Source organism: Falco rusticolus, chromosome Z (genome assembly GCF_015220075.1).
Source record: "Falco rusticolus isolate bFalRus1 chromosome Z, bFalRus1.pri, whole genome shotgun sequence".
NCBI classification, from domain to species: domain Eukaryota; kingdom Metazoa; phylum Chordata; class Aves; order Falconiformes; family Falconidae; genus Falco; species Falco rusticolus.
This window is the reverse complement of record NC_051210.1, coordinates 887,326-1,175,683: the sequence shown is the minus strand read 5'-3', so window position 1 is coordinate 1,175,683 and position 288,358 is coordinate 887,326. Positions and strand designations below refer to the sequence as shown.

Below are 288,358 nucleotides of genomic sequence, written 5' to 3'. Positions count from 1 at the left end.
GTTCCAGAATTGAGCAAGGACCTTTTCAACCTGCCAGAAAAGCTAAACCCTCCTGATAGAAAGCACTCCTCGGTTTTATATATTGGATTATAAGAAAATCAAGTTTTCAAAGAACAGTCTGGAGTTGGCTCCACCTCTGAATCCACTAACAAGCTGAGAAACTGGAGGACCAGAGGGACTCCTGCTTGATACCCCAGTGGCCGAGACGGTTCCTGAGGCAGCCAGAAGTGAAGTGTGTGTTCACAGTCCCCACGGGACAGCAGGTCACTGATGAGGACTACCAAGTTGATAATTCTAAAAAAAAACTTATAAATATTCCCATTTTAATGATGTGCAATAAAAATGAAGGCTTGTGGAAGAGTAAAGGAACACACACCTCTGTGTCACTACCACAGATAACAGAGTTACATGCAAACAACTACATTCAACTGCAGATCGTTCCTTAAATCCTGTAATGCCCTTTTCTCAGTCAACTATATAGCCTTGCTGAGGGCGTGTATCTCCAGGAGTCACTACAGTGCTTTTTTTAAAGCTTGGAAACCACTTCTAATTACTAGACAACCCATTTTCCTGAGGTGATTTATGAACCAGAGCTCCTCCTTCCAGTGAAAGTGTGAGATGTATGACACATTTGTGTATTTCATTCCAGCTGAATGATTTTTTGTCCAAAATCAGAATTGCTCCAATACACTCTTTCTCACAAGGTTACTGAAGGAGTTCCCATTCCTCAAAAATTAATTTCTCCTTACCAGCTGACTGTTAACAAATTTGACATGCCTGGCAGATAATCACCTCCTGTGTGGCTGGAGAACAAGCCCAAGTGCTTCAGATCACAGTTTCACTCAGCTTTAAGTCTTTGGGACAGTTTGGTTTATGTGATAATATTTTTGACTTGGAGCCTATGTCCTGTTGACTGCAGCTTAACAAAAGTTTAAATTATTACAGTTGTATTCATGCAACAGCTTCTATCTGAACATTTATTTATGCTACAACTCTTATTTGAAAGTTTATGGGCTGTTTGTGTATGTAATCAACCCACAGATAGGACATAGGAGTAATTTCAGCTGCTAATGAAATATGGTTGCTACTGGAAATGGAACACAGCAGTTTTTTTGAACACTTGGGACAGCAGTACTGTGTCACTGCTGCTTACTGGATTTCCCATTGGAATAGTATTGAAATCATACTGAAATTTGATTGGAAATTGAAATACTATTGAAATATTTAACACACAAGTTGTCCAGCATGCATATATGTTAGCAGCATTGCCAGTCTTGAAAAGCAATAAAGGATTTTTGATAGCCAATGTTAGCTAAGGCTTAAATTTCATGCCTCATTCTGAAGCGGGACATCCATGCACTGAGTCGAAAGGACTAGTCCTGCACAGCAAGCCACCACCGATGGCTCATTTTCCAGGGCTAGTTTGTGGGATGTAACCAAGTACTTATGATTCTGTATGGCCAAATCTACAATCAACCCACACTGTTTGAAAAACCTGGCGGCATTGGGGTATACAGCTGCAAAGCCTGACGAAAGATGGCTTGGCTGAGGACCATATCTGAGGAAGTCTTTATTCTCTACCTATTTCCAACAGAAACTCCCACTGAGAACTTGGACAGATCATTTTTTCATGCTTTATTTGCCTGCTTGTGAAGTGCCATAATCTGTTCCAGAAATACTGTCAGGATAATGACTACAAAAAAGGATTTAAAAAAATGCAATGTTTCTACAAAATATTTCAAATGAGTTAATTTTTAATTAACTTTCTGTTCAATTTCTGTACATACATTTTTTCATTTTTCTAAAATTTTATTTTCGAGTACTGTTTTTTCCACTGTCCCTCCCTTTTGCATTTTCTTTTCCCCATTTCTCAGTTTTCAAAAATTTAACTTTTTCAGAATTTTCACTTCTTAAGAATTTAACTTTTCCTTTCTTTTTTTTTTTCCAAAAGAAATACAGTGCGAAAATTCACAGGATGGTCAAAAATTTAGTCTGACTTTTTGAAAAATTCTGAAAAATGTTTACTGGAAATACCTGATTAGTTGTATTCACTAGTATATACAGTGTGCTCAAGATGCCACAGTAATACATGCTAGAAGGGAAGAGAGGACAGACAATATCCACCAATTCACAGACGAGCAGTAAAAGGATGCAAATGGGGGCAACTCACGGTTTATACATAATTACCAAGGTCCCACTTTTTGATGCAACAGCTAATGGAAATTGGCTAACTGGAAGCTGTACAGAGGAATTGCTAACAAAGTTGTATGTTAAAGGTCCATAATCTATCCCATTACTCTGCCAGGAACAGCCAATTCAGGTTTATTTTCTTCTATTTTTTTAAGAAGCTAAAGGTCTTCTGGTAATTTTCCTCACTATTTCTAATAAATATAATAATAATTATTAAAAATTAAATTAAAAAATCTAATACAATTGCTGTCACACGTATTATTAAAAGCCATTATCCTAATCCTTTTTGCTCTTCTTGCTTGCTGTTTCTTCTGAGGAAATACATGAAACGAAGTTACTACTTTTACTTGGAATAACAGCACATGCAGTATTATTAAAAAGGAGGTTTATTTTTATTTATGTAAAAATTAAGTATGATCTCATTGACATGAAGTACTTTTAATAAAAAAAAATCTTTGTTTCTTGAATTTGTTTGACTTCTTCCTTCCTAAGTGAACAACTTGCCCCTCATTCGTTTTTCACGTAAGTATCTGATGGGGAAACCTGTCAAAAGGTTGTAGAAAATTCAGACATACTGCATTTATTGCACCCTTATTGGGTTTCCAGCAGAATATTTACAAAAATACTAACACAGCACATCACAGACTTATCTGTGTTTTTTCATCGTATCGTATTTTAAACACTGCCTAGTCTTTAAATGTTTACTGCTCCTTAGCAATGTAGGACAATTTACATGAAAATCAGTGGCTATAAAACACTCATTTTTAGTAGATGCAATTATTTTCACTGATAAATGCATACGAAGATTTGTCTTTCTGGCATGACAAGACACTTAACTCTGTAATACCAACCCTAAGTAACAAAATAAGGTGTTCTAACCCTGACTTAAATAGTTAATGCAGAAGCTTAAAGATCTTTCATTTCATGGGACTAATACAAGAATTCCTCCCTGTAAGCTACCCAAAGAACTTTGGATGTGATGCCAACACAAAGGAAGGTGCAAGCACGGTCTTGTTAGGATGTCATGACACATTAGGCTATCAACGGCCTCTTGTCCGCTGAGCAGAGTGGATGGCTCATTACTGAGGCAGAAGTTCCTCAAGGTATCACAGTGAGTGGTGTCGTGGCTTTACTGGACAGCATTTTTCCCTGCTGCGTAAAGACTGAACCCATGGCTGCAAGCTGCTCTGCATCAAAGTTTTCTAATACAGGTATTTTTATGCATGAAACTTAAAACACGCTCTGTTTTATAGCTAATAAAACACTTAGTAATCCTTCCAAATTAAAAACTCTGGAGAAAAACCAAATGCTGTGAATTCTATGGTACATGATCCCCTAATTATTTCACATGCTGCAGTTAACATACTAAACTACTAGAAATGTATTTACCTCAGTATATTTGCAGTAGCTTTTCTTTCTTGTGGCAGAAGGTCAGGGTCTCTCAAAACTTCTTCCAGCAAATTTAACACATTCATTTTCAGCTCGTTGTTCAGCTCAAAATCCTACAAAGGAAAACAATTTTACCTCCTTTTGTCTTAACAATGTTGGCCAAATAACTGAAAGAGTATACTTTTGTGAGTTTTTTTGAAGGGTTTTTTGCTATTAGGTTTGAAAATATTTAGAGAAACAAAAGGCTGTAATATATTTCCTCTTCTGACCTTTATCTTCTGTGTGGAAATGGGCAAATCACTTAACCTTTCTCTTCTGAAGTAAGAACTGCATCTCACCAATACCCACAAAAATTCTCCAGTGATGACTATAAAAGCAGAAAAACTATGTAACTGCACTACTGAGACCGCTGCCTAGCAAGGCTGGACACTGGGGTTTTTTTCACTCTTCTCGAGTTTGTCTGTTTATCAGCCTCCCATTCCGGCAATTCTTATCTCATACTCATCCTTTTGGAAAGGTCTGCTTTTTTTTCTTCCAGGTAGTGGAGTACTCAACCTAATAAGCTTGATAAATCAGACTAGTGGTCCCTGGCACTGCACTTAAGGGCTTCAGCATCTTAATTACTTCTGAGGCAGACTGATACCTGACACAGGGCTGCAATTCAAGAACACAAACACACTGTTGATCTCTGATACTGGGGAAAATCAAATAATAGAACAATGTACGAGCTTTAAGGTGGGAATGTACAGGCAACTCTTGGAGTAGGCTCCAAAAATGTTTCTATTTAGGTCAAAGCTAGCATTTCAATAAGAAAACTAAACCCAAAACCTTCAGTCATCTACTGCATCACAGATCTTCCTTGGCAACCCACAGTTGCTTGCAAGCAGGACCATGTTTGCGGCAAGCCCCTGGGAGCCTTCCATGGCAACAGAAGCCATGAAGTTACAGAAAATGGGAAATACTTGGCACCTCCCTGCAAGGTCTGTGTGTTTCATTTTCCCAAATAAACCAGCTACAACCCCTTCTGTTGTGACAGGCTCTTAAATTGACAAGATGCCAGGAGATGGGTGCCTCTGGGGAGAACCACCCCAGTGAAGACACACACCATCGCACCATGGGTTTCACTTCAGGGGATGTGGGACCATCAGAGTGCCCCCAAAGTTAAAAAGGAAAGTGATGCTTAATTCCTAAAGGAACTAAATACTTAAGATGAAGGCAAGAATTCATGTTCGTTAAGGAAGGTGGTGTCACAGCCACGTTTATAGCACTTTTTGAGAAAGTTTATTGCTCAAAATGTCAGCACTTAGGAATACCCTGCTGCTGTCTGCCAGCAATGCCCTGGGCACTTCTCTCCTTTTACAAGCATCCCCTTTTCATTCTTCTAAAGTCCTCTCACCTGAGCCATTAGCCACAGATAATTCATATGTTGACACCAATTAGCATATGTGTCTTAGCATACGTGTCTTAGTTTTTTGTGATGGTTGTCTGTATTAGAGGATGCTGGAGAACAGGAAGCCATGGAGTGTTAGAGTTTGGGTGGGGTATCAGGCATATACCTCACAGTTCTGGGTACTCATCGTGTTTGTTTTATAAATACATTTTCTATTGCCATTGTTAAAAATGCCTTCTTTAGGAACTGTTTTAGCATGTTTGCAAAAGAAGACAGATATTTTTATTTATTTATTTAGGGTGTGGAGATGGGACTAATTAGTGAAACCACGAGGAATGTAACTAAACTAATGACAGTATGGTTAGCTCCAATGATTTTTAAAATACAACCACTGGAATATGAAACTATCAAAATTTTGATAAAGGAGAAACCTTGAGTCTGCACAAGCTTAAGCAACCAGTGTAATTAATATTAGTATTGTCTGTCCTATGGCTCGATGGTGGACACTGTATAAAAGAAGTCTGGTATCTTTGCTAGTTGTGCTACAGAAATACCATAAAAGAACAGAAAAGGTACCCAAGAGCTGACAAGTCTAACATCCCCATTCAGCATGTTGGGTAAAATTCTCTACCTGCCACTGTAAATGGACAGATCACAACAACATGATAAGGATTTTATCTCCAAGTATGCTTTTCAAACCATAATTGGTTGATTATTTTCATTACATGGTATTTTTCCTCGAGACTTCTTTATTGCAGCTATGACCAAAAAAGTCTAGACTTAAAAGTTGTTTCTTTTCTAAACAGGATGGGGCAACCTCACCTATGAATATCAGACTCGGTAAAAACAAAGGCATTTCCATTTTTTGCATGTTTACAAACTAATTCTTCTAAGTGATGAGAATTGATATATTGTATGTTAATAGCAAAAGGTGTCTGTTGAGTAACCTCTACAAGACAGTAGTCCTGGAATCACTGGGGAAACTCATATTGTTGGCAAACTATACAAAAACTTAGTTCCTAGCGTTAGGGCTATTTTCCTCTTCAATTACACTGGCTTTGCTTTGGAAGAAAGTTGATAGTGGAAAGACTCACTTCTCTAACCTCAGAAAAATGAGAAGCCCTAGACCCTCTATCAGCATAGCCACCCCGAACTACGATGGATGACAGGGACTGGTTAGGGACTACAGACAGAGGATGGATGGGTTTGTGTGATTCCTTCACTCCCAGGCAGTCACTCCTCCACACCAGCCTGACCGCAACCCACAGCACAACCTTCCCATGGGACAGACCTGGCCCTATGTCCATGCAATTTCTGCAGCTGTTGTCTTACTGCTCAAAATCTCTTTGTGCCTGGAGGTACTCTTTTTTTTATAGCAATGTGCCAGCTGCTTCTTACAATGTGAGTAGAAAAAAAAATAATGAAAAAAGGTGGGATTTGGAAGAAAACTGGAGAGCTATTCTATTTTTCCATTGAAGTTCATGATTAGGGGGTACTGAGATTCCGGTGTGATGAGCAATATACAAAAAATCTAGGGAAATCATTGCACTTAAACATGTACATATACTTAACTATGTAGAAAGGTTAACATGAGAATTATATAAACACCAAAATACTTAGCAACCAATTCCAAATATAATTTATAATAATACGTATAATAATAAATACAAGCAGATTATATCTATTTGTATTATGGGCGTTATATATGAATATATATTCATATAGTATGGGCACACATAGATCTATATGTAGATATATTATATACACATGTACCACACCTCGACAGGAATTTTTAGACCACTTTTGTGACATTTTTCTGTTGTATCACCTGTTAATATGTTTCACTATTTCTTCCAGCCATTGGAAGGACTTGCAGCAAGACCCTGCCACCATCCTCAGCACTGAAGGCTGGCAAGCTGGAGTAAACCTGCTATCCTGGCTTACATTTAAATTGCTGCACATCTTAGACCACCCCAACATTCTAAGAGACTTTCAGCTGAGATTTACGTATCACAGAAGGAATACAGGCAGGCAGGCAAGAACCACTCCATTTTCCAGCAGGCACATTTCAGTTTCACAGAGGTCTAATTCTTTGTGAGAGGCCACATACCTCATATTTTGGAGTCCATGTTAACCTAAAGATTTGTGGTTCTTATTCAGATTTTCCTTTGAGTTAAGCAGAGAAATTAATGAAGATTTCCAAGCAAAATTTAAACTTTTATTTTTAAGTCCATTACTGCCAGTAATGGGAAAAAGGAAATCGTAGGATAAGAATAGGACGTATGAAGTTCCCAACTGACCAAAAGCACCGTGCACCATGTTCAGTACCATTTATTGAAGTTTCCAGCAGTAGAAGACTATAGCAACAGAAAGAAGTGTAATAATTTTGCTCTTACCCCCCTGCACTATGAAAGCAAAGGCCTGCTTTGTAACTACAGAGCACCAAAGTCAGCATGATTACATTTTAAGTAGACATAACCAGTCTGTTTATCTCTGTCATGCACAGAATTAGACAGCAATGTTCTCTTTTTAAAGTGCAAGCACATTCCCTTGCCAGGAGAAGATAGGAAAGCTGTGCTGCAGTATGAGAAGTGCTTCAAAAGCAACCTATTTCACCTGAGTGAAAAAAAAGTAAGAGGGGATGATGGACTTGGAATCACTGACCAGAAGAAAAGAGACTGCAGCAGAAGGAGCAGAAAGCAAGAAAAAGGAAACTTAGCTATGCTGGTGAGGTACAACTAGAAATATGTAGATTTACTATCGGCGGTTTACACAGAGAATATAATTTTCAAGTTTTGACACGGGCTCAGAGAAACAGTAGAAGTTTTTCCTCCCATCTTTCCTTAAATCTTCCTAAGTGAGAGGAAATATTCCTCATCTAAACAACATGAAGAAACATCGAATAACCCAGACAAATAAAAGGGAGCTAAAACTGAAGAACCTAATTTATATTTGAGCACATCAGTGATAAGGACTACAGAAAACACTGGAGGGAGGGAAGGAAGTGGTAGGTGCAGGAGGGATGACAAATCTACTGAAAGATTGTTTACAAGGAATTTAGAATATTTTTAAATACACGAGTTTCGCCCTACAATTTTAATATATCCACTCTCATGCCAAAGTGTAAAGAGATAATTATTTCAATGGCATCAGTGGAGTGACTCTTAGTCTTGTATACCTGTCCTGGTTTCAGCTGGGATGGAGTTAATTTTCTTCTCAGTAGTTAGTACAGTGCTGTGTTTTGGCTCTGATGTGAGAACAGCGTTGACAGGGCACTGATGGTTTTAGTTGTTGCTGGGTGATGTTTCTACTAAATCAAGGACTTCTCGGTTCCTTGGGCCCTGCCAGCCAGCGGGCTGGGGGGGCATGGGACATGGGGAGGGGACACAGCCAGGACAGGTGACCCAAGCCAGCCAGAGAGGGATTCCATACCGTGGGACGTCATGCTGAGTATATACCCTGGGGGAAGGAGGAGGAAGGGGGGACATTTGGCATTATGGCGTTTGTCTTCCCGAGTACCCGTTACGTGGTGGAGCCCGGCTGCCCTGGGATGGCTGAGCCTGCCTGCCCGTGGGGAGTGGGGAAGGAATTCCCTGCTTGGCTTGGCTTGCGTGGCTTTTGCTTTACCTGTGAAATTGTTCTTACCTCAACCCTGGAGTTTTACATTCCTTTCTGATCCTCCTCCCCATCCCTCTGGGTGAGGGGGAGTGGGCAAGCGGCTGTGGGGTGCTGGGTTGCCAGCAAGAGTTACACCACAACACAGCAGATCAAACTCTATCAGAGTTAATTGAAGTTAATTTAGTGTTGCAGTCCTCTACAACAATATTTAATTTTCCAGCATAAAAGCACACTAACTATATCACATATAATTGTGCTGTGGGAAATGTTTATAAACTCACCTGCAACAGAGCATTTACACATGTGGAAGGCAGAGATAAACGATATAACTGTCTATCAAGGAAATTCATCCCAGAACTTGAAATAAGTCTAGCTTACTTCAAGAAGCAAGGAAAGGACAACAGCTTTGTCTTTGAGTTTGTTTCAAGTGCAAAGAGTTGGTCAGCATTTGGGAGAGAGTGCCAGTCCTGATTGTACAGTATCAGTGTTAGCCTGTCACTCCTGATGGAATATAATCAGGTTAAAAGTGCAAGCTATGTTAATAGCATGACTGAGTAATTTTCAGCACATACATGCAAACCACTGCTTATCTAAGCCCTGTGTAATCCTGTAGTACAAAGAAACCTTTAAAGAAGAATCCAGCCATTATGTATTGTCAGATTAAAGCGTTCAGGACAGATAAGAAATGTGACATCCCTGCCTCCAAGTCCTGGGATGCAGTACATTCATCAGCTTTGCAGAAAGACCTCAGTGAAGAAGGACCTGTCAGGCTTCAGCAGAAGTGGGTGCAGAGTACTCCTAATTAGTTTGACTGAATGCAAGCTTGGCTGCTGTTCTGGGGGTGACTCATGTTCCCTGAAGGGTCATGGTATAGCAAACCCTTACACTTCCGCAATGTTTGGACAGAGCGTAGCTGCAATTAAGTGCATTACTATTCAATGCATAACTGTATTCTGCAAAGGGCGTAAGTTTATGCAAACTGGACTTCTTCACTAAGTGACCAACAGCATGCTGGAAGGCTCACTCAGGGCTCTCTTGCCCTGCCTCTCTCTGGGGCAACCTCTCTGTTTCTTCAATTCACTATTTGCATCATGGTGCCTCTTTATTTCAGAAAGAACCCCAGAAATTTCTTTGCTGTTTCAAGGCAGAGGCCACAGGTCACAGTTATTTGAAATGTAGTTATAATGCAGCATATTTTGCTATCAACCAGTATGTTGGCATAACTGTAATTTGTTCACATTTCTACAATAAACTTACTGTAACTTTGACAGCCATCATATTCATTACTCTATGGCATTAAACATGAAACAAGTGGGGGTCATATAAAGCAATTTTTAGCTTACTTTTTATTCCAAGATACCAAATGGAATTGACCAATTCATGTACGCTATTTTTAACTAACTGAAATCATCTTTGCTTGAACAAGTCTTTGTATACACGTGTCCTCCATAATCCCTAAGTGATACTCAATAACTACATCTGCAAAACCTTGTGTTGAAAACCTAACACAGCTTCATCAGTATGAGCAAGAAAATCACTTACTTCACAGCTGGAGCAAAGCATGCACCAGGTGTGAGATCATAGAATCGTTCTGGTCTGAAAAGACCTTTAAGATTATGAAGTCCAACCATTGACCCAGTACTGCCAGGTCCATCACTAAACTATGTCCCTAAGCACCACATCTACACGGCTTTTAAATGCTTCCAGGCATGCTGATTCCACCACCTCCCCGGGCAGCCTGGCCCAATGCTTGACCACCCTTTCCATGAAGATGTTTTTCCTAATACCCAATCTAAACCTCCCCTGACACAACTTGAGGCTGTTTCCTCTTGTCCTGTTGCTTTATACTTGGGAGAAGAGACCAACACCCACCCGCCCACAGCCCATCAGGCAGCTGTAGGGAGCGATCAGGTCCCCCTGAGTCTCCTCCTCTCCAGACCAAACACCCCTCAGCTGCCAGCCCCCTCCCCAGCTCCATTGCCTGTCTTTGGACATGCTCCAGCCCCTCTACATCCCTCTTGAAGTGAGGGGCTCAAAACTGAACACAGGATTCCAGGTGTGGCCTGACCAGTGTCGAGCACAGGGGCACAGTCACTGCCTTCATCCTGCTGGCTGCAGTGTTTCAGACACAAGCCAGGATGCTATACTTTCAAATTTCAAGCCATGGTCTCCCCAGGTCTTGTGGTAACCTCGTAACTCTCTGACACTGTCTGGCAGCCATCTAGTTTGCAGGAGGGTTAGTATCTGCCAATTCACTCCAGCTAAGATCTTCAAAGAAGCCAATGGGAATAAGCACCCAGCTGTCATTCACGACTGGGAGGTCTGGAGAAACCAGCTTCTCTCTCCATCAGCAGATGTGAAAGCTTTCTCCTTGGACAAGCTCCATTTCAATTTGCTCGCCACAGAAGCAGAAAAATCTTGGTTTTGTAACATGAAGTGTTTAGATTAAAAGACAAGAAAGTACTGTTAAACAGAAAATGAAGCTGCAAGACCTCACTGGGATAATGAAAATCACACCAAGACTTCCTCCTCTTGGCTTTCCTTTCCCTTCCTACTTTTCCATCACTGCAGAAGTCAGTGGGAGTACTATCCCTGTGAGCCCCTTCTGTTCCCATCAACACCCTTGTCTTCACAATGACTGTTTGCCTCGTTATTTGTGTTTTCGTTGTTTACAATGGGAGAATCCTACGCTCTTCCTCTCAATTACATTTTAAAAATGAAATGTAAACTTGAACATTCTGCTGTTATTTTGGGCAAAAAGAAAGCTTTGTTGGCTTGTAGGTAGCTGAATGAAAAAGACAGAAGTATAGGAGAAAAAAAAGAGGAGGGATAGGGAAGGAAAAGAAGAAAAATGTAAATAATAAAATCTGGGAAACCTAAACAAGCCATCTTTCACGCTGTGCTGGTGTTGGCTGATGAGCAATACAGGTTTGATTCCTCTTGCTCAGTGTGGTAAAAACGAAATGTGTCACATTAGGCCAGGATGTTTTTTTCCAAATTTTAATCTGTGCCTTGTGAGCTCCTGGAGACATTAATTAGCTCCTTCTGCCTTCCTGACAGGGCTGCAGATCTGGCACTACCACTATATATTTACTTGGAATTTGAGTGAGGCTTTTACAGTGTACGACCCAAGTTTCAAAAAATAATTATTTCTTTTTCTAAGCATTGTTTAGTATGATTTCAAGATAACAAAACTGTTTTATGAAAGCATATCTTCACTGAATAGGCTGAATTGTTAATTTTAACAATTGTTGATTCTGTTTTCTGGCAACAGACAAGTTTACATATTAAATACTGTCAGATTAAATACTCAGATAAATTTTAAAAAATACATGCTTTAAAAACAAAACAACCCACAACACTAAACCATCCACAACTGTGGTTTTGACACAGTTGCAAGATACTGTAGGAGGTCAATTCATTCCATAACCCAGCAGAGGAAAGCTCCTCCAAACCCTGGATTTGCTAGAGAAAAATGAGGAAAAATAAGGCTCTGAACCATTTGTTTGGAAGATTTCTCTATCCCTCAGTTCGTGCACTAACCCTGACCCATGTTATTATACACTTGAGAGCAGCACACTGAAGGAAGCCAAAGGGATCCAGAGGGAAGGGGTAGAGGGTAGGGACTAACTAGGTGGGATGATACATGTAAGAGCACTTTTAACATATGGTTGTACATTACTGTCTTTACGTTGCACACATTTCTGAATGAAGCACATTCTTAGGTACTGTGCAGCACCTCATGTGCTCTGGGCATTACAGCACAATAAATCAGTACAATAATTTAGGCAGACAAATAACATGTAGAGGCCTGAATGTTGTTTGTGGATCAGAAAGCATAAAACCAGAGTTACTTATGCTGCAGAATTATTCACACGCTACAACACTAAGCACACCTGTAGTAGCATCCGGCACCATAAAAAGAGAACTAAAGAAAGCCCTGCAGTTTCCTCATATAGCGTCTTTGCTTTTCTTTGTTTCTATTAATAAGGAAATAGCATTTTGGCAGAAAAAAACGTGTGCAGTAGGTCACCTTTTATAGTCATGCTAGCAATGACCAGAAGGATCTCAGGCACATCGCAAGGAGAAGAGTCTACCAGACAATGGGAGAACCTTCTCCCACGGAGGACAGAAATTGCGTATTTTGTGCTGGCAGTTTCTGCAGCAAAAGCAAATTCAAAGCCAATTTATTTTGTTAACTTTTTTTTTTTTTTTAAGAGAATAAAACCTGTCCTTGGCTGCTGATGAAGGTGAAGGTTGCTCAAATGCACTAAGTGGCCAGAGAATGATGCAAATACCTTAAAATGTAATAAAGTTTTTGGCAGGTCTGTTGATCTCATAGAATTTTAATGCTTATATTCTTTTGTCATTTTGGAAATCTAATAAGCATTTCTTCACCAGACACTGGTGGCTAAAGGTTCTCTGGCTTGCAGTTTGTGTTGTTACTGTAAAATGAGGCTCTGAGCTACTGCTCTCCCAGGACTATACATCTTTACTGCCAACATTACATGCTATTTGGCCAGACAGTAATTCTTCACTTGTCTTCCTTAAAGCAGTCCTGTCCCATATTTTTTTGGCAGAAACTAGTCAGACATTTCTGGTTTGCTTAGGTCTTCTGTCCTTTCTCTCTCCCTAGCTTCACAAGTAAACACCACAAAGTGCTGATTACATGCTCTGTTGCTGTAGCATTTGTTACTTTTGGTGCCAAAGCTGTTGCATTTTAAAATATCTGCTAAATTGGAATACTGGCTTAAGAGAGCTAGAGAATTAAAATCTGCCACTGTTGCCATGGAAAAAGTAAAAGGCAGTGAGAGACAAGGGAGTCCGGATAACAGCTTCCCCTTTGAAAATGCAGTGTTGAACTATTATGTATTATCTTTGTCCTCTTAATATTTTTAAAAGAATACTAATTGTAAACATTATGCAAAATTAGGTGTAGTAGTATTCAGGACAATATTATTGTTTTGTACATCATGGGTACTTTTGAAATGGAAGCAAAGATCGCTTTTATTTTTAAGGAGAGAAAGTATATTTTTGGTAAATTGCTAGAATGACAGAGTACACTTGCACTCTTCATAGTTACTTTGTACTTATGATAGAGAATCATCACAGCACCATCAGGGTCAGCTCTGAAACTTAAACTTCAGTGTAACTAGTTGTAGATCCCTACTGTAGACAAAAGTCTGATGACTCCCAAAATTTTCACAATTACATTAATTAACCATCTTTTAATTAGCATAGAGGGTCAACTCAACTCAGAGCAGTCACTTAACACAAACTGCAGCAAGGACACACTAAGCATGTACTGTACTCTACAACAGTAATAACAGACTTCTGCTGTTCCAGTTCCAGCTCAAGATTTTGTCATGCAACGATTTTTATTTAACAAGTAGTCAAAGAAATCTTGGTCTACATAGATTGTTTCCAATAACTCAAAATGTGTAATCATTCCCATGATACCAGGAGAGGTTTTATTAATTTCATCTGGGCTGTTCAGCTTTTCAAACACAGCCAATTTTCCCACTTAGGCATTTCTTACTGACTTGATTCTCTAGCAAACTTAAGCTCTATGGAAATTAAACCCATTACATGGAAAAAAGGGAACTGAGTTTAACATAGGACAGTTTGACATCGCTGCAATTAGCTGTTCAATAAACCCTTTTTAGATCAAGTGGTCTTGATTACCAGCATGTAGTGACAAAGCAATCTACAACCGCTGTGAAGTATCATCTATACAAGGCGTACAAAAATCTTCCATTGGCTTCCAAAATGCTCTCACTCTTTCTCTTTCCCTCCCTCCTTCCTTCCTTCCTCCCTCCCTTCTTTCTCTCTACTCCTCTTTCTCTCCTTTCCTCCTTTGTTTCTTTCACTAATTCTCCTGTTAGACTTCTACATACATGCCAAAATCTGCCAACATTTGTCTCACCTGGCAGCTTAAAGGCCATTTCTATCTGCAAACTTCTGCTAGCTACTCAGACTTCTTTTTTTCCCTTCTCTGTCAATACAGTTTTATGTTTATGTATCAGACCCACACTCCTGTCTTGGTTGTAGAGGGATCAACAGGACCGGTGTATCTTTCCATGTGCGATTCACAACAAATAAACAAACATCTGTATGCAAACACAAGTATTTTAACACAGTCAAAGTAACGGAACCACGCTGCCTGTAGCATGAACGGTTAATCCAACCTGCTCAGTATGTATTTCAACACACATTACACCAGTAAAGCGCTCACACACAATGTTACCAGGAATAATGTCATAACTGGGTATTTTCAGGAGAGCTTTGCAAGGCTAGATGAAGGATTACTCACTTGCTTAACAGTATCTTTTTACAAGCTAATTTTCCATATTATCCTTCTAGCACTGAGTTTTCAGGCTGTTTGACCTCTGCAACACTCCACAGCAGCACTGCTTAAAAAATACTTTGTAGGGAGAACATAGACTTACTGCAGTTGGAGAGGAGAAAGGTGCAGAAGGAGAATACCTGAGAATGCTTGGAGACCCAGTGGCGCAAGACATTTAGGACTCGATTCGTGGCCGCTCTGCGTATTATGAACTCTTTGTCGCACATGCGTTCAGAATTGTTAAATCCTGTGCAGAAAAAAACACATATTGAAGTTAATGGCTGCAGCGAAAATTCAAATATGGTATGAGTAACTTTGGTAAACTGAAACCTCATAGGACACTTATGTGTAATAAAAGGAAAGGCACCTATATAGACTTTCAAATATGACCACTTAAGACTGCTGAAATTCTGCAAGATCAGTAGAATACAATCTTGCCCATCATAACTAATACAGACACCTCCTTGGGTCAGCACTCAGTTTCAGAAAGATGAAGAATCTTTGCCTGTCTCATTAACATCAAGGTCTCCCTTCCATATGGAAAAAAATAACAGGACCAGACCAAAAATGTACAGGGCCTGTAATCAAGCAGATTACAGAAGGAATGTGAGTATGACATAGAAAGAGGAGAGTGGTAGATTTCAGAAGTGGTAAAGAAATAGAGGAGGATACTAGTTTAAACACAGAGAAGGCTGACACAAGAAAGGTTCCTTCTTAAGAGCAGTATTTTACAGGCTCGACTAGTCAACAGAGATTGTTCAAATAAGCTATTTGTTTTTTTTACCACGGGGGTGACAAGAAGGCGGGAAGGTATACAGCACACACATTTACAACCCCAGCTGTCTGAAAACAAAGCTATGCGAATGCAGCATTTTCCCACACACCTTGTAAAGACAACTTTTTTTTTTTTAGTCATCAGTATTTACTTACAAATCAATAGTTTTAAAAACAAACAAGAAATTTTTTTTCCTACATTCACGTTATTGCTTCTTTCTCTTCTCATTCTGCTGTAGCTCTGTCATAAATACAATATGATAAACTGACTACATTATTTTAATAATAACAAAAGTCTTATATTAAAACACTGACTTTTTTAAAAAATTGGTAACTGAAGACAGACTTGAGAACTTTACATTTTTCTAAGCTTCTGTTAGATTTGATCTTATATTGTGCTGCTTTTGCTTTCCATTTCACTTGGTGCAGAGTCCAGGGGACAGCTGGAAGCACCCTTCCATATGAGCAGTACTTTACTATTTTTTGGCATAAGGCTTTGTTAAAGCCTGTGAATTACTGTAAATAGCAAAGGCAGATTAAACTTCTCTTTATTCTGTGACAAACCCATTAGAGGTATTCTTGCAGGATAGTATTAGTTTTGCTGTATTTTTATGAAAGACAATAAAAAAAATCCAAATTGCTGCTCTATATTTTTGGAAGGATAAGAAGGAACAGAAAATTTTAACCGCAGTCTTACATGTTCTACAGCAGGTTAGACCCCAAAACCCGAATGTATTTTCTATGCTTACATTTCATGGAAGTTTTTTGAAGCATGGCATATTACACTGCAGCTGACATCTAGGATTCAATGGCAAAGGAAGTTTCATATTACAACATCTTCAGGAGTTTCGCTGCCCATAAGCAGCAAAGTAAACAAAATCTCTGAGGCTTTACTCAGTAAAAGGTAACATCGGCAACATTTTGTGTGTTAATTTTCTATGCCTTTCACAGTTAACCTCTTGCAGAAGCCATTAGGCATACACATTATAAACCATTCAATTAGCCACTTAATTGCAGCAATGAAAGTCACAATGAAAATTATATATTAACACAGTGGAGTCTTTATCGAAGTAACATTAAGCGAAAGATGTCTCAGTAAGGTGGAAGGAAAACAGAAAGAAGCCTACAGAGACAGTTTTAAGTTAGCTGCAAAAAGAATAAAAAAAGCAAGACAGGAAAAAGGAAAAGCTCCAGAGATCACTCCACAAACTTCTGTGGTCCTCAGAATTTCATAAATTTTTAAGTAGTAATTAGCTTGTTGAGGAGAATAAGCAACATGTTCACTCAGATCCACACCGTCAGTACCTAATGTTGATGCCTTGAGCCTAAAACAGAGATCTCCAGTTTTGTAAGAAAAGAATTTAGCTGAACGTAAACGCACATGTGAATTTTATTCCAAGTGGGTGATTCATTGTACATCTTCAGGTAGAAGACTTCAAATAAATAACTAAACCATCAAAATACAAGTTTTTAAAAATAAAACTGGGAATCAATTAACTCCATTGTGACCTCATTCTGAAATACCAAACAGCTCAGAAAGCCAGGATGTATTTCCTTCTTTCTTCACAGAACATTTATAATTTATTGTTCTTTACAGAAACAAAAAAGAATCTAAAATTCCTCAAGCAACATTCACTGTCCAAGACTTAAATCTGCAGATTGATTTAGAAGAAAATCATGTTTATGTTGTTTTCTTGTGGCAATGGAATGGAGTGGAATACCCACGATTCTCTATATACTGGCTTAGCGTCCTTCCATTTGGATGTCTGGCTCTACCTCAAGGCTTTCCCTCAGCACTTGTTTTGAGCTACAGTAGACTCCAGACAGGATCCAGATTCAGTAGCTCTGGCAACAGGTCAGCAGAATTAGGCCCTAAGCCAGAGCCAGTTACGCTGGAGAATAACACATGGAGTCCTTGGACCTTCCTGAGGCAACTGAGGCTTGAACAGGCCAAAGCTACTAGGACTTGCAGTATTCAGAAAAAGAAGCCTCTGCCTCAGTTCCTCGACTACGATCTACCATGCTATTCTCAAGCAAATCCTTCTGCATAGGGATGGAAGGAACAGGGAGCAGTTCAGGACAAAGGGAATTACTATACTCTCACTTCAAAAAGTGGTGACAGTGTTCTGGGCAGTGCTGGAAACTTGCACTACAACAGAAATGAAGATGAAGAACTGCCCTTCTTGAAGGCAGAGGTGTGCAAGTCATCACTGACCAGTGTTGAGACATCTGCAGAAGCGAAGCATATGATCCTCTTCTCTAGGCCTACCACCAGGAGCCATTGCAAATTGTGAACCTGGTGAATGGTGGTGTTCAGGACACCGCTGGCTCTTGGCGGTTCAATTCTGAACTGACTTGTGACCGAAGCGGGCACCAGGACTGTCAGCATGCAGTAGAAAGGGTTACCATCCACACATCATTAAAATGCCCGTTGGGCACAAATTAATTAGATTAGTCACAAAATAAAAGTTATTTAAAAACTGCTACTATTCACTAGATAAGCTTGAGTGGATTTAGACACATTTTTTTTCATTAAAATTATAGAAAATGACAACCATTTTTTGATGTATTCACCTGCGTATCAGAAAACTATATAAATGTAAAGTTATACCTACATAGATAACCAGCAAATCTATTCAAAATTCATCTGTCAGCTCCCTTCCAGTCAGCATAGCAACAGCCAAACCCCCAACCATTTAAAGCACTGGATTGTATCATTCCTGGTACTAAGGTAATTATGTCATATTATTAACCTAAAGAAAAGTTAGTGAATACTGAAGGTGAAAGCAAAAGAAATCTCAGTAGTTGTTACAGTCACTGAATAGATCTTTTCAGTAACACAAAGGTGAAAACAACTAAGATCAAATGTACTCAAGTACACTCAAACTGCACAGAACAGCGGTATTAATTTCAGGATCTTACAAAACTCAATAAAAAGGAAAAAATGTCAGCTGCAAACAAGTGCGATCAGTAAGTATTGTTACTTTTTGGTCTTCTAACTTTAATAGAAAAGTTCTAAACAAAACATTTTAAAAAGCCCAATACAAACTTATTTGCACAGTTGCATTAATACAGAAGAAGGAACTTGGAGAATCAAGTCCTTGGCTAGCGTTGTTTTTGCTCCTTGTAACCTTCAAAGCCACATGGACTTTGGGACAGAAACTGCAAAGGGGAGATGATCATAGACTAAGATCTGATGAAGCCACTCAGAAGCTATCCAAGCATCGGTGAACTTTGGTGGTGCCATTGGTGTTTCCTGCACTTCTCACAGTGCAAACTCCTTCTAACACATCAGCTCTATTGCTGCTCTGCACTTCCCCCTCTCTCTTTCTGCCCACCACATCCTCTCCTAACATAACTCCAAACAAAACCCTAAGCCACCACCACAACTGCACTATTCCACATGCAAAGCCCACTTGTTTATGCATATTTCCAGTTGCCCAGTATACAACCTTATCTGGTTCTGCATGTTCATGTCACCACTTACGGATAACCCATGCGTCTGCTGCTGTCTATGCCGCAAAAGGTAGCCCAAATCCTCCAATCCTGTCTCCTTTTGAAACAGCTGGCAGTGGTGCTAGCCAGGCATGAACTCCAAGCTATCTTGCCTACAGCAAAGAACCAGGAGACAGCCAGGAACTTTCTGGGCCCCACATCACCTGCTCCACCTGTCCATATGTAAAGATGAAACTGGGCCTGCACTAACTGACTATCCAAAGTATGCAATATGAAATTTTGCCATTGTTTAACCCTAGTAGGTGGCTAAAACAAAAGGTGCTGACCCACGGACAGCAGACGTTGATCTGCAAGGAACAAGGGTTTCATCACACCTTTAAGGCGTATCTCAGAAAGTGTCCTACTGAACAGTTTCCATGAACTTCTTAGCATTGCTGCATCTGCTCTATTATTCCCCATATATGTTTCCTACACGTTTTGGAGCTAGGAACAGTTTTTAACTCTGACTATACAGTCCGTAGTTTAATATCATTCATGTCCATGACTTGTACTTCGTGGCGCTCTTACCAATGTAGTCCATAAATCTAGGTGAGTTGAAAGATCAACAAAATAAAATCATTGAATCATAGAATCATTTATGTTGGAAAAGACCTTTAAGCTCTTCCAGCCCTACCGTAAAACCTAGCACTGCCAAGTTCACCACAAAACCATGTCCCTAAGCATATCTATAAGGCTTTAAACACCTCCAGGGATGGGGATTCCACCACCTCCCCGGGCAGCCTGTTCCAGCACTTGGTCACCCTTCCAGTGAAGACGTTTCCCCGCTACCCGAGCTAACCCCCCCGTGCAGCTTGGGGCCGTTTCCTCTCGCCCTGTCACTTGTTCTCCGGGAGCAGCGCCCGACCCCCGCTGCCCGCAGCCCCTGCCAGGCAGCTGTAGGGAGCGACCAGGTCCCCCCTGAGCCCCCTCCTGCCCAGGCTGCCCCCCCCAGCCCCCCAGCCGCCCCCCCAGGCCTGGTGCCCCAGCCCCTGCCCCAGCCCCCTGGCCCAGGCCTCAGATGAAATGTATCCAGAAGCAAATGTGGAATGAATCTTTAAAAGGGGCAGTTTTGAATGGTCCTTCCCATCACGTGTTACCCTTGGCACCGAGCAGTTTGGGGGCTAACTGCACAAATTACGCTTAAATCAGCAGGAAAGTAGGCATGATTTCTCCTAAGTTCATCTTTGCTATGGTTCCAGGGAAGGAGAGAGGTGAAGGGTCCCATCTACTAGGATGCCAACCTTTGCAGTATTTTAATTAGGATTCTGGTTGGAACTGCCCACATCCCGACCCCATGGTGAAATAACCTGAAATACTCCACGGTGAATATCTGCTTCTCTCCTGAAGGAAATAATCCTTCTACACTAGAAATATCAGCAGTATTTCCAATCGTTAATCATCTTAGTGGGCAGCTGCTTTAGTAGGTGCTGCTTTTAAGTAATGTTTTTCCCCAGTATCTGTTGAGGTTAGTACATACTGCTTCCACAAATAGTTTCTTCACATACCGGTGATGCAGAACTTCTACCACAGTCTGTCAAACACAATGTTAACCTGCCAGCTTTGCTAGTTTCAGTGAATTACTTCTTTCAATATAATTTCATCACTGTTCATGTACTTGGCTTCAGATTATGTTATGCAAAATCCAGTTTCACCTTGAGACATTTTTCCTGTGTGCATTATAATGAAAATTAATATTCTTATAGCTTCCACTATTACCAAAGATTTAGAAAAAAGGTACCGAATAGACATAAATCTCAACATCTGCAGACAAATTATGACAATACCTTGTACATAGATACCTCTTCTTTGGTGATAGCCTAAAGCATTTTTCACTGGTAGTTGTCATTATCTATCCTATTCATAAAGCAAAAAACCACAGGCAATCAATGCCTGCAGGTAGGATGCATCAGCATTTCCACCTTTGGAACTGCTGCACCCAGGACCAGATCCAAAGGTCTCATCACATGTCAGTGTGAGACAGACCCTCTCCTCAGAAGCTACTAAGAAATCCATAGAGCAAAATCCTGTTGCACTTTTTCTTGTTCTACTGAACAAACCTGACTCTATCAGCAATTTACATTATTTCCTCTTTAAAATCCACCTCCCACAAGAGGTAAATTTGTATTATGTTAAATTCTGCACTGTGTATGTTGAAGAAATTAAATTATCCACATTTGCTTTTCTATTTCACTTAAGATGTCAAAACCCCTCAGTCTAGTTACAGTATTCTCTGCATTTTGTTTTCCTATATTAATACAGCAGCACACAATTCCTGTCCACAGTAATTAATTTTTCAAAAGGTTTGATGAAACATCTATTTTTAAATGTTTATCTACACAAAAAGTATTTTCTGTTCACAAGACTTAGGAGTAAGTTGTTCGAGGTTATGAAGAGTGACTTCAACAAGTTTCTGGTGTCTTCCTTAGCAAAAAGATTTATTTCAGAAGATTTTATGTGCCAATTTCACTAAAATACTCTGGAATCATGCACTGAAGCTGCATTAGGATCTAACATAAGAGAAAATTGCACTCCAGCCTTTGAGGAGGTCACAGCAAACCCCACGAAGTCCCAAGGAAGTGGAAGGGGAACATTCACAGTTTATAAGACAGACAACAAATAATCAAAAAAAGTGTCAAATGTTTTCTGGGGTTTTTTCCTTTCTTCTGATAAATATGCTTATGGGTTGTAGGCCAGTTTCATGATCCAGCCTGGCTCAAATCCTGAAAGCTTAGGCTTGGCAAACACCAACATTACTTTCTGACCTGGATAAAGAATAAATACAAACCCCAGGCTTGGCGCAGAGCAGTTTTCATCCACAGATTAAAACTGAAAAAGCCTCTTCAATATATGCAGCACAAAATAAAAGCCTCGCTAATATATATGCAGCACAAAAAAACTAATCATGGAAAGTTTTCCTTGACATACCTACAAAAGTTTGGATGACTGTTTAAAGATACCCATCTTAATTGGTCATGTGTTCCCTAGCAAGTCATTGGGTTTCACACATTTTCACAGGAATGCGTCAAAAGAGCAAGTGGCCTAATATTGATAAGAAATCAAAACTGCCAGTGATTCTGCTCTCCTTTTCATTTCTTTGATTATGATATCAGGTTGCCATGCACTAGCCAACTGACGAACTGGAGAAGTTCCAGCAGAGCTAGAAAAGAAGACCATGTTAAATGAGATGAAAAAAAAAGCATAAAGATGATGAACTCCCACTGACTGCATACAAAACAGCATTTTTGGTCAGTAACACAGTTCTTCCTTTTTTTTTTTAGTAATTGTCAAGTGTACACATTCAGATTTACAATGGAGCAGGTTGTATGAGCAGTTTGAGGCTTGAAAGTAGAAGCTATCAAGTCTAGCCATGATCTTTGGACTACCTCAGATTAAGAAAGAAGTATATGTAACCATCGACCATGCCAAGGTTTGAGTTTGTTTCATAAGGTGTTATAAAGCTATATAGCATCAGAAGAAGTGACTATTAAAAAGCAGAAGAAATCAATGTCCAATGCATTTCAGGCTTTTAATTTCACTTTCACTGGTCCCTGCGACATATGAAATTATTTTATTCTAAGAAATATGCCACCGAAAATCCCTGTTGTAACCACGCACGTCAGAAATAATTCCAAGGAGGTATTTGATTCTTCTACCTAAAGCCTCCACCACAAACACAATCTAACTATCAAATCAAGTCAAGGGATTATAGTCTTAGTAAGGTAAATCCCATGGATTCACATGCACCAGCTGATGTACAATAGTGTAACACAGATAGAGCTAGAGTGACTGTTTAATTTCTGCAAAATATTTAAGGGAAAGGTTGGTAAACTATTTTTAAATGACTCTTGCTTTAGAAAGGCTTTTTCTAATCAGAGAAATTTAAAGAACACAACATCGAGATAAAGCAGTTATGTCATGATTATGCTGTAAAGCTGAACTAAATCCAAAAGTCTAAAAATGTACAGCCCAGCAAAATAATTTTAGTTGAATGGATGGGAAAAAAAGGCAATTGGCTAAAGAATATGCTTAAGATGAAGATACTATTCTAACTCCTAATAATAACATTAAGGTTGCTCTGAGAATTACAGTTATCTATGAGATGATATGGTTAAAACATGAGTACCACAAAGACTGAAAATATCCCTTTAAACTCAAAGAACTGTTCAAGTTTGAAAATTTGTTCTTTAAAATCCTTAAAAACAGGGTTACTGCTATAGCTATAACTGGTACACACTCACGAATTCTCTATTTTTTTAAGTGAGATATTGTCTCAGGAGACCATATCAGTCTCACACTTGGAAGAAAACCTTTAAAAATTGCTAAAAACTGAAAACACACTTGCAGTTACAAGTCACACAAATTGTTATAAAAAATCTGTAACTCATCTTACAAGTAAAAAACACCAAAGAGTCTGCTTTTTTTTTTTTTTTTTTAAACTAAAATTCAGCAGCAATACAAGACTGCATTTTTATTTTTGGCATACTGTGATAAATACATGGGCTCAGAGAAAACAGCACTGCTCAGTTCTCTACTAAAGACAGAAAAAACCAACATGTGCATGCATTAGCATTTATGTATGTTGTAACAACACCAGGGACGAGTATCTGGAGCTTTAGACTACTGCACTTTGTAGGATATATTTTTCACAAATCTAAGTAGCAGTAACTCCATACCACTGGACAGTATCCTGTTCTTTTCCTTTTTCATCCACAACAAAGAGAGCCAACAAGAAGTTAATGTCATCACCAAAACCTAATGTTAAATTTTGGTGTACCTGCACACATCTTCAAAATCATATTTCTTTGCATACAAGGCACGTATGTGTGTGCATGCATGTGTAAACCCCTAGTCCTAGTTCTTCTAGTGAAGTCTTAGGCGAAAACATCCAAATCATGTTCCTTTATTTATAGATACATCCCAAGAAAAGAACAGATCCTGAATTTAAAAGGCTGCTGTTGCCAGTTGTGTTTACAGATTGCAGAATATCATGACAAATGTGGAATGTGACAGCAGAATTTTTTCCTGTGACTTATTTATATCAAAGAACTACAGGCAACAATTGACAAAGAAGGAAAGCCTTTAGAATAGCCTATCTTAACAATTATATTTGTGACTGTTCTAGTATACCTTGGACACTTTTTTTTTACTGCAGTATTGTTTGCACTATCTTCTATGAATAATGACAAGAATGGCAACGCTGCAGCTGATATTTGTTTGAATTTGAACATCAGCCAAGTGCATTTGACCATGTTCCTGCTGTCTGTTAGCCTTCAGGGAACACAAAAGCAGTTTTTACCTGCTGATGTATTTTTGCATTTCAAGTGATCCCTAGCCCGCGATTTCTTTAATTACAGGTGGCTTATACTCTCAACCTGCTCTATCAGCAATATGAAGAGTATAGCAGATTACTTTTTGCATAACTCTTGCAATCATTTTAAGAACTATTCAAAGTAAGCTTTCAGACCTTTAAAATGTCCCCTGCCACAAAGGAAAGGTTAAAATAAAGTCTATGGCAAAGTACAGCTAGAAACAGAAAACAACAAAAAATGCTTTTTGAGTTTTTTTCCTTTAGTTGGTCTGGGCTTTTTACGTAAGCTAAAGGAAGTAGTGTGCAAAATTATTTAGCTTTTTTTATGACCATAGGAGTAAAGTTTAAATGGAAAGGAGGTGATAATTGCAATGAGCCAAATGTATCATTTTTCAGACCATCTGTGAATGGATAGTTGACCGTCATGCAAAACAAAAATTGGCAGGATGTGTATCTGTCAACAAAAAATCTCTGAACAAAATGTCCATCTCACAGGCAGCTTCCAGACCATTTATGATTGGGCCACAAATCAAGCAACTCAATAGTAGCATAAACAAGTATTAATTATGCAAGCAATGCTTAGACTCAGGGAAAAAAAGGAAAGGAAAAAAAAATGTCCTCCCAAAACTTCTCTCCCAACCCCACGCTCTCCATTGGTGCACCAAATGTAAGTAAGACAATAGGGAAGCTAAACAAACCTGCCCTTGCTAGGAACCCAAAGATGGTTGAACTCCCTACTTGCAACGTCAACATACGAGGGCTAGTTTCCTGCATGCAGTGGTCACAGCTTCATTCCAGCTTCTCTCCTCCTTGGCGTAGGAGAGCAGAAGGAAATACCACCAAAGAGCTTGCAAGAGAAGCTCAATTAAACCACTGGAAAATGCATGTGCAACACATCCCATCTCGTCAGCTGCAGTAGGATTGTTCTGACCTATTTAGGGGCAGGGGGCAGGAATAGGGACGGTACTAGTTTCCTTTCTTAGATGAAGAAGGAATTTTTCTCTCAGTGCCAGTTTGCTTGCACATGTCTATGAAACAGAGAGTTTTCCCTTCACCTGCTCAGGACTTAGTGCAATAGGTCAGGAAACCCATTGTTCACAGCGTCGCAACTCAGGAAATGTCCAGCGCAAATACTTTTTTCCTGAGTAGTCAGCTCCTCTAATAAACTAAAGTAAGAAATTAATTCAAGAGAGAGGAATACATAAAAAATAAGGGAATCCCAAATTTCTGCTAAAGCAGGGGGGGTGGATGGGGTGGGAATCATCTTCCCCAGGCTCTTAACTCCCAAGCGCAGGGATCACTTGAGACATAAACTAGCCTTCATTTTTAAGCCATCATTTTAATTCAAAGTTATTGCTCTAAGAAAACTGCAAGGGAAGATTCAACTTAGTTTGAACATGAATGTCTAGCCAGTTATCTAAAATTGCTAAGCAACAATTTTTTTTAAAATTCAAAGGGCTCCTAATTTAGGAACAAAAATAGAAGACTCTTCAAATGCACTACGGAGTAGGTGAATATCCAGAGGAAAGGAATAACATTGAGGGTTATTGAATTAGAAGGCTGATTCCAAACAAAGTAGTTTTAATCTCTATTTTCATTTTGCTAGCAATTTCTCAATAAAATATCCTCAGTCAGGAGAAGAACATACACAAATGTCTCATAAACACAACATGTTGAACAAGTGTTAAAAATGCAGCCTGGAACAGAAAGCAAGTTTGCCTCTCTGCTGTGCTGGGGCTTCATCACCAGCCCCGCTGATACCACATACCACAGCTGGCCCATCGGGCTGGTCGCAACATTAGCACTGGCCATCTCTACTTTGGTAACGACATCTGGGCAACTCCTGACAACCGTCCAGCCACCACGACGGAGAGCTGGTTGGGTCTACGCCAGCAGTTACCTGTTACACAAGCTTTTTCAATGGGGAACAGTGTTAGCTGTAGAGTAAGTCAATGAGTACTTCCCACCTGGAGTTTTTTAATTGAAATGGGCAACTCCAAGGAGGTTCAGTGTTCAAGCCTCAATGCTTATCAAACCTCTCTGAATCTGCATGTCTGGAAATCTCATTAAAATTTATTCCCAAGAGGAAACTAGTACTCACTTTCCCAGTTCCCAGCTAGAGCCACTAGTCAAACAAAAACAAGAAGTAAAAAAATCGGTTGTCCTGCATAAAGGGGAGGTTAACAAAGCCTACAACAACTCTTTTCTTTCTTGGAACTAGGCATCTGAGATTCCTGATAGAAAGCAGGGACTGGGGAGGGTCACGCCACAAGCAGGATCGATAAGCATGCCTGAAACAGCAATTTCAGGCATGATTTGATGGCATCTCCTATCTCTAACAGAAGGCTAGATGCCCTCAACTTCAATCCCGAAGTTCCATGTGGGAACCCATGACCTGAAGAAGTACAGTTAGAATTGAGGTTTGCTTCCAGCCGCTCAGAAACAGTCTTCATGATACTTGTGACCCAGGTGTGCCAAGTTACTTGTGACAAGCAGTCGCATTGGGATAAGCTGCAGATTCAAAAGGATGAAATTCTTTGCATCCAGATTATTGATTGGGGTGTCACCATCACAATTCTTTTCTTTCAGGTCTGGCTTCATAAGGAAAAAAATCCACAATGCTTTTACAGAGAATGAGATGTTATAACCCAGAAAGTTACTGGAGTGCAAAATTACTGTAACTAACAGTAGTGTTTATGGCATCATGCTCAAAATCAACTAGAAAAAGACACACATTTTCCAATTTTGCTTTAAATATGGATACTTATGTACAAAGCCAGACAGAAATATTTACTTTTCCAAAGGTTAGCTTGTAACCACTAATGTAATTTGAAGCATTTCGTACAGCACAACATAGAAGTGCATTACCCAGCTACCCCCATAATGTAGAATCCATCTCAACATCACCGTCAGACACCGCTCACCCTTCACATAACATTCATCTTAGCAAGGAAACCTCTGCCTGCTGTCTCATGATGGAAAAAAGAAAGTAGTAATTTCCTTTACAAACCTTGCTTAATTCTGATCTTCACCAAATTCCATATTAACTCAGCTGCCTACTCCAGAATGTCTGCCTCAGGAAATATAATTGTGTAACGCCACTTTATTATTCCTCTGTTCAGAATTAGGGAAATACTCCCTGAACAGTATAGCTGATATCCTTGAATGTGGAACTATGTACTTGCATCAACCCGTGTGCAAGACGGTAACGACTGAGGAAATACTGTATCAGTTTAAAGCATAATGTGTGTTTCTACGAGCTTTTCCATTTCAGGGATCAAGAGGATCCCACTGCGAGTGTATGCATTCATTATTTTGCATGGTACATCTCCCAGGTCACATTATCCAGCTTAAGTGCTGAACGCACCTCGCAGCAGTACATACAGCTAGAGTGCCTCCCCTTGGCACAGTCACAGACACAGCTACAAGCACAGGGACACGCGAACGTGCACATAGGCTCTCATCTCCCTTGTATCATTTGGCACAAGCTGTGTCATTCCATTACTCTAGTTAGTGCTTATGCCAGAACAAACAAAACAAAAATACTGTCACGCTGGGAGCTGGCGAGTAGTTGAATGACTGCAGTATAGCACCACTGGTCACAACCTAAAATAAGCTCAGTAGCTCTCGCTAAAAACTTCCGTGAAACTTTCTCATTTTGGTCTTTTAAAATAAGCAGTCAGCCTTTACCAATCTGTGCCTGATTTACCAGAATGGAGAGGCCTATACATGGCCCACTGTGTAATCGAGATCTCTGCGAAACATGAATTATTAGTTTTAGCTAATTTTTACCCACCTAATACTGTGACAGTAATCAAGCAGGGGTAAAGTGTGTCAGACTGAGAGCTCACAGGACTCATCATGCCCAGCTTCAGTGCTTATGCAGCTTTCAAGAAGTATGGCATTCTGGAAACCATAGCTGTAATTTACAAAAGTCCATTTATTCTTGTTATTGCTGTTACAGTTGGGGTATATTACAGCAGACAAACTCCTGCAGCACCTCTGAGGAGATAAGGACTTCCCATATTCATTTCAGAAGCTCCTGAAGTTGACACTTTCCCATCAATCACTGGCTCTTATAGTTGACGCTTTCGTGTAAGTATTTCCGCACCATTTACTCTCAACCATATTTAACTGCTCTAAAATCGAAGTTTGGCAGGTTTACATCAGAAATGGTCCAACAAAGTTCAAAAAGGGTCTACAAAGTTTTATCTCAGAGAGTGATCAAGGATACAAAAATAGTTAAGTCTAAATAAATCAGACATTTACACTGTAAAAGGATTACACACTTCCCTCTGTATTTTTTCCATTAGTAATGCATAACTTAGCATATAATTAATGCACTAATGCATAACTGATCATCAGTGGAAAGCAACGTCTAAATAACTTTTATAAAAGGTTTAAGACTAAGAAAGGAATTCGATCCCTCCATAGACAGTGACATGACTGCAGGACCATTGATCCAGAACGCACAGACTGCACTAAATGCATTTTCAACAGTGGAAACTACTCAGTGGCAGCACATGGAAGTGGCACCAGGAGGTACTTTAGAATGCCCAGGCATACTGAATTGCTTTGAAGGAAGATCCTGCTGGCATTTAGCAGCTGCAAGTAGTAGATTAACAGAGCAGTTTTTGCGCTTGCTTTGTTGAGAATCTGCTCCAGCTGCAAAGGACAGTCTGATCACTTCTGCAGACAGATTGTAAGAGCTATGAAAGAGCAGATGATACCAGAAAATGGTCTGGTAAACAGGCTGATCAGTTTTGCTAGCCTAAAACCAAGGGCAATTTAGATTAAGATTGCTTCCCTGAACCACCAGTGTGGATCTGTGAAAAGAGAAGGAGCTGGTTGCACTTTCTCTGCATAAGAAAGGTTTTGCAGGCTGATTGTTTGAGAGACCTTTTGAGATGTTCCTCGATAGGGCAGAAGCTGCAAAATGCAGAAGCTTTCAGAAAAATTCTCTCTCCTGAACAATACCCAGGTAAATAACTCAAGTCAAAGGTAATTTAGGAGCAAAGATATGTGCAGTCAATTAACTGAAAGGGATAGTATACAAGCAATTCATTTTTGTGTAGATGCTTCAAAGCTTCAAGCTGTTACTTGGATTGCTCCTTTAAATCACTAAAATCAGAGACAATAAAGCCACCTTTCCTCCTTGCTAGCATGGGGCAGATTTTCCTACGTGCAAATCATATTTGTCAGAGATACTTTCCCCCTACTTCTTTCTCACTCTCTCCTCTCCCTTCCACATGTGTTTTAAAAAACAAATGCTTATCCTAAAGAAGCCAGGCCCTCCTGCCAACCACAAGCTTCCATCCCACCCCCACCCTCTCCCATAACATGTCACCTTGTTCTTGTGAGAAATGGTACATTCTCCACAGTGTGGATCAGCATGCTGTAGGAGGAGGAAGGCAGCTTTGAAGCATGTGGCGTGCTGGAAAACACTGACATACCCAGCTCAAAATCGGATGACAGAGCTGTTGAAATAAAGCTGCTATGTTCATTAGGGAACAATCCCTTTGTTTGGGTTTAAGTATTTGCTTCTTGTCTCACATTTACTCTCCATGTTGGGAGATTTTTGGTCTCTAACTGGAGCTGAGGAAGAAAAAAGCTTATCAAAGTTCGTTCAGTATCTTTTCCTGCTACAAGTATAAAAAATATTAAAAGTACACAAAATCAGTTTAGATCTTGAATTTAAGTTTTTGTCAAAACCATCTCCTTTAAGCCCATGTTCAGCAGAACTGTTTCAAAATAAAACAATCGATTTAACATATCTATTTTTCTTCAAGTTGTGTCAGACAGAGAAGAAATTTGTATGGCTGCTAAGATTATGTAAGTACTTTTCATTTTATTCATTATTTACAAAAACAACACAGCATTCTTTTGCTAATTTGGCTTCATTCACACAACTATTTGGAGATTTTAAGTAAAGCTTGAATCTCTTCTAGTCAAACAAAGCACCTTCATAGTTTATGAGTATTAATGAGGACCTGGACCCAGGGCAAGCACTTCCCCTAAATGAACACCAAAAGATGTTTTTTTCTTTAAAAACCAGTGCATGATACCTTACTGATCCTGACAGAGTGCTCCAATTCTGTGCGCAACAGACATAAAAAGTTAAGGAGGATAAAAAGCCATAACATGTTTGAAAGAACTGTACAAAGAGAAGCCAGGGAAATTTGCAAGTTCTACCAGCCACAGATGAAAGAAATGCTTTTCCATATAAATTGTTTTTATCTAGTGCTAGAGTTTGTGTGGGTGCTGTATACATTATACAGATATAGATATAGATATATAGATATAGATAGATATAGAGATATATATATGCTGTTACTGAATTCCTGTAACATCTGTCGGATTTTTGCAGCAAAACTACAAATGACTGGTGAGTATTTTGGCAGGAGGTTCCTCTCCCACATTACCAGTCTCACTCCTTTTTTTGACACTGGCTGTGTGACAAGACTCTCAGAGAAGAGCAGGAAATCACTCCTGAAGAGATGGGGCTCACTGCAGCTCCCTGGAGTTCCACTTAAGTACTACCTAACTGTCTTTGCAAAGCCAAAGGAAGAGATTAGCAGGACATTTGTTAGGATGAGACCATTATCATTAAAATTTCTGTAGGACTTTTCCATATTATAAGACAGACATCGGAGCAGAACTGCTAGATAACTTCTGTGCCACTTTTGGAAGCTGTCACTGATTTCAAGCAGAAATCAAGAACCAATTTTCTAGAGGTATATGAACAGTGGGGAAAGAAACAGCTCAAGTAAGTGATGCCTCTGAGCAGGCATATGTTTGTGCTTTCTCAGGGTTTATCTACCACGCTGAGAGGTAAGCAGATGAACAGGAGTGCTAGGAGCAATGATAGTCATCAGAAGGGAGATGGTAATTCACAGTAAGTAAGGTATACATGTCCCTGTATCAACAATTTGAGATTATACTACTTTACATTCAGTCATGAAAACTGGGTACCTTTCACTGTTCTGGAGGAGGGTGCCTGCATAACTTTGTTCGCTTCCCTTTGCTGAAGAATCAGTTTATTGCTGTGAAAGAAAGTTGTAGAATACTGGAGAATAAAGATGATTTGACCTGTTATTTCTATGTTATAAAAGTGTTAGTGTTAGTATTATTATCCTATTTTTATTAACTGGGAAGAGAATGAAGATGTGCAGCAACTTATTAATGGTGACAGAGCACTACAATGGCAGCAAGCCATAAGCCATGCAGCCATCCTTCACATCCCTCAAAAGAGAAAGCACATGTAAAAGACACAGCATGCTCTATTCGTCCCTACTGTGCATAATCATTCATGCAGGCACCAAGCTGTGCAACTGGCTTGACTTATTTAACTTTGTATACTTTCACTTCTTATTTTTATTTATCATGCTGTTAAAATAAACAAGTAATATGCAGATTTTCTGGAAAAGAATAGACTAAACCATGTTTAAGATTTGTAGAGATTAATATTTAACTAGACAGATGGACTAAACAATAGAACAAACAGTATAGCTTGGTATCGTAAAAGCAGATACCTGTAAAATAACTAAAATTAATGGCAACAAAACCAGTAAGTTAAAAGGAAACTGCTGAAGGGCATAAGAACCTGAACCATCTTGATTCAGAGAAAGGTTCCATATAGTGCAGGAAGCTCTGCATGCTGCAGAGCCATGCTGTAGTGCCCAGCACCTCCTTTTCAGCAGCTAATAAACTAGTGCACCATATAGGGTGGCAGGGCAACCCAAGCACGAGCTGTTCTTAGGACCCTGCTAGCCCTACATGTATACCTCACATGCACCCACATAACACATGAGCCCAACAGACAAGGATGCCCCAAAAATCGTCAAGGTCCCTGAAGCACAGCACTGATCCCCACACAGTGGGGATGGAGCAGAATGAGAACATCGCCAATACGCACTGCACTCAGGATGCATCCTAAGGGGGAAGTGCAGCAATACCTAAAGCAGACCAAAATCCTCAATTCCTTCAACTTTGGCTTCCCATCAAGTGACTTGCGGTGTCATGCAGCCTGCAGACAGGACAACATGGGCAGTGTTCCCCTAGGTGCTTGTCACAAGATATGCAAAGCCATCATACTGGGATGCTTTGCATACTTACCAGTATACAAACTTAACCACATGCGTGGTGACAGCAATTCTAAAATGTTATGGCCAGCACTTTCCATGGGAGTTATTAAATATTCTTCATGTCTGGTTCTGGTAGAATGTGTGACTATAGGGCTTTCCAATGAGCCTGTTAACCTGACTGCCTCAATGCACCCCTGAACAGTCAGAACTGGAAGATGGAAAGTTTGAGAAGAGCTAAGATAGCACACCTTGGGAAAACACAACAAAACAAACAAACAAATGAACAAAAGAAAAAAAAAAGGCCAGAAGCCAGAAGGCTTCAGGAAACAGAGAGAACAGAAGACACACAGATTACTCTCACCTCCTAATACTCTGCTACAACCAATTTCAGCTCCGGCACCTGTTCTAGTTTGCGGGTCTAGTAAATACTAACAACTCTTGCTTGCAGGTAGCTGTACACTTTTTGAACCTGGCTAAGTCTCTCCTCTTCACAATGACCCTTAGCAGAATCTCACAGGCCTACTATTTGTTGCACAAAGAACCAAAAACTTGTGTTTGTCTTGAACCTTGGCTTCATGAAATTCACCTGATCCCTCCTACCTCCTGCATTAGAAAAACCAAGCAACGCCTACTGACTCTCCCTATGACCTTCATGATTTTGCAGAACTTTCTCACCAACCCTCCAAGTTATCTCTTCTCTAAACTTAAAATGCACAGAAGCCACTTCATACTTCCACTCAACCTTGATTGCAAACTCTCAGCCTTCTTTAGCTCTCATCCTCTCATCTCAAACAGGATATATCACAACTGCACATAGTCTTTAAGATGCACGCAAATTCTGGATTTGTACTGTGGTAGCATAATCATCTTCTTTGCTTTGTTCTCTGTTCCTTTTCTAGTAATTCCTGATGTTTCCTTCACCTTTTTGGCTCCTGCTGAGCACTAAGATCACTTAAGGGAACTATCTGTTGTAATCCTCAGATCTTCATCCTGAGCAATAGCACCCAGCACAGAGCCCATCCTTGCAGGTGCAGAGCTCAGACTGTTTTGCCTCATGAGCATCACTTAGCATTCCTCAACACTAAATTTCACCTGCCATTCTATTTATGTTCCATGTAGGAGTATATTAAATGGCACACATCACGTCTACAGCAGTGAGGCCAAGGAGCAGCTGAAAAAAAAAAAAAAAAAAAGCATAAATCTCATTCACTACCCAGACCTGATTCACTGAGGAATCATGTCCATCCTATGCAGTGAAAGAGACAGGAGTCCACTGGGAAAAAAAGACATTACTTAAAAAACCCACATAATAATGACAACAGATACATGGGGAAGAAATAAAATTATTTGAATTACCCAAATTTGAACTGCATGACTCTGCAACTGTAATACCACCTCTAGCATGATTAATTGCATCAAGTTACAAAACAGGTGATTCAGCGGCTTGAGCTGTGGTTTGTAGCCTTGAATTTTCATACTGATTACAGGTGGACAGCCTTGCTGCTGCCAGTCTCCTGAGTCTCCCCACCACCCACTTTTCTTGTCAGATTTGCTGCAGAACCTTGTTTTTCACATCACCCAGGAGAATGACCTTTTATGCAGAGCCAGCTTAAACAGCTACACAAAAAAGTACTTAAGAATATTAGACATGTTTTTTGCTTTTTCAACATCCTCATGCTTTGATACTCCCTCAGTTGATTGCATACTTGTAGATTTTCTCTCATACTTCAATATGACAAATATTGAAAACCTGTGCTATTAACAATACAAAAGCAGTAGTTTTTAACTGAATTGGTCCCATGGGAAAAAACTATTTATCACTCTTACTGCAGTTTTTGAACAATTTGGAAACACACTGGAATTAATTCATAAAGCAAAATGTGTCACTGATTCCTTGGCAGTGTCATCTGATTCAAAAGGCAAAGGATATTCATACTTCAAAAAAGTTTACTAAATACATGTTTGTGACAGGTTCATAAAGTTCCTAAACCTGAACTTTACTCTCTTGTGATCTCCTAAAGATCACAGGAAGTACATTAAGAGTAACAGGAGCACTGATCTGTGTTTATCCAGAAATTATTTTCTCATGATGCTTACTCACCCATCAAGCAAATGACCACAGCTTTAGACACACTGGGTACAAAATCCACTGAACTCACTGGTGATGAAGTACTGACTTGCATAGAATTTCATGACTGATTTTGAGACTAGGGTCTTCAAAGCAGTTTCTTGACATTCCAACAGTTACAATGGAAAAAAGGCAGGGGTTAATTTACAGTTGGACTATGCAGAACTATGGAACTGTGGGGTTTGAGTGTCAATGCAAAGTGAAAGTGATTTTGTGGACTTTAAAAAAGTTGATTTTTATTTGTAACATGATCTCGGACAGGACTCAGTTCGTGGAAGATATTAATACGGCAAAGGGTACACAGCAAGACAGCAAGCAAATTCTAAACTTAAATGAAATATTTTAAGTTGCACCTCCAGTCAGTAGACAACATTGCTGTTTTCCAAGGAATATATAGTCCACACTTGCAGTAATTTAGCTGAGTACCACTGCTTTTATGTATACCAACCTTGGACATAAAAAAGCTCAATTTTCAAAATAAAATCTTAAATTGTAAGTGAATACAAAAAAAACCCCAACAAAATACAAAAAAAGGAAGATATCATCTAGTTGTTTAGCAGATTACATATGTGTTACATATTGATCTTTCAGGTTAACATTAAGGACAGAATACAAGAATTCAACCAATAGATGATGAGCAGATAATTCTGATTTAAGTCAGAGGAAAAACTATCATTGGTTTATACCATGACAGTTCAAAATCTCACTGAACAGTTTGGCAATCAACTTAAGAGGACACAAAACAAAGGCACAGAGCTCATATGAGTTTCTTGAAGGTTATGTAGTACAGTATGCAGTCTTCATCTGTTAGGATTCATGTTTTGTTCTAGAAGATATTTCTGAACGCATTCTCATCCTTTCCTTCTTTCAAGTACACATGGTGATGGTTGCTGGCAACTCCCCAGGACAGGATGGTATATAAACTGCCTAAAAGATTATTTGACTCTTTCGGGACATAAATTGCTTCATCAGCCAAAACTTCCAGACTGCCACAGTGGAAAATGCAACAGGGTGGACGTACCTGAATGGCCTGTCTTAAGCTGTTTTAGTCATTCTTATGGGTCAGTTTCACCATTAATTAAATGTGCTGCATTAAAAATATTTTCATAATAACCACATAACTAGGAGCCAAGGCTCCAATTATCTATGAATGCTGTACTGCAATGTCCGCGCAAGGGGCAGGATCTCAGACTCAAAACACCAGCCGATTAAAGTAAAAAAACAGAGGCTAGTTAGGACTCAGATTTCTTACGAAATATTCGCCTTCTGAGACCTAGATATGTTATTGTTACTTCTATTTCATATGGCACATTTTTCTCACCTGGTGGACTCCCATGCCCTGCTGCAGCTGTAGCAATAGCAAAAGCAGAAGCAGGAGAAACTGAACAGTGGCTGTTGTCAGCAGTTTGTACTGTGAAGGGAACAGACAGATAAAAGTTAACAACTTCTACATACTTGTGTTTTTCAAGTTAAGCAACAATAATACTTCAATAGTACTTAAAATACTCACTAATGTTTATACTTTGTGAACATTTTATGTTTTCATTGCCAGAGGACTTTATATTAAAAGAAACAAAAACATCATAATCATATTCATGATTTACGTTGTTTCCAGGTCAGCATAATTAATGTTGCTATGGAAAAAATTTTTCTATGACATTGTCAAGGTAAGGAACAAGCAGTAATCAAAGAGAAAAAGAAAAAAAAAAACCCAAAAAAACCCCCCAAAAATGGCAGAAAATTAACCTAAATAAAAAATCATGTTACAGAACTAAGCATGTTAACCAACTTCTGATAACTAGATTCACATGTTTTCCCAGGTCACTGCCTAGGATGAGTGCAGTTTGGCAAAATTTATCAAATTTTCTCTACAGGGAGTCTGAGAACATTGTTTCTGACTAGTACTCAGATAGTATGGCACTGTTCCCTCCAGTTTCCAACTCTCAAATCTTGCCATCTCACCATAAACATGCCCAATAACAGAAGATTACTATTGGTTAAAATTAAAGTGTCTCAGCAACTTATTAACGGTCAAGAAGACTCTGGTCTGTTTTTGTTGTTTTAATCCCAGGCATGAAATAAGTGCCTAGAAATCTGGTTTGCATGAGATGGCAGCATTTTCAGTGTTCACGGACATAGCTCACAGCTCAGCTAATGACTTCAAAGAGCCATGTGAGAGCTATATGAGGAGCTCCAGCTCTCACTTTTCCTCTTCAACTGAGCAGTTTATTCAGATTTTCAAGTGAATAATGTGACACCATCTGTAAATGTTCAGTGTTATACAAAGAAACAGACACAGTCACTCCCCATTGACAATAACGGGTCTTGCGTATGTATGTATGGTGCCCAAAATACGTCCCCTTGGTAGCCACAAAAAAATCTGTCAAGGTCTTGAGAGTTTTGTGAGAATATGACTGATTTAATATTAGTCTTGAATTTGGGCACATCCTGCTCAAGGTATGTAAGAACACTTCTTCACACCAACGTCCCGATACACTTCCAAGTTTCTTGTTATTACTATATAAATTAACCAGCGTAATTCACATTGTAACAGGCTGGGGTTTTTTAATACCTGACATTATTCAAGCGTTAATTCTTTTCTAGTATCCTGCAAAGATTACAGCTACAGCATTTAACCTCTTTAAAGTGACTGATAGAGTCAAGAAACATCAGGTTCTTACCTCCTGGTTGGCGATAGCGGAGATGACGTGGTGTTGAAGGGGATCTGCATGGGGAAAGCTCTGTGGTATCCACTGCTGAAGTGCTTTCAGGAATTGTCCGGTCCACTGACACAGATTCTAGAACTGCTGCTTTAAAAGAGAATATATATTAATACTGGTATGATCATGCGTAATTTACAACTCTTTATAAAGTATATTATATATTTTAAATTAATATGTAACAACCTCTGTTAATTAATGTACCAATATTTTTCTTATGAATGTATTTATAAAGTATAAATGTTCTTTAAAAATATCAAGAGGCCATAGAGAACTACGGGTCTTTAAGATACGTTTTTTTTAAAGCACCAAGTGTAGTCATTGGTTTGTTTTTGGTATGAGTCCCTCTGCAGACATTATAGAGTATATGTGTGATTCAGGACTCCCAGCTTACAGACATCAAACCATCAAAACATAAAAAATTTGCAAATTATTGGCTTTGAACAATCTGAGCTGTACTGCATTAATAAAAAAGAATCTGTACATGAAAGGGGGCTTCACTGAAAGTTAATTGTTTGAAAAATGGCCATTAATTAATAGCACTTAATACCAGTGTTTCAATACCAACCTAATACCTCTAAATACCATTTAACACAAAGTTGTTTATATTTAATCTGTGGCTTGTAGTTGTTTTAGACAGCATTGCTTCTGGATCTTTCCATGAAACTTTTGCATTAAGAAGACCCAGCAATGATTTTCCTCTGGATGGAGTTAAAGGTCTGGGAAAGTTTTGTAGCAATGACATAAACATACAAAAGCTCATAAACAAAGAACTTGGTGAAAACCAGCCAAGCTGTCAGTTTTAAAAATAACTTGGATAAGACTGCACTTTAAGTCAGCAGAATATGCAGAGAAATGCATATGTAATACAGATACTTGAACTCACAGGTTTTATATGAGCTAGGGAAAACAATCCTTTTGATTATTCTCAAAATAGATAAACTACATCTAATCAAAAACTGCCCCATGAAATGGCCCAACAGCACTGGAGAGAAGATTACTCCATGGAGGTGTTCTCCTACCAGAAGAATAAAAAATAAATGGTAGAAATACTATTTCTGAAATGAGGGAAAACAAGCTCATAAAATATATCCTACATTTGATATGAACAACAACTGCACCTGCAGCATAAGCATTGAACGTATAAAACATATGTAAAGAAAAACTTTGGAAAACAGAAACTTTGAAAGCGAACAATAACTTTGGAAGTAGGCAAAGAAGGTGGAAATTCCAGGACATAAATGGACAACATTCAAGGAGAGCAACCATCACCATAGCAATATGTCCTGTGGAACAGGATTTGTACAGTTACATTTGATTTAGACAAAGACATAGTTGTTTTCTTGGAAATCCAGCAGTACTAGAGCAACAGTATTAACTATGATGGAGTGGTGGCTCCTAATTAAGCAGTACTGGCCTCCAAACCTAGAAACTCACTATGTATCATAGGAAACATGCAGATTAGCATTGTGTAGTTCTCCTACTACACATTTCCGTTCTCCTCGTACATTTCTTTTTAAACCTGCTCCTCTTCCTCAACATGCTACATGCAGCTGGGTGACAAAAGGACATACCCCTGCAATACAGAGCTATCTAGCTGCAAATTCCTCCAACCTGAGTGCAAACTGTTCAGCAGGAGATCCCCAAAGGGACTGGAGACACTGTACAGACAGCAATATAGCATTTATATGAGGCTCTTGCCTTTTGCAAATGTTCCTCATGCTGCCCAGATGACACCTCCAGTTTTGACAGACTAGAATGCAAAATCAGAATACCTCTGCAACAATGCCTAGTGCTAATACTAGTCCAGAATAACCTACTCATTACTGGTTTACTTTACGCTGTAGAGCAAAAAAGTTACACCCAAGACTGCAGTTGCCTGTATACAATTAATTTTAATGCACGGCCTGTATTTTGGGATGTGCTGTGCTATTACATTGATTTAAATGTGGTTACAGTAGTGCACAAGAAGAATTTGCCCAACTCTACACAGTAAATACTGTATTTTCTACATACAAATAATCTGTTATGCTATTAATTTGAAAACATCCAGCATACAGAAATACAATGATTAAGTGTAAGCCAACAGGCATTTTATGAAAGCATAAAGCATGGGCAAGTATAGACTCCTATAATGTAACGTGGCTAACCTGCCTGTTACAAAGATTTTTTCTTAAACAGTAGACCACATTCAAACAATTCCTCTGCGTAATACAACATCAAATTTCTTACCAGGCCACTTAATTCAATTCATCAGTAAGCAGCAGACCTAATGCTTCAATCATATTTTTCTTAGTATATGTTTGGTAATCTTTTCCTTCTTTCCTCTTGGGCTATATCAATTTTCATTGTTACAGTACTTGCAAGTAAAATTGTGCAACATTTCCTTCAGACCTACAGCTCAAATTCCTCAGACTGTAAGCCAGGTCATGTAAGACCATTTCTAAACATGAATTTTAGGAATAAAATAGCATTTTTTTTATTTCCTCATTTTCTGTTTAATGTAACAACAACACAAAAAATTACTATATGCTTCTATTCCAATTCAGAACACCATCCCTCCATCCCCAAACAGCAATGAGAAATAAGCCTGCACTTATGCATCCTATGGGATTAGAGCTACTTTTCTTGCTTTGCTATCTGTAAGTACAACGATCCCATTCTAGATGCCTACATTGAAGTCTGCATCAACAAACTTTAGCACACTGGAAGCAGTACCTATTCCAAGGTGCCTTACACAAACCCTAGAGGAAAACAGGCATTTGCACATTAATCTGTTTTAGAAATTTAACTTCTGGACACATAACAACCAGGTGGCATGAATGTCACCAATGTACCAAGTGTATCACATAAATTATTTGTTTGGATTAGTGATGAAACCTTCCTGGAAAATCTAGCCCTGTTACGTAAACAAGTCAAAGCTGTTAGGTCTTCATACCCCTATTTCTTACTAACTTCATACTTTACTCCCTGTAGTATGGTACAACTTGAAAACCTTTCACCTCAGGAACCACAACAGAGAAGGCTATTCTGCCATACTGCTTTTCCTACAGAGAAGCCACAAAGTGGTGGAAACGGACAACACAGTGCAGCTTCTACTAGAGAAGAAAGAGAAAACAGGGTAGTTGGTTTCACACCACAACTTAGGGTGATCAGGAGTAAAAAAAAGGCATGAGAAAGAACTTCTCAGTGGTAACGTGATAAAAGCCAAGCCTACCTTAGAGGCTACCCTATTTCTCAAAAGTAACATTCAGTATTTTGTGGGTATATAATACCTCTTCGAATGCTTCTCCTCAGCTTGTTGCAGAGGTCAACACGAGGGTTCTCCAAGCTGTCCTCTACGGAGCCAGGGCTTTGCTCAGGTGAGGACAGCCCTTTGCTAAGGTCCAGGGGTACTTTGCTACCCGTTGGTGGTGGGGAGGTGGCTGGGCTGTAGGTCGAGGTAGGACTGCTTGCCACAGATGAAGCAGACAGGTCAAGGGCACCAATCCTTGAATTCAGTGGTGAGGTCAATGACAGTTTTCGGGTTCTGACAGGTGAGGAAGTTCTGGAGAGTGGCAACGGAGGAGGAGAAGAAAACTTGCGACAGAGATGCGGTGACTTCCCATCAGCCAGGTACTCTCCTCTGTTGTTCTGACTGGTGGCAAAGAATAACTCCAAAGACCTGAGAGTAAGGAAAAAAAAAAAAGGCAACAGACAATAACAAACGCTGAACAGATTTAAGTGAAAATGCTTACTAACATATTTTGTGCAAATCTGCATGTCACTGCAAAATCTGTATGATGCTTAGTCATCAAAACCTGGGCAGAAAGCCGAGATAGACTTACCTAAAAACTTACGTCCTATTTACGAAGGAAGAACTTTCTTCATAGATTATTTATATAACAGAAAATCATGGTAAAAACCCTAACAACAAATGACACCATAGTAATTCCATAAGAAACCCGTGATGGAAGGGAAAAACCCCAGAGCTCACCTGACAGGAATGGAAGTGAAGGGCCGTCTGTATATGTCTGAAAGTTTTTCCAGTACCACAGCTGCAGTAGTAAATATGCGGTAAGTATGTAGGAAAGTATTCAGGAAATCAATACTTAGAAATCGCAAGTCTGTCAGCCGCTCCAAAAGGCGCTCAACGCTTGCATAACGGATCTGGGGTACTTTGCAGGAATTAAGTGTTTTGCTGAAGCAGATATCGATGTCATCTCTATGAAGACGAGCATCGGATCTATAAAAAAGTCAAATGTAGAAATTTTACCAAAAAGAAAGAGTGATTATGGTACAGTAGTAGTATCACTTTAGCTGCTCCCGTCAACATCAAAGCAGCAAATATATATGCATTCTTGTATTTCATCAAAACAAGAAAGCTCTTAATCTGTGGTGATACTGGCTTCTATTCAGTTATATTTTATGCCATAACTGAGGCAAATGACTAATCTACATTTCAAAGTCTATGAAACTATTAATGATGCTTAAATTTCTTAAATGGAACAAGAGGCACAATTGTCCCTTCTTACCTCCTTCAGGCTATTGTGGCCTGCAGTCCAACATTACTAGAAGCTTCCTATAGAATAATAGTGGACTGCTTGGCATCTATTCTGCTGATATACAGAATAAACTAATGGACTCTAGCAAAAAGACAGCAAAATTAACAACTTTAGGTAAACTTAAGGCCCACCTGCAAGATAACACATGCACTCAGGCTCCAAGAATTACTTTTCATTTGAAAAAGGAAAAGGAGACAGCATGAAACATCTAAAATTTCAAAGCAGAAACCATGGAGAGGATTTGTTTCAGTGAACTTTTGTTTGGACATCAAAACAAAAATCAATCATTTACATAACACTACTCATGATGGTTTTTTTCCGAATTCAGTTTTGCTTAATTTTATCTAGTTGAAGGCTTAGTTTGTAAGAAAAGAGGACAGTTACTAAGTAAAGCATCCTTCTATGCTTCCTGATGTTTTCATTAAACATGATTGGATTTTCTTAGAATACAGCATCAAGATATTCCACACACTTCTGCATTACATAAAAGAAACAACAAGAAAATTCTTTGTTAAGTTGGGTCCTCATAAAATGACAAACTGTTTTTATTTCATCCAAAGACATCTGACTCTAAAAGTCAATATGTGCTAAAAATCAGATGAGCAGACTCTCAGAAAGAGAACACCAAATTTGTGTCTGTGGTTGAGATCCCATATGGTTTTTAGAATTAAGATTCCTTTCTCCTAACGTTGGGATTAATACCTTGCTGTACTCTACAATCTGAAAACAGATTAATGTGTTTTTAACATTCAGGAGGTAACAAGTCTTTACACACTGGAGAGTTCCTGGAATGAAACTGAAGACAATAAAATGCCTTCTTTAGAGGGATCAAAGGTACATGCACTAACAGTGTACTCAGCGATGTTATCTCCCTTTCATTTCTAAATATATACAAAGAGAGGAGACGCAACAACTGCAGAAGAGGCATTTGAGAAATTTTCATGTACAGAGTACATCAAAATCAGAGAAATAGCCTAATGACAGATAACAGTAAGCAAGAAAACACTGAGATTTCTATCCCTATTGTTCTATTCTTTAGTATTTATATTAGATAATAGTGTAAAACTCATGTAAATACAGACCTGTAGAGGGTCCAAGAGGTAAAACAGTGTTAAAAACTTGGAATCATGTACAGAAAATTGCTGTCTATGAATAAAAAACACTTCTTACAATAAATGAATTAAAGAATCCAAGGCTGAAGGAAGCAGGTTTATGAATAATGTTGCTACCTTAATGTGATGAGTTAAAATTATGAGAAAAAATATTTTTTTCTTAAAAATAAGAGAAACAAAGAGAAGAAAAATTTCGACTAATATGAAAAATACCTTGGAAAATGAAACCTGTCTGCAGTAATCTAAATTTTGAAGACATTTTAAAATATATTCAATAAAATTATGGATGGTATGACATAGAAAAGCTATCAGAGAATAAAATTACTCATCTGAAGTGTAACTGAATGCAACTTCACAAATAATAGAAAAATCTGAGCTTTGATCTTATGTAGTCTACTACTGTGAATTGAGTTTACCACTTTGAGTCATCCCTACCATTTCAAGAAAGGGATTTGAAAAAATATATTTGGGGATAGGATTAACTCCCTTCCACAAAAATGATGAAAAAAATAACTTAAAAGGTTTTATTTTCCAAACACATATTTTCTTTTGTGTTGTCTATTAAAAAACCCCAACAAATTATTTTGTTCACTGGGGAAAAAAGTGCTGCACTTACTTGATCATATGTGGCACTGTGACTTTAGAATTTTCTTCAAACACTATGGTCATTAAACCATTGCACCTTATGTTATCAATGCACTGTGAAAACAAACATTGAAAACTGTTAAAATCAAAACACAGGGTAAGGGGATTACTTTCACACTTCACATTTTTCTGTAAGGTTAAAGCATAGCTTTTACAGGTTATGGATTGATGGTTACAAAGTGTTTTCATAAACTAAAAACAGACATGCAAGACATGGTGGACTTGCTTCTCTAGTCTTCTGCCTTTGATTTGCACATCTGCAAGTCCATGCACCTTCACCAGCACACTCCGGGTATACAGCTCAGTGTCCTTGTTTCCAAATGATTAAGTATTTTGAGTTAGCAGTAAAACTTCCTTTGGAGTTCCTTCAAAACTGAACAAAAATAATGTCTCACATTTCCTGAGGGAGTGTTAAGCTTGAAAAACCAATACCAGAAGAAAGTTAGAATACTTTATACACAAATGGATACACTAATACCTTAACTTTTACATTGTGCAAAAAGACCAAAGAGAAATATAAACAGCTTCTAGAGACACACTCATAAAAACAAATTCCAGTGGTGCTACTGCTGCGAAATATAGCAATGAGGATACTGTCCAAGGACTCCCTTGAGAAATCCTGTATAAATGTTTTGGGCTTCAGGAGCTGGAAAGACACTTCTGGGTCACAGCTGCAACACATACTGCTTTACAAACTACAGGCTGTCCTGTGGCCAGTAGAAGCCTACAGACTAGGGGCACACAAGCCGTTCTTCAAGCCTCAAAGCAGCTCAGTGCTGATACACCATTATTTTCTGGTTTGTATTTTCATGCAGTTAACACAGCACCACAAGCCTTGCTCTTGAAGTCAGCAGAGAGCCTGCCAGTGAACCGGGCTTATACACTCTGCAACAAGTACCTTCTGCCTAATACCGCAGGACTCTTGTCTTTATAATATTTTCTAGTTCTAGTTATCAAGTACCCTACATATGTATTTTTTAAAAAAACTCACCATTTCTTTACAGCAATAAAAAGAGCTTCCAAAAAACATACATAAACAGAGTCTGCTGGCTTTGGAACATCTCACAGCGAAATAATAATCTATGTTAGATCGGTCAAACAATACAATCAGAGGCCTCTTCGGGTTTAAAATATATCTATATAGCTATACATTTAAAATGTTATCTGTGTAGCTATATGTGGTTTTAAATTCAGGTATTTAAGATTATTTGAAAGGTGCAGCTCATTTCACATTATGTTGTATCAAATTTTTACCTAAAAGCAATGAGAAAAACACATCTAATAAAAACATCATTTCTCCCATGTGAACTTTAAATGTTGTAAAGAAGCCCTTGGCACCAGTCATGAAACTGCCCAAGGTAATTCAGCACCGTTATCCCCAGCCTGCATACGCCTGGCATTTATCACTTCCCTGACAGACACTATTATTTTAGCTAAAGAATGAGTGTAATGGGGATCTAGGGTCGATGGACAACAAGCTCAACCTGGAATAGGGAAGGCTTCTTCAGCATCAACAAAACCCATGCATTTTTCATGAGAATTGTATGGTTTGCATGAAAAGAAACATAAATTCAAGAAGCCTTACTAGGAAAAGATACATAAATATGATTTTTATGTCTGATGCATATATAATTTAATAAGATGCAGAATTCTGGACACCAAGACAAGTGCTGTGACTGAACAGCAATTACATGTATACGTTTTTTAACTTGTAAGCACAGGAAAATACCATTTACTTAAAAATACGTTTTGTATGCCCTTTTTGCTAGCATAGTTCCTATGTTCTCCTTGAGGGTTATAGACAGGGTTAAAACCAAAAAATCCTTCTGGGCAGGCAATTCAGTAATTTTTTATGGCAACGTTTCTGCTGGCAAAGGGTTCAGTCAGAAACACAATTTGGTTTTCAAGAGACCAGTGGGCTCAATTGTTCTCATGGATTATCCAAATATTCACCCCAGGTTTTCTTTCTCCAGCAGAAGACTGGTGTCAGGCATTAACTTTCCTCTTCCTTGCTCTCCAGAAGCAATATAAACACTAAGTCAACCAACTTGATTGCTATTTGTAAACAGTGGTACCCATTTGTGCCCCAAATGTCTCTTCAGTCTGCACATCTTGTGCCCCTTCTTACTCCTTTTTTTCTTTATGCTGCTGCTTAGCCCCTCAGCTTCTCTTGCTTCCCTGCCTTTCTAAGGCTGAAGAAGCTTTTCCAGCCTCACAATGCTAACAGTTCTCCATTTTCTCAGGCTTTTACTTATAAGCTCCTGTTAATTGTCAGCCCTGTATCTCTTCAGAATACCCCTGTCTTCAAAAGCTGGGCAATCTCCCCTTCCTCAAAGAGGAATCAAGGGAGAAACCCTTCCGTTTCCCTGGCAGTCTGGCCAACCCTTTGCTCTCTCAGCTGTATGCAGTTAGTCGTGCTTACCATCCACCTTGCTAAGACACTTCCAAGTTTTGTAGACACGCAGCTTTCAAGTCAGCTGTGGAGCTTTCCAGCTCTTCCCTGAACACCACAGTAGCATTGTTTGGAGCTGCAGTGGTTTGGAGAAGAGCTGACCTTTGATGGCAGACCCGAACTGTGATCTCTAGTCTACATGGGCTGCAGATGACCTCATTTAAATTTATTACTGTTTAGGCTAAGAATGGACTTATCCCTGGGTGTCCCATGTTCCTGGGCAGCTCTTAAAACAGTCTTTCTTCCCCAGGAAAATAATTCCAATGCTTCTGCGTAGCAATGGAACATAATTTACTGAAAATCCATTTTGTAAAAACTTCTCCAACCAGATCTGTCTGTACGCGCTAAGCTGCATCATATTCTGAGATTTTTATCTTTGTATTTTTGTCCTTTGAAAAAGTTAGTCCAGAAGAAAGTAACTCAGAATACTTATTTGTAAACAATTTCTACTCATTGTAAGATAATTCATCTGGAGATGTTGCCAGCAATGGCAGCATCTTTAGAAATCTATCAAAATTCCACAGTGATATTTGTCTAATCAACTATTTCTCTTGACATTAATAGAGGATAGCACTCAAATTCAGAACTATGAGATACCTATGTACTTGCTAGTTGCACACATAAACAAAACGCAAGAGCTTTAATTTAGATCTGATTAGTTGAAAGTTCAGATTTTTCATAATGCATTTAATTTTGTTCCCCAGAGATTCCAATAAAAGTTTGTCTATTAAGACTTCAGCCAAAAGCACCAATTTTCTTTTTTTTTTATCCCTGACATTAAAGTATTTTAAACCCCCATTTTTATTCATTCACAATAAAGACAGTTCCTGCACACTGTCAGAATGCTTAGTAATTATATGTAATAGTTTGTTAGTACTCTTTTTGGTGATCTTATTTTCTCACTGCATGGGTTATGATTATTGAAGTGGTAGATTATCATTTTCACATTCAGGGCTCTCATTAAGTTATGAACAAGCAAGTACTATCCTTCTCAAATCAAAATACATATCTGGACGGGCTCTCCTTAGATATAAAAATTACTACCATTAGTATTACGTTTGTGAACTGACAATTTTGTATTACATATCCATCTCTCTCACTGAGAAACACATTTCACCGATGACTCAAATGTAAAGTCAGAATTTTGAGGAAAGCAGGTAACACTAAGGGGTTTTCATATGTATTACAGCACCTCAGCCCTCAAGAAAGCAACAATCCTCTCGAATTAGTTTTCAGAAGTACAAAATAAACTAAGATCTCCATACAAGGTAAAGAATGCATTAAGCTACCTGACTTATATCACTTGTCCATGCAGCCTTCTCCTGTCGTGATGGGGCTAAAAGGACAACAGTAAAAGGAGGAGCGTCCGTAGGTTCAACTACAAGCTTGAAATCAAGGTGTCCAAACACTTGTCCAGAACCTTTTGCTTTATAGCCAGAGCAGGGGAGAAAAAGTCAAAATGTGAGACTTCAAACTATAAGACAAAGAAATTAGTGGTTTGATTTAAAACGGTAGTTACTTTAAAATATCTCTCTGACAAAAAGCTAATCCAATTGGGGATCCAAAGCTCCTTTTGTTTTTCATATACACCAGACAGAAAAACAGTTGCAAACATGCAATATTGGGAGTTGCTACACATTGGTTTTAAAGATACCGAATACGGCTGAAGTCATTCTAACACTCTCACTGATACACTCTCAGCATACTAGAAGTATCACTGAAATGAATGAAACTACTTCCACAATTCCATTGTAAAACTTGCCTAGAACTGCAGGAAGGAAGCCAAAATGAGTAATAATAAAATCAGCTTGGGACTGTGTTTTGTTATTTCATTTGAACAAGCTTGCCATCGAGATTTGTAAGGAGTCCAAAAGAAAAACTTTCCACTAATTCCGCCAACTCTCTCAACCCCTGTGTATTTAAGAAATGCAATTATCTGCTTCTTCTTTTAAGGCATATTTTTTTCTTTCTGAGATCCTCTGGGTAAAGTTGTATACAAAAGTCAGCAAATAATTCGTCACATTCCTTCGGCCAGTGTACTTGAAAATCCTATGTGGGCTGTCAAGAGCAAGAACGTAACAACAAACCCTTAGCCAAGCCACCATGCCCATTATTAAAACACCCATTCTACTTTATCAGTTTAACACTGTGTTCCTCTGGTTTCATGAAAGTGGAGAACATACCAATTCGCTCTTATGAAAAGTAAACAAAGGGTACCAATTTTAAGAAACTAGAAACTGCAATTACTGCAAACAGCTGAATTTAACTTACAATCATCATCACTCGTGTCTGTCTCCTCGATCAGTGTGCACTCTATTAAAGACAGAACGCCACCTGTCTATGAAAACAAAGTACATTTTTCACAAATTTTGACATTTGTTCACATTTGTCAATACAGTTATCTTTAAAATTTGATATACCTTAGTCTAAGATTTCACCTTACTCAGAGCTCTGAGGAAGATTCATCAATTCTATGATGCATATTTTGCCTAAGAACTAAACTCAGATAGATGAAATATAAAGTTTTGCTTAATCCAACATCAATAATATACTCAAATGTAAAAAATTTCTTTCAGTTTTACCACACTATAATTTATCCCACATACAGGCTTGTTCACAAGTTTCAAAAAAGGTAACTAGAATTTCATCCTCTCCTGAATTTAAATCAAATACATACAAGATTTTTTTTTAAAGGTTCAGTTATACTCTATTTACTTTGCAAAATACTTGAACTGTTTAAGGGGTGCAAAGTGAGAAAGCACATAACCAGTCAGAAATGTCTTTGCCAAGTTAAAGTTCTATTCAACATAATCCATCCTGTCAACTCATAAGCCAACATTACAAAAGCCTAATTCTCAGCAAATATAACAAGAGTGTTCTTAGAACAGCTTTCAGTTTAAGAGAATGTGCTGTTCAGGAAAAGAGAATTGATTTTAAAAATAAATTTTATTAAAGCTCTAGAAAAAATTCTTTGATAATTCCACAGGGTGGTACTGGCTGATTTATGCATTGAAAACTGACTTACATTCAGTGCTAGCTTATACAAACATACACGCAGATGTGCTCTTTCTGACCCCCAGCCTATTAGAATTACATGGTTCTAGGAAAAAAATTGTAGTTAGTAAGAACTTTGGCTGAATTCTATTACATGCAATGAGAAGACAAAGCAGTTAACTACTGTGCATCACCTCACTTCTGTTTATAGCAACACATGCACATCTCAGGTTAAAGCCATAAAATAGTATCACTGAAGCTGTTCTCATTTTGTAAATTGAGTTACAATGTAAAGTCTGTACCTTGAGAAGATGCAGTTTTCCTCCTGAACTTCTCGTACAAATTAAAAAATGTTTTGTAAATAAGAAGCACTGCCTTTCTCCTTCCTTCTTCAAAGATAATGATCCCAGACGAACTTTGCTAAGTTTTCCCCTCTCAACTGAAGGGACTTGAATAAGGGAACCTGATAATAAAGATGCAAATTTACTGTACTACAGTAATATTTAGTAGGCAGTGTTTAAAGCGTTAATGCATCGAATATTATCTTATTAATTAATGCAACTTTTCACTCTAGTAAGTATCAGTATACATCAGCATCTGTTTTAAGCACAACTCAAACATCTTTTTGTTGCACAAGTTCACTTTGTTTTTTTATGATAGACTCAAACAAGTACAGTCTAGACTAATGCTTACGTACACAGCAGGATTAGATCTTGGGCAAATTCTTATGCAGTTTAAACACACTAATAGTACACTGATCAGAAGATGAACTTGAACAGCACACTGCACTTTTGACAGCGGCTAGACTTGCCAAATATACTTAGAAGCCAAAAAGGCAAGAGCATGAAAAAAACAGGTTTTGAAGGAAAAGAGTTTGTGTATATGTGTGTGCCTATGTGCAAGAGAGATGGAAATGAAGCATACTTCTTCTTCTTATCTTGTACTGCATAATTTTCAGTGCTCCACAGCTCATCTAAGATGTGTTACCAGTAAAACACTTCTGAACTAAATTGAACCTGCTTACATAAGCCTGAATTTGTGCTCTGCAGAACTCCAGACTGGGGACAGCTTTGCTTCTTCCAAAACCAGCCTCTGACCAACTTTTCCAGATTGATATCACCATGTGTATCACTTCTGAATTTGGATCTGGAGTTAAATTTGGTGGTGAAGTGCAATTCCTCTATGTATCAAAGAGAAGGATTTTATGATACAACTCACTGGTACCAGACAGGGCAGCCAAGAGACCTCCTAATCTCATTCCCACACATCTATCCTTACTATCACCCTTACACTGGCTCTTGCCTTACTCCAACATTAGCTAGCTAATAGATCCAAACCAGCGGGAAACTAATGCTGCAAAGCAGCAGCTGACTTAGCTCCCTGGTACGCCTCACTGCAAGGCTGAAAAAGCACCAGTGGTGATGCAAAGAAAGCAACAGCAGCAAAACAAGCATGAGGGGATGGATGTTGCCCTGCCTCTTCCAGAAGCACCAAGATACTGGACTAGCAGAGCTATATCAAAGCTCAGACTAGTGGCAGCTTCTTGACACAATGCAAGAAAATTATCCATGAAATATTAAATTAATAATACTTACTCTACATTGTCAAAAAAATTATCTTGTTCCAAGTTTGCATACAAAATCTTAAGCGAACAAACAGAGAAATTAAGGTAACTGAGAAAGCTACTGTTTTTCTACTTTTTTCTGCACTAAGCTTCTTCTATGTATTTAATTAGCCTTAATTTATTAATATATTTACAACTTTTACTGTCTGGTATAGCAATATACATACCAGTAAACCTGCAACAGAACAGTGTTCTCTGACAGCTGTTTCACATTTAAACTAAGTGTGTACAACGTGATTTGTGTCACTGCAACAAAACAGTGCAGTAAATTTATACTCTAGAACTAATTTCCAAAGGTCTGCAACATTTTTAGATTCACTTAAATTCTGACCAACATCCACAAATACTTCTTGGTTGCTGTACACTTCCCCTGGACAAAACAGCCTACATGCTTCAGCTGTGAAAAACGGGAAGGAGATCATTCCCATGTGTTGGAATAGTGACTTTTCCATGTTACACCGACTGTCCCTAGGTCACACTGCAGGACCAAGGAGCGTGCACAAAGCAACTCCCAAGAAACTTCTCATCAGAAAATTCTCAGTGTCTTTTTAATCCTGAAATTTCCTCCACCATTTAGGGTAACAATATCCAACCTGTATGTTTTGTTTCTTAGAATAATAGTATCTATAAATATGATAATGCTTACAAATTTAGCTTTACAGATAGCCTTTTGTTTTTGTTTTTGTTTTTAATTTTCATTAGAATGCTTTCAGGAATACCATATTCTATGCTGCTAAAATAGACAGAATGTTAAATGGTGTTCTTCTATGGAGCTGGAATGTTATCATTTAATAAGGTAAATCAAAATAAACTAGGGCTTTTTTAAATGCAGAAAAGAGGGACTGCATTATCTCTCTTTGAAACTCAGTATTTACAGGAGAAACACATCTCCTATATGTGCTGTATGGCTCATCAAACAAGGACCTCATGCATTCTCATCAAGCTTTTGCGATTAATGGCATTTGGCCACCATGCATTTTACTACAGTTTTCCTCTTAAGGAAAAAAAATGGTCACAATTGGCCAATGTACAGTTGCAAGAAGGAAGTGAGGCTAATGCTAGAACATTTGTTAGTATAGTTTGGACAGTCAGCGCCATCTCAGGAATTTTTATCCAGCTACAGACCTAAGCACTTTCAGTACTTCAAACTGCCAGAACAGTCACTCTATTAGCCTTTGCTCAATTCAAAAAATACAAAAGATTCTATTAAAAAAAAATATTTTTTAGCCTCCGGTTATTAATTATTATTATTGCTTGATAAATAATTATTATTGATTGATTTAAAAATTCAGTTTGGTTTTCTCTGTTCTGGAGGTCTTTCTATTTTACCATAAGGATGGTCAAACTGGAACAGGTTGCTCATTCTGAGAGGCTGTGAAGCCTCCATCCTTGGAAGCAACCAAATCCTCACCGGACGTGGTAGAGAGCAATCTGCTCTATCTGATGTTGCTTTGTGCAGGTCTGATTGGACTAGATAATTTCCATAAATCTCTTCCAACTTCTACTAGTCTATGATTTTGTAATTGTTACGTATCTATCCACAGAGGTAAATTCATAGCAGCTGATGGCAGGAACATCAGACAGAGTTTTTGGAAGCATTTAAAGGGCCTTGAGATGCCCAGCTGTCTTGGTTATCAGCCACTGTTGGATTGAAAACTGAGATTCCCTGTGTTTCCTTTAGACTCTTAAAGAAAACGTTCCTTAATTGTCTGCCATGACTTATAGTATGCCTGACAATAAAGTCTGCATCTAAGAGACAGAGAAAAGCAGACCCCAAGAAACCTGAAGGGGAATCCACAATTTACATTGCAAAGCACTGCCAGAGATAGTTCCTATGGTCTCAATTTGCAAAACTCAACAGAATCAATCTCTTCTTAGAGAAGCGAAGCATGTAACATATGGCCAACTTGTAATTAACCTCACGGGAAAAGCCTGAACAAAGGTAAAGGCACCTCTCTCATTTCTTAAGCTGAGGTTTCCTGTATCCATCTATACTGATCGACACACGGAATAGGAGCCTAATTGAAATTAGAGATGGACATCATTGTAAAAGTGACCCTGCTGTCAAGAGGTGAACGGAAAATGGGCTCTGCATTACTTCAGCTCTATTCAGGTTTCTGCACTTACACAAAATCACATGCAGTGGATGTTCCAAAAGGCTGTGATCCAGCCTTCTGTGACATACAGTCTTGTCCACTGTCCTTTGAATGTACGCCCAGAAATAAATCTGAATTGAATTTACTTAAACTATGGGTTCGACCTGGGTCTAACACTCCAACAATAAACTTTTTCGGACCAATTCCTACAGAAAATTAGTAAGTTTTTACTGATGAAACACTGGGCACAAATAATACCAGTCAATCTTAAGAGGAAAAAAAACAACAAATATATAAACACCAAATATTGTAATCATCTTGGAAAAAATTCTCAAATTTAATTAAAATGCATGGAACAAGTCCATCTGTATTTTTCTCTAAAGCCATATTCGCTTTAAACACCTCAGTTATAAGAAATGCAGATATTTATTGAAGAATCAAGTAATTTAACAGTGACTTGTACAATCAATCATGGAATTTATTACAGAAAGTTTCATAGCTTGGCCACATGACTACAGAAACACCGCAGAACAGATTTCAAAATGTATACAAAGTCTATTAATTACCAGCTCTGTATATGGCTCTATTAAAGGCAAAATATTCTGCTGAGGCTATCTAGAAAAGGTCTCATGAAGGGATGCACCTGACTTATATTCTTAACCTTTCCTAAATACATTTAACACTTTTCGGACATAAAGAAGCTTTTACCCTATGCTATAGACCTGTACTAGTTGTATACGAACCCACTAACATGTTTTAAATGATCCAGAATTAACTTATTATCTAGATAGGAGAAAAATAAGCTTCAATTATGAAATGTTCACATTTGCTGGTTTAACATTAACCTAAACCCTACCAAACAAGAACCGCAACCAGTTCCTGTTAAAAAGTGACACTTATTTGAAATGGAGAAGTTATTGTAACACAATTTTGTGGAAGTTAACAACAAATTCCACCTCTGGTACAACTGTTTCAATAGAAAGAGTTTCCAAAACCATCAAGAATAGACAGAAAAGGACACAGTATGGCTCTTCCCCTCTTCATTTGGTAACCACTATATATTACAAGTAGTCCTACATTCCCGGCAGAACAGAATGCCTTTTCTTCATGATCTCTTCTTGCAGAAATGTTTTTTATAGCTATTCTGAACTTCCACTAAAGCTCAAAAATGCATCTCTCAAGAGGCAAAGTGAGTATGTTCAGGTATTATATCTGTGCTTGCACTATCAATTTGAGATGTTTCCAAAGTACCCAGAAAAATGGGGACAACTGACAGATCTTTTCTCTCCTAGCAATCACTTTACACTGACAAAGCTTCAGGCTTCTCCTGCACTTTTGCCCAAATGTTGGTATCAGCTGGGACTGCCACGTTAACTGACCAGGCAGTCCTGGTCCCTGTGGAGCTGTAGGTAATTTCCATCCCTTTGAAGATCACAGCTCAAGCAGAATGTACATTACTGTCCCATGGGTGCTTTACCATTCATGTGCTGCTGTTTTTCACGGTTCCTGAAGAAAACAGCACAGAAGTGAGGTTTCAACTACAGCCCCAAATTACTTGTCATCAGGACATTTTGTGACTTACCCTCCATGGACCATGAGCAGTCTTAGGATGTTAGCTGTGCCCCCCAGTGCAGTGACCTGCCCAGTGATGGCAACATGAACCCTGCTGGTTTTAACGCAATTTTTTCATGATTACAACAGAAGATAGCTTTAAAGATGAATATCTTACCTTGGCGTATAAAAGTTTGACTGGTATCTAGTAATATATCACAGCCTTCTACTATCGTTCTCTCTATGGCTAGATTCTTCCGGATGTTTTCTGTGTCACTCACTTCATCATGCATCACCCTGTTAGACACAATACAAAATGCACTTTAAATTCCCCTGAAATGCATCTTGCACCTGTTGCGTCTGTTTTCACTTGCACTTACACAGTGTAGACACAGAAGGTAGCTGATGTCCTTTGCCACCTGCTACAAAACAGATATACCCATGAAGCACATTATCACTCTAGAGGAAGTTTATTGCCTTTTTTCCATCCCTTTCAAATAATTTCATTTTTCCAGTGCTGGAACCAATTTCACCAGACTTGTTCTTAGGCTATTCCTAAAGATATCTGACAGACGCCACCAAGCTAAAAACCCTTCACAGCTGATAGAATATTATTTCTTGATCCTTCGTGGACTAGGCTTCCAAAACCTGGAAGTGTTCCCCGGAATTCTGTATTAGTTACAATACATTGTAGAGTCCCTGCCCATGGCCTTGGGCTCCCATCCTGCTCTGCTTCCGTTTACATCTCAATGTACCGTTCACTTCCCCCTTGCTTCCTATAACAACCACAGCCTTGACGGCTCACCACCTACTTTCTTCTGCTTTTTTTCATAGGCATCCACCCCTTAAACAGAGAAATACAGATTTTTTTCAAGGCTGAAACCAATCCAGAAATTTATATGGTGTCACAATGTATAATACTTTCCCAAACTGGGACCAGAGTGCAGTCCCTGAAAGCTCTTCCCTCAGAACTATCTTAAAGAGATGGAAATGAGTCCAGAGTTTTATACTTATGGTCTACACTGCCTGCCTTATAAGCACAGGAGGATCCATCAGTCTCAGACTCCAGTTCTGAACATTCAGTGATGAATTAGTTGGATCAGCAATGAACTCTGACTCATGAGGTAAAGCCAAGTCAAAGCTAATTGATCTGCTCAGGCACATAACCCTGCCCAGAGAAATTCTCTCCTTTGCTTGAGTGGAAAGGAGATGTTACTTCTTTCTGCTTCAGATGGCCTCAGAACCAAGCAGAACTTGATGAACACTGCAGGAGCCGAACACAAGACATTTCTGTAAAAGATACTGCCTGCCCAACTCTGTAAGAAGTTAGAGCTTGGAGAGGTGGGACATGACCTGACTCAGAAGGCTGCCTCTGTCCCAAGACACAGCAGGACAAAAAGGGAAGAATAACAAACTCCAAATTAAAGGGTAGTTTCCACAAGGTAGCAACTTCGTCTTAACAGAAAAAGAAAAGTGAGCAGTCAAAAGCATGCAATTAACAAAAGCTATAAAGTGATTCCTCTTTTACAGCTGAATATTCTCCAGGTACATCTTTGGTGAACAATCCAGAAACTCAAGATTTATATCCTGGAGCTTATGCAGCATTTCTTTGTTCACAGAAGAAAACTGTGTTTCCCAGGGAGAACAACCAAATTTCTTACTGGGCTGACAGAGGGGAACATCTGAGACAAGGAAGAGCTTCACTTTGCAGGTTTCTACAGGGACTGCTGACCAGTTCTCAGAATGTATCTTTAGTCCTGTTTATCTGACATTATTTGAAGCATATATCAAAATCAGTTATTTCATTAACACACATGAAGTATAATACAGACTGAGAACTTAGTACTTTTCAGGACCCTGACTGATTCCCATTGTTACAGAGTATCAGAAAAGCCCTTTTTCTTTAAACTGTGAAAAAAAATACATATTTCTCTATGTAAAGAAAATTGGTTTGCTCATAACTCAAGAGTAGGTGGTTCCTATAGCAACTCCTATTCTCCCCTACCCAAAACACAAGGAGACACTTCTAGATGTATGTTAGGGAAGGAGGAAAAAAAAAAAAAAAGAGAGAGAGCCAAAATATTAGATTGAAGTATTTTTGGTTTGTTTCACTGTCTTTGTTTTGGTTTTGATCCTTCTCTTTAAAATAATATAAAAGAACAAAACGAAACCAAAATAAAGAAAATATATTTTCATTTCAAAACTTTTATTATCAAACATAAGGCAGAAAAATCCTACCTTGAAAGTTCTTCTAGTTTAGATTTAGCAAATTCAAGGCTTTTTCGCTCAACATGTTCATGTGGTGTGTGAGCCAGAAGTTCATGAAGTGTTATAATATATCTAGGAATCTTAAAACAAATTAGATATAAAATCAGTAAACCCTTAAAGGAATAATTCCAACACAGCTTTTTCTTAAATATTACCTTGGTCAAAAAAGTTTTGCAAACATAGGCTTTTTATAAATTAATATCCAGAGCTAAATGATTATACATACATTCTAAATATAACAACCGCCAAAAATACTGAACTTTCCAGTGACAGAGACTGTATATGCATATGGATGTTTTCAGTCTGAGGAAACACAAAATCCATTTATTACATTTTAAGAAAAAGATCAGATCAGAGGTAGCCACAAATATGCCATTAAATTTCATTGTTTCATGCCGCTATCCAAGTGCCAATACAGAAAATTTTCACAACTCACTGGGAGATCCACACATACCTACCCTAAATGTTAATAGGATATGTGCATCTAAATTTCTTGTGGGTTTGAAAATGTCAGCTGACCTGTTTGCATTTAGATAAAATTCACATTGCACTAATAGACATTGAAGAACATGCAGCATTTGACTATTAAAGGCCACAGGGCAGCACAAGGACCCTGATCCATTTATTATTACTTAAAGCAGTTTCAGGTCTTGTAACCAGAACCAAGTGATACTGCACGATACCTTGTCTTTACAGAATCAAAGTTATTTAGGAGGAGACAGGAATTCTTACTAAGCTGAAATGAAGAGTCATCAGCAAGGATACCCTCCATCTCATATGACTAAGACCCTCTCTCTCCCTTCTAAGATCCCATGACCTTGTTTCAACTCAGCCAAAAAATCCCAAAACTTCACAATACACAAGCTCAAAGCTAAAAAAATATATTATTACAGGGCTTAATGGCCCTTTAGGCTAATATGAATAACTAGCAGTAATAAAAGTGTCACCGATCCCCGCCCCCCCCGCCCCCTGTTTTGTTAAACACAGTTTGCTAGTAACTGAACAAATGGAGGGGATTCGCTATTCTCTTGATGAGTAAAATGTAAAAAAACACATAAAATGTACGTTAAATGTAAAAGACACAAAACCATCAGACCAGTGTTTCACAGACCTCTTAAAACAGCTGCAAATAATTAATCTAGGCAGATCAAGTAAAAATATCTGAAGGATAAATAAAGTTTTCAAAACCTTAGCAATGTATTTTTTGTTTTCTAAAGACCAAGTCACTGGAGAGCAAAGTGGGAGGAAAGTTTCAAAACGTGTTCCTAGTAAAATACTTGTGGCTGCTCGAACTTGCTATACCAGGCATATTATCCCTCTCTGGACCACTTCGTAATCCTGCAGCAGGCAGAAGTCCAATAATTGTTTCTCAGGTTTTTTTCTTTTGGCATTAGTCCTCATCCCACATTCCCCTTCAACATATATAAGATTCTGAAGAGAGATGAATCAGTATTGTTGGAGAAAAGACCTCTACAGGCAGAGTTTCAGTATAATAATGAAACAAATGAAAACAAAACTATTTTACATGAGAGTATTTTTATTCTAGCAAGAAGAATATTCAATCAATCGCAATGTCAATAACACAAAATTAAGCAATCAAACATTAAAAACAAATAGTCACAAAAAATATACAGAGACTACCTGAAACATGGGGTAAGTAAGGAAAGTTTCCAGCATTCGCCCCTCACATGCTGGGTTGGCTTCATATTGCTTCAAGAGTTTGTCAAAATCTCTGTTTTGCTTACAGTTTGCCAGTACTTGTAGACTATATTGATGATTCCGAACAAATTCTTGATATATGTTCAGCATTGGCAGCAGAATGTCAAATAAGTCAGCTAGAAAAAGTCAAGAAATGCTTTTTTTTTTTCCCAGCTACCCATCACTTGAAACATATTTTTAAAGAAAATACTATGTTCTATGGAAGTGAATTACTATGATCACTTCTGTTACTGCTGTTTCCAATATACTGAGATTTTAGAAACATTAAACTCGGCTCTTTCACCTGCCAACACATGTTTTTTCTGATTAGCTAATAATCAGAAAATATCACCAAAAATTCAGGGGCCCATGTCTAATCAATGCCTAGGGCAGAGGCATTCTCACATACGGACTGGAAGGTGGTCGTTACTGCCCATGTGGGACTCCCACTACACCAGATCTTGCAGTATTAGTTGTGGAAATGTGTTCCATTCAAAAAGGACTTTTTTAAAAAAGTCCTGTCTTTCAAAAAAAAACCCCAAAGAACACAACCTTACTGTAATTTCAAATAAATATGAACGTTATCCTCCTAGAGAAAATAAAGTAACTTACCTAGGATTAAGGTAGGCCAATTAGCTATTCTTGCTTTTAAGCCTTGGTGAAATATCTCATGAAGAAACATGATTGTTTCACTGAAAAACAAGTATTAAACAGACAAAAAGACAATTCAGGTTTTATTTTCTGATTAATGATTCACAGAGAAACATCTCTTCCTGGTTAGTAGTATGGTTTGCACTCTGCTAGGGTAAAACAGAAGACAGTTATTATTATGGAAGTAAGTGCTTCTTATTCATAGAATCACAGAACAGTTTGGGTTGGAGGGGACCTTAAAGACCATCCAGTCCCACCCCCCCCTGCCCCGGGCAGGCCCCCCCCCCCCCAGCCCAGGCTGCCCCCAGCCCCGTCCAGCCTGGCCTTGAGCCCCCCCAGGGATGGGGCACCCACAGCTGCTCCGGGCAGCCTGGGCCAACTCACCACCCTTGTGTTAAAAAATTTCTTCCTTAAATCCTATTGAAGTTTACCAGCTTTCAGTTTAAAACTGTTGCCCTTTGCCCTATCCCTACATGCCCTTGTAAAAAGTCCCTCTCCAGCTTTCTTGCAGGCCCCCTTTTACTGCATTGTTCACAATTTTTAGCGCAATAGTCTAAAAAATATGCAGTATTTGGTGTAGAAAGCATATTCTTTTTAGTTCTTTTAAATAAAAGCACCTATTAAATAACATTTTCCACACAGTTTAATTAATAGGTTTTCCAAGAATATCATTGACAATGCATTCAATAGTTTAAGAGGACCAGTAAGATGCAGAAACCTGAAGTCAGTGGTAGTCATCTACATTCTTGCTTGCTGCTGTTTAAAATCTGAAGCTTAACAACTTTCCTACAACACAAACCTTAATATTGTATTTTAGTTTATGAGGTCAACAGCAGCAGGGGACATGCCAGCTGTAAGAAAAACCATAAAGAGTACAGTGATTGTGAATGAGCTATGAAAGGGAAACTAGTCTCGTAACTAAAGGAACGTGGTTTATGTCTTAGAAGTTTGGGGTAGACTTGGATGCAACCCCAGCCCTGTATCAAATGTTAGATGCCTGCTGGTTTATTTGTACTTACTCATCACAATAGTATTTGTATGCTTAATGAAAAGAACAATTCTTTTTTGTAGGATATGAAAAGACAAGTGAGAGGGAAGGAGGTCCTTAGGCAGGACAACAGAAAATAGAATATCTGATTTATTCATCCTCAGGGTCTTACCCGGACCATATGAGGCCACTAAGTCAAATTTTCCTCTCTTAAGAGAAAAAAAATAACAGGGAAGGTGACAGAAAATTATGAGAACAGCCCCAAGAGGCATGATTCGTCCTTTTCTTCCTCTAGCAGAGGAAGAAATAGAATGTAAGAGGCAAAGAGGTGTTGCTGGTTTCAAACAGCATCACTGACAGCACGATGCCTTTTACCCCTGGAAACGTGGTCTACCTCAGTGACATCGTTTACACCACAGCAAAAAACCCAAGTGTCAGACCTCACTACTACAAACTGAAGCAGGGAAGAAGCGGTCAGAGGAATTCCTGAAAGCAAACAAAAAACCGCATACCTGTTAAGGAAAATGCTACTAACATCATCGTGACTGATAGGTGGCTTCTTTGAACTTGCAGCCATTCTTAAGGGCCGCAGAAAACAGTTCACAAGAACATAAAGTTGATGTACATATTCAGATTCAGCCTCCACCATGTTAAAAACTATCTGATTCCTTTTTCTCATACTTTCTGCATGGGGAGAACAAATATAATCTTGGACAATAGTTTTCCATTTTCTTCTACATAACCAGCCCCGCATAAAGCTCTGGACCTAAAAACAGACCAAGCAGAAAAGAAGAATGAGAAAAAACGTGACTTATCATAAGCTCTTCATTGTAGAAATAAACCTCTAAATGAAATGCCTGTGTTCAAAAAAAAGGCTGTTGCCCTCATCGATCTATATACGTTCCTGAATTATATTTTTTTTAGATTTCTCATTGTTAATGAAATTCCCACAATCACTTGGTCATATTTGTTGCCAGGAAACAGATCAAAAAGATATCATGTACATATCAAGGTACCTTTTACTGCAAGCTCAAATGGTGTGCTTTTGCATATACTCTTCCTATCAGCACAACTGTCCTATGCACTGTGCCGTTTTTTTAACTCCTTTTACCTCCTCTTACACATTTATTTTATACCCCCAAAAGCATTGTGCAATGCTTCCAGGTAACACATTCCAAGACAGACTCAATATCATTATTGACATAACTCTAAAATAGTTGTTAAAGTCAGTTTGCTTTCTGTTCTGAATAGATACCGCTTAGCATGTGTATTTAAAGCTAAGTATCAATATATTGCTTAGAAACTGAAACCTTTGGCATTCTTAAAAAGTATCTCTATGTCACGGGAAAATCTACTTAAGCATAATATCCACTGAAGTTACAAGTGCATTAAAGTTTAGAGAAAAGGTCTGCATCTGGTCACAGAAAATTTCAGTATGTCTTTGCCCTGATCTTGATGTGAAGATCATTCATCTTGAGAGAAACACAAAATCTCACTGGTAGCAGTTTAATCTGAATAAACAACTTTAAAAAAAAGAGCCCATCTGTCAAAATAATCAACATGTAGAATGCAGTGAATTATGTACAGAATCAGAGCACTCCTACTAAAAGAGACATTTCCAGCTCTATTACAAAGTTTAATCTACATGAAAAGGAAAATTCACACAAGGGTACCAGCTTAGTGCTGACCCTGACCTTCAGACTGTGTGACCCAGAAAAAGTGAGAAACTAAGTCCACATACTGTAAAGAATACTGTGCAATTTAAGAGACCGAACACTGTGAGAATAAGGGTGACACATACAGGACCACATTTTCAAGCATGAATTCCAGTGACGGGCACAGCTCTGGAGACTGGTTAAATCCAGCCTTAAGCAATGTTACCAAAAGCTGCACATGTAAATGCCATACAGGTTGGGACAATTCTGTCACTGTTATTAAAAATGCTGGCCATCGTCTCCTGAAACAATCACCATCAAACAGACCAGCTGACAACTTAAATCAAGATTACTCTCTGCATTGTCAATATTCCAGCTGCACTGACAGAATATATATTATTCTCCTACTAGAAATATATATAAGTATTTTTGTAAGAAAGGAGTATAAAGTCACTATACACTTGACTCCCACAGGGTATCACCCATGGCTTAATTTCAGTCTTTGCAAACACAGGCAATTGAATGCAATGTGCCAGCTTCTTTAAGAAAATAAATATATACGTTGCAAGTGAAAATGAATACTTAAGTAACAAATACACTATGGGATAAATGTGGCACTGAACCATAGGAAACTGAAGTAATTTAAAAGGTTTAATTACGGGCAGGGCAAAGGCAATCTTGCTATTTGACTGTACTTAATATAAATAAATGAGGAAAAAACTAGACAGATTAAAATGCAGGAGTGCAACCCCCACCCATTTCCTCTTGAGCACAGAAGACTGCATGTTTACCTTTTTAATTTTTTTAATATCTGGATCCTCATCTTCCTGGTTGCCTTGATAAGGTCGCATTCTTTCTTTCGTTTTATTGAGAGCTATAATCTGACAAAAACAACCATTCATTAAATGCTTTCTTAAGTTAATGAAACTCTTAGTTACAGACCTAACAGAAAAACATCTCTCCCTTCTTCAAGCCTGTTAAAGCTGCACGGAATGACAAGCATGTATTTGGTCACAGGGACTTGAATACAGTTCTCTGAAAACCAGCAAGGCTCTTGATGCAGATGGAGGAAGGAACAGAAGAGAGCTGGTTCTCCTCTCAAAACCAAGTGTTCCTTTCAGACTTTATCAGCTCAGGACTGCAAGAAAATTTTTAACATTCAGTGCAATACAGCAGTTTGAAATCGTTCTCAATACTGTCACAGCCAAAGACAATGTGTCAAGGATCAAGCTCCTGGTGTGACAACCAGTAGGAAACAATGCAGCCAGCGGCAACCATACTGCAACGGAGTGTGTCATCTTCAAGTCTCTTCAGTTTAACAGTCCCCAGTATTTGTAAGAAAAATATTTAGCCAAGGGTTCACAAGGGGTCTACTACATACTAACTGGGTTCTGTTATTTTCACAAATATTGCAGAAATACTGAACATTATTGCAACGCACACAGCAAAATGTTATAATTCAATGATCTCTTGATGGCTGTGGCACATACCTCAGATTTAAGTCTTTCAATTTCTGTGTCTTGATCTTCAAGCTGATGTCGGAGCTGGTTGGCTGCAATCTTTTCAGTCTCCACAATCTGGACAAGATGAATGTACTTCTGCATTAACACCTCCCTTTCAATCAGAATATCTGAATAGCTATGAGGGAAAACATTTATGTTAGTAAAAATATGTTTTTACTTATTTACGTTAGTAAAAATAGCCAAGTATTTTCTTCCATATCCCCTTATGAGATATTGACAGCGTAAACACTGCACCAATGATAAGAAACCTGCAAAACCGTGTTTGTTTGGCTTAATATATAATGAATAAAGCTTGGTTGTAAATCAACCAAACTGACAGTGTTCAATATCCTTTTTAGACACAGATGCTAGGGGTACCCAGTTTCCCAGTATCGAGTTACCAAGAACAAGACAACGGCACTGATCTTTTTATGAGCCTCTAATTCTCAGGCTAAGCCTAAGAATTCTCTTAATTCAATTTATTTTATTTATTTTAAGGGCTGCTTTTTTCCCCTTCTTTTCGGACGACTGGAGGGGAGCATCTGGCACCTCCATCAGAACTATTTATAATTTTCCCCACCTGTCAGATCTCTTTATGGGAGAATTCCCACCACAACTGTTGTTTTAGTTTGCTACACCGAGTTTACTGTTTAGGCCACTTTGAGATGACTCAGATAAATGCATTTGTTCTGATTAGTAACAGGAACTGTGGTGTCAGTCTTCTTTTAGCTCTTTGGTGGCAAACCATCATTGATTTGTATTTTCCTGAAAAGGGAAAGTATCCCTAATGCAATTAGATGTCACAATCAGAGCAGTGACAGGGATCACACTAGAAATACTGTTCCCAGCTTAAGGTAGAGAAATTAGTTTCTTCCTAGGCAACATCTTCATCAGACTGTTCGTTCACGCGATTCAGTCTCTCTCACATAGGTAATTTAAGCAGAAGACAGACAGTTCTGCCACGTGCTTGTTTACTGGCCTTGATTCAGCAAAATCTACACACACACTGCCTCTTCGCCTAGGTTTCAGAAAGCTTGCCCCTCTGACAGTTAAATAATTTTACAAGATAAAGACCAACAAAACATAGCAGAATGAAGCCCTAATCTTTGAGAAAGAACCTCTTACTATTTTACAATTTATCAGGGAAAACGCTGACTATCATATCTCTTTCCACTGTCGAGTTAGCACAGGATTTGGCAGAAGGAATTTCTTAATTACACATCTTTTCCTTTTAAATTTCTGCTTGTTACAGCACTCATTAAAAAAATGAACATTTGCTATTAAATATTGTGAGGCTTTTAAAAATGTAATAATGTGTATCCTCTCCAGGTGATCTTTTTTTGTACATATTTACTTCCAGGTCAATCAGTATTAGTGCAGTTATATACTGGAGGGGGGCAATCTTGAGAACAGCTATTAAATTCAACTCTTTAACCTGGAAAGGAAGCTTAGATTTAAAATAATTACAGTTAGTTCCCACAGCTATCATAAAGCAAAAGTTTATCCTCCTTGAACAGATTATAAAAAGAATAAGAAATGAATTTAATTATATTGCATTTATTGTTATATTTTGACTACTGCAACAGTAAACAATAAATAGCAAAAAAAGCTCAGGGCATCTCTTCTAACAAGTAAAACAACATACATCAAAAAAAAGCTGTCATGAAGCAATCCATATATCTTAACTGTGCAATAAACAGTAATAAAGCATGAGATTTCAATAATGAACTTGTTTTGCAAGAATGTTGTATTTAATCTCTTTGCACCCTAAAATACATTGGCATATGATATATAGTGTCTGAGTTAGAAACACATTTAGCACTAGTTGTTTTACAATGACTAGAGATATTACAAAGATAAAAATACATGTCACATATAAGAAAACGTATTCCTACAGCACCACCTTCATTTACATTTAATATAAAAAAGTAGTTTCTTCTACCTAAAACCAGATCTAGACAGGTGACAAGACCTTTTCTCCTATTTATCCTTTCCAAAATTTTCTTAAACTTTTCTACTAAATGCTTCCAATACAGAATTTGACTGATTTGGCTTTACTTTTATTGGAGACTGAAGAAAATAGTATGATACAGAATCACAAAGGGTGAACAGAGCTGCAGTGGAGAGGTGACGTAAGACTGAAGACATAATGTTTTTCTTTCACTTTTTTGATTTTTATTTTCCTCCTTTAAAGGAAGAAACTTCATTTAGATTTTTCAGCTTCTTTAAATGCATTAAGCCAGATTTCCACAGTCTTGCTTTACTAGGGAACAGAACCAGAACTTTGCTATGGAAGATTGAAAAATTTTTGTCCTTTTGAGAGGTACTTAAAGAGCAATTTGCCTAATTGGTGGCTTTGGCTGTCTAGAATGTCAGTCTTATCCTGGAAACCAAACATTTCCTTCACTCCCATAAGCAGCAGTATGAAGAGCAGTTAATTAGAAAAGCCTGTGTACACCTACACTAACTTAGAATAGGCTATCCATTTTCTCCTTCAAAACTGCTACTTGTTCTGGGAAAGGAAAATTATAGGATTATGGAATCAGCTTCACATACTTCCAACAGCCCTTTTCATCTATCTCTCTGTACGGATGAGTTAAAGATCATCATGCCTGAAGTGCTAACCTGTACGCCAGCACGATGCCAGGAGCCTTCCAAGAGGGCAGTTTCAATAGTGACTCGATTGCACATGTATACAAATCCCTTGTTAGGGAAAATTGTACCAAAGTGTTCAGATGTCAAAGGAAGATGAAAAATTCATAAAACAACTTGTAAGCAGCCAGCCTGGATCTAGTTCTGTGGCTTGGATATTGTTTGATACAAAGAAGCAACTGCTGTAAATCACAGCTTTCTATGGATCGGTATTAACATCTTATCAAGAGAAGCAATTCTACAAATTTGTGTTTGTAATATTGTAATAATATGTAGTGAGACGCAAAGACAGAGAATTCTGAAAACTGAGGCTGCTCCAGTTTCCTACTATCATCTGTAGAGACAGGACCCAAAACAGGTACTTCAACAACCTTGAGCTCTGATTGACCACTGCCTACCACACAGAGACTGGAAGAAATGAAGAAATTCCTGAGAAAAATTATGCATTGTTTAGGCCCCATGAAAGCTGACATGCCCAGAAAATGTAGGAAAACTGGAAAAAGTTTAACCAGTGCCTTATTATTAGGGTCTTTTTGTTGTGGTAGCAGACCAAGACAAAGATTCCAGTAGTGCTACCAGCAAACGTAATTCATTTTTGCACTGAATTCAGACCAGAATTATGGTTCACTGGATCACGCTATGCTAATTCTACTAAAGCTTGCTCAGGCAGCTGAAAGAACCAGGCAGTGGACCTGGCCAGAACTGTTTATGTCATATCAAATCACCCTTTTGAAATGCAAAATGCATAACCTAACCAGCTCTTTATGAAAAACAGGCAAGATGGCTCTGGGGGTCTGGAAGGCAAAAGAAATTGTCTAGATCTGCTCATACTAACCACCTTCAAGCAGCTATAGGACTCCTTAACAGAGGAGAAACAGTCTCCAGACGCGTTTTGAAGTCTAATGGCATATTAACAGCCACTGTAGGGATGGAAGCAGTAAAAGTTGCAATAGAACTTATGCAATCCATCCATAAGACTCTAACCAAGGTGACTTTGGAGACCATCTGTACACAAGTACCATTAACTTTTAATGAACTCCGACATGATAAAGGATATCAAAGGATAGCTATGGTGAGGGTTGCAGGGCTGGGGCTTATGACAAGATACAGAATTTATATGGGCTTTCAGATACGCATGGGCAACTGTTTAGAAAGGGTGTAAAAGAGGTGTCTGCTGATTTCCAGTCAATCAGGTGGGAAATGGCACTTGGACTGGTGAACAACTACAGCAACAGGGACTGGAGGGTGGGTAGGTGGGTGTAGGACTGCGTGATACATGAAGAAGCATGAGAAGTCCACACCCCAAACGATTTCTACTACAAGATTCTTTTAATTGACACAGGGAAATACAAACTGGAATAAAGGGTCTTTTGGAGGCGTGGCCCCAACAAGCACGGGAGGTTTTGTGCACCCAAACCATTGTCAGCCGGGGAATGGCTTACTCCAGGAGCACGTGGGTGTGGAGGGGAATGCTGTCTTCTTTTTCCACTAACATACTTTCCTCCTGATCAGTCAGAGAGGGTAACAGGATGAGGCTGTTGGTGTTGTCTGTGCCTGCATGAGTGCTGAATGTTTCTGCCTGTGCGAACCCATGTGGCCAGCTGTTTTTGTGTGTACATTTGTGTGTTTGTTTGCATTGGAATTACATGCCCAGGCTCACTTCTGGTTCAACCCGGGTATGTATAGCGAGCAGTGACAGCTTCACCTCTACAAAGCTGCCAGCTCTGGCAACCCCAATCACTTTGTTCTGTGCATCTAGCTAGATAGCATTCGGAAGGCAGATACAAGACTGCATTCCCATGTTTTGAGCATTACTCAAATTCTCTCTGCCTCATTCCCAGCAAACTAGAAACTATAAAATTTTGGTTATTATAGCACCAAGCCTCAGCTAATGGAGCTTCTCCAACAGTGAGGCATTAGCAGCAAGGCATTTGCTCTGAGCTTCCAGGCAGCTCTGAGCTACCATACTGAGCTTACAAGTGCCTGCAAAATACTATGTGAAATACACCCTGCATTAGCAAGTGAAGTGTGCCAACAAACCTCAGAGCAAGCCTTTTTTTTTTTTTTTTTTTTCCTTTTCTTTTAAATGACTGGTTGGAGGGCAGTAGTTCTTCATATGCCTTAAACAGAGACCTAGCTGAAAGCAGCACTCCCACCTTTCCCTCTGCTCAGCACTTGTGCTTTCCCGCATCCCACCCATGCGCTTCCCTCTCCCTTGTGCAGCGAACACAGGTGTATTGCGTGGATGTGCAGCGAACAGACCTGGAGGAATGAGACAGATTAAAAGTAAGCTGGCAAAAAATAAACAAAACTAAATTCCTTTTAGTGCAAATTAGTTTCCCAATTAAGTTCACACTTGTGCCTGCATGACAGAAGGGCTGGTAAAGGTGTGGGAATGAATGGCTGACTTACGAGAATGACAGCTGCTTCCTTCAGCAGCAATGTGGGCTTATGCAGGACTGAAGCATACATGAAACCACAGCCCGAAGCACTTAATTTAAGACTTTCCAATAAGCTACAGTAGAAAAGGCTGAGAAATTTGATGAGTACTGCATCCATATAAAAAAAAAAAAAAAAAAAAAGCAAAAAAGTTTCTGAGTTAAAAGCAAAAAACCCCATTAAAAACATAGAATTTGTAAAAGGTGAAAAGTCCACCTCCATGTATCAAGGGTGAAACAGATTTTTTCATAAGAGAACAAGTTCTGGAACAAAGCCCAAAACAGGACTTCCAAATGCAGTCACTGATGGAAGAATTAGGATTTGCCAGGAATAAATCCTCCAGCCCAGAAATGTAACTCAGAAAAAGCAAAACTTGCTCTGCCACCCTGGATATTACTGAGAACTCAAAGCACTGAGAATTCAAATAAAATGGAAAGAGATGAAAAGCAGGTATGCACATAAAGCTCACAATGGAGTCCCATTAAAATATCCTGAATTGCACCTCCCATTGAAAGCTCACAAGCCAAACAATCTCTCCTAAAGGAGGAGAGGACACTATGGGCAGGAACGTAAGCAATGCCAGCATCTACCTGCAGCACACAAAAGCCTGTCAAGCTCTCAAAGAGTGTGCACAACACCCCCCAAATGGTAAGCAGTAGCATCCCACCCACAGTGAAATCTTCCAAGAAACGATGGACAATGCCACAGCAGAAGTAAGAAATTACGCATCTGCATCCAAATAAAATACCTTTTTTATCCAGAGTGGGACATGGGGCACAGTGAGATCATGTTATTTTTCCAACAGTTTATAACTTGCAAAATTAAAAAAAAAAAAAAAAAAAGGAAGGTATTTTGATGGCTGCAAAAATGTATTTGGCAAAAAGTCATGAAAAGCAATCCAAAAGTAGATTTTGTATATGTCAATCTAAGGAGAAAAAAAAAAAGAGAGAGAAAAAAAATACAACAAAACCCAAACCCAACTACTTTGTCTCAGCTACTAATGAAGATGAGACCCACCAGAAAGCAATTAAATACCTCCATTTTGCAAATGTTATCATACTCAACACACAACAGGATGTTCCCAGGCCTGTTTTTAATTTAAGGGTAGAGGGGATGTTTTCGATAACTTCTAGAACTTTTACATAAGACACCTGAGATACTACAAAAAAGTATATATTCAAACGGCTACACAAAATATCATTTAGCAATCCAAAACAGAAACCCGAGAGAAGGGTCAGAAATGTCTTAGGCTAGCCTCAAATGAACAGTGACACTGAAGAAGTTGCCAAAGCTTGTCCCATTTGTCAAAAATGCAGATGAACTTCAGGAAAAGTCTGAATTATGATGCAAGCGAAATCTGATCCCTGAAGCAAATCTGTTTTATTTTCATTAAGTTAGGAAGAAAAATCTTTTGCAATAGTCTAAAACTGTTTTCACTTCTTTGTTATGTATTTTTGGTAAAAGACCCAATAGTTAAATAACTAATTATGCAACTCCAAGTTGTTTTGCTAAACACCATGTAAACAAACAAAAGCAGCTTTCAGTCAAGTAGAAAAGCATCAGAACAATGGGGTAACCACCAGTAGTGTACTAACATTCTATGTTTAGCAACTACATTTCAAAAATCTTTTTGTCACTTGTTGATATTTGAAAAGAATACTAGAACAAGAAAAGGCATGTCCAAATCCCTGGAAAATTTCCCCAAGAAATTTAGAGACCTATACAGAAAAGCAGATTAAGAAAATCTCAAAAAATAACATAGGGCCCTGAGAACATCTCTCACAGTCATGTCCACAGTTTGATATTATTAGTAGTGTCATTTCAGATAGACACAATTAATGAGGAAAAAGTCCAATAGCAGAAGGGATGGAGATAAAAATACTGATGTTCCTTACAACAGAGACCCAGTTGCCTTCTGAAGGCTGCAATGATCTTTCTGGTGGAGTCAAAATTCAATCACCCCTGCCTGGGACCTCACAACTAGCTCCTTCTAAGCAAGTTTAAGTCCTTAATATTTTCAGCTGTGTCTTGTTTAGCATTGGCTTACTTTTCTGTTAAGTTCTGCCTTGAAAATTCATGTGTTCTAAATTAAAAGCTACTAGCTGGTGGTGTTCATTTTTAGTTATAACGCAAAATCACTTCTGTTTACATGGCTCATGTCCTAAGCAACTCAGAAACTGCCTGGCTCCTTACGCGTTACCATGGCACTGCAGATGAGCTGAGGTGAGCGTCTATGAGAGGAGGCTGGAGAAAGTGCATTTCAGCAAAGAAATTTTTCTTCACAAACCACCTCACAAACCTTCAGTTATAAGATTTTCATTTAGATTATATGGTAAACCTTGCCCATTTGCCACACAGACCTTTTCTCAGGGAAAGATTACTGCATGGCTGGAAGTCATAAACACGTCCCTTTTCACAAGACTGATTGCTGTTCAGGACTTCAGTTTTGAAGCTGAAATGTTATTTGTTGCACTTTAGCACTGTAATGGTTTGACCTCCTCTTTCCTACGTTTATTTCTGTATAAGAGCTTTTTAAGAAACACTCCTTTATTCATTTGGCATATCACTTACTTCTTCATTCCTCTAACACAGGACTAATTCTTCTTGAGCTAATTTCAACTGGAACACAATCACTCATGAGTAATAAAATACACTGATATAAGAGCATGAATGATAAAGGCATTTTTTCCTATAACACACCAATGATCTGAAGCTATACACATCTAATTACTGTAACATTCATTTCTGTTTAGAGAGTGAACTTAGATTTTCAAATTGTTATCAATTTATTTACAATAAAATGGAGCTAAGGATTAAAAATCAGGTTTCATACCTAGCTTGGTGAATAGCTTCTACCCATTCATCCCCATCAACTTCATCCTCGCAACGGAGCTCCAGCGGCTTCTGCCCTTCATGGCCAAAAAGAACAGTAAAGTAATGCTGCAAATTAGAATAAGGGAAAAAATGTTCAGAAACTCCTTTAAAGAGAGTAGACACATAAAATTAAGAATATATATATATATATATATATGTGTGTGTGTGTGACTTTTTAAACACAGCCCAAAGCATTGCCAGCCTATGAAGATGTGTTTTAGGCTGTTAGTCATGAAACACGGATTGAAGTTGAAACTGTATCTTTAACATATTCCCCTGTGTATCAAGGTAATAGCTTTCATGATAGTTACCATTATTGTTCTTAAGCTCCCACATACAAGACAACGGTATGTAATTCCCTAGGCAGCTTCCACAGTCAAATAGAACAGTGTGACTGTAGTGGGGTGTCTCTAGTTCTTTTTGCCTTGCATTTTTTCACCTAATTTTTTTCTTAGATGCCCAGCATGGGATACCAAGTCTGGAACTGCCACCGCTTCCTCACAAGAATGCAGGCTGTGCACTGGCTCTAGCTTATCTCCTCACCTTTCCAAAAGAACAAAGGAAGTGTGCCTTCTCATTCACCACACTCCCCAAACAGTTTCTGCCCTTCTTTCAAGAAGCTTCACCCATAATTGTCATTGCAACAACTTTTTGTTTTCCCAAGAAAATGTGATTCACACAAGAAGTGTCGGATTTCTTGATGTCATTTCTCACATGCAGGATGTTGCCCATGGTGTGTTCCACAGAACACAGAATTTCAGGAAAGTTTCGCTACTTTCAGAATGCAGTAAAAATAGTAATACCTAGTGGTGAGAGGGGAACCCCCATTCATCTATCTTAAAACCCATTTCACAAGGTTGGTCATTTACAACCTTATGTCGCATAGCTTGCGTACTAATTTACAGCCAGGCAGAAAATGAAACTCTTCCAACTCAGGAGAAAATAGGTGAGAAAATGTTCTACCTGAATGCACACCTGTAATTTCCATAGGCACCTTAAATAGCACTAACCAGTAAGCCAGCTGTTTCACAGGTAGAGGGACCAGTGAAGGACCTGCCCACACACAAAACCAGCTGGTTATTGGTTACGATGTGATTCGGGAGCTCTTACAGCTAAACATCTCTGCACCAGCTCACTCAGTTCTCTTCACTACCCAGAACTTCTCAACTCCTCTTCCACCCTCATCCCAGTTAACAGGGAATCGAGTATAACTGGGTATATACTTCCTGGGGTCTAAGAGCAAATTTCGAACTCGCTCCAGTCAGCAAGCAAAGCATGTAATTTGAATTCCCCCACACCGTTAGCCATTGTTTACAGCAGTAAGAAACCTGAAGTGATTTCAACAAACATTCTGCCTTCCTCATCAAACCTACAGCTCGGCTGAAAAAGCCTCTCTGAGCCAAACACCATGCTGGAGACAAAGCAAATATAAACCACCTCAGAATTAAAAGCCATTTCCAAGGCAGGAGGAACACAAGCATAAACAGAAACAGAAGGCATGAAATTTTACCTACAGAGAACTGGCTGCAGATATTGCCAACGCCAATAATTAATTTTGTCCATATAAAAAGAGATTATTTCAGCCATTTATTAGCCCCTTCTGAAACACGTGGCAGCCTGCTGCACACACACAACCTGCGCAGTGTGCACAGAGCAGGTTCAATACACCCCGGGTGCACTGGATTCACTGCAATGGCTCTAGCACTGTCTGCGCACCTGCATTTGCATCAAGGTTTGTGCCTAGGGACCTCACATTTACCAAACCCAGCTGCCTCTGTGTGTCTGGAGTACATTCATATGTTTGGTTTCTTTTCAGGTAACATGAGTATGTATGATGGCATTCCATAAAGAGGAAAACTATTCATTTGTGCATTATATTGATTTACTAAGCATCGTTATGTATATACAAAACACTTTTAATACAGAAGACCACAAGCACTGCAGGATTAGCAACAGACCAACAAAACTCAAACAAGGCAAAATAAGAAGCAGCATTCACATTTAACAGGCTACACAAGGAAAGTTCAGGCTCAGATCTGTCAAGTTTCAGAAATGAAGCAACTCCAAAGCACAGACAAAGATCAATAAATCATTTAAAAGACAATCCTATAAAACTGTGGGGTTTTGACAGCACATATCACTTAAACCTGAATGCCACAAATAGAAAGAAACATTTAATCAGGTCCACAGGTTGCTCTACAGCAGTGACAGATAAAAAATTTTAGAATACATTGCAGCTGAAAACAACCTACAGGACAGTAAAAAGTGCAGCAAAATTACACACAAATGTGTTCTGTTTATAGTCTGGAATATCCTATTTTTAAAAGCATATTTAAAGATAAATCACACTGTTCAGAGCCACATTTTATGTAACAAGTTATTTGCGTTTCAGAAAGTTGCTACATACAAAATTAGAAGACAGAAGTGTAGGCAAGCAGTACATTTAATCCCATTGTGTAGGGATTAAAGTTGAAGGGAGAGACAATATCACAATCCTCCCTACTTTTAAAGTGAGATAACTCAGACATCTTTTGAGCAAGACTTGCAGTGATCCCATATCACAGAGTTTAGACCTAGAGGTGTGCACTTACTATGGTGATAGGTGTGATCTAAACGCTTAGTTAGAAAATGCACAATTTCAAATAATACTTAGAGGGCTACTACAGTAGGACTGGACCCAAAGCTAAATCATAAAAGGCATTTGTTTTCAGATGCTAACTTAAAAATAACCTAAACCCTCCACCCCCTTCAAACATGCCTATTGCACTCAAGCATCAGTATCAACTATTGCATCATTTAGCCAGAAGTAAACTCTGGAGTAAGCAAAAAATCATGTCTCTAAAAAGAATCTCATCTCTAAGTCATCCTTGAATTCTCTTTTTAAAGTAAATGTTACTCATTTAAAAAACTAATTTACTACAAGAAAATAAGATGACACCTGTGAAGCATTATTAGATTTTCAAGTTGATGTTGTATGTAAGTGGGCCTATACACACACGTATATATATTTATAGACCTATATAATTTTAGCACTGTCATTCAATTTGCTAAACAGATCGGTTTCCATATCCCCACAGCACAGTAACAGGTAAACCCCACCTTTCTGCATATGCACTATTAGTTTCTTGAAGTGATGACAATAAGTATTTAAGAACTATAGGATACATTCACACCAATTACCTTCACTATCACTCATCATGTCTGTTGGACTAGCAGGCAGGCACTCACGTTTCAAGTTAAGCCCGTGGTTCAGCTGGACAATTTTTTTATTATTGTTTATTCTGAAAATCATCAGATGCATTGTCCTGGTTTCAGCTGGGATGCAGTTAATTATCTTCCTAGGAGCTAGCACAGTGCTGTGTTTTGGCTTTGGTGTCAGACTTTCCAGTTCCTCAGGCCTGGCTAGCAAGAAGGCCGGAGGGGCACAGGGAGCTGGGAGGGGACACAGCCAGGCCAGCTGACCCCAACTGGCCAGAGAGGTATTCCCTACCATGGGACGTCACGCCTGGTATATGCACCTGGGGGGCTGGCCAGGGAGGTGCACCATTGCGCGGGGACTGGCTGGGCATCGGTCAGCGGGCGGTGAGCCGCTGAGCTGTGCACCGCGTGTTCCTTTCCTCCTTCCCCTCTGGGTCTTATTCTTTCCCTTCCCCTTTCCATTATAACTGTTATTGTCATCATTGTTACTACTGTTCTTTCGTTTTTATTCTGTTTCAACTATTAAACTGTTCCTGTGTCAGCCCTCAAGTTTTACGTTCCTTTCCATCTCTCCCCCCCATCCCTCTGGGTGAGGGAGGAGTGACCGAGCGGCTGCGTGGCACTGAATCACCAGCCAGGCTTAAACCACAACAACTCATAGAAGATAAATGAACATTCTCTATTTTGACATAAAACAAATTCAGTCATTTCATTTTAAGGTGTCTTTTCAGTAACCGGGCATGCACAAGCAAAATGGTAAGACTTCATTTTAATAACAATGTCTTTGGCAGATTTCTCCAAAGTAAAGCTTGGAAAAAGGCGGGAAAGTTTCATATACCTTGCACGGGTAGGAAGGCACTGTCTTGACTGACAGTCAAGGAAAGAACAACAGGATCAAGATGCATCAAAACTATTGTTGTGTATCAGTTCTCTGACATTATCTAATGCTAATCAGAGTTTCTTCCTACAGTGAAAAGGAAAAGACTAAGGAATGGGCTGATGGTCACCTCCACTTCAGAGACAAGACTGGAAGAAGATTAAGACCCTGGGTGACAGAAGTCCTATATCAGAGTACACTGATTATTATCTGAGCTCCCCACTGACAGCAGTTCACACCATAACTCTGTCCTTATAAAACTGCCCAAATAATGGCTGTCTTCAAAATAAGACAGGAAAAGCTCTGAAGTTGTCACACTTTCCAAGGGGAAAAACAAGCATTGTTCTGGTTAAAAAAAAAAAACAAAAAAAAAACAAAAAAAAAAAACCAGAACAAAACAAAACTAACCCAACCAGACAACAACAAACAAAAAACCAAGCCCCCCCAAATACAAAAAGCGATGCCAATCATAACAGAAACAGTGATTTTAGGGCATATTGAGGTAAAGCTTCCACCAACACAGAAACCCCAAGACTAAATCTCCCGACAGCAGAATGTCGTTGTCCTTTTGACTTTGCGACTGATGAGCATTTGCTGTTTATGAAGTCAGAGTCACACTGACAGAGGCACTGCACTCTCCAACGCACGGCGGCGGTCCCACAGCTCGTTCTCTTCACCTCACATCGAAACTGCAAAGGAAATCTCCTATCCTGTCTCCTAACTCCTGCTCCTTGATAACTTTTATCACTGCATCTGTTTCTTTAGTTACTCCTTTTCACCTCCCAGCAGTTGTAGTAACTTGACGTGTCTTCCATTTCTGAATTAGTGGTGTTGCTTGCAACAGTTCAGTTACTGAAACACTGAAGGGCCAAGAGGAGTAAGTGCTCATCTTCCCATGGTGGTGGTGCTACCCGTCACCGGCAGAAAAGCTGCCACCCTAGATAACAACGCTGCTTGACAATTCCTACTGCAAGCTCCTGCGTTCAGCTCCTTGTAAATTTGGTGAGCTTTGAATGTCCGGATGGAAAAACTCACACTGGAGATATTATGCATGTCACTGGAGACATTATGCATGTGTCAACAGTGGGTTTGTTACCTTATCCTTCCATCAGCACTGTATATTAACATTTAAATTACGCTTCAAAGCACTCCAAGGTTACTACCAAATTTTGTTGTAGTGTGGGTTGTAAGTTAATTATAGTGTGGTAATAGCTACTTGCCAATGAACTACTTCTCCCTAAACTTTTTTTACTAAGCATAAAACAAATTTAATTTTCTTCATAATATACTATAAAAATACTATTTTTAAAGTTTAAATGTGGCATGACCTCGCTAGATCACTGAAAGATTCCTGATCTTTCAGTGACTTACTGCACAGTCTTGGTTTAATCATCCAAGTCAGGACTTTAAGAGTAATTTCAAAAGAAAATTCCAGCCATCAATATTGATGAGAGACTTGTTGTACCATTAGCACTGGCAGGAAATCCCTAGCCCATTGCTGTTAAATTAGCATGAGAATGGAATAATGACAGGAGGGTGAATGCCAATACACTTCATGTTTGCATCACACCAATTAGAGAAGCTATAATGAGAACAGGATTAGCGGACATCAGAATTAATACGATGTACTTGGGAAGAGTCCATATGGCTTTTGTAAAAGGATGTCAACCCCTCTAAACCAAGTGAAGTTCTCTGAAGGGGTCACCAAGCATTTGGATTACAATGATGTGGTTTTGAAAATGCTTCTGACAGATTTTCGGGGAAACTCTTAAGCACCTAGGACTTAGAAGGAAAATGTCCCCCCATGGATAAATGGGGGGGGGGGGGGCCGAAAAATTGATAAAAAACTAGGAAACAACAGCTGGAATACTGGATCACCTGTCAGTTCTTACAATGGAGCAAGGTCACCAAAGGACTTCCTCAGCGAATTATGTTGAGGACTGGAACAGGCATTACAAAGAATGACAAAGTTTGTTAACTGTTCGAGATAGTAACGATGAGAACCTATTATGAAGAACTGCAACATGCCTGAGATACTGGACAGTAAAATGGCAGATGAAATTCACTGTATGCAAATGTAAAGTGACATACATGAGGAAAAACTTTTCAAGCCTTGCATGTGAAAAAGACGGACTCTGTGCTTGGTACTACCACTCAGGAATAAGATCCTGGAGTAAGTTCCATGACAACACCAGCCCAATGCCAGCAGCTGCCAAAAAAAACAAACCAGAGAGCTAGAGACAAATGGGAAAGAAATAGAACAAAGTAGACAAGGCTGTTATGCTACAAAACATCTTGAATACTGTGAGTAGCTTTGGACCTCCCATCTCAGAAAGGGCACCATAAAATAGGAAAGGTTCAGGGAAAGATTAAAGCGGTATGGAAAGGCTTGCATCTGTCCAAATCAGCCGTACAAATGAAAATTAAAGCTGAGACTCTTCAGTACAATGGAAGGAACAACTCTGGGGATACAACATGGGTCTACAAAATCACACGAGATATGGAATGGATGGACAGGGATCCACTGCTCTATTTCTCTTCCAATAATAATAATAAATAATCTATTAAATGAACTTCATAGAAACCAGCTTCAAAATAAACAGGAGAAAGTGGTTCTTCATGCAACTGGTAGTAAACTAGTGTTGCTCCTTGACAAAGAAAGTGGTAAATGCAGAAAGTGTCAATGGCATGCAGGGAGCCTTAAAAGAGTTCACTGTACAGACATTGTGGGCTAGTGAACACTCAGACTTCACAGATTCAGAATTCAAGCAGTCTGGATGCTGAAAATACCTGGAACATTAAAGTCGTATCAGAGGAGAGGGAAAGGAAAAGTAAAATACGAACCTAAGTTGATGCCTTCTTCGGCATGTCCTCATGGTCACAATATGAGATAGGATATTAGACTAGGTGGACCTTTGGTCCACTCAGAGTCTTTCTAAGTCTTATGGGAGCTAATTAAAACTCCACTTGATATTTTGTGAGTCTTTTAAATTCTTCAAATTGCTTCACACTTTTATAAACAGTATACATTGGCATTTTCATGAAGTGCTGGCTACTACTAATTGTCTGGTTTTTTCTTGCGTATCTTTAAAAAAACAAAAAGAGGTAATCTGCAAAACTGGTAGAGAGCCATTGCAGTATTTCAGCTTCTGTGTTCCCTTGTGGTGGCACCCAGGGACTGAGGGTTTTTTATCATCTTAATATTACTCCATTACCCCTGACAGATAGAAATCTGGTCTTGAACAGGACTACAGGAAAAAAATTCTAGGGGTAAATGACAACAGGGCTTTTATCTGCCAAGGCTCAAGTATACATTAGAAGGCATTGTTTTGGAACTCCATTTCCCACACTGAGGAGATTTAGAGATGGGCTGAGGTATCTGTTCTGGGTTTGGTTTAATGCTGACCAAATATATACTGTGTGTATATAGATATATGTATACAAGCCCTATATTGCATGGTAGATGAGATGGCTTGATGTCTTCTCTCTTTAACCAATATTGGATTAATCAAGTCACAACCTGCTCCATAAAATCTATTCTGCCATCTGACAGTGAATCACTTTCCTGAGCCATTCTGCAAATGCTGTCTGGGCCAAAAGCAACAACATTCTGAGGTCATTATATTTAAACATGCAATCAGTAGTTTAGGGATTAGGGACATTATACACGAATGTACCGTTTTATAAACTCTTACAATATCAATAAAAAAATACCATACCCAACGCACGTGTAAAACAGAAATCAAGGAATACAGAAAGGTCACTGCAGACCTTAATTCGCCTGCAACTCTGTTGACCAAATCATGCCAAATTACAACAGTTATAGCATTTGTTTTCATGGATGAAAGAATCAAGCTAATATGGCCCCATCTGCTCTATTTGCAATCACACCATTTGTACTTCAGCAACAGTTTATCAACAGGGAAAAACTCTGACACACAAAAGGAAATTTCACAAAGTAAAGCCTACAAGAACTGACAAAACACAGTAAGCACAGCTAAACTATTTGCTAATAATAAACTGAATATGGGTACTGTTGTCTCAAAATGCATTTGACACTGTCCAGTCAGAATTTCCTGCCAGAAACAACAAGCTGCCTGCCTAGAAGTTCGTGCATCACCTAGCTGCAGGACATTTTCCGTCTTCTTGCAACAGTCATGACTGCTGCTGTCTCCAGTGCCTTGCACTGAACAGAAAGAAGGTACGTAATGAAGGTACGGGACTGGAACTGAGGACAGTCGGGTCAGTCGGGTTAAGTGCACCTCATTTTGCTGGGAAGTCTATAGGAGACAGGTCTCCTAAAAGGTTTTCAGCAGCCACCCTGGGACTTGCGCTGTATCACCATTCTCGCATCTGGCAGAGCAACCCACAAAGCCCCTCATTTAACTTTTTGGGGACCTAAAAAGCTGCATCCCAACAGCAGTATATTCACTAGTAAACATTCACAGCCTTCCCAGAACTGCTGCTTTCCTGCATATCCTTAGACCCTTCTCCTATGTGTAAGGTCTTCTGGGACTGACACCGATACATCTCTACATCAGACTTCCTTAGGTGACTGATGCAGTAGCTGTGCCCTGAAGATACTTTCTGTAGACTGAATTTCTATAAAGCGAAAAGTATTCTCTATAAACCACAGCCAAATCAAACCTGCCTAAACCAAGGGACAGAAGAAATTTCTCCCAAGACCTTAACAGTGGAGGCATCCTGCTTACCACTGTATGCCCTCAATCCCATTCCTAGGATTCTCACCTTCCCAAGCACTGGAAAAGGACACAGCACTCAGGTCTGCAGATCCCACTTGTTTATCAAACCTCTAAATTTTAGCTACCACTTGTTGCCTGATACCCTTTCCAGCATAGAGGCTGGGGACACAGCTCCTCACTTGCTACCTCCATTTCTCCTGCGTGTCATTAGCTGCCTTTCCACTGGGGCCAAGGGGGAGGGAATGAACATTCAAGTTAATCCAAGTTCTGCTCCCTCCTCAGCCATGGCACAGCCAAAGGGCATTGAGATTACAGCCCTACCACATAACTAAGCACAATACAGCTGTATTAGTAGAAAACTGTGCTGTTTACAGTGACAAAGAAAGGACAGATGAGGGAAATGGAGAGAAAGAGACAACAGGGAATACTGTAATCGGTGGCAGTTTTATGTATGTTTGCGGAATGTCCTGGTTTCAGCTGGGACAGAGTTAATTTTCTTAATAGGTTGGCACAGTCTGTGTATTGGATTTAGTATGAGAATAATGTTGATAATACACTGATGTTTTAGTTGCTGTGAAGTGATGCTCACTCTGAATCAAGGACCTTCCAAGTTTCCCATGCTCTGCCATTGAGGAGGTACAAGAGGTTGGGAGGGAACACAGCCAGGACAGGTGTCCCAAACTAGCCAAAGGGACATTATTCCTTACCATAGGATGTCACGCCCAGTATATAAACTGGGAGCGGCTGGCCGGGAGCTGCTGATCTCTGTGGGACTGGCCGGGCATCGGTCAGTGGGTGGTGAGCAATGGTACTGTGCATCGCTCCGGTCTTTTTCTTCCCCTTGGATTTTATTCCTCCCTCTCCTTCTCCTGTTCATTACAATTGCTGCTGTTGTTGCTGTTATTACTCTTTTAACCTTATTTCAATTACTTAACTGCTCTCACTGCAACCCACGGGTTTTAACTTTTTACCAGATTCTCCTCCCCCTCCAGGCAGAGCAGGGGGGAAGGGCAGGGGGAGTGAGCAAGTGGCTGCATGGTACTTGGTTGCTGGTTGAGGCTAAACTACAACAAGGAATTAGCCTTTTTGTGTTTGTACTTTTTTTACCCCGTCTCATTCCTTCACCATTCCTAGCAACCCTAACCTTTCTCCATGTTCTGAAAGCCTTTCCCTCCTTGTCCAAACACCAGACAAAGCACCTGCTACCCAACTTTCTTGTCTGAAATCCAATGATGCACAGCTCCTCCACATGAATTCAGCTATAAACTATCTTAGTATTTATCTTGCCCTGCAAAAGACATCCCTGTATTTTAATTAACAGATCAGACTTTAAAGGCCAGAAGGGACATTTATAACCTTCCAGTCTGATGACTTATGTGATATAGGCCAGAAAAAGCTCACTAGATAGCTCCTGCATCAAGCATACAGGATCAAGGTGAGACACAGACCTTCCTTAATCAATCCTAACATAAAATGTCATGAAAAATCCACCTGACTCCATTCAGTTCTTCTAGGTTTTAAATTACCTTCACTGCAAAAACATGCAGCTTCATTTTAAATAATGAGTAAACAGGTAAACAATGAAATTATATAACAGTCCTCAGTTTTGGAGATTGCATCCATACAGCATGTAATTCAAGAATGGAGCCTGGCTTTCTCAGTTAATATATGCAAAAATAAAACCCAGAAAAAAGGTATACCCACCCCATATCACGTACATATGCGCATAAACAATTTTTACAGAGCAAGTATTAATTTCTAGGAAGCAGATTAATTGGCTGGCTTCCTAATATATTCTGAATACATGCAAACACAGGATTTGTCATTTTTAAAGCTCTTTACAGACAGCAACTAATCTTCTAACTCCTCTACCAGGTAAGAATTATGGTGCCCATTTTAGACACAAGGATATGTGCAAAGATGCCCAAATATAGATCTGCTGTAAATGAGTTCAACTCAAGATTGCTATAAACAGAGTTTCTCTCCCTGAAGTGAGCCAACATACGATAAGGAAGCAAGAATAAGAAGTCAGCACATTCCAGACCTTGTTATATCTCTGTTATATATAATCATTTCTATCTATAAACAGTTTCAGAAAAAAACCAAACATTCAAAATTTCAAGCAACTGCAGTATTTTGTGAGATGAGGGACAAGACTGGTACAGTCACACACCAGCACCAAAGTCTGCCAAGGCTCTGCTGGAAAATGAAAAACCACTGAAAAGAGCCACATACAACGTTTTCAAAACTCCCTATCAAACCCAAATGATTTTATGACATGGAGAAATGTCTTTTTGGTGCCACTACGCTCACTGACAGCCCTACCCTGTGGTTAGCTAGCCTTAGGGGTTGGAGCCTGGATATAACCTAATAAAAAACTTGGGAAGGAAAGTGACATAATATAGTTTTAATCAACAGGACATCATTCCAACACCAGAGGCGTGTTCTCCTACCTAGACCTCCACGTTCTGCTTACTCATATTCCACCATACTCCACCAAAAGAAGTGCTGGCTGGTCTACCCACATGGACCAAACTCAGGAGGCCAAGGAACGGCATTCAAGAAATCCATGGATTCCACCACAACTCACACAGAAACATTTCTGTATTAAATTTACATTTCCCAACCTTGTCCCTAAAGACTGTAAGTAGAAAGAAAGTATCCGTTTGGAGGGAACAAAACTTATTAGCACACCTGGACATCCAAAACCACCAGGCAAGGGTCTGAACTGCTCTGTCTCAAAATCACCTGAATGTACGGGCGTCGTGGTCTAACCCCGGCCAGCAACCCAGCACCACGCAGCCGCTTGCCCACTCCCCCTCACCCAGAGGGATGGGGAGGAGGATCAGAAAGGAATGTAAAACTCCAGGGTTGAGGTAAGAACAATTTCACAGGTAAAGCAAAAGCCACGCAAGCCAAGCCAAGCAGGGAACTCCTTCCCCACTCCCCACGGGCAGGCAGGCTCAGCCATCCCAGGGCAGCCGGGCTCCACCACGTAACGGGTACTCGGGAAGACAAACGCCATAATGCCAAATGTCCCCCCTTCCTCCTCCTTCCCCCAGGGTATATACTCAGCATGACGTCCCACGGTATGGAATCCCTCTCTGGCTGGCTTGGGTCACCTGTCCTGGCTGTGTCCCCTCCCCATGTCCCGTGCCCCCCCAGCCCTCTGGCTGGCAGGGCCCAAGGAACCGAGAAGTCCTTGATTTAGTAGAAACATCACCCAGCAACAACTAAAACCATCAGTGCCCTGTCAACGCTGTTCTCACATCAGAGCCAAAGCACAGCACTGTACTAACTACTGAGAAGAAAATTAACTCCATCCCAGCTGAAACCAGGACAATGGGGTACACTCAGATACAGAGAGCAAGAAAATGTTTACCTCGTCGCAGGACATCAAAGATCCAGTGGCTGAGTCCTGTCATATTGCACCCACTAAGAAACGTTTGGATCAAATTTCTGTGACATTTCTGTAGATATTCTTGTAACTGCTATCCTCCAAGTTGACCAAGTTTTCATCAATGACAATTAAAAAAAAATAAAATCCAACGCACCTCACCTTGGCCAAGCAACAGTCATGATCATTCTGTCCATAAGACAATTCTTCCCTAATCCTCAGTGGCATTATTTCAACTTCTGACTATCCACTGTCAGCCCTTGGTTTTCTACAAGGATTCACTGAAATTTCCTTAACTGATGAAGCTGTTTAGACATTGTGCCAATAAAAGAAAAAAAAAATCTAATCAAATAACCCATCTTGCAGATATAAATTAAAATCTCACACTGACAAGTGTCCCATTCACTAGCTTTTTATATGAAGTGTAAGAACTGAATTGTATTATAGAAGCAGGGAGCTGAAAACTGGTTTCCAAAATCTGGCTGGAGACTGCTGAAATGTGTTCATGGCTTGTGTAAAATAAAATTATTTTCAGGCTATAAAACCAATAGTAATAAGATGGAATCCATACTTTATAACATTTACTGTCAAAGACCCACTTAAGCAAACATACAGTTTTCAACAATTTACCCAGCTGCAACTACAGTACATTTTCTTTTCAGGTTTTCACCAATACCTCTCAAATCATGTTAGCTGTGATACATTCAATAAATTGGCTGCTAGTTACAAAAATTTCACAGTTTATGCAATGTGAAGTACTTCAGTCACACATTATACCCAATTTTTCACCCAAATGAGTGTCATGCATATAGCAAAGGACATGGCAAAGTTTCCTTTTTAAGTAATTAAACAATTACTCATATTCTGTGATGATAGAAACATTTCACATCTTTGAGAGAATGCCTGGATTTTGGTTCCCCTAAACATCGGTTGTGAATGCTCTCGTTTCAATCACACTTTTCATTCCACCACCACTAATCAAAGAGCAAGGTTTGTACAAAGAGAGCAACAGGAGCTACTTAGGGTAGTAACCATGATGTATTTCTTACTCTTTTAAACTGCAGTGGCAAGGCAGGGAGGAACCCACACTTCTATTCACACATGGCCACAGATTTTACTGGACCACCGCTAGCATCCATTGGCAGGTTTGTTCAAACAATTCAAAAATTCCTGTCCATTCAAACATCAAGAGCACCTTAACTGAACCTCTGAGTGTAAGAAAGTGTTTCCTCCCCTCCACTCCAAAGTCAAGTGCACCATCATCAAGGACTGCCTTAATGAGGGAAACAAGGAAGTGGACGTTTCCCAACTGATCCCTATCTGTTCTCCCTCTTTCGAGTGACAGCATCCTCCAATAAGGAAGTTTACACCCCAAAACTCACCAGGTTCATTAATACAGGGGTCATATTATCTGCAGCTTGCTTTGAGGAGAGTCTGCGTGGGGAAGAAAGGCTCACCAAAATCTTTTCAGAAAGATGCTAGAGTTGTCATGCCCTTAACTGCATCAAAGCACTGCAAGATACATGTATCCTGGCAAAAACCTGCAAAAGGCATAAACATTAATTCTCCCACTGCCCCTCTTTGGCTAGGGATGCCCAGGTTTTATCATTTCATTACCAATGCCACCTCTTCAGGAAAAGACAGCTTGTTCAACTTACTCTAATAAATGCTATCTTTGTCCAGCTGTGTAACATGATGGCAGGCATCTCCCCCCTTCAGAGATGACATGAACAAAGCTGTAAGTGTGAAGCAAATCTTTTTGTGTGCTACACAGGTTTTAGCCTGTGTAGAAATAAAATGGGCTTAAAGCAAATACACCAAAAGGAGTTACAGAACTACTTGCAAAAATCCATTTACTGATAATACACTTTCATCCACTCTTTTTTCCTCTAGGGCTATGATGCTATGACAATTCTGGATGTCAAGCAAACAGGTGTGATGTTTTTTTTGCACAAAGTGTTTACCAAAGGATTCCTGACAGGAAAGTTGAAGAACCTTTTTATTCATGCTAGGCAAGAGTTTCCTTTCCATCTGATGAGAGTATTCTGGCACTGTGTTGGTTAACACTGACCTTTGGAAGCACCTTTCTGATAACTGAGCCGTTTCCAGATGTTCCACAACTCCTGGATTGCATCAGCATTTGAGCAGGGTCATTGCTAGCTCTTCTGAGATCAAGCTCTGTTTTGTTACTCAGGACAAGGTGCATGCAGCATGCTTTAATTCTCTACAGAATGCAGTTTGTTAAGGCATTTTGTATTACACACATTTAAATTAATATAATTTTCTTTTACAGACTTCCTTAAATGCTTTCTGCAGGAAGTCACCAGCTACAAGTGCAGACTCGTAACAAAGCTGCCATGGGCAAAGCAGAGCTCTGCTTCAGAGTCCTAGGTGCTGCTCGGGCTCAGTGACCATGGCCCTGTCACCTCCATCCAGCCACTTCACTGTCAGGCTGTCCTGCACACACCCTGAGTAGCAGTAAAGCCTGGTCCTGCTGAGGATCCGAGAATTCCAAAGCATACACAGGACGGCTGGTCAAACGCCACTTCCCTGCGCAAAGCAGGTGACAGTGAGAAAGGAGAGCAATTCTGAGCTGGCATCATCATTGTGGAGAAGATAGCTACAAAATGGTTGAGGAAGAGGGGGCAGAAAAGTACAGGCATCACTTTCACTCCCCCAGAAAAGAGTAAATTGTAGGCAGAACAACAGGATTTTCTGCTCATTTTCCACAAAGCAAGTACTTTATGTTTCTCCTTCTTATGCAACCTCAAATTTTGCTTCCTGTACCAAGCCATATCCCCAGCAGCAATACCATTCTCAAGCTAACCTGAATAAACAAAGAGATTTTGAGTTCCTGAGGGAGATCATCTTTGAACAGGAAAACCCTCCCATGACGGCAGCGTTGTAGCTATTCCACAATAAATCCTATGAAGCCTTGGCTTGAGAAATGCAAAACAGCATCCTGATCCTTCCTTTGCAGCAGACTAATGGCCAAACGTTATTGATTTCTTGCCAGTTTGACAGAAATGCTCAGTTCATTAAACCTTGAACTTGCCATACAATCACAGAAACTTTTAAGTAAAGCTCTGCTTTCTACTAGGCTTGTTTCACAACACTTTTCATAAAAAATTGCTGAAAAATCTAGCACAGCAAATAAACCAGAGCAACTAAAGCAGCTTCAGCTTGAATACAAACAGAATAATTTCAAAGGATGTTATTGCAGTTTCTTTTAGCGCTGCCAATATTAAGTTTTAGAAGTTATGATCTCTGCTGTTCTACTGGAGCTTCTCAAAATTATATTCATGATTCACATTTTTTATGTAATGCAGTAGTAAAGCCTGAATAATCAAATAAGTATTCACATGGCAAACGCTGAAATTCAATTTGCTTTACGTTTCTTTTTCCCATTTGCACATAAATGGCTCATTTTTAACTGAAATTCTTTTTCCTTTAAAACAAAATATAAATTGCCTCTTTTCCTTTTAATTTTAACCAAAACTGATCACTTTTTAAAAAAAGATACACGTTGAAAACCACCACCATGTCTTTAAGCCATCAGTTTCAACCAAAACATCTGAGCAGCAGTTTACCACCAATAGCTGCATCTAAATATAAACAGTTTCTATTGTTTTTTTTTCAACTCACTGGAATGTGTTGTGGGAAAACTATGCCAGAAATTCAATTTCTCTTCTCACAATCCTCTCATGTTTGGAGCTTTGTAGCCCACATGAATATTATCCTTTTCAAAGGCATAGAAACATACAGCAGTGTATAAGGATTGAAAAGCTATCCAGTTTTGCCACTGATTACAAGTAAACAGGCATTTCCAGTACTAAGGAAACTATAAAAGAACATAATTTTCTGCACTAACAGGCATAATATCAAAATACAGTAAGAAATCAGCTACAGCTTTCAGGTCAGTTAAAAGCCTCACCCACTTTCTTACTGAAAACACATTTTTTCTGCAGCATGGACAAAATATTCCTTAAGTCATCTCTTCCTGAAGAATATTTATAATAATAGGAAAAATATTGCTTAGATTTCTGCTTTGATTTATACCAGAGTTGGCCAAGGGAGGGGTGGAAGGTAGTAACAGGGCAACCCCCCACCTTTCTATCCTATAGGAAATTCTAATGTTTTATCATACCAAGTATTATTCAGAAACATAAAATCAAAACAAAACAAAGGCTTTTAGCACTTTGTGTTGAACCAGCTAATTGTGATGTACCAAGCAAAACCCACTTTGTTCGAAGCCCGCTCCACATCAACCTGTATATGCCTAAAGGGAACTGTAACGCAGCTCCTGCTCCACGCAGGTGTACTCCTTATCCAGGCTGTACTTCCACGATGGGTGTACGGTCGCATGTCTGCCAGGATGCATGGCTCTCCGCTGCAGAGGAAGCAGTGGGGAGCCAAGATATACAAGAAAAAGTAAGAGGCACCACACCTGGCTTCTTTGAGCCACCATAGCCCTACAGACCAATGGCATTTACTGTAACTCAGCTCAAAGCCAAACATTTCACTGTGGGTCAGCAGATAATTTGATTTATGAAATCAAACCAGCCAAAAGCTATGTACTCAGTCACATAGGGGGGAAATGCAGTACATTGAATGAGGGTTTTTCAGGTCTTTTGTGACTACCTTTCTCATGCAAAATAAGTTTAACAAAAAGTTGAAGACCAGCATCGACAGAAACCCTCCCTGGATTCCTATCCTGCTTGCTTTTGTTCTTACACTTCTATTTCTGACACCTTGCGTCTAACTTTTGTAATGTAAAAAAATTAACAACCTTCTTTGTTGTATCAGCTGCATAAAAATGGGATACTACTTCTACTGCAGATGTAGTAATTATGGAGACTGCCATTCTACTGCCTGACATGGTGTCAGAAAGATAACCTCATTCATGTTTCTTAAAGAGAAGAAAGAAACGCTCAAAACTATCCATGTCAGGCCCTTAAAATTATCATTCCAGAGATGAAAACAATGCAGAATTAGCTACAGTGTTTTTGATAACTACAGCTAGAAGACTTGAAGTTCACATTTTGAACACTGAACTCGGGAAACATTTGTTTTCATAGAGATGCATACAGTGCATTCTTGTACATACTGTCTTGTAGCGTTATAGTTCTGTATTCCTGCGTAAGAAAAAGATGTGGTGTAACTATTGCGTGAATTTACTTGCCCGATGCAGAAACATGAATGATGTTGCCAGCTGCTGTCAGGGAGAAAAATGAGAAGAGGGAGAATACTGGTTCAACAGAATTCCAGCTTCAAATGGCATTCCCATCGCTGTCATCATATATAGACAAATTTCCCTCAAGAATTTTGTGATGAAGTTCTGCAGGATCCTACCGTAGAGAACTGACTGGAACAATGCTACCCAAAGCAAAGGTACCACTCTGATTTTGGCAATCACCCTTGTACAACTGTTTGAGGGAACAAAACCTTCAATTATACCTTAATTCCTCACTGCTTAAATACAGAGAGAACCATCCTCACCAAGATGCCGAACTAGACAGCACGCTGCAGTCCACAAGGCTCAGTTGTGGATGGTGCTGGACAGGGACACAGAGAACTGTGAGTGCAAACCAAGTGACCCAAGCCTCCTGTGAGCCTGGGAACATGATGCTGTAAGCGAAGAGCTCCAGTGTAAGCTGTGATGTGTGAAAGCTTGTTTCACACCTTCTGCCTCCAGGTTATTCAAAATGCAGTCAATAAGCACACAGCCCAGTTTTAACTCAGTCGACAAGATCCAGGGGATCATTTCTGTTCTGCTCCCACTCCTTCTCTTTACAACAAAACATTGTTGGCTCTATGAAGTCAAGCTGCAGTTGTCTCAGAAACTGCTGAGCAAAAAGACATTTTATAAAACTGTTACAAAACTGTTACTGTGGGCGCAGCAAGCAGTCGCATGTTGTGGTTACAGGCTTTGCCACCCTGGCTGAAATTAGCCACCTATCTATTATCCTACCTGTGATCGCACCTACCTGTAGGTTCTTAAAGGATTCAGAGAAATGGGGAAGAACAAGCTGATCCAGAAAACAGGCAATAAAATTACCAAAACACAACTCTCAGTGGCTGCCATTAGTGGCTGCTGTCAGTGGCTACTCTGTGATTGAGATGCAAGTTACTTTCCTTCCAATACTTCTAAAACAAAGGCATGTGCTATTATGAAACACAGTATGTGAATGCTTTACTTGCACCACCACCGCTGCAAGAAGACAATTCTTTTCTCAAGAGGAATGTACCTAATTTGTTCTTGCAGCACAGTGAACCATGTTTACTTCTCTATCATTAAAAAGGTGATGTTTTTCTATTACAACAGCAACTTGGATTGTTGAACAAAACATTAAAAGCAGTGTCACAGCTCTCTACATTTTTAAAGGTTTGCTTTTTAAATATTTCAAGTTACCACTGAGACCTACCTCTTGTAAATATTTATATCGGATCATTTTTTTACCTTCCACAACACTAGTACCAGTCTATACCATTGCTCCAGCTAAATGACAGCCATTTAGATTTGAAACACTGCAAAGCAATTTATTCCTGCTCTTCTAAAGTACACAGCAAAGTAATCATAATGTCATTAAGCTAAAGTAGTTAAACGGCAGAGTTCTAACAAAACAAGCTGAAGGCAAGTGTGCAATATAACAAGGTGACAGATGTCCCAGTATAATTTGGGGCTTGCAAACAAGAAAACACCATGTCCCGCTAAAAAGGTCAGTAATCCAAATACAGCTATTATTTACATAGCTAGACGGAGAGCTGGGATGAAGAAAATGTCTCTGTTAAACACTGATCATACAGCACTTTTGGCTGTACTGAAATAATTAAGAATAGTGGGTGTTTAACTCCTGCAATCTGTCCTCTTATTTAGCTGGCTAAATTATGACTGCTGGGCTGAAACCTTATCATCAGTGAAATAAATGGCAAAACTTCAACCAAATGCAGAGGAATCTGGGGCCTTTAGATCTGACCCTGATTACACTTACCCTGAGGTTAAAATGATGCAATTCCAATTAGCATCACCCATTATTTCTTCTCGGTCTTCCTACTCCCTGCATTAACTCCCAAACAAGTTTCTAGACACTGAAAATCCACTGCATGCTAAAGGTCCTGGCACAGAAAAGGACTGTTCTCTTTGCTCAACCCCTTCCATGTACCACCTCCGCTCTACCCTGCCCTTACTTACCATCAAAGGTTTTGACACGACCTGCATGCAGATTTGAGGAAAAAGGCCTGGAGCTCACGGTTCACACCACGTGCTGAATTGCAAAAACTAAAAAGGAAGTGCCAAAACTTCACATTCATTATTTATTCAGTGTACAAGAAAGAAAACCCATTATTCAAAGGTACTAAATATTTTATGTATTACCTCTGGAAAAAAGAAACCACAAAACATCTAACAACTGCAAACACAGATCAATAGACATGTTTTATAATTATGATGCAATATGCATCATTAAAGAAAAGAAACTTTGTATCTTACACATGCTATAATATTTTTTCCTTCTTAAATATTAAAGTAACCGATATATGCTACATATTAGGCTGACTCATAAAACAAATCACAGAAATTTAAAAAAAAATGGGTATCAGTTTATTAAGATTGTTAAAGACAAAAATATTGGTGGTTTGAGTCAATTTAGTAATTAAATGGCTGTACTGGCACCAAAGCAAGTATTCATCTAGGTCAGTAACCCATCTCCAGCGCTGCCTAACAGCTGATACATAAGCCAGAATATCCGAAGAGCACGAGCATCAGACATGTCATACCCAGCTGGGATGTGCAGCTGGGTTCATCACAGACACCAAGTCATAAAGCAGTCAACAGTGGTGGTCTCAGCAGCTTCTGCAGCTTCATCTCCTTCCGTCACTTGGGACCGTATTACTCAGCACTTCCCAGACCAACAAGGCTTCACTACTCACGCCACTCAGTCCCCACAGGACTACGCAGGGCAGCCTGTGAAGCAAGCACATGCTAGCATCTTGCTTGGCCACTCCTAGCCCATTACAATCCCCACATGCCAGTGTTGCTACAGCATGGGAGGAACACCAAACGCACTAGCTGAACAGGTACTGGGCAGCTGAACAGATACTGGCCATAATTAAGACAGAGTACTTCAAAGCACTCCTGCGCTCTCATGCCACTGCAGAAGGGCATGCTGTTCCACTCTGGCATGCACAGTGCCAGAGCTTGAAAAAACCAACTATTTATGGGGCAGAGGCAGAGTTTGTAATGCTGGTGTGGCGAAAACTTCTCCTTCACTGACGCTGCCTTGACCTGAAAGGCACTGTGAAAAAAAGCCCGCTTCAGGTGAGCAGATCATAAAATTCTTGCAGCAGGTAACTGAAACAACAGCAACAAAAATCTGGTCCTGAGGGGGCTGCTTAACTGCCTTATACTTTCAACTAGAATTAGTTCAAATTTCCCAGGCTCCTCACCATTCACCTCAGAAAAAGCACTTTGCTGCTCATGTATTAGACACACATGAATGACACGCTGAGGCTTTCGGCTCATAACTAAAATTATGTCATATCATTTGTCAGACTAGTAATGATTACTGTTAAGACTTAGCACTGTAGCTAATGAACTATTTTTGACATGGGATTACCGCCACTTTGGTGCTTGTTTGCACACACAGGACCGTTACTCAGAACTGCAATGACAGACAAAAGATTCTTCCAGTCATTTACGTGAATCAGACACATTGCATAAAATTGAAATATGTCAGTTTTACAAAAGAATTATTTTCCCACACCATGACTTACTTAAACACAATATAGTTTCATAACAAAAGGGTGCATTACTTTTTCAGGTAAATACATTTTTCTGTGTGTGCATAACATGCATTTAACCTTATTTCTGTTTAAAAACACACAGAAAACTACATGCTAGCAGCTTTTCCATTTAGCAGTGAGGTTTTCATGTTGTGGTTCAAGAAATTTTCATAGTGGACTTCTGCCAAATTTTGTTACATACTTTAAAAAATAGGAAATGCTCAGAATAGCCATCTATAGTAAAAGTAAATCAGCACATATTGACACTGAATGAATGCCCAGGAAGTTAGTCACACAAAATCTAGTAATGTTATGGCTAGACTGCTACCTAAACTAGAATTAGTTTAAGACCTATTTGATATAATGAACTTGAGTCATGCTATGGAAATGTAGATGTAAATAGTAAAAAAAAAATAGTAAAACCAATAACTAATAATTTAATTACACCGTAATGTATTTTCTTAACACATACGTCATCCTTCCTCTACAAAAAAAACCCCAAAACAAACATAGCATCTTATGTCCAAAACAAAGTTTTCTTACCAAAGTGGATTATTTAAGGTAGCACAGAAAAAAACTGCCTCTGTATGCCTACAGGAAAGCTTTAGGGTACAACCAATCGAGTCTTAAAACTGCAGCTGAAATTAAAAAAAAAAAGGAATAGAGGTATATGGTGGAAAACAATCTGTGCTTCACATGCAGGATAATAAGCCCTGAGCTGACTATGCACAAATCAGGCCCTGGGGCTGTAACGAGAAACCCCAGGTCTGTGCCTTGGTGCTGATCAGGAAGACATGCTGGGCACAGCATGGGAGGAACACACAATATGGCCCTATGCCATAGTGTATATAAATGGCTACACTAAGTTTTCAGTGCTAGGCACATCCTGGCTTGATGCCACCAAGCTCAGCGGTGCAGCTGACTCACTGGAGGGAAGGGATGCCATCCAGAGGGACCTGGGCAGTGGAGGAGTGAGCCCATGTGAGCCTCATCAGCTTCAACCAGGCCGAGTGCCAGGTCCTGCACGTGGGTCGGGGCATCCCTCAGTATCAGTGCAGCCTGGGGGACAAAGGGATGGAGGCAGCCCTGAGGAGAAGATCTTGGGGAACTGGTGGACAACAAGCTGGACCTGAGCCGGCAACGTGCCCTCGCAGCCCAGAGAGCCGGCTGTACCCCGGGCTCTGCGTCACCCGCAGCCTGGCCAGCAGGCGGGGGAGGGGGCTCTGCCCCTCTGCTCCGCTGTGGTGAGACCCCCCGGCAGCGCTGCGCCCAGCCCCGGCGCCCTCGGCACAGGACAGACACGGACCTGCTGGAGCGGGTCCAGAGCCGGGCCACGAAGATGGTCAGGGGGCTGGAGCACCTCTCCCGTCAGGACAGGCTGGGAGGGCTGGGCTTGTCCGGCCTGGGGAAGAGAAGGCTCCGGGGAGACCTTCTGGTGGGCTCCTGATCCATAAAGGGGGCTTACGAGAAAGGTGGAGAGAGATGTTTTACCAGGGCCTGTAGTGACAGGACGAGGGGCGACGGTTTGAGACTGGAAGAGGGTGGGTTTGGGTAAGATACTGGGAAGGAATTCTGTACGGTGAGGGTGGTGAGATGGCCCAGGCTGCCCGGAGCAGCTGTGGGTGCCCCGTCCCTGGGGGGGCTCAAGGCCAGGCTGGACGGGGCTGGGGGCAGCCTGGGCTGGGGGGAGGGGGTGGGGGTCGGTGGGACTAGATGACCTTTAAAGGTCACCTCCAACCCAAACCATTCTGTGATTCTATGACTCCCCACCTCAGAAAGGACAGGGCAGAGCTGCTACAGAGAACAGCAGTGAAAAACACTGAAACTGAAGGGTGTAGGATGTGTACAATTATGGTTACACATGCTGGAATACTGCAGCCTGGAAAGAGTATTGTGAAAAACCCTTCCAGACAAGTGAGTGGAAAGGCCGTCCAGATCACCTTGCAGGATGAGAATTGTGCCTACAGGAGTAGGACACTTGTTACGGGACGCAGGGAAGCGCGTTTTGGGATTGTACACAACTCATTATGGGATGACTGTAGGAGGAACCAGAGGCAGGGAAAGGGATGACTAAGCATGGGAAAATAAAGAAATAAGCTGCTAAAAGGGGTGAGTCTGGCCAGTACATCTGCCTGTCCACGCGCTGTGTTTGATCACCACAGTGTCTCCTGGTTTTGCCTTAAACTCCATTTCTAAGTGTTTTCCTGGATGAGGTGACCGTATCTGCGCGCACGTGTGCGTATCGAGTTCCAAGGGCCGTCAGCTGGATGACAGACCACACAGGGGCTCATGCCAGCAGCTGGATTAACATGACTGCCAGTGAGCACTGACCCACACCAGCCAAGCCAGCTATCAATGCAGAAGTGACCTGGGCAGGACAGGTGAGCCTCTGTGAGTGAGACAACCACAGCAGTTAAGATACCGAAGGGGCCAGAAGGTCCAGGCCAACTACTGGCAGGGCCATAAAGTCTGGGGGTCTGTGGAGAGACCCACTTGGGTGTGCCCATGTTTCTGTGCCTGAGCGACCTGCAGGCAAGAGGATCCAAGAGCCAGCCACTGGATAAACTGCGTCCAGGCCATTTTCTCGAGGGATCCACATTGCAAAGAGATAGGATTTCCCACTAACAGGCCTTCATCTTGAGCAGCCATAGTGAGAAACAGGATGAGGCCATCAGTGCTGTTTCTCTCTACATCAGTGCTGGTGCACACAGATCAACCAAAATGCTCAGACACCCAGGTTTAGCGCGTGCGCTGCTGCATGACGCTGTGTGCCTTGATACTGGTCAGACACGGCAGCATAAAGCTGCAGGAGATTCATCAGCCCTGAGCAGTACAACATTAAGGTGCTGAATAAAAATCAAAAGGTATTTCTTTACAATAACATGTATGAGCCCTCAAACTACTTGCAACAGCCACTGGAGACTTCAGAAGTTAGTATGTAGGTATTCAAAAAGGCATTTGGCAAAGTCTGAGAACAAAAATGTCTATTAACTGCAAAGGCATGAGCTTCAAGCTCAGGACTGCGAGTTGCTAAAGCTTAAGGCAGCATTTGTGTAAAGCATCACAGACCCCTGTTACAATACACTTACCCAGCCACCAGCTGTCAACATTAAGAATGGAGATTGGGCTCGAACTTTTGACCTATGGTGGTCAAGCCTACATTGACATAATCAATACTCAATTCTTGCTACTGTTACAAGAACGAAGCTAGCATTCTGTAAAATGAATTACGTCACAATTATGAATGGCATGAAATTAAGTCTGATTTATAGCCCAGGGTTGATATTTGAAATGTGTGCCATCTCTTCAGAAGATGTCCAGCGCTCTCTGTTCCTAAACATTCCTAAAAAAAGTCCTCTGTGCACCACAATGATAAATCTCCTTGCTCACAGAGCTAAACCAAATACACCGCGTTTTGCCTCGAGCCATGTAAACACAACCAAGTTGCACAGCTTTGTTGGTACTCTTGACCTCATCCATCTTTCAGGCTATGAAGTCAAGACGTAAACATTATCTGGTAACAACAAATGGCACCACATGACATCACCACAGAAACGTGGCAATCATCTATTATGATAAAAAAATACTCTAAAATGGAAGGTCTCTAGTCATATGCAACCCTCAGCACCGAAAGGCTCTCATATACAATGCAGGTCAGTACCTTAATGGCTCGGGTATCAATACAGTCTCAAGAAAATAGCAAGGGTTCACACTGAACTAAGAAAAGGCAGCAGTGTTTCCTTCTATCAAGACAAGGATACCTCACGAGAATACAGGAAATCAGAAGGGGGAACTCAAAGATTTATTATTTATTGTGAAATGTTTAGCTAGGTAAGAGTGCCGTAATTGTCAGTTATCTATGTTCTGCAACCATCAGAACATCTCAGGCAAGGCACCAGACATCAGTTTCCAATCTGAGTGTAGGTGCGTGACTAGGAAACCAATTTTAATGTAAGTTTTCAAGACTTATGAGAGTATATACTTAAAGCAATCATATTACTCTTGCTGGTTGTCAACTGATTCTGTAAAACCTGGTTGGCTTGTTAGTAATGTGGCTAACCATAAAGAAGATGTGCAAGCATTTATTTTTAAAACAAGACCTCTGTTAGGGATAAAAAAGTTATATATTAATTTGAAAAACACTGCACAACTTTGAGTGTGTGATGGGTGACAAGTACAATAAGCAGGCATCATTACTAGCACATCTGGAAGTCCCTGATGACAGGAGTTATTTAGGCAAACCTTCATAAAATGCATTTAATGAAGCACATTCAACGAAGTCCCTTTCAGGATTGCAAGGAGGAGCTCTTCCAGGCGATGAGAGACGGTTAAGAAGGTTTACTTTGGAAACATAACTTAGAACTTTTCCAAAACTTTGGAGGTTACTGCCAAGCTCTAAATATTAATATATTTAATAATACAGAGTATATTAAATTTTATGTCATATTTAGTAACACACACAAAAAGATATTTTTAAAACACTTGAATTCACCTACAGACCCCAGTACATTCCAGCTCCAGAAACGACTTCAAGCCAGTATCAGCAAATGTTTCCAAAAATTAAGCCAATATTGCTTAACCAGTACACAAGAACAGTTAATTCAGCATAAGTTCTTAAAGCATTTCAACAGCGAAGTTTAAGGATATCCTCAGCAGTTTTCAGTAACAATGCCAACAACAGAAAAAGTGCATCTCTTCATGTTTTAAGTCCATATTGCGTATTTTGTTTTACTGATGACAAGGACTTTTGCCGTCTACGCTGTGTTTATTATGCTAACAGGTGCCAACACTTCCATTTAATCCAATCTGGAATGTCTGCTGTATCTTACTGTGCCTTCCTGTGTCTATGTATGGTAACCTAGGCATGCCTAGCTCTAAGACGCCTACAGTTACACAGCTTTGGCTTCTCCACGTACAGGCAATATCTTCTAATTTAGTTTCTCCGACTATTTAACAGAGGGCACTGAAATTGATCAAGGCTTTCTGGATACCCAAATGGCTGCTACAGGTTTAAATGCATCCAACCTGCTAAATAAATTTGCTGTTGCTATCTAACAGGAAGAGTTTATTTGCTAAGGGTACTTGGGATTATTTTGATGACATACACACAAACAACGCTGCCCCCACCCCCACCCCGCCCAGGAACAGGGATGAACTCACAGGTTGCCCAACGGAACAATGACATCAAAGCAGCACAGGGGTAGCAAGGCTCTGACCAACACATGAATCCGTTCATCACAGAACAGTTTATAATACCACATATTTTCTCAGTTACTGGGATGAAATAGCATCAGGAACAGCTAATACCAGCTGCATAATAAAAACCTGCAGTTACTCTTGCCTGTCAAAGAAGGCTTTATTAAGGCAGTGAGAGATCAAAGATTTCCAGTACAGCTACCTGATGGAGGAAAAGGGCCAGACAAGGAAAGAGAAAAGGAATTGAGACTTTTTAGTGCCAGTCTTGATTTTCTGGTAGAAAGGGGTTTTATAGTCTAATGACAGCTTTTAACCACAAAAGTTTGTTCTATGAGACACTTTTTGTTCAGCATAAATACTGCAAACAGGATATGCCCACTCTTGGTGACAAAATTGGGTTTAAATGTCTCACTATACTAGTTGCTGGTTTTGTCCTTATTTTTTAAAAAAACCTCTGTTGTGCCACATTGTAATCCCGAAGTTAAATACAAGAGAGGGCACACACAATTTGAGGCTGAAACTTTTCCGTATTTTTACCTTAGTAGCCTTGTGCTTTTCTCAAACAGTTCATGGAAGACTGCTGGTGTTCTAAGGAGATTTGACATACCCCATGTCAAAGCTAAAAATTAACGTACACTGACATTCTCACAACATGAGTAACCTATAATAAAAGCTGCAGGTTATATATATAATATATGCAGAACCGGATACTGTTAGCGATGTAAGTATCACTCAGTGATAATTAAGTAATTTGCTGTGGCTATATTCAGGGGGCTTTAAGAGGTTAAGGGGGGCAGCCTGATTCTGATAAGCATTTTTAATCAGTCAAGTCAATTACTTTTGAATACACTTTTTTTGGAAGCTCCCAAAACTCTCTTCCAAATATGTTTTCCATTACTTGTCCACATTTCCCACAGCACCCCACCCCACTCATATCCTTCCTGAGCTGGGTTACTTAAAAATAACCTTGAATCAAGAAAGAACATCAGGAAATATAAATGGAAATGGCAGCTGATCAACCCCTAATAAAAGGTACATAGTATTAAAGCAGATCAGGCACCTGGTCCCACTTGATATATTTAGAAGAGTCTAAACTCTGAAGTCACTTAGTTTAAATAATCCACTCCAGTCAAATTATATCAGATATACACACAGCAAAGAAGAAACACTTATTTCTATGCTTTTGATGTAAGAATTGCCTGTCATGCATTTTTATAAAAGTGGAGCAGGAATAAACCCTCACAATGCTTAGCTTTGCTGAGGGGTGTTCTGGTTTTTATACATTATGCAGCTTCACTACTGGATAGGTAATTCCCCAAATATATCCCTGGGGGCAGGGGGTGGTTTTTAATATTTAAAAAAAAAAAAAAAAAAAAAAAAAAAAAAAAAAAAGCAGCCACCTGAATGAACAGTATTGACAAGTAAATAAGGGGAAACTCAGGAAGAAAAAGGGTAACAAAGTGATATGCACTAGAGTCAAGAGTAGCCATTCTGACAGTTTCTTAAATATACTAAAGTTTAACAACTACTTCCCCTTCTTTCCTTCTGTCTCTATAATAAACACAGCCTGAAGAAGACCCCAAGTTATGCTACATTTCCCAGGGCAGCAAAACTAAGCATTTTGTAAATGTTATTCCTGCTCAACACAAGGAGAAAACAGACAAACAAAAGTAGATAAATGCTGAATTATGGATATATTCCAAATACCTCAAGAGAAGGAAAAAAGGCTTCAGCTTTAGTCAACAACAGTTATACCACGTTCTGCTCATTATTGCAAAAAGTTTAAAGTTAAATTTATTCTGGTTGCATGATTTTTCCTGCTACAATTTAAATATTTGCCAAACCAGAATGAATACTTCAAATTTAAATCAGATGGGAAATGATTAAAAAGAAAACAACCTCTCTTACACCCCCAGAAAACAGGAAAGAACTGAAGTAGAACATACATGTCACGTGCACACTGCACCAATGTGTGCAAAAAGAAAAAAAAAGCACATCACAAGCACAGCAAGATTCTTCTTCTTTTTACTTTCCAGAAAACTTGTAGAAATTCTGAATTCAGATTCTTATTACGGTGAGCTGTAATACACTCAGCTAAAGTGCTGAGCTGATAGTAAATTTCTTTTAAAGAAAGGTAAGACCGATCACTGTAGAGTAACTTCAAACAATGTCCTGGCACGTATCTTTTCACCCACAATTTTCCTTCCTGACAACAAACAGAAAGGAAAATGTAAGAAAGTGAAATGGGAAGCCTTGCAGTTTTCACTGACAAAAACAAAAAACACCCCAAAAAATACCCAAACAAACAAACAAGACCAAATCCTACTTTTTGGGCCAACAGTTCTGTCTTAGAACTAAATGTCCTGGGTAAGGTTTGACAACATCTTTTACTTGTCCTCTGGGCCTGGTCATTCAGCCAGTTTTCAGTCCACATCACTGTCTACTTATCTAACCCCTACTTTGTCAGCTGTCTACGATGATGATGTTACGGGAGACAACATCAAAGACTTTACTAAAATCAAGGTAAACAACCTCCACTGCTTTCTCCTCATCCACCAGGTCAGTCACCTCACTGTGGAAGGAGATCAGGTTGGTTAAGCATGATTTCCCCCTTTGTAAATCCATGCTGACCACTCCCAGTCAACTTCTTGCCCTCATGCGTGTAGAAATGCTTTTCAGGAGGATTTTCTTCACCACATTCCCAGGCACTACTGTGACACTGACTGGCCTGTACTTCCCTAGATCTTCCTTTCTGCCCTCTTTGAACAGATGAGTGGTATCTGCTCTTTCACAGTCTTCAGAACTTCTTCCAGTCACCATGACCACTCTACGGCCTTCAAGTCTTCAAGCCTTTGACATGAAGTTCACTCATGCAAAAAGCTTGGATACCACTGGACTGTATTAAGATACCATTAAAGGCTATGGATGGATTCAAAGTCAAAGAAGCTTGTGTTCCTCAGTCACTCAAGAATTCAGAAAATTTTGAATTTTTAAATTAAACCGAGTAAACTATTTTTACTGCATATAACTACCAAATAGAGGCATTATACTCAGAAGGCAAAGTCCAAACATCTACACATATCATGAAAGATGAAAAAACACAATTCAAATAGATGAGATGCCTTGGGATGCAGCATTGTTTTGCTGTTCTTACTTAACAAATCTCACACTCCACCAGAGAGGTCAAAAAACAAGACTAGAAAGAAAAATCAGAACTGCTTTCAAAATTACTTGGAATTGCTGTGTGACCTTTGCAATGCAAATCATTACAGCTCCTTCTGGACATTCAGCTTATTCTACAAGCCATTTCAAGCAGACCCAACATTTACTGTTACACTTGTCAAACAGCCAATTCATCATGTCACCACCTCAGGTCCTACACACTCCCTACACCCCAGAAATTTAGTACCTGACCCAGAAAATTAAAGGTATGGGACACTGGCAATAGCAAGACCAAGTAGCTAAGACATGAGCTAACAAAAGGGGCCAAATCACAAAGGACTGTGGTTCCAATGTTGTCCACTATGGGAAACCATCCTGCGAGCACAAGACAGGTGAGAAGCCACGTGAAGGTGAATGACTCTCAGTGAGATTACAAATACTACGGCTATAGTCTCTCAGGCATAATCCACACCTTGGAGCGCACTCGACAACAGCTCTTCGGGGCTCACACCACAGTACTTTCTTCCATGCTTGTTGCATGGAAGCCGAGTCAAGTACATGAACTCTTGTTATTTAAGTAACCTCCTGTGCACTGCGCCACTGTCAGAATAAGACAACTTGGTTGCTTACACTCCTCTACCCAGGCAGAAAACAACAGTAGAAAATCAGGATCTCTCAGCAGACCATGGAATAAAATGTTGTTACCCTGGAAGCTGCTGAAGCAGTTGCACAAGTAGGACACAATGCATTTAAGCAGCCATGAGAAAGGACACAAGCGATGAAGTAAGTCGTACACACGTACTTGTTTTTGTTCATGTGTTCCCTCTTGCTACCCCATTAGCTCATCTCCGAGGATGATCTGAACGAGAGGTGCACAGAGGCTAATCAAACTCATACAGTGTTCCCAGCACTGCACACATGAGGCAGCTTAGAAGCACTTCATTAACATTTGTGGGGCAGAAACCAGACCAGGAAGACAACACAAAAGCAGTCTGCAATTTACACAAGGCAAAGCAAACACCAAAGGGAAAGGCTCAGAGAGGAGGGCACCAGAAAGATGAAGAAAATGTGTGTACAACCATATACTATTACACTAGCAATGCATTTCAATGATTACAAAAATTGTAGGTCTTGACAGAGGAGAAATACCCCCGTAGCATAAGCAGTATTAAGAAGACCTGCTATAATTACAAATAAGTTATTCACAAAAAAAAATATGAGGAAGAAATTCCTTCCAGTTTCACCTACGTTCATCAAAACTGAACTGCCTGAAAGAGTAAGTTGTACAGTTGAGGTCAAGAGCATTTTGCCTGGAAGGACAAGTGCGCAAGGTGTACCCGACAGATCCCAGCAGCAGAGGGAAATGAAGTAATTAATTATATAAAGAATACCCCAGCTGTAAATTCCAGGATTAGGCACTTCTCAGGTCCTACCATGTGCTTCTCCTGTGTGCAGAAACATGCACATGGTACCTCATGACTAACCTGGTAACCACTACTGCATTCACCCATTAAGCTGCAGGTGAACACCCCAAAATACTTGAAGGATAAGCAGATATCCCCATGCAGATGTGTTATCCATACGCTAGCAGATGGGAAGCATCATTAGGGCTGTTTTACTTCTGCCAAAGTAAGGCAGTCACCTAACCGATTCACCAGGAGGCCACAGGGAGCGAGGGAGCCAGGCGAACAAATGCACCCAGGACGTGCACAACCCAAACAACCATCCTTCTACTCTGTGTCTCCCAGCCTATGAACACACGCAAGACACATGCACATTCAGATGTCTTCAAAAAAGTAAAAACAAAACTAAAAAAAAAAAAAATCAAAGAGGTGTTTGCAGAAGGTCAATGATCTTTAAGTAAAACTATTTAAAATAAGAGCTGGGAAGAAAAAAAAATTTTTTTTCTTTTTTCCCTCCCTTCTACGAAAGGTAAATCTATTTATTTATTTCACATGGAACCACTTGGCATTACTCTGAATTGTCAAGTACATCTGAGCGGCTGCCTTTACTTTTGTTCACTTCGCTGGCATGCAGCCAAGTTATCTGCTGCTAAGCTACAAGAATGCAGTGCAGCGTTCAGGGAAGAGCATCTCTCTTTAAAGTGGATCAGCATTAGTGGTCGTGGTGCAGACATGACTTCTCTGCAGGTCCGCGATTTTCAGACTGCTGATGACGGAGCTCTCTCAGGTCGCTGCACATTTTGGGCCGTATAATACTGGACATCAGCTAGCTAGGCTTCCCCCCAGGCCACCAAGTAATGCACTTACGAAACTTCCACCCGCAGTAGGCAGCAAAACTATGAGAAAAATGCTAGTCTGGGGCCTGCAAGCTTACTCCTACTACAGTAACAAATCTGCACCAAAACGGATTGTCTCTATCTCGTTGTTTCTGTAACACAAAGCATGTGGGCCAAAAAGCTTCACTTTTTCACATGCATTTGTACCTCGGTTTCATGTTGTTTATTTTGATTTTGTGGCGGTTTGTGTTTGTCTTCGTTGTTTTGTTTGGGTTTGGGGTTTGTTTTTTTGTCTGTTTGTTGGTTTTCTAGGGTTTGGCATTAGATTACCAAGCCAGGTACACATCTGAGGTGCCTTGTGCATTGTTAATTTAGTCCCATGTGTGCAAGCATAATTATTCCAGTCTTTTATTATATGATTCTTCTTTCAGGAGATCCTAGTTCAGTTACCACATATGAGACACGATTTCATATTTTGCTTTATCTTGGTCCTTGAATGCACATCTCCCCGTTCTATGTATCGCACACAAATCAGCAGATTTCAGAAACTTCTTACATGATATCCTATGACACTTCTCACGACGTCATTCAGATGCTTCCTTCGAATTAATGCATTTATTTTCACAACAGCCAGTGAGGTAAGAAGGAATTACTGCAAATATGGTTAGGACATAAACCAGCAGTTTCAGATGCAACTCAGTTCGGATGCCTAATCTGAAAGAATGTTGGCCTTTGGTATTGAAATGGCACTTTTTTTTGTTTTAACCACTACTTTCATAGTTTTACTTTTGCATGCCTAACTCTTGTGCCAAGCTGGGTCCCCTGAACAAGGAATGATTAATTACTGTAAAACGCCTCGTGGATGTGATTTGTGCAATTTTTCACAGGAGATCCCAAGCAAAAGACAGAATCCAGTTCCTACAGGTGGTGTTCCGATTTTACCATTAAAGCATCTTTCTCTTCCTGCACCTTCATGCCTCATGTATGACAAATGTTGGGGGGGGGGGGGGGGGGGGGTGCAGAGAACAGAAAAGACCTACAGAAAATTACCTCCTTCACCATTCATCTTTTGAATACTTCATGAGAAAGGAGTCCCAGGAAAGAAACAGATCTCCTGAAACTGCATAGCACATCGCAGCAAAGAAGGAGTGAGTGAGTGACTGCTGGGCTGCTCAAGGAGCCTTAACTCTGTCCTTCTCTGGCTGCTGCGTGCTCGATCCTGCACCCCTACAGCCTATTCACATACTCCGTGCACACAACTGCTCGGACTTTGCAGAAAAGCAGAAAAGCCAGGAAACACACACATGCTTGTAAGGAGCAGCTGCAGGACCAGAGACTCTGCTCCAGCCATGGGACCTTGCACTGAGCTGACACTGGCAGCAGTAGCTGGCCAGTATCCAGCTGTGGGATAACCACCAGAGGGAGAAGGGATGTACTTCTCCAGCCAGTGTGACACTTCACATCTGCTGTGACAAAAACACTGAGATTCCTGGATTGCGGAAGTCTGGAAGATTCCAGAGCCTGATGACCTTTAAAGGCCCTCTCCATCCCAAACCATTCTACGAATCTATGATTCGGCTCCCTGTCACTGTTCCTCAGCTCACCTGGTATTCCCTTCAGTCACCATATACTTCTTGGGGCAAGAAAGCTACAACCAAAAGACCCGACAGTCACAAAACCAACAAACATACCCAGCAAACTACACATACAAGCCTCAGTACCATCCCAGCAGTCCTCATTTGCTCAGTGTTCCTGGTCAAGCCCTAAGAATAGGTAAAAATAATTAAGATATATCAAATGCAGTAGCAGTACTAACACGTCAGCGCCATCTACTACTGCTCCTTTCATCTGTACACACAAATACCTGCATGATTAGTGATGACATTGCACAGATATCAATGTTGCACTCCTTCACTCTCCTGTCAGTTTTTCTTCCACCTTTCTCTTAAGGCAGCTTTGCAGGTGGCCCTTAAATTTTAAATTCTACCCAACAGTCTTATTAGGAAGAATAATTTTTAATATTTATCTTAAATCATTCTGTAATTGCCAAATGGAAGAGAATACTAGTGCAAAAGATGGTTGCAATTTTTTTGTCATATATGAGCATCCATGGATGCATGGGGTTAAAGTATATTCCTGGTTTTATTCTGGAGAACATCACGGAGACTCTACTGAAGTTGTTGAACATGATCTCCACAATTTCAGAGGCTATAAAATCTTTGGCATTTGCTGAAACAGAAGAAACAACTTGTGTAAGGGAGAAGAAGTGAACAGAAAGCAGAAAGAAAAAGAAACAGAGGTCACCTGCAATCATCCTAAACTTCCAGCATGTCAGGATCCACCATACACCTAAAACATCAAACAAACCCCACCAATAACATAGTATGCTTTAGGATCCAGCATGGCAAATTTCAGAACATTGTCTACCGTGAACACTCAAATCCCATGGTTGGCGGGGTGAAAAACCAACACATGTTCACTGTGACAGCAGCAGAACACATTACCCGAGATGCCTGGAATGCAGGTGTCCACATGTGAGCCAGGCACCTCAGTTCACATGACAATCAACCAAGATTCAATCACTACAGTCAGTAAGGTCTGTTCAGTTTAACCTATGCCAACACCTAATTCAGGATGGGGTGACTGGTTCTCTAGACTGCACTGACTGTACTGGCTAGGACTTCACTGTCTGCAGTGGGATCTAGATGACATGGGTCACCTAAAGTTGCAGGAGCAGCATCCTACACTACTAAAAGTACATAGACATTTACAAAAAATTTATAATTTATTCAAAGAATGCTAAATAGAGGCACAACATTTTTGGAAAAACAATATAACAAGCTTGCCAAGTTCAAAACATTGCAAAGGACAAGCTGTAGTGCAATGGAAATCTTGCAGCCATTTAGGAACTCAAGCTGCGCTAGGTGAAAACTGCAGAACTCAAGCAGCGGGTAATCTCTGTTATACAGCCATCATACGACAGTCAAAAACTCAAAGGGCAAAAACAGGCAAAAGTCATGGTTCCAGAGTGCCATGAGAAGAAACATGAGAATATAATTCCAGATTCTTTTCAATAGTTACAGCATTTAATGCTTAAAACACAATCAGTTTTTTCAAAAGAAGTAGTGGAATTGGTTAGATCTGGCGGGATAAAATGCTTCCACTGTAGAACAGTGGAAGTTAAATTGTTTATTACAATATAGCTCAGTTAAAAGCTGGCAGTTTATAAACACTTCCTAATAAAATTCAGTTAGTTCTGAGCTCATGGAAAATACAACAGAGATATTGAAATGGCTGCACTGAATTGGGGAAGCCTCTGCTTCTATATATACTGATTCTGTACCTCAAACAGAAAACCTTATGGGACTGCTAAGTCAAAAAAACCATTGGAAGCTAGATTGCAAGCATATGTTCCTAGACATCTAGTGCAGAAGCACAGTGTTAAAAAAAACCTGTCCCTCAATCAATCTTCAGCATCAGTAATGGCTGGTAGACAGAAAAAAAAAATGAGAAGAGGTACTATGTGGAATCTCATTTTCCTTCAAGTATATGAAGAGGCGGATAACACTGTCTTTCTGAATTGCTGTGGCTGATCAACAATCGGGCAACAAACAAATATCGACATTGTTTTCAATCCAGAAATCTACCCACTTCCCACCCCCCACCAGCAGGCCTATGAAAGAATACCTAAATTTGGCCAGTCCATCACCACTTTAGGAAGCACAAAGTACGAACGCTTGGAACATTCACACTGAAAAACAGGTTTGTGTTGCCTCAGACTCCGCAGCAGCCGTGGTACCAAACTTGCTTTGAAGTGGTGGGTCTAGAGAAGCGTGCTACTGCTAGAAGCAAAAATCTGTTGCTAAGAATGGCCAAAAGCAGTGGATTGATATTTTCAGACCTCTCTATCTTTCTTCACCAGCTCCATGAGGTCTATGTGAATGATCCACTGCACTGAAAACTGTTCTTTTTGGTGTGAATCTGCTGCACTGTACGTGGAAGGCATACAGCGCGACACTGCCTGGAGTGCCCCACTCGCAATGCGGGCAGAGGGTCTTGCAGCATTGGCTCTCCACCTGTGCATTATGCACTACCAGCCGGGTTGGACATTGTTGTTGCTCCAGATGCAGTATGGACATACATGCCAGGAACCATAATAGGCTGCACCAAAACATGCCCTGTCCCTTCCCCCTTTGCACAAACTGCTCAATATTGTAGACATGCTGCAAGTGGCAAAACAGAACTGGTAATTATAACGTATGTGGCCAAACTGAGCAACCATGACAGCTTTTACTGCACACACAGACTCTCAGGATGGAAAATCCTCAGCAAGTGGATCAAAAAAATGCTGCTGTATTACTAGTGATGACATCGTAACACATAATATGTGAATACGTAAAGACTATTATAATGATATCATATTACTACAGAAATAGAACCAGGTCTGCCTGCATCTTCTACTCAGGTACACGGTGAGAAATTAATATGGATAACATGCAACCAGAAAACCAGGCACGTGCCTTACCAGTCTGCTCAGATGATAAAGAAGAAACAAACCAAATCTATTTTAAACAAAGGCAAAATAAGACAAATGAAGTATAATAATTCAGTAGATCAGGGACTGACTTGCTATTTTCATCCTCATCATTTTTTTGTTTTCTACAAGTTTCCTCTTCGATTTGAGGAACTAAACAGACCAAGCCAAATCGATACAACCCTGCTAAGAAAGGAGACACAATTTAAAAAGTAGCAGCATTGGCTATAAGACTGGTGGAAGAATGAAATTTGTGTTAAAATGTTATGATACTTTATTTTAAATGTAACTTGGATAGTCACATTATCAGTGTGAGCTACACTGCTGTACATAGGTTGCAGTCACTTTGCATAGCCTTCATGCAAGATTGAGAAGGTGGAACATGTAAATCTTACAAAATGTGTAAGATGTGACAAAAAATGTGTTTGTGTGACATTTTTGGTCTTTATGCTTTGGGATACATTTCTAATTCAGCTCTAACCTGCTTCCAGTCTTTCCCTGGCTGACATTTCACCTGTTAGCTAAAGATTTCCCAGCAACTCCGCAAACAAGTCTTTGCCAAATGTCATTTGCCTTGGGATCCAGTTATTTTTCCAATAACTCAATTAAGGAGTATGCACTTCTGTTAAAGCATACTGTAGTATTTCAGGACCTTACAACACCTCACAGAGAAATGTTAAGTAGACTTCATCCTCTGGTTTCTCCTCAATACTACTCTGTCTCACAAAAATCTGGTCTTATTACCACCAGTCCCAGTGTTCTTTACTAATTACTCTTTAGTCTAACATATTCAGGCGGTGTCTTTTGTTGCCTTCTGCACTCAAGTTTGACCGACACTCCAGAACAGAAGACAACAGATCAGTCTCCAGCTCCTGACTAAAGTCACTTGACATGGATTAAGGTAGTCAAAGGTTTAGTATTAAACTATTCAACAGCACCAATATTTTCTCCCAGCTACATCTGTGTGGATTTAACTAACCTTTCAAGAGGAAGGCATGCCAAAACATGCAAGATCGACCCAAAACCCACAGGTCAGCTGGGTTCATTCCCCAATTTTGCATAGTTACAAACAGCCCATTTCATAACACTACAGCAGAGACATAAGTTTTAAGCATCTCGTTCTAACCCTTGAAATTTTAGTAAAATAGCAATCGGTATGACCATCAGGTTTTCTGTTCTTCTTTTTATCCCCCAAATGTGTTTCATTACTTAAAGCGAGCAGGTAAACACAACACATTTATCAAACAGCAAAGTTCAGTCCCTAGAAAGATCACAAGGGCTATAGTTTTCTATTTGTTTACCACGTGTTGCCTTAGCCCAGAAAGCACACTGTAAATTCACTTCACAGTTCTGCACAAAGAGCCAGAGGCCACCACTCAATGCAGCTTGCCTTAAGCACAACGTCAGTGACATGTTTTTCAGTTACTCCTTAAATGCATGCTGAAACAGCTTGAACCGATGTATTAGGTGGATGTGTGCACAAACCGTACTGTCTTGTGACTGTGACTGAACAACAGCAGGGGGACAGGGATTACCTGGGAAAGCAAACAAGAGCTAGTTACCCTGAAGTTGTCTCCACGAAAGAACTGTTTAAGCACTCTTTCATGAGGAGGTCTTACAAAAACACTAACCCCAATAGCACTATTATCTTAAAACTTTCTCACTGGCCACCTTTTTCTAACTCACTCCCTCTACTGAAGGTAGCTCATTTAGGAAAAAAAAAAAAAAGTTTGGAGGAAAAAAAAAATCCAACAATTTTTTTTGTTCTCAGGCACTGAGAAGACAAAGTCATCTATTATTTTTAAGATGCTGCAGGGAATTTCTAAAACATGGACATCTCTGGTGGACCCTTGCACTGGAATATCCTGGGGAGCTACCTGCCCACACACACGCAGTAAGATTTATGAAAAATACTACACCTGAAGGTGGCAAGCTATCTCACCAGAAAGATAAAACTATTCACCAGCTACTCACTACTACATCTAACAGACACAGGATGCTGAACAACACTGGGGGTGGCGGGTGCCCAATAAAAGTGAAGAGTTTAAGCGCTGTTGCTAGGTTTTATATACCCTGAATTAGCAGAGAGGTTCAGCAAAAGCTGGTGGTGGCATGTGCCTGCCTTAGCACTTCAAGGAATGTATGTAAAATAAAGAGGTTTCAAACACCAGAAAATCACCGTGTCCTTTATAAAATAAATAAAGCTACAGTAAGCAGAAAAAATTCAAATAATTGGATTCTGTTAATCTGTGGGGGCATGGACTTAATACTGCATTTAATTTTGCTAAGTGGGAGGAAGATTATTGCAGGCAAGATACAAAGAATAGTCTCTGCTCAAATTGTATAACATTGACAAGCTTAAATACACTAAGACAGTTATTAATAACTGTATCAGAGTATTTCCATGTATTCAATCCACAGTTATGAAAGAAACTAAACATACAGATCTCCTCCCAGTGCAGACAATAATAACAACAACAACAATAGTAATAATATTTACATTCCTCTATTCACGGGCTTCCAATAGTCTTTAAAAAAAAAAATATCTGCCTGTGAAGTTGCGGGATAACAAGCACCAGTCTCCTGTGAAACCCTGCAGAAAGCATATTTTTTTAGGCATTTTACTTCGGTTTTGAAAGAGCCTAGCCACTCACTGAGACAAAGCCATTCTCTTCCCAGAGTTTCTGAAAGAAAAGCTGAAGTTCACTCTCATCAGCTCTGCCACTGTTGGAGCGGAGGGATTTGGGAGCTGCAGTTGTTTACAGCCTAAGGTTCCTATGGGAAGAAGCAGCTTAACTAATATAAAAGTTTAAGCTTTTCACATGTAGTATTTTCATGTCCTAATCTTCTGGTTTGCAACTCATCTTATTCCCCATTGTTCTTTCAATAAACCTGTCTTTTTTCTAAAATATGAAACCAGAGAGGACAGCAACACCTGTTCGGCATTTACAAAAACTCTTCTAAAATCTGAGGGAGATCAAAACACTTTTCTTTAAAAATAAAATCTCCCCCTACAAATCATTTAATATCTGCAACAAACTTAATTTCATCCCATATTCCCAGAATATCAGCTAATTCATGCATTATGCAGTTTGTTAATATTGAGAAAGGTACTGTACTTTTAAAAAAGAATTTGCTTTGAAGTAAATATCCTGAAAGAAAGAAAAAAACCCACTAATATCTTAATGGAAAAAAAAAAAAAAAAGAAGTGCATTCTATCATTGCATTTTTTCAAGCTCTTAATACTTCAATATTTCAGCAAATCTTACAAAGGCATTTGATGTTTTCCACAAAACGGTGGTACGTCTCCTGTGATGCTTCAATGTCCCTTTGTGATTGACTGCTGGAAGGGCACAACAGCACCAGTAGTAGTTAAATGTGAAATCATTCAGCTGCTGGGCTTCTGGGGAGATAGACACCCAAACCTAAACACATCTGTTGACCAAAGTACGGTCTCCTGTATAGGGAAGCACAGCTCCGACACCCTACCCACTGAGCTCTGACAATTTCTCAGCACTGTACTTATCTGGCATATGACTTGACAAGCAACCTTTAAACAACTCAAACTAAAATTAAAAGGATTTGCAAACATGGAAAACAAAGTCTACTTGTTCTACATGCTTTTTCCATAATCTTCATACCTTACAGAAAATGTATTGCTTTTTCAAATATCCACTCTAAGGATGCTGATGAGGTTCTCCCCTGTGATTAATTCTCTCTCCCTCATCTGTGTCACTCTATAGCATGTATCACTTTAATGTCTAAATTACCTAGGTAAATAGAACCCAAACTAAAAGAGATTCTCTTTTTCTTCTCTCTCTTTTGGACAAGTGAGCTCTGATTCTTCAAAAAGCGACACAGAGCTCTTTTTTTTTTTATTATTCCCATTTCATTATTACATTTGTGTGGTTATATCAAAGCAAATTAAACCTAGGCAGTATTTTCACACTGCCAATAGTCACCATGCAGAACACTGAGTTTTCATTATCATCTGCTTAAAATAACGTTGTCTTCCTCTGTTAATAAACTGAACATTCACAGCTTATTACTTTACACCTGTAAGAATATGAGGACATTTTTATAATAAAAAGAGCTGTCTAATTTTCAAATATTTCTCTTTTTTCTTGCAATTGATCCGTTTCAGTTGCTAAGGGAGTTTTCTGTACACTTTAGCAAAGGTTTGTGTCTATATGAATATACAAACAAGGCTGCACTGTAAACATCTGTAAAAACTACAAACACTCAAAACTTTATTCTGCATCAAGTGAAAGGTGAATGGTAAAGAGACATTTTCTGATGGTCTGTGTTGAGAATGCAAACTAGGATCCCCTGAAAAAAAAATAATGAAGCATTCTTCTCCTTTTTTAATAGCAGTCTACTATTGTTAAAAACATTGATATAGTTGATGTTCAAAGCAAAGCAAAATTCAGCTTCACCCCCTGTAATTATTGTGCCTCTGCAGCACTAAATGTAATTACAAGCAACTCAGACATTCATCACTATAAAAGCACAACTTAAGATTCCTGGGGAACAGATACGGAAAGGGATTGTTTTCACACAGTTCTCTTAGTCGAGCCATAGTTTAACTACACTACCGATAAACAAGCGTACTAAGCCAATATAAAGCAGACAGAGAAATAGTCATGTTTAATTTCATCTAGGGAATCCTCCAGTATTTCATTTATCAATGCTTATAAAAATATGCCTCAAAGCCACAAGAATGTGATGGACAAATGTGACATAACTGCAACCATCCCAACTTCCCAAAGTTCCCTTGCTTAAGCAGTCTCAAAGGCTGCTTGAGCACACAAGTATTTGTTCTACGTGAGAAAAAAAAAGCACAACCATGAGACAAGGTTCTGAGCTCTTCTTGCGAAGTTGTCATGCTAATGCAGCATGCAGATGTCTCTGTTTTTTTCAGCAGCTGACTTAGGGCTGTGTCCCTTTCTCGCAATCAGCAGGAAATGCCTGCAGCCATGCCTGCAGCCAGCCACCCAAACTTTTCCAAACCAGTTTGACACCTGTTTGGTTTCTCCTGTTCACGGAGAAAGGTACTAGGGCATGCCAGATGCAGATCCAGACAAATTTCAACCTGGCAGGGAGTAAGATCAAGAATTTACATGAGGCAACAGGAGGCGTGTGGTTAAGGTACCCGATCTATATCCACCCTCAACAACTACAGTGCCCTCTCCTTCTTGGTTACGTAACGCACAGATAGTATTTAACCCCTCGCTCGTTAGGCACACACATGTCAAACCGATCAGCTTTCGGGGCGGGTGGTGTGATTTGAGCCGTCATCACTCCTCACGGGAACGAACCCCACCAAAGCCTTCAGCGTTCTTTGCCTGATGAGAGCCACGCAAGGTCTGGCTCGAGCGCTGTGCCACCATTTCTACCACAAGCCCCATCGGCTTCGCAACACCTGCGCGGCGAAGAACCTGCCGGCTTCTGCTGAACGGCGCAGGCTGCAAATCAGGGCATGCACGCATCCTCGCCTCCCAGCCACCAGCCCGGCTCTTGGAGGGGCTCCCAGGGGAGAGCCGAGCGCCCGTTACCCCTCCCTCACAGCATCTCTAAGAGAGGCAGCAGCACCACGGCTGCCCAGGGATGGGCTCGGTGCCTCCTTAGAGCCCCCCTGCACCGTTTTGGTACTTTGGCCCCTCGCACACTCTGTTCACTGAGTTTGGCCGGAAATGTGTAGCTGCTAGCGCAGAAGCACCGGCATCAAGATGATTAACACCTAGTTTGTGAGATGCTACTCTCCGGACACCCTACTGAAATAAGGCGTGCAGACACTGGGGAGAAAATGATGGGGAGAAAGGAAGAGTCATTAAGACAGGACGGGAAAGCCGCTGGCCTTGCCACTCTCCAAGCGGCTGCTGCTCTTCCGAGCACTCCGGGAGCGGCTCGGACCCCCCTCGCCGGGGCCTGGGGACCGGGGGCGGTCACCGCCGTCACCGACGGCCGGGGCCCGACTCCCCCCTCACCGCCCCGCGCGAGCGCCGCGCTGCGCCCCCCCCCCGCCGCCGCCGCCTGCCTCCTACCCCTCTCCTGCCTCCCCCCTCCATCCCGCCCCGCTGCCGAGCCCGGGCCGGGCGAGGGGGAGCGGGGCGGCCGTCGGGCTGCCCGCGGCGCGGCGGTACCTGCTTGTCCAGCGCGGCGTCCTTGGCGCTGCCGGCGGCGCAGCCCTTGGGAGCCGGCACCCTCTCGCAGTTGCAACCCTCCAGCATGTACATGCCGGCGGGCCGGGAGCTCTGCTCTCCCTCGAAGTAGAAGAGCACGTTCTGGTAGAGGGCGAACCACTTCTCGTGCCAGCGATTGGTCTCCGCCGTCTTCTTGCTCAGGTAGCCCCGCTTGGTGCCCTCCTTGCGGGCCAGCAGCGCCAGGTACAGCGCGTGCCCCTCGTTGTACCGCACGCTCTTCTGCATGGTGGCCGGGAGCCGGCGGCCGCCCGCCGGGCGCTGACCGCACCGCGCACCGCCCGCCTGCCTCCGCGGGCGCTCAGCGCACCGGCCGTGCCGCGCCGCGGCAGCGCTTCATGGGCGCCGGCACGCACCGACGGGGCGGCACCCGCCCCCCGCCCCGCGATCCGCCCGCCCCCCGGGGGCGGCCGCCGCTAAACCCGCCGCGGCATCCCCTCCGTGTCGTCTGTGTCGTCCCGTCCGTCCCCGTCCCCGTCCCCCCGCGCCGACGCCCCGCGGGAGGAGTGCGGGCGGCGGCGAGCTGCCCCCCGGGCAGCTCCGGCGTGACGTGGGGGGATCAGCTGTAATCCGCTTTGGAGAGCGATTTAAAGAGCAAAGCCGCCGCCGCAGCGCCCCGGTCCCTCCCTCCCTCGCTCCCTCCGGCAGGCCGCGGGGCCGCCCGCCTGCCGCCCGACGGGGGGGGTAGGGAGGGGGCGGGGAGGAACCGCACGGCCCCGGCGATGCGGGGGCGGGGGGTCGGACGGGGCACCTGCAGGCAGCGAGGCGCTTGGCTGGACGGGACGGGGCGGGCGGGAGCCGCCGGGTGGTTTGGGACTTGCGGTTGGTTTCCCGATAGTTTTCGCTTTTCGGATTCTTTGAGCGAAAATGTTGGAAAGCGGCAGGGCTGGGTGAGCGCGGCTGCGGGCGTCGGGAACTTCGTTTTCGAGCTGCGTGGCGAGCTAAAGCAAAAGCAAGAAGTGAAATCCAAGAGAGAAACACCAGAGACCGGTTACTTTTAACCCGGTGTTCGCATTGATTAAAAGCGGGGGGGGGTGGGGGGTGGGGGTGGGGGTGGGGGGTGAGGGCCGTAGGAGGTTTCACCCCGAGCAACTACATCCCCGCACCGTCCTGGGCGAGCATCCCTGGACCCCGGGCAGGCCGCCTGCGCAGCCAGCATCCCTAGAGCCCAGCCCGCCCCGCGGGTGAGGACAGCCGCCAGCTGCCGAGGGTGGAGGAGGGTGAGTGTGCGAGGACAGCCGAGGGAAGAGGGTGGCTCGTCACATGCCGAAAAGCAAATCTGCGCGCACTGTGCTTGGAGAGGAGTTACTCGGGTTTATTTTTACACCGAGTTTAGTAAGGCGAGCAGCGGGCATGGGTTTGTTCCTGCAGTCAGGATGATGGAACGAGGTATGAGCAGACCTTAATTATAAAAAATAAGCACTGGCAAAGGAGCTGGTATCAAGAATTGCTTGGTATAAAACATAAGCGATGTGGAAATTTCTACCAACTAGAGGACCCTGCACCTTTAATTACCGAATTATTTAAACTTCCTCTTAGGCTTCCTTCACGAACAGGCATTTGAAACTCTTTCATTTATGAACGTATTTTGCATATGTAGCTTTCTGCCTGTTTTGCTTCACAAGTCTTACAGGTGAGAAAGCAAATTGATTCTCTTACTAACTCTTCAAACAAAAATGTGAAAATTACAGTACTGGGAGTGCTGTATAATGCACAGAATTGGCTAGAAAACACTGCCAATGTGAGCTCTGTCAGTGATTATGGTTTTGAGTGTTATTTACAGGAACTGCGGACCCATGTGGAGTTTTAAGGCTCTCATCCTGTCAGCAGACAACAGCATATTAGAAAAAACAGATGCACAAATCCTGCTGGAACTAACTAGTGTGCCTTGTGGCTTCTTCACACAGTGGAACTTGAGGTTAACACATGGTGTCCAGAGAAGTCCAGGTTTTGGACAGGGATTGGAGATCATTTGGAAGATTTGCATGCATGAAGTAACTCACATTTATGCATCTCAGTGACTGGGTTCTTACTTGCCTCTTACAGTGCATCCTTAGTTCAGTTTCACTCAGCTAGTGCTATGCAAGTCAGTATTAATTCAGTGTGTGAAATTTCATGAGATAACAGGGAAAGAAACAGACTGCAACTCAAAAGAGTTTTCAGACACTTGACACTTAAGTGGATAGTTAGTGCTTTCCAAAACAAGCACATCGTATATCACTACCAAATGCTATAGCAAGAACCTATCTTTGCCAAGTTTTTGTCCCAACTTACATAATGTGTACATTAATAAAGCTTTTGCATAAATCAGAAATGATTGCACACCATCTATTCTACCACAACACCTGAGACACATGCTAAAAATAAATGACAGAAGTTAAATTTTAACTACTAAATAAAGAAGGAGAGGATTTCTTTTTACAACATCATTTTCTCCTAGACACACAGGCATTTTTCCTAAGCTGAAAAGGCTGACCATGTCATTGCATAGCAATCCATAGGAATTACGAAGTATGTGATGTTCCCCTTCACTACGGTGAGCACTGATTGTGTAACCATCAGTTTGTCATGAATTCCTGTGCCTTATTGTTCAAAGTATGATCTAGTTCTTTCAATGATATTTTACTCCTTGATCATTCTTACACAAGCACAACCTAGGTTTTTTTGCTATACAGCTAAACACATGTAAGTAAATATGATTTTTTTAAAAAAAGTTTTCATTATGAGCAATAAAAAAGATGTTGTTTGTGGTTTTTTAAAAAGAAATTCTAGACCAAATTCATATGTATGAACATGGTCGAGTTATACGTGCAAACAGATGTAAAGGAATCTGTTGATGTAAATTATTCCATAGGCCTCTGAAAAAAAGAATGTACAGATAAGCGTACTTTATATCCTCCTCAACTAACCCTTGCTTTTTGTGTATTTTTGTTCCAGAGGATTCATTTATAAAACCACATTCCCAGGTGTTGTGTCATTGTCGGCCCCAGAGAGCTTTCTGTAAAACTGTGGTGGAAAGTTGTGGTCACATACCAGCTGAGATAATTCAACAGATTTAGCCTACATTTACCTTGAAATTTCCATTGGAAACTAATCTGTTGCATGTTGTTCAAAGCTGTCATAAGGAGCGAAATACACAGCGTCGTGTGACAGTGCCGTTGTTGATTTGCTACCCAGAAGTGACCATGAGAGCTTGGGGGGCGAGTCAGTGAGTTGTCACTCTTCTGAGTGACAGGCTACAGAAAAATCTGTTTCAGGAAATATGTAAAATTTAGGTCTGTATTGTGAAAAACACCTTGGAAAAAAATACTATTAATGTAATGGTAATAAAAATAGATTAAAACGGGAAAAAGTTGTTATGCTACCACTTTTATGTCTGAGTTTGTACGTATTTGCTTGATGTTATACAGTTTGAATGTTTATTTTTCACTACATTGGGATAGTAAATCGTTATTTACCTTTTCATGTCAAGGTAATGTATCAAAACCAAAGTAATTTTTTTAAGCTGTTGAACAGCTGCTACAATATCTTACGGGAAAGAAGCCGGGTTTCACTAAGGATATACTTAGATATCTCCTCTTACATATTGTCTGAAAAGTAGAACTGAGTGAATATCTTATTTGTAATTTTACTTACACAGTTCTGCTGACATAATGGTTTACTCTTTAAGGCACAGAGTATGATTTGGCTGTTTGAAAGTTATTTATAATATTCAGCTAAGGTTTAGTTATCTGACAAAGGAGGGAAATTTTCAAACACATTATACACCACTGGTATAGGAAGTCCTGAATATCTTGAAAATCATGGGATATTCTCATGTGTATGGAAATGTCATTTACCTTTCATCATTCTCCTCTTAAATGACTACAAACAGTTTTTGCTTGCATCTAACTTTTGATGTCATTTGAGAGGATTTCCTTTTCCTATTTTACCTAGACATTTTTGGGGAGAATTGTCTTGGCTAACCGATTTTAAATCATTGGCTGTACCAGGTCATAGTAGTTCATTCCCCACGGCTACTTATTTTTTAGCAACTGGAAGCAAATGTTGGGGTCAGCTGTTGTGTGGAAGAGATGTGACTACACACGTCCCTCAGTCATACAAGAAAGGTGGTGGAACAAGTGTTCATGAGATTCCTTCCTTCAGGAATCTCAGGCCAGTACCCTCCCCCCAGGTCTTCCACAAAGTGGCAGCAAGGATAATTTCACAGCAACTCCACACCAAGTGTGGTAGCACCTCTGATACCATTTGCACATCTTTCCAAGGAAGAGCATTTGCACTCCTTTTAGGAAAAAGGAGCATGGTAGTTCTGTACATAGCAGAAGCATCTCATTACAACATACACTGTGCTGTCTAGCTGTTTTGCAGCTCCACACACACTGATTCACATGATTTGAAAACTCTGAGGAAAGGATTTTTACTGCCGTATTGAAGGGGAACAAAGAAACCACTTCTTTCAGTGGGAGATTTCAGCAGAAGGCAGATAACTGCACACCACTTACCTATTATGCAGGTGAGGATGTTACCATCATGGTTTAATGTGTTAGCCTCTTTGTGCTAAATGCTGCATAAATGCAAGAAAAGGATCCATGCCAGGAGCAACTTAGTCGAAATGTAAGATTAGATTGCTAGAGCCAGTCAAAAGGGGAAGTACAAGGACTAGTAAATGCACTGCCTGTTGTGACAGGCAGCGTCCTCAGTACACAACTAGCGTATTTGTTGCTGAGATTTTGGGAGAAGAATAGCACAAGGAGGTTTTAGAGGAACTTTTGAAAGAAACAGTTCGGTGTGTCTGTAGAGGTCATTGGGGAATTCTTGCATCTGGTCAGGGACAGCATGGAAAAATATGAAGGACTATTGAAAAAAATGGAAAAAGAAATTGCATGGCAGAAGCTGTCTCACAGTCAGGCTGGAGAAAATCAAAAGCAGGGGGAAAAAAACAACACAGAAAAGCTGGAACCAAGGGACTCAATTAAATTGAAGAAATAGCACTATTTAGGCAGGAGGCAGAAGCAAGCGGGTTGTGGAAGAATTCAGCCTGGCTGGCAGACTGATGGTAATGAGAGCATGGTAGGTAAAAAGCAGAGGAAGCCAGTGTAAGTGAGGGCTAAGAATGGCTGGGGAATTGGGGAAGGTGGCATGAGCATCCCAGCAGTGAGGAGCAGAGCGAGGAGTTATGGGAGGTGGTGGTGGAGAGAGAGTGGTGGGGGAGACAAAGTTGGGAGTGAGAGAGCATGAGAGTCGTGGCTGCTGGGTAAGGCTGGCAAACCAGGTGGCTGGCAAGGGGTGGAAATCACCCACAGAGACCCTGGGTGTACGCGTGGGACTCTGCAATACGAAGAGACCAATACACAGGGCAGACTGAGGAAGCTGGTACACGACAATGTGGGAGGGGGAGAGGGGAGCTGGGCAGGGTCAGTTCAACAGAGCACATGAAGTGAAAGGATTAGGTGAAGAATAACACTGCAAAAGGAAGAGGTATTTCAAATGTGGAAATGCTGATAGTCCAAATCAGCGCTAAAATCACACAGGAAAGAAAAGACAGAAGTAAAACTTTTCTCCATAAGCCTATTTTCAGCTGGTTCCTTCACTCCAGAGACAGCAGTTTTGCTAGCTGGGGTTAAAATGGAAGAGCCAGTATTCAGCTTGCTGACCGAAGGTTTGAAGATATGCAGACATACTCAGTTAATTAAAAGCTCCAGAAGTACTTCATATAATATAACAGATGTAAACTAAGCTCCAGATTTATGATGCAAAGCATAGTGAAAATAGTATTTTGAAACTTTCTTCACACAACTAAAACTTTCATACTGAGACACGCACTCACTAGGTGGGAATATGACTGTCAGAGCTGAGCCCTGATTTTTAAAGCTAGTAGAGATTACTCCCTTTTTCCCTATTCTGAGAGCTGTGTAATGAGAATTTCACAGACCCTATGATTAGTGCAGTATCCTTAAGAACAGTATTGTCCTACAGCTCACAGATAGCCAAAGCATGAAACTGTCTCGACATTCTTGGGAGACAGCTTAAATTAGTACTTTAAATGTTCCAAAGACATTGGCATGTCATAACACAGATTTCATAATGTTCTCCAAATGTGAGTCAAGAGAGACAGCCTGATGACTGAGCTCTTGCAAGTAAAGGGTTCAGCAGACACTAGACTATGATTACTCTAAGTTTCAGAAAGCCCTTGGTAACTGGGAAAATTACTTCAGAATTAAAAAGACATAGTAGGATAAGATTTCTCTTTTTTTGGTATTCAATGTGAACTGAGTATAAATGCAAATCACTTTTTGCTTATTCTGTCAAGATATTCTCACATATTGGCATAAAAATAGGAAAAATGTGTAAAATATTAAAGCATTCTCATTTCTTGGGAAAAAGTAAGCCACACAGATTGGAAGAAAGATACAGAGAGCACAGCGGGTGCCATCTGGAATAAGTAAGTAACCCTGGGAAGAATTTGCGATGTTTACAAGGCTCGATACTGATACAGAGAATTGTATCCATCTGGCATAAAGCCTGCAAATAATCTGCCACAGGGGTGCATAATTCAATAGAAACAGGTTTGATAAACTAGAAGTAACATTCCCCATAGTCACCTTGAAAGAGACATTTAATGTATTATGCAGCTGAGCAGCTTTCAGAAGTACAGCACCTTACTTTGTAGGTAGGCAGACCGATATACCATAAAAATCAGTTTTATGGGAAATGGAATGCACTGTTCTCTTAATAGAAATCAAACATTGCAGGGTACCCACATTTATCTCAAGATCGTGAAATTTCTGAGACAATGCCTTTTTATGAGAACATTGCATTTGTATTTGATACAGATGCAATATATTGAAAACCATTTTAATGAATCCATTTGGATGCAGCTGGGACTGTACAAATGCCTGGAGAAAATGTGTGTAACAGCAGGAAAAAAATATCTTAAAAAGACTGTAGGCAGGGCAGCCCTGACAACAGTGATCTGCACCAATGTTATCACCCCACTCATGCAAACGAAAAGATACCAAGTAACAGTCTTGCTTAACAAGAGTAAAGAAATTAAGGTTAACATCAACCGCTGTTTGTTTTAGGGATTTTTGGTCAGGTGGGAAGTGGATAGCAGGTATGTTTCCGGCTGCTGATCCACTGCTGCTAATGCACATTCCTCCTGGTCCAGATTTAATGTTCTGATTCTGAGCTGATAACCTTTGTAGCTGCTTGGGAGCTTTAGAGTATACTTTTCCAGGGAAAAGAAGAAAAAGATTTTTTAAAAAAGGAAAAGAACAAAGGAGAAAAAATAGCTCAGAGAAACTTAATACAAATTTTAAAAAGTCAAAACAACATCCAGCTACAATTCTATTCAACATCATACAGAAAATTCGTAACTTCATCTGTTACAGTGGAATGCTTTCCAAGGTAGAAGTATATGAATCGCACCTCATATGAATGCATATATTGTTAAACAGAATACAGAAAGTAACATTTATTGTACTTGTCACAAAGTCACTACTGTTACCTGCTGAAGTGAAAAAGGCCTGTAAAAATACATTTGGTCTTTTTTAGTGCAGAAATAAGTAATGATTTATTTCATTAGTAAATTGCTCTTGAACAAGTAGTAAGAAAGTAAAAGAAAAATAATTTTACCATTTTAAAAAATAAACTTGTGTTCACCCATTCCTGTTACTGTTATATTTCTTCGCCTTCTTTCGTCAGCTGTATTGTTTTGAGCATTAACACAATATTTGTGTTAAATACTAGTGGTAGTGAGGGGAGCTGAAAGGTATATTGATTCCAGTTTTACATCCTATTTTCTTATCTCAATGATAAAGTTAGAACTACAGTATTTGAGAATTTTCAGTAAGATTATTTCTGTTTTTACCAAAGAAAGAGGCAACATGAAACATTTCTTTTGCTGATTTATACTGTTTCTATTTTTTGCTGTGGTATATAATGGCTTTGGGGAAATAATTTTAAATTTCTGACATATGTGTAGATATATAGATCAGGTACAGCTATCACATTTGATTTGACAGAATTTAGGAAAGGCTCGTTAGATAATGCCTTAGAGTCTTCTTCAGGAAAAGCAACAAAGATCTGGAATTAACATATCCTATAGGTATATGAGTCTACAATACAGGTAAAGTAAGGTAATGAAGCCTACAGTGTAAGAGTGGTTGAGAAATATTTGCCCAGTTTAAAAATAATAATAATAAAAAAAAATATCCATCATTAATTGTGCTCAGTGCAGAAATCTTTAAAAAAGTTTTTCTCCAAAACTCTGGGGAAGAAATGGGTAAGGGAAATTGTTCATCCATTTAAACAGCTTGGAACATCTAGGCATTTTTGGTTTGGTTTTGCAAAAGTCAAAGGGTCTTATAAATCTGAAAATTCTTCCAAAATGTCTGAGGTCAAACATGTGCCAAACACTATCTTTTCCTTAAAATGTTTGCTGCTAGTCAAACAGATTTTAATTTGTTTTTATGAACCACAGCTTTAGAAAAAAATACTGCCAGTTCCAGTATAAAGAATTCAAGACACTTTGGTTCTCCCCCAAAATGGGAGCCACTGGCCTTAGAGATGTTATAGCATTTCCTTGCGCTTTAGTTTCAGTCCAGTGGGAATAAGCAACATGAACTTATTTGTAAAGCACTTTGAGTTATGTCAGTGAGAGTTCACTGGAAGAGCTTCAGATGACAGGTTGTCCCATTCTGCTGGACTGTAGAAGGAAAATACATCCCATCTAATTCTCCAGGGCACTTCCGTTGAAGTTTAATTTGCATCCTAAAGAATCAGCTTCTAAGATTCTTGGCAGAAAGCTTTCTATTATGTATGTGTATTATATACACTTCCTCAGTATGGATTGTAGTTATTCTTATTAATTGTTCATGTATATATTTCTCTTTTAAATGTTACTTCGGGTGGATTTAAGAAACATTCTAGGATAGTATAGCTGTTATCACTTACTGATGTTATTACTACGTATGATTAAGCTTGTTCATCCTATAAAACTGAATTGTTTTCATCTGGAGGGTATGTCTTTATATTTCTGTGTTACTCATCTGTAATGCAAGTTGACAAGCAGTGTAATCAAAAGACAGGAAAATGAGAGGTCTAGAGTATAGAACACATTCTTGGCAGACATAAGATGTATTGAAATTTGTTTTGATAAGAGTTTTGTTATGTGTTTCTCAGGTAGCATCAAAAGAAGGCAGCCAGCTCAGCTGCAGAGTTTGGGGTCTGTGCAGGAGGGGAGAATAATGCCAAGTTATTCCTCTTAGTTCCTCCAACAGCCACATACTGAAAGGTTTCCAATCTCTTTTTCAGAAAAGCTTTTAAAATGCTGTAAGTGAGGCAAGTGAATGGCTCATGGAATTAGTAATGGGACAGAGAGCTTTATGCCCTCAGGTCACTGGTTCATATTCAGTAAAAGATAGTAATTAGGACAAATCCTGCTCTAAGTTAAAAAAATTCCACTAGAGTAAATGATTGCTCATTTATCTTTGTATTGTTATCTGGTATTTGGTCAGTAGGCAATGTAAATAATGCAGCCTGTCCATTTTTAGTAAGTTTGGTAACACATACAGCTATGGGATGGGGAAACAGAAATGAGAGGAAAGAGGTCAGCATGCCCCATACATCTGTTCAGTCACATTCCCTTCCATTTACAGCCATCTTCCTCTGGTGTAAAGCTCAAAAAAAAAGGGAGAAACTCTCCCCTGGGCAGTCCTCCGAGTGTGAACAGGCTTAGGCTGGTGCATTTAGCATCTCATTGTCCCTGTTCCAGCCCATCTATGGTACTAGTGACAGTACTTAATTTTGAAAAGCAAAATGTGCTAAGTGTTTTCCTGCTGATTTTTGCTCTTTATTCTGTAGGTAGGAATGAAATGAATCCTACATGATTAATCCTACCTACGTGCTTGCAGGAGCTTTAGGCAGCCATCACAGTTGGACTAATTTTATCATGTTGCAATTGCCTGTTCATCTGTGGCTGCGGGAATACTTTATAACTGTGATAAATGATTGACTGACATTTGGATATGTCATTTATATACAGATAGATATAGATAAAGACGGTGGCTTTATTATTCTTTGTCACTCTGTCTTTTTGTGTCAAAATTCCATTCTTCCATAACAGTTAAAAGATATTAATTGCCTAAAATTAGAGCCATCAGATATGACTAGAATTGCATTATTACATAAGAATGATATGAAATATAGATGAAATCTATATAATTTATATAAAAAGTATTGTTCTGATTTCATTTCTCTTCACACCATTTTTATGTTGTACTTTCTTGAATTATTGCTCTAGCTTGAATTGAGCTGTGAGCTGTACATTGTCAGCCTTACTGGGATGTACCATATAAATTATGTAAGTCTATTAACATATATACATCAGAATAGCTGTTAAAATTAGAAGTACTAGCATAACTAAGGAACAGACAAGAAAAGGAGTTAGGTAAGGGAGTTTGGAAGGCAAGGACCAAACAAAAGTACTAAGTGACAGCACGCTGGTTTCATTCGGACTTCTTAGTGATAGTCACTGTTGTTCTCTCTGCTATTTTCTTCCCAGATACAGCAAAACAGTTCAGAAAGAAAATATTCAGGAAAGATAGTAAAGTCTCAAAGTGTCCGTTTATTCTTCTATCTCTGAAACACCCTTTTTTGAGCTAATCTTCTTAATTAAACAAAAATACAGCTATGCACAGATTTCCTGCAGTGCTTATCTACCCAGAAAAACTGAGCAGAAATATGAATCTATTTGCATTAGAAACAAGAGTTTATTCCCCAAACACATTTTTCATTGTAATCAATTATATTGAAAGTTTTGGCTAAATGCAGTTTGTAGTAAAGACAATCATATGCTCAAACTAAAAAGAATTAAAAAAAAAAATGCAGCCAGTAGAGGTGTAATGTCATAATGCAGCAAAGCGTGTCACGTATGGATGGAAGAGCTACAACTGCTTCCTGCCTCCCCCAAATGAATCAGTCAGTATGTAGTAGCATTTAGGCACACATCCACAAAACATGTGTACAAACTTCGTAACACATTTTCCTCCATCAGGAGAGGTTTGGTTTGTTTTTGAGAAGGAGACCATAAAGACTCCAAGGGCCTGGAAAACAAAATACTGTTTTTGATGCAGCCTGTTTATAGGTTACGTGGAAAAGCCAGATCATAGTCATCCTTGGGGTGGAAGGCAGTGCTGTTTGTTCATCCATGTCTGAGGAGGTAACCCAGCTGGCAAAGGCAGTCACTGCAAGTGGCAACTCTGCCCCCCTTCTTTTACAAAAGCAGCATCTTCAGTGGCATCTTCCTTGGTTCTGCACATTACAAACTTGTGCAAGTCTCTGCAAGCATGACCCTGCCATGGCTTATGCTGCTTGGCCTTAAATAATCTGTAGGCACAGCCCCAAACAGACCTATTCACCAACCTTGTGAATAGAGGGTGGCCCTTCTGAACTGCGTTTGCCAAGACCTTTCGATGAGGACTCTCTATTGCTGTAGCGCTGGCAGGCTGAGTGCCTATTAATGATGGATGCTGTCTGTCACTAACTGCTAGTCCTGACTTAAAGCATTCAATTATCAGTGCTCTCCTTGTCCTCCTCTCATTTTTATCTTTCAAAAAAACATAAAATTCATTAGCAAAAATAGACCGTGTGGCTCTCCCCTCAACCTCTCTGCTTCAAATTCTTGAAGGGAGGGGTGAAGCTTGTGCTGAAAAGACCCAGGTAACTTAGTTCAGAAGGCAGTTTTATCATTTAGGTAATGTTGTAAGGGACAGAAAAGATGCACATCATCACATTCCTGTCTTACCCTATGATCTTTTTGTCCTTAAGCAGCTAAAAAATCTTTTTGCCTATTGTGACCAAAAAAAAAAGGAAAAAAAGATCACTTATACTCTCTAACCTTTGAGAAGGGGCTTTGCAATGTTCTCTGACTACAGAAATCACGGGGCTTGTTACAATACTCGCAAAACCACAGAGATACTATTTTACATGATGTAGGAATATATTGTTCATCCATGCATGTATAAACACCCACAGGTACACACTAACTAGGATACCATTAACTCACAGAGCTTAGAAGGACTTAAAAAGCTAATCCCCTCTCTTCCCTAGGCAGACTCAGCAAAGCCAGAATCATCCCTTACTGGTGTTTATCTCCCCAGCTTCAGAGGTCTCCAAGACTTTGGATTTTTTCCCAGATGCTCCACACCACCTATTCAAGTGATTAGCTAACCTTACCTTTAGGGGTTATCCCTTAACGTGTAACTTCCATCTTCTTTCCTGAAACGTTAAGTCCCTGTCCCTCCATACCAACAACGGGACATGGAGAGCAGGCTGGTCCCTTCTTGCAGCTGCCTTTTACCTTTCAGAAGACTGTTGCCATGTCTGCCTCTCTCCAGGTTACACCACGGTCTTTCCTTGGACCTGTTTCCAGGTAACTCGCATCCCTACCTTGGTCTCACTCTGGCAGGTCCATGTCTCTTCTGATATGGTGCCCACAACTGGACAAGGCATTCGCTCCGAGTCCTTGACGGCTCTGAGGAGAGCGGGAGGGTGACGTCACCTGTCTTGCAGTATACGCTCCTGCTTACAGAGCTTCGTCTAACGTCTGCCTTTTTCACAACAGCATGGCACTGTTGACTCATATTCAGTTTATGATTGATGACGAGCTCTGGATCTTTTTTCTGCAAACTGCCACCTAAAACAGATTATAGAATAAACTGTTGCTGTAACGTTAGAAGGAAAAAAAACAACTTCCAAACTGTTTGGGTTTGGGGACATGCAATTCATGTCCCCCAAATTCAAATAAATGTTTGGCCGTTGCAAGGGAGCAAGAGAAAAGTAGGACCAGTTTTCTTGGCAGCACAGATGTGTTTCTGGCAAATGTGCTTGTGCGACTGGAGCCTGAGGCCACCAAGGTTTGCAGGTCACTTAAGAGATAACATTTCATTCAACATAACTTGAAATAATACTGCACTGTTTTTTAAAAGAGTGGTTTTACCTTCATTTTAGCCCATTTCTTTTCCCCTACCCCAGCTACACATTTTTACTAGTTGTTTTATTTAGGCAATAGCAGTCCCGTGCTTGTATGGTAAGTTGGTCCAGTTTGCTCATCTGCCTGAAAATTAAGGAAGCAATAAAACTGTTAGTAATTCTTACCTTGCAGTCACTCAGTTGTTAGCACTGATGCAAAAAAGAGGTAGTTCAGGGCTTGGGGTGGGAGGACAACACCACCTTCCACCAGCCGCAACATGTCTTACAGGATCTTAAGTCAACTGTGCAACTGCACCTTTTCTGAAATGGGAGCAGTAGGTTTCTGGAGGGGACACCACTGCTTTTAATCAAATAAAACCCTTACCTGCACAAAATACCAATAAAACCTCCCTGCCAAATATAAATTTTAAAAACATTTGAAGACTCAGCACTCTCTGGCCACAGAGCACGTGCAGGACTGAGTGACTTCTGCAGTTCCACACCCGACCTTATTGTCTCTCTTCCTTCTTGTCTGAACGGTGTCCAAACACAGTTGGCTGCACCGGCTTCATCTTCAAATAAAAGCTTCTGTTCGGAAACCTCAGTGAATTCAGCTCACAAGGCGTATCTTAGACTTAATAATAACTCTTTTCCAGAAGAAAGTTGGCATAAGTCTCTGTAACATCACTTTAGTGTTTGTCTCATGTAGGCCCAAGAGCATGAGACAGTCAAATTACAGCTGGAGTGAGAGGATGTTGGTATATGACCTTCTTTTGCCAATAACTTTCAAGGTGACTTTGAACAGCAAGAATAATTGGTCCACAGGGGTTTTAGATAGTAACTATTACTTAAGGAACAGTGTTTACTTATTAACTGATTAAAATGCCTTCCTGGAACTACAGGGCAATGGCTAACAACCAACGCACACTATAGAGTTCTGCAGAAGCTTTGTGAATATCTGCAGAAGAAACCATTGCACTGACTGATTTTTGTTCAGCTGGATACATGCCTAAGACAAGAAAAGGCATAAGGAAAGGGACCTCAGGTGTCTGAAGAATTGAAAAATGACGGCGGGCTGGCTTGTGCCATCTCTTCTCCAGCATGTTTCTGGCAGCAGATGGGAGACGGACACATAGATGGGGGGTGAAATGAACCCCCATAACCATTTCAAGGAACGTGAGTAACAGTGTCTGTGTCTGTCTCCTCCTTGGAGCCCAGCAGCAGTGCCAAGACACTCCTGACACTCACGTCATCTGGAAACCTGACAGCAAGAGGGGACAGGCAGAAGCAGCCATGCTCTCCAACAGCTTCTCTTCCTCTTCCTCATTCCCTCTGGGAAATTCCCTAAATGCACAAGCAGGTTTTGAAAAACTGATCTAGAAAATTAAACAATCCCTTTGTGGCTGGACTCCTCCTACAGCCTTACGCCTCCAGCTGACCACCTGACACTTTTGCATATCAGATGTTCATTAGAAACTGGTTTTTGTCCTGTCTGTGCAGCACTCTTTGCTTTCTGTTACTCTTGCTTAGCCATATGGGGAGAAAGGAAAATCTGATTACTGATATGCTTTATTCATGAAATAAGAAAAGGCTTGTGCTGCTGATTTGGTTTCATAGCAGTACATGCAGAGGAGAGTTTTGCAGAGTCCAGAGTTACTGTCAGCCAGAGGGTCCCTGCCCACAGGGAAACCAGAAAGTGATAAAAGTGGAGAGCACGGTGTTGCTGTTATGCTTTACGCTCGTACTCAGACCAGCCTATCCAGAAGATGTTTTGCCTTGTCCAGCTGACACTGTTTCAATGGATGTTTCTCTGCTGAGGACCACACAGAAAGAAAGACCCAAGCCCTTTGTGCTGTTGAACTGAGAGTATAAGGTGCTCTGTCAGGGCTTTGGTGGGCACAGTTCCCCTCTTAGGAGCTCTGCAGCTACGAGACTGTGTAGGGGAGATGATTTTGTATAACCCACGCTATAATTGCTTCTGCGCAGACACCTTGTCTGAAGAACAGCAAAGTACCCGTGGGCAGCATCACTAAAAACAATGTCTGATTTCCTGCAGGACTGGCTCAGGACAAAAGCAAGCGGGGGAACATTTGTGGGCTTGGTCTGCTGAAGGCAGTTTCACACCCTTTGAGAGCTCAAGGAAACAAGACAGAACTGAATCTCCCATTGCTTCAAGAGCTCAGGGTACACTTTGTCCCCAGGCCACAATCTGCAATTCCAATTTGGGAAAATCTAAGGGAGGAAGTGTTGTTTGTACAACTTATCTGAACCCTACTTCCCAACAATAACTATTGTTCACTCTAACAACATGACATAATTTATTTTGTGAAAAATAAATATAATTTGAAGCCCATAACTGTAGTGGGATATACTGTGGTTTTATTAGCAAGAGTAGATGGATTTTTTTCATTGTTTCTGAAATAAATCAACACGATTCTATTTGCAGACTGCATTAAAAACTCATCTTCAAACCCCTGAGATGGTATTGCATCAGCTGATTTCAGTTCTTAACAACTTCAGCTGAGTTATAAGATGCTGCATCTTCTGTATGCTGAAAAAAAGTTAACAGCCCTTTATTCGCTGTGAAAACTCCCCTCCATGATTTAGTAATATCAGCTTTGCTAACCGAAGTGGTGAGATTCTGCTTTGAGACCAGGAGAAAGAAAGAGTAAATTTTTTTCAGTTGTGACCTTTATAATGAATCTCGTTATTGTGTCTTTTGTTGAAATAATCCATCTGTGGATCTTCTCAGCAAGTTAAACAAGCTGATTTGTTAATTGGGGGAATGTGGTTTTGGTATCTGAAATCTGAGAACTAAAGCTGTGCAGAAAGATAAGTCCAGAAAAGTGAAAAACCAAAAATGTCAGCATATATTCTTGTAGTAGAGCTTAAACAGTATTGTAAATGTTTATTGGAGTTTCAGTTGCTACAGAAATTTTCCTCCATGAGTGCTGTGGTCTGTTTAAACTAAACTTAATTTCATGTACTTTGCCCATATGTAGCTTCCAGCTGTCCCCTTCTGTATTTATTGTTTACTTTATTACTGATGTTACCTGTATTTTTTAATCACAATTTCAGTTCTGCAGAAAAAGCAGTGTGCTTTTTAAAAATACCACAATCTAGAACACCACCTTGAATAAATTTCTGTATCTTCTACAAGAGCATCCATTCACATGCAAAAAATACATGACCACAATATAAACAGTACAGGCCCTGAAGGAGGTAGCACTGCACAAGAAAGTCCAATCTTCTGATCCTACCGGCAAAGACAACACCTGATGCTCTAAATGCACGACAAGAGGAGACAGAGGCACCAAGGAAAGAAATGTTGTGAGTTTCCTTTTCAAGTGCTGCTTTGATAACATGGATTAGCTTTAGTTCTGGGAAGAAGGGGACTGCTCCACCTAGTCCCATCCTGGATAAATCCTTCCCGATGTACTCCTTAGTGGTTGTCCTGAGCACTAAAGAAAGCGGATTGTCCTCTCATGAATGTCCTTTCTTTCCTTGGAAGTTTTGCCACCCAGGACTGCTTGAAACAGCTTGTTTAGAAGCAGCATTTTTCACCGTGGGCTCAGGCTGGCTCAGCCTGCAGTTATTTCCTCGCCATGATAGCAGCTGTCTCTTTCCTGATTTACACAGCACTCACCACAATTCATGACTGAGGAGTGGGGACAAGTGAGGTGTTATATTAGCTATTGCCTTGAAAAGCTGCTGCTTTATGTCCTGACCACTCCACAAATCCAGAGAAGTGACTTCATTCCCAAGAGATGAATATGACAAATTTTTTTTAAGGCATGAAAGCAGAGGCAGGCTTTCTTTCATTCATATATATAACAACATCAATAAGAGTAAGGCTCTCAAAATTACTGAGAACACAGCAGATCATACATCTAATTATGCAAGTTAGAGACCTAACAACAGGACTTTTATCCTCATGTAAAGCAATGAGATAATGAGTTTTATCTTCTCTCCAGCAGTATGGAGCTGCTGTGCAACAAATGTGGATGTCAGCAGGACCCTTTAAGCAGCATTCTGAATTCCTTGTTTCCCCATCACTTCATGATTCAGAGCTGCCCCTGATCCACCTCCCAGAGAAACCAGGCCTTTGCCTTGGGTCCTTCTTAAGGGCCAACTCTCTAGATGTGACAGGAGCAAAGAGCTCACTATGCCACTTAGGAGGTCTTGGATATGAGTGGTGATTAAATCTTGACTTTCATTGCAAGTAAATAAGCTAGAACATGGCTTATCGTGGAAGGAAACAAGCTGTGCTCAGGTGGGCCGCACACAAGGTGATATCAGGGACAATACTTCAGCAGGAATAGTGAGATAAACGGGTCCCATCTGACCTTCTCAGTGGGACCAAACCAAGCCCATGACTCTTGTTACAACAGGACAGTTGGTTTCAAGTCTCATTCAGTCCTAGTTTTCCTCCTACATTCCTTTGTCTATGTTCATGCATTTTTACTGGCACAAAAGCCATTCGTTCAGCACAAAAATTACTTGCTGCATAATACAGACTCTTGTCAAAAGCACTGCACCATGGGGAGAACGCTGACCCTTTGGCAGAACTAGCCTGAAGGAAGAATTTGAGATTTGCTCCTGCCAGTCACAACTAATCACATCCCCCCGACTGCCCCCTTTTTCTGTCACCCTCAGTATTCACTGAAATAAGTTCAAAAAGAGGCAGAAGAGACAGAATGTAGAGGCAGGGAATATGACCTGAAGTTTCTTCTAACATGCTACATGTTATATACCTTACTCCCACCCTGCAACTGGTTTTGGAGATCAGTCTTTTGGAGAAGATCGTTGGTCCTCTTGACTGTTAGACTGGTCAAAGCACATTGCACTGTTGCACTTGCTGGTAGAGGAAAGAAGTTACACCTACAAAGATAACTTACATGCAGAAAAGAGCAGACACCAAGCGAGCATGTTTGAACATTTTCTTCTTCTGAGGATCTTGTCCCAGTTTTTTATCATTCAGTACATGAAAAGTGATGTGGAAGAATTAGACAAGAGATAAAGACGCAAAGTATTCTTTGTTATAACGTGCTTTTATGTAAGCTAGCTCTCAGCTGAAAATAATTACCCGATTAACCTTTATCCATGCACACTACTGCCTTTACAAGCTGCTTCCTTCCACTTCGCAAGGCATGCCACAAGAAACATACGCTAAACATTCATTGCATTGCCACCCCGAATTAGGCCTGCACTGTCTCCCTTTCTGTAGATGGAGGAAATGAAGCCAAGATGAATGAGCAGTGAAGAGCAGTCTTGAGAAAAGGATCTAGATTTCTGATGGCAAACTCCATTTCTGGGCTCTAAGCAGTCAGTAATGCTGTTGCTTACATGAATGTTTAAAATACTCATTCTGTGCACCTGGGAGAGATTTACCCTGACAAGTTTGCACAAATATGAAATTGCTGCCAATGCTATCCAAACAATATCTACTCTGAAAGTAGGTGACTGACAGACTGTTGCCTACTATTTGTGTGCGAGGTGAAGGCTTCTGCCAACAGTTAGCTGCTGCAGCACATATACAGCCCTCAGCCGAGAGTTAGCTACAATTGTTTAGTATTTTCTGTGAAGGTCATAATGAAGTGCTCTGTTAAAGCTTTCACTTTGTACATAGCAACAAGACTGCTTGCCATTCAGAATAAAAAAAAAATCCTTGAACTATGTTTTGTTTACAGTGCAATATGAATTCTTAGTGATTGGGAGGGGGGGTGGAAAAAAGCAGCCTTGGTAACAATCAGAATAGACAAGCCGTCTCTCAGTGGGAATTATTGTTGGCCATGTTAAAGAAGCAGTAGGGATCTTGGGCCCCTAAAGCTGAGGAGTGGAGTATTGTCCATGACACAGCTTAAAGCAGGCAGCAGTGCTCAGAAATGTTATACATCAATGTGCCATGCACTGAAGCTACTTAGCAGATTGGAGAGGCAGGGACAAACTTATCATAAAAGGCTTGCATACATGGAGGTCTGTTGAGAGTAAAAGGAACCTTCAGCCTTGTCCTCTTTCTGGAATGGACTCGAGAAGCACAGATGACTAAATCCTTGCCACCTCTGGCTGCTGTGATGTGTCACAACACTGAAACAAAACTTGCAGGTCTTGGGGACAGAGTATGAATTTTACTGCGTAAATAAATCCATCAGTGCAGTATAATCTAGTTTGCTTTTTCACACAGATGTCTACTTTTTGAAACACAAGTGAACCACGGTAGCAAAAGCCTTAGAAATTAACCTTCAAAAAATCTTTTTGTGAGTGGTCCTTCGCATGTGAAGGGTTGTGATCCAATGTACCGACGTATTCACAATGTGTGAACGAGTGTCAGAAGATTGACCCAGGCTGAAATTGCCCAGCCTCATCTGTAAGGCAGGGACTTACAGAGTCTAATAGAGGTACGATACAAATATTCTGTTTTCATGGCTTTTTGGTGGCACTTGTTGAAAATGCAGTATCTTCCTTAAAGGCAGTTCTCTCAGTTCATTTATAATCCCATTTATTTCAGGAGAATCACTTCCAGTCACAAAACTGTAAACTCCAAAGCAGTGTGAACTCTTACCTAAAGTACCGGTTTCTTCATAAGTATAACACAGACCAAAGTTGGTGCTTGTCTTGGGACCATGAAAAGCCATGTACAGAATGTAGAGCCCTCAGTTTCTGAAAGAAGAATGGAGTCGGCCAACAAAAAGTGCACTTTTCCATTAAGTACGTCAATAACTTCCTTTGCAACAGCTTGTAAACCTCTAAGGCAAGTACTCACCAGCACATACGCTGTTTAGCTCATAACCTGTGACAAGACTACTTTGACACTGGTGCAGGACCAGTACTTGTTCTTCCAAATAATTCACCTCCTCTCCCTGTTTGGAATGTTATAAACTATTCTGATACTTGTGCCTTGTGTTGCCAGCAAAGAAAAGGTTATATCGCCTTACGTCCTTTAAGAAGCAATCATTTCCTCACTTGCAAATCCAGTCAGAATACAATGCACAGATCTTGTATCAGGATACGTGGTCTTAACTGGGGAAAACGTATCCTCTACATGCAATGAATTACACATAAAGCCACTGCAAATCTCCTAAGGGAAAGACGGGGTTTTAGCAACCTCATAAACTTGCATGTCACTTCCACAGCCACCTTTTCCCCTTCTCCACGGCTGTGCCTGTGTCTAAGCCTACTGAAGTGCCCACCTGCTCAGTGCTAAGCAGAAAGCTCTGTAGGAGCAGTGTTCCCTGATAAGTGATGCACAGTATTGGTGTGCTTCGTCAGCTTCAGAGCTTCCTTCCTGCTTTTTCAGTGCAACAGGGTGCCTCCCATCACCTAGCCCACCCCCTCCCTAACACCAGGCAGCTACATTTGTACGTTAATAGACAGCTTCACTTTGAGGTCTGCTATAGGAAGCTAGCCAGCTTTTGGCCATGGTAACAACTTAGAAAACCAAAAATCAGCTTTCAGTGAGTGCTTGGCAAGGCAGCCGTCTATGATGCAAAAAGGTAACGGGACAGGAAATGAAAGGGGAAAGTTTTAAATGCTTAACAGTGCCCACAGAGACCTCTCAAGCAAGTTAAGGGAAAGCAATGTACAGCACTAGGGCACCTGCTACCAACTTACCTCAAAATCTGGTGGATCTGAAACTAAGAAACCAAGTGAGATTGAGACTTGAAAATACAATTTCAGATAATCCTTTATTCCAATACGATGGTGATAAACAAAGAAGCAAAGTGTTAAAGGATTACTATATAAAGATAGAGGAAGAGTCAAAATGCCTCTCCCTGTGGTTCTCTTACCTACATGTCAAAAATATAGAAGGAAGTCATGATTAAATGCGTAAGTTAAAAAAAGAAAAAGCTATATAGACAGTGCTAGCTGAGATTTTGTGAAACACAGGGGAAATAACAAACCAATTTCTAACCTAGAATCTAAATCAACTTTTGCCAAAGTCTCTAAGAACGTTTTTAAGGGGCCCTGAATATTAAACTTTCAGAACTGAGGGTCTGCTAAGAAGCTGCAGGTAGCAATGAAGTCACTCACCCTGGAAAGAGGGAAACACACCTGTGGTCCAGCATTTCCCAGTCCACAGGGAGTAGATCCCTGCAGCCAAGAAGCTTGTTTACTGTGTCACTGGTCTCATCAACCCTGCATCTGATTATAAGGCATGTGGACAGGTCTTCACAGAAACTGGGGGAGAGAGGAGAAGCTGCAGAACACACTGAAGAACAGCAAAATGAAGGAATGTACTGAAATATTTTTACATTAAAGTATCAGAAATATGAAAGTCAGAGCACTGTTGCAGCCTCCACTGAAGCACCTGTAGTTGGTTACTGGAGGGAGAATTAATTAGTTGCGGGATGCTGCTGTATAAAGGAAAGTTTACGTCTAGGACCAAGGGCTTTTGTTATTTCTTGTTGGACATCCTCCACCTTTATCAGGAAGAAGGAAAATTATAGGCAACGATAGATGAAGTGGTTGTAGCACACACCGGCTGAGAAACAACCCATGGGTATAAGGAACAGACTGCAAAGTCGGTGAGAAGTGTTAAAAGGGGGAGTAAAGCGATGTCCTAAGGGAATCCGGCAGCAATGGTAGAGAGATGCAAAGGTGCATTGAAGAGATCCACAGGGGAATTAAGACACACCTGTATGAAGCTCTGTGGGAATGGGTAAAATCTGCGCGCCATGCACACAGCTGCATACATGTTCTCTGCATGCTACAGATCACTTGGGAAAGTGGTGGAGATTTTTTTCCTGCTGCTGGGGGCAGAGGGGGGGGGGAAAGCTACAGCTGCTCAGCCTGCTGCCTTGTTGGGCCTAACACAGTGACAGACTAAATGTATCGGTGGCCACGGGCTTGAGCTTACATTTAAGACTTAATTGCTTCTCGAAAAAATTAAGTGTCAAAGGCTTACACAGCTTTAGTTTGCAAATTTAATTAAAGGATTAGCAAAGTTTTCTTTTCCTATGTGGAAGCTATCGAGCATAAGAACTTGCATAGAAGATCAGCTCATTTAATATAGCTACTCATTGCATTAATACAGTCTTTGCTCAAGTAACATCCTGCAAATAGAGCACAGTGTATTTCACTTCATACTGAAATACTTTCACAGCAAGCCACAATGAAATGAGATTAACTTGAAGTGCGCATAAAGCATAACCAAGGAGAATATAAACACCACAGATCCCAACCAGCTGGAAAGAGGGTGGTCCCGCGGGACACCACGCTGCTTGCAATGTGACAGTCTAATAGCTGGGAATATTCTTGGCCTGCACAGAAAAGCCAGCCCGGTATACCTTGGTGTTCTGTGCTTAGCATTATTAAAACTTCCTTGCTTTGAGACCAGTTTTGAAAAAAATCCAAATTACAAGTCTTATTGCTCCCCGGTGATGCACTTTTTGGGTTGGCTGACTTCAGCCAAGACAAAAACGCTGTTTCAAGGCCTTCTCCTTAAGTATCCACCACGACCCCCCGCCCGCCCCTGCCTCCACTCCCCCCTTTGATTGCTCTCACTGAAGCACTTGTTTTTACACTGATGGTGAGTGAGATGTTTCAAACACACAGGGGGGCTGACAAGCTGCCCAAATTAGCACATCCAAATAGAGATCTAAGGAATGATCTTTAGCCTTCTCACCGCAAAACAAATATTTGCCCTGTGGACCCCATCTGTGCTTTTGTTCCCCATGGTGGAGCAACTCATTCTATACCCCAGAAAAGACCTTTCCCCTCTCCCTTCCTCCCCCACAGTGGGAATCTCAGCTGACTAAACAACCCAAACCTGCGAGGGCACAAGCCTGGTCCCCGTGCATCCCGCATACTCACCACGCGGATGTCCAGGGAGGGACAGCGTTCCCCTCCAGCTCTCCCTCTCCTCTGATGAGTGGTGTGGTCCCGCCAGAGGACCAGGGCCCTGGGGGAAGTTGAGGGAGATGGTCCTGAACAGCCATGTAAAAGCAGCTACAGGTCCACCACCCTGACAAACCTTCCAGCAAAAGGAAGTCCCTCATGGTAAGTTCAGTGATACTTGCCTCTCGTGATTAGCATCACGGCCCTGTGGTTATGATCCCCCCTCTGAATGAGAAGAATTATAAATATGTGCTCATACAATGCACGAGATATTCTTAAATGCTTTAAGACGATAGCCAATTTCTAGTGCTTGGTGCAGAGAGGAATATGTAAAGAGAAATTTTTCAATATGTAGGCAGAAGGAAAGGCTCAGTACTTGACTGCAACTTTTATTTTGTGTTACATAAGAGTGAGATAATTATATCTAGTAATCTTCCCGGTATTCAGGACACGCTGAGTTTTAAGTCACTCTAGATATTTGGATTATTATATGTAAAAAGCAACATTGATTTTTACTTCCTTATTGCAGATTGTGCATTTTATTTATATTTATTTATATATTTAAAATCTGCTCTGCATTGTGTTTTCCACTTCCTTCTTTCCCAGGATTCACCCTTTTTCTTATACCATATTGCAAAGTCATAAAAACTAACGGACTGCTTAAAAAAAAAAAAAGGAAGAAAATGTTAGAAACTTCATTAAAATCAGAAGTCTTTTTCATGATTGTTACTAGGTGCAGCCACCAATGTTTTAAATAAAAATTACCTTATTTTATAATATCTGAAAAATTACCTTTACCTACAAGCAAAGTTTTGGAAGGAGGGCAGTCAAAATGTTATTACAGATTCCTTGCAAGTTCAAAAGAACATAAGTATTTGAAAACTGTCCCAATGGAAATTATTTTACATATATGTATATAAAAGACTGGCTAACTTCTATATTTCAGGGCTAAACTTTGTTCTTCACTGTCCCTGTGCGGGACTGAGGATGGGGCAAGAATTCCTTATTCCTTCTTCCCAAGTGGCAAAACGACCAGCCCGGCATGTGACCCACAACTTTGCAAAGGGCCACCAGACTTACCTCCTGCCCTCTCCCACAGCGCAGCGAGCAAATTAGGTGACAAACTGGGTGCGTGTGCTGGCTGCTAAGGACCAGCTGACGAAGGGCTGCTGTGGGAAATCAGCAGCAGGGCTTCCTGCCCTAGACTTGGTTCAGCTTTCGTAAGCTGTGGTTGCAACAACGTAGATCCCAAGACCAGGCACCACCTTCGTCTCCTGTGACTACTTCTGATCCTCCTGACGCCGTATGCGGACTGAGCGCTTGACATCCCGGGCAGCAGCGCAAGGGCTCACTGCAGAACTCAGCCTCAGGCAAACCCTCTAAATCTTATATCTAAATCTGCACCTGCTGGCTAGCAAGACTGTAGCCAAAGTATCAATCAAACTGGTGCCTGCTCGCTTTTGAACAAATCCTGACACCATGTAGGAGGAAACCATCCTGTTTCCTAATGCCATTATTCTTAGAACAGCTAATTATTCTTAGATTTCTGTATCTGGTTTTATCTTGTTCACTGTTTATTTCCCCTGAATAGTATCTTAGGCAGTCATCCTTTTCTCTACAGCTCACTTATGACTTAAAGCAGTTTAGCCTCTGACAAACACACCATTTCACAGTTAACAGCATGACCTGCAAGGACTCACACCTTATAAAACAAGATGATCATTTCAATCATTTTTTGAAAAGATTTTTAAGAAATTAAGAAAACATCCTTTGTTTCTTACTTGTCTCTATGGCTAGACAAGGAGAAAAATGTATAATGTAATTAAGGAAGCCATCGACTTTGTCCATCTGTAGCTGAGGAAGATGAAACTGATCTAACATTTCGAGCAAGGGGAGGATTTCCACACCAGACATGCTTAGCCATGTACAATGACAATTGTACACTGTTAAGAAAAGCAGAGTTCTATAATTTTGGCAAGAGAATTCTTAGTACAGGACCCCTCCAAGCTGGGCAAATCTGCAGCTTCTCCTACACTGAGCTACAGAATGAGAACAGTCAACAGCGCTGGACTGACACAGGCCAAAGACCCAAATAAGCAGTCCCAGAACTGAACCCTGTGTTTACCTACCAGCTGAACTTTAAGTCCTGAATTCATCCTTATTCAGCCGTGAATCCCTTCCTGGGTTCTGGCTGTATGTGGCTGCATGGTTTTTTAAAATTCCCAATTCAGATCAGCAGAATGAAATTTGTCCCCCAGAACTGAATTTAGATTTGACAGACATTTGATCTGGATTTGATTGCTGGAGATTTTGCATGGAGATGGAGAAAAGCTTTGAAAACAGATGGGGAAATTATGCTGAGATTGTGGAATTCAGCTTGCCTTCTTGTTTAGGAACAATGAAACAGCGACAAGAACCATCCACTCCATTCACATGCTCTAGAATCTGAGAGGGGGGAAGGAGACAGGCAGTTCAGAATTCAGATTGCTGTCCAAGACTTGGTACTGTTGCCAGGATTTTCGAGGAGAGTGCGATGGCCACCTGGAGCGAGCCTAGGGGAGCCCCTCCAATAGGCATCCTACAGTGTGGTCCAAGGTCTGGGATGGAGTCCTGCTTCTCTCAGTGCGACGCAATCTACCAGACCCGTGCTTCCCTATGAAAAGCGCTTTTATATCAGAACTATTAAGAAGTTAAATTAATTGAATGAAATTCTCACTAAATTTTACATATAGTAGAAATATTTGGATGATTTACTTACCATTAGATTTTAATAAATAAAACATTACTTTCATTGCAGTGAACAGACTTACTGCAATACCTGACTCAGCTGACATTTCAGTGATCTTTAAATTCACTTGTATATGTTGTAAACTTACATGGTAGGTAAATTCATGTCATTTCTATAAATACTTCTGTAAAACTTTGCAATACAAAGAAATATCCTCTTGAGAATTACTTCAGTGAAAGATGTATGCCAGTAAGAAAGGTAATCGCTACTGGTAATGTATTTCACTTTGCAGATTCTATAATAACCTTCTTACATAACCAAATACAAAAAGGCAGAGAGAGTGTACCCAGACCTCTCTCCTCTTCTATCAAAGTGGTCTACCAGTTTTTGTTGCTAACCTGTGGCACTGATTTCTAAAGGCAACAGATTCAGGCAAGATGCACAAAGGCATTAAAAGTTTTAAGTAGAGAGAAAACAATTAAAAAGCTTAAGAAAGCAATAAACACTGCCTTTAAGAAAATGGGTAAAAGCCATAAACTGCAAAAGTTATTACTTTGAAGACCGTACCTTCAGGTATGGCAGATGGCTGTATTTTACACATCAATATTAAATTTTAACAATATCAATAACCTGGGCATAGGCAATAAGAGCCAATACTCTATGCAGGTATCGAAAATATTAATGTAGACAAAGATTTAGACATTCCTTTCCTGAAGGCAAACTCAAGATTAGCATGAATTCCAACTACAACCAAGGAGCATCTAAGTACGGGTCACTCCTCTTTAGCATAGTAGACATCAGTATGCAGGATCAAACTTGCTGACTCAGCACACAGACCAAATTTTATTACTTTGGTTTAAAAATAGGGCACATCTCCAAGATTGTACCACTACAAAAACTGTAATTCAAAGTGCCTTTAAGACAATTGTCTTTAAGCGTGCTGGAATTTAAAAGAAAAGAATAGAAAAAAAAAAAGGGAAAACAGAAGAGAAGCCTCTCATCTTTCTCTCTCTTAAGCCTCCTGCTGTGACACACACAGAAGTACCAACTTACCACAGTAAAAGAAACGAAAAAAACCTCCTACAAAATTAATGCCTTTCCCTGTTTTCCAGCAGGTCTTTGTTTCTCTAGATCCCTCTTGCACTCCATGCTACCAAAAGCCAAGGAATGTCCATCTGGTTGCCTGTCTAGACAATGCCTAATCTCACGCTCCACAAACATACCCAAGTGAGCTCCAAACTTGTCACATCCCAGAGCGATTGCCCTCACATGGCACACACTCTGCTAATGAGCACGGCTGCTCCTCATCAACAGAACAAGGTCTAGATAAATCTGCACTCTACTGCATGGTTCGGTAGAAATACATCCCAAAACTGGCAGTAAACACATCTAATATTACTACGCATCTCCTTACAGTGTATTCTCAATGGTGATAACTGTTTACATATCTGGTAGGAATTATAATCATCAGCAGTGAATAAAACAGTAGCTTTAATAATTAGCTTGCATTTCTAAAGTACGCCTTGTCAGGATAGCAACATAAACCCCAATGTTGAACTGAGCAGGACTAAAATAAAAAGTTATTTCCAAAATGATCACAGACATTAAGAGAAAAGCCTGCTATAACTGCTTTGTACTTGAGGGTATGAGCAGGCCAGTAATCCCATGTCAATTTCCCCACACTTAATGCTATTTCTTCTTTTTTTTTTCAGGCTGCATCCAGGTGTTTTTTTCTTGTCAGAGTGTAGCCTGAATGCTCCCTTAAGGGCAAAGAGAGTCTTACTACAAGCACGGTTAGCACATACAGAAATTTCATAATGGCTCATTTATTCTCTTTGAACACTATGGTCAGAGGTCTTTAGATTCAATGCACTGCATCTGTGTGCATTAATAATGGAGTATTAGATTCACTATGCCTCAATGTGTGGCACAGATAGATAAACATGCATGTGTAACTACACCTTGAAAGCCTGGTTTTCTTCTTTGGGTCTTACAGTTTAAATAAATATACTGCACACTTTGGAAGGAGGTGCTTGTATTTACTGCTGCTATTTGAGTGGCAGAGAAACTTTGTTTAAATGATGCTTTGTCATCTGAAGAATCTGGAAAAAATCTTTGAAGGTTAGCAATTGTTTATGACAGGTGAAAAAATTACATCCTTTTCTGCACGAAGTTCTCTATATTGGAAAGGCTAATGCAATCTCCTACAATGACATTATTTCATATTCATCTGACATGCGTAATTTTGCAAAAAATCCCTCATTTGCTGGAAAAATTGGAAAGGCTCAGCTATCTCGTAGATTACAAAACCTCATTTTATTCTTTTCCTTACAGCAAAATCAAGATGATAAGACTTCTTTCCACTTGTGCCGGGCTGTCCCGGCCGCCCCGCGGTGCCCGGCGCTGCCGGCCGCCGGCGCCCCCCGCGCGGTGCCGGGCAGAGCCCCTGTAACCCCCGGCTGGTGGGGCGAGGCCCGGGCAGGGAGAGCGCTCGGCAGTTCCCTCCCGGCACAGCGGGCTCCGCCGGGGGAAGCCGGGGGCCTTTGGGGCCGGCCACAGCAGGGCAGGGCGGGGAGAGATCCCCCCGGCCCTGACACACACCGTGTGCTGCCCTGCCCCGCGGGGCCCTCCCCGGGCGGGGGGCACGGCCTGCCCGGCCCTGGGCTGCCCGCGGGCTGCCCTGCCCGGCCCTGCCCGGCCCTGCCCTGCCCTGCCGGGGGGGCTCTGCTCCGGGCCGGTCCCCCCCTGCCTCCCCCTGCCCGGCCCTGCCCTGCCCTGCCGGGGGGGCTCTGCTCCGGGCCGGTCCCCCCCGGCCTCCCCCTGCCCGGCCCGGCCCTGCCCTGCCCTGCCGGGGGGGCTCTGCTCCGGGCCGGTCCCCCCCGGCCTCCCCCTGCCCGGCCCGGCCCTGCCCTGCCCTGCCGGGGGGGCTCTGCTCCGGGCCGGTCCCCCCCGGCCTCCCCCTGCCCGGCCCGGGGGCTGCAGCGCCGCTGCTCTCAGGCAGGCTCTCTGCTCTCTCCCGCAGCTCCGTGGGCCATTTCCCCCCCTCCTCAGCCGCGCTGCCCCCCAGGGGCTCCCGGCAGCCACCCACACCTCGCCGCGCACAACACGTACTTTTTTTTTTTTAATACAAAACGATTTGGGAAGGTTTAACTATGTCAACATCACTCTTCCTTTCCATAGCAAGGTACTTCACCTGGCTGTATTTATAAAGGAAAATTAATCTGGATACCACATTCCCATTTAAAATTTGTACTCTGTAACTGATGATAAAAAACCTGAAAATAATTTCTTCTTTCCAGCTTTACTCAGCATTTGACAGAGCAGCGGGGAAGCCAGTTGCACCGAACTGCCTCTTCCACCTCATCCTGGGATACTCCAACTTGGAGTCCTTCTCCAGACAATTTCAGAAAGGGCCAACATTAGGGTGAAAACTAAAGCTGAAAGGGAAGCAGGCATGCATGAGAATAAAAAAAGAGGCAAACTGAAACACAGTCAATGCATGTTTTGTGCTGCCGCTTTGAAAACTGCTAGTTGCACACCATCATCAATCTCATTAGTAGAAAGAAAACTCTCCTAATGCTGCCACATAACACACACTTTTCTAAATTCCTTATGCACATAGATACTAGGAGGTGCTCTACAAAACCAGTGAATTTTAAATGCATTAATACTAGAACAACAAAAAAAGTCTCTTTATTGTATTCATTCTTAGCAAATACACAGCAATATAGCATAGTTAAGACTCAGCTACATTTTCCCAATGCAGAGGAGTATTTCTTTAGAAATTCAAGTACAATAAAGTTAAAAGACATTATTTTATTTATAAAAGATTTACCTAATAATTTACCAACATAATCTGTCACGTTTTCTAAACATATTAGAAACGAAACACAATGCCAGTAGACATTTTTCAATTAAGGAAAAGGGTGGAAAACACTTCAGGGAAGGAATACGGAGCATGGAAGTGACATACAATCAGGAAGTGGTGTGGTAGGCATCATATCGCAATGCAACATCTCTTATCTGTCAAAAAAGCAGAAAAGTCAACTTAATGCATCTAGAACTATACCCTGATAGAATCTATTAGTCTCCAGACCTATATTTTTGCCAGTATTTTTCATCTTTAGACATGATTTGAGGATTAAAACCTGTCCTTTCTTTCATCTTCAGGTTCACATACACTTTTCCATTTTTGTAGTTCCTGTGAATCATTTATCTTCCACACTTCAGCAAAGGACTTCAGCTTTTTTCTGGGGGAAAAAAAGAAATTAATCAAAATATGGACACATTTTTAAATTAAGCACATCAAACCCTGAAAGCCCTATACTCATCTGCAAAATTCTATATGTGGTCAAAACCAGCAGTTTGCACAGCTCAAAACGTTACATGATCTTTAAAACTGTCAGTTAACACTTTCCAACATACGAATTCCAGCTCTAGGACAGTCAACAATTTAATTTTATAATTAACTTAAAATAACAGAAGCATGGACAAGGTGAAATAAAACACTAAGCAGAGTAAATCATTAAAAGAAATAAACAGTATTGTAGTTTGCCCCATTTAACTTCCACAATCCAGTTCCTATAAATTTGCACTTGAAGAGTCATAAAGGGGTAACACATTTTCAAAATAAATGAGTACATACATCCTTCCTATTTGCTTTTCTGTATTTTTCGATTTAATCGTGAATCATAAGGGCTGTAACAAAACCCAAGACACTTAAAATGGTTTAACACACGTTCCTGACAACAAAGATGTCAAGACTGGATGGAACTACCCAGTGGACTTTCTTAAATTACATGAAAGTAATTTTAAAAAATAAAGACAGGGCAGCTGGCCTGTGGGTATTGTGGCAGCAGCAGGTCTGAGTTTGATTCCCAAGATCGTGGTAACTTTTGTTTCCTACCATACCCATTTTTAAACTTGATACTGTCTCTTTTGGGAAGAAGATACAGAAAAATACTTCGATGCCTGGGTCACGTCATGGCAATAAGTGAAAACAAACAGGAATATAAAAAAAAGTATTTCTATAATGACCTGCATATGAGCATTGGAATAATTACGAATTACATAATACAATAATTTATGCACTATGAAATCATCAGACACATTTGATATTGTATTTTTGTTTTTTGCTGACTTGAGCTCCAAGTTTATATAGATGCATGAAGTTCCCTCCCAACTGCGCCCCAGAGGTCTACGACCAAGGAATAACCTGGTACAGGTCAACCCTGATGAATCAGCAGTTGCTGTGTGGCGGATGTCCCCTGTCCCTGACCCCCTGCATAGCACCGTCTGTCATTAAAGGGGGAGGCAAAAGTGTCAAGTGCCCACAGGGCAGGCTGGTCTGGCAGGCAGGACTGCAGCCTCAAGGTCACCTTTACCAACTGCTGTCAGAATTAAGTGCCACCTCCTCTTCTCACTCCCACCCTTTCCTTCTTCAGGCGGTAACGCCTGTTCACACGTAACATCAGGAAACTGAACTTGCTTTATAACAAGTAGAGAAAGAATGACCTTTTCAGCTGGATCAGATCCCTGACCTGGCCTGGTTTTTGGTCATGCTACAACCAGCTGTGGCACCATGGAGGGAAGGCCGGGAAGCAGCACCTCCAGGCTGCAGGAGATGGGCTGGGGGATGCTCCAGCCGGTCCTCCCAGGCAGGGGTGCTCAGGTAGCTCAGGGGGCAGCAGCCTGCAGTGCAGTGTGCAGTGCAGTGGCTTCCACCTTTCATGAAAACTCAGGATAAAGGACTCATGACAGCTTTAGATTAAGTATTTGTTCTTTTTCGCTTGAAGGCGGCAATAAAATTACATACCGAAAGCTAAAATACAGACAGGAGCTTACATGTACTCAAAAGTTGGTAAGTGGGACACAGTTAAGTCCCGTAATTAACGCTGCCCAGTGAGCCTTCAACTCTACCCTTCTATGGGCACTGTAAATCAGTCTTCTAACTACATTGTCACATACCATTTTTACTGCTCATGGGTCTTGCATGCAATTAACTCTTCTGTGTTTTTTTTTTTTTTTTTAGCAATGGAGGCATGTTAGAGCTCTACTTGTGCCCTATCCAAGTAATACGCTAGCATGACTTTCACAGAACAAAGAAAGATAAACCAAAGGGATGCATTATATTGTTTCACATCTTAATTTCATTATATAGTAACTCTGGCCTTCCAGTTCATTCTCTCACCTTTCTGAAAAATAACTTTTTCATTATTTTAGTACCCCTACACATCCTATAACAGAATTAAGATATTGCTAGTAATCTGTTGTTTTACTTTTGTCAGTTATGGACTATTACAATTAATGTAACTACCACTTCTCTCATAAGCTGCCATGTATCTTCAAACAGAATATTTTTATTCTGCTTTCTTAAAAGGAGCTAAAATTGGCGTTAAGCACTAAGCACTATTCAGTTTCAGATTAACTGCCTGCACCTACAAATAATTAGTACTTAAAATTTTCTCATTATGAAATTACTCTGTCAGGATTAGTTACAGCCATCAGACAACAAAGATCCTCATTCCTAAAGGGATATTTGAATTTTGCTGACAGGACTATCACTGAAAATAACAACAACAAAGAATTCAGTGGAAATGAATATGAATACTAGCCCATACCTATTATCTAAACTGTGTACATAATGTTACAGGCTTTATAAAGATGATGCTATTTGATATACATGGGAATTTTTATAACTAGTCTCATATGTAAAGTACACATGCCCCTAAATAAAAATTGGTTATCATAAAAATACTACATCCCCAGACTTTCATTAAAATTTTGTGTATTTAGGGGGGCAATCAAAATACATTATAAATATTTTCAGGTTAAAACAGAAGAATATCTGCATTGCATTCTACACTATAGGATGTAAATACAATTTCAAGTTCCAAAGTAAATAATATACATCCTAAATTATATCTATTAGTAATTTCACTACCACTGGTGAGAGTAGAAGTAGGTATTAGAAGATAGTTATATTTCAAATCTCTTTTCCTGAAAAGAGTGAAAATATACACCTGAAAGAATACATTTTTTTTAGCATTTCCCACAAGAAAAGAAAAACCAGTCTATTCCTAATGTTAGCCCATGGTGCATTTAGTTTTTTCCAACCCTGTTTCAGAGGAAAGCAATCAACATCTGACATAATAGCTAACTATTTAAAATATACAGCTTTGATTGAAATGGATAGCACAATTTCATGAACATTTTTTTTCAAAGTTTTCTTTCACTGCCTCTTCCCTGAAGGGTAGGAGGATATCTAAGTAGGTCTTACGGTATTTTTTAATGTACACTGTGTGAAAAGCTTTTCCATTAACAGCTAAAGTTTTGTTAGGGGGAAAAAGAAGCCCACCAAACCACAATTGTTCTGACCTTTTCACGTTCACTATTCTCTCCAACTCTTTTGATTTGTGAGCTGCTTTCTTCAAGATTTCTTCAGGAATATCTGCCAACTTGGCAACATTTAGCCCGTAACTCCTTGCAGAGACTCCTTTAGTTACTTGATAAAGAAAAGTGATGAATTCAGGATGCTCTTCACCTTCAGACCCTAAAAAAATAAGACCAAAATCAAAACCCCTCTATTATGTTAATAAAATGTAGTAGACCAAAGACCAAAATGGCAAAGATTGTGGTCTCATTATCATTCATGCCTCCTCTCCATTGATGAAATTCCATCGAAGAAATACAAAAGAAAAATGTTTTCTTGAGACCACGCATTTTACCTACCCATTGTGAGACTTAACTCTTTACTATACTTTACCTGGTCTCTTAGTAAGCAGATGCACGCGTGCGTGTGTGTGTGCGCGCGCAGAACTTAGAATCTTTGTATTTCAAATCGTTTAGTTATGCTGTAGCTGGGATATTGCATCTCACGTTTGCTGAGCATTGACAGAATAAAGCAAGTGTCAGTAATCCCACAATTACAAGTCCACAACTACAGCACAACAGAAAGTTGTGCCTGCCAGGAAGGAAGCTAGGAGCCACAGAAAATGCTCATGAAAAAACAAAGGTTAAGATGGTGGATGTTCTGTTAGGGATTCTTTCTACTCCATCACAGTAAGGTGGAAACATAAGAGCTATCATTATAAATCTGATGACTCCTTCCACTTCCCCTTTAGACGTCCGTGTTGCATCTCTGCACAACCCAGGCCTTGTGTAAAAAGCAGAAAAACTATGGGATCATTTACTGAGATTTATTTTTCTGTCTTAAAAATGGAAACAATGGAGATTTCCATAAATGCTGATGACTCAAGCTGATTTGATCTGAGTGGTCCAAGCCAGAGACTGCAAAAAACATGTCAAAAAACTCACCTTAAATAAAACAATTAAAATGTTAAGACATAAGGAGCTAAAGATATAGGCAGAGTAAGAAACATAAATGTGTTGTTGCTCACAGGCTGTGGTACTACACCTACTGCCTTTTGTAGCAAAACAGTGAAGACTACATACGGCTTGAAGGTTCAGGTCAACTAACCTGTAGAAATGCTCAAGCTGCACGTTGAAACACAAAGTATAGGGTTTCACGGACACAACAGTTAAGGAATAGTAAGTATTCATTTCAATCGCCTGAAAGTATCAGAGATGAACAGTTCAATTAATGAACTCTGTGAGAAAAGGACATGCTGATGCTCAGGAGAGCAATGCTCTTAACTAGGAACATCAGTGTGGCTAGAGAGTGCTCACCTAAACACCATATTACTTTGAACTACCTGTGCTCAAAGCGAACACATATTTCACGGATCCCTGTTTCTAATATTAAACAGAATACAAAAGCTGAAATCTCCCTCTAGCCAAACTCTACATTTTTAAACTAACTTCACAAAAAAAAAAAAGTTAAAGTGGTAGATTATATATTTAAACACTGTTAGTGGCAAATACTAAAGTGGCCTGTCCTGATTAGTTTACGATGGAAGCAGATAATACAATATTAAGAATGAATTAGGGGGAAGTTTAATAGCAAATACCATGCCAATTCGTAAAAAAAATACCTAGGAATGGCTATTACTAGGCAAGGTGGGAAAAAGAGAATAAAAGCACAATTGTCAAGCACCTGATTAAACCTGATCCATCAAGAAAAAACAAAGAAAAAAAAGAAAAAAAAAAATCAAAGCCATCCGTATGGACTGAAATCCTACATCACAAATCCGTGGTAAGTTTGGAAGCCAGGTGAATAAAGGAGATCCAGTGGATAAACCCTATGTGGATTTTCAAAAAGCTTATGAGGAAGAGTCCTGCATCAAATGCTCTTCTGCAAACTAAGCAGCCATAACCCAAAAGGAAGACCTTTGCATTTGTAAATAATTGGTTAAAAGACAGGGAACAGATGGTAACTGTCAGTTCTATCCATGAAGGGTAATCATCACTGCAGCTAGACAGAGATGCTCAACACACCCATTATCAAACAAGAAAAAGAGCTAAGCAGTAAGCAGACAAACTTTACTGAAAATACTAATTCAGAGCAACGACAAGAAGAAAGGCTGTAACTCACCTGCTTGGTAAGACTAGAACTGAATGGAATTATGATAAGCAATCTACAAAATTACACATGGCATAGAAAGGACGAACAGAAATTAGTCCTCTGCCTCTTCTAATTCAAGAATTGGAACCACTAAGTGAAGGTACATGTTTCAAAAGAGTTTCAAAACAAACAAGAGGTGGCTCTTCACACAGTGCAGTGTTACATTTGGCTCCTTGACACAGCAGGACGAAGGTGCTAAAAGTACACAAGAATACTCAGGGAAACTAGACAAACTCGTTGAAATGAAATCCATTGAAGATACTAAAAAACACAACACACATCTAGCTCTTGAAGCCCCCCAAATAACAAATGTTTGCAGACAGTGAGATCTTTTAGAGAAAGAGTTGACATATGTTTGATCCCTAATCCCTCCTCCCTAATCCTTTCTATTTGCCTACTGTGAAAAGTTGGATACTGTGCTGGGTGAATATTTTATCTGGCCTAGCTCAGCCATGCTTACATGAAAGGTAAATGGTTGTTCAGTTTTCAAGCCCCCCAAAATGTGTGTATAGGCCGATACCATAGTGAGTCTGGATGTGTCACGTTCATGTTGAGGTTTAAATCACCGTAACAATTTTACAATTTCTGCCTATGCCTATAGTGCCAGAATCTCAGATGGACTTGTACTGTACCTTTTTGTTCAGCACTTTCCTCCTCATTCACCAAGAAAGCCATGTGGTAATTACCAACTTTTCCTGGATACACCTTCTCTAGCTCACAAACCGAGGGATAGTGAGTGACAAACAACGTCAGTGACTCCACCTACAATGAAATACACACATAAGAAGGTTTAGCTTTGCTTTTTTTTTTTTTTTTTAAACACAGCAACACAGAACATATCCCTTTGCCCCCAGTTTAGACATGCCACATAGCTACAAGGAAATCACACCATGTCAAGTCAGCCTACAATAGTACAAGCTGAAAAAGCATCTACAAGCATGTCAGACTGAATACTTACATCTCTAATAAAATGTTCAAGTGTAGCATAAGCAATAGCGATTCCATCGTGTGTGCTAGTTCCTCTTCCCAATTCATCCAAAATAACTAGTGATCTTGAAGTTGCTTTTCTTATTATCTCAGCAGTATCTGTTAGTTCTTCCATAAAGGTACTTCGGCCTTTATAAATGTTGTCTGCTGCACCCATTCTGCATTGGGATACAAAACAAGTTAATTTATTAAGTTCAAATAAATGCCAGATCATGTTAGGGAAAAAAAAACCCATGATAATGATTTTGTTATAAATCTCTTGTTGCTGCTCCAAGCAGCACAGGAAAACTCATTCACCTCCCAGAACAAGCTACTGCATAGGAAAACAGCAACAACACCGCATGGCACAGACATGAGGGTATCTAAAAGAATGAAAGGTCCAGAGAGAACCACACGTACCATTAAATAAGGGCTTCCACATATTCCCCAAGAAAACAGGGTATACTGACCCTATGGGCAACTGGGAGAGGTTAGACTCTAGGGACAGCAGAGATTTTTTTTCTGGGTCATCAGTAGTTGTGTCCCAGTGCAAATCCACAGACTGAAATCTCAGCATCCTATGCCAACAACAGGAATCAGGGAAAAAGAGGAGGTAGGCAAGGGGGTATTTCTCACCATGTAATTCTTCCACCTTGACAAACAGTACAAAGCAGCCTGCTTGTCCTTTAAAAAGGACCTTTAAAAAGACCAGTCAGCTCACAAGGATTCCAGCAAAGGCAGCTATGAAAATGAGTTCTGGTTGTGTAGTTTAGTTAGAACATCTAATTTGTATGTTTTTTAAGTGCTAACAACACCTGAAAGTATCAGGTATTAGCATTTCTATGTAGGGTAGACATTCAGAAGACCAGGTATGTATGCCCCTGAACAGATAACAGCAGTCGGACACACCCCCACGGACACACCCACAAATTCCTTCATGTTTCATACAAGTCTTTTAGCAGTCTTTCAGATTCATGCAACCTTCAATTCTCAAATTCTATCTCAAATTGTGAAACTGCCATTTTAATCTCAGAAATCTGTTGGTAATCCACCCTGTTTTTCTCTTCTTCTGCAGCTTTCTTTGCCAATTAATATGCTTTCTACCTAGAAGAAAGAGTATTTCCTTTTCCCATATATGCTTTTCAATTATATTAATCACATTAGAGTATCACTTCCAGGATAGGTTATCATTAGCTTGCCACTGCGTAGAGCTGTAAAAATGGATTTGTTCACTTTCATCAGACAATAATATAGCTGCATATAAACCACATCGATTTAAGGAAAACTGACTCATGGGCTTAGCATATTACATTTTCAAATATAACAGCTGGCCACAACAGTATTTAAAGCCAATCAAAACCTTTAAAGAGAATCCCAATATAGCTTTTTTTCTCTCTGTCTTTTGCTGCATAATTGCTTCTGTTGCCTACAGAACCACTAGCAAGATACTCATCATTTTATGAGGCTCTTGTGATTTTTACGACTAATTGACAACCAATAGCAAAAACTAGCAGGTTGGACCCAATACAACTATGATTTATATATATTCTCCGGTTCCTGCCCTGCATATTTTGTATGGTGGCATGCATAACTTCCCAATGTGCAAATCTTCAATTTTAAAGGAACTGATTTCGGTTGAAGATGGTTTGTCATTAAGTATGTGCTTACATACACACATAATAGGTATACTTCCACACACTTCAGAATAAAGGTCATTTGGCACATAAGCTAATTAAACTTTGCATGAATTTCACTGAATTAAATGTATAATTCAGGATATTGAGGCATTGTGAAATTTTATTAAGCCACTTACTACTGTAATCCTTTTAAATGCTGGGTTAAGTCTAACAAACGTATTACTGAATTTCTCACGGTGCCCCCAACACCCGCCAGACCCTTTTCTAGTTGCATTCAGCTATCATGTACTACTGTAAAAACAAACAAACCTCCTTTGTTGCAATATTGCACAGATCTACAGAGAACAACATAACTTAGATCTATTTTTAACACTATTAACTACAAGGAAGTTCACCAGAACAACAAATACTTTTTACGTCCAAAGAATCTCTGGTTCCATAATGGTCAACTTTAACCTTAGTTTCTGACCCTAAGATGATGATGATGATGGTGATGATGATTTTATCATTTTTATTTGGCTTTTTGTTAGAGGCACACCATGTAACAGGCTGGCTGTTCTGCACCTCTGAGTATTACATTAAGAATTCTTAGTTCTATTTGCAATCTCTTGGATTGCATCATTTCCATAGACCTCTCAAAATCATTTAGTCATTTTGCATCTAATTTGCATTCAAGAAAATAATTTTCAGGACTTCCTCACTAAATGCTCAAGATACAAAAAGAAATGAGTATTATTTTTCTCTTGTTGTTAAGAACAGCTGCAAAAGAACCCTCTCTTTTCAGTCTCTTAGAATGTTCAAATCCAACTCAGGCTTATCTATAGATTTTTTTAAAAAGTGTGTATAATGACATAAATACTCTTCAATATCACCCTTTGAAAAGGAGTAAAATTGTTCTTTCTACGTCTGTCCTTGACATTAGAAGAATCATATTGTTTTTTTAAACTTAGATGATAAGCAGTATTATCCCACAAGCAAGTAAGAGTAATTATTTTAATGTGGATGACTGCCTTTATAAAACTAACAGTTAATTTGTGGTAAGGCATTGCTCCTTCACTGTATGCTATATTATTACTATACCACAAAGTTTCTGAATCAAAACACTTACAGTTTAAACAATTGTTTTTCTTCCAAGTTTAAAAAGGCCTTAATAAATCCCACTAAACTTCTACAAGATTCAGCTGCTGCTTTGAATTTACATTTTAATGTAGCTTGACTCCTAAATGTTTTTATACATCAAAACATTAAACTTTTTCCTATAATATTCTGCCCACAAGGAACATGCAGACATCCAATGTGAGAAGTGCCTCTTTAGTGCTGGCAAGAGATCCATCACTCCTCAGCAAATGCAATTTGGCTGGAAACCACTCGTTATAATGTCTCTTTGACAGTCAACCAAATTTCATAAAATTAAAAGCTCTTCATCTTACAATGTTCAACACATTTATTATGTAAAGAAGAAGAAGAAGAAAAAAAAAAAAGAAAAAAAAGAGGAGCCATTATCTCTTCTCAATGCCAGGTTTCAAGTGGTAAAGATTCCTGTCTATAGCCTCAGAAAAAACAACAGGGAGGCAATGTTTTAATATATAAATTTTTAGAGGGTTAGTTAGATGATACGCAGCAGTAGCTATCTTTATGTAAGCCAGCTAGCACTATATGCTTAACCTGTATGTGACCTGTATGTTACTAGAGAAAAAGATAGAGTGCCTTATTCTGCAGCAGGAACATTCAAATGGCTGGTTTTTTTAACCTGCTCTCCTGAGTCAACACACAGTACTGACCTTTTCCAATGCAAGCACTCATCATTCTGGGAAGGTAGGTATCCTATGATATTTTGTCCTACAAGGCTCTATAAATGTTGAGAATTCTTTTAATGATACAAGCTATGACACTAGTCAGAAACCACTAGAATTAAACAGCATAACGTTTTTCCTTGCATCTCAAGAATTTTTATATAGTCAGTATCCATTTAAACTTGCTCCCAATGGGCACAGACTAAATGTTGCTAATCTGTGTGGCTCTGCAAGTGGCCCCTGAACTCTGCTGCTTACAAGCTTTTCTAGACACGTGTGACAGCTTTAACAGCTATCCATGAAATAGGAGGAAATTTAATTTGAGGCCACTGAGCTCTTCTTGGAGCTCCTTCTCTGAGCATCCTGTTAGTACTTCTCTCAAAAAACCAAAGCGTCCTGAATAAGGGTACAGACCTGCAGACTTGATGGCTAACAGTGGCATACAAACAACAGAATAAATCAAGACATTGTTTTGGAGTGGAGTAGAGAGCCTGGAGAACTGCAGCTGCTCTATGCCAGCACTAGTCCCCAGAAGGTGAAAACATGTAGGTTAAACCAGAAATTGCCCTGGTATGACAGAAGGCAGTGAAAAAAACTAATCTCCCAAGCATAAAAATGAATCTGAGATAAAGAAGTTTCTATTTAAGGCTTTTTCCATGCTGCCTTTCAGAAGAAGTTACCCAACATGCTGTTGGTTGGTTACAAACTTAGGAGCACTGTGTGCATCTCAGGTATTTCATTATTCTTTTATGTCAGTGTGAATCCCTCACACTGCTTGTGAAAATGACCAAGCTGCCCAATCACTCCCAGTAGCAACAAAAAGCAATTACATTGCACTGAACAAATCCTAGAAAACAAGACTGCAGAACCATTCCCCTGAAGCCCTATTTTCATACAGCTGTCAACATCCCGATGCTATTTAATTCCTTGTTTATAAAATACTGAATGCTGAAAAAAAAGCTCAAATTAAATTTAAGATTTTTCACCTTGATTTTAGAAACATGCACTTGACTCTTAAAGTTCATCTGAAATACTTACTGGAGAAATGAAACCTAGTGCCTGTTACAGAAGAATAAACCTAGTTAGTATAGACTCTACACACTGCCTTTGCAGTTTTCAAGAGAAGGCATTCAGGTTTCCAGATATGGTTTGTCTTCCCAGGAATCAGAATTGAAGCCAGATTCCACCTCAGAACGTACTCAAGGCAGAATTATTTATTCATCAAGAACAATTAATAGTGAAAGAAAAATTATTTTTTCTCTGAAAGTATCTTAAATGTAACGTGTAGAATATGGCTTTCAACACCAACAACAAAGACCTTCTATGACTCAAAGAGAACACTGAGAAAAAAACAAATAAAATGAATTCCTAATGTGACTATAGAAGTGCACTTGCTCCCTCTCACACAAACCCTTTCAAAATGTCATTTCAAATATTACTGCAATTGAACAGAGGTTACTTAAATTAAAATAACTAGTTTACAGGAAAAAAAAAAAAAAAAAAGACGAAATGGGCTCTTGACTTAGAGTTTATCCCTTTTCTTCCATGGAACCTTTCTCTACAACATGTTTTTGATCAACAATGGGTAGTTAATATTTTTTTAAAAGATCTCATAACAACTGTTTCGTATCCTTTCATCTTTTGCAGAAAAAACTCCTCCCAGCTGAAGTTTCAGTTGGTTTCTGCAGAAAACAAATGGTCGCAGAAGTCTGGGTATTACCTGAAGATTGTGTTTATGGGAACAGAAAAACTTGATACTGATCCTGACATCAATGGAAGAACACAAGTGCAATTTTGTTTCAACACTTCAGTAAATCTCCCACTGAACTCAGTTACTGGCTGTCTATTAGGCATCTAGCAAACACTTACTGAGACTTCACGGGTTAAAAATCAAAAGTAGCTCGCAAACTGGTCTGCCAAGAAAATATGAACAGGCATCCTAAATGGAGCACTGGCAGGCTAAATACTGCATGTCCTCTCCTACTGCGGTCCCAGGAGCCCCAACACCTCTAACCAGAACAATCGTTCAGTTTTGCCCACAAAAGCCATTTGAAGCCCTGCGTATTTTAGAAACAATCAGACTAATAAGAATTTCACAGTGGACAGTGTAAAAGTAGCCCAACTTAAATGCTGTGACTTTGGCTACTTTCCATATACAATGAAAATTTATCAAGTAATTCTTTAGAAGAGAGCATCTGCAAATTTATAACAGTTCACTGGCAAGAAACTAATGCTTCACACACCCCCACAGAGTACTGGTAAATCACTTACTTCATTTCCATCAAGCTCTTACTGATTCAAGCCAAAAACTGACAATAAGAAAAATAATTTACAGAAACTGCAATTACAGAATTTTTAAAAAATAACTCATCCTAAGTATGACAGAAAGCATTGTTATCAGGATTGTTATTATTTTTGCATTAATCACGGGCAACTTCTACAAAGTAAATGTGTGCAAAGTTATGTGGGTGACAATGACAAGAAATCAGAAGATGCTCACAATACTAAGCTATTTACAGTCAACATGCACACACATGCTCAACCATTTCTACAACTGCTTATTTGCAAATTTTAAATGAAGTACCACCAATGGTATGTTACCCAATTTAGAAGAACAGTTGTTGAAAAGCCTGACAGAATGCACTACACATTTAATGTAAAATCCATTTTTATTTTGTAAATTATTGTAGACACAGGATATTCTCAGTCACTGAGAAATTAATGAAACTAGTAAAAGCTAACACCACTAGGGATACATATTTTGCATTATCCTGGAAACAAAATCAAGTCCAAAGCAATTTCAACACCCAGTTTCATAGTGTTTTTTACCATTTCCCCCCCCACTTTTCTACACCACTAAGTAACTGAAATAGCCAGAACAAGTAATCACTTAAATCCTCATTATCTTATAGACCTGGACAACAGAGGCATGCTGCACACACAAATACCTCAGTATATTAAAAGAAACATATCTAACAGGATTAGATTTCAAGATGTGAAGTGCATTGATTTTGTGCTAAAAGCCAGAGGAAAGAAAAACATCTATGGATCGCAGTGAACATTCAATATTTTAAAAGCTTCACCTCAACTGACAGAACAGGTAGGACTGAGTTCAGAAGACAAAATACTGGTTAGGTCAATACAGTAACTGAGTGACAAGTTATACCAATAACCTCTCATTCCTGATGTTTTGTAAAGTGACAGGAATTCAGTTCTTCCAAAAGCTTGTTACATTACCTAGTGAAGAACACCTGAGAAAGTTCTTTTCTGAAATTCAGCAATGATACCCTCAATAATATGAAAAACTCCTTAAAAATACTTGGTGCATCACCTGGAGCAAATACACCACTCACTGTGAAGATAATTCAGCCGATTTCTGGTTAATGCTAAAATTTTCCATCGTATTTTAAAACTCGTGTTCGAGTCTAAGTTCCATTTTCCGCAGCCTATGTTACTCGCAACCCTACAGCAGCTGGCTGACAGGGCATGAGGGCTGAGCTCTCAGAGTAGCGGGGTACTCACTAGAAGAACAAGGACACAATAGCAATACCTTAAATTCTGCATTCAAACGTGCAAAGGATTTTATACCTAATGTATCAATGGAATGCTTTCCACAGGTCCATCAACTCTGACATTTATTCAAACACAGAACTTAGCATTTTTTTTCTTGCCCTCAGCGAGAAAGTTATGATTTGTTCCGGTACCCAGCTACCAAACTGAGGGTTCTATTGCAGCTTCTCCTTCAGACCCAGTCATCTGCTGGCACAGGCAGCACATGCCAGAAGGCCAGTACGAGATGGAGAAGTTTATGAAAGCTCTACTAAGCAACCAAAGCTCCAAACACCTGCTTTTACCCTGACTTCTTTGCAGGAAACCATTAACACCGAATAAATGTTACTGATTGTCAAGAGACAGAGCAGATGAAGAGTACAATAATTTTGCTGAAGGATAGCTTAAAAACTTATCGGGTGTTTATTTGTGAACCATCAGTATTAGCCTGAAGAAGCAGAAAAAATGAAGACAAAGATAAACCCAACCCTAAAATACACAGACTTACTACTCTTGGATTCCAGCGAGGGAACTCAAGGTAATTAAGTTAATGTGCACATGTAGCTGAAGGATTGAGGCCAAGGGGGATTAAAAAGCAGAAACTATAGCAACAGACTAGGGACAATAGCTGAAGCATTCAGTGCAAGTGAACTTTTCCCCTTTAAACCTGTGGACACCAAAGAAAATCCAATTCAAATTGTGACTAGGTTAACTCATCGCATGGAAGAGTTTTAGAAAAGTAAATACCACCATTCAATGTAAGAGTTTCAACTTTGCTGTAAAATACCAAGTCAGCTTCACAGGCAAATTTTCTGTTCCCCCCCCCACCCCACCCCCCATTATGGTGAAAGCCTTTCAATCCCTCTCAGGAATATTGCAATATGCAGCACAAATTGTTTTACAGATCTCGCTGTATATAACCATCTTTTATTGACTTAATTTTTAAGCCTGATTTAAACCCCTGCAAACAAAACAGCTGTATTTACAGATGTTATGAAATGCCATGTATGTGAACCAAAGACTGTTTTGTTAAATATACTATTACACATATATGATATATACCTAACACTGCAAATGCAGAAGAAATTAAAACTTATTGTAAATTATTGTAAATGTAATTAAATTAGCTACAAAGATATCCATAGTATAGCTGAATTTATTTCTACAGAGCTACAGAACACTGTCAGAAATAGTTACAGTTCAAACATTATGATACATCCAACACATAACTTTTCTAGAAAAACAGAACAAAATAATTTTCAATTTGACAACACTAACCAAACCTTTACTTATTCTCTTCTTTTTCAAAAAGAACATCTCCATGTGATAAAAAATAGGTGCAATGTATTTAATACACTACTTCCCCCCCACCCCCCTTTTTTTCCCCTGACAACTGGGAATTATTTACCCCAGAGGTCTATTATATGACTGTAACCATAAATGAAAGGCTTAAGTAATTTCTGTTATTCTGGCAATAAACACAAATACAATTAAGCAAGAACAAAATGAAACAAATTACTCTGCCATAAGGAAATAATATTTCTGAATATTGCTTTTGGGTTCTTGACAACTAACAAGTTCTGTTTGACTGTCATTGTTGCTTCCCTGAGCAACACAAACAACACTTCTTTAGCATGTCAGTGTATAAAATTCCCATGTGGACTTGCCAGTCACTTGGGATTGCTTTGTATGAATGTCTCCCTTATTTTTCTGCACAATACATAAAGTAATGTGTATGGCAAAACCAGCAAGCATTACGACATATATATAAAATAAAGATTTGAAAAAGTACCTTTGCTTTTAAATTCTCTGACCCTTATCTTTCAGAGTCTACCCACATAGGCAAATTGAGATAATTTGGGTTTTTTCCAAAAGAAAATCTGAATGACTTTAAATACAAACATTTACTTTCAGATGTAAACAACTAAAAAAAGGTAAATACTAAATCTAACAAGACATCAACCAAAGTTCCGGCCAAAAGCAGGTAACGTACAGGCAAGTTGCTCTGCGGAGATAAACTGCTCCACAGTCTCACTTCAGCATTCAGTCTCCTGGTGATTCCTGTATTATACAGGACGCCTGCAGGCTGCCCTGCCAAACCCAACTGTCCTCTCAAGCGTAGAATTTCATAGCTTAAATTTTTATGATAAAGGTATGAAGAAGCTGACTAGCTGAATCTTCATGCCAGGTTTTGGGATTTAGCTGATATTTCTAGGACAGACAGGAAGACTAATCTTCATAATCCCACCCTGTAAGCCTCAAAGAAATCAATAAAGCTGAATAAAGCAATAAATGGAAGCAAGGAATTTTTTAGTTTGGTAACTGCCTTTTGAGTTAAGAACAGCAAAATTCACATGTGATATAAAAATGAGAGGCTATATGCTATTCTGGCAAAATACCGAAGAGCTTGTCATACAACAACTTAATATTACAAAGTACGTGAATACATAAAACCTATGCCAGTCCAGCTCAATGATCTAACTAAATTTGGAGGCTGTGGGCAGCACAAGAATTCTGAAACAGGCAGAGAAATCCTGAAATGGTAACAATGCAGTAACTTCAGGGCAAGATTTTTAATCAGCTTTAAAAAAAAAATAATAATCCTGATTATGTAATCTCTCATGTATAATTTCAAGTATAGTATAGTTTTTTTAAGATTTATCACAAAACAAACGTAGACCCTGCCTCAAGGGGCGAAAACAATACCATCATACTCAGCTCATAAGGGAATAGCAGTAAGAGGGTCAAGTCCATTTAAGACATAAGTCTGTCCTGCACACCAGTAACCATTTTAAAAGGTCACCAGCATGCTGCCCCTTCAGCAATCACAGTTAAATACGTAGAGCAGCTTTGGACAGAGGATGTCCACTTCTTTATCGTGTTTAGTGAAATCACAATGGAGGGAGAGACTTCTAGTGAAAAACACTTCTAAACCATTTTCAAACAAGTGAGTTCCTGGGCAGTCTCTTTGCAAATCTAGCTTATCTGTGAACTGAGCAATGCATCAGTGTCAAAGAATATAACAAGCTGCATTCTGGTCAAAGTGCTCTCTTTTTCAACCTTGGTTTGCCTATTGCTGTGCAAGTTGCACCTTTTCTGCAGCAAAGCTCTGAAATAATGCAGCTCGTTACTTATTTGTTACTTCAAATACAAAACTCTTCCCCCTCTGTCCTACTCCTGTGCAGTTCGCTTCTACAGATCAATGGGTAAAATTGGAAATGAAATTAAGTGCAACGTTATTTGCCTAGTCACAAAATGCTGGGAAGTATTCTGCCACCAGCAGTTAGACCAATGGCACATTCATCTCCATTAATATATACAAGCACTATCTTGCTTTTATTCCTAAGTGATTTACCTCAGATTTAATTTATTGTGAAAAGCACTTGGAAAACTTCTTCCCAATTTCCATTCCAACAGAAACATCTCTTTTTCCTGCTTCGCATACCATTCCATCCTGTGCTTTCTGATTTTCTCAAGATTTCTTACATGTACTCTTAAAAAGCTTGAAACGTTTTAATCTGTTAAAATAGACCATGCAATTTCAAATATATTTCAAATTTTAATGATGGTAACCATTTCAATGAAGCAAACAAAAAATAAATAGAAACATCCAAAACTGACTGTCCAAATGTTTGCAGGTATTAACACAATATTTGCTTTCCATCATGATTATTAATCACAGTAAAATTTGTAATGATGCCATAAGTACAAGCATTTTATCTGGCTAAAAAAAAATTGTCTAGAAAGAAGACAGCGAGGTTTGTCTACTAGTTTCTTTCAGCTCCACACACTTGACAAAACAGTAATATGAGTTTGTCAGGTTGTCAGAATTAAATAGCTGTTAAAGTATTTAGGCAGGTATATCTCTATTGTAAGACTCAACCTTTTTGAAAGTCAATTCCACCATTTAGAGATCAGACAAACAGACACTTTGAATAAAACATACAGAAGGAATTATATGGCATGTTTGATGCACAGCCTTTAAGGACTGTGGACTAATAAAGGGCTGAGTTTTCTTGTGTTTTTCAGTTTACTCTGACGACATCCTTCACCCCTAAGCTGTCCTCTAAGCTTTAACAGCATTTCTTTCCAGATTATCATGTTTTGTCTTCTAGACCATGCCAAAACAAGGCAAGCATTGGGGACCTTAAAACAACTCAAGGTGTTCCTAAAGGTCCCTTATATCAAAAGTAAGAATTTGCTACACCTGGACACAGTTCTGCCTTTGTAATATATACTTGTAGGTGGAATAAACTTGTACTTCTACTGCACAGGAGAGCAATATGACAGTCAGAAGCTGACTTCAGTTCGCTTTTTTACCTTGGCAGAGGAATAGCCACACTCTGCTGTGCACAGTGAAGAGGACCTGACAGAAAGAATGTATTATGTACACTCTCCTGAGCCCTCCACATCTCAAGTCTGTGCTCTTCAGCTCGTGATCATGCCATCGACAATACATGACAAGGAAAAACCCAACCAAACAAAAACCCAAATATCGTATGCTGATGGGAAAAGCCCTCTCGCGCATACCCTGTAGAAATAGACACCTGCAGTCCTTGCAGGTGTTATGAGAAGCAGGCCAAGGGCTCCATGTATCCTGCATTCCCACACAAGCCTACAGAGGCACAGCCACAAACTTCCCCTATTTTCTGGCCCATAAATTCTCTTTTAGGTGACAACAATGAAGGCAGAGAAATAATATGAGTGAAAGCATCCGCAACGGCTGTAGTAACTCACACCAGAAACATCACTTTGGGGTACTCAAATGTCATTTCCTCTTCCATCTTTGTGGACCCAACTGCACATGACTGACATGGGTCTTTCTGCTCCCAGGATGATGGAAATGAGAAGTACCGGTCACATCAGCCACGCAGGCATTCAAATACTGCTTTTTTTTTGATATAACATCAAGCCCTCTGCCATGTGAGTGTGCACCACTCACAAATTTAAGTGGAATGGGCCACATATGAGCTTTGCAGATTTCAGGATCAGTCGAAGGTACTACCTGAGCAGTAGCAGAGCAAGTGTTGACAGGCAGCAAGGGGAGTACAGCCACCAGCTGGCAGAACAGCACAACAGAGTTACCCACATGGACAGACTCTGTGATGAAATGTCCCGGCCTTTAAAGCAGCTTCCTACTGACTAAGAGAAACTTAATCTCATCAGTGTCACCATGTTAAGCCAGGCAGAGGGTTAAAAAACGCCATGTCTTCTTTAAACTGGAATGCACAATGTAATTATGCTGATGCGTAGAGGGTTGAAACGTGCATGGTCACTTTGTCCAAAGAACTGAGAAGACAGAAGGAGCTTGCTTTCCTTGCACTGTTCTGTTTCTTAGAAGAAAAAGAAGGATTATCTGGTGGACACTGCTGGCGTGCCTCTAAGACAGTGTGTCCCTCTGCCACAAGAAAACAGGCTCAGCTGGGATAAAAGCACCAGGCTGGAGTGAGGTGCTGGTCTGGGACTGATCGGTACCCTATGGAAAACCAAGTAATGCATGCACAAGGGATGTCTTTGCAAAGGCAGGTAGAGCCTGTTTGTAGATGTTTTCTTAGACTCTAGAAAGACTGGACAGGTGAGAGGTTGCGTAGAGTCTCCTGAACTGTGTCACCACATGCAACAGCTGTGAGGACATAGCCGACACACACATGGATACATCCTCAACTGAAATCTTCAACAGCAGGAGGTGACCTTCGGTTGGCAAGTCTCTCAGTAGCGTTGTGGTCCCTTGCAGCAATCAAAGTTCCTTCCCTTTACTGAATCTATCGATCAACTGAGAATTGTCACTCCTTGGCAAGGTATGTGGCTGGAGCTGGATCTTGGCTAGTGGACTTGAAATAAAATGACCCACCTAAGGTCAGTGGTGAGGGGGGTGAAACTCCCTCATTATTTCAGTGCTGGATAAGGCTGGCAGTTCTTGACCAGTGTAGAAAACACTCTTTCCTTTCCTCCGCCTTCTCCCTCTCCTTATAGACCCAGAGATCACAAAAGCTGACAGCAGTTTCCTGTGTATGAAAAGCAATGAGGTAGGTCTCTGCACGGGGATCAGAAGACTGCCTTCAAAGACACCTTCAAGAAGCACTGCCTGAACCTGATGCTCTCTTTCTGTTTCCATACCTGGGAATGCAAACAGACCACATGCATGCCAGGCACACATGCAAGTACCTCAGCAGGACACAGATTCTGCTGAATCAATGAGAAGCATCAGGTCATTGTATGAACAACTATTACACATGTTCTAAATCATTACACAAGGAAGACAGACAAGACAAGAAAATACCAAAAGAACTATGCAGCTTGAGCCGTAGAACAGACAGATGCAGGATTATGCTTGTGGCCATGTCTATCTGAAAGACCCTGTATACAGACATGTAATACAAGCTGGAACAACAAAACCATCCCTCCCTACTCAAGGTGAGCAACCACCATCTGTTTTCACAATGTTTTCAGATATACAGTGGAACCTGAACTGAGTATGTCCTAAGTATAGACTCGGCAATGAGGAATGTCCTCCATGTTAAAAATACATTTCAGTTATCTGTTACAAGGATAAAATGTAGGACAAAGATCTGTACGCCTAAGTACAGATGATCTGATGTGCAGAGCCTATACCAAGAGAATTGCCTTCAAGTGCAGGCAACTGCATGTCTTACATAAAGCGAAATATACACTCTTAAGACAACTGAAACTCTGTATTTCTTTGCCATCATGAGGATTAAAGACATGCTGAGAATCTGTAAACAGCAAGATAACTCTTTTGAGAGAGACAAAGTGCATGACAGGATCATCTACATGCATCTTACTAATGCTTCTATTTACTCTTTTAACTTCTAAGCATGCAGCACATAACCTGCAAGAGTCAAATGCAATTGAAACATGGTGCGTCGTAGTTCAGACAACTGAAACTGCACCTTTAACAGTATGCCCAATTCAGCTGATGGTGTAAAACCTCACTGGACAATGTATGACACCATAGTGTGACTTAGGTCTGAACAGTGAAGTAAGTGAAATAGCTTTTATTTCAACACAAGAAGAGAAAGCCAGGCAGGTAAGTGCTCTAATAAGGAATTTCTTGTTTGCCCCTTTACCGTCACCTAGAGTTGGTAGGAGTTCACAGAATCACAGAACGGTTGGGATTGGAAGGGACTTCTGGAGGTCATTTAGTCCAACCTCCTGCTAAAGCAGGTTCACCTAGAGCAGGCTGTACAGGATCAAGTCCAGATGGGTTTTGAGTATCTCCAGAAGAGACTCCACAACCTCTTATGAGTTTGTCGTCTTCACAATATTCTTACTAATGGTAGCTTGTGATTTCCATAAATTAACATCTAAAATCTTGAATACAGGCATTTGGTATTTGAACTATTAATTAGCTTATCTGAACATATTTTACCTTCAAAACGTTACAACGTTCTCTCTGTTTTGAAAATTGATGCTCATGAAGAGCTACTGGTGGCATATAGGAAGTAGGCTGAAGTTTTCTAGCTGTAAGAAATTAAGAGGTAAGTAGGACCTCTTTAAAGGTCAGCTTTCTTCAGCAGCTAAACATCACCTCTTATGAACGCATGATTAGGTCAACAGAATTTCTTTCATTAGTTCCTCCATATGTACATGTCCACATGCTTGCTTTGTCTTTCTTACACCAACACGCAGAGAAACATTATATTAATTTCAATATCTGAATAACTATATTAGAAGGACTAATACAAACTGAAGGTTAATTTAAAGCAAAAATTGAACCCATTTACTGCAGGGAGAAACTTGGATGAGAATTTTCAAGCATCAGAGGATTAAATACTCAAATCCCATTCAAAGTTAATATATGGCTGCTGACCTTTCCAAAACTCTTCTAAAAGCCTTAAATATAATGGCACTGATTAAGTTAAATTCTTTAAGCAAAGGTTGCATGGAAACATTACCTCTTATTGGAGAAGGGGAAAAAAAAAAAGAAGAAGAAAATATCAGTATCAAAGAATTATCTCAAAATATTGTCTCCTTCATACTACATAGATATCCCTTAAATAATGGGCACAGCATGCAGTCTGAAAAATAGTAACTTTTTTGTACAAGAATGGTTTACACATACTCATGAAAGAAAATTTTAAGTATGGAAATTCAAGTGAGAAATTTATACAAACACTTTAATAACAGAATATAGACTTGTACTCTAAAAATAGCTTTAAATAAAAATACAGAAATATGGAGAATAATTTAGTGTCTTTTCAGTCTGATGTTATGAAGCTGGAGCCACCTCATGATAAAGCAAACTTTTTACTTATTTTACAACCCCTAGCACTCCCTTCTCAGGATTAGGAAAAAAGCATAGCAATGGAAATAGCAAGGCTGGTTTTACATGTAAGAAATGGTAAGATTTGGGAGAATCTATAGAAGCAATCAGAGAGACTTCCTTAACAAGTGTAACACACAAGCAGGGTACTGGCGGAAATTAGCCCCCAACCCCCCCCCACAAGTTTTCCATGTACAGAGTTCTAAAAGCGTATTGTCTGGGCTTAGGGGCATTATGCAGTGGAAGAATCTCTCTCTTTCCCCTCTTTTGGATGAAAATATCAACTCTACTATGAAATGTCTGGACTAGCCTTAGCACTGTGTTCTGTCTATACACCCAGTAATGAAGATGGATCATTCCTATTTTCACTGTACCTGTAAGCAATACAGTTCCTTTCACACCTTTAAAAACGTTTAATATAATGCAGTATTTAAAGTCAATTTAGAGAAGCTATAATACATAAATACTAAATATATCCAAAGGAATAACCATAGTAGCAACCTTTCAATTTCCATGGAAACCCTACTTAGAACACAAGATACAAATCCTAGACAAATGTTAATCTCTTAAACCTATATAAATTCAACACTTTGAAGATGCCATCTACAAACAAAAGAAGCTGCAGTATAAAGCACCAATATTAAAAAAATTTAGTAAGCAGCAGAACTGTTGGTGTTCCTGATGCACAGAACTCCTCAGAGTCAGCCTGTAAAGCATCCCTCACAGCAGGGGTGCTACGCTAACAGCAGCATCTAGAAAACAACACACCATGGCAGTGATGAAAATAACTTGGAAACGGACATCTTCCCATGCAATGTTTTTAAAAGATTAAAAATATACCCAAGTTATCAACAAAAAAAATCCTGTTTTCCAGCAAAAGACTTGCGCCCTGGGGTGGCAGTACAGAAAGGAATAGCTGTTATCCTAATTTTAAAAAAACAAACACACACACACAACTGAAGACAACCCCCAAAACAAAACACAGAAGAAGAAAACAAAACAAAAAAGTCAAACTGGGGACAAGTCAAGAGAAATTCTACCACCTCTTCAAGCTCATTCCCTACCAGAGGAGAGCTCTTGACCAAAGCTGAGGCTTCAGAAATGTACGCTCAACCAGACAGAGCATTAAAGAAACAATGTAGGACATAACATGTGGCTGCTGAATTTGTTGTTTCTCTCCTCCAACCAGGCATTAAAAACTATTACAAGGATAATTTCCTAGGGCTAAAAAATACCCTGACTATAACACCACATTAACCTGGCCTGACAGTCTTAGGTACTTTAAGACCTTTCCCAGAACCCCACAAAACCTCCAACCAAACAAAAAACCCCAAACAACAACAACAAAACACACAAAAAAACCCCCCAAAATAGAGGCGCCTAATTACTGGACAGTATCTGTACACCTTCAGCGTCCGAGCTGAAGAATCTAGTAATCTATTCTTTTTCCCACTGGAGAGACTTTGATTATTTGGAGAATATGAAGTAGGAGTTAGGCAAAGACCAGACCAGGCAGTGAAAACCACTTCGTGGCTAGTGACAATCAAATACAGCAGGACAGAAAAGACCTCACCTACTAGGGGTCATTACTTAGATGTCATTACTTAGAGATGCACAGCAAGGAACACCCCCATACTCCACAGGCTGAAGCAAAATTATGATGCAATTACTCTCCTAAACATTTCTACTGGAAGAAAAGCGACAACTGGGTCAAAATTTAATATCCTGGAAGAACATCACAAATGGCTAATGCCTATTCCAACAGTACAATCGATTGCTCAAATTACACTACACAGAAGACAGAAGTTTAAACAGATGCACATACAAGCAGTTTCACTGAAAATCTTTCACAATTTGAAATGACCATCCTAGATTTCTCAAGGAATGCAATACATAAACTCAGGGTTTCTTTCTTCCTCTTAACCATTTAACTAAATATTAACTAATTATTAGCTAATTACTATTAATATTAACTAAAGAAAAAGGGGAAAAACCAGATGGATAATCCTTGTTAATACTGGATTATTTAATACAAAATCTTACTGAATTATAAAATACAGATGTTTTGACTACTGATAATCTTTAAAAATTAATCAGCATTATCTTAAAAATGAGGCTGAGTGAAACAAACTGCCATTATTTGTTCTTTAAAAGACATCAAGTAAAGTGTGCTCATGACTGATAGTGCAGGAAGGATAGTAAGCATAGAATATACACAGTCCAAAATTCTCAAATATTGTGAGTATATAAAATATACTGCACAGTAGAAACTGTAACATGATTTTTAGAGGTGACAGCACTCATTTTAGGTCAAACATCATCTGGCTATCACCAAGCAGAGTAAATTTGGCTGAGATGTCCGTTCAGGCAGATGAATTTAGATAACTAGATCTTAATCAAGACAGACACATTAACATTCTCATTCTCATCCTTTAAAGATTCAAAGATTCCAAAACAAGTACTATAGCTTACCAGAAAATCAGAATAAAAACATGTTGATGTTTTGATATGACTGATGCAGATACTTAACATGAAAAAGGAAGTTTCACATACAAATTCTAATGTCCTAACTGAAAAATGAAATTACGCTTTGATACACACACACACACACACCCTGCCACAATAACATTTTCAGAAACTTAACAGCAAGTTTTTAAAGATTACCTGGTAAAAATACCATCCACGATACCAATTGTTGACTCCTCTGCAGGAACGTAAGAGCCAATCTGTGCCATGACTGTGATCAATGCAACTTGCTTTATATAGGAGCTCTTTCCTCCCATGTTGGGTCCAGTTATTATCATGACCCTTTCACCATCTCCCTGCAAACACAAAATAGTGGTCAAATATGTTGTCCTGCACATGGTGCTTTCATAAGTCTAGTGTGTGTGCTTAGAGGGATACAGGACAAGTCCTTAGGATTAAAGTTTCAGTTTCTAGGTGAACAGCTACTTTAATTCTTGGAGTTCATCACATTCAGTTTTTAAGACGTTATGAAATCTGAGACTGATAAACCTTTCTGAGATCTCTCCAGGCTGGTGAGAGAAAAGCATCATCATCAACTTCCATTACTTCTGAGCAAAAGGGACAGTGAGGGGGAACCTTCCCTTTTTCCACCAAGGAGCCATAAGAGCACTCCAAGAACTCTCTGTGTAGTTTTCTTTGGAGAAAGGTCAAAAATCGTCAGCTTTCAGCATAGCCAGTGCTGTCCTGATTTGGTTGTGATCTGGATTCCTCTCCAGCTAAAGAGTTCTCATTGCCAAATGGGAAGAAGATATGGCAGACAAAGAGCTGATCTACATTTTACACCCATTCATAACTGCTTGCCTTAGTACAACATAAGCACATTCAGACAGACTGGCTACAACACAAAATCAAGACATCGATGAGTTTGGCAATACCTGACTGCAACACAGATATTGTGAGCAGACTGTATCCAGTCTCTGATGGATCAGTGTGCATAACCCTGAAATCCTATGGAAAATGAAATCAGATGCAAGAGGTCATCTCGGCTGTAAGACTCTCTACAGTACTGATACGTGCCTATGGCTTCAGAATAAAACTGTCTTCCTCAGGCGTAAGACAATTGCTAATACAAAGTTAAAACTCATCAATGAATCTATAAAGCTTTCTCACAGTATGAATCAAGACCAAGATTCTTAGTCCTTAAATTACGCAAGGACTTCAGACAACTAGATTTTTCCCTTCTACTGGATGCACGTTATGAAATCCAACAACCAATGAATTAACCAAAAGTCAACATATTCCATTGCCCCATGGGAGGGACATGGAAGAAAGGACAAGCTGTGCATAAATGAACATTAGCCATGCTACTTAGGAAACTTGGAAATGATCAGGCACTGTGACAACAACAACGATGTCCACAGAATAAACTTCACAATCTTTACAGATCCAATTTTAAATCAGTAGTTCATTCTGTTAATAGGGAGGCAAGCAAAATTCAGATAGGACTGTCACTTAGGTCATACTCCAGATCACACAGAACATACATGCAATCAGTACTTATTATATGTAAAAAACTGTCTAGCTTTTGCAAAGAAAATCTATCCATAAGGAAGCTGCAGTGAAGTTAAAAACCAGAAAACGCCATTATCAGGAATAAAGGATGGATGTAATAAAATGCGTATGACATATGGGAACAAAACTCATAACATTCTAGTCTCCCAAGGTATCAGTTTCAATACTGCTACTAAAACTTTGTCAGGGACACCATTTCGCTCAACACAACACAATTTAGAGATACTTAAAACCAGAATGAGTTCATCTGTTAAAATCCACACATTTCTTGCATGTGTTTGGTAACCCTCCAGGGTCCCTCCAACCATGTTGTGAGACTGGTGAGCGGTTTGCAAAGCCAGCTTTCAGAAACAACATCTGCTCTAACATCAGACCAGAAAGCCCATCTGCCCTTACAATTGCATGCAACCATAAGCTAACATACTGGAATTTATGGCTGAAGTTAAAAGTACTAAAAGAATCCATGGATATTTGGGGAGGAGAGGGGGAACAGAAGAATACGATCTTTGTTTCAGGGCACTGTAAGAAAGCTTTTCCTAAAGTTAGATATTTGACATTTCAGCTGAAAACTTGACAGGAGATGCATTTTACTGCTAATTCAAAAACATCAGTTTAAAACTAGAGGCACTGTAATAAACTACGTTCCCACCCACCTCTCTCAGAGAGGAGAGGACTCAAACCAACAGCCGAGGGAAAAGCGATTCTACCACGATCACCTTATTTTGTAATATTCAGTATTTAGGAAGTCAACATAAGAATGGAACTAACAGGGGAAAGTGCATGGTGATTACTGAATGAAATGCTGTATTTTTGTGTAAATGCCATCTGTCACTTGTTTGGAGTTGACAAGTAATTTTGAAAACGTTCCCTGAAGTACTGTACAGTATCTGTATCATTTGTTCAGTACAGAGCAGCATTTAAAACTATTTCCTGAGAAATGCATATAAATTTGAATGGTGTTTATCACAGCAATGCTCAACCTGACATCTATTTCATACCTTTTCAGTATGTACTGTATGAAAAGGCAGTTACATGTTCAGAGTTAAGCTGCAAGCATAACTTTTTTATTCATTACAAACAGACATATAGTATGTCAAAAAAGGTAAGACAGGTAAATATTTACCAAAAATGTCAAAAGGACAAAGACAGATTTTAGGTTTTCAGCAAAAAAGAGGGAAAAAAAAATATGCTTATCAAACAGATACGTGAAATAAAATATGGCAATGCTTCCTACTTATTGTAAGTGCATATTTATAGCAATTTTAGTTGATTTAGGTTATACAATTTAAGAAACATTGCACAGAAAATGTTAAGTAGCAGGCCCCCCCTTCTTTGACCTACTGACAACAATACCAAGCAAGAAATAATCTTACTACTTCTCAGCATCATTCTCTATTGCAGAAAACAGCCAGAGGGAGACTTAATGGGCAACATACAGCCTGCAAGCTACACCTTGCCAGGGGGGATCTTTCTCACATGTTAATATGAAAGGCTTCTTACAACTAATAGGCAGTCTACAGAGCGTGTACTACGTAGTGAAGAGTCAGAGCTCAAAAGTCCGCTTGGTCAGATTGAGGAAAGCTGTATGAAATTAATACTTTCAGAAAGAAATTAAAACACATTGTAGAGAAATACCTAAAAAATATCTGACCTATCTGGGAATTAATTTCAGAAACATGTTATACAAAAACTTAAGTTGTTACTATTTAGTATATTAGAAGCTCCACAAATCTGAGATAAAAGTTATGACAAAATGTAGACTCCTTAAAACCCCCTGTAATTATTACTTTTTTTTTTCAAAAATAACCATTTGAAGCTTTTATTTTCCTAATTTTGAGATCGTGTTTCTTTTCTTTAAGACTGAACAAGGTTGGAGAGTGTCTAGCTGCAAGATACCAGAAAAAGGACAAACCAGATGTGGTCACATCTAGCAATATCTCTCTGAAATACAACCAAGCAGACAGTTGTATGATTAGATTATTTTTTTCTAACTTCCTGGCCAAGAAGCAGATCCCAGATACCTTCCCTTGAATGATTTGAAGCTCAAACAGTATCTCAGTACTTACTGAAAGGTTAGTGGTATTTGGAACATACTGATCCTGTTCTCCCAGTAGTACATCAATCACTGGGTGCCTCCCATTTTTTATAATTATTTCTCGACTATTATCTTGCACAGTTGGTCTGCAAAAAGGAAGAGACATTAATTTCAATGTTTATTGTAACATTATTTAGAACTACTGTAACTAAAGCCTGCAAGAGGCTCATCTATGATGCAGATTTTTTCTGGAAAAATACAAATTATAAAAATGAATTATTATCATCAAATATTTCTAAAAGACTTCCTTAGTTTCACAGTTCACAGTTATAAAAAATATTAGCAGATTAGCTAACAAAATTTTACAGTATTTTCTTCATTTTTTTCATTACTTAGGGAATGTTTTCAGTCATTTATGTGTATTCTAAAAAACTATTAAGAACTACAAAACAAAGAAGCAGTAACAAACCCCTCAAACTGGAGGACAAGCTGCTTTCTTCCCACCACTGCACCAACTTCTGCAAAGTGATACCTTTTGCAGATACATTTCATATTCTCAAAATGATCTTGCTGATGAACTGGTCCAGCCTGTTATGACATTAAGTCCTAACTGGAGTGTGGGGAGCAACAGAAGTTGTCCACTATGTATATTATGACTGATAACACATTAAACAATACAAACCAAAGACTACAGCACGATAGAGCTGTAGCTCTCCTATAAACACTGGCAGCTCTCATAATCTGACAGCAATTCCCAAATAGGTGTAACAGTCATCAAACACTAACCATCTATAGAACGAGCTATCTAAGCTGAAACACTGAAATGACAGTACCTTTTTAGAAACTAATATGCAAACCAGATCAATATTACTTACTTTTTTCTCTAATCTCCAATCCATGTAAAAAAAAAGCTTTCCTTCAAATGCTTCCACTTTAGCTACAAATTTGTCTACATGTGTACAAATACAACATGTATAAAATTCTACGTTACATACCTCCACGTCTGGTAATCTCCTTCTCCAAGAGCTGTGTGTTATTTACAGAACAAAAATGCAAAAGAAGCATGTCCCACTGAATTATGACTCTGATTTGTTCTCTGCAACCTAGGTTTACTTTTTCATTGTACATTGAATTGAAGCATTCAATGAAGAGTTAAGTGTGGTTGCATGTCTCAGCAACATTTTCCTACACTAGAAGTACAATCACTGTGAAATAAGAGGAGTAACTTAGGAAAGTGGCAGCAGCTGAGAAAAAAGAGAATACTGGAATAAAGCTACAGATTTTTTTGACTGGAAATTAACTAACAGTTTGGATGGAGTTTAGAGGGAAAACAAGATGTGGGGAGTGATTTTTCTTGGGTTGTAGAATGATGATGCAATTTGAAAGGAAAATGGAGATAAAATAAATGCCATTATTAGGAACGCAAAGCACTGGGGAAAGAGGTGCCAGCTGATAATGGTGTGGTGTTTTTAGCATAAAGGTATTTCCAGCAGTTGCATAGCTGAGATGAAACTAATACAGTCTTAGGTGTTGGGGACAAAGAAAGGAAATTTCACTCTCCATTTTCTGGATGGGTAGGTTGTTTGGAGCTGTAGTGTGGTGGTCTGAAAAGGGAGGAGCACATGCCTAGAAGCACTTCCTCCTGCACCTCTCCACTTTGCATTCAAGAGGGGGAGATGACAGCTAAATGATCCATTTGCCATTTTGAAATTCTGCCCTTGTCTTTGGAAATAATTCCCTTTAATTGCTCAAGCCTCCTTCTACATAACTGTGAGAAAGAACAGGGTTTCAGGAAGCCATAAGCCTTGCTGACTGCCTGTTCTGGTTTCATACAATGGGGCCTGCAGAAGTTGGGCCTCAACCACAGTCATTAAAAAAGTCTTCCCTGCCCTGTGTTCCCACAATCAGATAGCCACCTGTCATGCAGTAAGAGAAGGGAAAAAAAGAAAAAAGAGAGAAGAAGAAGAAAGAAAAAAAAGTAAATTGCTCTGGAATGTATAACATCCTTTAGTGGCGTACTACCTTTCCAACCACATTCCTTAGTTAAAAAAATTCATAACCTGCAGAGTGGAATACCTACACTATCATCTTTAGCTATCTAACTGCTGCCTGAGAGCCCTGATGTTGTACATAATCTGTGTAAAGGATGTAAAGGATGAGTCGCCCAACACAGGGGTCCTAAGACACCTCAAAACTGCATGAGGTTCTTACCTTCTCTCCAACAACAATGTGGAGCACCTGGCCTCCTGACTTCATAACTCATTTACATGCCTCAGGTAGGGTGATATGAAACAACCCTCACTTAATCAAAAAGCATTTCTCTGAAATACTTAAATTAGTTAATACAAAAGTCCCGTATTTCCCTCGGTAGTCCTCCAAAATTAATTACTGACACCTTCCCTGCAGCTGAAGTTTCACTAAGAAGACTCCTTCCTGACAGTTTATGAGCTTTAAGCCACTCTTAAATTCAGTGAATTATTTAGGCTCTGCACAGTGAATTAATCAGATTTCGGTTTGTTTTCTCATCTAAGTATACTGAACTAAGCAAGCAATTACTTTCAAAGAGATATCGATAGAGGCACACAAGATCCCAACAGTCCAGAAATGACCGATATTATCTTTAATGCTATGTTGACTTCCCTCCATCCACATACATTTAATACGCTATTTGCTCTGTTTCTGCAGGTCTCAAATATTACTAATTCATATGGTTATTCCTACACAATTGGCTGAGCGCTCAGCCCCACAATGACAACACTTACAAAGTTACACGTGTACTTTTCAGGAGTGAGTGTGGACTGTCTGGCAGAGGGAATGGCTGAGGACTGGAAACCAGCAGCCCTTGCACGGGTGTCTACAGTAATCAGTAAGTGCTGGTCTCTAGGACAGCACTCAGCAAGCTGAAGCAGTGGCTCCGTGAGCGTCCCATGCTCCTGGGGACAGAGACCTCATGGTATGGAAGAAGGCACCCCAGTGAGACTGACTGTCTCTGTGTGGCTGCAAGAGATGTGGGCTCATGAAGGGGAGGAAGACCGAAGTTGCAAAGTGTACAGGCTCAGGAGCCAGCTCTCGACCAACCTCTGGTGAAGCAGGACTTGGGGGTTCAGGTGTCCCCACCACGGAGAGCCTGGGGGACAGCCATGGCACCCCCAGAGTCCCAGGCTGTGGTGCCCGGTGTGCATGTGTGGGTCTTGGGCAGAGGAAGGAGCACAGCTCATCAGATCTAACACAGGATCCTAGGTGAGGCATCATCACGGCGCTGGAAGGTGGCACTAGTAGTTACCTTTTATCTGCTTGAAATACGTCTTTGAAACATACCCCCATATACATTAGAATCTTGGGAATCAGAAAGCCATTATAAATTCAGACTTTGCTGAGGGGGAAAACAGAGGGGGGGGAGGAGGTCAAGGACACAAAAATTTCCATGCAATATATTTATAGATATGTGAGTTATCACCTACTAGACTCAGGCCAAACAAAAGACAAACATGAGATGTCAAATTTGAACTGCAATGTTTACAGATTTGCATTAAGCCCAGAAGCGTTCTTTGTGAAATCAGATTAAGTTGAAACTACTGTAAACAATTTTAATAATACATTTTATTGCAGTACACATATTAAACCCAAATTTATTTTAAATGCTCTCTTATAATTCCTATAAAACCCTAAATAAAAATTAAAAATTGATTACCTGCAGTAGTCTCCTTGTTTAGCCACCTGGGCCAATGAGAACAGACAGTCGACAGTTGCTAGGTGACCAACTGCTTTAGACACAGGGTGATAATGTTCACTAAAATGGCTATATCAAATCAGGGAAAAATAACAGAACGAAAAGGGAAAAATTAATTCATACAGATACAAATGTACTGTCAAAATGTATCCCATGTATGCTTCTCATAGGGCTCCTATGGTCTTTAAATTACTCTGAATTCAAATCTCCCAGCAGTGTACTAAGTTATAATATGAGGACACAATCTTAATCAAGATGGACTTCATGCTCCAGTTGTAATAGTGAATTATTTTTAAGCACAAAAAAGGAGGCAAAATGAAATTTATTAGCTAGCATATAAAGGGTCTGCAGTTGATTCCTGTTGCCTAAATGAGGTCTACAAAAATGCCACTATTTATCACAGTGGCAACTGAATCCCAACTACCAATTCACTTCAGCCGTAAGTTAAGAGTCAAAAAAAATAAACTAGAAGTGCCTGAACACAGCAGTTGTCTACAATTTCAATAAAGTTTGGTATTTACAACAGAAGATTCATTAATTCTGCTTATGGTATTACTTCCCTTAGTACAATAACAATATTACCAGGAGAACACAGTTTTCAGTAGAATTCATTCTCTCTTAGAATTACTCGCCGCCCCCCTCCCCCCCCCAGTCTCAAAGATACATGTGGAGTATAAAACCAGTAAGGAAGCAAAATTCAGTAAATAAATCAGTACGTAGATGGATGGGTGGGAAAGAAGAACACTTTCCTACACACAGGTCTTTCCTTGTTGTACGCTGCTATCATACAAGACTACTGGAGAAGACCAAAGTGAGCATGAAAAGCAGCTGATCTAAGCGAAGAAAGGTTAAAATAGGTCTACTCAAACTTACATGGCTAACAGAGTGACAATAAATTATGCATCAGAACCATTTTTACAGTATTTCAAAGGCAATGCATCTGGAGAAGAGTGAATTAGAATGTTTTTCTAGTTTCTACCAAATTTACGGAATTGCTGGGTTCCTGCTAGGAGGCAAACCTTGGCATCAGTTAGATTCAGTGAGACAACTTCAGAAGGTACTTGTTAAGTTTTTGCAGTGGCGAAAAAAGCACAGCTGAAAGTGAGCCAAATATCATTGCATGACATGAGGGACAAAAAAAAATTGCTAGCCAAACACCTGAAAAATTAAAGGCATTCACAAGTTTGAGAAATATTTTTTAAACACCCATTTTAAAGAAACTTTGGCTAAATAGCTAAACTAATGCACTCAGACTGATCTGAGACAAACAGATCTTCCGCGCCACTTGCAAGGGGCAACAACACTCCGATTACTTTCTAGCAAACAGACTCAGTCAGTCACAGGGCTACCATACAGAACCACACTCGATCAAGTAATGGCCCAAACACCCTGAACATTCCTAATTCAGAAACTCCAAGTAACACTGCAATGTAGTTATTATTTTTTTTTAGTAATGGCACACATAACATCAAAACCATACTCTATTTCAATTAATATTAAAAATGAATTTGGTTAGCTTGTATAACAGATTATTTTTTCATTTCACTTACACTGTAGTTCAATAACAAAACTACTAGATTCAGTTTCAGCCATTTGCTGTTAGTTACACTTTCAGGTTCTTAATGCTGTGATATCCATTTTGAAATTTTGAGAGCCACTATACATATTTAATAGTGTATTTTCATCAGAATTTGAAAATCTAAAGACAACACTGCTGGTCTCAGGACTCAGTCTGCATAGGCTTTGCCTTCAGATGCCTTAAACTGAAGAACAATAATTAATTATAGTTTTGTGGGCAATGTAATTGCATGATCAACTTTCTATTTTTAGATAAACACGGGGTTTTTTTTCTGTTCTTACAGCAAAAGTAAAATAAAATAAAATACAATGATAAAAATTGACTATTTTGTGAACTCACTCTAAAAAATTTAGCCATTCAGCACTGCAGTCAAGGACTAACTGCTCCCGGAGCTGATTCAGATGTCTGTAATTTTCTATAATAAAAGGAGAGTGGAAACGGCTGACAGCTTTTGTGCTGGAAGAGAGAAAAAAGCCAAATAGGAAATCAAGGTCACTAAGCAATCAGTTACACCACCTACATGAAAAATTGGACTAGTTTTCCTACCCTCTGTGAGCCTGAGAAATGGATGTTAAAAAAAAAATCTTTTACTGTTTGTACCAAACTATTGATTCTAATGATATTTACTGTGCAGATTGGCTACTGCACCACTGACCATTCAGAAGGCTTTTGAAATGTCTTTCACAACATAGCATATAATACTGAAGTTTATATATATCACAAAATTATGTTGAGCAATACACTGTACAAATGAATGACTCTTACGACTGATTGCATATACAATGAACTCCAAGGAAAAAAAAAATCACTTTAAAAGATGAAAACTTCATGATAAGCTGGAAACAAACTTAGTAAATATCGTCTGTCTTGCTAGTTTCCATTTGGGGCACTTGCTATTTATTTATGCAGTTTCATTAAGGGCTCACTTTGGCATTCCCTGGCATTCTTTTACAAAATCCAGATTAGCTGTAATTTGTTCTTCAGCATCTTAGTTCAGTCTAATCTGTGCACTTTTAATACTGAATTCTTGCACAAGTGAATACAACATCACTTCAGAGTTGACCCCGATTATGCCTGTTTCTGGCGTGAGATGTCTATGCTCACACATTATACACTGGGCCTTGCAGAGAATTCAGGATTTACATTGACTCTACACATCCTAACATTGAGCTAACATTAAGGTATTCACGCCGTTTAAATAATAAAACAAATGACTGAAAAGAAAAAAGAGCCAACTACATAATTCACTCCATCTCTGTTTCACATACTGGAAAAAGTATACAGAGCTATCTAAAAATCATGCTTACATAACTGTGAGAACCAAAGAAAGCAAAGCTTGTCTGTATGAATAAGTAAAATGACATTTTAAATACACTGAGTTTACTGAGATGCACAAACAGCTACTTTTCACTGTTCTGAACAAAGTAAGAAAAGATCCACGTGTACAAACAGGCACAATTCAATCAAGATCATAGTTTTGACACCAGTACATGTAATTTGAAAGATTAAGCAACTAATATAGTGCACTAAGAATCTACAATGTAAACCCAAACATTTTAAGAACTCCATTTATTTTTCAGTTTGGTTTGCTTTTAAGCAAAACTTACTATGGCAATAAATTGACACAACAATTTTGCTTGGTTGGTTTTCAGTTTAAAAAACAAAACAGAAACACATGGAGCAATGAGAATGTGTACATAATTAATTGTAATACCAAAATACTGCTTTTTTTTCCTCATATATTAAAATAGAACAAACTTCAAAGACATTTCACGTACCTGCTAACCATAACCCAGTCAGATGGCACAGATGATTTATGGGTATTCTTGAATTCTATCAAAAACTAAAATAAACAGAAATGTAGTATTATACATCATGGGAAGTTAGGAAGACTACAGAGCCACAACTGTCATATATCAAGAAACCTGCATGCATCACAGCAAAAACATATTCAGCCTGAGCAGACCAGAAGCTAATGCTCTTTTTCGCCCAGAAGTGAGAGCTATGACATACACATTTTCTGCCAAAAAAGCAACTCCCATTCTGAGCTATTTTTGTGCCCTGAAATGTTGCTGCCACATCTCGGCCTTTCTATTCATTCGCTAACATGTTCCCTCCTCACCTCCTTCTTACCAAGCCAAAACCAGACTAAAGCTAGGAAACCTTGCTTACCTGGTCCTGACTGTCCCTTGTAGAGAATTCAACATTCACACGGACTCTACACTGCACACCATCTGTACTGAGGCTACTGCTGATCAGTGAGATGTGCCTTCCTGCCCAGGGATCCGTGACACAGTCACCACCTGCGACACCTCACAGACAAGAGCTCAAAATCTCAAATGCTAGCGCTGTACCTGCAGTACCGTGCTTCAAGTTCGGATCAACTCAGGGTCAGAAAGGGAAGGAACAGGGGAAACCAGCAGTGACGGCAAGAGGCTCAGTGCAGTGGAATTTACACCATGCATTTGCTGTAGTGTATCACATGACTCACATCAATTACCTTTGTAACAGGTAATATATAATTATTTATCTATAATTATTATATAAATATATATATAATTAATGTTTTTAATATAAATTATACCTATATATTGAGGCCCTGGACAGCAAAGAATTGAGGCATTCTCAAATAAAAGAATTCAGCCCGAAAATTAATTTCTAGCAGAGATTAGAGTAACGCAGAATCTGATCCCCTTTACAGAAAGCCATGACACTACCACCTGACAAAACTTTTCCATTACGCTTAGTATCATTTAGGTTAAAACTTCCATACCTCACCAGAACAGCCCTCAAGTGAGTCAATCAAGAATAATAATCCTAACATGAGTACAAAACTCCAGCAAGGACATAGTGCACTAATTCTTAATTCACCTAAGCCACTTCTAAAATACTTGGTAGAAACATGTATAAAACATGAAATTGCATAATACACACCAGATAAAGTGCCTGAAAATGGATAGAAACAGAGATCTGCAAAGGTTTGAAAATGAGCCAACTTCTGCCACTAGCAGCAACACTAGCAGTGTTGCTGATGTGCTGGTATCACAGTTTTTCCTGAAGTTGATCTCAAAACAATTAAACATGCTGTGTTTACAAAAGGAAAACAAAATAGTACCACATTTGTGTCTATGCTGGACACCTAACTGAACTCAAGAGTCTAAATTAACACAGTTAGTTCAATTTCCTAATTTGGGTTTGTGACTACTGAGAAACAAGCAGACGGGTTGCAATCTTCAAAACAACAAAAGCATTTGTTTTTTCATCCTTCAATTCTTAGCCCTGTTAGATAAGTAACTGCAGTATCAAATAAACTGGGCAAAGTGCTGCTTAAGCAATGCAAGAAGCAAATATTTGCCAAATGTAGCAATTTCTCTCTAAATCCTGCCTGAAATGAATAGCAGTGCTATCACTATTCACAGAGCTTTCTGTCCTGTTCAGTGCACGCCAGAAATTACACTAGAGGTCTGGAAACAAAAGATAAGATAGATACAGATAAAAGATAAGATAACTTTGGAAAAGTTATCTGTCAACTGGATCTTCATCAGAACTCTAACAAACTTACATATAAGTTAAACTGTGTGCTGACTCTGAAGATCTAAGCATGTATTCATAATCATGGGTTTGGGGGCATACATGAAGGAGCAAATAGTTTGGCTTTTTAATATTTTTTTCTCCAAAGCAGACTGTTCCCTGAAAAGTTTCCTGGCTTCTCTCTCTTCCAGAACTAGCAAACAATAAGCGCTGCTGTTGTGAAGCAGCATTTGAATACCTCTATTGGAGCAATACAAGAACACATGAAGAATATAATCACACAGATATGAGGAAAAAAAAGAGCTGAACTCCAAGAGACTCTTGCTATGCCTATGCTCTGCTCCTCCCAAAAAATTTCCTTTCCGTTACCTCCGTTCCTTTAGAGTCCTTCCTTTCCTCACTGACCATCTTCTCTAACGCTTCCTCTACTGCCTCTTTTGAAGTCTCTGAAACACCTACACCAGATGTAATTAAAGAGCAGCTATCCCCAACCTCTGCAGCTCCTTTTATGAATATACCAAGATAGATCTCTTTGTCTGCAACGGTTCCTGAGCTGTCCCCTGCTATAAAGACCTCCTCTCAAACATGTACATGGGGTCTGATGGTTTCTGAAGCTCTCCTGTCCAGTTCGCACCTGACTGCTCCCTCAGATGTCCTCCTCTCTTCAATCAATCCGTCACACGTGTCATCACCCACCTCTTAATGCAGCCTCTCTGACAGAAACCTTTCAAATCCTGGCTCTTCCCTTCCTCATACAATACTCAGACACGCTCTTTAATGTTTCCTCTTGGACTTCAACATCCATGCTGACAGCCTACCCAACACTTCAGCCATGTGTTTCCTCTTCTCAGCTTTACCATCAAAGGAAATCATAGAATCATAAAATCATTTACATTGGAAAAGACCTTTAAGATCATCAGGTCCAATTCTTAACACAGAACTGCCAAGTCCACCACGAATCCATGTCCCTAAGCACCACACCTACACCTGCAGGGATGGCGATTCCACCACCTCCCTGGGCAGCCTGGTCCAATGCTTGACCACCCTTCCCTGAAGAAATTTTTCCTAACATCCAATCTAAACCTCCCCTGACACAACTGGAGGCTGTTTCCTCTTGTCCTGTCACTTGTTACTTGGGACAAGAGACCAACACCCACCTTGCTACAGCCTACTTTCAGGCAGCTGTAGAGAGCAATACGGTCCCCCCTCAGCCTCCTCTTCTCCAGACTGAACGCCCCGGTTCCCTCAGCTGCTCCTCACAAGCCTTGTGCTCCACACCCTTCCCCAGCTTCATCACCTTTCTCTGGACACACTCCAGCACCTCAATGTCTTCCTTGTGGTGAGGGGTTCAAAACTCAATATCCACCCCAGGTCTTTATCAAATGCTGCTGTGTCTTACTCATCCCTTCTCACACCCTCTCTCAGCATTGCCTGCCTGCTCCCTGCTGTGTTCTCAGCTCCCTAGGTCCTCAGTGTGACGGGGGCTGCTTCCAGCCCCTTCCCTCACGGTCCTCACTGATTCATCTCTTCTACTCCCAACCCTCATTCAGTTTTCTAACTCACTTCTTTTTCCAGTGTTCTGTGGAGTTTTCCCCAGCCTTCCTGCTCTCATTTCCCACAGGACAATGCTGAACAGTGCTCCCTCACTGCTCCTTTCAGTCACTCCCCTGCCCCAAATCTGGCAGTATCTGTCATCTCTCACTCTCTCCCTCTTTTGTTTGTTTTTTTTTTTCACTGAACTCAGCCTGCTGTAGTAGGAGCATGGCCTACCCACACTTGCACATCATCTAGCAAACAAAAGCTCCTGTCCACCAGCATAATTTCTAAGAATTGAAATAAAATAACATTTGTTGTTCTTTAATACTGTTCTTCTTCTCTCCCATCTCTCAAATTACAGTCTTAATCAGTACTTACAAATCATCCTACCATTCCTCAAATTAACCTAATGTTATGCTTCCTGGTTATCTGAGAATGTTTCAGCACTTAATAGCCACATAATTAACCTTGGAAGTATGCAATTGTTTTTACATATACAGAAAAGCAAAGTATTACCGAACCAAATTCAGCTGCACTAATGTGTTTTTATTATTTAAATCACTAAAGTAATTAGCTTAAATTAAAAAGTGACACTGTCACAGAACGGTTCTTTAAAGTTGTACAAAAGGTTATAGTCAAATGACCTCATCAAGTCTCATACTAAATGAAGAGAGTTCTAGTTAAACCTAACCTTTAAGCTGTTTTCTAGACAAGCAAGGGTACAGTCATATATAATAGACACCATTATTACCTCTTGACCAGAAACGGTAACATACTCGGCAGAAGGATTTTTAATCAGTTTACGAATGTCCAGCAGATGCGATTGGATTTTAGAAAGCACATCCAGGATCTCCTCCTTTCTCTTTCTGATGACAGGGAAGTCTGTAAGGTCCTTGAACAGCTGGGTTTTATCTCCAATCCTATCCGTAAGAAGCATAAGATAAAACAAAATAATAGTAAAACCAAAAATAAGTTCCCCAATTCTACTGGCTGCATCCACATTTTTATATATTATCCTGGTTTGTTTTAATAATGCCTTTATTCCCCTCTAAATACAGCTTTTCTGTTACTTGGTCATGGTACAGCACACGTACCGCAAGGCGCCATACACACATATACCTAAATAGAAAGGCACCTTGTATACCGAATCTAAGAGGCTACACCAAGATACCTCCCGCCCACCAATGTATTCAAAACTAATCAATTCCTGTTCTTTCGACTCCATCACATTATGCTCATACTTCTACACTAAACCCTGCTGAGTGGGATTTTTTTCGTCATCTCTGAATGTGCATCCTGCAGCTTTCTCTTTGTTCTCCCTCAATCGACCAAAGGAAGAAAAGGAAGCACAAGGAATGTCATTCCCTTCTGTCTCAATCCATAACTCTGGAATGCAATTGCTGTCCCAACCTCGAGCATCCCAAGTGCCAACAACATCTTTATCATGACTACATGTGAAGCTTTAGATAACTTCTGTGTAACACGAACACAGATTTTTGATCAACTTGGCCACATTTGGGCAGATTTTCATGAGGATTGCAACAAAAAGTCCCTCCCAGAAGGCCTTCATCAAAGCAGAATGTCATCATAAGTTTCTCAGAGTAGCTTTCTTCTTTCCTCAAGAAAAGATTAACCACAGCATTTTCTAACACATGCAAAACAATGTTCTTTTCTAGTCTCAACGTCAGAAAATGACAGAATTGTTTGGGCTGCACTATCTCAGCTCAGAAAAGACAATGCCATTCAAATGTTTAAAATTGGGATGCCGAACAAGCTATTAAAAATATGGACGTCATCAAAAATAACAAAAATTTAACTCATCCTAATAAGTATCAGGCAAGCAATAACAAGTAGTGCAATCAGCCCTAAGTTAATTGGAATATACATTTGTATTTTAAAGCAAATACAAAACTGTACCAGTTAATTATGTAATAAGCCTGAAATCTAATATTTGGAGAGCAAGTAATTAGCAAACTGCAAGTAATAAAACATGAAAGTAATAAAAAGTCTAATATTCTACCTACTCCAATACTCCTTTGCCTGAGAATGAAGCCTCAACTGGAGTCAGTGACCAGACAGGCAACACAAAGCTGTGCTTTGATTTTGCATTACATGGACATAGTTATTATGTAAGTGACAGTAAAGATGCCATTTTAAAATACAATACTAATTTTTAGAAACACTTTTGTGCTAATTAGACCTGTTTCCATGGGAATGCAAGGAAATAAAGATTACTAGTAGCCAGCAGCTGACTGTGAAGCCTGTCACTGCTATGTAATGCCTACCAAAAAATTAATCGTTGACAGTTAAAGAAAAAAACACCTCAAACCCCAGAATCTTGAACTAGCCCTAAAAAGCCCTGGAGCAGCAGAATACTTTTGAAAATGACTACAGGAATTTACCCACACCACATGATAAAATTAACACATGATGCAGCATATACATCTGTGGGTGCAAGTGTGTATGTACATGTATCTATGTAAGTAATCATCATGATTTCAATGAAAGAAAGGGGTTTGAGTGTAAATAATTCTGCCACACAAGTCTGAGATATAATGAAGGCCAAAAGGTAAGTTATTTTAGTAATCTTGAATAAATGCAAACAAAATATATGCATTCTGCAGACCAATGATGGTATCTTCTACTTATTCTATTGTATCTTCATTTTGTATAGTATTCTAGCCATCATCCATAGTGACAGGAAAAAAACATATTTTAAACCTACCTACAGTAAATCTGGTATAATTAAGATACAGTCTGTGTTGTCATAATCTGTGACAACTATAATTGGATACAATGCATCAGTAGAAATCTTATAAACCCAGCTGTCCACCGGGCACAGCAAATACTGCTGCCCTTCTCGGCTTCTAAATTTATACACCTTGCATCTGTCTCCAACTCAGAAGCAAATAAGTTAAGTTCTATGCCTTAATTCTTAAATTTCCTTAATTTTAAATCTCAGATGGAGAAAGAAAAAGATGATTTTGTAAATAAATTGGATGTTTATTTTTAGTCTGCTTTGAAAATAAAAGACCAATACTATGCTGCCCCAATAAAACTACACATTAAACTGCACGCCACATCTTTCATCAAAGAATCTCTAGGTATATATTTTATCTTACAATATTACATAGGAGGAAATGTTCAAAGTTAGATGAAACTTGCTTATAGCAGAAAAGTTCAGGATGATCAGAATATAAAGCTGGGTGATACTCACGTGTCCAGAATATCCTCTCCATGTGGCGTAAATAAAAAATACACTGAAAGCAGACCAAAAACCTGCAAAGTCAAGTTGGCTGTGCAAGCCAGCCGGACTGCCTCTGTGCCTAGCATCATGAGATAACCTTTTTTTAGAAGATCTTACACTGCTTTTTTTCAGAAAGACTGTGATTTTGCTGGCCACAAGGTATTCCTCCTAAATCCTGTCCCCTGAGAGGTTTTTGCACATCCCCCCGTTACAGAACTGATGTTCTTGCTTTACTATTCTGCATCTTAAGACTCCTACCTTCTCCTTCTTGTGGTTAAAACTAGGATCTAGGGGTAACAATGGAGGCAGCAATTCTTCAGAAGAAACAGTACACAACAAATTATTTAAAGACACTCTCCCTTATAATGCATATTCATTCCAGTTTAGCATCTTCTCCCTTTGTCTACTTTTTTTTTTTTTTTGGAACAATGAAGTACAGAATTGAGACAAGAAAGGGCAGACAGCCTCCATACTTTCAGCTTACCTCTCCAAGACTGCAGGAAGGCAACTACAGGGAAAAGTGTAATCACATAAAAACAGAGCCTGAGGCTGAGCTAGGTGCTCGTTTAGTCAGTCTCTAGAGGGAGTCCACAAACAGGGCACTAACCCCAGAAATGCTCTGAGCGGGTACAAATCACACAGGCTACAATGAAATCTTCACAGCTATTAAACTTCGTATTTTCTGCCATCAGTGAGCATGCAAAGACGTTTTTAAAATAGGAAGGGGGGCATGCAAGGCTTTGAGTAATTTTCAAAAATAGTAAAAGGTATATTCCTGACAGCAGAGCGGCCACTTTGCTAAAGGTCAAGTCTCTCTTCAAAAGGAATACCTTCTCCATTTAAAAAAAATAATTAAAAAGCTGTTAAACAAATTAACATGAGCAAAACATATTTTGCTCTAAATTCATTCCACAAAACAGCTGAAAAACTTTCAAAAAAATTATTCAGCCTGAGGCAGACACATCCTAGACAAAATACTTGCTCGCCTAGTTTAATTTTAAAAAAATATAAGCAGTAGAAAACAACCTGTGCTTTAACTATAAGCAACCTGTACATACATAAACAGAAAACCAAAAATATATAATTAAATTGTATTAAAACAGGATGCATAATCTGCACAACTGAATACATTGAGTCAGAAAGCCTGTAAGGCACAGAAGGTTCATCTATTTTATCTCTACTTACTTGGCTGCTTCTTCATTAAGGATCTTTAAATAATGTTTTACTGGGGAGAGAAGTTCTGGGATTTCCAACAGTGCCTTTTGTAATAAAGGAGTTTTCACATGAGAATGTATGACTGGAACTAGAGCTTGAATTTCCAAGTCCAGACGAGACAGGGTGCTGACTATCAAGAAGAACTCTTGGGTTGAACACTGAGAAGGGAAGCAATATCTAAATCATTACAATTTATTACTCTAAATCATTACAATATATTTTCATTAAATCCTAAAGGTTCTTTTGCTTTTTGAAAATGAGACAAAATACAATTATAATGTATGGACTATAACACCGCTGCATAATCTTATCACATTTCCCAATTAATAAAGTATACTAATTTTTCAACCGTTGTCATTAGGAAGCAGTTGAGAGCTGATCTCCATTTTTACTGTTGCTGGATGGAGATGTGCAACACATATGCAGCAGGCAATCAGCAGAAAAATGGGCCAACAATGCGCAAATGGCAAAAAAGCAGGTTGAGTAAGTGATGAGTACCACGATCTGTCCATATGGGGTTGTGCATCTGTGCGCTGTCACCTGAACCCCCAGGCTGCTGTTTCGGCAAGAGGGTTTGGAAAGACAAGGTCAGAGAGAGAGGGAGAGTCTTGGAAGAAGAACACAGAAAGGAAACGGGGGGGAAAAAAAACCACAGAAAGCCAGCAGTCACTATTTAAAGTGCTGCTTGTAGCTACTGCCAACTTCAGAGTCTAGCTGGTTACTCCGAGGTGTATGTGATGAGGAGACCAAGAACATACTAGCCCATCTTTGTCGTACACCCTCTCCTCACCACAGAGTTACTAAAGATTTTTCTATCTTTTTCAGGCAGTTAGCCAGCGTATCAGCAAATGGGAATCTCCCAGATCAGAGCCAACAGCACACAGCACTTTCAGAGTTGCTTCATGATATTCAGAGTAGGAGCATGTTGGTTCCCTTCAAGCAGCTTCTCACCAAAAGCAGTGACTTGTGCAAAAGATACTCCTCTCTCTCTTTTTTAACCATTAATATTACTTCTAATGCAGCTTAAATATTTTGCTGTTGGATTCTAGGTGCTCTTCGGTGTCAGCATAGTTTGCTACCTTTAGTGCATTTTCAAGAATTAGTGGTCAGGGTCAGGATTCTGCAGCAGTTAACAACTCATAACAAAACAATTAATCTCCTGCCACACTTCTAATCCCTGCCGCAGGCACACACACACCCTACATCACCATCCCCACCCCCACACCCCCCACCCCCTCCTCAGTTATCTAAGGTACTCTTATACCTCACCTATAAATGATGTAATACCAATTCTGAAATGGTCTTTACAGAAATAAGTTTGTATTTGTGGTACACCAAATGGAAACCTGGTCCTATGAGACACTTAATGCCTTCAAACCATGCTGAATTCAGTGGCGCTCCAGGACACTGCCATTTCAGAAGGTTTGGAAAAAAATGTCCATAAATAATTATGCTGATATATATTTTGTCGTATTTTGCTGATCTGTAGAAACATTCTTTCTTCAGTCTTTTGAACTCCTCCCACTGGTCAACCGACAACACTGAAAAAACAGGTTTTCGTCCTCATCTGAGGATGCAAGGAAGGGAACAGGATACACTGAATGCTCCTACTGTGATATTCTTTATATGCTGCATCTTTCTCTTCCTAGATACTTTCTTTCTCCTACCCAGGCAATATACAGTCTAGAATTAAATTTCTGGTCGGTATTTTGTGGTGACCAGTACAACACTGATTACAGAATGTGTAGGCTTCAATGAATCACTATTTCACAAAACACATCTGCATTTTTATTTCGTCATTTCTTCTATTTCAGTTTCTCCCCAGAGGTAAATTTTTCTTTCTCTTTCCTTCCCACACCCATATGCAAGAACTAAGGCAATTCTATCATCTATTACACTGTAGTTATTTCTCCCAAATAACTTCTGTACCCAAACACAGAAACAGGTATTAACAAAAATGCTGAACTGGAAAGGAATGTTTTCTCTCCCTCCCCATATATATAAACCCCAAAATAAGTTCACTCTGTAATGCCTACTAGTCCTTCAGAACATGAAGACCAACTGAAAGTAACCTTCTGAAAACCATAAATGATAAATTAAGGTATGCTCCAGTTACGGCCCTAGCCCTCTTCTTACTAAATACATGTCACTACTGTGACCGGTGACGGAAGAGTAGTCTCCATGCTGTATAAACACAGAATAAAGATAAATCTAAACCTGTGGCCTTGGAAATCTACTATGGACACTGGAAGTTCTAAGTGACTGACACCAATAAGGCCAGAAAGAAAGTAATTCATAAGGTTAATTGCTGTGTTTACTGATTTGCTTTATCATAAATGCTATATTAAACAAAAATCAAAGAAAAATCAGTCCTGGGTATTTAAAATCAATTCAATTGCAGATGTAAATGTAACTGAAGTTGTCATAAAGCCAGTACCTGATAGATACTCTCCAAGTAACCTGAAGCATGGCTGCGTGCTGAAGAACTGAACTTGCCATACCAAACAGGCAAGGTTGATAAGACACTTGACTAAAGTAATATGCAATTTAACCATGGTATTTCATGACATTCAGGAAGGCCAGAGAGATTACATTCTGAATGTTCCTGGAAAAGCTAAGTTCATCTTTGTTTCAGATCCATGAAAGTTAGGGACAGAAGAGACCCAATTAGGTGGTTTCCCTGCAACTGCTCAATTTTTCTGCATCAGTTTCTTTTTGTCTACTCTTGGGCCCTTCTATTCTAAGAAACTGTATTCCTACCAGTTCCTTTCAGAAACTAACCCATAAACTAGTAAGCATCATCAAGTAAAAGTTTTATCAGATAGCCTAAATTTCCATTCTATTAAGTCAATCCCAGTATCTCTTTTATCTCTTTTTATCTCTTTATTTTTGCTCTTTTGTATTACACTAACTCAACTCCTCCTTTGCTGTTAACACCCTTCAAATATCTCTAAACCTTCTGTTCTCCTTTGATTATTCATTTAAGCAAACTATACTCTTTTAATCTTTCTTAATAAACAATCCTTTATTCAGCCTCATGAAAACTTTGGTTCTCCCAGGCACTTGCTGCAATTTATCAGCATCTTTCTGATAATCTAGAATTTACTTATTCTATCTCGTAAAAGCTCTGACAACAAAATAAAACAAAATAATAAAGCAGTAAATCTGTCAATGCCATTTGAAGTCAAAGCACAAAGGAAGGGTCTGAAACACTTAACAAATGATAAATCCAGGCTTGGGCTCAATATCAAAGTAAAATACAGTATGACTGACTGCATCATCATCGTCAGCCTTGATGCAGATAAAGAATAAAATCCTGCAAGACTTCCCTTGACTACAAAACGTGCTCAGGAAGGCAAAGGCTGAAGCCCTGAGACATGAAATTGCAAAGCAGGTCCCTGACAGACAGCATTAAGTGATTCATAGGAGAAAATGCCCAGAAAAGAAGAATGAGCAAATATGGACCCTAAGAAATACATCAGTTGAACAAGTGGTGTTTGTTTGTTTTTTTAATTGTTCTTTTAAAAAAAGAACGAAATAGGGACTTAATTAATTAGTACACTATCTTTATGAGGCTGGAAAAAGGAAAAGATTTTAAGAATACATAAGAACACCTGACTGAGGTGTTCATCAATAATGGTGGTGAGACTGGTAAAGGTGAGGCTTCAGTTAGGGGAGGAAGTTAGATTTCAAGGCAGCATCACCTATAAAAGAATCAGCGGGATAAAAAAACTAAACAACTTTGGTTGTGTGCAAAAGATACAGTGAACAACCCTGAGATTATCATGAGATTTCTCAGAGGGTGCTTAATGAACATGCTGAAGCTTCTCACAGCAACTCTGATAGCCTACACATCATAACAGTCATTTAAGGAATTAAAACCTATTTGATTCCATTATAAGTTACAGTCTACAGCCCCTTTAAAGAATGGGAAATTCAGCATGCTTTACTGCAAACAACTTTGTTAAACACAGCATTCCCAAGAAAGAGGGCAAACATGCCCCTTCTGTGCTTACTCAGAGTATTACTGTTTCCCTGGCTTGATTTTAGCAACACTGCAGGACTTTGCGTCTAAAATGTCATGGCTCTACTGCAAAAATTATTTACTAAGCAAACAGATAACTTGGAACAGATGCATAAAAATGACTCTGAAAATCTGCCCTCCATTAAAGTGGGACTGATTCCATTTAAATCCTAATTAACCTTACAAAAGATATATAATTGTGGTATAAATTAGAAGCTTTTAAAATACAGCAAAAATGGTTTACATAAAGCAGGATCAGCAGTTGTGCATTCACAGAAGAGTCTCACAAGCTTATTCAATGCTATTTTTGAAGTCTAATTTTGAAATGCCGTCAATAGCTACAGCTTCTCTGGCACTAGAAAAATAACATCAGAATTGACAAACCTCAGAAGATGCCGAAAAATAGTTTCAACCACCAGTTTATCAAACTGTACTGAAAGCAGTATGGTTGCCACTGAGAAGTACGCATGAAAGATCACAGCAGTATGCCAGATCTAACACCCTTTGAACAACACTGAAAGCAATTTAGCCTTGTTTGCATTAGTGGAATTGTTTCCAACAGATCTAGAAGGGAGCCACAGAGACCTACAGCTGACAGCCATTGACCACTCCAAGTTAAAAGCATTTAAAATAAAAAAATTGGGACTTGAAATGTAGCATACATTTAGCACTCCTTTCTAAATTTAATAGATACCTTTAAGTTTTTAGTATAGCAAGCATACTATTTTTGCTTTAGGAAAAAATGAGGCTTTTAATTTTAAGGTACTATGTCCCCTCATTATGACATTAATCACCTTAACGGGGGACAAATCGCTCAAATCAGCATTTAGTATTGCAAATCTAAAAACACCTGTGATGTAAATTCTGTAAAAGATTAAAAGTATAGTTATGCAAGATGTGCCCACTGCTATCATAGATGAAAAAACTTTAAAAAAACCCAGGATGTGTTGGCTGAAGTCAACAATATATTATGCTATGGGGAGAATTTATTTTAAACACTCTATACAAACAGTAATTTCCTGAGCATATGTAAGAGGTATTGATTTAATAAGAGAGAGAAAAAATCAGAAGTACCGTATTTTTCTCTGAATCTTCTGAAAATTACATCATGTTCAATAAAGTATCAAATGTACCTTCCAGGGAAAGGCACAGTTCCAGCATCATTCTGGTTGACAAGCTTATGTAAAGATTTTAAACACTTAGCACCCAGCTAAGCGGCACCCTTCTCTGAGAAGTCTGAGCACGACAGTGAAGTAGTGAAGTATTCACTGGAAAACTGAAAGGAAAATCCCACAGGGAGCCTGCAGGTAACCAAGCAGCAAACATCTTCCTTGTAGCAACTGCCTGCTTTATTTTGCACAGGTGAGCAGCCCTGGTAAGTGGGCAAAGTTCCAGAATGATTCAGAACTCATCTTCCCAACTGCAGCAATTTGCGAGGAACTCTGAACAACGGAGGACCCGTGGTTGAAGTTAGAAACAGAACAAACAGAAGTGACATTTCTCTACATGACCTGGTAAGGTTCCACTATTGACCTCACTCCTTGGTAGGAGCTCAGTGAAACAGCTTCACTTTAATCTGTTCTGTAAATTCAATGACCAATTGTTATGATTCCTGTCCACTTTGGTGACTAAGCTTTAGTCAAAAAATAACGTTTATTGAGCAAAGGGTACAAATAAGATAAACATTTATGGATCGAGCTTGTATAAACATTTGTCTTCTGAAACACACGGCATGAAACCAGGCACTAAAACAGCAAGCAACATCAGAATGGCCCTGTAGGACAAATGTTTAGAAGTACTGATGGCATGTTTACTCTGTACTGGTTTTTAGACCTACTCAAGCATAGGTTTCTGACTCCTCTCTTGCCATTCTGCACACCAAGCCAAGGCAAGGCTAAAGAGTCATCACTAACTGAGACAAAGAAGCAGGGTCCTGCCATTCATATTTCTCGCTGTCCTGAGATGCAGATCACAAAAGGAAATGCATGTGGTCTAAATTTTGTTCTATTATTTGGTGGCTCTCTCCAAGCTAAAGGGCATAGTTGAAGTGGTGATGGACATCACTGAACCAATGTGTCTTTCAGCAAGACCTAATTCTGCATCAGCTCCAGGCACTGGAGGCAAAACTCTTGACAATTCCCTGTCTCTCAGTTTCCTTTTGAAGTCAAGTTCCGAACACCAGGAAGAAGTCTTCAAACAGTTCACCTCCAGCCATTCTTCTCTCGCCAGAGAGAAGGGTAAGACCATTCCGCTGTTGGCAATATTGTGCCTTGCAAAATGTCAGGTGCTGGAGCTGCAGGGAACTGAGAACCACCAGTCCTTGTATTAATTCCACTCTTCATAGCAACAGTAATATTTCTCTTGTCTCCATCATTCCCATAGACCCTTCACAGGCTGCAGCAAACTTGGAGCTGGTAACATGACTTCCAAGGTGACACCCAACTACCACTACAAAAATGCTGTTTTAATTCCAGATTGCTCATACCCGGGGATAGATCAGCAATGGTCTTTGGTGGTTTGGGTTTGGGCTAATGAGAACTTGTAGGGGCTCAGATTAACAATTGCTGATTTGAATGATGCTACCAGGTAAGAATCATAAGCAAACTTGTTAAAAAAAATAATTAGCAGTCAGACCAGGAAAATACACAATGATGTTATTTATCAGAATAGCTCCCCTGACTTCCATAGTTCCCAATAGTCCCATAGCTGTTTGCCCTGCAAAGCCGGTTCCAAACAGAGCATCGGTTTTGCCTTACAATTTTTTCTGTCTCTGCTACAGGTTACTAGGGCAAAGTGCATTGCACAATAAAAGTTCTTCAGTGGTTGATCTGAATGAAAGATGTTTGGAATGACTGAGGCAATCCAGTCATCTCTGTACAGTTTAGAGGTCTCCCTTCATGAAACGTATTTCCTCAAATACTAACATCAAAGCAGTCTAAAGGGCCTGGAGGATGAAATACTTGTCATTTTCACCTATTTTTCTTGCAATGGACACTGAATTAACAAGGATATTCCTTTATTGAAGCCATCAGTGCACTCCACCCAGAGTTCTGGAACCCTTAATGGGAATGAAATTACAGGGAACCTCATGTTGAACATGCGGGAGACAGACACCTGGAATTAACAGAACTGGAAAGGCTCCTACGGTGGGAACTGAAATGGCAGCATTCACTGGATATTCTGAAAAAAAAAAAAATCTTGAAAATCACTTATCCATGTTCTTGAATATATATCTGGTTTGCAGAGACCTTTCTTTGGGCTCCATGTTCACCTGTCAGTGTAGAATGCAGAATCTGTTTCCCAAATCTGCTTTTGATTCTTTATTTAAAACAGACCCTGTCTTTCAGGAACACTGTCACCTCCTCAACTCCTAAAGACCTTCAGGGATTACTGAGTGCTTCAGGCACTCTCCACAGTGTTCTGCAATGGAGGACAACCAGACTTTTACCAAGGCAAGCTAATTCATCAAAGGGGAAATGTATGCTTGGAGATTTACCCCCTCATTTACCCTTCTTAAGGATTCTGCTGGAGCACTCCTCTCCTGCAGCTTCAACACCCAATTCACTAAACATACCATCAAACTACAGCAGCTGTTGTTAACACAAACTACATTGTCACCTTGTTCCAAAAATAACATGAAAATTCAGGGTCTCTGAATGGTTCCACCTAAATGCCAGCTTTAAACCTGAGAAGGGTCAGCAGTCCTACAACAGGAAGGGGCACTGGAAGAAGCGGATAGAGTAGTTAAAAATACCAAAACCCAAAACAAAACAAAAAAAAACAAAAAAAAACCAAGCAGCAAACAAAAAAACCCTAACAACAACAACAGAAAGGGAAGCACAGGATAGCAGTGGAGGATTGTCTGGATGTTGTGAAATAGAGAAGTACCCCTACAAACTTTACTACTATCATTCGACCTGAAGTGAGTTAAACCATTAGAAAGTGAATTATCCAATTCCTGGACAGTTGTTTTGAAAAAACAATTGTATTATGTGGATACAGTACATTTTAGAGGATGGGGAAGTTGGTGCACACTCCCTCTTTTCATAAACTTCATTACAGTGGGACTTCTGTATCCATTCATTGAAATATGCAAGTCTTCCCATGTGCCTAGCACTGCAACACACTAGGGCTTTAAGAATTATAGAAGAACTGAGTTTTAGATTTTCAGGGAGAGGAAAACTTTGTGCTGTACCATCCAAAGAAATTACAACTTTGCTCTCCTTCTACCCACCTATTCCTAAATCTAAAACAAAGTGTCAAAACCTCTAAAATAAAGGTTTTGAAATAATGTGAAAATAAAGAACATCAAGTCCTGCACAGGTGCTATTAGCACATTAATCTGCTTCAACTAAGAACTGTCAGTGTCTCATTGCAAATGATTCTTATTAAAATGTGTGAGATTCAAATTACAGAATTTATAAACAAATTAACTTTAATTTGAAAACCGCTAATTACAGCCAAGTGGTTTCACTTCCAAATGTGATTTTAGATAAGCATAAAGAATGCAATGCTTTGTTTTAAAGGGAAATAATTCATGGCACAAGGACCTATTGTGCCATCCCATTTCACGGAATCTAGCCAATAAATCATGAGTACTATAGACGTTTTTCCTGTTAGTCCTAACAATACAACACTTTAGAACTCTACTCAGACATTTCTGCTATCAGCATATCACTGATAACAAGTAAAATAAGATTCTACCATAAGGCAAAAATAATTTTTGTAAACTTGCATCCCTTTATTATGTCAGCCTTGGTCTTCCTAAGAAGAAAATAATTTTAAACAAACATGCAAAACTATGAAGTACATTAAGATAGAACAATGCCATTTAGAAAATAATAAGTAAGGGTAATTATCGGTATACCTTTTTGTGAAAAATACTGCAGAGGCCTCTCTCTATATCTGGCAGCTTACAAAGAAGATTTTGAATCTGGCCAAACACACTGGATTCTGACAGCAGAATTTCAGACACAGCATCAAGTCGGGCATTTATTTCACTGTAAATGAATAAGCATAAGATCAATAAATAAAACTTGTGGTTTTCTTACGGGAAGGCATATACCTAGTGAACTTTTTCCTTTGTTTTCCTTTGTGGTGGTAGTGGTATTGTAAAAAACCCTTTAACTAAGGCCACATTTTCATGAGTAGGTAAGAAGAAGAATTAAGAAATGCAGAGAATCTTGGGCTTTCATTCAATATGCAAGATAGATCCTGGATATAAGTTCACTATCCCCTCTATGCTCAAAACAGTCAAATACACACTTCAGTGCCCATGTGTACATGCTCTTCTAGTGGTGCATGATATCAGCAACACTGAATCCTGAATATCTAACCCTAAATTTGGAGACAAGTACCTGGGGGAGGGGAAGGGGGAGTTTACATTTTAATTCTATGCAGCGTACTTTATTCCAACAGGATACAGAAATTGGTTACCATCTTGCCCCTCTACTCTTGATCCAGACCAGCAACTGGTAATTGCATGAATCGGAACCGTGTTGGGGTTTTGGCTTCCCCTCCTCCCCCCCCCAAAAAAAAACCAAACCCAATCCTGTAATGCTAATCTCCATACTTCAGAACTTAAGTCAATCAGTGAGGAAAATCTTTTTATGTGAAGAAACAATTCTACAGTTATTTGCACCTTTCTTACAGCCACTGTCAGGGAAGAGTTTTTAAATGGACCACCTACTGTCAACATTCACCTTGATTTACACTGCTTCTAACAGCACAGCTACAGCTTCCAATATATCCACGAACTGGCTGTAGATCGCAGAGCTAAGGTAACTCCACTTGTGCTTTTTGTGCAACCAGATTGCCTCAGTGCTGCTTTTCTAGGAAAAGACTGAGATCAGGGGTACACGGGTGTATCCAAATCATACAGGTTAGGAGTTTATCTTTGGGAGCTAGTGAACCAAAGCACTGTTGGTGCATGCCGCCCCAAAGAAATAGAGCAAAACTAGCTAGCTCACTGTACGACAGCAGTGAAAGATGTGTTAGAGCTGAACAGCGCTGCACCTCTGAATGCAGCTTCTCCATGTCCAGACTTTGTCTCCGAGGTAACTGTGTGCACTACAAAATAGTTAAACAGGTGAAAGCTGTGCTAAGATTTGCTGAGGTTTCACAACAAAAAACATTGGTTCCAGATCATACATTTAAAAGACACATAGATGTGGCACTTAGGGACACAGTTTAGTGGTGGACTTGGCAGTGCTATGTTAATGGTTGGACTCAATGGTCTTAAAGGTCTTTTTCAACCTAAATGATTCTATGATTCCGCGTTTCCCTAGAGTCCCCCACGAATGTGCCCCTGGGCATGCTCTGTGGATACTGGCACACTGGAAGGCTTCAGCTGGCATTCAGGAAATTTCCGGCAAGTAAGGCTGAATCTGAAACATGATGTTCCAACAAATTTTAAAAGTCCTCAAGACATCCCAGTGCTTATTTTAAAATTCTTGTGTTTTCTTCCAGAATGACAACTAAGCCTTATCACAATATTCTCCTCCTGAGACAAGAAAGTTCAAAGATCCCCATGCTTCTCTGTGTGTGTCCTTCCACCCTTCAGATTGAGGAGAAAGCGGTCTTCTGATACTGACACTTCATGTACCGGTGAAACGCGTGCAAGACAAGTACAGCCCAGCCCACATCTGTTCCCATGGACCCACAAGATGCTTAAAGCTCAGCCAGCACAAAGGGATGAAAACTAAGGATGCAATCGAAATGTAGAATTTCAGGGAAGACTGCCCGTCTGGCCTACGGCTTTTATTGCAGAACTGCCGTGCCACTTGTCACTGTAGCTGCTAACAAATACTGTCCATGAGGAAATCTATGACATTAGGCAGCTCCACAGGTTGCAGACATTACAACAGACTGGCAGCAGAGGCCTCTGGCCCCAAAGACTGCTAAATCTAAGAGTCCTTGACATTTTATTACACTGTATGTGAAAGGCAGAACATCATGACTGGATGTGCATTCAGATACACATAAATCTAATGGCATTTAAGTGCCAGGATTTTTTCAGTGACATACTGCTTTGTACTAAAACAGTAAAACCATCCCCTTATCTGCCACAAATGACACACATTTATTGCCAGAGCAGCCTTGCTGTACAACGCCAGGATCTGCAGTGCCCCAGCTGCCACCATCAACCTGGAGCGCAGGTAGATGCACTCCTCCACAGCCACTGTATGAAACGGGGACAGACTCTCTGCTGTCTTCACCTTGAGCACCTTGGGAAACTCACTCTCATCTTTGAACTGGAAAGCAGACTCTCCGATCACACCACAGCACCCAAAATATTCCACTGCCCTGAAAGACTGCTTTTTCCTAGCCCTGAAGAAAACAGATATGTCAGACTTGGAGGCTCTGCTTAGCAGCCCTGCTGCAGGAATAAGGCTACCTTCTTCCCTACCATCGTTTCACTCCTCCAGCAATGACAAACACATGAAATTAAAATGTTTCTCCTGTTTCTCTGGGCAGCCAGGCAACCTGCAAGTAACAGCAGCAGGCAGCAGCTACCATCAGTGCAACTGCTCAGACCTACAGGGGCTGTTCTCAGCACAAAACACATCCGAGCTTCAAATCCAGCCCTTAAGAGCCACAATCACGTATCTGGTGTAGACTGGCAGGGTTACTAAAAGTTACGCAACCAAATAACCAAAGAGCAAGCTGTTGGCTTCCACACAGTGTATTTAAGACAGCTGAGATTTAAGCTTTGTACATCAATTAGTGAGGCGCTGTAAACTACAGCTGGATAATGGACAGGAAATTGAGACATGTTAATATCAGCGACAAACTAATAAAATACCCTGCATATGCAGCTTTGAAGCTAGCAAACAGTCACTGAAATTCTGAAAGGTCAGCATCATCAGCCAGAATTCCATTTTCAGGAAGAGTAATTAAAATTTGCTGTACTTGAGAAGCTGGAACGCTCCTTCCTGTGGAGAAGTACTGATCTGTTAAGTTAGAAAAGAAGAAAATAATCTGTATTTTTATTATAAAAGGCATGTATAAGCAGCAAATTCTGTTCCACAACACTGTCAATTTAAACAGCATGATTATATCTATGTGGCCCATCAAAAACATACAGTAATATGTAAAGTAGATGCAGATATTAAAAAACCTCGTCCCTTCAAAGCTTAATCTGCACTTTAATCATCCTCACATATGGCTATGTTACTGTAGCTCCAGTAATCTAAAACTAAGCATCCATACAGTTTTTCTACTTTAATCCTACAAATAAGAAAGGGTCAGGAAAAGGCATCCAGTATCAAATGACCCATTTTTTCCACCTGTAAACAAAATATAGTGGGCTTCCTATACCAAAAGCCAGTGAAGAATTACATACAACTCGATGTGCATGAGGAAGGGAAGAGATATGATAAAAACAGCCAGATGATTAATTTCAAAGCATGCTTTTAAACTTCTAAATATTTAACTCTACTAATAAACATTTTGTTGAGCACCAATATATTATACTGATCCGTTCTTAAACCACCTCAAAAGAAATTTACTCTGCACTGCACAGTTATTCAGTGTATCAGATGTACAGTTTGGGGTTTCTAATCTGCATGTGCTGAAATAAAATTCCACCACTAAAAATTTGAATCCAACAATACACAAAGAAACTCAACAGTTTATACTAAGAAACTGTCTCACATTTTATAAACTGGCTACTACTTTGTTCTCTGTTTAGGTGCATTATTAACCTATTCTTTCCCATCTGTGTAAACCATGTCAGCAATCTGAGCTTTATGCAATTTTCTAAACAATCTTCTGTGAAATAATGTAACAAGTCAGTTGACTAAAAGCAATAAGCTTACTTCTGCCATACTGTCCATCTAACAATGGCATCATTAATACAGTACTGAAATCACGCTGCAGTGTATTCAAACATAACAAAAATCTAACTGCAGAAATTTTTATTCTAGTCATTTAAAAGAACAACCTGAAATTAAATCCAGACATACTCCCCTGCAGTATTCTGCTAGAAGATACGTGAACAAGAAAATTAGCAACTATGAAGATATTTGAATCCTGAACTAAAAATTATTTTGACAAAGCAGAAGGCTGCAGATATGAATGTACTGCACTGAATTAACATCTGAAGATCTTAAGAATCTAAATAGGATTGCTGGTTGCTAGTGTGCTAACAGATCTGCTGATCCCTTGTTTAGTGAAGCACACCTAATATATTTAGATGTGATAACTTATCAATACATTTAAAGCAGACTGAAACTGATATTGGAATTGCTATTTAAGAACTGCACAAAATTTTCAGTCATATGAGGTTTTATTTTTATACAAGGTAAATAAATACAGATTCTACGGAAGTCTCTTAACTTACAATAAACACCTGAAGTATGAGTTCATTCATCATGGTAAGGACATAGCTCAAGTACAGTGAATGTATAAAATTGAAATTAATTTTATTAAATCCATTTAGAGACCACAGTGATATGTAAAAATATCAGAAGAATTCAACACCTTAAAAAATATAATGAAGGGTATGAAAAAATGAAACTTGCTTTCCTTTCCTAACTGTATTACCTAGACCAAAGCCTAGCAGCCTCCTGCCTAGCTACAGCATTTTAAAGAAATAAAATTTATTACTTAAACACTGGGAAAATGCAAGATACACAAGGCTATCACTTGTGTCTGAGGAATTCCCTGAACTTTGGAACCTGGGAGAGCGCTCCTGGGAGGTAACATCACCCAGTGCCCTGTCCTCATACTCTCCTCTGATACCGGCCACTTTCAAACACAGGACAAGGTGAAGTCCATTCTGACTTCTGCTGCTTTCTATTTTGTCTTACACATTTTGCTTTTTCCTTGACCTTCCTTCAGAACACAGTTTACAAAGACTGTATGTGAGCTGATTTAAGTTAAAGGCCATGTTAAAATAGTACAGAGTGTTTTCTGCTTTAGACCACTCATAACAAGCAATTAATGCCATCAAAAGCTAAAGCTGTGTTAGAATTACCGCTATGCAATCAATATTGTGTATCAACCATGCCATCAACTGTGCATGCCTTTTTAAAGCACAAGCACGCAAAAAAAACAGTCTATCTCTGGCTTTTTTACTTAGGTGGCTAACTTAGAATGTGGCTAACCTTATGGCATAAATCATGAATTGTTAAACTGTACTATGACTGCTGTAATTTTACGCATTAGCAATAATGAAAAAGTATAAACTAGGGTAATTATATCATGCTTACTAGGGTGAAATTTAAGTGAAACCTAGAAAAATTTAACATCCTTCTGGATCTGTTCACTTGTTTTTCTATATGAAGGAGAGAGTAATTTACTCTCAAAACTCCTAATGTCTCATACCCCTCGAGAGAGGTCCAACATTCCCCTAAATAAACACGCAGCCATAAGACGACAATATTCCTGAATGGATCTCAAATACTTAACAGAAATATACAAGCAGTATAAACTTTGTCTTTGCATCTGTTAAAAGAATGTGTAAGATATGCACTCGGTAATCAAACACTTTTGTTTATGTTCATATACAATATATTTCAGCTATTTGTGCCAAAAAAAGGGAACTGTAAGCTACTTCAGCCAATGAATGAATGCCTGATTACTACATTTATAAGGAGTTAGACACAGCATTCAATCATACCAAAACACAGCTAGCAAAAATGAATGAATCCATGTGATGATGCCGCAATTTTCTTCTTTACTACAACATTCTTGAGATCTCAGGCATATGCTGTAACCTGCATTTGTGCATTTTATATTGGCACTGATGCTATAAAATCTTTATTCTTAGGAGGAAAATTTAGCCCATGAAATTCTGTGGTAGGATGGATGGATTTTATTCTTAAATCACTGCTGTAAAAGAAGATTCTTTTACTGTTCTGGATGATGATGGTATCAAATGGCAAACAGTTTAACTCTGAATTAAGATGGGTTTCTTTGAAGACCTTTAGGTAGTTTGTTTTACTGCCGAGATATCTTATAATTATGGGAACAAAGACAAAGTCAAACTTGGAAGACTTTTCTTTAGGACTGTACTTTGTGTAGACATGTATAAATAAAACAGCACTTGATATACTCAAAGTGAGAGGATTTGGAACAAGTTATTTTTATATTAGGAAAGACATGTCATTGCCAACATCACTATAAAGGGACCCTCTTCTTCCCTGTTCTACAGTACACACCCACCAAATAAAAGTCACATTGCATTAGTAACGCCAATTTATACTCTTTCTCTTCTTTAGTGGTAGATAAGAAACTGCCTGCAGTTCTGAATTGTGCAGTTCTGAATTACCTAAAGCTACAGTCATTCTACGCTCTTGCAGGCAAAGTATATTCAGACTAATAGTAATTATTGTTACTATCCTACAAGGTTTTGATTCAGCCTCAATACAAGCATCATCTCATCCAGACCTGGAAGAAATAAGGCACAAAGGCCACTAGAATCACTGGAAAAAAAGTGGAAAACCTATTTTGAGACATAAGTAATAATTTGGTTTCTCTAGCCTGCAAAGCAAACACTAAAAAAATTTTTTGCTACTCTCTAAATACATACAATTTTTGTCCTTACTTTATTTATTGCGAGATTTAACATCAGCTTTAACTTTTAATTAGTACAAATTGACTACAATTAAATGCAGACAATCTACAGAGAGACTTCCAGCCACTGAAGTCCCATGTTCACCTCTGGCAAACAGTGTGCCTTGGAGCCAAGGACATGATGAACCATACCACAGTAAAGCTGAAATACAGTGATAGGTTGGGATGAGTCTGGGACCAAAAAAGTGAGCTCATTCCTAACAAGGCTATAAGCATTTGATTTGCTGATACTCCTTGTGGCACCCAAAAAGAGGCTTCATCCCTATGTACTCAGTGTGGTCTGGAATACTTCTTAACTAATTAATTCCATGCTTCTGAACTACTAATGATCTGGAAGAATTAAGAGCAAATTCTCTGTCCTGAGCGTTTTTCCACCACCCTAGCACCAGAGATACCAGCAGTATGCTGATCACAGCAGTACTGGGAATGCTGAGAAAACAAAGTCTTGTGCTGGCTACACCTCGCCACCAGCTCAGGGTCTGCGCAGAAATCAGGGAGAGGGACCTTGGGCCTCCAGGTGGGGTGGGCATTGCACAATTTTATCTCACAAGTTCTCTGTTACAGCAGAGGCCCAGGACGTTGATGAAACCTTTGATGACCACTCTTTTCCAGTGGCACACTGAGGCTCTTAATTTTTTGCTCTACATCTACTCCAGTACACTAAGCATATTCTCTGGCTTGCAGTACACCAGAACTGACACATTTATCCCCAAAACATAGTGCGAAGTTGTGTGCATGGGTGAGGGGGCTGGGTTTTTTTCCTACTTCAACACTGGCTGCCAAGGGCAAAGCCTAGTCAACGCAAAGCCTTAGGGAAGCTTTCCATGCTGGAAGTTGCATGACTTCTGAACTCTTATGTTTAGGGCATTTGTTCTCCATAATCTTATCATTAACCTCATTACATTAGCTTCCGTACATCATACATAACATACTAAAAAAAATAAGAGAGTCAACAGAATATTAAAGAAACAGTTTAGATACTTGTGGATCACTCAGTCTTTTAAAGCTCCTTCGAATCACAAACATCCTCAAAAAACAGTAGATACTACCCCAAAGAGAGAGAGCGCGCATCACACACACACAACAAACATTTTATCACTTCCAGTTACCCACCCCACCAGACCTAAGCTTTTAAAATTTTACACCAGATAGTCTTCTAACTCATAAACTAAGCACTTTTGCAACATAGGCAAACATCAGCATTTTCCAGGTTGTCTTCTACTTGAATAGCAACGTCTCTACCTTCTCCCTGGCTACAGTACTAGAAATGACACTTCATTAAGTCCACCCACTGATATCTGAAAGATATTCCACCTCTCCAGAAAAAGACTGGGGCGGGGGGTGAGGTGGGTGGAATCTCTCTTATGCAATGCTTTCTATACATACAGGCCACGGAGCTTTCTGCACAGGAATGGAACTCCACACATTCCCCTACAGCAGCTATAAATTGCTCAGCATGATACATCCATCACTTAAGTTCCGCTTCAAGCACCTAGTCACCACTTTATTAGCTTTACAGCCTGATCTAATATGGAAACAATAGTATTCTCCACATAATTATGCTAGGCATCTGCCTTTGTCAGTTTTGAACTCTGTTCAATTCCAGCCAACCTTGAGAAGGTTGAGGAAAGTGTCTGTTTGATCTCAAGAAAACAAATTTCCCAAAAATTGTGCAAGAATCAACCACTAAGCAAGGCACAGATACAAATTAATAGTCAATGAGGAAAAGAATGCAGTATTGGTTCCACAGTTGTCTATTCTGTTTGGACTCCAGGCGGGGCAAGCAGCATTGCTCCCCACACAGAAGTTAGGCAAGAAAGGCACTGGATGGGACATATTTCAAGGGCAAGATAGGCTAGGCGAGACAGTGCTTCTGTAATCGACAAAGATATAACTCCTACAAAAAATGATTACTTTCCTGATTCCCCCTAAAAAGCCCAGTCCTCAGTGACTCACACATTTTTCATCATCTTTGTATACCTAGGTAAAGTGAGGATATTACACCTTTCTTTGTTAACCCTTTGCCCCCTCCCCCCAGTCCCATATATCTAACCTTTTCTTGCAAGTCTCTAAATGTATTACATCAACAATGATCTAACGGGTACCTTCAAGTTTGCCAAATGAGCTGTCTGTACACATTCTACCTTTATTCAACCTAGTGTATAGTTTCTCCCCTGGAAATTTAGTCATCAACCCAAGTAATTTTCAACTATAAGGCATAAAGCAGTAATTACACCCTCTCACTTTTTGATATGCCAAGGGAAACGCACCTATCCACTGACTGGAAAAGATGCAGTACAGAAATCTTACTTCCTCTGAAAATGTCACTCCAGGAGGTACAGGTGAATGAATTACAATCACAGACTGTTCTCTAAGTGCATTTGTATGCATTACTAGAAACAATACTGCCGAATGTCTGATGCACTAAGTATGTGAAATTACAACTTAAGAGTCTGAAAGGGAGAAATGCACAGAAACAAACTTTTTTAGCTTCAGCTGAGGTGTACTGCCATCTCCAACTGTGGAAATTCCTTCCATACTGAGAAAGAAGGCTGAAAAAGGGAAGTGTCAATCCTAAAAGCAGCAAAGAGCAGAGCAGAAAGAGAAGAAACCAAAACTGTAAAGCTGGTTCTGCACTGAGACAAAGGGAGAATTCAAACTAAAATTACTGGTTAAGATGGCCTGAAGTGCTCAGGCAAGCAGTTTTCTATCATCTGTGTCTGAATAAGATCTCTGCCTATTTTACTGCTGCATGGTATTTCACCTGCTGCATCACATACGGGATCATCTGGGAGCAAAATGGGTTCCAGGCACCCCTCCTCGGTGGGCCACCACACCAGACCAGAGCTGTGCTATGGCTCCCCCAGCTGACAGCTCTACCAACAATTCCCAAAAACCTTTAAGGCACTTAGGAACTAAGAAATAAAGTTATTTCACTTTTTTTCTATAAATTGGCGCAGATATTCTATCTATACACTTTTAAAGTGAACACAAGGTGCATAATTAACTTCTGTAATGTCTGACACTATTTAGGATGGTTACATCAAAAGTCTTCTTGAAGTGGGTAAGATCTATAGAAATCTATTATCAGAGGAATTTTTTTAAAACAGGCATATTGAAATCAACTTATTAAATCCTTGTCAGAAACCGCAGTGTGAAAAAGTCTAACCAGTATGGCTTCAACAAACAAAAAAGGTCTCCAATATTCTAAACCAAGAAAACAGGAGGGAAAAAGTAGTTATGCGCTTTTCTTACACTACTGGGAAAAGATCCTTACAAAAAGGCTAACAAGAAAATCAAGCAGCAGTACTTCATAAGTATAGTGCATAGTGCTTTAACATACTACATTTGACCAAGGGAAAAAAATGCTTCCATAGAAACATTTGTAAATTAAAAGCAACAGCAAGACACTAGTACATTGGCAACCTCACTATTTAAAATTCTTAAAAAACTAATAAGCATTAAAAATGTTTAATATATTTACAGGTGTAAAACAGATGGAGAAATTTTAGATATCCAAACTAAAAGCAATTTCTGTATGCTATAGCTGAACAAAGTGACAATTAAGTAAACTCTACAGTGACAGTGCTCAGGGAATGCACAAAGGAATAGATCCAAAAAAACTTAAAATGTACGCAACAAACATTCCATGGACTCAATACTGTTATTTATTACATATTCAAGTACAACACTCCAATACAGCCTGCAAAGAGAAATCAGAAAAGATGGAATCCATTTCAAGACAGACACCAGTAAAGACAAGCATAATAGTATTGCAAAATAAAGCATTTATAAGGCATTAATTAATAAAGCAGAGCTCAACACACAAGAGTGACCAATCAATCATCACATATCAGAACTAATAAAAATAAATACTTTCATATGCAATACATTATATACAGGGATAACAGAAACATCCACAGCTACTTCAGAACAAATTAAATATATTAAGGATGCAAATACATGTGAAACAAGACAGACATCAAACATTCATTGGCAAGTTTAGGAATAAAACATCCTCCAATAGCAGGTAACCCTCACCCACTGTCTGAAAAAAGCAGCATTAGCATGGTATTCAATCTGGTATCCGCAGAGGAATTTCTAATTTGCTCCAGACCTACTACTCTGAATTACTCAGATGTTCTGTGCCCAAACAGAGCTGTGTAACTCTTTCAAACCTATATATAATGTCCACGTCTTCTATTGTACCATTTCCTGTGTAAACTCTACTATGGATCTCAGGTCTTCAGGAAAAACTAATATACTGGGCATACTCAACATCATAATTATAAAATACATACTTCGCCCAAGATAAAAAACTGTCTCACCTGGATTTCATGAGGGGCTGGGTTACCCATTTCTTCAATCTTCGACGTCCAAAGGAAGTTTTAGTATGATCCAAGACCCAGAGCAGACTTCCTTTTGTTTTCATATCAGTCTAAAACAATAAAGATAGCATAATCATTTTTAACTGACCAATCAATGATACAGTGGAAAGGATCTTCACCATCACATTGTTGTATTTAGGCTTGAAGATACGGCAACTGCATGTTTGTTTACCAATCTTGTTTACCAACAACACCTTGAAGTACCTCCAACAGTCATAAGACACTGAAGTATGTTTTTCCTTCAGCCAGAAAATCTTTAGACAAAGGTCTGTGCAGCAGCACAAAAGAAAAACCAAACCCTATTGCAGTCATACCCCTTGACCGCATTTGCTCAAGAACTCAAACTTTAGGTAAGTTCTTTGCTAGTCAAAGTGCAATAAGGTTCTTAACTCATGCTAAAAGCCAGTATAGATTAACTTTCATTTATGCCTCTGAAAAAATAATGCTCCTTCAGTTTGATCCCATTTAAAATAATTTAAACCCTCTTGGTGAGATTTGCGAACTAACTTAACTTCATTAGGAACAGTGTGTCACACAGCTGTGAAAATCTCAGCATTTATTAAAAAAACATTACATTTGCCCTTACCTGATTCTGTAAAATTTCAAGATTTTTCATTGTTGTCCCATTAATTGTCATGTATTCAGTTTCACTTGACAACCGTTTGAAATTGCTGGGGAGAGAAGTTTCATACATTATATTTTAAATTTGGGCACAGACATAAGAGTGAAACACTCTCAAGTTTCTCACATTAGAGAATTCATTAGTTAGGCAAAATAAAAAAAAAAAATCCAAGTAAGAAATTAAAACCTATCCAAATAAATAAAAAACCTGAACATTTGTAACTTCTTTTAATTTACTGCTTGGGAAAACAAGATTTATGACTCACTTCCCAGTCTCCTACAATGACTCTGACAAAGCTCAAGAAAAAATCCAGCTCTTCTATCTAATCCTGATCCACTAAATGGCTAAAGGAAGTACCCCTTCGTAAGTTTATGATGAAATTGAAAAAGTAGGTGCTTCTGTTAGTGTTCTGTTATGATCACAGTAGTATTAGGGAAAGGCCTAAGAATTAATACTTCAAGAGTGGAACAGACTTTTAACGCAATTTATCGTCAAAACAGTGTATCAAAATACATTATTTTTTTTTTACTACTACTACACATTTAAACAGGATGTTAGCAATTTTTTAGGAAAATACAAATAGGGTATATTTAAATCATTTGATTTTACTTTTAATACGAAATAACCATGACTACAATTACTTGACTTTTTGAAACACACTAACAGAACAGGATGAGACCAATCCAAAGGTTGTGTTGGTTTAGAATCAACGTTAATAAAATAATTGTATTAGATGTGTAATCATATTCAATATGAAAATTATTTCAGTTTTAAACATACACTTGTGGTAGTCAGGACCATGAAGTGACATGCAAGATACTCAGTAAATGCTTATAACAAATCAAGTCATGATTGTCTCTGTTAATCATACTGCTGACTGCCCCTTGCACAAAATACAGGACACACTTTATTGTTTTAGACTAAACAGAACGACTTGCTGGATAGGATTTAAAACTACTTTCTTGACTTTTCAGAATTTTTTTCAGTGCATTCAATTTTAAACTCTCTGGGGGAGTACTCAAATGCTCAAGCTTTTCTGTTGTATAGTACTACAACTTTAAGAAACATGAAATATTCAGAAACTAAAGTTACATATTTATGTTGTATGCAGGTGTTTGGGCCTGCTAGCAAATTTATTCCTAAAAAATGGGTCAAATCAGAAGTATTTTGCACAGAATACTAAAAAACAAAAAAGGTCAATTCAACTGAGCGTCCTCAAGAAATTCAACAATAGTTTGGAATTACAGCTGACTCGGAACTGAACCCATAGTCATAACTACTCTGCTCTAGTGTGCTATCCCAGAAACCAACAAAGTTGACCAGCAAAACAAAACCTTGGAGGCAAAAAGCAGCTGCACTTTCCAAAAGTACACAATTATTACAAGCAACAAAACAATACTTCCTTGTATTATCTTAAGTCACAACTGCTGATGCTGGCAAAACTTAAATACGAATGATTTCTGTATGGCTCCCAATTCCTATGATCAACGACAAATCCTACCCACTCTTCCAAAAACTCCTTTTCTGCATCTAGGATTTGCCTAAACTGCAGTTTCCCCATTTGCTGCATTTCAATTTCCCAGTACTCAAGCCTACGATCTGTTACACCCAGCTGGCTAAGACCTATGCCTTTCCACCTCTTTCCAAAAGCAAAAAGGATGCTTTTGGCTGTTTCCGTCAACCCTCAGTCACTCATTCACGGTTTCACTGTTGTGGATTTACTGATTCCAGTGTTTCCCCACTTCACCTGGCTTCACCGCACTAAACAGAGAGTGTATTCTGTTCACAGCAAGCTTGCTCTCCTATTGTTTAAAGACAACTAACTCTGCTCCACTGCAGAGTATATTTACTGTTCTTCTAGAATCTGATATGCTAAACTTGTTCTCACAGCATAAATTATATGTGGTTTATATTATCCAGGTGTTTTCTTTATCTGAGTTATTCCACCCTGCTATTAACCCTGGTAACTGAGAGCTGAGAGTATACGAATAATAGCCAAGATCAGCTGCAGTATATGCCCAACCAACAATTCCCGATGTCACAGCATAGCGTATGTTTTGCTTCCACCCCCTCATCTTCCTTCAGCTTGGGATCAGAACTTGATAAAAATGTGAACAAAGACTGCCTCTGTAGTGATTTTAAGGACCAAATGGCGTAAGAAGAAGGTTGTAAACAAATACTGTCAGTGCTGGTTTTGCACCAAGGGTGTTAACATATTCCTTGTGAGAAATTCTAATACGCTGCTATCAGCCACCTCCTACATCAGTAAAAATGACCCTTCAAAATCACTTCAACTGGATTACAATGCCGTAATTCCTTCTGCAGGTGACAGTGTGACCTGACTTTCAAAGAACAGACTTGCAACTGTCTCAAATACTTAAATAGCACAAAACACAAAGTGATGGAAATAGCTGACAAGTTCATTACTGGGAAGCAAGGCAAGGTAGGATCATGCTATCTGGACTCGGAAAATGAGAAGAAGAAACAAAAAGAAACACAAGCTTTTAGTAAGGTTTAGGAAATGTTTGAGGAATACTCATGAGAAACAGGTTTCTACTCATAAAATGACTTTTCCGAGTAGAACCACGCTTGATGAGTATTAAAGCGTTACTATGATTGCTTTAGGACAGTAATATACATCCTCATTCATGTTACCTGTGAAACTGGATCTCCTTGACAGTGTTATTTTTATGGTTGGACTCAATGATCTTAAAGGTCTTTTCCAGCCTGAATGATTCTGTGATTCTGCCTCCTAAGAAGCTTGCACTGAAGGACACTTTTTGTTCTTTGTCCTTTTCTCCACAGGATATATTATATATAACCTCGTACTCAGTAAACCAGCCCAAGTGAATGCATGTTATTCAGATCAGTAGTTTTCAACTACTTCACTTTTGCAAATCCGTAACAACTCCGAGCAAAGCCGCAAGGCACTGTATCGAAAACCTACTAAGCAGCATATTTTCTTTGCCTAATTACCTTTTACAGACCTCTAGAGTCCATGTCTTTGGGACTTCTAAGGGTGAATAAACCACAAAACAAACCTACATATGTAGACAAGATTTAGAGGAACCCCTATTCAGCTTTAAGGAGTAAAACCAGGTTTCTTTATTTCTCAGAAGCATTAGCTTTCTTTAGGTATGAAAAACATTTACCACAGTCTCAGTAGCAAGGGACATAAAACCCTGACTATATTGTGTATTTGATTAACCAATTTCAAATTCATTAGCGAATATTGCCACAGGGCTAGAACTTCTGATCTGGATCCCTGATGTGATAGGAGCCCAGCAAGTTCTGGTTAAACCTGCCAACAAAATAAAACACACACACACGGAACAAAACTGAGAAATACAAACCAAAGAACATGAACAGAAATGAGAGGCCCTGGGAAGGTTTACAAAAACCAGAAATAACCTCCATCGTTTTTATCCTGAATTTGCCATCTTTTTCTCCACTGAACTCACTCCAAAGAGTGGGCCTGCAACCTCATTCTACCCAGATGTCTGCCCTCTCAGCCTGCCCTCCTTGCTCCACTCCTACAAGCTCCAGATGTCCAGGGTGCAAGAGGTCACCTGCTGCCCTTCTTCTGCTGTCTCAAAAGAGATGGTAAATCCTTCGCTAAGCACCTCTTCTTAGTGCCTGAAAGCCATGCCTTTCCTTTTCAGTCCCTTATGCTCCTGAGCTGACTTTGAAACCTCTCCAAAACATTTCAGTACTCCCTTTCTCATAGCTGGAGTGCATAAATAAGCCTATGTGTTGTCTTGTATACATTAGGTTTCTGACATCATCAGCACCCAAGAGATATGAAAGCCTTACAAACACCATACTCTCAATTTCTGTAACATTTCCTCTGAAAATTCAAGGATGTCCACCATTTTAAGTGGAAGAACTTACATTTTGACTTCTCGCTTAATTTATCTTGCCAATTCCTTTCCACCCCTACCATAAGTTACAATCAAGCGCTTCTCCTCTTCTTGAATTCTTTCTCTTTCCCATTCTCCCTCAAAGCTATTTTAACCTTTCCCTGTCCTCTTTCACTTCTACCTCTTCTATCTTCACTGCTGGTAGTACTCCAATCCCAAAGCTATCCCCTCCCTCAGAAAGATACCTGGCTCTCCCATTCCCTGCAATTTCTTGAAGTTCATCTATCACTACTCCTAATTTCATCTATCACAACATTTGAGAACTACAGCCTCTTCTGTCCCAAATATGCTGGAAAACATGTAAGTAAAATTAAAACACACTGAGACATTTCCTCAGCAACTGCTATGCAAATGGTGATTTTTCAAGCAAAACTGTGTACTCAGCTGTATTTGAAAACCTCTCCTAGATGTCTACAGACTTGTCAAAAGCCAATAAAGCGCTCTCAGTGTGTAAAGGTATGAGAAAACATCAATTAAAAAAAGCTTGTATCATTCTTTCTTAATTCCATTTTTACTTGCTGCTAGTGCTCTAAAGCAGTCTGGCCATATCCCAGGTCCTGCTGTGGCAGAATTCCTTTTTTCTTTTTAATATTTTGCTTTATTTAGGATCTTAAAGAGTGGATTAAAAACCTTCATCTAAATATTACAACTTGTTTCTGCCCCCCACTAATGATGATCTCTCATAACTTAGGCGACGTTTCATGACTCTTACAATTAAATTGAGCTGCAGTTTTCAGCTGGGAGAATAGTGTTTATCCAAAGAAGGTACAGTGGTGTGAGGAATTTTTTGGTCATTCTTCCTATCAAATAGGTCTTTTTCATCCAGATCTGTGTCACATTAATAAGTGAAAACTGTCTCACAACTCCAACTTCATGCTCACTGACTCACCAGTATATGCTCACTGGCCTGAATTCTCCGGGGAATTTTAAGTTGCTTTACAGCACTATGGAAGTGTTTCGTCTCTGTTTCCTGCAGAATTGCAGAAGATCCATGAGCCTCCGACAGCCTTTGCCTGGCACACCTCTCACATGGTCCATGAGCCTGACATACATCTCACAACAGGATTTCTCTAGCCAGCCAAGCATTAAAAAAAAAAAAAAACAAACCAAAAACAAACCACAAACCAAAACTACTCAAAAAACAAAGGGGAAGAAAAAGCCGACCAACGGTGATGGGTGGCCACACCACAGATCAGAGCACTCCTTGATGGATGAGGCAGGGGAGACAGCTCACAAGATGTCAAAGGAATTCTTTCCTCATTAGGCCTCTAAGTCCAGAAAACTTTCTGTTGACATTCTAATGGTACTTGGAGAGGGGAAGGGCAACTTAATGAAGAAATCCATTCCAGAATCCGGCAAACCCAGGCATATATAATTATCAAATATTTCAGCAGATACCTGAAAAATGTTTAAAGCTGACATCTGCAGTCAATTTTTTTTAAATGCAGCTGCATTTTGAAAATCTGCTAATGTATGGAGCTCTTCAAAATAAGACTTGAAACTTTAAGAATCTCACACATGAAGATCTGCAACTGACATGACATATTTCTAAGTTTCCAGTTTGCAGCCAGACTTTGTAAAATCCTGCCCACTTACCAGACAGAGGAATACTGAGACAAACAAGAGAACATTTGGCACAGGATCTATGACAGATAAAGCTGTTTTAATAAAATATTTAATAAGCCTCAATGATATTTTCAAACCTAAGCCAGGTAGGATAGCAATCTTTTATACTTTTGCAAGACAGCATAAAAAAGACACCTGAGTGGCAGTATCTTTTAATTTTCATTTGATTCCACTTGCATAACCCTGTTAGAAATTTTGAGTACTCATTTGAGCATATCTAATAAGCCTAGGTTTTGGGACTACTTAAGGGAAGAAAAATTATTTCCATGTCTGTGTGTTTCTGTAGTAACTTGGCAGAAATGGTGATGGTCTATCAACAAGGTTTTGCATGATTGTTCCCCTACCCCTAGCTACCACTGAGCCAACTCAAGGGATTTTTAAGAAAGCCAAGGTGTGTTGAAGGTGAATCTAGTTATTGATTATAAAGAAAACACCAACTCAAACATACCTGCAAAGCTCTGCCTAAACGTTACAACACAAAAGTATTTATACCTGCTTCCAGAATTATAGCAAGAGACAATTATTTACACACCTCTGGCAAAAAACATCTGCAAAGCTAAATTAGAGCTTTGAAACAAAAACAACCTGCCAAAAAAGCTCCCAATTTTGTTCACAAAATAAAACTGATGGTGAGATATGATCGCTGATATTGATTAACAAACTTTAAAATCTTCCCCTAGTATCTACCAGTTTTTGCACCTTGTTTTCAGTAACACTTGGCAGCAGTTCATGGCGATTTACATTACTGATAGTGATGTCTATACAAACATACCTCATAAAGATTTTCATTAAAAAAACTTAAAAAAGAAATCACTTGATTCTTTCAGTTCTAATTAGGAGCTTAAATGTAAAGTATAATTTTTACAAGGACTATGTTTATCACTGTAGCAGGTGGCTTCATTACATTTAGGGAAAGTTGTCTGCTAAAACTTTTAAGATAACACTGGTACGTATATTGGTGGTTTGAATTGGAAGTTTACATAAGGCAACTTACCTTGGATTGTAAAGCATCCTTTCCAAATTAAATTCTTTGAGGTATGCAATTACTGCTGCCAGAGAACAAATAACAGGCTTATCCAAGCTTAGTATTAAAGATAGTTTTTGAGGACCTAAAAAAATAGATGTCATTTTCTTGTTAACTCACTGCTTACTACTTGCGTTTTTTAGAAAAAGTATAATCTATTTTGCAACTTAATCAAAATGGAAATCTGTAATATATGTACAGTGTTCTATGATATCTATAAATCAACATAAAGTGAGGTTCCAAAATAACATTTATGGTTCCAAAGAATGTAGAACACTACAATAACGTAAACACATTATGAAACATAAAACATTTGACTCCACAGGGTTTTCTTCATAAAAATGACTGTTGGCATAGAAAACTTCTAAATATACAAACTAAAAATTCTGAAATCTCCATTACTGCAGGCAACATTGTGCAAGTTAAATAGAATGAAAAGGCCTTGGCACACATGCCTATGATTTGTCTGCCTCGGCCAGTCTGCAGAATATGGTTCCATCTCTGTGAGACAGCTATTCGTATGTGATACTGTTCTACTACAGTCTCCGTTCCAGCTGCAATAATAGGAGAATTCACTCTATATCTTAACATAAAACGGCATTTTTGTAAACCTTATTAAGTTTTTTCAGAGATTTTTTTTTAAAGCTGTTCTCCTGTTCCTAGTGTGTTAACACACACAAGAACTTGAAGAAACATTTCAGATGTTGAATAATTTCCCTTAGTTGCTAAATATGTGTGAATTTAAATCTGTCTAAACATACATCTTCAAGCTATGAGAGAAAACAACAAAAAAAAAAAGGATGCTAGCCCTGTATTCACTTCTATTTAAATAATGTTCGTTTTCATTTTCAAGGTTCACTTCCTCCAAGCTCTTAAGATCCCAATGTGCAGAAAATTAAGCAAAGGTGACAGAAGGCTTTAATGGATAAACAAGATGCTCCTGATTTAACCCAACATTAAAAAGGAGGAGTATGAGAGGTGGAAGCAGGGACAGGTGACACAGGAAGAATATAGAAACATTGTTTGAGCTTGCAGGGATGGACTTAGGAAAACCAGAGCCCACCTGGAGTTGAGACCGGCAAGGTACCTGAAGGACAACAAGAGCTTCTAGAAGTACATCAGCAGCAATAGTAAGACAAGGGACAATGTGGGCCACTGCTTAATGGGGAAGCAGAGCTGCTGACACAGGGCATGGAAGAGGCTGAGAAACTCAGTGCTTTCTTTGTCTTGGTCTTTACTGGTAAGATGTGCCTTGAGGAATCCGAGGCCTCTCAGACCAGTGGGAAATTCTGCAGCAATGAAGATTTCTCCTTAACAAAGGAGGACAAGTTAGGGAACACTTCAACAAGTTGGACATAGACAAGTCCATGAGACCTGATGGGATGCACCCACATGTATTCCTTATCTATGTAAAGGATAAAAGGATGCATGCTTCACAGACATTCTGAATTACATACCTGCAGTATCAGGCACTTCTTTTGCATAAAAATCAGTAATCAGCTGGAACGCATGGCTGTATTCAAAATGGAGGTTTTCCATCCTTTCTATCCTAATTCTGTCATCCCATAACCTGCAAAGAGAAAATAGTGACTTTCAGTACCTATGTTCTCTTCGTGAGGAATATTTAAGTAGGTTACAAAAGTGCATTTTCTTTCATGCTCCCTTTTTCAATTGAATAGGTAGAGAATGAAGAGATGAGCTACTTAAGTAAGTTAAGAACATTTCTAAGAGTGTGGTGTTTAAAACATTTCTTCTTTCTATTGTAAAAGTGCAAACAAATAAAACCCAAACAGCAACAGCAAGCAAGTTGAAAAGAGACTTCAGGAGGTTGTCTAGTATACCTGCAGAGTAATGTAAATTCATTTTCATCAATCATAAGTATTTGCTTTATCTGTTCTCAAAGACTTAAAATGACTAAATAATGAAGCAGTACCCCTATGCTATCGATTACCCTATTTAATTACCCCTTATCTTTGAAGGCTTTGTTCTACGCTGTACAACTTGTTGTAATATTAACCTATTGCATCTTTTCCTATATGCAGCTGAAATAAAGTATTCCTGTGCTTTATTTGGTAACTGTTTGAAGACTTCTCTGTTCCTTGTGCTAAAGGACTTGACTTCTTTCAATCTCATTGCATTTGGTTTCCAAGGATGTTATTAATGATAACTCAGTCCTCCCAACAGGCCAGCAGTTCCTCCCAGTTTAACAGTGCCAGTAAACATAGCAAACTTACTCTTTTCCACCATTAAGTCAAATGAGATCTCTTCCATGAATCCTTCTCTACTGCCACCAAGTAATTGAGAATTAGAGCAGTACAGGATTTCAACCCGTTTTGCAACCCATGAGAAATTAATCTAGCTTGTTCCCTGTGACCCTTGCTGCCATAGGCCCCTTACGTAAGACAGCGGCAAAAGAATTTATTCATTGCAATGTGCATAAGATCAAAGTTACTTGGTACCTGCGCTTGAGTGTCAAGCTAAAATGACGAAATCTCAGATGCCATAATCTGACTCAGAGAAGAGTATGTGTGTGGTATTTACAAGTTACAATCTTTCTAACCGGTTGCTTTTATAACTGCTCACTGAAATAAAAATTAGATGCTGTATTACTCATTAAATTTGTACAGCTATTAATACAGCATTAAACAGATATGCTGGTTAAAAACCAAAACAAAAATCGCACACACTCCCCCTGCAACCTTTGAGCATAATTACACATCTACAGAATGAGCACTGAAGAAGCAGCCAGTAGAAAGCTGCCAGTAAAAGACATATATAAAACCTGTTTGGCCTCAGAGTATCCAGTCTCATACTGCCATGGGACACGAATTAACCAAATACTTCTAGTGTATTAGAATTATGCCAATGAGAGCGATTGTGTAGGTGTTATAGGAAAGAAATTAATCAATACCCTTTTTGCAGAGCTTTTCAAATTCACAGGAAAAAACAGACAGACAGGGTTTCTGCATCGCATTGTACATATTCCCATCTGAAAGGATCAATATGTCTGAGGCTCAACTCTTAAAAATGAGAGCTATTTTCCTATAATACATGTCAAACTAACTGCGTCTCAGAGGTCTGACTTTCTCAGCACATCCTAGATGATCCCTTGCTTACTTCCAGTGACTTAGTTTTAATGGACTGATCCAATTAAGATTTCAGTCTTCATGCCCTCTGGGACTCCCCTCTGTCCCAACTCTACTCAGAATGAGAAAACATTTTTAAAGCAAATGGATTTCTGTGAAAGACAATTAGTCTGTGTTCCTCAACCTCTGATAGCAATCAGCTCTTTTCTTCCTTGTGTTTCTCACTTGCTCCAACCTTCAGTAATAATCTGCTCTAACATATCCATCCATTTTGCTAAATTAGCATGGATACTCACTACAGGCTTTTGCAAGACCACCACTTCAGCATGAAACTTTTTAAAATGTGTTGTATGGTATCTGGAGGTTAGCAGAGTACAAGCCTTTGGATCAGTCCTGCAATACAGCAGGGCTTTTCTGTTGACCATATGTGAGCAGGGACTTAGAGAAATCATTTTAAAACAGAATTTTACTGTCCATTTCTACTTCTCAGGTTTTTGTAACGCCACCTTCAGAAAAGCAAGGCTTAGCAAGGTCTGCAGAGCTTATTTTTAGAACTGAAGTCAAAACAGGAGGCTTCGGGGGTAATTAAATGGATGATACATGCCACACCTGCTTGTTTTTAAAGTAATGGTTAAAAACTAACTGTTGTCATTTTCATCAATGCATTCGTGATTTTCTTTCATTTCAGAACCAAGTTTATCCGACCCCTTAGCATAAACTTTGGCACACGATAGTTGCAGACAATGTAACTTGAGTGACTTACAATGGTACTTAACGTTCATCAACTGTATTGATAGGAAATAGTTCACATTAGGATTAGACAACTCTGATTTGTAAAAGTCATGGCATATTTCAATATTTATATTCTAGATATGGCATCATCAAACAAGTATCTGACACTTCACCTATCTGAAAGTATGCATCTGATATTCTAGATAAAGTAAAAAAGCTGGAAGGTTATAGATACCTATTAAACATGTGGAAAAATCTGAATTTTTATCAAGATGTATGAAAACTAAATCTGCTGCAGAAGGTTTTCATGTCTGTCCTTTCTTTAGCCAGATGATCACCCATAGGCCATTTTTTCTGATTATAGCCAGAATGATGTGTTGATGCTTTATCGCTCCAGCTACCAATGCTTATTTAAATCAAAAGTCAATTTGCCATCAACTTCTGTAAACATCATTCTTGTCAGAACATCTACAACAAACTGCTGTGCAACTCATGCAGTATTTTATTGATACTGATGTAGTGTGAACTAACTTTAGGATAGAATTAAAGAATAACCATTATAATGATTGTTAACCACTGTAACAATTCTAGATATCATGTACCGCCATATGTTACTCATTGACCTTCGGTGTCTGTTCTGTTATCCTTTGTTAGACATCCGCCTATCTGCTGACCTTCTATGCTAAAACTTTAGCAGAACACTCCAGCAGGAGAGGACAGATAAGGGTAAAAGAAACAATTAAGCAAGAAAAGCAGATGGCCAGCAAGGGCATAAATTACCTCAGACTGATTAAGAACACTGCAAATGTGCAAGACCATCACATAACGAGCAAGAGGTGAAAAGTACACCATGAGGAAGACCTACGGCCTTCCTCCTAGAGACCACTGCCCCCGTCTCTGAGACCCCTGCCCACAACTCTTGGAAGAATTTGTGCAAGCACGAAGGACTGATAAGCTAATTAACATACGAAGCGAGGGTAGGCAGGATTAGATAATGAATATGTATAGATATTAGTTGAATAATCATTATTTCATTGTATAAATATCGAATTATTAGCTACCTTAAACATGCACGTTTGGTGGAAGGATGCCCCGTGCATTCAGCGCTGCCAATAAAGGATACTTAGTCACTAAGAAATCTGGACTTTGTTCTTTAAATCAATACCCTTTCCTGTACTTCTGAAAACAAGAAATTCTCATAGTCCCAAAGACACTGGTAGGGTTACTTAACGATGAAACTCAACTTTTCAAAGCTTGTTTACCTTCCTTGCACAAGTTCCTTTGCTACCACCCTTAACCGGATACTGAGCAGACAGAGATGTTTCAGGCTTTCAGTCAACTGAACGGTGTACATGAACCTGTGGTGCCCCCTATTAACATTCCCTGCTTTCTAAGCACACTGGGCTTTCATGCAGAACTGTTTTTTCCTCATGAGATCCATTACAGAAGTTGCTTGAAGAGATGATTATTTACCACATTTAAGAATAGGAAATCAACTTGTCCACAAAATACATGCATAAAGGATGAGATCCTAAGATACACAGATTTACACAGATACACATACACACGCTTTTGTGTATATAATGTAATATGTAAGTCCATTCAAATCTATATTGTTCTATGAATCTGTTACTACAGGGACTAATTTATCTGTCACCCTACTGGGAAAATGAAAAAGGATCAACATTGCTGGGGTTTATCCCTGAATTACTGCTTACCAAATGCTGCAGGAAAAATACTCAAAAGAGATCACTAAAGGGGGGGGTGGGGGGGCGGGTGCGTGCGTGTAATCTCTTCAAGACAAAAAAATGCTAGAAGAATATAAACTAACATAAATCAAACTAATTCACAGATACTGACTCAAAATATTTACAAAAAATAATGAAATCTGTTATTGTTAGAATGACCTTGCATATAAGCACAACAGCTCACTGCAGTGTGCTGAATAAAACAGGAGTCACTTCATTACTGCTCTACAATTTACAATTAAATAGGTATAAAGGGCATAAAGACTTCCTGAAAAACAAACACATGCAAACCAAGTTTTCTTGAAGCTCAGAAAGCCTTCCTAAGAAAAGCAAATAACTCCAGAATTTTACCTTCCAACTACTATCCCGCCCTGCCTGTTCTGCTTTAGGACTACTCAAATGAAGGGCTGCAGGCACTGGTAAGAACTGTACATTCATATGTCACAACACAAATTCATAAATGATACAGAATTTTAGAAGGGAGATCTCTGCTTCTAAAATTTAGTTTTTATTTCTGATGCTAAGCACAGATATATAAAGCGCAAGTAACTGATTTAATTTTTCCTATACATTTTATTCAAACTGCTATTTTCTCTGCACTTATCACAGTGCACTCTGCTAGAATGACCAGTTGGTCACTGAAGGGAAAAAATGCCTACACTGCCCAGTAGAGCAAGGTAACCTGAATGCATTACTCCTTTCAGAAATCCAGGCATACTGTGTCATCTTCCCTTATTAGCATGCTTAGCAGAAATTTCCTTTATTTGTCATCATTGTGTTACCTTTGTCATACAATTGCTTCTACCTCAGGGGCTCTAGGTTTGAATTGTCTGTGAGAACTCCAGAACAACCATCCTTCCCTTTTCGGTAAATCTTGACACGGAGCTTCAGTAGCTTCTCTGGCAAAGCCCCTGTAACATTTCCAAGCAGCTATTCTTTTGGCACTGAACACATATATTTTTATAAGCACAGCTTTTTTTGTCCTGCCAGACTAATGTCCTTTCCCACATTTGCTCTGAACAACCTTCAGGTATCAGAGATTGAGATAAATGTTGTTACAAGGAAAATGGCAGCACAGTCACCTTCTCTAAGTATCTGTCACTCTCAGAATGGTTTAAATCACTTCTGCCTGTAATAACCAAACAATAATTACCACATGTATGCTATCAATATACTACATACAACACGTTACCCCACAAGACCTCCAACTTTTCAAATATCCCATCCCAAAATGCTCACTTATGCTAGAAGCTGCTGAAAAGCCTAGAAGCAACTCTGACACACTGTAATATATATATATGTACACACATATATATACACACACAGTATATTTTACATATATAGATTCACATACATATATATACAGAAAAACCTGGGGAAAACCCTTTGCTTGCCTTTTACTATCCAAATTATTAATATTCCTCAACATGTACATCCCGATTTCCTTCTAGTCACCTCAGCAGAACTACAGCTGAAAAGAACTCCAACCCTATCTACAAACTAAGAGTCTAGATGCAAGAAATTTGAAGAAAACATTCTTCTAACTTTAGGAACTCAAGAGACAGGAGCTGTCAAGGAAGTAGAGCAAAGAAGCTATCAGAAAAGGACAGGGCAGAGAGGCTCTGTAGGCACTGTATGACACTGTCTTCTGTGAGAACAGAATTAAGGACTACAGGACAAAACACAACACAGTTGCACTCCAGCAGCTACCACATCCATAAACAAGACATAAAACTTTTTCAGGCTCCTTCCATCTGCCTGTCTGATGAATGGGATGAGACACACTACACTTGTTTCACAGAAACCTAGTAGAAAAGATCACAAACTGCTAGGAAATTATTTCTAAGCACCTAGAAGAAAGCAAGATGTGCAACAGCCGGCACAGATTTGTCAAGAAAAATAAAATCCCACCAAATCAATTTAATTTCCTTCAGTGGGAGAGGAACAGATTCTGTGGACAGAGAAAAAGAAGATTTACTACATGCTCGATTTTAGTGAGGTTATTTTATATCGTTTCACACATCCTCATAACTGATCTAGGGAAGCATGATTTACATGAAAGTACTTATTAGAGAATGGGTACAAAACTGGCTGGAGAACAATACTCAGGACAGCGTCAGGGGTTCACCATCAAAATGAAACAACGTGTTTTGCAAAGTTCCATAAAACTCAATACAGCATCTGGTAGCCCTCAATACTTTACTTACAACTTGGACAATGAAACAGAGGGCAACTCTAGTCAACTTTCAGAGGGTATGAAGTGACTGCAAAGAATATCAGAAAACCTGCCTTGAACTCAAAACATGGTGGAGAAATTACCTAAAAAAGTACAAGTTCTCTCCATCGTCTATACCTGTAAACAAACAACACATGCAAGCAGAATGGGGGATAAATGAGTAGAAGCTAACTTACAGCACAGTTCTTTCCATTAGACATCCAAAGCAAATACAGTTTACTTGCGAAATGACAACACAGAGCAGTTCATATCCAACGGACAGCACTATTTAAAGTGATCTTCAGTGCCTTGTGCAGTCGTGTATCAGCTCATACAATTGCTCTTCAGAAGCCAGCACAGTACCTTCTCCAAGGTTCCAGCAGTATTTCCCTCTGCGTTTAGCAGGTGCCACACATACATGAGACTGAGAGGATGCGGCTCACTGATTTCGTCTCATCAGGAGACTGAGCACACTGGACTAATTTGCCACGTGCTTGTTCTCCTGTTACCGTCCACCTCCGATGTGCTAGAGACAGCTTCGTGAACCAGCTGTGCAAGTTTGCCCCCAGAATCCCCACAGGCACCACGAGTCCTTCATTCAGCATTATGCCAATCAGCAAAAATCTCTCTTCTTGCAGGGATTCAAGCAAATTAAACAAAAAAAAAAAAAAAGTGAAGCAACACCACCACCACAAAACAAAATATATGAACAGTATGCCTAGTATCTGCCATACTACATTAACACCAAAATGAAATAATGCTCCCCCAGTTACACCCTACCATGGAAAATACTTCTGAATGAAGTGTGAGTGAGGAGGGAGTGAAGACATAGGTCCAGACACACGCTTGTGATAGCTTGGGATCACCCCTGTGGCTTGCCTCTCTTTTCTGCACACTATCGAGTCTCCCACGGCAGGGCGTATTTGGTGGCTTTGTTTAACTGGTCTGTGGCTATTTCTGCCCTGAATTTTCTGACACCAGTTACACAGTTTTAAGGTTGGAAGTTTCCAGCAGAATTAGCACACTTTTTTGAAAAAAAATTTTCACAAAGATGATTTCACCATGGTGCCTTTCTGTAGAGAACAGTTCAGGAAATTCCAAACACATGCTATTCTGCACTCCTTTAAAACACTCAGGGTTCAAATACACAGCAATATGCCAAAGAGTTTACTTGCTAATAGTCACCACAAGTTTCTCCAAAAGGACACCACTAACATGACCCTAACACAACCCATAGAGCTTGTAAGATCTTTTTCTTAGGATACAGAAGAACATGATGAACTGCTGCATCGTGCCAGAGCAACACAGCATGCCAGCCTTAACGATTTTGAAGGGACAGAGTGCTTTGGTGCTTGCTACTTAGCTTCAAGCTAACCTTAACTCTAGCCAGGGAGGGGGGAAGGACAGGTAATGTAAAAGCAAATGCAAGTATTTCTAAAATCCCAAACAGACAATACAGTTACAAAGATGAAAAATGCAGTGTCAGCAGAAATTAATGAAACTCCCCATTTATGTCATATATCCTAAAATCAGATGCGTAAGACTTTTTCATGTCTCCTTCTCCACACCTAGCTGACAGGCTATTAAACACCTCAGAACCACATGTGCTTTTGGGATGATTTTCAAATTCTGAACTCGCCTCTCTCCCCTTTTTCCTCAAGAATGGATCATTTTACATCTCTGTATTTGCCAAAGTTTTTGCCCAGTACTAAATAAAATGTTAATTAGCTGTGTTCTCTCCCATCAGACAGGGTCATTTTCTGTATTTTCTCCTCACATGTGGTCTTAAACTTCATACAACATATAGCTGAACAAGCATACTTTTGTATGAAGAGGATAAATACTCAGCACCAGCTCTTATTATTGTGTATTATCTCAATGACATGGCAGCTGTAGTTCTGCGCATGTCTACATCAATGTACCTGCTGACTGTCATGGTACCACTCTCCCCACCCCATTCATCCCTGGCTCCTTATTCCCATTGCTTCTTCTGCAATAGCTGTACAGCTTTCCTGACCCCGCACCAAGCACTTGGAGCATGCTACAACAGAAAAAATCCACAGTGCGGGGAAGGGAAAAAAAGCTTTTTTCTAGCTAGCATGGTTAAATGGCTCACCAAAAATGAAGTGAAAAGACAATGACAGGACCAGACCATCCAGCTCTGATCACTATTACTAAGGGAAATTGTTGCAAAAGCTGGCCACCAGAAAGCTTTAGCAGCACCGGTGATTTTCTAAGGATTGTATGACAGTCCTTTTCCAATCCTCCCTAGAGCCACAAGCTTCATTTCACTATTTGTAGTTGGTCAGCAAAATGACTCACCCTTTAGAGACTTTCACTGCCTGACACTTCTGCCCCCTCCACCTCCAAGTTTTCCTATTTTCACTGCTCAAAAACAATTCTGAATGTCAACAATGATCACAGCGAGCAGAGCAGGAACATGTATCCTGCCTCTAGAAGCGCAAAGATCACTGAGAGATCCCTACAGGTCATGCTGTCCAGCCCTCCACTTAGAGCAGCACCATCACCAACATCAGACAGATCATTTCACTAAACGATACAAGCTTCTGTCACTGGTATAACAAAAGAGCCAACATAGGAGCAAGCAGGTTGTCAGAGCAAGTCCAAGGACAGACTGTGGTGGGGCGTCCCCCCCTCCCCTGGGCTGCCCTGCGGTCTCGGGAAGCCCTGTGAGGGCTCAGCCCTCTGCACCCAGTCAGGCCGCACCAGCAGCTCTTGCACAGCCCAGGTGGGGAGCGGCACTGGCCGCACCAGGAGCTCCTGTCGCCTGGCCAAGGTGGGCAACGGCAGCCGGAACCATCAGTCACCCCCCGACGGCCTTGGAACGTTCCTGACCTGAATCGTAGCCCGAGTGGAATGGTACCGTTGTTACTGGAACTTTGAAAAATTACTGACCCAGATTGTGGCCAGAATGGAAATTTATGGATGACTACAGCCTACCATCTTGTGCCCCTATAAAAAGCAGTCCTTAGTGAGACCCTGTGAGCCCTCCTGGACAGCAGTAAACTTCTAGCAGCATCTCCCTCCCAGTGGGACACCTCTCAGAGCCTGCAAACTCCCAAGCTTCCAAATTTCAGAGGACCATCACCAAAAGCTAACAACAGGGCACGGGATGAAACCCTCCACTCCTCGAGGCTCAACTCTCTGCCCATTGAGAAGTACCAAGATGTTTGAAGTGAGTACTTCACTTGAGGAGAACTTTTAACAGGTATAGCTTTATATATTTAAATGCATATATCTTTATACCTTTATCTCATTGCATCTGTGTGCATCCGTGTGTGAACTGATTTAGATATCCCATCTATAATTAAGTCTCTGTTGTGAGAGTAATAAATCCTATTAAGCTCATCTCATAAATGTTACATTAGTCCATAATTATGGGCTGCTAAGACCTTGTGATGCATCTTGAAAGTTGAATAAACCTTAGACATCCTTTAGACATAAACCACTGACCAAGCCGGAGACTAAGATTGGACCTAGCTGTACCTAAGCACTATCAGGAGTTTAGAAAGCAAGAGGGTCTGCTCTGAACCTCATGACTCAATAGGAGGGTCTCCTTTTGCATATCCTGCCTCTGTAATAATTCTAGCTCAATTTTCCTTTGTTTGTTTCACTGATGTAATAAGTAATAGAGTGAAGCTTGCCATCAAACTTTGTTAAGACGCACTCCCAAAAATTCACATTAAAAGTATTTTGCTGATACCTTTGATGGTGATTCTTCCAGTGTCCGAAACCATTCATTGGTGACACAGACCAAAGTGCATTTTAAAACGTAGCTCAAAAGGGAAGACTGCAGGATGCAGTGGCCACAGCTGCAGGGGCTACACCCTTGCCCACAGAAAACAGCACAGGACAACAGCACATCTATCTGCTAATACAGCTGCACACTAAAGGGTAAGACTGCAGCACAAAAAGAAAAACAGTTGTAACTGCTTCTTACTGAAAACATGACTGGAAGCTGAGCGCCAAAATTTTCTCGTACATGACGTGCTAGAAACAAGTAGAGAAGTGCTGATCTCTGGGAAGTACAACAAAACTGACTGTTAGGGAAAAGAGATTTAACTTAGAGAAGCAATGTCAGGGTCAAAATTAAGAGTCTGATCTATACAACTATTTGGAAAAGAAAGAAGAAATCTAATCCAGGAAATACATCAACATTTTAATCTGCTTTTGATATATTTGCTCCAGAAGCCAGCTACAGTCCATCCTGAAAAATTTTTACAAGACAGTGCCCTACTGCAAAACACTGTTGAATCTGCTCATATAAAGAAATACTTTAGATAACTTCATGCTTGACCATAGGACCTACAGCAACCACTTAATGTTTAAATTATCCTCTAACATAGTCAAAATTGATTCTCAAAACTCCCCCTAAATTACCATGTTATTTTACCAAAAGGGACTTTTAAAAGAATGTCTACACCTCAACAGGACGGCGGACAGAAAAATTGAGCTCTGTACTACGTATTATGTAACTAGAAATGTTACAACTTTACCTTGCATCATTAAAAAAAAAGCCTTCAAGTGCTTCATAAACTTTGGCAATAAATTAAACCATAGGAAGAGGGTTACTACAGCTAAAAGACACCAAAAATTCTGGACAGGTAGACTGAAGGAAAAGATGACAAAACCCTGAAATAAAATGAATTTTGAAACTCTAATACGAATGTGTATAGTGAATTTTGGACTATCACCTGGTTTTAAATGGCAGCTTTTCTACTACCCCCCTCATAACTTAACACCTCTTTCAATGTATTATACATCTTCCAAAAGCGAGTGTAGTGGTCTTTGCTTCAAAAGGTCACATGTTGTCTGATCATAGTTTTATTGACTGACAGGAACTCGAAGCTTTCCCATTTTGAGTAACAAAAACATTTAAGCACAAAGCACTTTTCTTTGTTTCTCTTCTAACCTTTTTGGAAAGGCTTCCCACCTACCAGATCTTGCAGTGAAGTCATAACCATTGTGCTTCTGTCAAATCACTGCCTACTGTCTCACCATACTAAAACTCACCATTACAACTCCATTCCAGGATCAAGCTGACAGAGAAAAATTCAGTAGAGTACATTTATTTAAAGACATATGTTCCCTAGCAGCATAAGTAATGGCCCAAATTCAGCTTCAACAAAGTCAAACTCAATGCTTAACAATATTTCCCACCCATTTCAATTATCTCCTTTTCCCCTTTATGCTGTGCCTGAGCAAAAATCTTAGGCATTCTTAGTTTGACATATCCAAAATACCCTTGGCCTTCAAAACATTCAAAGTTATCTGGATCCTATACATACATATGCAAAACATTTAGTACTTTATCCAAGAAAAGGGAAAGTGTTACTTAGGTGAGGCTGTTAAAACAAGTAAAAATTAAAAACAGATGGCTACAATACAACATACTTCTGGAAACGATCTTAAATTCAAGTTAGTGACGTCTTCACAGTATTAAAAACAGCCCCAAATCAAATCTGAATGTTACAGAATGCATCAGCCACAGAAAATCCACTGTGGTTCTGAGGAATGTTGCTAAAGCATGAACCATACATTTGCCCAGGTGATGGATAAGAGGATATTTTGCCAGCACAGACAGACAGCATAAATAGGAGGTCAGAATGGAAGTCATCATTGTTGAAACGTATTTTCCAATGATTATATAGGAAACAATGGAGATGGTGACAGAGGGAGTCCATTCATCTGCTATAAATCAATCTGAACTAACCTCCCACACTACTACCACAACCGTACCTGCCAAGAACTTTTGAAAACATAAATCCTGTTCTTTAACCAGCGTAAGAATTGCTGTGGACATTTACTAGAAGCACTAAACATGCAGTATGAACCACGCTGAGAAAGTATATTGCTTCTGCGAGCAGGAAGGCCATGCCTGGATTTTCCACCCACCACTGCATTGAAACCATTTCAGTTAATGGCTCCGAAGAAGAGATCTGGGTACTGCTCCGGCTCTTACACACCTTCCTGTGGTCTGTAACAACACTGAATACCCACTGCTTGGTTTTCAATTTTCTGTAAGGGAAGCTAAGAACCTTTTATACACTAAATAAGCACCTACATATACACTAACAACAGAGAAAAAGAGAACCTGAATGAGAAGACAGTCTAGCAGTTTTGTTGGGCTAGAATGCTTTACCAGAGGAAGAGGGAAAATGTGGAGGTACCCCAGGGAAAGCCTGAAGGAGGGAAAGGGCCAGAGAGCAGATGGCTGTACTTTCCACACAGATGTCATGTGGGAAGGACAGAGCTGAAAGGCCTCCAGGAAGAATCTATCTATGCCTTGTCTGCATTGCAGAAAGTAATATTCTGACCCCTGTCTGGAAACTGATCAGCAGTCAAAATTAGCTACATGTAACTAATTCTGTCCTCTGATCCACAGATCTGTGTTCACAGCTGGAGCGCCTCATACTGCAAATAAACGAGCGGAAACTGGAAGTTTTCTTCTTTCAGTTTACTAGGAGCGCTGATCACAGTTCAGAACAGAAACAATGGCCTAACATTTCTCCCATGCATTCCTCAGCCAAGTCCCGTCTGAGAACCAGTGAGTTTCTTCTAGGTGACAGATGTCAACTAGCAACACATATCCGAAAGAAGTCTCCCATAAAAAAAAACAAAAACAAAAACACAACAGAAATGCTGAATCCTCTTGATAAATATTTTGCGCAACAGTGTAGGATTACAGACCACCTTTAAAAATCAAGCAGAAAAAAAAAAATGAAAATTGAAATTCAGCCCGTAACATCTCACTTGAAATTTTAAAGGAAAGTATACACATTACTGTGTTTTCAAACTACGCTGACGGGTCATTACAGTGGTACTCGGGCAGAAAACCTTCCATGGTTCTTGAATTCTTTACTTAAAACACCACATTATTCTAACAGGTTATAATAAAAAGGAGAAAAATTCCAAAATAAGTCTTCAGGATTTGGATACTTTTCTCCAAATATTTCTGTAAAAGACTTGAAATTCTTAATTAATATTTTTGATTATTAACTATCTACAAAACAAGTATCTGATCTATATCCAGACCTGAAACTTTTGGGTAGCCATTCCTCCAGGTATTACCCATCATTAAAAAAACAGGTGGGAAATACATTCATCCAAGCTGCAGAGGAAAAACAACCAACAGCATGGTGTTTATACATATACCACACAAGACTTCACACTCAGATTAACATAAAATAGGTTTAAATGACCCATCTGCAGTAACAGTAGGCTACACTGTACTAATCATAATTCAGCTAGCAGAGGTAAGAGTAGCATGAAGCACAAAGCTTCACAGCTACTGGTATCAGTGCTAACAAACTGGTGCTCATTCACTTATTTCCTTTACAATCACATCGCAATTATTCTTGTCACTTGGACTTGATTTTTCCACACAGGTAGGACAGTAAGGGTTATTGGTATGAATTTTGTGAAAAGAAAAAGCAGGGAAACATACCGGGATAAAGTAATTTGAGTACCATGAAGTCAAATCATTCTTGCGGCAGTGAAGGCTAACTCACACTGGGCCATGGTAGCACAAGGATGGTGAGATCAAGAGGAGTGATTATTCCACTGTTCCTGGTATTCTAAGACCCTACCTAAAGTACTGAGTCCGGTTTGGGCCCCCAGTACAAGACACCTATCAGAAATCTAGAGGGAATCCATGGCCTCTAAGACAACTAGGGGACTAAAGCATATGGCAAATGAGGACACACTACGGACACTGAACTTGTCCGGTATGGAGAAAGATGAGGGGCATCTTCTACTAAAGGGCAGTCAGGAAAGCCTGGAGCAGATTCTCGTCAGAGGTGCACAATGAAAGGATAAAACCAAGCAGTTGGCAAGCTGCAAATTATTCACAATTCTGTACAGACTAGGAAAAAAATATCTTCCCCACAAGACCAATTAAGCACATAATCAGGTGGTGTAGAGAGGCTGGGGACTGCACTTCCTTGAGGATTTTCTAAACTGGAAAATCTGCATGAAACCTAACTGAAGACAGCCCCCTGCTTTGAGCAAGAGGTTGAACAAAATTACATCCAGAAATCCCACTCGAGCCAAAATTTTTCCTGATTTGATTTTGAGAAACAAATGATTCTAAGAAACTGAAAGTTATTAAATACAGTACAGACCAGTTGTAGCTTAATTGCACTAATAAGAATGAACAAGAACATATAGACTGGCTTTTTTGCCTTTTCACGCCTCTCTTGCCTTACAGCACTGTTCTACCAAGCAGCTTCTTCTGTGCTGTAGAAAAGAGATGAGCATATGATGTTTAATTTACTGTTTACAAGTCTACTGATGAGATCAGAAATGGATCTGATGAAGGAATAGTTATGGTTCCAGAGTTGGTTCATGACCACATCATAGTCTTAGGTGATTGGCTTCAACGAAGTCCTCACACATCTCAGAAACTCGAGATTTGTGCTCTCAGCAGTGGATGCTCTTTGGAAAACTAAGGAATCTTCCATGCAGGAATTCTCTTAGTATGTCTTCATGTAGAGGACTTCAACCATCCAGTAGTCAGAAGATGAAGAGATATGCTCTTCCTTTTTCTATCAGCAAACTTCATACGCAACAAAGACAGGACATACCATTTAAGGTCATTATCTAACCACATTTCACAGCTGAGACTGTGACATAAAGTCTCTTTTTTTTTTTATTTCTGGCATGCCTAACTTGCATTCTCCAGTCACATCACTTGAACAGACTGAACTGAAATTGATTGAAAGTTAAGTTATGCTGAATTAAAGAAAAAAAAAAAATGGAGCAGGAACCTTTACTGTTACAGGTCATAATTTGAGAATGAATACCAAAAACAAAAGAAGTTTCGGCGGTTTGGTCACATACACCAATGATAAATGGGAATTTTACTGTTAGTAATTCTAACTCAAACAGAAATTTGACTCTCATACATGAAAAAAAATCTTGCAAATAAACAGTAGACAAATGTTCAGAGAAGTCTTCAGACTCTGAGAGATCTGTGTTAATTTCCAGGAAAGCCAAACTCTGGTTTCCAGAAAGAGATAGACAACTGCTGAGTTTGGTCACAATTTGTCTTGCACTGTCCCAATGGAAAGTGCAGTATCAACACAAAAGCAGGCTAGTTACATCCTCACTGTTAACTGGGCATGTCCAGTTAAAAGAGCAACACAGATTCTCCACGATCAAGGGCACCTTTCCGGTTCCCAACTATCTCACAGAAGTAAAACTCAAAATAAGAAATGGTTCAGCTGAGGCTGTTCTTGTACCTGGGGAGAATAATTTCCAAACTTGGGAATGAACACTGTAAACCTAATGGACAAAGCATATTCTACCCATGTAGAAAAGACCTGTACATTTTATGCTGCTGAAGTATGTCAATTCAGCAAGCAGAACTCATCCTCAGTACGTGCCTATTTACTGCTCTCAGTATAGCAGCCTAGCCTGAGAACTGAACTGATAGTAGAGAATTTCTGGTGCATAGTGAGGAAAATGCAGCCACACATTCAGCTTTAGCCATGCAGTGCTCCCCTCCAGGAAGCAAGCATTCTGGTGTGCTAACCATCTATGTCATGTTTTAAAAGGGGTTTCTCCACAAGTTGTTAACATAACCTGCCCCTATACAAAGGAGTACACGCCTATAGACAGTGGTCACCCAACACACACTGAAATAAGAAACTATCAATTAAGTCTCACTGCTTGAGCGCAATTTGGCACGGGGAACTTCTCGTCTCCGTCAGATAAAGCGCTTTACATGTTTTGTAATGTTTTTAGTAGAGGCTGCTGGACAGAAAACAGGGAACAGCTGGCTAGTCAATTACACTTTTAATTAATGGTTTCTTTGATAAGCTGATACAGATTTAAGAATCCATTAAATGTGATGAAATGAACTTGTTAATTTTTCAACAAATTATTTCAGGCTTTCCTGTGAGATGTACAAAGATGCTTAAACACAGTGACATTTCTAATGTAATAAATACAAAGAGTGTTAATAATTATGCCCTCTATATACAAAATTTTCTTTTCACTGCCATATTCCTGTAATTAAGAGTGGCACATTTTAATCACAAATGGCTACGTACCTCGATTTCACATTCTATGAAAAGTTAATACAAGTGAAAAAGCAGGGGAGCTATCTTTCACACAGCTTAATTTAGTATGTAACATACAGGTGCTATACTCTGTGTTTTTCATACTACTGCTTTGCTAGGATTCATGAATGAGTCAACAGCAAAAAGCTATGAAATTATTTTACAAATAGAAAACATTTGAAGGAAACAGATGAAGGCAGCGTAGGCTTAATGGTATGCTTTTTAAGGAAAAAAAAATGAAAAAGCAGATCAGGATTCAAAATTGAAACTCAATTTAATCTCATGTTTACACTTTGAAGGCCTTGATATCAGTGAATGCTCTCTTTGGCAATGGTTCAGTCCAAAACATGGTTTTCCATTCTGTAAGACTGCAAATCATCTCTGGTGCATAGAACTGAACTGAAAACAAAAGTGGCAGAGTTTTGTTGTGATTTTTTTTTTAAATAATACAAAAATGGGAAAAAAAAAACCACAGCACCTTAATTCTACTGGCAACTGACATTATTCTAACTTACTAGATTTTGTATGTCAAGACTTAAGGAAACTGAAAAATAAAACTATTGCCACCAACAAATGAAATGCTTATAATATTTGAGGGAATAGAGGGATAAAGCTACTAAGTGAAACTATTAATTTTTGTGAGATCAACTGTTTTCACACACAAGATATATTGCAGTTATTTTGCATACAAAAGATACTTTTGTGCAGTTCCTGTATTTTAAAATATGCAAAGTTGCTGGCACAACATACTGATGTCTGTCTATAATGAATGTTTATAACAGAACTACAAGAATTCCCCTCACCCAGCTTAATATAAAAGGTACAAAGTATTAGTCTACATTCTACTCATGGTAAATGATGAGACAAGCATCTGAAAAGATATCCCTACTAATACACAACCGTTTTTTAATGTAATATTTCATATGCAATTCATATATGTATGGACTGCAATAAAGCTACTTCAGTTCCATGCCAAGTCCTCTCTCAACAGCCAACCTGAAGTTGTACATCTGCCAACATAACCATGCTTCAAGACAGATTTTCTCTTTTTTTTTTTTTTTTTTAAGAGGAATTACATTAAAAGATATCTTTGGTTTAGGTTGGGTTCTTCTTTTAATTTATCACATAATGGACCCTGTCTACAGTACAGCACTCGCTAAACCAAGAGTACAGCCTGACTATCAATTCAAACAGAGATAAACACAGCCACTAAACACAACATCCCTGGCACTCCCAACATCTTCATTCTTCTCTTTCCTTTTGCTCTGGCATAAAAGCTTGGACAACCATATACTGAACTGAAACAAGAATCCTAACCAGTTCAAAAATTTACCCAGAAAAGAACAAATGACTGTAGTGGTTCTTCACTTGTCCCAGTTCCCCGTGAAGGCACAAAAACTTCTGTACTAAACATGAAAGGGGTTGTGGGATAGGAATGATTGCTTAACCCACCAATTCCACTGAAAAGCTACTGATGAAACTCCATTCTGATGTTCCTTTCTACAGTAGGTTAAAAATCAAAGATATTACTTTTTAATCAATAACATTTGATAATATGCTAATTATATATCACAGGATGATTAAACTAACATGGGAATTTCAATAGACTTTTGTAACATCAAAAAGCTACACAACAATTCGTTAGTTTGGCTGAAGGCCCAGCTTTTCCTTTAAACCTTTCAGAGACATACCAAGAGTCAAGTATACCTCCTCTGTGATCAGTACCCTTTATTTGCCTAGTGATGCCTAAAACTGATGTACGCACCTTGACTGGTTAGCCATGGGATCCTTCTCTTACAACTACTGCTTTCCCCTCAATCCTTCCCCTTCATTTTGGGGCATGACACCACGAGAAGTTATCTTTGAATCTACAATATGAGCAAGCTACAACAATTCTAGAAGTATAATATGCAGTGATACTAGAAACGTAACGATTAGTCCTTTCACATCAGAGCTGAGGTGGTGTCTTGTCACAGCCCTTACCTATTTATATCACTTTTGTGTTCAGGATGATCCAATCATATTTCAAAGGCCTTACACCCACACAAAGTTACAGTGCTCTTTTTTGCCCGTCTTCTATATGTACATTCTTCCATCTTGCATCCAGATTAGGTAACTAAATGCTTACTACTGCGTTCTCTATTTTCAGTCCTTTTCAACTTAGCTTCAAGAATGTCCTATACACCTTGATGCCTCTGTACACTTGAAGTTAGCGAGCATTATACATCCCCTAGCAGCTGAGAAGGACCCCTCCTCACAGCTTTCACTCTGCGAACCTGTGTAAGAAATCTAGCAAAAAGGAGCAGCACCCTTGGCTTGCGCTGGCTACAGTGCTCCCAACATCATGTTCAACTCCTGCTCTTCAAACTCCAGGGTTGGCCTAAACAGACAAGTCATTAGGTGAACCTGGTACTGTTTCATATCTTCATCAATGGCATAGAAAGTGGGGTCGAGTGCATCCTCAGCAAGTTTGCAGAGGACACAAAGTTGAGTGGTGCAGGTGACACACCTGATGGACAGGACGCCATATACAGGAACCTGGATGAGCTTGAGAAGTGGGCGCACGTAAACTTCACGACATTCAACAAGGCCAAGTGCAAGGCCCTGCACATCGGTCGGGGCAGCCCCTAGTATCAATACAGGCAGGGGGACGAAGGGATTGAGAGCAGCCCTACCAAGAAGGGCTTAGGGGTACTAGTGGATGAAAAGCTGGACGTAAGCCAGCAATGTGTGCTCATGGCCCAGAAGGCCAACCACATCCCAGGCTTTATAACAAGAAGTGTGGCCAGCAGGTTGAGGGACGTGATTCTCCCCCTCTACTCTGATCTCGTGAGACCCCACCTGCACTACTGGGTCCAGCTCTGGAGTCCTCAGTACAGGAAAGACATGGAGCTGTTGGGAGTGGGTCCAGAGGAGGGTCACAAAAACGATCAGAGAGCTGAAGCCCCTCTCCTATGAAGACAGGCTGGAAGAGTTGGGGTTGTTCAGCCTGGAGAAGAGAAGGCTCCAGGGAGACCTTAAAGCAGCCTCTCAATATTTAAAGGGGGGGCTTATAAGAAAGACAGGGACAGACCTTTTAGTAGGGCCTGTTGCAGTAGGACAAGATTAACAGTTTTAAATCAAAAGACGATAGATTCAGACTCGATGCAAGGAAGCAATTTTTACCATGAGGGCAGTGAGACACCGGAAAAGCTTGCCCAGAGATGTTGCAGATCCCCCATCCCTGGTAACATTCAATGTCAAGCTGAACCGGACACTGAGCAACCTGATCTAGCTGAAGATGTCCCTGCTCACTGTGGGAAGGGTTGGACTAGATTAACTTAAAGGTTCCTTCCAACCCAAACTATTCCATGACTCTATGAATACTGCCTTTCTCTTTAGTGTGTTCTCTTGGTTCTTCCTGAAATCCTAGGAAAAGGTGTTCAGTAAAAAGGGAAATACATAGCCCAAAAGCAGTAAAAGACACGCAGCAAGAGCATCTGAAGTACAAAAAACCCAGTGAAGGTCTCCAGGAAAGTTATTCTTCCTTCTCAGAACCCTGTACCTCACCAACATTTGTGAAAAATTAAGAAAGGTAGAAGGGTCTGACTTATGTCCTCCTTAGGATGTTATCCGGGGAGCTGCTGCTTCTTTCTCCACAAGTTCTTTGTCAGCCATGACTTTTTATAGGGGTATGTAGAGGTAAAGAACAGTGCCAAGCAGTCTGTTGCAAGGAGTGCCTGAAATCTTGCTGGAGATGGGGACAAGGGCACCCTAGATACAGGAAATACGAGAGCAGAGACATGAAGAGGTGGCAGAGACTCAAAAAAGCAGGTAGCAAGCATTGTAAAAAAATAGGCAGAAGGCATGGAGGGGCAGGCAGTTACCTTCCACCTGACAAGAAGCAAGAGACAGGCATTAACATAAAATAGGAAGCAGAACAGATTCAAGTATATTTGCATTAAATTATTTTTAAGTACATCCATCTGCCTCTGCAGGAAGATTATTTTTTGGAAATGGAAAGCAAATATACATACATGAAACCTTTTTACATTAAAAAATACTGTATTACTAAGTTTTGTACTGGAAGAGTTAATTACTATAGCAATGATTTTGATTTTGTTATGAAGAACTCAGAAAATATTCATGTAAACTTAGAAGCAAACTTAAGTACCAATTTCTAACAATCATTTTTACTATTTCAAATTCCCAGAGGAAGAGTTCATCCTTCAAGCACACTCTTCATGACTCCTATTTACTGATAGCCTGTTCCCTATACCATAGATCAAAAAGAACATCTGTTAGAGACAAATGTTGCAAGCCAGTCAAGTACAAAACTAAACTGTAAAGATAGTCTGAAAGATAAAGCTTGTTCCTTTTGCAGTTCAGTAGATTGATGGCACATAAAAATCCATTTTAGTTTCATTTTCTTCAAAATAAAAAAAATTAATATATTCTAGTTTTATGAAAAATAAATACATTCATGGCCTTTCTCTTCCCTAACTCAGGAGAGTTGGGAACCACCATGACAAGAGCCGTATTCTTCTCCCCACTCTAGTATCACTGCTATCAGCATGTCAAACATGCAGGCAGTTTCAGTCTTTCTCCCCCCCATACTCATCTCATTTACATCATTATATTCTTTTGATTAAAACTGCTGAATTTCTAACTCCTAGCACTAACAATAAGGGTAGGAAATGTGGGAAGAAGTAACATCTGAGAAATTAACACATCCAAGATGTCCATGATGCCACTGTTTCACAGGGAAAGATTCATGCCCCAAGTCAGTTTCCAAGAAGAATAAATTACAAAAAAAGATTATGTTATTAAAATCAGAAAAAAGCAAGCGAGGATTTTAACAAATATGCCAATAAACATTCATAGGCTGTTAAAAAATTTTAAAATACCACACCAGCTTTAAGAGCTTAAGAGTCCTTCTCCATTTGAATGTGCGCGCTCCAGCTGCAGGTTACTGCAATTTTCACCAATACGTGGAACAAAGGAAAGCATGCAGCTCCTCTCTGGTTGTAAGAGCAAGTAGCTCCTCCACGATACAGCATACTGTGCACACACACATTTATCCTTACAAAGGTCCAGTTAGATTTCCTCTTGATGAAAGAGATAAGTTGCCTTCACATTGAAAACACAGAACATGCACCCTGGAAGTTACCATAGACCAACCAACACGCAGGACAGCCTAGAGTATGGGGTTACAACAGGAAAATACTGATGTAACTGGATCTGATATAACTGTAAAGACCTGAGCGCTCCCTAGTATCTGTACAGTTAAGAGTTACTGGAATATTCAACACTTCTGAAAGTCATTTATATTTATACTTTAATACACTTGAGACAACTCCCACTTTTACGCGTGTGCAACGCATGCTCCCCTTCCCTCCCACCTCCATACACTATACAGTTGCTATACTGACAAGAGTTGTACAGCCCTCCAGTTTACACAAGTCTGTAACATATAATCACCTGCTCTATCATGAAAATCTCCAATACGTATAACACCTATACTAGCCTACCAGCAAAGCAAACATCCATTAGTAAATGTTCACTTCTTTGAACGATAACTGCATTATCTGAAAACTGGAAATTAAATTACTAATACAAATCACATCAGAATAATAATGCCATTTGGGTATTTGGGTTATTTGAATTTTATCAGAGTAATAATCTCTATCTCAAGTTAAAAGAATTTCAAGTGTAAATGAAAACTGTTCCTTCAAATTAGGATTACTGAACTTGGAAATGTATTACCATTCTCTACCAAGTCACCTAATGCACCACAATTACTTTCCTCGCAGATATGTAGGGAAAATTAGCTATTACTAATTGGTTGCTTTCATCTCCTCCCTCCCTAGGACCAGCAGCGCTCCTGCATGGTTGGTGCCACCTCCTGGGGAACAGCAGTGTAGAATGCCAATCTTCCATCTGGGTTTGTAATTAGGAGCTTCAGCATCCATCCCTGGCTGAGAAACTTTGACAGCTGCTGTGAAAAATCAACAGTAGATAAATATACTGAAGAAATAAGCAAGTAATAACGATCAGAGAGGACAACAAAAAGCAGAATTACTTAAATGTCACGTCCTGCAGTTTCTGATCAATCCTATAATAATAAATCAAATAGGTGCCGAAAGATGAAAACAAATGCTTTCAAGTTTTAATTTTCCTGCTTCTTTCAATAAGGTGTTTTTTCCAAATTAAAAATTTAAATTTTTTTTACAGTAAGAAATTGCACAAACATCAAGATCAATTTAATCATTCTTCATTCAATGATTTTTGGGTCAAACACTGAGGGGAAAAAGAAGCCAAAACCATATCACTAATCAGTGCAAAAATGCCACAAATACAGCTCCTGAACACAGCATGTTTTCCACACTGCTTGCAATCACATGAAAAATAATGCACCTTTGAACCAGGTATGAGTTGCTGGGGAAGCTGATCAGGACCACACATCTTTGCTTTTGCATAGAGGAATTTACAAAAACACATGGGCTGGGCAAGGCCTGCAAAGGCCAGCTGTTATTGTAACAAGCAATGTTAACATGTTTTATTTAATGCATTATCCAGGTTAAGAGCAGTGCTCTGCACTGCATTCAGACATGGTGCTTTGCAACTACCCTCCCATGTTTTTCTTGTCACAACTCTGCACACATAATGGACTAGTAATTTCATCTAAAGGATGCTGTATGCCTATGCTGTGTCCCAAACCATGAAGGGCAGTAAGGCAGCCAACGGTAAAGAAGCAGTCTTTACACGTATGCAATTTGTCAAAAGAGATTTAAGCCCCATGCTTCCCTCACTTGCAATGCCACAGAAAACAATAATGAACTAAATACTGAGAACAGCATGTTTCATAACTGCAACAAGATTAAATTGCAAAAAAACCTGTCCAACAATTCTCTCAGGTCATTACATGATCTGATAATACTGTTGTGGTGGGGTTTTTTTCCCCTGTCTGTTCAAAATAAGCAAGCTCTGACACGACCAATATGCTTCAAGCAGCTCTCCACACAGCTGAGCTGCCCAGGACATGAATTGGATTATTAGTGGTGCAAAAAGCCTCTTTAGTCAGTAAATATCTGTTCAGTGATGCATTTGTTTTTTGTATTTACAGAAAATAAGCTCACACACTGTTTTTGTACTTTACTTGCTTTCTTCCTGCTGCAAATTCAACTGCTTTCGCTTCCATTTATACAAAACATTCTCAAGATGTTTGTCACAGCTTGCCTTTCACTTAAAAATCCATGGGAATACTACAAGCTATACAAACAATGAAACCAGTAGTTTTTGTGATTACCAATCCCCCTTTAGATACTTTTCACTCTTCTATTCAGCTATTTCATTTGCAGTACTGTTTACTCTCACTGTAACCATTTGGTGTCTTGTTTTCACCAGTACAAGCCTTCCCATCCTTGTTCACCCACAAACTTCACAAACTGAGCTACATAAATATATAAGCATGTAACTGCTCCCATGTAAAAAAAAAAAAATTCCTCAGTATTAACTATATGAAAGCATCCTCTGATCTGAGCAACCAACCAGCCACATATGAAGATCCACAAAATTAAAAGCATTTTATATTAATTTACAAAACTTCACTGAGTTCATTCCAACTGAGTTTCTGCTCCTTCATGGATGACATAAATCCACAACTCTGTCCCTGAGAGCAATTAGCAATCAATATCACTATTGACCAATGCATGTAATACACTGGCCATAGCTCACTTCTATATCCTTTACAAGTTAACTTATAAAGACAGTTGCACTCCCCATTCCAAGGAACCCAAAGCACTGCCGTATTCTACTATGGCATCACACATATTGAAACAAAAAAGTCAAAAGACATCTCCTATTCTTGATTTCAGATGAACTACAAATGGGCAGGATGACGAGAAACAACCAGCAGTCAACTATCACCACCACCTATGTCACAGGTAATGCTTTGGGCTGGTAAGAGATCACAAACAGGGCTGACGTTAGAGATAACACACCTGTGGAGTAAGGCAGGTACCTGGGTGACCACAACCAATACAAAGCTAAAGTAACTGCTAAAACAGAGGGTGTATCAGCCCTGCACTGTTTAAGCAGAAAAAGTTGGAAACACAAAGAAGAAAGGCCTGCATTCCATGTAAAGATGGAGGATCAATTACTTGAGAGATCTGGCCCAGGAGTAATTCAATCATTCCAGTGAGCAAGGAGGATGATTTTAGTTCTCAATGGGTTTGAAAGAGAAGGGAATTCAAGGGAGCAAACTCCAAGCCAAAGACAATACTGCAATTCAAGCAAAAACAGAAACTTGAATGCCATAATCAGAAGAAAAAATTTCTTAGACATACTACAGAGAAGCAAGTAGCAGATTTACCTGCAGCTTAGGCTGCAGTGCGTGATGGAAGTTGTGTCAAAACTTCCTCCCATATTACAGGCCCAAGCTAGCAGGAGGAAGACACTATGCTCTGCAAGCAGAATAGTGTGAAAAATTAGTGGGCAAAGACAAGAGGTTAGTTACCATATCATCCTAACTTTAGACTGCTGGCCTGTCATGAAACAAGACACATGAAAAAACCAAAACATTGCAGACTTGGGTGAAATAATGCTTTGGATGACCTTGTGACCAGTGTGTTTTTCCATAGTGTCAAAGAATGCTACAGAATAAAACATTACATAAAAAAGGGCAAATGGAAAAAACTACGAGGACCACTGGGGCACTCTTTTTAAGATGTGCTGGATTTTTCAATGAAACAAAAATCAGGGCACATGAGAAAAGCAAGAACAAGCAAAATGGAAAGGAGCCTCAAAAATTATTTCAAGACGACCAGTACAGCCCAACTTTTAAAGCAGCCGATATGTTAAGGCAGATGGGTACTGATGCTTGACTAGGAAGAGCCTGGAGTACAAAACACACTGTTCTCCTGTAAAAACATATGCATTTTTTGAAAGCAAGTATATTTTCCTGGTTTTCTAGAAAGAAAGAAACTAAAAATGTTACAAGATTTTCCTCCAGCGAGGCCAGCACTTGCAACAGATGTTACTAATGGTTTGGGAATGGAACAGTTTGTTCTGAAGCAGTTTCCATAACCTACTTTTAACTTAGGCTTTGCTTTTGAAGGAAGGCTCTCCACCAAAACTGACCTCCAGTTCAGTGTCCTTGAATAATACTTTCTAGTCATTAAAACTGTCCTTGAATAGTACTTTCTAGTTATTAATTTTATGGACAATGTCTGTCATAACACTGGCAATAGAAGCACTTCATTTACCACCTGAAACAGCAAAATGCTAGTAGCAAATGGAACTATGCCACACATTTCAATACATTTGCTTCCATTTTTTTGCTTCTAAATTACCAAAGGGGAAATTTTGTAACTTGCAACACAAATTTACACCACAAGTTAAACTAACTTTTTAAAGCTTACACAGGTTGGCAAACACCAGAGTTTAATCCAAATGGTTAAGCAAAATCTTTATTAAAAGATGGTTGAGTCTAACTTCATTTAAATCAGTGGTAAAATACCTATTGACGAAAGCTAGGATTCCTGCCCCCCTGCCCAAGTACGCAATTTAACTAAACTGGCTTCACACTAACTGAATTGAAACTCCATTGTATGAACAAATCATGCAGCCAGCCAAGTAATCTTACTACAGCAGCATTTAGCTTTGCTTACTGTTCATTACATTGATGTCCATGCAGAACTTGAACATTGAGAACTTCAAAATCAGGACCAAACCTTCCACTTACGTTGCAAACTGCTTTCTTGGGCACAGCTGAAACAGCTTAAGTTGTTCTCAAAACAGCTCTACTGCTGCTTCAGTCATTTATTAACTTACTGTAAAATTTTCTTCATTCTTCATTTTGCAAGACCCTGTTTACAGCCACACAAAAATGTGTGAAACTGTTTTTGCCACTAATCTGCAGGATAAGCAAGCTTTCCACTAACACTGTACAAACAAAAAGTGACGAGGCCACTTTCCATTGTGTGTTTTATCTGCACTTCCACTTCTGACTCATAACTCTTTACAACTATTTTACATTAATCCACAGAAATAATTTCTATCATAATTAAGTTCTCCTTAAGTAGTAGCTCTTTGTGATTGTAAACCAAACCACTAAAAACTTTCTGGCGACTTATTTGACCCTTGTTCCTGACAAAAACAAAATTTAGAATCGCAGAACCCTGCCACTCAGCTGTTTTTTCCTTCTGTGATGAGTGTTCCTTTGATGTAAATTTGGCTGTGACAGTGCACACAATAATAGAAGTACCAATAAATAGTGTGAATAACATAGTTAAGCCTGGACATAGCTTTGGTGGCAATGAGAATAGGAAGAGGGAAGCACAGCATTACATGAAGAGGTACGTACATTATGTATGTTTTGGTTTTATAGAATAAAGGCAGATAGACACATACACTGGTATATCATATTTGCATTTGGTCTTCATGTACTTGAAAGAACCACAGAAAGTGAAGGAAAGCACACAGATACTTTGAACTCTGTCAATACAGCCAGACATTGAATGAAATTATGACTGCTCTCATAAAACTGCAGTGGTTTACCTGGACTAAATATTTAAAAAAAAAAAAAAGTAGCCATCAGCACACCCTTTGTGCTGGAAAAGACCTAGGCTACATCATCTTGGTCGCTCAGTGTGAAGTTCTAATATGCAACATCCAAAACTAAATTATACCAAGTTACACAGGCAAACCCTGGTGCAATTCTTACACAACATGGGCATGCAGCGAGCAGAAAAACCCTTCTCTTCTCTGCTTTTAACCACTCCAAACTGCACACCTCCTGGGACTATTTTTCTCTGCCATCCATACTCTGGTCTTATAAATTCAGTGGTTCTCCACTGCATCACAAATACACTGAGATGAGGAGCCTTATTGAAACACAAGATCTAGTTCCCATGGCTTTAGTCTGAAAGGTCTTAAAAAAATTATAAAACGAAACCTCCCCCAGCTAACTGATCATTCTCAGCAGGAGTTATTAGAAAACAGCAGACAAAGAATAAAATTAGCAGGTAATGAAAAATAATCAAAACCGAATACTTTAGACCATTCAATAGGCATTAAAATAAAATTACTGCCTGCATAAAAACCGTTACAGAAAAACCAGAGCCTAATTAAAAGCACAAGAAAGCAGCAAACTGGAACCACTTAAATTACGGACTTCAGGGCCCTCTAGTGGTTAAAACATCGATACGAGAAAATCCATGAACTTTTTCCTATAAGGCTACTGAAGTCTACTGAAGTAATGCATTTTATTTTTACAATTCCCATGTAATTAGGAACACTTAGGCTGGAGAGCTGCCGAGTAAATTGCCAGAAAGGGGAAAAAAATACAAGGTAATATCTGTTCACAAAATCAGCTAATGCGTGGTATTTTTTTGTTCTTAATAGAAATGAGAAGTTACTAACATTCTCAGCTGTGCACAACCCAAAAAAAACCCCCATATAATCACTCTTTCAAACCTGCATCAGAATTACCTTGTTTCTGAAAAATTCACTTGCTTTGCTGGCTTATTACATCATTTCACCTTCCTCTGGCACCCACAAAACTGTCAGTGCACAGCACCAGCAACAAAAAAAGCCAAAACAAACAAAAATAGGAATTGATAGGAATTGTTAATCTTCACCATGGTGTAGTGAGAAATATTTTGGGCATACTCCTATATAATTGATTCACAAAGGAGGGAGTTACAAAAGTAATCCTTTTTTGCACTAACCACAGAAGTCCATCTGCTGGCAACTAGAGAAGGTTTGTTACTTCCTCCTAATCGGGTATTTTATCTGCCCAAGTCTTAACAAGCCACTTCACTGCAAGGAAATGCATTGATATTGCTTTCTTAGTAATTAGAGTAGACTTTCAGCTCATTATGGCTTTGCAGTCCATACATGAGCTGAGGGAATGAAAGAGCCTAGTATGACAAGAGCACACTTCACTACAAGTGTAAGCACCACACCACCACTGAATGATGATGAATAACACTTTCCCAAGCCACATTCTCTTAAGATGCCTAACACCAAATCAGACATTTTCAGCCCCTCATCCCAATCTTGCCTCTCATGTACATGTGCCCTTGAAAGTTTGATAGCTGAGTACAGCAACATCTGTGCAAGTTCTATAATGTGCCACAAAAATCAGCTTTTCCCAATGAGATGATGCCTACCGACCACTTCATGTCAACTTTTTATTCTTTTTTCTAAAAGGGGGTAAATAAGGATTACACTGGCAGAGGTGGGGAACAGAATGCAGACTGATTCAGCAGCTCAGTCATCTGGAGCATTACAGCAAGCTACAAAATGATGACTTGGGTGGAATTTAAGTGAGGTAGTCAAGGTACAGAGTTGACTGTCAGGTAGGTACCATTCACGTGACTGTGATGAATTTTCTTTACAATATGGAAGGGTGATAATACTTGTATCTTCTCCGCAGTACAAAACTCTGCCTATGTAATACATCCCTTTTTCTTTGGCCTTCTGTAGCTTTGTTAACACACAGAAGAAAAATATGATACTTTGTAACTAGTTCATTCAAAACAGAAATGCCAAACTCAAAGCTAGTTCTCTACAGCACAGAGCTGCACAGTTAAAAAAGAAACAAAGTGAAAAAGCTGGTATTTTCTCACAAAAAATTACATCTGCAAGATTTCACAAGTTCACCACATATGTTCATAGGATGGCTTTATCCTTCATCTGTCATCCTACAAATTAGATCCTATTCTGGCTTTATTCTACAGTAAAATTGATATAGAAAACATGTAATGAATTTACTCTTGAAATACACAGAGAAATCAAAACATAAACAGATCATCAGTCACGATATTTGCAAGTTTGTATCCCAGTTCAAGATAGTATACAAGGACAAACAGAATGAAAATACCAGTTGCAAAGGTTTTCTATACCTATCCACATGAACAGAAAATAAGTTTCATGCCTTTTAGAGATCTTAAAACTATGACAAATAAGAAAAACAGCCACACAACACCACTTTCACATCCCAAAGAGAAGTGTTTGAGCACTGAAATAAATCCAGTGGATCACATGACCAGAAATGTGGAAGCAAGATGGTCTAAATGAAAACAACAAATGTTTAGGCACACAAATCTTTCATAGGTCGGACACAGAAGCCATGAATTACAGTCTAAATACAATTTTCAGAATGGCCACCCAAAACTTAGTTGGAATTAGGTAATTTTCAACCTAGTAGCAAACTATTTGGGATTTGGGGAATTTTCAGCCCAGACATTCCAAAACAGGCCATTACAGAACTGCACGTACATACTTGCTTCTAGATCTAAATTCCATCAACAGCTATGCTGTAATTAAAAAAAAAAAAAAAAAGGCAAAAAAAAAACCCACAACAAAATCCCCATAGAACATACCTCATGGAAGTTATACTGTTGATGAGCTTTTCAGATTGATCTGACAAGGTAGACGGAAGTATTATTTCAACTGGCTGCAGACGCAAAACCCGACTCTCTAATTCTAAGCGAGATGCACAGTCCCGAAAACTATCAAAAATTACTTCTCCGGTAGTTGGTTGGATTGCCTGTCGAATAATAATAACAACATCATATGCATTGAATATTTAAATTTTCAGGAAGTGTTTCAGTAACTCAAACTGTTAAGCCAGAAATGAAATTTATGGCATGTAGCACAAAATTATATAGCACCCACATGCTTATTAACAGTGGCAGATCAAAAAATCATGTTTTTCAAATCTATGATACGATAGTAACTTCAAACAACTATCACAATTTTATCTTAGTAAATGATAGCAATACCTTAACAGTGTAAATGTGTTCCTGTTATCAATCCAACATTGCTTGACTTTTATTACTATTTATGTAATTGGAAGTCTACAGAAGGTACATGCAATTCAGCCTGTCATAATAGCACCTGCTTTTGTTGTTCTCTCCCAGCTGCAGTGTGGCAAACACAAGCACAATCAAGACACTTTTAAATTAATGAATTACCAGCAGACTAGGCTTTTGTTATCACTGTGTTTTGCCAGTTAAACAATCCTGATTTTAATCTTCACCATAAAAGAGAATACAAATCTGAAGAGGAAACAATAAAAGTATTAAGACTCTTCCTCTAAATAACATTTTGTAAAGGAAAAAAGTGCTCACAAGCTTTAAAACATTGACCCTAAAAACATCTAAAGTTACTAAAGCATCTGAACTAATGATTTCCCTATATTTGGTTAAAACACTGTTACGTTTTCAAGTGGTATGGCAGCAATAACAGTGTTAGGAATATTCAACTATCAACTTCAGACCTTTTCTGCAGTTTTCAAATGTAAGGCGCTCACGATTCACACACAGATGATATCCTATCTAAACTGCACCTTGTTACAAAATAAACAAAACCCAAAAAATTCTAAAAAACAGGACAACTGTAAATTACCACCCACCTTTCAGAAAAACCCCAACAAAACAACGCCCCAAAAAACCCCACATAAACCCTAAAATATCAGTTCCCCTGTGAAACTAACTTACCATAATGCCTATAACAATGTCACCTTTCTTCCTGTCAAATTTTTCTCCGTTTTCACAGACACAGAGGAGGTAGTTATCAGGGACCTCTGTTGTTACCTCTTCGACATCTACAGAATCATCTAGCTTCAGCAAAGGGTTCACATGTAACAAATGTTAAAAAAAACACCAGGCAATACACAGATTTTGGTGCATTATTCACAGGTCCTTCTGGATTTCAGTCCTTCTCAACTAGATTTTGTGTTAGGTCTTCTGGACTAAAGGTCTAATTTGACTTTCATTAGCTTGACTCCTATGACAATTTTGGTGAACTCAGATGACTGTCAGCACCGAGGACTGAAGTCAGTGCGTGGCACGCAAAGGCCATCTTTGAGTGTCTTGTGGGTCTCCTCATTCAAGCAAGAGCAGCTATTTCAAAAGTTAAACCAGCAGCTGATTCTGCACACGGGCTGCTATACCTTGCCATTTTGACTTCATATCCACACCACATGCACCTAACAGAAAAAACAGAATGCACCAGGTACAAAGCACCTGAAAAGCAGGCAATGCTTTACAAAAGTATACATCTTAGCAGGAGCATTAGGTTAGTTGCATTCAAAACTTGTAGCATACCTGTCCACCAGGTTGGGTTATACTGCTGCACCTGCTTTCACTGAGTTTGCCAACCACTGCGATAGAGTCTGTAAGTACACTAGAAGTTTTCCAACAAAATCTCAGGACTTCTATCTGCTTCCCTGACCTACTCCTTAAATGCAACCTCACAGGCATTAATCTAGCAATCTTTTTAGCTCTTGGTATCTAGTAAGTACTAGTTTGAGATACTAAAGGAAAAAACATGATGTAGATAATGCAGAAGATATGAAAACAAAAACCAGAAGAAAAGAAATTAAGACAATTTCACTGGTTGAAATTTTCACTATCTCATTTTCACATTTCCTTTGTTTTAACAGTCAGGGGTCAGTTACCCAGCTAGATTTTCAATAGTCCATTGATTTTATCACCTTCTTTTCACTTAAACCAAACCAATCAATTCTTCCTTCACACCCTCTTGAATCACTATTGTTATGCATTCTCAGTTTGGTCAAACAGGTAGCTGAAGACAAGATCTACAGAACACTGTAGACTTGGGAAGTCCACTCTCTGACTTCAGAAAGCAACTACAGTAAACACAGGCCCTGCTGTTTCACAACAAACCTAGAGCCCTGAAGAGATTAAATTCTTTATAAACCCAGCACCACGGTTTACCACAACTTAAAATTAAAGGAACTTTATTTCCTGCTGCCACTCTTATGTCAACCGCTAGCTACTCATGTTTCATCTAGCTGGTAATACTAGAATTACAGCCTCTCATACATGGAAGATTATAGTCCAAAACCAAACTTGTTTGAAAAGGATATCTTCTCCAATAAGTGTAGACTTAGTGTAGAGAGCAGTCAGTTTCCGGCTGAAGAGAGAGCTTTTATTTTCTCCAGCAGCCTTCAGTGCTGCAGTTTCCATTTGTTTTACCACTCCAACCTACAGGCACACAGCAAGAAACAAAATTACCTCTTTGATTAATAACAAATAATTTATTTAAACAAGTAATTTTTTATTATTCTTCTGTAAATTTGGAGATCTTTTAAAACGTACAAACAGCAAATGCATCATTAAAGCTGAGCAGCAAGGGCAGAGGCTAGCATTGATCCTGCTACTGAGGATATAAGGCACCGCTTGTTCTTATGTTCTATCCACTTCTAACTGCCTTCTCAACTTCTCCCATCCTATTTTGAAATAATTTTGCTAGAGTTCACCACTTGCCAGAGAACGGTTGCTGCTATCAATTTAGATTCAACAGGCCCTTTTCTCATAAGCAGAAAAAAAAAAGAGGTATCACAGAAAGTCAAAATTACAGGGATCAACAACAGGAAGGAAAAGAAAGAAAAAACATCTGGGCTAGGATAAGAAAAACAAGGATGTGAGGAAGAATGAGACAGAGAGAGAGAGGATATATAAGTATTTCTATCAAATGCAAAGGCTTGATAAAAACCAAGAGAAAGAACTGTTCTAGAAAACACAAAGATACCTTTTGTAAAATGAAATAAGATTGAATCTACTTAAATTTTGTGATGCTCATCACAACAGCAAAATTGAAACAGTTAGCCATTTTAACTGCAAAAACAGCCGATGAGTTTCCCACTCCTCAGCTGAAACAAGACTAGTACAGTAAATTATTTCACTGCTATTCTGTCCTTAACACCATTTAATAAAAGCCAGGGATAACCTTATATCCTTTTGCTACAAGTCGCCGCACATGGACAAACAGTCTGTGAGTCGGTATACTGGCAGTCATAAAGTTATGATCCTGATGACAATAAATGTTTAGTTCTTTAGCTGCAATCTGCAAAGTACAAGAAGAAGAGTCAGACGATAGTTTAAATTGTGACATTTTGAAGGAAAGGAGCTCATCTCTGTGACAACACTGATGCACAACTACAAATAGAATTCCAGTGTCAAAAGGAAAATGTTACAGGAAAAAGCCCAGAGAGCTGGGCCTCTCCACCTTCTGTCCCAGCACATGGTCACAAACAGGGGCCTCAGTACCACAGACTTCACGTGCCAGATTACTACGCTGCATGTTTATCTTTACCACCATGACGTAAACCACCTACACCACACACACAGATTCTGCAACACAGTTCAACAAAGGGTCAAGTAATTTTCACAACACTAAAAATGCAAAAAGAATGGAGGTATTTTAATTGTGGTTATACAGATGGTATTAAGCTAGCTAATCAATTAAAATACTGAAAAATCAGTATCAAACAGCAGTGGAAACTACATACTTCACAGAAAAAGAGTAACAACACTTGTTAAAATGTGACATTACAATGTACGCTCTCTAATTGCTTTTTTGCCCAATGACTAGGGAGAGTGGTCTTGAACAGGAACTGCAGACAAACACTGAATTCTGTACCTGGATAGTGTATTTCTGTTTCTGGACTGTGAGTGCACCAGTAAGCAAGTAGACAAATTACAGAGTACAAATTTGATTATCATAAGTAATTCCCAGTAACTAAGCAAAGTTTCTCACTGGTCTCAAGTGTAGAAATAGCACAGATCAAAGGCTGGTAGCAATGACTTTGGGACAGATCATGAAAAAAAAATATCATTATGAACCATTTATGAGCCATCACTTTAAAATAATGTTTGTTGCAAAGTACTTTCCAGTTCCTACAGATCTGGCACATACAGGTGCTGCATCTGAACATGCATACAAGATGGTCTCTGCACTCAGGCTATACCAGCTATATGCATCTACTTTTACAGCACTCACTCCACTGTCTTCCAAACTGAAATACTCCTAGTAGAGTTTTAGGCCACGATAGAAAATTCACCTCTGAAAGTTTTTCAGTTTTAACTCTGACAAATAATTACCCTATGACCTCATCTTAATTTCCCCATATGCAGGACAGCAAGCACTAGCATATGATTACAAAATCGTAAATGCTATTGTGGTAGAAAGCATATGCACAGTGGATAGTCTTCAACTTAAGCATGCAGATTTTTTGTCTTGATTTTGAGTACTAAAAACAACCTACGAAATTTATGCCCCACAAAAACCTTACTTCTGGGAATCGCCACAGACCCTAGTACGACACCAACACAACACAAGTGTCTTTCCATAACCCTGGCAAAAATTACCTCTGCATCTTCTCCAAAGAATCGATATTTGTATCCACATTCCACACACAAAACAGCATCCTTATAGCGTTTCTTCATTTCTATGAATTGAAGTTCTAGTGGAGTGTAAATACTTTTGGTTCTCTTATTAAGGTTTGTATCTGAAGTATATTGGGTATTTTCATAAGACTTCAGAGATGCAGAAAACTGACTAAGATCACAATGTAACTCCTCCTGTAAATAAAAGATGGAAAAGTATAGTTAGGAATCATCAAATAAATCCATCGCCCCTGCAGACCTTGACTCACATAGACCATAGAGCTAGGCTGTTCTTGCATCAAATAGCCCCAAGAACTGCAGCCAAACTATTAAAGTAGGATATACAGAATACAGTTTAATTGGAATTAAAAGTCATGGAAGTCAAAGATATTACATCAATTAGTCAACTTCAACACAGTGCTCACACATCTCAGCTGAAATCAGATCCCTGTGGTATCATGAGCTCTCAAAACAGACCAAGAGGCACACAGGCTGCAAAGACCGGGCAGTCAAAACCGGTCAGATATAAAAATAAGGATGAATTACTACTCCAATTTACAGATGAGAAACTGCACCACAGAGAGATTAATGGTGTTCCAAAACGCCACAGTAAATCAAGAAATAACCCAATTCAGTATGAGTCTCAGTTGATCGTCTCAAGCACCAAAACTGTATTTCTTCTCCAGTCTACCCTTCCTTCATAAGCTCAGCAAACCTCCCAAAATAATTTATTCTTAACCACACGAAATCTATATAACAGTTTCTAAAATGCTTAACAGTTAAGGCTTTGAGCCCACTCTCTTGGAATTTATCATTTACAGTGACATTGTGTAGCCTATGTTAGCCAAACAACTTTAGCTCTGCAACTTTGTTTTGTTCGTTATTGTAAGCAGGGTGATGGATTCAGTCTTTTAGAAGTGCAGTGAACAACACTGATAAGATGCGCTTCACTTACAGCAAAATTCCTCCTCACTTGTATCAACACCAAGTACTCATAAAAGTGATTTAAAAAGATGAAATACAAAGACAATACTCTCCACAAGTTTTTAAAGTGTATGACTACACAAAACACAATTGAGCAGGTTGTGCTGTGAGTTTCTGTATCTGCAATTAAATATGGTAAACTTCCATTTCTAACAATTGTCCCATCTAGATTACAAGGAACGAAGTCAACAGACTGTTTAGGAGCAATGGTAGCTCAGAAGAAGAAACACAGAGGTAGTGCAAATCATATACTTTGAGTCATGGGAATGTACAAAGAATGCAGGTAGAAGACAATGGGGAAAAAAAGACGACTTATCTGTACTGTTAACTGCAAATTGTGAAATTCCCAGAATTGCACAGAATCAAGGGACGACCTATTTGACAAGCAGACACCATAGACAACATAGCCGAATACAAACAAAGCTGTACCATGCCTAGAACTCAGATGGCCCCAAAAGCTTAAATGTCTCAGCTGCAGAATCCTCAGCCTAAGGATTCAGCTGTCTTCAATCCAAGCTCTGTGCCAGCCAAGCAGCGTGACCGCATCTCATTTTACAGACAAAACTCTTGTGAAAAAGCATGTGAAATAAGGTCACAAAAGTAAAAGTAGTAAAAACACACAAGGAAGTTGAATGGCTGTAAGTTAGCTGCTTAAGGAATTTAGATGAAAATTAGTCACATAAAAAGGCTGTAACTCAGAAAAAAGCAAGACACAAACACCTAAGATAAGCCACTCCAAGGATGGCAGGCCAGCCCTTCCTCACCTGATTGCCTGGCCAGCCCACTCAGTAAGTGTCCTATAAAGATGCTAGCAATGCTCTGTCAAGTATGTCATGAATCCTCACTACCTACTGAGCATATTAAGTACGGAATAATTGCTCTTTACTTTTACTTTCATAGTATCATAGAATGGTTTGGGTTGGAGGGGACCTTTAAAGGTCATCTAGTCCCACCCCCCCTGCATGGACAGGGACACCCCCCCCCAGCCCAGGCTGCCCCCAGCCCCGTCCAGCCTGGCCTTGCGCCCTGCCAGGGATGGGGCACCCACAGCTGCTCTAGGCAGCCTGAGCCAGTGTTTCACCACCCACTTCACACACACCTTGCCTGCAGAATCTCTCTGCACACGCTTAAAGCCAACCTTCCTCATGATCTAGGAAGGGAGAGTTAACAGCTGCCATCATCTCACAGACAACGTGTGATCAACTGGACCCAAGTGCTCTTTGGCAACAAGCACCTAAGCATATGAATATGCAGTGGCAATACTGCTATAAAAAGCACACCAGTGTTAGTGCACTGGAAACCAACTTTGGAATAGGAAGGCATAAACACTGCACCAGCTGATACCTGGAAAATCAACACACACATCTGTTCAAAGCAAAAGAGAACCCTGAATTCTGCAGAAACAACCAACCATCTTAGGCCCACAGCCTGGTGGATGGAGAGTTGCACATTCCTTTGCTCACCGAATGTGCACTTCTGCTGTGCTTACTTTAACACACCCATTTTTAACCGACAGCCTATACCAGCCACGTGCTGTCTCCAGTGTTACAGAAAAGAAAGTCACCAAATACTTCCCATGCGTTTTGCAAATACGTACATGTGTTAGAACACACACATGTCATAATTTCAGCATCTAGAACTGGTTCTCAAACACCTGTGAGACACACCGAAGTATGATTTACAGGTTAAACTAGCAGGGACAGCATCTGATGTCAATGTAATTGCACGGACAAAGGATCAGAAATCAAGAAGTTCCAGACAGACAAGGGTTTGAAAGAGGGACAGAGAAGGAATTAGTTTTCTGTGTTCTCCAACTGACCACATCTACATATCCTCAATCCCTTATAACAACAGAAATCTCTTGCCACAAGCTGTTGAATTCATTATTCTTATATTGATCTCATGTTCACACAACTCAAACAACTCAGTTTAAGGTCATGACCTTCAGACACGGAAAGTCAAATCAACTTTTACAACCTTTCACACAACTTCCTTCCTTCAAAAAGCCAGATGTAAAGCTTTGTTAAAGAGCAGTTGAGTCCCAACACACCGCCACCACAGTAAGCCAAGAGACGCCTTTTAGGACCTGAATACTTCAAAATGAGCAAGCTGGCCCAAACCAAACCAATTAACTAATGTTAATTAGCCCCATAATTAAATGGGAAACAAAGCACTACTACACTGTTATTGATGTGTATCATAGGTATAATGATAATTTTCAAGGGAGCTATCCATACCTTCTGCAGATGGAAAAAAAAAAGTGGTATCTTTAGTAGTAAGGTTTTTTATAAACAAGGGGATTAAGCTACATTTCAGTAATAATTCTGAATCATATATTTGCAAAGAAAGCCTGTTAGGAATTTTACAGCCCATATCAAAACTCATACAACTTGAAAGAAAGCTGAGCAAAGGGACACACTGAACATTTGTTATTACGATATTATAGGTTCGTTCACAGTAACAAGATACACTGCCAGCATTTCTGCTCATTACTGATTTTTTTCAGTGGTATCACAGAAGAGCTGTAAGATGCATTCTGCTCACTGTGCTAAGACTGCCAGGAAAACATCTGTATACAAACACCGGTCTACTGGGTCGTGCTGCATTATTTCATGACAGAATACAAAAACACAAAAGGAATCTTGTGCCAAAGCTTGCTTTCCTTAAGCCATAAGAAGTAATCTACACAGCACTGGATCAAAGCTCTACATACCTTCTGAGCAACCTTTGGGCTACTGTCCCAAGATTGCAGATGGTTTTTCAGTTCTGAACTTCTCCCAATAATAGCAGGACATTTTTCCAAACTCAGAGATTCCTTTTCCTGAGAACTATCCTTCTGGACTCTGTTACACTGCTGGTCTGAATCACTGCAGAATTCTCTCAGTCTGTCTAGAGTTTGCAAACATATACGAGGCTTTTCACACTTCAGAGGTTCTTCTTCAGTAAAAACACACAACAAAAACATATTAGCAACTTATTTGCTGAAACAGAATGTCTACCAGAATGACATCAGTAAGCAGAGAACACAATCAGCTTGCTCCGTCTCTCTCTTCCCTGCATTCCCTCTCCTCTCCTCTCCCATTGCACTATTTCTGCCAGCCTGATCGAACCATGCATGTAATCAGCTTAGTTACTTCCCTGGAAAGTCAATACTCCTCACTTAAATGCTTCTTCATACATGGGAGAAGCAGTACAATTATTTTCTGGACTGATAATTGTAAAGCCACAAAATTAGCTAAGAATATTGGCAGACATGGTATTTTTTTCAGCAGTTTTTAAGGAGTAGTATTGCTAGTTGATGGTGTCTGAGTGATACTTCATCATATCCACAAAACTGCATATAGCACCCTCTTTAAAAAAATTATAGCGGCTAATTCTTTTCAATGAATTATAAGTGTAATGAACTTTATATTCAGTGATTACTTTTTTTCTACTAGCACCATTAACTTTTTTAATTCATGGTTCAAAGCCAAATAGAGCATGGGCATTTTCACTGTAATTAAGTGGTTGCCATTTCGCAGTTAAGAGCACTGCATTAGAAGTATTTACTCTAAGGTAGTCTTTAGGTATCCCAGTCAAAGGGCAGACTCTACAGAGCTGTCAGGTGTCAGTAAGCTTCAGCCTGAGACTAAAAGACAGATTGTATAATTAACACAGAAAGGGAAGTTACAGCATTTCTGCGTGGGCATCCAGACTTCACTGACTGAACAACCTGTTAAAGCTGAGTCAGCTGAAGGGGATTTGCAGAGTAATTTTGGAGCAAGGCTCAAATACCTAGCTTCTGAGCCACAGACAGGTGCTTTAGAAGTGTAGCTATTATGCTCATAATGGCTCTTCAGAGATGTCTGCTATACTCAAGAGATACTTCCTAAAGTATCCAACATTTTTTTTTTACATTTGACAATGAAAAACTATTTATTGGGTATAAATGCTTGAAGGTTTGTTTACAGTCAACTCACTTTTATCCTGAGTCTTCAATGGATTACAGATGTCTTCTAGAGTAATCTGTTGTGCCTTGGTCTTCTTCTCACAGGGTTCATTGCTTTCAGTTGATTTTCTCCTTTTTGTGCCAAATTCAGAAGCCTGAAACATAAATTAAACAAAGTAGTTCTTTGCCATCCTCCACAAAGGAAAATAACGCACCCATCATTACATAAAGAGGTAACGTAAAATGACTTTACAATATATTAAATCCCTAACTATTTTACCTATCTACATTTTTTTCTAATAAAATAGTTCCTCTAACATTCAAGGCTACAACACGAAAAGAGATAGTGCATTCTGTGAAGAAATTGGCTGTTGCACTAGAGAAGAAACACCTGCAGCTACCACACCTTCAAAAGGCAGCTTAGAGCTAGAGAACTGAACCAGCACTTAACAGACTCTCCCATCATACCACACACTACTGCCCTGTGTCTGAATCAGATCTCTTCTGCAAATCCTCATTTCCACAGTTCAGAGCCCTCCTCTTGCCAGATACTGGCTATTCACCTCTGAAAAGCACGGCTTCCTATAGCCTACATCCCAATGATGGAAGAGTGTCTTCTCCACACCGTCCCCAAAGCGTTAAAAGATTTTCCTAAACTATCTGTAAACACCTAGCTAGCATCATCCTGAGTTTGGATAGAATACAGTACTTTTGACTAGTGCTCCTTAGATGGCTTTTGACACATGTACTTTTAACACTTCATAAACAGAAAATTCATCAATTTATGTTGTTTCATCACTGATGTTTTCTGTTTGACAGAATGTAAGAAATATGACTAAATATAAAGAAGTAACTTGCAACTGCAATAACGTATAAACACACTACCATTTCACTCTGCAGACAAACACAACTGGTGCTTTTAGCAGCTTGCATGCACGATTCATATGGTAATCTCAAGATGTTTTAAGTGTATTACTGGGAAATTCAATCTCCTTGTAACTAAGCAGGAACTCTATCCTCAGTCAATAAGCTGGTAACCTCTACATAATGCATCCATATGCACAGCCCACAGGAATGGCAATGTTTCCCTTCCACATCCACTATTACATACCACCAGATCAACACTAATTACAAAGCAATTTTTCTGCATGGACAGAAAGGGACAATCACACCTTTTGTAATGTATTTGGACCAAAAGTAACAAAAAAGGTTGATTTGAAACACAACTGAGAAAAGCATGCGTTCCCAGGGGCTAGAAAGGGCTAGAAACACAAACTACTGGGAGACTGGAGAATATGAACTCAGAATGAAATCCAGTTGCTGAGACAGCAATTTTTTCCCAGCAGCAGCATGGAGAAGCTGCCGTATTGCTGCAGGCTCCCTCAGCCCTGCACCTAACAGTGCAGGCAGAGTTGCCCGAGCTCCACCACGACCTGGGCCATGAGCTTAACCCGCTGCACGCCGGGCGGCAGAACCTGTGCCAGAGGGTCCAACACGACTGCAAAGGCGCTAAGGCCCGTGACCCAAACTTGCACGCCAAACCCCTACCAAGCCTCAGTTCCAACAAGGCGGGCATGTCCTAGCTGTTTCCGAAGAACGAGGTATCGCTACCGTGTTACACAAGGCAACGATGCTACAGCAAGCACCGGTGACTGGAAGGCCCCGTCTGTTGGTGGGGCCACCGCAGGGCACCTGGCGCGGCGGGGCCGTGGCCAGCTCGGGCCACCCTTTCAGACACGACTTAGTGACACGAGGTAACCAGACAGGCCCGAGGGCCCTTCGCCACCATCAAGAGGTGACAGGACCTGAGGGCCCCTGCGGCCCGGCCCCTCGCCCTTCAGGCGCCCTGAGCCCCAACCGCCACCGCCCCGGGCGCACCGTCTGCCGGGCGGCACCCTGCTCCCCGCCGCTCCCCGCCGCTCCGAAGAACCTGCTCAGCACCAGCTGCTGCCCCCCGCCGCCGCGTTCCCGCCGCCGCCCCCGCGGCATGGCAACGGCGGCAGCGATGGCGGAGCCCGGCCGCGGGCACTGGCACCACCTTCCCCGCCGGATGCGACAGCAGGCGCAGGGCGGGGCCGCAGGAGAGGGGAGGAGCTATGCCACCGCCCCGCCCCGCCCCGCCGCTGCTGCGCGCTGCTTGCTCGCTCGCTGCTCGCTCGCTCCCCAGGCTGCCGCGGCGGGAAGCGGCGGCGGGGCGGCATGGTGCGCTCGCTGAACTCCATCGTGGCCGTGTGCCAGAACATGGGCATCGGGAAGGACGGCCGCCTGCCCTGGCCGTCGCTGAGGTACCGCGGGTCTGGCGGCGTTCTCCCCGCCGGGGCGGCGGGGGCGCGGGTGGACCACAGCTCCCAGCGCGCAACGCGCGGCGCTCGACAGGGCGGGAAAGTGCCCGCGGTGGCGGGGGGGTGGGGCGGCGGCGGCGACCGGGCCGCGGAGCTCCCCCGGGGGTCGGGCCGGCAGGCTCCTGGCTGCAGGGTGGCCCTCATGTAAGCAGGGCCGGAACCGAAGGGCTGGCCTCAGGCGTGGTACCGGTCCGGCCTCTCCCCCTACTCGGGTTAGGATTTTCTTTTCACATCTAGAAAAATGCACCTTATCCCTAAACCACGTTGTAATGCGCTCCATGTTTTCTTGCCAGGAATGAGTACAGGTACTTCCAAAGAATGACTAGCACATCCCACGTGGAAGGTAATGTACTTGTTGCCCAGGTGTGCCTCTACATATTATGTTACTTCGTGTGGCATCAGTCACGGAAAAGTCTGGTAATTTTACCTTTCCCTGACTTAAAAGCCCTGCTTCTGCCAACAGCCTGCCCTTCCCCACACTCCCAAGCCTCACAAGTCTGCAGGTTGTTTTGATTAGATAAAGAAACAGGACATGAGGCAGATATTTTAGGGCTGCAGGTGATGTGTAAAAAAAAAGAATGCCAAAGTCCTGTTTCCCCAACAGGGCAGAAAACTTCATGTACCTGTCCTAACCCACAACTCCAACACTGAATAAGTTAAAAATGGAAATCAGTTTATATGCTAACCAGAGTTTTTTTCAGGCTGTATTAGCTTATCTAACTTGTTTGCTGTCGCTCAGCCTTGGCCATTTGTTCCACCCCTCTGACCTTTCTGACAGTAATTTTGCTTTTCTGATTGCTGAGCCATCGCAGTACACCAGAAAACCCAAACTGTACTGATAGTATACAGCAAGAAAAGTGAAAACGTATGCAGTATATCTGTACACAGCAATACCCAACTGTACTGATAGTGTGCAGCACTAACGTTCAGGGCCAGCAGCAAAGTAATATTATAGACTATAGATTTGGTGAGATAAAACAAGTTACTGTGGGGTGGAAAAAAAATGTGAAAATCGGCACAAACACACAAGAAGGTGAAAACAGCTAATTTGTTCTCATCAGGTACTTCGCATACTTGTCTTTGCCAGAAGAGACAAGCCTTGCCACATGGCTCCCATTCCTCTTTCTTACCGACTCTGGTGCTGGATTGACATTTCCTTAAGCTGTTCTACTTCTCTAACTCAGTAGGCTAGGCCGCTGGGTGTCTGCAGGGCCTGGGAGTACAAGGTGCATGGTAGAATCAGGAAAGAGGCATCGGGAGAGGAGGAATAGGACCTCCCTGAGCCATGCAACTGGCTCACTGTGTTTGATGGAATCAGAGCCATGAGAGACAACAGGTTTATCCTCCCATTTCTGCTGCTTCTCTCTTTGCCAGCATCATCACTCTCTTTTCTGTGTTTCTTTTTTCATGCTCCAGTTAAAACTGCTGACTAGCAAAACTCACTTACTTGCTAAAACTTCTTGGCAGCCTAACTTGCCCTTTTTTTGATTAAGTGACCTGTTCCATATTCTGATTGAAGGTCTACCTATCCATGTTTTACAAGGAATGTCTAGTCTCATTCTGCAGCAGTCTTAAGTGATTTTACTTATGTTTTGGAGACGTGATTCAGCCTCTTGCAACCTCACATACAAAAAAGACAGAACACAAGTCTTTTTATATGTCTGCAAGTTGCATCTTACCTGGCACAGATAACCCATAATCAAAAAACAGTGTTTCAAATACAACTAAAAAGAAACATCTAGTTAAATCCTGCCTGCAGATCTTCTGATAAACTGTGATGCTGGATGCTAGGCAGTTCAGTTGTGTCATAACCAGACCTCTTAATGGGTTATGCTGCCATAAATCTTCACACCATTGACTTAAGAAAGTCAGAGAGTCACTGATTTTTGAAAGTGAGAAGCACCACCTAAACTTGCATTTAGTCTGCATGCTTACCTGCACTGTCCATGGCTTTAAATTAGCTATTGTCTAGACAATTCTTTGTTCTGACGCCACAGGCATCCCTTTGTGATCCTTTAGTCAGAAAATATGCTTGTTTTTCAGAACTTTTACATTTCCTTCAGCAGTGGTGCCAGTGGTCTGTGCTAACATACCTAAATTGACACTGCACTATGTCTCTTGGAAACTTGCTCATGAAGCTTATCTGCCAGAGAAGGGTCTTTAGATATCGCTAATAAACAACTGGAGCATCCATTCTCTGGTGTGGTCTCTCAGATCAAGAAGCAGGGAGGAAAGCTGTGAACATACACTATTTTATTTTTTCTAAAATCTCTCCTGCTGATGAGACATTTTGTGCGTCTCAACATCTGTTTATTTCTTTGATAACTCAATTTCCTCATAAAGAGAAACCCTCTTCTTAGGGTATTTGTAAGAGATGATCAGGTTATGAATGTTTGGTCAGAAATGATACTTAGAGTGAAATCTAGAATATGATTGAACACCTATCGCACTTCTGCTTTGGATTTAATTAGGCTGGTTCATCTCCTAAAAGTTACCCTTTCACCTGGCCTTTTTTTTTTTTTTTTTTAATTAGATAATGCTCGAAGTTGGCAATTATTCCTGATTGTATAACTGGAACGATGGAACATGAAAAGACAAAGTCGATTACTGTACACTGCTCAGATTTATAAAGAGAACAATGACATTGTTAGTGGGAAAAAACACTAAAAGAACTCTTTTGAGGGTATGAGTTGCTCTGACACACAGAGATTAATTTGGTCCTGTAGCTATAGCAGAGCTAGTGTCCGTGTAATGCATGTCATGGGCAGTGACATGCCTTTTTTTATTTTCTTTTATCTGTGTGCATGAGGCTACATTCGTGTCAACTGACTGACAAGACTTTGAGGCCACAAACAAGTTCTTCTACGGATGTGACTAATTTGAGAATCAGGGCCTAAGCTTGTACCTTTTTTAACTGCTGAAATGAAGTTCGGAACAGGGAGGGCAAGTCCAGCCATATCACTAAACAACCAAACCAAATTTAGGACGGAGCAAAACCACCCTTTAATAAGTGTTTTCTCTCTTACTCAGGTAAACAGAATGCAGTGATCATGGGTAGAAAAACCTGGTTCTCCATTCCTGAGAAGAATCGTCCTTTAAAAGACAGAATTAATATCGTGCTCAGCAGGGAGCTCAAGTATGTATGATGACTAATAGGCCTTTAAAACAAATGAGAAGTCTGCACCTAAAAATATGTGTAGCAATAGATGTAACACAAGTAATGCTAAATGTAACATACTCGGGCATTGTGGGTTACATGAGTGGACAGCAGGGTGGGTTGAGCTGGCTGAATGGCAGAGCTCCGAGGGCTGTGACCAGCAGCACAGAGCCTGGCTGGAGGGGTCAGTGCTGGGTCCAGCCCTGTTCAACTTGCCCATCGGTGACCTGGGTGAAGGGACAGAGGCACCCTCGGCAGGTTCCTGATGACACAGATCTGGAGGAGCAGCTGACACACCAGGGGCCTGCGCTGCCATTCAGCGAGACCTGGGCGGGCTGGAGAGTTGGGTGGGGAGGAACCTCATGATGTTCAACAAAGGCAAGTGAGGGATCCTGCTCCTGGGGAGGGACAGCCCCGTGCACCAGCACAGGCTGGGGGTGACCTGCTGGGGGGCAGCTCTGCAGAGCAGGACCCGGGAGTGCTGGTGGGCAGCAAGTTGCCCATGAGCCAGCAGTGTGCCCGTGTGGCCAAGGTGGCCAGTGGGATCCTGGGGGGCACGAGGAGGAGCGGGGCCAGCAGGTGGAGGGAGGTGACCCTCCCCCTCTGCTCCGCCCTGGTGAGGCCGCATCTGGAGCGTGTGCCCAGTGCTGGGCTGCCCAGTTCACCAGAGACATGGAACTGCTGGAGAGGGTCCAGCAGAAGCTACGAAGCTGATGAGGGGCCAGAGCATCTCCCTTACGAGGACAGGCTGAGAGAGCTGGGCCTGTGTAGCCTGGAGGAGACCGAGAGGGAATCTCATCAATGTCTATGAATGTCTTCAAGAGAATGGGGCCAGGCTCTTTTTCAGTGGTGCCCAGCGACAGGACAAGGGGCAATGGGCACAAGCTACAACACAGGAGAATTCCTTCTGAATATGAGGAAGAACTTCCTTACCTTGGTGGTGGCAGAGCACTGGCACAGGCTGCCCAGAGAGCTGGTGGAGTCTCCTCTGGAGATATTCAAAACCAGACTGGACATGGTTCTGTGCAGCCTGCTTTAGGTGGACCTGCTCTAGCAGATGATCTGCAGAAGCCCCTTCTAACCGTGACTATTCAGTGATTCTGTGATTTTTTCGATGTCTAGTTAGGAAGCATCTCTACTGTTGGTTCCGAGGGATATCACTCGTGTACCTGTAAATTTTTAATTATTATTTTTATTTCTTTTATTTTGTAATTAATTCACAAGATACAATGGTTGTTACTTTGTGTAATGAATACTAGTCCTAGCTCTACACCAAACAATCTGACAATTGTCAGCAGTCTTTCTGACAGGTGTATTTAACTGTATTTCTCTAGATCCTGCTTAGACTGGTGGCTCTTAAATCCCTTTTTTTAAGTTTATTTTTATTAGCATTTAGGGAAGAGCTGTCCTTTTTCAGAGCTCTCTTCTTGAATCCATCACCCACAGTCATCCAAATATTCTTAAACAAAAATGTCCACTTAAAATGGTTTTGGAGGATGTTGCTGTGTTCTGGGCTAAATATGGGGGGCTTGGGAGATAGGGACATTTTTGACTAGTTCGATTGAGTGAAATATTAATGTTCTGGAATTCAGGTAGAAATCTATATTTAATTTTATAAACCTCTACATTTCTCATTTACACTTTTTTAAAAAACATGATATAAAATTTCAGATCTGTAATTTATGCCTTTTAAGTCACAGTTGTGATTAAACTGTGATTTATTAAACAGTCCTGCAGTCAGATGAGAATTCTAACATAGTTTAGCAATAATAGGCATTTCAAAATAATTAACTAATGTGAAACATTTAGTTATTTGTGAATTCAGCAAAACATACTGTATGTCTAGATTGTATTGATTATCATGATGAATGGTCCTTTAATTATTTAGTAATAAAACTTTGCTTTTTCTAGGGAAACCCCAAAAGGAGCGCATTATCTTTCCAAAAGTCTGGATGATGCTTTAACTCTTTTGGATTCACCAGAGTTAAGAAGTAAAGTAGACATGGTTTGGATCATCGGAGGCACTTCAGTTTACAAGGTATCTTCAGAGTACTCCTAAATCACTCATTTTCTGCAGTGGGATGAGGATGGCTCAAGTTCCTATTACTTGCCCTTTAGGAAGTGCTTTTCCTTCATGTCACCCAGCACCCTCCAGTGATTCCAGCAGAACAAGTCTTGGAGAGTAAGATTTCAAGTCATAAGTTTAAAATGCCTGTCCAAGTAACCAGGTGGTGCTCTTGCTAATGGTCCAGTGTCATGCAGTTACTGTGCTTTTGAGAGCTTTTCTTAAATATCTAAATTGCTAGTTTTTCAACCAAAACCCATCCCGTAACAGTTATTTTACTGAGATAGTAGACTGGCTCTGCAGAGGATGTGGAAAGAAAGGAAAATTGATCTGGCATTTTTAGCCAGAGTATGACACTATACAGGTGTACAGGTGAGAAAAGAGGACTTAGAGAGAGCTGGCAGGTGGTGGTATCAGCAATAACAGGAGATAATCATACAAGAAAAGGAAGCACTCACTGTTTTGCCATCCAGCAACCAGACATCCCTACCGTTCCTGCTCCCCAGGTTTCTCTTGGTGTCTAAGGTGTCTTGGTATTCAGGTGTCTGTTCAAGTGCCAGGATGACTGCATGTGCCACTTTCTAATCAGGACCATCTCTGCACTGACAAAGCCCTGTATAAACTCTCCTGTTTTCCCACAAATGTAACAGTCTTCCTGTCCTTAGAACTAAGAATTAGCTCTGTAGCAGGGAAGTCTGGCATAAAATGCGTCTCGTGTTTCCCTATGTTTGCTCAGCCATCTTTCTCCCTTTCCGCAAACCTTCCCATTTTCCATTAATATGGATGTAAAGATTAGTCAACTCTGTGCCTCCACCCACATCACTAGAGTAGTCCTTTCAGCCCCTACACAGTCAAAGTTCTGCCCTTTAACTCTCAGTTGATTTTGTCTTCTTTTGTTAGGTTCTTATATAATTTGTATTTATTAGCAAACAGTACCACAAAAGGGATTATGGCCGTCAACCCTAGTTCCCTTCATATAAATCAGAAGAATATGGAATAAGGACAGCAGTAAGCATTCTTTCTTCTGAATAAAAGAAAAAATCTTAATTAAGACTTGTAAAGCAATTTCTTTAATTTTTTATTTATTTATTTATTTACAATAAAGGAAGCAGTTCTGCTGTCCTTTAGTCATCATGACTATGCTGGAAAATATATTCCACTTCTTGTTTGGCACTTGGACTTCAGGTGTGTGATGAAAACGCCATCATGCTCCTGGTAGCAAATTAGGGCTGATAATATGTATATGAGGTGGGAAAATACTTTTTATGATATGTCTTGCCTTTGTTTGCAGTTTGTGCCTTTCATGAACCTCTTCTCTGTGTCTTAGGGAATGCATCTTTTACAGTAAAAAAAATAAAGTAGTTAGATATTTTTAAGGTTGTAAAAAAAATAATATGCATATGTAAATAGCCTGTAAAACACTCTTGTTCCTCTTTTTTTTTAATTTATGTTTTATAATCATTATCGCATGTGGTGAAGTCCACTATATTTGATGTCCCAATGCATTCAGTCTATTAAGTATTATCATACAGAAATAACCTGTCCTTCACTCTCAGCCTTTAAAATGCCTGCTTCCAGGCAGTAAGATTTCTGGAGCCATTCTCTTCAGATTGGGCATATCTGCCTGACATAAGTAAGAGACCGGGTCTGGCTTCTGCTTGTAATTCTGCAGGATTCATAGTGTATGCAAAAGCATTTACTCCTTCCATATAATGGCCTTGTTCTCATCTAGTGCTGCAAAGACTGATTATTTTTGCTTGTTCTTCCAGAAGTGTCTGTGTTGTAGACTTCCAATTCAACTATTTTTCCAGTGTCTGGCTGTATTTAGTAGAAAACAATGCCATTTTGTAAACTATTACCAATAATTATAAATAGGCAGTTTTGATCAAGGGTTTTTTTGCAACATACTACTTGTGCTGATCAGCATATAGGAGTATGACTTGAAATTTCAACTTTTTCCCCCTTTCATCTACTTGGGCCATTTCAAAGGAATTTTTAATTCGTTAGGAAGAAATCTGACAGTTTTATACAGATTTCTGCAATCAAACTAGGTTTGTGATCTTGATTAAAAGGGTTTGATGGAAACCATACATCTCTATCAAACTGCAGGTAATATTTTTAGTGCCTGTATTAAAGATGCACAGAGGATTACAGGATTATTTCCCTTATACCATGAAGAAATGTGTGGGAAGTAAAATAGCGGTTGGTAATTGAAGCAAATAATGTTTGTTCAGTCCTTGTAGGTATTTGCTTTTAAAGCATTATTTTGTTTGGATGGCTCAAAGGTTTAGAACTGATTGTCCTTATTAGTATAGGCCTGTGATAGAGAAATTACCTGTAACTACTTCAGCAATTAAACGCAACAGGAGTGGTGTGAAACAGGTAGTACTGAGGACACGTCGTTTCCACTTTTAGCACCTTGGGGAGTTTAACCCAAATTTTGGATCTTTCAGACTGGGTAGACCTTTATGAAGACAGACCTTGATGAGGACAGCAGGCCATTCTGGAAAGTGCCATACTGATTGCTGCAGATGATGGTCCCATCCACCATCAACACTTTTCTATTCCTTATCTTACACCTGGCTTCTCCTACTCATTTACAATTAACAGTACTGTGTCTGCTGGGTAACTCCTCTTCTGCATCTCAGCATAGCCAAACAACAGTGCAGTAGAGAGTTGTTTTGCACTAGGAAGAGCTAATCCATTATGATCCTGTTAAGAAGAGCACCCAGACTCTGTCAAGTGTCATTTAAAATGCAACTTATTGGAGCTAACAAAGGACAAAATAGTGTAAGTAATCTTACATCCCTGCAACTCCAGGTTGTGTGGCATGGAATGAGCGTCCAAGCCACATGCAGCATGCTGCACAGACCCTGTCTGTAGAAAGGGCTGCCTCATTTTGGTCACTGAGACTATTACAGGGCTTTCTTACAAGAAAACAAGTCTATTTGTCATTTTGGCTGTCAAAAAAGGATGTTAACATGAGAACTTCTTGCCGTTCTTTTAGATAAAGGCAAGGACATGCAGGCAGCATAGTTGTCAGTATGAAGTAGGAGCAGCCTGCTGGCTCCTTTGTTGCCATTTTCTGGCTGAGCTTATCCCGTGGCCAAGGAATATGCACAGCACAGTACAGGCCTGGGTCTGTTCAGGTTAATTGTTTTGTGGATCGCTGAATCCTTAGTGTACAGTGATGTTTCAATCAGGATCACTACAAAAGGGAACGGTAAACTCATGCATGCACCCATTGCACTTACTTCAGGTAGGCTGCTTTGACAGCCTGTCATAGGCTGTTTTGGATGTCTTGGAGGATGAGTAGGAAGACTGGGGTGTAATAGCATTCTTGGAGTCTTCACTGTATCTGCTCTGCCCTGGTTGATCCTCAGCCCTTGTCACAGGGGTCAAGCTTAGGCTGGAGGCATAGGGATTCCCCAGAATAGAGGCAGAACGTATTGAATGTGAGGGCGCATAACTGAGGCCATCTGTCAAGAGCTACTACAACAGCTTTGCCATTGCCAGATAACAATTCCAGAGTCTGTATCATTAAAGAGCATGGTTTATTGTCCTGTGGAGCCTTTTAACATAGCTGCTAACTGTAGCAACTTCTGATCAGTTAATCAGTTTGGGATGGGGGGGTCCACCATGATCAGGATTGTTGTCACTGCGCTCCTTGAAGCAATCCTCCAAGCTGTGTTTCTGTAGATGGTATGGTGTGGCAGTGTTTGCGTGATCTTCCAAGCCTTTGCTCTCTTTGGTTTCCCACACCCACGTCCCAGCCAGATTCCAGACACAGGGTAGCAAGCCAGAAAGTTTAACAAGGGTGGCCTGTGAATTGAGGCAGATTCACACATGTTTTCAGAGGTTTCCAAAGAACCTCAGACTAAAAATGGGTGCTGGCACCTGTTTTCTGCAAAGGGTAGTTCAAGACGTTTGAATGCCTGCCTTATTTGAAATACTGCATCACCTCTGTGCCTCATGCTGCCCTGCCAGATACCATGCTGAAACACAAGCCTGGCTTATCCTCATCCAGAGAGTTATGCTGAGATAGAACATCTGCCCAGTTGCCTGAGTGCAGAAGAGCATTCTTCGGGACATGTGTCCACCCTGTCTCTCAGTCTTATGTACAGATGGCTGCTATACCCTGCCCAGCCCCTAAGAACTGAGGCAAGCAAAGGTGCTAGAGCGTGTGTTCCTGGATGGTATTTCAGAACAGGATGGTGCCTTCAGCAACAGCAGGGCGAGGAATGGGATGGAGGCAAGAGACTGCTATTGTTACAACCTCTTCTTTGTAGGACTGCAAAAGAGAGAGGAGCAAGACTGACAGCTTCTGAACATGTATAAGGACACAGTGCAGGGGTCTGTTGCTTATGGCCATCTTGCCTACTGCCCCTAGCCTCTCAAGGACACAGTACACTCAAGGGTCATAGGAGTGTTGGCATAAGCTGCCTCCAGTCCTGTGAAGAACAGAGAAAGGTGAGTCCTGAACAGGGTGGCCATCCAAGTCCTCATGTAGGACATAATTCATGCTGTAGAACACATTCATGCTGTGTTCAACAGCATACTCTGGGAAACTGTCTCTTCTGAGCCTTGACCTCTGCAACAGGAAAAGGCAGAGCAGCTAGACATAGTAAGCGTTTTGGCAGGGATGGGGAGAGCTGAGTAGTGTACTGGTATGATAATTGGATGTGAGAGCAGACAAGGTTTAAAACAGCTCCCACGGTCCACGGAGAGTTCAAAGCCATGTGCAGCCTTCATCTTCTTAAATTTGACTTGACAGTGATCACCTCATCAGGTTTATGATCTCCTGATACAACCACAAGGTAGTACTGTTGCCTCCAGGGAAGCTTTTGGACTTCTCACAGCACAGGTGTACAAGTTTCATTTCTTTGGATCTCAGTGTGATGCTGTACTGGATCTTCTGCACTATTCTGGATCTCCTAAGTTCCAGAAGTAATTGGTGTTGCTGTTGATGGTATGGATGAGGAAGGAGTATAACAGCCCAGCAGTGGCCAGTAGGTCACAGCATTTATGAAGCCATTATGTGTCATGAGAGGCACTCCATGATTTTGTGTGAGCACTTGATGTTTTGAGTCTCCTGTCTCATAAGTGTTTGTTGTGTGCAGGAAAACTTGTGGTGGTGACTCACTCATTGATTCTGGCCCTTGAGTCCCTATTAGCTATTAGAGCTTATTGGACATGTTCCTGCAGCAGGTTTTCTGCCTTGGTTTTACCCCCAAGAAGTTTAGTACGTGCATGCCAAGATTGCTGCCCAGTACAACTAAAGCACGGTGAATGGGGACATTTGGAAGATTCACTTCAAAACCACATTTCTGTTCTGAGTTAAGACACTAATACAGATGCACTCTTTGTGGAGGTATTGTCTCTTAATTGAGGAGTTCACGTCTTAGCTCTGACTCTAAAAAATAGCACTACTTGGACATCCTAAGGGGGTCTGCTCAGTATAAATTATGTTAGTCTCTTTTAACTGGATTCAAACTGTGTCTTTTAGACTGATTTAAAACAACATTCAGATTTTACTAGGAATAGGAACTGTAAGTCCAGCACATCCCCAAATATTAAACAACGACTTAAAAAAAAATGTAGATTTATTTATGTGGATGGTATGATCTTATGATATGTTGTTTGTAAAGTGTTTGATATAAATCTGTCTTTGTAAAAATAAGCAAGCACAAGTGCCTAACAGTGAACCTACCGGGGAAGGGGGGGGGGGGGGGGTGTGGAGGTGTGGGGATGGACGGACACGACACCCAAATTAGCAACAAAACTTAAAAAAAAAAGAAAAATTTATGACTCAGGTCCTCATAACCAAGGCCTCTTTAGTAACACCAGAATAGGCTATATGTCAAATGGGTTTTCACCTTGATAAAACAGTTTTTCCTACAGCATCTCAAACATTTAGAATTGTCTCTTCTAATTTATATGTTCCTGCTCACCTTGTTGCTTTCTCAATGCCACAGAAGTAAACAATGACACTCAAGGTCACATTGCTGAAGTACAGAATTGTATTCATGTATTAAATTTGGAGAAGAAACTTGTAATTTCATAACAGAACAAAAAGTTCTTTCATAAGAAGTTTTGTTTGTTTTGCTGTTTAGTTAATATCTATGCTGGCCATAACAGAAAATGGATGCTGGTGATAAATAGCATTTGGGGATTTTCTTCAACAAAGAGGCTTGAGCTGGAAAATTAAATTTCCAGTGGTCTCCAAGGGAAAGTTTTATCTAATATTCATGTTCAGGTGTCTTTCTGTGTATTAGTATTTGACATATTGTTTGGTAATCTACCCTCTTTCATTCTTCAAAATTACTGAATTATGAAGTTGGTGTTCATATTTAGTGTGGCAAGTCTCTTGCAGATGATTAATTACCCTCTTAAACAGAGTTTCTTGACTAAGCATATAAGCTTCACTGGGTTCTGAATGCCCTGAGTGGGTTGTGAATGCCACATTTGCTAAGCTTCAGATCTTTGCTGGACCATAAGGATCACTTCTTTAGAAGAGAGAAGTAATAACAATTTGAGTCACTAGTTTTATCATGATTTTTTTTAAGCCTGCTGAAACTTCACTAGCTAATACTGATACACTAGAACATACATTATAAAGATTACATTTTAGTATGTCTGAATTTCTTGTAGACTATAAAAGATTTAATAGTAAATTTTCTACCTTGCCTGCATGTAAGACAAAATGATTTTGAGCTGCATACCTAGTCTCCATTCCAACAGTCACACAACTTAATATCATTCCACTAACATGTATGCTACCATGTTTTTGAAGTGTTGCATTCAGCCTAAGATGTGACTGAGGATTGAGATTCACTTACAAGGGAGCTCTGCAGTCAGCTCATTTTTCCATGCTCACATGCTCCACTCTTGCAGGTTGCAGTGGTGTTGCACCCTTTCAAAGACTGTTCTCAAAGAACATGCTGCAAGGAGCAGGCTCCTCTGAGCTACGTGATGCTGTTGACATGGTGGGGCATCACGCTGCAGGCTTGAAGCATTATTCCACTCTGGGGGCAACTAGTGCAAAAAGCTGAGCATTACATTGGCTTCTCCACTAGTTCTGTTTCAGAGTGAAGTAATTAGTATGGCTTAATCCTAACTTTACCTTATGTAAAGTGAAGACTGAAGGTCTGGTTGCATCTGTACCACTAGGCTTATGATAATGTTATTTGCTTGTGCATGTTTATGGTCCTGAGCAGTTGTTTCCAAGGAAGGTTACTGTCTTCTTGGCATATATGCAAACTAACTCTCTTATTTCATTACTATAATGTCACAGCACCATTCTTTATGGAAGATTTTCCCCATGTGTAGTTGTCTGAACAAAAAGATAGGAATGAGAAGGCAGTTTTCCTGTGTTACTGTGGTCTTCTAGGTGTTTTTTTAGAAAGGGTTTGAGCACTCTGCGTGCAGTTCCCTAATGCCTGTTTTATATACGTGGCAGGGTCACAGCATTACAGCTGACAGCACTGTCCTCCCATAGAGATTTATGTTTTGTAAAAGTATGTCTGTGACTACTGTAGTCATGCTTCTGGTGGCCAATACTTCTTGTTCTTACCTAGTTATAAATAAACTTAGAGGAAACAGAACTCCAATATTAGCCATGGACTAGTGGATTAACTAATAATTTCCTTTAAAAGTTTAAAAAACTTTAATTCAGCATCTTTATACTTTCACAGACTTGAGAGGGACATATCCAGCTTTTCCAGTAGAACCTTCAAAGTAAACTCTCAGGATTTTTAATGTGGAAACAAAGGTGTAATTACTCCTTACTGCTCTTACTCCTTAACAAGCTTTTTGTGTGCTCATTCTTGTGAGCAAACATATTGATTTGACATTCTTCTGGGAAAAAATAATGACTAAAAGAGGTTAATATGTGAGTCAGTTGCAGACACAAATCATGCAGCTATGAAAGGTTGTTGCTTTTCAAGTTCTTTTTCAAAGATACTTGCAGAGATCATAGAGGAAAAGATTTAAAAGACCCTCTTTTGAGACCAGCTCGTGGAAAGGTCTAGTGACTAAAGTGTATCTGTTTATGCAAGGGTAAAACAGTCAGGCATTTTGGTAACAGTCATAGCAGAATTTTGTTGTACTTGCCTTTGTTCCTGGCAGAGAACTGGTCATGCAGTGTCTCCTGCCTCACTAGGCAGTGTTGGTGGGAAGAAAGGATTTTTGAAGGTGTTGATTCTCTTGGTTATCACCACAACTCTCCTAATAGCCAAAGTTTGACTTAAGCAAGTCCTTTTACCTAGGTAAGGTCTAAAACTTTGTGACATTTTCAGCTGTGAGGGGTTTTTTTTTAGTGTGTAAAGTATATTTCTTTAATACTCTTGTGGCTTCAGAATAATCCAATACATTTTAAGGGCTGAAAAAAAGAATGTAAATAAACAGAATGTTTAATTTGAAATTTTCTCTTTTATAGAGTTCTCATACTTTGTTTGGATTGACAATGTTGTTGTCCAGAAAGACACCTGAAAAATAAGTGCCTCATGTAGTTACTTTGGCTGATTTACTTATTTTATGTAATCAGTAGAAGATGGAAAAGCAGAAGCAGTGTGTGTGTGTGTCCTAAAACCTGTGAATCTTTAAATGAGTAGGAATAATTGGTCCCTTCTACAGCAATTGGTTGCTATGTCCACTAGTGTACAGTGGTTTGGTGATTAGGTCTAAAGAAGATTAATTTTCCATATAATACTTCTGAAACTACGTGTAATACACAGCTATTATTTGTTCTAGAGTTTCAGGGCTGTTTTAACGTGTGCTCTACCAAGAGGAACTAATTCAAGGCAATGGTCCTACACATGCAGATATAATCTAATCTTACATGGCGGTCAGTTCAATGCAGCTGGAAATTACAGGGAAGGTGGTCTTTACATCAGGCTGAGGATTTCCTGGAAGTGAGCAAAAAGATGAGGGTACGCTAAATGTTTCACAGGGTTATGAAGATAATGTGTGAGTAATACAAGACTGGTTCACATATAGAGTTGACATACCTGGGACAACATGAGGGATCCTGACAGCTCTCTTGTCCTCCCTCTTCTGAAAAGTAATCTCTGCTTGAGGAGTAGTTTTGGTGATTCTGAAAGATAAACAGTCATGGTTTTAATAGGCTGTGCTTTAACGTGAACCAGAAATCAGCACTGCTTTTCCCTGTTGTGTCAGGAGGTGATATCTTAAAATGTTCAGTAGCTGTTACACAACTTGGTGAGCCTGTGTGGAGAGCAAATACATATGCAACAAAAGGAGAACCAGTCCAGGTACAAGTACAGGCCAAAGATAACTGAATGGATTATGAGGGAAAAACACAGTAAATGAAAACCATACCAAGAGTGACTTTGAGACCCAGTGTGGCAATGGAGTGTGGGTAACATAATGACCATGGAGTGAGGAGGCAGATTTTTCAAAGTTACAGAACCATGAGCTCAGACACATCATCATTTTGTTTTAAAAATCCCCTCCTCTTGCCCTGGTACAATTATTTTTCACAAGTTCTCTCTTACTGCCTTTTCCATCATGTACATTATCCTCACATTTACAATATACACAAAACCAAAAAAGGTAGTACTGATCTCCTATTATTGGAAATGTTTTGTCCATTGAATATTGTGCTAACTTCCCACAGTATCGCCTGATCACTAGACATATATTCAGTTGTTGCACATTCTGTTTAAATATTCAAGATTATTTACATCTGTACCTTTGTATTTTGTGTATGTTACATTAAAACAAAGTCATATTCACCCTGTTCTGTTCATTAGAGTAAATATGCATAATGGGTATCTCCTTGATTAAATTCAAAGTATATCAACATTCTATCAAATCAGCACTATACATCCTCTAACTTGTCTTCTGTACCAAAAAAGGTGGTGAAACTGGGAAGAGCGGCCTGGACAGGGCAAGAGTGAACTGAATGTCTGTGAGGAACTAATTTAATCCTCATGAAAATGCCAGTGTTGTGATAAAGCTCCTTTCCCATCCTGCCAGGTCCATAGCAGTAGTTTACAGAGGCAGTGTCAGAGTCCAGTCCTCTCTGAATAGGTTCTTTTAGAGACTCCATACATGGAAAGTTTCATGTTTGACACAAAATTTACCTATGTGAAGTTTTTTGAAATTACTGTCAGGGAACATGGAGGACCAGGTGCTCCCAAAGGAACAGGAGCTGGAACCCATGGGCAATAACCTGACTGGCATGACAGGGACGTCACCAGCCAGGGCTCGTGGTGGTGAGGTAGGTCCACAGGGCAGGATCAGGCCTCATGAAAGTAACCAGAGTCAGACATAGCCCTGGAACAGCCAAGGCTAGGTGTCAGGGTGTCATCCCACGACATGATTCAGCTATGTATTTAAATCCCAATATAAGTGAAACTTAGACTTAGCAGAGCAGAGCAACTGAAATACAAAGTCAAATCACTTTACAAATGTGTTTCTTCTTGCCCATCTCTGTAGTATACTCCACTGTCATGGCATGGGGCATTCCCAGCTGCTGAGAAGGAGTATGTCGGTTGAAGCCAGCTTGAGCCTGTTGCTCTTCTCCCAAGTTCCTTTTGTGTGTTGTGTAGTATTCATGGGCCGTGTGCACACGCAGACCCCCAGAGCTGGTCTGACTAACTCAGGAAGTATCTGCACTTTTTTTTTTTTTTTTTAATAACTTGGGGACAAAACAGTTACACAGCTGATCAGTTCACTCAACTCATGCAACCATTTATCTAGAACAGTGGTCACCCTCCAGTCCCTGTCATGCTTCAGCTTTCTTTGCAGTATCTGCGGTCAGTCACTCTGTATGCTCCTCCTAGGCCTGTCTTGGTGGTACAGAGTTCTTGCTGAAGCTGAAATCCCATAGAGCTGTGTAGGAAGTTGATTTATTCTTCTACTACAAAAGTATTTCTGTTTACAGAACACGGTATGTTTTTATTTGCGAAGCAGATTATTGTTCTTCTGTCAGTCTCCAGGTGTATGTTTCTCCTTCCACCCTTATTTAAAGAAAGAAGAAATGTGGTATTTATATACAAACTGGATGAACACCAGTGCAATGTTGGATGCTGCTGTGCTGTGACTTCACCTTCCATTTTAAGCCATTCTGTAGTAATAGAGCAGCTTTTCTAGAAACTAACTTCTCAGCAGTGATACCAATTAGTTTTATTGGATTATATTTGCTATTACTTAGTTCCTGTACTTGTGGAAGTAGTACCTAATAGCATGCTGCATGGTGAATCACCTTTAACAAAGATCATTGCTCATTGCCAATTTAAGGGAAAGGGAGGAGCAGCTATAAGCTTTTCAAATATGCATTATAATAAGCACCAGTATAGCTTTTAATAGGATGTTTTAAATGCCAGAAAGTCTTGAAGCGGTCACTTTTCAGTCTGATCTGGAGACAAAATGTACTTTTTCAACTCCTGAGTTTGTATGAATTTGTAAGTCAGGAGCTCACTTAACAGGTGTCTCCCTTCATAACTATTTTCATCCAAGGAGCTTGGAAATTTTCTTTGTTGTTGTTGTTATGTTACTTTCAACACATATTATCACTTTGCCATAATCCAGAGATCAAACTCTGAAGTTAATTTGATCACTGGAATTGCAAACTAATGCAGACTAAAAATACATTATAAATCCTTAGCAGTGTTATTAATGAAACATCGGAACAAGTTACCTTGAGGTATGGGCCTCTCCCACTGCTCAAAGCGGTGTGATTCAGAAACTGCATGTTGACATGAGCCCATAATGCTCCTTCTTCTCACAGGACTACTCAAAATTTTTTCTTAATTTCTATGAGATGCCCCAAGCTCTGAGAATAGGTATTGCTGCCACTTACCAGGTAGAACTTGCACAAGATTAAATTACCCTTTTAGAATACTTTTGAGCAGAGTCCAAAATAGGAGATTTAGAGTTCAATTTTCACTGCTTTGCTTAAATCCCATAATACATAAAATAGAATAACTGAGTTTCAGTTTTAGATAACGTATTTGGTGTGCAATCTACAAGTAGAAAATGTTGATGCCAGGGAAGTTCCGAATAAATGACTCAATAGCCAGAGTGACTGTTAAGCAGGTATTTGTTTATTCAGCACTGGGTGCTTGGGGGATCGCTCCTCCTAACACACACACACACTGCACACTTTGCTAGGAATTTATACAGCATAAACATCCATATTCGTGGGAAGGACAGACATAGTTATAGGGGTAGAATATTTCTCGGAACACAGCCATTCCTTCTTGGGCCTGTGCACTGTCTCCTGGTGGTCTTCACTGAGGGTCTTAAAGATGAAGGCTTAAAGTCTTCCTCTGTGTTGAACTTTTTACCTCGTTCCTCAAAGCATGTGCAGTGTCTTTGCCGTCGTTCAAACCAAAAAGCCATTCTAACCAGTACACTTTCTTACCTGAACTGCAGCACTAATTCCTATTGGCTATGTCTGTTCAGGCAAGGACAAGTTTATCAAGACACATAATTTCATTAATATTTTGCTGACTTATTGTTTCCCTCTTAACTCTTTACTTGACTTTTTCAGTATCAATGTGCCAAGACTCTTACCCCTTGGTTCTTTTTGAATGCTGCCATGGTGATGGCTGGTGCAGGCGGAACAAGAATTTGGAGAGTTCGTAAAGAATGCTAGTGTTCCAAATAAGAATTTACAGTCTTACGGACTTCAAATAGTGTTATAAAACAAGGATAATAAAAATTTTAATAAACATCACTATTTCATGCAAGGTTGAGCTGTTTTGCAGAGGAACAGCTCAATTTTAATTGTTTCTATTGTTTCTAAAGGCAGCAATGGAAAAGCCAATTAATCATCGACTGTTCATGACAAGAATTTTGCAGGAATTTGAAAGTGACACATTTTTTCCAGAAATCGACTACAAAGACTACAAACTTATCAAAGAGTAAGTATCAAGATGCCTTCTAGCTTGTGTTCAGATGGGAGACTTAATAATCAAATTTGAATGTGTGAGAGTCCTATTAAGGCCATGTTTTGTTCAGAGTTACAGGCGCTTTTCACTGTATTTTTTCCCCAGAGTCATATTTTATTTAGAACCTGGAATTGCACCACAATCAGCGCAGAGGTTTTATTGGAACTTGTTGTGTTCTGCAACCTCCCCATAATCTTTACAGTAAAGAATTGTATCTGTTGGTTTGCTTGAAAAATAACTTTCTTACTGTTTCTTATTTTAGAGCTACTCAGATATTTACTAAGCTTTGCAACTCTCAGTACGTTGTTAGTCAATGGTATTTAGTTTCTCAGTGTCTTTGATAAATTGCCAAATTAAATGGGTTTGAGCAGGGAGGGTTGAGCCTTTATAGATTTCTAAGGTTATTCCTTTCTCTTGAGAAAATTACTTCTTCCTAACAAACTTAGTAGGAACAAGTATTGAACTGCAAGTTTCTGCCATTCACTGTGGTTTCTTCCATGTTACCCTTGTCATATTCCAGTCATACTTCTGTGTCCTCTCCAACAAGTTTACATCCAACAGGCAGTAAGGAGGTGGCAAAAATTCAGATGTTTGCCTCAAGAACCAGCAAGGAAAGGACCTCTTCTTCATCGTCGTCTTCATCTTCTGCTGCTTCTTCTTCTTCTGCTTCTTGCTACTCTCGTCTTGGTTCTCAGCTGGTTACAGACAGTAGTGGAAGAAATAGCAAGTCAAGCTGTCTGCACAGGGCACAGGAATGGGTTAGCACTGAAGTGGGGAAGAATAGGTAGGGTCAGGGAAGAAAGGTGTGGGAGAGACAGACAAGGTGAGTAGAGAGGGTAAGTCACCTTGTTCAACTGTTGACACATCCTGAATTGCACTGTGCCATATCATGAGCCTGCTTTAGTATACTGATGTCAGACACAAAGCTCCCCTTCCTACCTCTTGGCTGTCTCTCAGGTATTGGTTTTGGCCAGCGTACTGAAATCAGAATTTGGCCTTGAAACATGAATGTATAAAATAGCAGGTAGTTGCCTCGCTAAAGCGGAAACCTGACAGAGTAAACATAGCAAACAAAATTTCAAATTTCTTTCTCCTTCAGTGTTACTCATACAAAATCCTTATTCTGTCACAGGGAACTGAAGAGATTTTTGAGAGTGTCTGTTAATAAAAACTGGTTTAGTAAAACTGGAGTGTAGAGGAACACTTTGCATGGTAGCAGTCAGCTACTTTAAAAAGCTGTCATAGAGTTCTAAGAAATGCTTTACTCATATGAAAATCAAAGCAAAAAAATCCAAAAGTGTTATATATCTCTTCTATATTTGCAGACATTTTAAGTAACATGTTGGAGACTTTAACAAGAATGTGGAGTTTTTTGATTAAGCCGAAAAGGAGGGTTTTTTTTGCATCAGAGTGTGCTTTAATGATTTAAAAAGATATGCATACAAGTTGCTGATAGTAGTTAACATGATTTTTAAAAATAGTTTGTACTTAGTATACCTGTTGTAAGGGTGGTATTTTTGTCTCCTTCTCAAACAACTCTTCTAATTGATTGGATAAATTACAGGTCATTTGTAATAATGACACTTTTATCTACTTGTTGGCTTTTACTTTTTCTTCTCCTCTTTCTCCAGATACCCAGGTGTTCCTGCTGATATCCAAGAAGAGAATGGCATCCAGTACAGATTTGAAGTGTATGAAAAAGTTATCTTGGCACAGTAAATGAGGCTTTCTGTACTTTCATGTGAGAGCAGGCATTTTAAATCATGAGTCTTTATTGAGTGCAAATACATGCTAAATTATTGAGAGAAAATCCTGCCTGATGGTACAGTATCTCAGTAGTGAACGCTTCCAAAAACACACCCGTGCTTTGAGTATACACCCTGCAGTGGAAACATGAGGGTGGTCAGCAGCATGAAAGAGATAGCAGTAAGGAACACCACGGCTAAGGTGGCATGAGACCTTGCACTGATCATTACAGTCCGTGGCGGCATCCCTAACAATTCCACAGGTAATGAAACTCATTAGACTGCATCTGAACTTTTCTCCCTAAACAAAGAGTTAGAGTATCTCCTGATTCAAAACATCCAACAGTGAGAAAGCATCACAACTCCTGAGTTTGACTGGAATGGTATATACATTTATAATAATCTTTAAAATGTAATGGTGTAGAGGAAAACGTAAGCAAGCATAACAAGAGAAATAGTCTGGAAGTCTCGGGCAGCAGCTGAGGGATCCATCGATCCCTTATGGAAGCCTTCTTGGCATCCTAAGCAACCAGGGCACACAGTCAACTTCAAGCCTTTTCGCTGAAAACACTAACTTAAAAATTAACCTGTGTGGCGGCGCCCCCCGCGCGGTGCCGGGCAGAGCCCCTGTAACCCCCGGCTGGTGGGGCGAGGCCCGGGCAGGGAGAGCGCTCGGCAGTTCCCTCCCGGCACAGCGGGCTCCGCCGGGGGAAGCCGGGGGCCTTTGGGGCCGGCCACAGCAGGGCAGGGCGGGGAGAGATCCCCCCGGCCCTGACACACACCGTGTGCTGCCCTGCCCCGCGGGGCCCTCCCCGGGCGGGGGGCACGGCCTGCCCGGCCCTGGGCTGCCCGCGGGCTGCCCTGCCCGGCCCTGCCCGGCCCTGCCCTGCCCTGCCGGGGGGGCTCTGCTCCGGGCCGGTCCCCCCCTGCCTCCCCCTGCCCGGCCCTGCCCTGCCCTGCCGGGGGGGCTCTGCTCCGGGCCGGTCCCCCCCGGCCTCCCCCTGCCCGGCCCTGCCCTGCCGGGGGGGCTCTGCTCCGGGCCGGTCCCCCCCGGCCTCCCCCTGCCCGGCCCTGCCCTGCCCTGCCGGGGGGGCTCTGCTCCGGGCCGGTCCCCCCCGGCCTCCCCCTGCCCGGCCCTGCCCTGCCCTGCCGGGGGGGCTCTGCTCCGGGCCGGTCCCCCCCTGCCTCCCCCTGCCCGGCCCTGCCCGGCCCTGCCCTGCCGGGGGGGCTCTGCTCCGGGCCGGTCCCCCCCGGCCTCCCCCTGCCCGGCCCTGCCCTGCCGGGGGGGCTCTGCTCCGGGCCGGTCCCCCCCGGCCTCCCCCTGCCCGGCCCTGCCCTGCCCTGCCGGGGGGGCTCTGCTCCGGGCCGGTCCCCCCCGGCCTCCCCCAGCCCGGCCCGGCCCCGCCCTGCCCTGCCGGGGGGGCTCTGCTCCGGGCCGGTCCCCCCCGGCCTCCCCCTGCCCGGCCCTGCCCTGCCCTGCCGGGGGGGCTCTGCTCCGGGCCGGTCCCCCCCGGCCTCCCCCTGCCCGGCCCTGCCCTGCCCTGCCGGGGGGGCTCTGCTCCGGGCCGGTCCCCCCCGGCCTCCCCCTGCCCGGCCCTGCCCTGCCGGGGGGGCTCTGCTCCGGGCCGGTCCCCCCCGGCCTCCCCCTGCCCGGCCCGGGGGCTGCAGGGCCGCTGCTCTCAGGCAGGCTCTCTGCTCTCTCCCGCAGCTCCGTGGGCCATTTCCCCCCCTCCTCAGCCGCGCTGCCCCCCAGGGGCTCCCGCCGGGGCTGCTGGGCCGGGCAGCCACCCACACCTCGCCGCGCAGTACAATCTGATAAAGAATTTTTAACATTGCCATTAACTTTACACCACTGTAAAGACCTGTCGCTCTTGCAAGAAGTTGCTATGTCAGTTTGACCATGGCCACTTGCAGTGTAAGAACATAAACATTGCTTTCTTAACAGAATCTGTGTCCCAGCATCCATTCTAAACGCTATCAGTGCAGATGCAGAGTGTTAATTTGTCCGTGTAATTTTGTGTGGCTTAAAAATATGGATTATAAGCAGATAGTGAAGTCCTGTTTCCTCTTTCAGTAAATAGAGCTAGTATAATAATGTTTTTTGTTACTGTTCCCTAAAAGTAGTGAGCAATATACTGGTACTATAGTAACACTGTGATTCTAATGATATGATGCCAAGTGCTGACCAGAGCTGGTAATTGCCAGTATTACCACAACATCGTCAGTGGTATCAGCCCATTGCAGTGTTCTGGCTGTGGGGAGTTCATCAGACAGCACAAGACTCCCTGTACGAAGTGCGAGGGACAGAAGCTGGGGTGTACCGTGCCCATCTGGGCTCCCTACTGCTGCAGCTGCCACCCTGAGAGTGAGAAGCCTATGGGGGGGATCCCTGTGCCACTTCCATTGCAGCTCAATCTGAGAACAAAGAGTAGGGGAAAAAGTTACAAAAAAATAATAACCCTCAGGGCTCTGCTGACTGCTTCCCGAAAGCATTTTAAAAGCATCATGTCTGAAGCAGTATTGTGGGAGATTTAAATAATAATTTTCATCCTTTAATGTCACCCTGAGACCCAGTTGTAACATCAGGAGAGTAGCACTGGCCATTGGCAGGTTTTAGATGTTGCAAGTGTACAGAGGAACGTAACAGTACCCAGTTTTCTAAGAAGATTGAACCTTGATTTTGCTTGCTTTTAAAAAACCAAACCTCATTGATAAGAACACTTAGAATATCAGCTGTGAACACCTCTTGAATTTTTTCATGGCAATATACGGTATTAGCTAATAAAAAACTTCTGCAGCATATGTTCTGGGTTGTCTCAGTTTTCTCTGTGTTCCTTTTGCATAATTAAAAATGTAAGTACTTTCCTGTGTTGATCTTCTTGCTCCACGTGTGCCAATGTGACATCGGTTGATAAGGGTTAAAACGACAAAGTTATATGCTTGCATAATACAACAGAAGTCTCTCCAGAGTTTTAATTTGCCAGACATTGTTAAAGGGAAGGAAAAAGACTGTTACCAAGGGGATTTTTTTTTTTTTTTTCAAATAATAGGTCACAGTGACCCTGACAAGAAAAAAAAGCCTCCCAGAAGTGTTTAGTGTGTACCACTTAGTATCAAAAAACAGGTCACCTTTGAAAGCTCTGCACAGCTAGTCTGAAAAGTACTTTGTTTATGGCAAGTGACATTTATTGGAAGTGGAAGCAAAGAATTCATACTACATTGGATTACACTGTGATACTGATGCGAACCTGTGTTAGAAAATTTCTGCCTAAGCATACATTGCAGGAGATACAGTTCACTGAGACCAAAATCTTACTTGTTTGGCTGCAAAGAACTTGGATGCAAACAAGTCTACTGGGAACATAAATAGTTACTCTGACTCTTTGTGGACTTTCTTAGTCTTCTCCATATTTGACTATGTTCATTTGACAAACTCTACAACAAATTAAGACTCTTTATGATTCACAGAAATGCAAACTTTTGAAATAACACAGCAGTTTCCTACCTAAAACTTTTCAGAACCTATTAATGATGCAGTATCTTCAGTATGCCACACTGCCAAAAAGATGGATTTTTGTTTTTTGTTTTAATAAGAACATTGCACTGGGACAGCACCTTTTACGTTAGAGCTTTTCAATATGCCATACAGATTCCAATCAAGAATTAGGAATATGCATTTGATTGCAGTGAAGTTGGGTCCAAAAGAAGTATCCAAGTGGCAGACATACTATCTACTACAAGGTTAGATGCTTACTGTTTCAAGAAAATGGATAGGCAGAAAGGTGCAAGTCCATGTGTTCAGGAAGCACATGCAAAGACTGTTTGCTGACAGGTGTATTATTTCCAGAGGATGGCTACTTTGCACTTTTTTTAAATCTGTGTCCTTTTAAAGATGCCTTAGATTGTTCGTGCAAAAACTGAGACAGGAAAAATGGTTGCTCTCTTCATCTAAAGGACAGTTACTTGCTGGAATTTCTGTGGCACCTTTTTCAAATATATTTCACTGGGTGACAGGTTGGTTGAAAAAGGGACACATAGAATAAGTGTTTGCTGTTCACCTAAACTGGGCATTGCTCCTGTTACCTCCCCATTTATATTTCCCTTGGGAAATATAAATATTTTATACTATGGCTTGAAGAAAAAATTCCTTTGTTCCAAATACAACTTTCCCACGTTTTGTTTACTCCTGTACCTTAGTGATGTATGATTCTGTGAAAAGCCATAGATTCTCATTATGTCTAATAGAGGGGGAAATGTCATGTTTTTCCCCAGTTCCATGCAGCTAAGTGCAATGAATAGCATCATAAGTGACAATATAATTACCAATCACCAAGAAAAGTATAGTACAGATATAATTTAATCCCCCTCATTCATGCTTTCCCAGGAACAAACTGTTCTAAACAGATTAAAAATTTAATTTTTAAGGATAATACTAGTTTTAACAAGATAACTAAAACCAGAGGGTCTGCATAAGAGGTGAAAAAACAAACCATTAATGTTTCTGTTGCTTGTCTATTGCTCATTAATTCTCTTATTTGTGGACAGCAATTTCCATTTGGCAGCAGAGAGATGGTGTTCTCAGTAGGTCACCAGTAGCGTTACAACTGCAGTGTACTCAAGGACAGAACTGGGAACATTCCAACAACAAACCTCTGTCATGGAGAGCAATCCATGAAGAAGAAAGGTACACTCTAAATAATACGAGTTTCCTAATTTAGCAAACAGTATTATTAGTATATATCCAGAACACCAGAGGAAAAACAGGAAGGGGAAAATGACAGTGATTAGCTTATGCATGTTATCTAAGGAGAGCATCAGGAGCACTTAACATGAGATCTTAACGGGGACCAGATAACCATGTTGTGTTCATCAAACTACAGCTAATTTGCCAAAGGTTTAACCCTAAACCCAAACTAATTCTGAGTAGTTTAAAAGCTTTGCTAACAGAGGAAGATATGAGCAGGTAGCAGCTCATTTGGGGAGGCAAGATGCTGTGGGAAAGGTTGTTCGTTAATGAGTGCAGAAAATGAGGTGACTAGAGGTGACAAAGCTTGGTTAAGTATGAAACTAGGAGATACTTCCCTCATTATTCAGTTGTGCATTAACTGTCTCTGCTTGCCCGGGAGGGCTGTAGGAATGAAACTTAACAAGTCAAGGTAGGCTGACTAAAAAAAAATCACAAAAATCTTTTGAAGAGGCAGGTCCTGAAACAAAAGAAATGGGGAAAGAGAGGTGAGAAGAGGAAATTGAGGTTTCCTAGAAGGATTACACTGTTTCTTACATTAATTTGCCCTGCAACTATAATTACTAAGGAAATGCTTTCAACCTGCGCTGGGTTCAGCACTTGCAAGATGCTGCGACAAACAGATTCATTAGTGAAGGATTTTCAGGATTTCGGTGGCTGTGTGACTGCCTTTGTCAGCTACGCAGAAATCCTGAACAATTCCTGTTCTGAAGTGCCTGCATTAAATCTGAAAGCAAGAGTCCCATCCCAGAGCACGAGTAGCCCAGGGGCTAGCAATGTGCTTAGGCTGATCATCTGCTTCCCTTGGTGGACAGCACATGCTTCTGGGACTGCATATGGGAAACCTGCCGATTTTTCTTGGTCTTCAACTATAAGGATTTGCTTTCTGCTGGCTCTGGGATGATCCTTGGTTATTCTTTCTGTTTTCTGTCTGCAGATCGTTCCATTGCCTTTCACATAACATCAGAGGAAAATTTGTACAAGAAGTCTTTTATTAGATTAATTGACTTTTTTGGAAAAAGAATAGACAAACTCTCAGGCAGAGTCCTATTCAGGTTACATTCTCAAGACTTTTCTCAGGTGACTTAAACAAGGATGTACATGCCCAAACTTTCCTGTTTATACCCAATTAAATTGGGTGGTTTAATATAGAGGATTATCTTGCCATGTGAATATCTTGTTTTGCTCACATCTTTTAATGGTCTCAGTTACAGCATTTGTCTACCATCTTCAGTCCTTAAGCTGTAGTTCTCTCTGTTCTGTCCTTTATCTCTTCAGCTATCCTGTTTGATTGGAAATCCAGATAATTTTTCTAATAAAGAAAAGTAGGTATTTCAAATAGAGCACTCTTAAGTATGTGCTTATATCTGCTTAAGTGGTAGTGTTTTTCCTGAAACTGAGCCATATATTTGCCTGATTAAGGAAAGCTTTCAGTATGAAATTAAATATTTTGCTAAATGATGTCTACTATGAAAAAACAGACAGAAAAAGAAGTTAATGCAGAACCTGAGAGGACAGGAAATTGATGGTACACCATTACTCATGGAAGCCTAAATCAATGTCTTTTCCTACAGCAGCTCAGTTTAATGAGCTCCTAATACCAAGCAGAATCTTTTTCAATAAACAAGCCATTATATAGGAGTCACTTTGGCTATAAATTGCATCATTGATTTAATTGAGAAGGACACTTGCACAAAACCAGAGCATTTGTTCCTTAGAAATAACATGCTTTTAATGTTCATCCTTCCTCTGAACTCAGTTTTCCACATAAAACCCTGCTGGGAACACTCACACTCATTTCAGACAGCTGTACTGGTTAATGAATTACCAGTCCTTTGCTGGAGATCCCCGCTCCACCTCTCAGCTGGCTGGAGGGATTATGCCTAATACACTTCCAGCAGAGCCAAATCGGTACATGTAAATATCCAGTGAAGAGCAATTTCAGCTGAACAAAGTGAGTTGGCCTGAAAGGAAAAGGAAAAGCTCAAGTGATCCTTCATACTGATACCAGTGGGGCCAGTAACTCCTGGTGACAGATGGTGGTGAGCAAGCAGGAGCAGCAGTGGCACTTGCTCCAGCTGGATCTAGGACCTGGAATAATTTGACATGAGCTGTCTGTGGACAAGCGCCACAGAGGAGCACACCTCGTGGACCCCAGGACATGTGCTTGGAGGATGCCTGCTCTAAACCGTCAGCAGAACATCTCACTGGGTTACGACATCCCATTCCTGTTCTTGCAGTAATTGAAAACAGAAAAGAGGAAAATATTAAATACACCCCTAATGTAAAAAAAGATTGGGCCACTGAATTCCACTGAAGCTTGTGCAGTTGTACTAAGTTGTACTAAGGAGCATTTTAGAAGCTTTTGAACTTTTTAATGCTGTATCAGTAGGTTATTAAACATTGCAAAAAAGCTCCTGAAAACTAATTCTTGTGAAATCAGCTTGAAAGAGACCTTCATTTTCACAAGTACAAGAAGGGAGTTTTAATCACTATACCTCATCTTGTTAGGTTTTGTTCAGAAAGATTAGCACTTAGATTTGTGCCTGTCAAGAGTCTAGGTGGAAGCCCTCATCAATTTAACATAACTAATTTTAGAAAGAATTAATTTTCCTTATTACTTGTAAATTAAATTTTTCTCAGGTTTGTTCTGAGGTTATATAAAAAGGCAATCCATTCTTCCAGAGCTCTTTACTCCCTAAGTATATCTACGCTTATTGCTGTTTCAGGCAGTCAAAATTGATTTCTTCAGAGTACTGAATCTCAGTGTCCTTCATAAAGTTATGGATCTCTTTCAAACAGAATCATGTAGATTCTCTGCCTTTTGTCACACAGCAGTTACACCATTGTTACTGCACAATTCCCTATATACTCTTTTCTATTATGTAATTCAAATTCCTGTAGCAACTACTACAGGGCACGAAAGGTACTGACAACTTTCTGCTGTAATAATGATTGCTTTGAGTGTATTTTTTATATCCTTCAATTTACAGCAGAATAACAGTTTGGCCTGTCAAAAAATAAAAAAAAAAATAATCTGTCAGCATGATACTGAAAAATCAGAGACAAAACTCTAATACCAAGGCTGGAGCGTTAGAAAGCAGGCATCCTTTATTTTCAGCGCCGGATGCAAGGGGGGTAAGTTCTGCCCAATATGCATACTGGCTTCATTCTCTGTTCATCATTATATGGCTGATCTATACCTATTAGTGACATTTCTGAGTATTAGAGTATTCATTACAGTTCTATGAATTACTTGTCCTATCTACTACGCCTAATGTGTCCTAATGTGTGGCCTAATGGGTCAGGGGTCCTCTGGTGGTTGTTTGGGACTTCTTCACCTCATCCTTTTCATGACCTTTTCTTCTTCTGGCCCTGTTCCATCACTCTTAGCTCTGTCTTGGTTTCAGACCAGTTCTTATCTACTTAGTAGCTAAACAACATAACACAGTGTTGTACAGCTTAGCCATGTCATGGATATGTAGTTGCAACATTTACTGTTAAGCACACTGGTAACATTCTTCCAGTACCAAGTGAGGAGAAAGAGGAAAAAAAAAAAAAAAAAAAAAAGCAGCTTTGTAACAAAACTGCGAGTACATTTCTCTTCTCGGTAGCACGAAAGATTCATCTGGTATTGACCATCACTAGTATATGAATTTCAAACAAGCCTGTAAGCAGAGAAAGTAGTAGTTGATGTGTTGAACTACTATATGATTTTTCATCCTAATTATCAAACAAGTGCTCTGATCAGGAATCACTATATTGACGCAAGTCCTTGTTGTATGGCAAAGAGCATGCTTTGCTACCCTTTTACTTCACCAATATGCCTAACACTGTAGTGTCAAATAATGCTTTAAATAACTTTTCACAATCTATTTTCAATTTTTCTGAGCACATTTATGAGAAATATTTTACTTACAGGTGTTCACATACCACTTTAGTAATACTTGATTCACTGAAGAGGAAATAAAAACACTGGCAAAAGAGAGTTATCCCATGAGCCTGCTGGTCTACAACACTTAGGAAAGTAGCACTTGTGTGTTGCAGCACTGTACATGGTTGTGTCCATAGAACAAGACATTTTAGTGCAACATATTCTCTAAAATTGTTTGAAGAACTCCTATTCCCTCACCAATCATAATTATTCCTGCAACTATCACAAGAGCAATTCCCACGCACAGTCAATTTTTTTAATTGAAGTAATTGGTAAAAATACACCAAACACTTCAGAGCATATTGTTCCAGAAAGAATACTCCATGTCATAACTAGATGATTAAAACATGCCTGACAGAAATTAGAAAGAATGTCGCGGCACTCTCCAAACTATCAAGCTGCAACAAGGTCTTTTACCATCTCATACCAACATACTCGTCATGTCGGTCCCTCTGCTGCCTCCTCCTCACCTCATCCAGGGCATGTGTTCTCTCTCCTCTCTGCTTCTTCCTCTCTCCACTTCTTCCTCAGCTGCTCTCTCCATTGGCTCTCAACCACTTAACAGAACCAGCCACAGCTGCACCTTACCTACATGGGCCAACCCGCCGCCCCTGAAGCCAACCCACAGCTGTATATTATCAATGATAATTAACCCAGCTTCATTCCTCTACAGAAGAAAACTCAGCTTTGGCATTACTGAAGCCAAAGGGGTGCTACCAGACTAAGTGTCAAATGGATCTGTGTCAGTGCTCTTACCCGACATGTTTGACCCAACAGAATGTGTTAGCAAAAACAGTGCAATATCAGATATACCTCAAAATCAGAATTATCTACAAGTAAACAAAACAATCAAGTAATAAAGTGTTACTCTAGATTTTATCCTGCATGCAGACTTGTGGCTTGTTGTGAGACTTGCAATGGAGTCCTGATTTCTTCTGTTTGTTTCTGCTTATTATTTTTGAAACAAAACATAGTGCTTCTCTGTACTCTGCCTACTGCCTCTGTCTTTTCTCTTCTATTTTAGACCTCTCTGGTGATGTCTGTAGATCACCAGCATAATCTCACTTCATTATTTTAAACAAGCAAGCAGCTGTACCTGTTACGTTTAATAAAAGTATTTTTAAGAAACACTGTTGTTTACAATGTGTTATTGCATTCCTCTCAGCAAATAGCTGTAGCACAGCTCTAAACATCTGCCTCTGTACATGTTTTAAAAAGTATTTTTATGGTATCAAAGTAGTATATAATAATATTAATTTCAGGTTGTTTTTTTCAGTCACCACAACTAAACCAAGTTAATTATGCTTCTGTGTTTTTCTGCTTGTTCACAGTTTTAAAAAAAATTCTATGCACCAATACTTAGTGAATTAATAGAATGACTAGAATGACCTATATTACATTATACTATGTTCAACAATTTACACACTAATGCATTAATATATACATAATTATATACAGTGAGCAATCATTACTCCTCCTTCATTTTAATCCATTTTTGCTAGTGTAGGCTAAGGCTGACCAGTACCAAACAGGCATGACAACCAAAGCATTTACAAATTCCCATGGAGAGCAAAATCCAAAACCAGTTTTGTTTCAGATCAAATCAAAATATTTCCAGATAACTTAGTTGATTCCCATGATCCCCAAGTCCCCTGCTGTGATGGATAGCAGTCAGAAACCCAGGTAGCCAGGAGAGGCAGGGCTGTCCGGTGTGCCCACACTCCCAGCTGCAAAGCCTGGGGTTTAAGCTCTGAAACCACCTTCCCAAAAAAGGCTCCTGGGCTCAAGGTCTGCAGGCCAGCTCTGGGCTTCCAGCAGCTTCTTGGCTACCAGAAAACTAAGTATGTTTCTTTACTTTTACTGCCTGTCTGCTTGTATTTGGACAAAAGTTTATCAGGAATCAGTGCAGTGGAACATTTTAGTCAATTAAAATGAATATTAGTATTCTGCAACCATAATACTTTCCCCTGGTAGCTATCTAGCTAGCCTAACTGTCAGTGACATAGGGGAGAGAGCTGGGCTGATAGAGATCCTGAGAGGGATACCAAGAATTATGATAAACTAATATGCATATGTGCATGTAAACTAATGTGCATATGCAAACATCTTCTGTATTTTAGAATAAACATTGCAATACAGAGTAGTATTCCCTACTCTGTTTTTGCACTCTTCTTCACTGTCAACATAAAAATTAACTCTTGATACCAAAAGTTGTTTCTATATCCAATTAAAAGTAGCCAAAAGGGAGGATATTGTGACATTTATAAAAAAACTAATTATCTTCCTAAAAGTGCTTTTCTAAGAAATGGTGTGATGCACTCTTTTTTTTTTTTTTTTTTCATTTTCAGATTTATGTTGGCTATCATAAGCACAACAGTACAATGCAGGCAAGGACGGAAGGCGGAATAAGAAAGTGTACATGAGAGCCACAGAAACGGCAGAAGTGAAGATGCTCCAGCAGCAGAATTGATGAACCATACACAAGTGTACACCGCCTCCGTATCTTATATAATTCAAACAACAACAGGTCTGAGAAGAGCAGTAACCTTCCTGAAGAGTGGGTGTTCAATACACATGCCTTTCCAAGACTGTTCTGCAAAGACAGAGTATTAACAATGTGGGTGAGGTGCTGAGAGTCAAAGAAAACAAAGATAATTAGAATCATGCCACAGTAAAAAAAAAAAAAAGGCTGAGGACATTCTCCCAACTTAGTGTTTGAAAGACAAGTTTAAAGAGTAACTGAAGAACCTGCCCTTGGGATGTTGTTTGTCTTAGTGGCTTATTCATACAGTTCATCCAGCTCTTAGTCATGCTGGTATCTAACCAATCCTGTTGTGTACTTTTTAAAAGCAGAACGGCACAAATCTCCTTCACATTCCTCCTGGAAATTTCTTTCTCCTGTGATGCCTAAAAAAGCCCTTCACAGCACCAAGAATGCTGGTGCCCTGTGACTGCACCTTATTATATTGAGCATGGTGGGATGTTTTGCTGTTACTCTGCCCTCACCTCCCCTATTTATTTGCTGCATTCAACTATTGTCTTTTATTATGTGCTGGGAGAACAACATCTTTGAGGCAGCAGTTGCCTTTTGAAATAGATGACTACAGGACCTTGCACAATAACAATGCTACAGCCCCCAAAATTAACAGTGTGTGCGTGAGGGAGACAAGACAGTTGCTGCAGGTTCCATGTCTACCTATGGTATTATCCACATGTCGCCACCACAAAAAAGTTAGCATGACAAAAGGCAGTCAAAACTTCTGCAAAATACTGTGTAGAACTCTTACAGCATGCTTTTGTGGGAATCAGCATTCCAGGAGAATATCCTTGGAATATTGGGGATATCAGCAGGAAGTCCTGTTATTTGCAGGTGTGCTTAAGAATGCTCCATAAGCATCCCCAGAGGTGCCAAGCACCTAAACACGACTCCAGCACACTAAGGTGATTGAAAGTACTCAGCCTGGCCTCACCAAGAGGAAGTCATGCTTGAGCAACCTGATGACCTTCTACACAGAAATGACTAGGCTGCTAAATGAGGGGAGAGCAGTGGATATTGTTTATCTCCTGTATGATACAGGTTGTATATCTAAGTTATGAAGGGACTTCAGTAGGGCCCTTGACACTGTCTCC

General features: G+C 39.9%; 3 protein-coding genes across 7 annotated transcripts in view; 1 reads left to right on the top strand and 2 right to left on the bottom strand.

The window, feature by feature from the left end:
• RASGRF2 (Ras protein specific guanine nucleotide releasing factor 2) overlaps positions 1 to 113,943 on the bottom strand; it is a 131,736-nt gene extending 17,793 nt beyond the window's left edge. The window contains exons 1-19 of one of the 2 annotated variants that reach the window (XM_037374318.1): positions 113,418 to 113,943; positions 71,147 to 71,253; positions 63,211 to 63,358; positions 62,512 to 62,601; positions 60,578 to 60,831; positions 59,039 to 59,118; positions 58,370 to 58,563; positions 56,699 to 56,808; positions 54,639 to 54,757; positions 49,492 to 49,652; positions 48,467 to 48,533; positions 47,485 to 47,621; positions 43,715 to 43,797; positions 41,419 to 41,667; positions 40,718 to 41,106; positions 37,404 to 37,532; positions 36,044 to 36,133; positions 15,074 to 15,180; positions 3,580 to 3,692 (exon numbers count right to left, since the gene is read on the bottom strand). In XM_037374318.1, coding sequence (XP_037230215.1) covers positions 3,580 to 3,692; positions 15,074 to 15,180; positions 36,044 to 36,133; positions 37,404 to 37,532; positions 40,718 to 41,106; positions 41,419 to 41,667; positions 43,715 to 43,797; positions 47,485 to 47,621; positions 48,467 to 48,533; positions 49,492 to 49,652; positions 54,639 to 54,757; positions 56,699 to 56,808; positions 58,370 to 58,563; positions 59,039 to 59,118; positions 60,578 to 60,831; positions 62,512 to 62,601; positions 63,211 to 63,358; positions 71,147 to 71,253; positions 113,418 to 113,702 — 2,912 coding nt within the window. In that variant the 5' untranslated portion in view covers positions 113,703 to 113,943. The remainder of the gene's footprint in view (positions 1 to 3,579; positions 3,693 to 15,073; positions 15,181 to 36,043; positions 36,134 to 37,403; positions 37,533 to 40,717; positions 41,107 to 41,418; positions 41,668 to 43,714; positions 43,798 to 47,484; positions 47,622 to 48,466; positions 48,534 to 49,491; positions 49,653 to 54,638; positions 54,758 to 56,698; positions 56,809 to 58,369; positions 58,564 to 59,038; positions 59,119 to 60,577; positions 60,832 to 62,511; positions 62,602 to 63,210; positions 63,359 to 71,146; positions 71,254 to 113,417) is intronic. The other variant, XM_037374319.1, reaches the window with a different exon arrangement.
• Positions 113,944 to 142,679: 28,736 nt separating this feature from the next.
• MSH3 (mutS homolog 3) lies at positions 142,680 to 255,879 on the bottom strand. 4 transcript variants are annotated; one of them, XM_037372699.1, is made up of 24 exons: positions 255,700 to 255,879; positions 253,853 to 253,976; positions 252,607 to 252,830; positions 248,892 to 249,104; positions 247,471 to 247,587; positions 246,608 to 246,725; positions 245,214 to 245,356; positions 244,095 to 244,261; positions 214,316 to 214,428; positions 212,829 to 212,943; positions 206,253 to 206,337; positions 205,607 to 205,716; positions 194,566 to 194,698; positions 185,645 to 185,832; positions 181,964 to 182,132; positions 177,924 to 177,988; positions 176,485 to 176,601; positions 174,528 to 174,635; positions 170,868 to 170,982; positions 167,428 to 167,585; positions 149,493 to 149,679; positions 149,167 to 149,296; positions 146,389 to 146,563; positions 142,680 to 143,261 (listed from the first exon to the last, which is right to left on the bottom strand). In XM_037372699.1, exons 1-24 carry the CDS (start codon positions 255,808 to 255,810, stop codon positions 143,153 to 143,155), a joined length of 3,294 nt encoding a protein of 1,097 aa, XP_037228596.1. In that variant the 5' UTR covers positions 255,811 to 255,879; the 3' UTR covers positions 142,680 to 143,152. The 4 variants fall into 4 exon arrangements, with proteins under 4 accessions (XP_037228596.1, XP_037228597.1, XP_037228599.1 ...); XM_037372700.1 differs by having other exon boundaries at positions 252,607 to 252,827; XM_037372702.1 differs by lacking the exon at positions 176,485 to 176,601.
• Positions 255,880 to 255,931: 52 nt separating this feature from the next.
• Positions 255,932 to 276,112, top strand: DHFR (dihydrofolate reductase). The gene is made up of 6 exons (XM_037372703.1): positions 255,932 to 256,106; positions 256,457 to 256,506; positions 259,194 to 259,299; positions 261,232 to 261,358; positions 274,163 to 274,278; positions 275,937 to 276,112. Exons 1-6 carry the CDS (start codon positions 256,021 to 256,023, stop codon positions 276,022 to 276,024), a joined length of 573 nt encoding a protein of 190 aa, XP_037228600.1. The 5' UTR covers positions 255,932 to 256,020; the 3' UTR covers positions 276,025 to 276,112.
• Positions 276,113 to 288,358: the final 12,246 nt, after the last annotated feature.

Bases quoted from the DNA above. Each gene is read 5' to 3' on its own strand.
- MSH3 (XM_037372699.1), bottom strand. From the start codon at position 255,810: ATGCCGCGGGGGCGGCGGCGGGAACGCGGCGGCGGGGGGCAGCAGCTG. The intron at 244,262-245,213 runs GTAAGTTAGTTT...ATTATTCGACAG, and splicing joins ACATTGTTATAGGCATTATG to GCAATCCAACCAACTACCGG. The intron at 149,680-167,427 runs GTAATCTTTAAA...ATCCCAATGCAG, and splicing joins GTGGATGGTATTTTTACCAG to AATGGGTGCAGCAGACAACA.
- DHFR (XM_037372703.1), top strand. From the start codon at position 256,021: ATGGTGCGCTCGCTGAACTCCATCGTGGCCGTGTGCCAGAACATGGGC. The intron at 259,300-261,231 runs GTATGTATGATG...TGCTTTTTCTAG, and splicing joins GTGCTCAGCAGGGAGCTCAA to GGAAACCCCAAAAGGAGCGC. The intron at 261,359-274,162 runs GTATCTTCAGAG...TTGTTTCTAAAG, and splicing joins GAGGCACTTCAGTTTACAAG to GCAGCAATGGAAAAGCCAAT.